The sequence below is a fragment of the Mauremys reevesii genome, linkage group 2 (genome assembly GCF_016161935.1).
Source record: "Mauremys reevesii isolate NIE-2019 linkage group 2, ASM1616193v1, whole genome shotgun sequence".
Classification (NCBI taxonomy): Eukaryota; Metazoa; Chordata; order Testudines; family Geoemydidae; genus Mauremys; species Mauremys reevesii.
This window is the reverse complement of record NC_052624.1, coordinates 153,598,833-153,855,079: the sequence shown is the minus strand read 5'-3', so window position 1 is coordinate 153,855,079 and position 256,247 is coordinate 153,598,833. Positions and strand designations below refer to the sequence as shown.

Genomic DNA, 256,247 nt, shown 5'->3' with positions numbered 1-256,247 from the left:
TCTTGGGGCAGGGACTTGTAGTCCAATGGTGCCCTGATTTCTGATTTTGACCTCTGGGCATTATTACTATAATCTACTATTGTTACTACTAATAATAATAGTGTCACCCTTGGAGACAGGTTACCAGACTATGAGCCAAATTTTCAATTTTCAAAACTGCTCAACCCCTATAATCAGGGCCAGCTTTTCAGCAGAGTTCAGCTCTCCTTTAGCCATCTAACTAATTGGCCAGATTTTTTAAAGTTCTCAGCACATTGGCTGCTGGGATTTTTTGAGAATCTGCCCATAAGTGTCACAATGAGAATTTTCTGGGTGATGAGCTTTTTTGAAAATTGGTTCTGGGTGCTTGAAAAATTTGGCTCTGACCCCGTTTGAAAATCTGGCCTCAGATGAAACATTGGTAAGACATGTCCCAGTGGGTAAAAGCTCCCATTTCCTCAGCATATTTTAAAGAAACTCCTTGCCTACACACTGGGCCTTTCATGCCTCCTTTTGTAGATTTCTTTTTAGCTCAAACCATGTTTAGTTTGATTCCTTTGTGATTATGCAGGTGTTAAATAATGAATGCATCATTTTCCTTTTGGGAAGACAGTTTTTATCAGTACTCAGAATGGGGGATTCATTTTGGTCAAGTTCTGCAGTGTTCATAAGTATCTATCAGTCTTCCTGTGTATAGCAGCTATCGATCATGTCTTTGTGGGAATAGTTCTTCCAGGGATTACTCAAGGAATAGTCCTTCCAGGGATGAATAAGACTTTGCAGGATTTCGCCCTATCCGTTTATCTATCTGTCCCTCCCTCTTTATCATTAAGCTATATGAGCACAGTAAACTGCACTAGAACATTTGGAGCGAATGTCTATGAATGTTTTCTATTAGCTAATGGGCAGATCATTTCCAATGCACTTTGTCTTGCTGCAAATGGAGCATTAAGGCCTTGGCTCTTTTTAAGTATAGTAATTTATCAAAGAAATAGAATCAAAACTGAAAGAAAAGACCGCAAGGACTCTGTCCTGGTAGTTCATTTTAGCATGTGGCTCCTTCGCTTGAATAAAACAGTAATAAAACATTGTCCTTTTCTGGAGCCTTTCATCAGAAGATCTCAAAGCACATAACAAATATTACTGTTACAATTATAGTCCTCTAGTATTGGCCTACTTAAACTGCAGTTGAGTAGCTTTTAACCGGCACAACCAATGTTTTCTAAAAGCTGTTCTATTTGTTTATATCACCCTCATCATCACAGTATCTGGCCACCTCACCAGTATTAATGAAGTTATCCTCTCAACACCCCTGTGCTGTAGAGGAGCATTGTTCCCGTTTCACAGATGGGAAACTGAGGCACAGAGAGATTATGGGCCAGATGCTCAAGTGCTCAGCACCCACAATCAGGGCCAGATTTTCAAGAGCTCAATTCCCATTTTAGCTCCTAAGTAAGGGCAGAGTGTCAAAAGAGCCCAGTGCCTCCCAGCAAGCCCCGATTGGGACACTTATGGACAGATTTTCAAAAGAATCAGCATCCAATGTGCACCCAAAATGCAGGGCTCTGTTTCAAAATTTGGCTCTTATTTAGGTGCCTAAATGGGAGCTGAGCTCTTTGGAAAATCAGGCCCCAATTGTGTTTGCTGAGCACTTAGAAAAATCTGGCCTGAATGGTGCAAGGTGACACCAAAAGTCTATGGGGGAACCAAGAACTGAAACTGGGTCTTGTGAGTTCTATACCCCATGCTTTAGAGTGAAACCCATCATTTTTCAGGCCTTCCAAAAATAGGTGCATAGTGCTCCCATGGAAGTCAATGGGGGTGTGATGGGGCAGAGCGGCCCTGCACTGGTACTGCAGGGGTTAACCCTTCCTTTCTAGCAGAGGAGCCACACCCCTGAGACTCTGCTGGACATGCTCCAACTGGAGAACAGGTATAAAAGCCTGCAGAGCTGCTCAGTCTGGGCGGCCTGATGGAGGGGAAGGAGGGTCCCTAGGAGGAACAGCCTGTGCTCCAGGATCCGGAAGCCAGCCAAGCGGGACATGCCCTGATGGAGCACATCACAGCAGGAGAACAAACTGGAGGATCCCTAGACATTGAGGACCCAGAGATTATGGTAGGAAGTGACCTAGGGGAACTCTAGAGGGAAATGGCATTAGAGCTGCACAGAGGCTTGGCGTGTTTTGGTTGGATCCCTGCCAAGCCAGTGGCAAGGGGAACTTGCCACTACCAGGGCCCTGGATTGGGACCCGGGGGAGAGGGTGGGCCTGGGTCCCCCTCCCCCCATCCAGGCTGGGTGAGTGGCCCAGCACAGGAATCATATGGACTCCGGTTGCTAGGCCGCATTACCCTGCCAGTGAGGGGTGATTATATGGCTGTTGGGCCACACTGCCCTGGTGCTGGGACAACTTCCATGGACTCTGGCCATTAGGCCATACTGCCCTGATACTTGAGGTGAGCCACATGGACTGTGGCTGCTAGGCCACACTACCTGGCTTGTGAAGGGGATTATATGTGCTCTGGCCACTGGGCCACACCACTCTGACACTGGGAGGGATTTATGTGGACTCTGGCCATTAGGACACACTACCCTGACTAAGGGGTGGTAATGTGGAGGGAGGCTATTAGGCTGCCCACAGAGAGGTGAGCATACAAACTTGGGAATGGTGAGGTTCTGACAGCTATTCTGCCCCCTTCCTGCCCCCCCCCCCAACCTCAAAGGAGCAGTAAGGTGCCAGGACCACCACAGGGGGTTTTGTCATCAATTTCAATGGGAGACATGAGACTGGGATGAGGACTTCCTTGTGTAGTCTCTTATGCAAATTTGATTAATTAACCTTGCCCTTAGGAATTTGGTGGTTGCTCAAGCTTTCTTAACAAGCTGCATCTTTATTGCAAGGGCCAATCAACAATACACTCTTGACCAAAAGCAGCCATAGCAATAACTTGCTTGTTGTCATCTGCAAAAATTATCGAGCAAAATGTAACTTTTATCTCAGTCAGCCACTGCACTGGGTATGTAAACCATCCCCATCAAAGGAACAATTTTCCCAATGAGGGACACAATTGGACTTGCTGTCCATGCATAATAGGAATGAGCATATATCATGTGATCCCTGTAATAACTAGTAGTGCCCTGTTGTGGTCTGATTTCTTTTCCCTATGGGCGCCCCATCCTCTCTAGTGAGTAGGGGATTTGCATCATGTGTATAACATATGATCACTATGGTTCAATGCATGTTCTTGTCAAAGCAGCGCATGTTCTATGAATAGGTTAGGCACATATATGCTCTGCATTGGGAAGAAATATATCAGTTCATATAGATCCTGAGCCAGATCCTCCACGACCACTGTACAGCACTGGTATATTCTGCCCCTAAATGAGGTTCAACCAACTGTGGGAGAATTAGCTCAGTATAAGGGGGAATCTCCACTGATGTAAAGCCCATGTAGGCCTGCTGGAGGAAAAGGAGCATGGCTAGAAGGAAGAGGGTATGGCCAGAATGCCCACAAGCTATGCTGGTCCATTTTTGGCCACACCATCTCAGCATAAGTTAAAACAGCCTTTAGGCTGTGCCTAGGGGATAGAAGAAGTGAGTGGAAGACAGGACTCCTGGGTTGAACTTCCAGATTTGGGAGGGAGTCTGATGTGAGATCCACTAAAGAGCAGGAGACTGGAAGATAGGACCAGAAAATACCTGCAAGAGTCTCTAGCTTTTCTTTTGCATTGCTCATGCAGTATGCTCTTCTCTCCCCCACAAAAACCATACACAGCAAAAGCAGAGCCAGCATAGATCAAGTGTTTGTGCTTAATGAACAAAGGAAGCCTTCAGAGGATTTGCATGTTACAGCGATTGTTTGCCTTAATTTTCACAGAACAGCTCTCCCTTCCTTTAGCAGTTTCATTTATTTATGTTTTCCCATTTTATGCATTCATTTAGCAAAGCACATGAGATGTCAGAACTTATTACTGTTGGGTGAGACAGACAAGCTTTTGAGCTCAGAAACTTGTCTCTCTCAAAAGAAGTTGGTCCAATAAAAGGTATTCCCTCAACCACCTTGTCTCTCTAATATCCTGGGACCAACACCGCTACAATGACACTGCGTAAAACATATTTTTTAGGCTGAGTTGAGGAATCTGTGTTTGCTAATGATGATCTGCCATCCATCAAATGCTCTGAAACACCAACGTTTGTAAGTAACATTTGTATTTCCGAGCGGAAGGTGCACATGGCAGAACAGTCTGTTCTAAGACTTGGCACAGTGAGTTTTTTCTATTCCTAAATGCTGGATCAAAGGCATGTTAAAAAAAATTGCTTAACCCAGGCCATCCTGTTTTCCTCACACTCAAAAATAATGAAGGAAAAGTCCCTTTGGAAGAAATGTAAGAAAGGAAAATAAACGACTGTAGCTTGTATAATCAGCTGCAGCCCCTTGGGGTCTAAATGCAGTAGCAGCTTTTGCAAGGTTTGCAAAATGTCCCAGGTAGGGGAGGGCAGGGCCCGGTCCTTAATGCTATGGTTCTTTGCAGGTTTGGTGATTATTTATGGGCCAGATCCTCAGATGGTGTAAATGACTTCAGGGACGCTACACGGATTTGAAGATCTGGCCTTATGTCCCCGTTTGGAGAGAAATGCAAGAATCTCACATGAAGGAGATAAGGATCTTGAATGTAAGAGCTGTAGGAGTGTCCATAATGAAGCATGATGCTTTCATGAAATCTTGAGCAACTGATTCTTTTATCTCTCACGTGTGCTCCTTGCACCTTGGCTGAGGTGGGTCATAGGGATTTCAGAGGATGGAACCTCACATGATTACATTTAATGGACTGAAATATCTCACTTACTTTGGATTCTGCTGCCTCGGTATTGTTATGCTAGCCCCCTTCATTCAAGAGCCCAGAAGCAATCAGCTACAGCCAGGAAAGCCCCTCAAGGTAATTTCCTTTAAAGGTCTTGGGACAGATCCTCATCTGGCGTAGGTGGATTACAGCTGCATTGACGTAAATGGAAGTAGTGCTGTTTACGTCAGCTGAGGATCTGGCCCATAATGTTTCAATACAATATCAATTAAGATAAATCATGTGACTTTGTAGCCCAAGCATGTAGCCACTTTCTGACAACATGGACTAAGGTCCTTATGACTCATGCTGGTTGAAACTTTTCAAAGTTTTAATGACATTTTTGGGAGGGAAAGGAGGAAACATATTAAAATCTCCCCCTTATATTTTTTGACCAGCTCAAATCATGTTACAGAGATGACACAGATCTATCAAATTCTTTCTCGCGTGGTGTCTGTCTGTCACTTTCACTTATGTGTATAGATATGAAAACTGTATATTTCTAATGTGTTCCTACCCCCATGAGATTTTTAGTGGCTCTTACCTTCTTTGGTAGCTTTCCACTCCTCGAAGAGCATAAAACTCATTGGATCTATCTAGAAAAGATGGTGGTGTGAATTAATTCCCATTGCAATGGGGGCTTGTCTGAACGTCTACCCAGCATTTAAACCAAGTGTCTAACTACCATGTAGACATAACCTCTGTGCCTTGCCATCAGTAAAATGGGGATAATGGCACCCAGCGGGGGCAGCTGGGTGATGAAATGAAGGCCAGATAAGCACCTAAGAAAGGTAGAAGTCAATGGAAAGGACTCCACTGACTTCTTTGGCTTTGGATCAGGCCCTTCCGCAGCTGTGGGAGGAGAATCAGAGCAGTAACTGACGACTTTTTCCAAAATCTGGGGTTATTTCCAGAGTTCAGTCTTTATCTTTCCTTTCAAAAATAAAAAAGAGCTTTATTTACATTTCCAGTCCCCCAGACATCCATTTTCATACTTGGACAGGAAAGAGAAGATAAAACCCACCTGAGGTGCAATTCACCCTGCTTCCTGCTCTCAGGCAGAATCATAAAATAATCTGCTGTCTGGCTTGCCATAATAAGATGTTCAGCAGAGAGACCCAGAGTTAAATGAAATTTAACCTGTGTTTAGATTTATGCCGGGTTACTTGAGCTTGCAAAACACTCAACTACTCACGCTCTGTCATTGCAACCCATACACCAGAGCCCCACTCAACCATGATTATGTTTGAAAATTCCTGCTTTCTCTCATGTCAATGGGGTTTTTGGATTGAGAATGGATCCCAGGTGTTATGTGTGCTAAAGCATTTTGCAGGTTGTAAATGTGGGAGTTTGTGGTGAATTTCAGTGGATCCTAGGGACAGAATGCAGCTGCCTTATAGAAAAGGAAGTTGTGCATCAAAGCCTTGGCAAAGTGCATATGCTGCAGTAGAAGAGATTGGTGCCCTGTTCCATAGGATGCTAAACACCACTGACTCCTTAGCAACATCCACAGCCAGACCTTTAATGGGTTTTCAATGTGCAGTTTCTTAGGAAAAGTATAATGGCCACCATTTAGGATTGAACCCATGGAGCTAAGAGCACACAGCTTGAGCTAACAGATTTAATCGCCTGTTGGGCATAATAGCAGACTCATAGCCTCTGTAGATCATGCACCCCTGAACAGGGGTTACACAGTTTCATCCTTAGGGCCAGCTCTTCTCCAGGAGGGTGAGTTGGGTACAATTCATTATCAGACACAGCTGGGGACGAACTTGGGGCACAGAGGGGAGAGACCAGGAGGGAAGGGGTCTAGGGCTCTCCCCTTCTCTGGGAAAGGAACTATGAAGAAACTATAGGACTGGAGCTAGCCTTCTGGTGGGTCCTGAAGTAGGGGTGAGGCTGCAGAGAGGTAGCTCTCTGCATTAGTGTTAAAGAAGAAGAACATAGATATGAGGAGAGCCCAGAGGAACTAAAAGTTCCTACCTGGGGCAGGCAGAAGTAGCTTAAGTTACCTTTAGCTTCCTTTGGGGGGTTTTGAGTTCTGCTGGGGAGAAGCCAGGAACCTCCTTACTCTGACAGAAGAGAGGGATTGAAGAGGAGCCGAGGAGAGGTGGAAGATATCCTACTGATGTCCAGGGTGGTGCTGAATGCCCTTTACTTTGGTACCATGCAATGGATGAGATGGTATGTGACCTGGCTGGAGGGCTGAGTCACCAGAAGAACCAGACCACCACAGAGCCTGACTGACTGTCAGAAGGGAGGCAGCTGAGAGGAAGGTCCTTAAGTGCTGTGCCCAGCCAAGAGAGGGTGCTCTGGATCATAAATCACTCTCTCCTCCTGGGGGTGTGGACTGAGGGAAGGTCAAGTGGTACCAATACTGGCCACGTTGGACTAGCTGCTGTCACACCTCTCTGCTAGATCAGAGTAAAGAAGGCAGGGGATAATGAGAAGGAGCAGATGGCTGGTAGAGAGAGATCTCTGGAGCAGTATCGCTTGGGAGGGAAGGAGACGTTACCAGGTGAGCCTATGGAACTGGATGGGGTAAGAGCTGTGAGGTGAGTTGTTAGGGTGGGTACCGGTTACCATTGGTTTAAACAGCTAAAAATGGTACCTTATGCTACAACTCACAAGTCAGCTAGAAAATGTGCCTGTCATAGCAACACATTAACACACACATACAGAAGCTGACGTTTGTGTGGTTATTTCACCCAATTCATCCTCCATTGCTGTGTTTTGAACACTTTAAAGCAGCAGGAGCTGAGGGGGCTTTGAGAAATGTTCCCTCAATCTTTCACAATGAGACCTTTCCAGCAATTAGCTCATCTTCTCCAGGATCTGATGCATGGAAGCTGCTGCGTTGTTGTTGTTGTTTGTAGTTGGTTGGTGGGGTTTTATTTATTTACTTCTTTGTTTCCTAATCCTACATCTAAGCAAACTACAGAGAAACGGGAATTGTGTTGCAGATTTACTGCTTTTCATGGTAACCTGCTGTGAATTATTTATGCCGTCTCCTTGTCGTTCTGAAGGCTTTCATTAAGGGAAAGGCATGAGTCTGCAGTTTCACTTATAGGCCTTGGTAGCATGGAGTGTGAAAAAGATGCATCAGGAGGGAGCGGAGTTAGTTACCACAGTCATTATGAGGATAGGCTGCCCACCTCGGGAGATACCTTGTATATTAAAATTCAGACCAGATAGTAGTGAGAGGAAAATGGCTGTAGTAGATCAGAGTGATTAGTTATTGGCTGAAAAGCACCCTATTCTCCTGATTATACTTGTGTAAACCTGGTGTAACTGACTGAATAGCTGGGCAATGCATTGATTCAGACCTTGATTCAATAAGGTACTTAGGCATGTGCCTAACTAAACAATAATACTTGGCACTTGACGAAGGAGGTCAGTATCATTCCCTTCATTTTACAAATGGGGAAACTGAGGTGCAGAGAAGCCACGTGACCTTTTGGAAGCTTACCCAGTAGCCCAGAAATAGAACTCTGCTCCCCTGGTCCAGTGCTCTATCCACTAGGCCACACTGCAATCCTGTTTTCAGTGGCACTGCTCACATATTTGCAGTTAGGTGTATATTTAAGTATCTTACTGAAATAGCGTCCGCATATCCCTGCTGCATCTTCCACTAGCGAGGTTCCTATGGGGGACTACTATGCCACTTCGAGCAGCCCCCCAAAGCAGGACAGCAGTGGAAGTCCCCACAGGAATGTCTACCCATATATTTAGAATAACGTCTCTTCTCTGTCTGCTGTATAGTGTATCTTGCTAGCTACCTTTTCTGCCTCTTCCTGTGTACTTTAGCTTTTAATCTTTACAAACATTGGTGTCTGCAAAGACCCAGGGCTGCCCAGAGAATTCAGGGGGCCTGGGGCAAGGCAATTTTGGGGGCCCCTTCCATTAAAAAAAGTTGCAATACTAGAGAATACTATATTCTTATGGGGGCCCCTGCAGGGCCCGGGGCAAATTGCCCCATTTGCCCCCCTCTGGGCAGCCCTGCAAAGACCTGGCCATTTTGTGTCCAGGTCATTCAAGGCTATCACATGCACTCTGTGCTTGTAACACTGACAGACCCCGGTCATTGGCGGGTGATATCGAACATGGGATCTCTGGAGATAAATGCATGAGCTAAAAGCCATATGGCCATTAGCTAAGGCTGTAGAGCAGACTCATTAATCTCTCTCTAAGTGGTCTCGGTGCCACGAGATGGGACAGAAGGTGTGTGGGTTACATGTGCTCATGGCAACTTTCCTTTTGTTTGTTCTTGTCTTTGTTCTCTAACTCTAAGATGAAGACTGTTCTGACCACAAGTATCCATTTGTGTCTGAAGAAGCATAACAAGTGTTCTGGTGATAATGATGGGACTGTACATTAACAAGAAAATTTGCCTCAGCTTCTCCTATGGCCACCACTGCTGTAGTATCTGAGCACTGCACAAGTAATGTATTTATCCTCAACAGCCCTGTGAGTAGGGAAGTGCTGCTATCCCCATTGCATAGCTGGGGGAACTGGGTCACAGAGAGGCTTAGGTCAGATTTACAAAGGTGCTGAGGTACCTATCAGTGCCAGGTGAGTAGTGAGTGAAGCCCCTCCCTCCCTTTGGCTTTCAAAGAGAGCTAGGCACGTAATCTGCTTAGGTGCTTTTGTAAATCTCTCAGGTTACCTGCATCTCTATGCACCTAAATACCTTTGTGGATCTAGCCCTAAGTGACTACCTCAAGGTGTGTGTGGGAGTGGTCAGTTCCCTACTGTCTCCCCAGTCTTAGCCTCACAGCTTAACTACTAGACTATCCTACCTTCTGAGGTGCAGGCTTCCTGGTCACAAAAGGAACCAGACTAGCACTGGCCTAATAGTTACGCTGCCTGTATGACATATTTTGTTATGTATCTGTCTTTTAATGCCTGGATAGATGGTGCTAGTTGTGCATAGTGCTGAGTTTTTAACTGACTCCAACATCTGTATCTCTATGCTGGTATACTTGCTAGGTCAGTTACCAGTTTATGGCATAAAAGTAAATCTTGTAGCTTCTCTGATATGCACAGCTGTGGCCACACTTTTTAAATTCAATCGAGGCAAGGGCATAGACACCATCTCTATTAAATCTTCTCCTTATAAGGAGATGATGGATATCTGTGGCCATTACCTAATGCCATATGCTACCCTCAGTCATGTCCTCAGTACAATGTAAATTGCAAACAAAGGAGTAGTCAGGCACTGTTATCCTTTGTTCACGCAGACCAGCAGACTAGCATTGGGATGGGGGGAGGGGGAAGAGGGAGAGAGATGATACAGGGTTATTGTGCCATAGATGTCTGACTGCATGATTCTTTAGCTGTTCATGCTACAAAGTATCCTGCTATGAAGTTAGACCACATGTGGTGAGCCTAATCCTGATCCCACTGAAGCCAGTGGTATCTTTGCTATTAATTCAATAAAAGCAGCATCAGGCCCAGTGTAGTGAGGTGGCCTGGCTGGGCTGGGACACAGTGGAGTGGGTGGGACCAGCAGTCAGGCAGAGAAGCCTGCACTTACCTGCTGTGGCTCAGCGCCTAACACAAGGACCTGAGCCCCGGTATTGTTGTGACTGCTCAGCTCCTGAGACAAGGACCTGAGCCCCTGGGACTATTGTTTGTCACCCCACCCCGACCTAGGGCTGGGGCTTCCTGGGACTATTGTTTGTTGCCCCACCCTGACCTCTGTGTTTGGTGACTTTGTTGCTGCTCAGCCTGCTGAGGATCTGAGCTCCTGGATTCGGTCTGAGCCTGGACTTAGTGTCTGCTGTCCCACCTGACTGAAGACCTTCAGAACCCGGAGACTGATTGGGACGACTATTACACCCAGTAACACCTTATAGGTGGTATTTTGAAAGCAGCCACTGCTGTAGTATCTAGCTATTGCTGCTGCTGTTCTTTCAGGATATGCAAAGCCAGCAGTAACAATATAACATCACACTAAACTTTGGGTCTGTACATACTACTATCCCTATTGTACAGATAGGTAAACCGAGGCACATCACAATGATACTAAGGAATAGAACCCAGACATGTTGACTTTCAGTTCCTTGCTCCAACTACTAGCTGCTATTCCCTCCCAGAGGTGGCTATAGAATTTAGAGGCCCTGATTCCCTGTCCCATCTGCTCGAACTACTGGACACTACTCTCCACCCAGCCTCAAGAAGAGAACACAGGGGTCCTGATTACTAGGCTCCTGCTGTAATTACTTGAGTATCGTGTTTCTCTGAAGAAAAAGGAAGCTTTGTTTACTGTGACACAGATGTACACCACCATCCCAATATAGAATTTTATTTGGACGACCCTGCTCTGCATATTTATTTGAAAGAAACATTCAGTGCCTAGCACGATGTTGGGAGCTACCCTACAATAAATAATAAACAATAGCAGTAAAGAGAGAGGCTCTCTAATAATTCATTATCTACAATCTTTCTAAACTTGCGATTGCATTTAATATGGAAATCCATGCTGATTAGTCACTGAGCCCAATTTGATTAGCAGTGTGTTTGCCCAGAAAGCTTTTTTCTTCTATTACATTATTTCTGCCTGCCTCAGAGTGTGCTCGTTGATTAGCAGTCCTGCTCAGAGCAAACAAATGAATGAAAAATTACCACAGAAAATTTAGATGTCTTGCAACTAATCAACGGTCTGGCTTCCAAATGTCGGCAGGTCATATTGTAAGGGCAACTGTTGCTTGGGGTTCATCAGATGTGGCTGCAAACTGTACTCTTGAGCCCAAATGTGATTTAAAAATAAAGGACTAGCCCTCTGGCATACACATGTCCTGGATTAAAACAGTGTGCCCGTGCAGTCTCTCACTAGGATGCAATTGTTTAACTGCTCATTTCTATAGCGGGAGGTGGGGCCGTAGTCTACACTAGCACTTACGTTGGCAAAACTTTTGTCGCTCAGAGGTGTGAAAACACTCTCCGAGTGACATAAGTTTTGCTGGCATAAGTGCTCGTGTGCACGGCACTATGTTGGCGGGAGAGCGTCATTAAGCTGATTTTATGATGTCGATGGGAGATGACATAAGCCAGCTACACAAGCGCTCTGACAGCGGCAGAGTTGTATCGGTGCCGTTGTAAGCTTGTAAGAGTAAGCATGGCCTAAGATATCTCCTCACTGTTCCGTTCCCTGTGTAAGTGAAAGGAACTAGGCATCTGAAACCTCTGCTACTCCTTCTTGATTAATTTCACTGGGCCCAGTTTGCATACGCTAGCAAAGCAATTAACACATTCTTCCTCCTAGTTCCTCTCCTGAAGAAGCAAGCTGCAGGCGATATTGATTCAATACAATCGTCACGGAAATGGGCAATTTAGTGAATAGTGGTTCTCTTGACGTTTCATAAACTAGCTATTTCCTCTTGCTGCATTTACATAGGGGTACTTGTTACTCTAGATGGAATATCTTTATAATGTGGGCATTATAATACTGCCTAGAAGTCCCAGCTGATATTGAGGTCCTATTGTGGTACGTGCTGAATAGACATATAATCAGTCCATGCCCCAAAGAGCTTACCGTCTAAAGTGATGAGATGCAGGGAAGTAGGTTTTCCCAAGATCACACAGCAATTTGATGGTAGAGTCAGAATAAAAAGCCAGGTGTCTTGTGGCCCATTTGTGTCCTATCCACTAGACCGCACTGCCTCCCTCATTGCAATTCACACAAACCAAAAAGGAATGTATCCAAATCAGACAGATTCGGTTTCCAATTCTGGTCTCATTCACATTGGTTTAACTCCATGGATTTCGGTGGAGTTTCTCTTGGTACAAGTCTTCATCTGAAGAGACTGGGAGTCTTTTCATTGACTTTCAGTGGGCTTTGAATCAGGTCATCACAATAACCTGCTTCACTGAAGTCAATGGGAGCTTTACCATTGATTCCATCAGCACAAGATCTGGCCCTGAGTGACTGGAAAATCAGGCCAATGGTGTGAAGGCTTATAAACCAAGCTATGTTGTTAGGCATGGGTAGCCTCATGGATATTTAAATAACTGGTAATTCTGTTTGAAATGTTTTCTATTCAGTATATTGTTCCAATACTTGATGCTCTTCATGGATTGGTGTGAGTGGGGGAGGGGGGGTTCACATGTACTTCTCCACAGCTAATACTTACAGTATTTGTTCCTATATAGTGATAAGCGTTTTTTATACCTCTGATGAAATGTCAAATGGCAGCAGGAATGAGGCTAGGAAACTTTACTTGAGTCCTAGTATCCTTCTCTAGAATCAAATTTTGAAGAATCAGTTACTATGATCAAATCTTACCTGCTTGCTTATTGCTCAGTGCGTCAATAGATGTTTTGTATGGATAAATGCTAACAAGATTTACTGAGGTATCTTTCCCAAGGTCATCTTATCTAACCTGTTTTTGAATATCGGTAGCAGAACAGTCAGTGTCTGTGAGGCTTATAGCAATGAACAATGACAGCAAAACATGACATACTTGTGCAGGGGTAGATAACGGCAAGTTGATTGTCCTTATATATCAAAGCTATATCAGCAAGCCAAAAAAACCCTTTAATCTACTAAAAATAACCTCCTCTTCTCTCCAGCTTATGATGTCAATGGCTCAGCCAATCAGGGTGTTGCTCATGTACCAGGCTGGAGCGATATCAGGGTTTGGAGTGTTTGAGTGGATGACTAGCAACCATGTACTCCTGAGTTGTATGCCAAGCTCTGACACAGACTTCCTCTGGAGCCTTGGGCAAGTCACTTAGCCCCAAGGTTTGTCAGTTTTCCCCATCTGTACCAAGTAACTTGACTTGGGTTCTTCTTGAGAGAAAAGAATCCTCTCTCCTAGGAGGCATATTATACTCTAGCCTAATGGCACTTCTAAGGACATGCCTACATTGCAAGGGGAAGATGTGATCCTAGCATAAGTAGGCATACCCATGCTGGCTTTCATCTAGGTAGCACAGGTAGGGTGCAGTAGCAGGGGCCAGAGTATGTACCAGGATCCCCGATGGACTTGTACAAGCTCACATTGCCCAGTCTTTGCTCTATAGTTACTCATACTAGCTAGATTAAAGATGGCATGGGTAGGTATACCTGTGCTACATTTGCATCTTCACTTTCCAGGGAAAACATACAGAAGCCACTAAGTGGACGGAGGGAAAGACAGGAAGATCCATGAAGCAAGGAATGCTCCTGCTCCTACACCTCCCCCATGGAGCTGGGCTCTGTACCATGTGTGCTTACCCCCGCATGGCCTCCATAAATCCTGCTCCTCCCCTTGTGCAGCAGAATCCCAATAGCTCCCCTGCCATAAGACCCACTCCACTCAAGAAAGGGGGCAGTGTTTTGCCCCCTACTTGAGATTCTCCCCTTCTGTTACCAGTCCTCCAATATATTCCATGGATTCTGTGCACCATAGACCCATCTCCACTCTTTATCATTAGTTAATCTATTCCTGAACACTTTGAATCCAATAATGTAATATATGCAATTTGTCTGCATTTTTGATGACCATAAGTGAGAAAATGCCCCTCGCATATCAGAAGCTGAGGGGGTGGTGTACAGAATCTACAATAAATTACCAGCAAAAGTTATGGCAGGCAAATAATTTTGTCTGTGACCAAGTAGTGAAGATAGCTGGAACATTTCTATAATGCCACTGTCTTTGGGGTTTCTTGCTAGCCTGATTTAAAACACTTTAAATTAACTATGCCTTAGATTCACTGGTCTTGGTCAGAACATCTGTGCATCATCCTTCTTTGACATGGCACCTAATCGCATACGGGGGATTAACAGACTTTCCAGTTGATGTGCCACCACAAATCCTGGCACCTGAACTTTAGTTAAGGATTGTAAATGTAAGTAAGAGTTCCTGAGAAACAAGCTTGGAAAGCCAATCACATTTTGCAGCTTGAAAAGATGACTGCACAGTATATTCTAGGTTTGTGGCTAAAGACTTGGAAATGACTAAAGGTCAAAATTTCCAACAATAGACTCTGATTGTGATTCATCAACTTGAGATGAGCAGGTGGGGGTGGGGAGGGCTTCCATAACTAATAATCTACATTCCCAGAGCTAAGAATGGAACCCATGAGTTCAAACTCACAGGTCCCTTGCTCTGACCACTATATGTGATTTTTAGGAGGGGCTACATCCTGTTCTACTCAGCCAGTGCTGAATGATGGGTGCTTCTAAAGATCAGGCTCAGGATGTCTCCAGCTCGCTGCTTAGGAATGGAATTACCCCAAATTAGAAGCCACCTTTGAAAATAGTGGCCTTAGCCTCTGGGATTTATGACAGACCCCAAATTAAGGGATCTCAAATGGAGTACCCATAGCTAGCATAGGTTGGGAGTATTGTGGAAACAGAATGGATGGTGGGAAGAAAGCCTTCTGTACTCTAGGCTTGTCCAACCCTCTTCATCAGAGGGAAAGCCCCTGAGATGTTGAGCCTTTGAGAAAGGGATAAAGGAAGATGAAAAATCAGGGATCCTAGAGGAATCCCCTGCTTCCCCCTCTAAATCAAGACAGGGGCCTGAGCTGCTGAAAATCAGCAAAGTTCTGTCAAAATCTAATTTCTACCAGCTAAGGATCTGGCCCAAAATATCCATTCTGATCACTAAGTCCACAGTGGGCTGGAACAAAAACCGTCATGCAAACATCCTCTCTCTTTGAGAGATTTTTTGGAGCTCAACCTAGATGTGGACTTTGCTGCTTGGCCTCCACCTCTACCTTTTAAAATAAGAGTCTATGAACGCAAAGTGCTCGCCTCCTTGTTTATGCTCCATTTCCATGCTCTAAGGTGTCAGATGTGCTTCCTTTTCATTTTTCCCTCCCCAGTCATAAATCCCTAAAGGCCTAATCCCAGTTCCCTGCTCAAACTAGTAGACAGACAAGGATTTGCCTGCAATGAGATCCTTGGGTCATCTGGCAAAGGCACAGATGGAGAAACTGAATAGAGGGCTTGCATTCATTTTTCCTTACCCACAGGTTCAGATTCCAGTGTGAATACAAAATAATGTCTGCACCCCATTATGTTCTTGTGTCTGCTTATGCCTAAAGGGTCCCTCTTGCTTGTGTCTGCAACCATGTTTTGACCCCTCTCTCTTTTATATATTTTAATTGCTTCAGGAAATAATTTGATATGTTATTTGATATGTTACTGCAATCAAGGCAGTAGCAATTCTGTCTGCATGGCACAGCTACCCATTCAGCAGCTAATAAACACCATAGGCCTCTCCCAGAATGCACCCAGGTAAAGGCTGAAGGCCAGATTCTGTGCTGCACCTCTCAGGAAGGGGGGGAGACAAAGGTGGCTTAGCTCCAGGGCCGGCTACAGCTTTTTTGCCACCCCAAGCGGCGAAGGGGGGAAAAAAAAAGATAAAGCCGCGATAGGCGGCAGTTCTACTGCGCCGTTTCATTCTTTGGTGGCAATTCGTCAGCTGGTCCCTCCCTCCGAGAGGGACTGAGGGACCTGCTGCCGAAGACCCAGACGTGCTGCCTCTTTCCATTGGCCACCCCAAGCACCTGCTTCCTGCGCTGGTGCCTGGAGCTGGCCCTGCTTAGCTCCTACCAAATTCTGGACTGGCTCCTGGGGCTGCTCTAACTTGCACTGCCTGCAACAGCTCCCTGTGGAGCCACCAGGCAGCCAAGAGTAGCTGAGCTGCCAAACATTGTCCATGCTCCCTCATGTCCTAACTGTGGGGCTGTGAGTGGAGGGAGGTGTAGGGCCAGTAAATGTTCAGAAGTCCTCAGTCAGTGGGAGAGAATTCTGGCAATGAGAGATCCCATCAGGGCCCCAGTGTGGTGGAAAAGGAACACATGTATAGTAATGAAGACAGCCTGGGTCCCAAAAAGCTTACAGTCTAAACACTGGTGGGTTGGGTGAAGCTCGCACTGTCATGTCTGCATTGTACCAGCTCTTTGAAGCAGGAGGATCCAGGAGTCTAGACTGCCATGCTGGCAAGCTGACAAAAACTTCTCTGCAGCAAGCACTTCCTAGCTGAGAAGCTGCCGAATGAAATATCTCCTGGCCTTATCTATGGAAACTATTTTGCTTTGAAACATAAAAGAATCCTGAATCTACCCAGCCCCCACATGTCCCAGTGGTTTCAGCTTAGACATTGTGTCAGATGATGTCTGTTTTCTTTTCCAGCTCAGTGTTGAAGTTTGCTCCGAAGGGTTAAGCTTGCTGTTTGTCGACAGCACTGCAGCAAAGGGGATGAGGTATGTCTGAAGGGCAGAAATGATGTACTGCATCTTTAACAGGCCACGTCCAGCCCATTTGCTGCAGTCTCTACTGCAGTGAGGTTTTACGTAGGACTTGCACAGTGCAGTAGCTATAGCTGCTCTGTTCAGTCTCCCCATATACAGATTGCTGGAGAGACCTTTACCCAGAAATTCATGCTTCCCCAAACTGTGACATAAATGCTGGAATGGTCATTGGTCTATCCAACTAAGGGATGCTCTTTATAAGGCGTATCACCAATCCATCTGATTAACCCCCAGTTTAGTTAGTGATTGCTCCACTTAGTCAAACTTTTGCAGGGGTACTGATGCTGTAAGTGTCACTGAGCAAAAAGGATCCTTTGTTCAGCTGTATACAAAGAGGGTTAGCCAGAGTTTTCAGTACTATATAGAACTATGATTTTTAGTCATTTTGTATAGTCATCAGACACACTGTGCTATGGCACTGCTGAACCCATTTTGCAAAAATACCATTGAGCTTGTGTGAGCTGTTGAAGTTCCTTGCCATTGTTAATACTCTCTCTAAGCTGCTGGTCATGGAAGACAGCAGCTTTTTACATTTAGTGCAGTAGCTGCTGAAGTGTTAAAAACCAGAGAGAGTGTTTGGATCTCTTTTCTCTGCTAACCCAGCATAACTGAAGTGCTAGTGTTGCTTTACTAGGCAGGTGATAGTCAATACCAGATGCGTCCCTACTGATTACTTGTTGGTGTGGTTCTGCAAGGTCTTCACGGGTTCCAGGAGTGTGGTGTTTTGATTTTTTTTTTTAAATGTACAAACATATATTGGGAACTACAGCACCAGTTATAAATCTTGTAAAACTGTGTGTTCACTCTGCACTCCGGAGCTATCCAAAAATCACCCCGCTCTGTTTGTTTCAAGTAGCAAGAACCTAAAGTTTTCTCAAAGCAGCTCATTGTTTATTACTTCACTAAGATGTGGCCTTATTAAAAGAAATGCTCTAATGCACCAAAATGCACGTAATCTTTCTTTGGGGGAGTTTTTGTTAACTGTTGTTTTGTTCATAATATACAACCAAGGGCTTGGGTTTGAACTGAAGCTGATAGCAAATCTCACATTAACCTCACTGGTTGTAGGACTGGGCCTCTATTGTAGATTTAGTAGCACCATTTACATGATTATGGCCCTGACTCTGCCCAGCATGAGGTACCCCACTGAAATCAATAGGGCTCCATATTGGCATGAGGGTCCACCTCTACAGGGCTGTTTGCAAGATTGGGTCAATGATCATATCAGGGCAGAGGCCGTGTGCCCACTGTACTTTTGGACCTATATATAAATAAAACAGCAAGAACTATGTCCTATGTCACTAGAATTCCAAGCCCCATTTAGACTTCAAATAAAATGTTAAACATGTAGGGGAAAGCAAAAGGAACAGATACAATTTCATACAGGATTTTACAACCAGTTGTGACAAAGTTCCTCCTCTACCTTGGTGAGTCCTGCAGTTATTGGCAGATTTGCTCACCTCATTGATCTTCCAGACTGTGGGTTCCACCAGAGTGGGTCAACTCCTCCTGTGTCTGATCAGGAGTTGGGAGGTTTGGGGGGAACCTGGGCCTGCCCTCTACTCCGGGTTCCAGCCCAGGGCCCTGTGTATTGCAGCTGTCTATAGTGCCTCCTGTAACAGCTGCATGACAGCTACAACTCCCTGAGCTACTTCCTCATGGCCTCCTCCAAACACCTTCTTTATCCTCACCACAGGACCTTCCTCCTGGTGTCTGATAATGCTTGTACTCCTTAGTCCTCCAGCAGCTCTCACTCTCAGCTCCTTGTGCCTCTTGCTCCCAGCTCCTCACACCCCACCACAAACTGCAGTGAGCTCCTTTTTAAACCCAGGTGGCCTGATTAGCCTGCCTTGATTGGCTGCAGGTGTTCTAATCAGCCTGTCTGCCTTAACTGGTTCTAGCAGGTTCCTGATTACTCTAGTGCAGCCCCTGCTCTGGTCACTCAGGGAACAGAAAACTAGTCATCCAGTGACCAGTATATTTACCCTCTGCCAGACTCCTATATCCCACTGGTCTCGGTCTGTCACACTATATACGCGCAGAGCCAGGCTTCAAAACTTATTGAGTGATGTTAACTCTAGTATAAGGCAAACAGACCTAGGTGACATTGTTTGTCATCTTGAGTGAATATTCATACTGGTGCTGATTCATCTGTTATGTTTGTAGCCAGCTGTATGAGCTCTACTGCCATCAAGTGTCAGTCCATAGCAAGAGTGCAATTCCCGGCAGCATCCACAAACAGATACTACTTTAAATGACACCCTTGTTGCAAGAGCTACCGGGAGCAGCCGCATTGGAGACTTCTAAGAGCAAAACTAATTTACTCTACCCTGGAACATGAAAATCAGAAGCCTTGTAGTCGTGATTTTCCACATAGATCCTGCAAGAATCTTAAACCTCTTCCTAACTGAATAGTTAAAAAACATATCTGGCCACATCCTTGTCTGTGAGTCAGCACAACTCCACTGACTGCAGTGGATAAAATTGTTCGCTAACATTAAACTTTGTAGCCACACTGATTTACACCAGATGAGGATCTGGCTCTGTATCCTGAGCACCTTCTTTATCTCGTAACCACAAGATTCAGTAATAGATTCTTCAGCAGAATTTTGAGATGTGACCTAAAAGCAAATACTAGATTTAAAACAACAATAACAAAAAACACCACCGCTACAACTACCTCATGCTTCTTCAAAAGAGAAATCATGGACCCTGCACTTAAAAAAAAATCAAGGAACAAAAGCATCACTCCTCCTCCACCACTCCCTAAAAATCAATTCAGAAAAAGTCTAACTGCTTCCAGGCCAAATTTACACCAGCTGAGGATCTGGTCTAGAGACTTTGAATTAGTTTAGAACTCATTCTCTTGGTCCCCGAAATGCTAGTTCTGCAGGTGAGGGATGAAGGAAAGTAAAGGACAGAGGATGCTCTTGTGGGATGGAAGTGTGAGTGCTTGAAGGTTATGATGACTGAGACAATGCACTTTTCATCTCAGAAAAGCGATTGTGCCAAAGCAGCAGTAATTAGAGCGGAAGCAGCCTTTCAGAAGCAGACTCTGAAATGGACCCTGTCTGCCGGGTCTCCTGCATTTCCTTATTTGGTTGTTTTTGTCTCTCCTCACAGGGAGAGGAGGTGTCAAGGTTTCCTCCCCCACTCTGAACTTTAGGGTACAGATGTGAGGACCTGCATGGACCCTTCTAAGCTTAATTACTAGCTTAGATCTGGTAACGCTGCCATCAGCCAGAAATCAGTGTCTGGCACACTTTCTGTCCCCCCAAAACCTTTCCTGAGGAACACAGATCCAAACCCCTTGGATCTTAACACAAGGAGAAATTAACCATTCCCCCCTCCTTTTTCCCCACCAACTCCTGGTGAGTCCAGACCCAATTCCCTGGATCTTAAAACAAAGAAAAATCAATCAGGTTCTTAAAAAAGAAAGCTTTTAATTAAAGAAAAAGAAAGGTTAAAATCAGGATGGAAAATACTTTACAGGGTATTTAGATTTATATAGCCCAGAGAAAACCCCCTCTAGCCTCAGGTTCAAAGTTACAGCAAACAGAGGTAAAAATCCTTCCAGCAAAAAGGAACATTTACAGGTTGAGAAAACAAACATAAGACTAACACGCCTTGCCTGTGCTACTTACAAGTTTGAAACATAAGACTGATTCAGAAAGATTTGGAGAGCCTGGATTGATGTCTGGTCCCTCTCAGTCCCGAGAATGAACGACCCCCAAAACAAAGGGCACAAAACAAAGAACTCCCTCCACCAAGATTTGAAAGTATCTTGTCCCCCTGTTGGTCCTCTGGTCAGGTGTCAGCCAGGTTTACTGAGCTTCTTAACCCTTTACAGGTAAAAGAGACATTAACCCTTAACTATCTGTTTATGACAGGAGGTTCAGAGAATTATAGCAATTTAAGGCTCATACTCATTACTCAGTAATGGGAGAAAGGACTGTAATATGGGCAATGGGGCTCAGAGCCTCAAATTGTGTAAATCAGCATAGCTCCGGTGACTTGAAGAGTTTGCATCAGCTGAGGATCTGGTCCTACATCAAGTGCCCAAACTTTGAACATGCTGAGCATCCTCAACTCCTTTTTGCAGTTGATTCTCCTTTCCCTTACACTAGCAACTGTATAGTTCTCCATGATGTTCCTCCTTATAACATGAGAATAAGTGAGTGGGGCAGATCAAACTTGTTGATTGCAATGGGAGTAGTTGCAAGAATTGCTCAGCCCCTCTCAGGACTGGGTGCCTCACCCAATGCAGAATTATTCCTTACTGCACATACTCTAGCCACGGTGCTGATTGTCTCAAATGATGGGGGCTTCCATCACTTTCCATTGCCTAATAGATTATGTCCCTCTCTACTGCCTGATTGTAACTTATCAGTGTTTCCTTGGCTGTAGATGTGATTCATTGTGGCTTTAACCCCAATGGGGGCACACAGGCAAAAAAGCTGGAACAACTGAGTGGTGAATCAGGTCCTGTGAATTTTCCTCTTCAACCTTAAAGGAAAGAGCTAAAAGCTCCCCCACCCAGGCAGGCTGATCATGTGCCTCCTCAGCAGTTTGCCCCGTCCCTGCAATGCTGAAATAAATATTGTATGGACATGGTACTTGGAGACTACTCAGGGCTGGATGAAGCTAAGAGAAACATAGAACCGTCTGCGTTACACTGCAGCACTATGCTGAGCTAGGGGATTTGATCCAGGGGGCCCTATCCTGCTCTAGTTGAAATCAGGAGAAATTTAGCCACCAAATTAAACAGTAATCAGGCCATTAATTGGTGTGTCTAGATTTAAATGTGCCACCCTAAAAAAGATTCAAGACGGGAGAGTGTTAGTCCAGTGCTAGGCTGATTTACATCAGCTGAGGATCTGAAGTCAGTGGAGCTCTGTTGCTTGCCCTCTGAGAATCTGGCCTTCTATTTTGCAGAGTTTGGTCCACTAATTATAGATTTAAAAAATAGTCTCATTTAGTTGTGTAAAGCAGCAGAGAACCAGGCCCGTATAGATCATGGTTTAGTAGGTGATGCTCTCTGTATTAAAAGCTCTTCCAACCGTGTGAAATTACACTGATTGTTTTCACACAGCTTGAATAGTAAGAGGCTGCAGAAAATGACACAGCATGTTCTGTCTCTATCTCTGACTGAGGAGGCAGTAAATCGTGTATAACAGAAAGACCAAATAACTTCATTAAAAGCGAGTGAAATGTTTTTGTTCATCTTTGCTGCAGAAAGTTTAGAGGAAGCCATGGCCATCTGTGAAGCATCTCTTTGCAGCAACTCGCTATTCTGTGGGCCACATCCTCAGCTCCTGCAATTTGGCACAGCCCCATTGATTTTAAAATGGAGCTCTGTTGATGTACACCTGCTGAGGATCTGGCCTTTTGGTTTTAAGGACCATCAGTGGCACAGTGCCTCTGCCATAAAATGGTCCAGGGAGGAGTTTGCTCTCTGCAGTGTAGAGAGGATTTTGGTCCTCCTAAGATGAGAATGTTCTCAGTGAGCATGGAAAGTCTTTTGTTTTCCTTGTTGATCTTAGAGTGACACCTAGGGTGTACAACGTGCAATAGCTAGCTCTGCTAAACTTTGGCTGATGAAACAGCCTCGTGAAAGTGCTTTGAATAAAGTATATTTAAGCCACTGGGACTAACCATCCACAGACTCTTATCTAGGCAAAATTCCCATTCCTGCATGAGGATTGCAGGCTTGGACTGTAACTTTAAGATCAAATTCCTACCCAATGCCTTCCCTGGACTCCTGTGTTTTAGCAAGTCTCATCTTAGACTTTTGATGTATTAGTCATTACTTCCCTTGAATCATATTTCCTCTCTCCAATACAAACCTCCATTTTTACACAATAGGATTTTTCCGCGCTCAAGAGAGCTGTGGCCAGGAACTGAGACTGGGGGTAGTGTGACCAGACAGCAAATGTGAAAAATCGGGACAGGTGGTGGGAGGTAATAGGAGCCTATATAAGAAAAAGACCCCAAAATTGGGACTGTCCCTATAAAATTGGGACATCTTGTCACCCTAGCTGGGGGTGGGAGTGGAGCTGCAGCCAGGCCACGGTGGGTGCCGGCAGCCAGGTGCGGAGCCAGGACCTGAGGCTGTGGCTGGGGGTGGGCCAGAGCACAGCTGGGAATGGGATGGGACTGGGTGGCACTCCCTCCCCACCCCCATGGGGGCTTGCCTGGGCCTGCTTCACCACCCCCCAACAGTCCTCTCTGCCCCCCTAGGGGGGGCATGTCTCACAGTTTGGGGACTTCTGACTTAACAGGTGTAGTCTGCTCTCCAATGTCATAACTGCCAGGATCGGATATTTGACGATGGAAATCTGTAATGGAGATTTCCCAGGGGAGGGGAGAAAGGGAGTGGCTTAAAAAAAAGGAATTATTGATTGCAATCCACCCAATGCAACTGTGACATCTACAAATGGTTGCTAAGAATGAGTAGAGGTTCATTTCCAGCCTTAGAAATATTGATTAAATCTGACCACGTTACTCCCCTAGTGAGGATGCTTTCGGAACAGGCTCTTCTAGCATTCAACATGTAAAAGGTACGTTAAATATAAAAGTCAATATTCCAGACTCAGCTTTGATGGACGGGCACCACAGGCATTGCAAGAGGGGGTCCTGCTAATATGCACTCTGCCAGTATCCAGTAATTCTTAATGAAGACATCTGACACTGCTTCCTATTTTTAATTCTTTCGTAAGATATAATGAGAGCAGAGAAAGCTGGTATCATTTGAACAAAAAGTGTGACTGTGGATCCTACAAGCTGCCTTTTGGTGATTTTTATTACAGAGGTACAGGAGCCCCATTGTGCTAGGTGCTATATAATAAAGGATAGTCCATGACTCAAAGAGCTACAGTCTAAATAGTCAAGATGCACAAAGGATGGAAGGGAAACTCATAGACTCATAGACTTTAAGGTCAGAAGGGACCATTATGATCATTTAGTCTGACCTGCTGATAATCAAAGATCAGTTGCCAAAATTAGTTGCCAAAATTAGGCTATCCCATCATACCATCCCTTCCATAAACATATCAAGCTTAGTCTTAAAGCCAGATATGTCTTTTGCCCCCACTACTCCCCTTGGAAGGCTGTTCCAGAACTTCACTCCTCTAATGGTTAGAAACCTTCATCTAATTTCAAGTCTAAACTTCCTAGTGTCCAGTTTATACCCATTTGTTCTTGTGTCTACATTGGTACTAAGCTTAAATAATTCCTCTCCCTCCCTAATATTAATCCCTCTGATATATTTATAAAGAGCAAGCATATCCCCCTCAACCTTCTTTTGGTTAGGCTAAACAAGCCAAGCTCTTTCAGTCTCCTTTCATAAGACAGGTTTTCCATTCCTCGGATCATCCTAGTAGCCCGTCTCTGAACCTGTTCCAGTTTGAATTCATCCTTCTTAAACATGGGAGACCAGAACTGCACACACTATTCCAGATGAGGTCTCACCAGTGCCTTATATAACGGTACTAACACCTCCTTATCTTTGCTGGAAATACCTTGCCTGATGCATCCTAAAACTGCATTAGCTTTTTTAACGGCCATATCACATTGGCGGCTCATGATCATCCTGTGATCAACCAATACTCCGAGGTCCTTCTCCTCCTCTGTTACTTCCAATTGATGTGTCCCCAATTTATAACTAAAATTCTTATTATTAATCTCTAAATGCATGACCTTGCACTTTTCACTATTGAATTTCATCCTATTACTATTACTCCAGTTTACAAGGTCATCCAGATCTTCCTGTATGATATCCCGGTCCTTCTCTGTGTTAGCAATACCTCCCAGCTTTGTGTCATCCGCAAACTTTATTAGCACATTCCCGCTTTTGTGCCAAGGTCAGTAATAAAAAGGTTAAATAAGATTGGTCCCAAAACTGATCCCTGAGGAACTCCACTAGTAACCTCCTTCCAGCCTGACAGTTCACCCTTCAGTATGACCCGTTGTAGTCTCCCCTTTAACCAGTTCCTTATCCACCTTTCAATTTTCATATTGATCCCCATCTTTTCCAATTTAACTAATAATTCCCCATGTGGAACCGTGTCAAATGCCTTACTGAAATTGAGGTAAATTACATCCACTGTGTTTCCTTTGTCTAAAAAATCTGTTACCTTCTCAAAGAAGATGATCAGGTTGGTTTGGCACGATCTACCTTTTGTAAAACCATGTTGTAATTTGTCCCAATTATCATTGACCTCAATGTCCTTAACTACTTTCTCCTTCAAAATTTTTTCCAAGACCTTACATACTACAGATGTCAAACTAACAGGCCTATAGTTACTCGGATCACTTTTTTTCCCTTTCTTAAAAATAGGAACTATGTTAGCAATTCTCCAGTCGTACGGTACAACCCCTGAGTTTACCAATTAATTAAAAATTCTTGCTAATGGGCTTGCAATTTCATGTGCCAGTTCCTTTAATATTCTTGGATGAAGATTATATGGGCCCTCCGATTTTGTCCCATTAAGCTGTTCGAGTTTGGCTTCCACCTCAAATGTGGTAATATCTACCTCCATATCCTCATTCCCATTTGTCATCCGTCCATTATCCCTAAGCTCCTCATTAGCCTTATTAAAGACTGAGGCATAATGAGATGAAGTGACATGGTCAAGAATAGAACCCAGTTCTCCTGAGTCTCAATCCATGTTACAGGGTGGTAGTGTTACAATCGGAAGACAGGACAGTTTGAATTTAGGTGCAAATTTGAGGGGCTATATCTGGGTAGACTAAATGGCTTTTCCAAGGTGAGCTCTTTTACAGACTGGCAGCATTTGCCTAAAATGCACTGTGCTGTTAGCAGTGTTTATTCTGCCAGAGAACATTAGATGAATTTTGCTGTCTCGTGGAGGCAGATGCCTCCTTACATCAGCCAGATATAAAGGAGCTGGGAGTGGCTCTCATGAAAGAGAGGATCTAGAATGTGGGCAGAACAACGCAGAGAGAGGAGCCTGGGGAGCGGCTAACACTGGACTGATCTGATTGTTACATTATGTTATTGTTATTAAAGACAGAAAGGGGTGAATTTTTGACCCTATACAGTTTATCAACTCTGGTTTAGAGCAGGCTGGAAACAGCACCGGCTCACATGCCCATGCAGCCCCATTCTTCAGTAAAGAATCTGACCCTAAGTAAACTGTGTTGAACATTGACTTCCATCCAGCCAACTAAGGGCTAAATTCTGCTCTGTTACGTGGGTGTGAATCTGGAATAACTCCATTTAGTAGAGTGACTACATATGTGTACTAGGGTAAACGAGTAGATTGTGGGTCTAAGCTGCCAAACTACAGCTTTGGAGCCAAATTTATCACTAGTGGAATGCCACTGAGATGGAGTCAGTCACAGAATCCTAGAAATGTAGGGCTGGAAGGAACCTTGAGAAGTCATCAAGTCCAGGACCAAGTTAACCTAGGGTCACACCAAAGATGAATTGGGGCCTTTGAATGTAGCAGGCCTAAGATGACATTCTGGCCCTATAAAGTCAATGGCAAAACTCCTGTTAACTTCAATAGGAGCAGGATTTCATCCATATTCTTTTATCAGGTGCTTGCAGAATAATTTTCTTCGTTTATTTGTAGATATTAAAGCTAACTTCCATCACTGGCCTCTTTGCTATTTCACATTTTGTGCATACAGAATACTTCTGTAATTAATCATCGTTATCCTTTCTATTCCTTTGCAATCAAATGTCTCTAGAGCTGGGTGAAGTATGACACAACAGCAACATTAATTTCCTGATGGAAGAATAACCCTTGTTAACCAAGCTCTATTATACCTCACTCATTATAAAACCAGTTTAATTTCCCATAGTGAATGAACTAATGGAGGATGATATAAAATAGTAAGTCTCCTAATAAGTTGCTACTCAATATTATTTTATCCATGATAAATTGCTACCAGACATTTATCTGCACTCTAGTTATTCAGTAAGATAGGACAGGGGTTCCCAAGCATTTTCACAGTGTGAACTGTAATTTAATATAGACCCTGTGTTTTAGACACCACCTCTCCCATTCAGAATCATGCAGAACACCAGTCCTTCCATTCACGGTTGTACAAATCCCTCGGGCTGCTACAACAGTTGCTTACATGGAAAAGTAATATTAGAAAATGAGTTAATGTGGTTTTGATACACCTTAGCAATTGGAAACTAGGAAGCAGAGCCATGTGACCAACCAGCTCGCCATAGATTAATAATCAGGGGAAAAGACCCTATCCCAACTAGCAGTTGCTACGGCCACTTTACCATAGAACAATAGTAACTGGAAACAGAGCCTGAATAAACCCGGAAACCATTACAATTGTCTTTCTTTAGACTGTATATGTGATCTTTCTTAAGATTGCACCAAGTTTCAATCAAAGCAGACTTTTACCTTTACACATCTAGTGGGGAAATGAAATCTGTTTTTTAGAGCATGGAATGGGATATCACGATTCTTGAGTCCTGTTCCAGGCCCTACAATATCCTTTACCCTGATTATTAAGGATGATTAACTATATTTTAATCCCAGCTCAAAGAAATTGCTCACAAAATAACATTTTGCAAGGCCATGCTAACCCTAGACCATTCTTCCTCTCCAAATGTGGGTTTACCTTTAAGAATCAGAGGATGGTAAGACCAGGATTTGATCCATTAAATGTAAATAGCAAAGAAGGAGATTCAGTGGAGTTATGCCAATTTTATACAAGTGGAGGATCTGGCCCCTTCAGTAGGATACTAATATTAATAATAGTAAGTCAGGCTTTCAGCAGTACCTGTTTCATAAGATGAAATGCTAGATTTGCTGTTGGCCCAGGGGAACCTTTGTCATTGTATGTGGCAGCAGTAAATGGACTTGAGTGAATTTTAAAAGGGATTTTAGAAGTGAGCTCTTTGAGCTGTCTAGCACTTGGGAGGTTGATTTCTCACTTTGTCTCATTTCAGTAATATTGGGGTTTGGGGCTTATGGGAGTAAGGCATCAGCTTTATGACACCGAATTAGTGCAAATGAGTAATGGGGTGTATTGTGCTGGGATTTGCAGCAGAAAAGATATGGAAGTCTCTTGTAAGAGTTAACAATACTGGGTTGCATCCTGCATTCCTTCCTCAGGCAAAACTAACACTGATGCTTGTGCCCTGCATACAGATCTAATTGCAGGATTGGAGCTTTAGTTTGCATTGATGGAAGTTGTGCTTGAATAAGGAGAGAGCTTGTCATCTGGATACAGCACAGGTCAGAGATGAAGTTTCTGAGCTCTTTCCCTGATGTGGAGAGGGAAAAAAAATGTGAAGCTTTAAATTGACTCCCAATTCCAATCAAATAAAAGAGAATTGGATTCCAACTCCTCTAGTCAGAGCTGGAAACCCCTACCTACCTCCCTAAAGTAAGTAATGATGACTACCATTCATTTCTAGGATGTCTGTTGAGGAAGAGGAACAAAACTCTACCAAAACCAATGTGTCCTATTCACCACTATGTTATATCTATATCGTCATTGAAGATGACAGTTATACCCACATAAAATAGATTAATTCAACGGTGAATCAGACTTGTTATTCTTTAGAAACCTTGAAAGCTCTTTTTTTTTTAAACATATTGGGTAGATTTTGCCACCTGATCCTTGAAGCCCTTACTCATATGAGTAATCCCATTAAACTTGATGTGACTACTCAGACTAAGGCCCAGTCCTTCCATTGAACTCATTGGAAGTTAGGAGCCTAAATACCTTTGATGATCGGATTCTAGTTTCCTGAGAAAAAGCTACAGGATCAGGCATTTATTTCTGATATACTTCGAAGCCTGAGATTTTTCAAAGCCACTTGGGGATGTGGAAGCCTAATACTCATTCATATGGTGAACTGATCATCCAAATCCCTTTGAAAATCTTTCTTTTTTGCCACTTCAGTCAAGATGGCAACAGCTCAGGGGACGAATGGGTCTGTTGCATGACACGCAGCCTTGCATTTTGTTTATATAAACATGAAACTATATTAATGTAGTAATAATATGTGAAAATAACACAGTACTCTGCAATTGTTCTTCAGTGTTATTGATTTAGTTAGACAAAGGGTAACATTTTCAAAAGTATCTAAGTGGCTTAAGCGTTTACGTCCCATTGACTTTCAGGGAGACTTAGGCTCATAAGGGACAGATTATCTGTAAGTATTTAGATGCCTAAAGATACATGATTTCAATGGGAGTTAGGTGCCTACTCATTTTTGAAAATCGCATTGTGACTATCAGCATCTTTAGATACCTAAACACCTTTTTAAAACCTTGCCTTGGGTGCCTAAGTCACTTTTGAAAATAGGATTTTGGCTCTTCAGTTACTTGGATGCTTTTTAAAATTTTCCCCAAAATAACTAAATTTTAAACTTTTTAAAAAAAAACACATTCCCCCCTGCTCACTTTATTGTCTTTATTTGACCACAGTTCCACCTTTAGAATGAATTCCTCAGTTTCCCCACGCAATGCGCATTAGTGAGAGCTTTCTCTCCAGTCCTGTTCAAAGAGGTATTTTATGTCCTTAAGAAGCAATCTCTCCCATATATAAATAAAACAAGAAACCAATGAACATCCATTCCTCTTAATCCTTGTGTCAGTGAGCTGTGCAATAGGGCTGCAGGTTTGCACAAAGGTACTGCTGGTTTCTTCCACTGCATTGTTTCCTTCTATCAAAGCAGGGACACACAGGAAACTCTGAAATATAATCCCAAGAGGCCGGCACCTTTATAAGGCATAATGTGATGCATTGTAGGTTACACGGGTCATTAGTTATACTTCAGCTACTAAACTATTGCTCTGTGAACTTGCCATATCTACACTTGCTATTGTGTGTAAATCAAAAGACTGGATTGCAGTACATTTCACATTTGGTGGTGTAGGTCCTTGGTTTAGCTAAAACACATGTCTGTCCTTTCCCAGAGCTGGGCAGATGCTGAATTTTCTATGAGCAACAGCGCAAATTGTTTTTTATGTGTGATACTGTACAATGCTGCAAGACTAACACACCATATCTTATCGAGTTGAATTCCATAGCAAAATTGTATACCTCTGCTCATATTTCCTTCTTTATTCTAGATACATCACTGCCTCTAAGAGTTATGTTTCAAGTTTACTGTAGCGAACTAAAGCTATATTTTATGGTGAAAAGATTAGCACCAGCCGCAGGATAAATCTGGGTTTAAATTACCAACCCCCATTAAATAATACCATCAAAGAAAATGACTCAAAATACCACCGAGAGGGAGAGGAGAAGAAAAGAGAGAACAGAAGTTAAGAAAATGCAAACTGTAAGCCGTAAAAGTCTAAATCTGAATTCAAGATGTATCTGTTTTCGAAAAACAGATTGTTGTTTTTGAAGAAAACACTATCTGAGAGAGAACTGTTGTGGAAACTTTAGCTAGGAACTCAATGGTATGAAACAAGATTTGATGGTTACACTTTTTAAAAAAAAAAAAAGAAAAAGCACAGAGAGAGAAAGGATGGTCTTGTGGTTAAGGCACTAGCCTGGGACTTAGGAACACTGACTTCAGTTCCTAGATGTGCTACAGACTTTGTGTGTCCTCCTAGGGCAACAAGTCACTTAGGCTCTCTATAATACATCCTTCTGGTTGATTATTATGCAAAATGGGCTATGATCCCAGTCAGGATCTCCAGGTACTATTGTCAAATGACTAATAATTTAAGATCTAGAATCCACTAATAAAAAAATAATAAATAGTTAAAGTTGATTTTTTTTCATGTGAAAAATCAAAATGGCAACAGCTAAACTCGTATGTATAATGTATTTTGCATGGAATGTAGTAACTAAGAGAGCCAGTATCATTATGTTTAGAAAAATAAAAGAAAATATGTGTGAAATCAAGACAGTTTGGAGACTCCACTTAATGGATGTTGAGTGTTCTCAGTCCCCCAGGAGGTGATCAGGAACTCACAGGATCAGGGCCTTTATGGTATGAAGAATGCCTTGGAATCAAGATATTAAAGGGCTAGAAATTGCAAACCAGATGCCTCTTTTAGACTTCTTCCTTTGTGTCTTGTGACCACTATTTGTCAGCCAACTGTAGTGTTGCAGTGAATTTCACCTAGCTATTGTTAAAGTTTCCCTTCACTGTAACAGCTCTTTGTTGTGTAGGTCTGCTTAGGACACCAAAACTTAAGCACGTACTCTGCCATCAATGGACTTAGAGGAAGGACCCTTCCTTCTTGTGATCCACAATAGACAATCTTGGGGACTTAAGAACCAGACACTGGCAGCTTCTTTTATCACGTAAAGATAAACTCTTAGAATTATAGGGTGCACAAATGTCCAGCCATTGTTTTGCTATTATTTTATTGGCAGAATGCTGTTTTATGGGAAGTTTGGTTGATATAAACTGCCTTTGGCATCAACAAACTTCTAAAAGTAGATTCCCTTAAAGAAAAGATCACCTATCCAGAAAGAACCTGTGTCCAAATGGTCAGTGGGGTGATCTCCTAGTATAATTGGTGGGAAGACATCTGTGATTTTTTTGGGGATTGCTGTTTAAATGATATGACCTAGGGGAAAATGAGTGTTGTCATTAAATGCCTGTTTTCTCTTCCTGCTATAAAATCCCAATGCAAATGAATGTGTAACTATCTTGGCACTTCTTGGTAGTCCATCGATCCGATGATGACAAATCTGAGCAAATCATCTATTGTTGGTGTCATGGTGTGCCCTCTGATGGCTATACAAGCCAATTCTAGAGGTGCACATTTGGCTGCAGATGGTGCATGGGAAGTTCACAGTCAGTGGGTTGTGCGCTGCTGATGCTCTGTGACGTCATTCGCGTGCCTCTTGTAGACACCAGCAGCGGTCTTCCTCCAAGGCAATGCAGGTATTTCTGACTGTTGCACGCCACTGTGTTCTGTCACTGGCGGCATCCTCAAGGTCCCTGGGTTTGATACTGCTGTACTGCAGATTGGCTTTGATGGTGTCCTTGTAACATTTTCGTGGACGACCTATATGCCGGATGCCCTGGGAGAGCTCACCATAGAGAAGCTGGCGGGGGATTCTGTTGGCATCCATGCGGCTGACATGACCGATCCAACGTAGCATGATCATCATTTCGATGCTTGTCATCTGGGCTCTCTCAAGGACCTCAAGATTGGGCACTTTGTCTTGCCAGCGGATCTTCATGATGTTGCGGAGGCAATGCATGTGAAATGCTTCAAGCTGCTTGATGTGATGCCTATATAGTATCCATGTTTCACACCCGTACAAAAGAGATGAAAGAACAGCAGCTCTGTACACAAGCAGTTTTGTTGACATCCGGATGTTGTGGTGGGTTTAAAACTTTGACACGCAGATAGCCAAGTGCCTGGTTTGCTTTGGATATTCGTGCATTGATCTAATTATCCAGGGATCCATCACTGGATATGACACTACCCAGGTATTTAAAGTTCTCCACTCCTTTAAGCTGAGTGCCATCAATGGAGATACTTGGGACAGAAGCATTTGATCCAGGTACAGGTTGATGGAGAACTTCTGTCTTTCCGAGGCTGATAGTTAGTCTGAAGAGTTGCGAGGCCTCAGCAAAATTGTTGACAATGTGCTGAAGATCATTTTCAGTGTGAGCCATGAGGGCACAGTCGTCGGCAAAGAGTGCCTCAAGAAGGAGTTTCTGCACTGTCTTAGTCTTTGCATTCAGGCGACGGAGGTCAAAAAGTGAACCATCATGCCAGTATTTCAAATATATACCTCGATCCAGATCCTTCATTGCATGGTTGAGGACGCATGCAAAGAACAGGTTAAATAAGACAGGAGCAAGAACACATCCTTGTTTCACGCCGTTGGTGATGCTGAAGGGGGCAGATGTGGCTCCATCCAACAATACTTTGCCTGTCATGCTGTCATGAAAAAGGCGTATAATCTAGACCCAAATTTTCTTGGGCAGCTAAGTCATGTTAGAATAGTCCAAAGGGCTTCCCTGTTGACGATATCAAACGCCTTTGTCAGATCTATGAAGACAGCATACAGGTGCATGTTCTGTTCAATGCACTTCTCTTGTATTTGTCTGACAGCAAACACCATGTCGACTGTGCTCCGGCCAGGTCAAAAAACACACTGACTTTCAGGTAGATTTGCCTCGGAAATACTGGCTATTAGGCAGTTCAAGATGATGCGGGCGATGATTTTCCCTCCAACGGAGAGGAGGGATATGCCTCTATAATTTCCACATTCTGCTTTGCTGCCTTTGTTCTTGAAAAGAGAGACAATAGTAGCGTCACGGAGGTCCTGTGGTATGTTTTCATCCTCCCAGATGCTGATGATCACGCTGTGTAACGCTGCTAGTGCTGCTGGACCTGCTGCTTTGTATATCTCTGCTGGTATCCCATCTTTTCCAGGAGCTTTTCCTGAACTCATCTGGCTAACAGCTTTCTTAATCTCATCTATAATGGGCAGAGAGTCAAGATCTTTCAGAGCAGGTTGTTGTGGAATTTCATTGAGGACGTTATTATTCACGGTTGACGGTCTATTGAGAAGGTTGCTAAAGTGTTCTTGCCATCTTTTGTTGATGCCTTCTTTATCTTTAATCAGCGTTGTGTTGTCTGATGAGAGCAGTGGGGTGGTCCTTAGTTTAGAAGGTCCATAGACAGTCTTAATAGCACTGAAGAATATCTTTGAGTTGTGGGTCTCAGCATAGTGCTCGATTTCTTTGGCTTTGCTCTCCCACCAGTTGTCTTGTATCTGACGGAGGTCTTTCTGTGTTTTGCTCTGAAAGTACTTGAAATGGCCCCGTTTGGAGACTGAGGAGGGATCATTCTGCCATTCGATTAAAGGCTTTTCTCTTTACTTCCAGAGCTGAGCATATTTCTTCTTGGTTCTCATCAAACCAATCCTGATGTGTTCTTTTCTTTGGTCCAAGAGATGTTATTGCTGTGTCAGTCACCATCTGCTTGAACTGGTCCCAGTTTTCAGTTGCAGTACCGATCAGTTGTCCGTGGGATGTCAGTTTGTCATCAAGACTCTTCTGAAAGTTGTTGAAACATTGAGCATCCATTAGTTTGGCTATGTTGAAAGTAGGTCGCACATGCTTAGGGCGTTTGTGCCGAGAGGGAGCGATGTAAAGTTGGAGAAACATCCTGACTAATCTGTGGTCTGTCCAGCACTCTGTGCCTCGCATTACTCTGGTGATCATTACGTCTCGGATGTTTCACCTTCTGACAATGGCATAATCTATCAGATGCCACTGTTTGGACCTAGGGTGCATCCACGTTGTTTTGTATTTATCCGCTTGTCGAAACAGAGCGTTGGTAATGGTCAGGTCATTTTCAGAACAAAGGCTCAAAAGGAGTAGTCCATTGCTGTTCATTTTGCCTACACCATGTGGCCCGGTTACTCCTTTCCAGTTCTCGTTGTCAGCCCCGACTCGGGCGTTGAAATCTCCAAGTAGTAGTAGTTTGTCTGTTACAGGTGTGGCCTTGATCAGTCTGTCGAGATCTTCATAGAATTGTTCCTTTGAGTTGTCAGAGCATGTTAGAGTGGGTGCATATGCACTAATGATGGTGGCATGACATTTGGCATTTAGTGGGAAGCGTAGTTTCAGCAATCTTTCATTGATACCCACTGGAAGGTCTGGGAGTTGATGCATCAATGAGGTTTTTATTGCCAGACCAACTCCATGTATTCTGTCCTCTGTCTCAGTCTTACCCTTCCAGAAGAAGGTGTAACCACTTCCTGGTTCGCTCAAGAGACCTTCCCCAGGCAATCTTGTTTCGCTTAATGCGGCTATATTGATGTTGTAGTGGGCTAGTTCTCGAGCAATGAGAGCTGTCCTTCTCTCAGGTCTTGCAACAGCTTCTCAATCCATGAGGGTACGAACATTCCATACACCAATGGTAAATTTTCTCAAATTTTTCTTTTGGTTTCGGCTGCAGATTGGGTTAAACTGCCAGCCGCGGCTTGCTGGCCAGTTGTTGTAGGGCAGACAATTTTTAGGCCACCTTTTCTAGGCCCCTCCCTTACTAGGGTGAGCAGTGCTGTCCTAAAGAGGGCTGCTCAGATGCCTGGAATGCTGCCGGGCAACCAGGGGCAGCTCTAGACATTTCGCTGCCCCAAGCACGGCGGCATGCCGTGGAGGGGGGCGCTCTGCCGGTCACCGGTCCCGTGGCTCCAGTGGACCTCCCGCAGGCGTGCCGCCGAAGGCTGCCTGCCTGCCTGCCTGCCGCCCTCCCAGCGACCAGCAGAGCGCCCCCCGTGGCAGGCCACCCCAAGCACGCGCTTGGCGTGCTGGGGCCTGGAGCCGCCCCTGCAGGCATCTCTGCTGCCCCAAGTACAGAGCTGGACGACCACCTATCCACAGGCCGCCTGCGTGCAGGATTGGGACTACGACCCCCAGTGGTAACCTCCACCTGTCGCTTTGCCTCTCCCCCATCGCCACGGGACTTGGGTGGTATGATGATGATGATTGATGATTTGCACAGGACCTGTGCGTGGAAGCTTTTTAAGTGGTAGAGCTGTTGCACAGGAGCAATCCCACTCTCTCGACCTTAGAAGCCAAACACCAATGGTACGAAAAATCGTCACAACTGGTAACTTCTTTGGTTGCAGTGGATGGCCTTGGCGTCTTTTGTGCCTCGTCAAGCCCTTCGCTTTCACAAAGTGTTGCAGAACCACCTTCTTGGCCATTGGATCATAGTGATCTCTTTCGCCCAGTCTGCCGGAGCTGACGTCACATGCGGGTAGGCATATCCCTAATTCACTGAGGGTTTGAGTCCCATCAGTTACACTCACCTGGTTTGGCCAGCCTGTCAAAGCCATTGCCCAGGGTGTGGCCACTGCGCATGCTGCAGCTACTTGGAGCCACAGGTGAGAGCTGAGTGACAGGTGGGGACCAAAGTGGACGGACTACCCCCGAAGGGGAACGACAAGTCCCCCCATCAGAGGTACTACCCCTCCCTGGGCACCCCATACACCCATACATCTTGGCACTATACAAATACTATTAGGTTTACATAGATCCCTCGATCTATCTATGCAGGTGAGATCAAATTTGCAGCAAGGGCAGTTTAAGTTGGACATTACGAAAAACTTCCTAACTGTTAGGGTGGTTAAGCACTGGAATAAATTGTCTAGGGAGGTTGTGGAATCTCCATCATTATCCAACTTGCTCTTAAAAATCCCCAAACACCTGTCAGGTTCCTTTCCAGTTCTAGCTAGATCTATAGGCACAGGTTAGAGCTGGGCAGAGAGGTAAGAGCTAGCTAGAGCTATATATACCAGTGAGATCTAGATAGATCCATATGCTATATACACAGATGAGAGCTAGATACATGGATAGATAAGTTAAGCATAGATGCACTCCCCACAGGCAATAAGGAGAGCAGCTAGGCAAAATGTTGTCATTTAAAAAATGGGATCAGATAACCATTTGGAGGGTAAATGATTGAGAGCTTTAAACAGCTAACTGCAAAGACAATATTTATCTCCATGAGCTTTCTGATTTTTCCATCCCAAAGTGTCATATTTCTATGAACAAAAATAATTTCTTCATAAAAAATAAGACACCAGGGTTTTTTTGTGATCAAAGAAAGCATACTTATGAAATCAGAAGACCGCAAACCCACTAAATTATTACTGAGGAAATAGATATGTCGGTCTCCTCTGTCCAAGAAAACAACATCTATGGGAGGAGATATGCCAGGAAAACCTTGCAAAATATGCTTTGGATGCTGGCATCCTTGCAAATCTTCTGTGAACACACAATCTCCAGTACCGAGTTACTAAAGGGAGAGATGGGAAATCCATTTCTATGAGAACCTAGCTATCCCAATCCAATGAGATTTTCATACTGTGGCAACTAAGAAAAGCAAGAGGGGATTCAGACTAGCCAAACCCTGGATATCCCTATGAACAAAGGGGCTTTAACCTGTAGGATGTAATACCACTGCCTGCCTTGGAAAAGATCCCAGAAGTATATTCCCCTACCTCCACGCATAAGGGAGTATTGAGGGTCTGATTCAAAGCCTGCTGAAGTCAATGGGATTCTTCCCGTAGACTTCAGTGAACTTTAGATCAGGCCCCACATGCAGAACTGGGACACAATCAATGGGTCTCTTCATTCCATGGATCCATTGGGAGCTAGATGATACGGGCTGTGGGTTTGTATTCACTGAAGTTTTAACTCGAGATATAACTCAAGTGTTGCCCCTAACCCAGCTCCTGTCCACACACGCAAATCTCTAGTTTGCCTTAGGCTGTACTTTAAACTTGAGCTGGCTGACCCAGGTGGGAGTGTGGGGCGAAACTCAAGTGCTACCAGTGCTCAAGCTAGTAATCCAGTGGGGTTGCAGCTACTCTGTGCTGCTAATACAATGTCTCTGTGGTGGTTCAGTATTAGAATCTAGAATATCAGGGTTGGAAGGGACCTCAGGAGATATCTAGTCCAACCCTCTGCTCAAAGCAGGACCAACACCAACTAAATCATCCTCTATGATAGAATCATAGATGATTTTATTGTTTTGGAGGTAACTCCAGCTAACAACGAGGTAAAGACAAGCCTTGTATCTGCTGCTCCAACCCTTCTATGTTTTGAGTTCAACCTTACCACTCGGTGCTCGGGATTATTATTTAGTATTATATGATGGTAGCACTGTGTTGGGCACTAAGGAAACACACAGCAATCCCTGCTTCAGATAACTTGTGGTCCAAAAGACTGGGATCAGATATGGGGAGAAGCTGGGCTTTGAAGGAGTCAGGCCCTGGTAGAATGAAAGATTAATAGCTGTGGAAATTGTGGAAAAAAACCGAATGAAAGGTAAATACATCCTCAGCTGGTATAAAACAGGGGGGCGCCATTGATTCCAATAGAGCTACGCTGATGTACACCAGCTCAGGATCTGGCCGACTAGGTTTCCATTGGATATGTTTGACCGTAATCTTTTGTGCTAATTTAACATTTCAGTAGAGGCAACAGGCCACTAAATGATTTAACAGCATCTGGGATGGTTCTAAATTAACTGTGAAATCATGTGTTTCTTTAAATGGATGATACCAAAAGACAATATTGCCTGAAACATAATGTAAGTGGGAGCTAAATTGCACTAGAGAAACATCTCTGTAGCACTTTGATAATGCATGGTGCATCTGTTTTAGCAGCTTACTGGAGAGAGAAATTAGCACTTGTGTTTCCAGTGAGGTTCAGTATAAAGTAGCATTATTATATAATTGTAGATTTCTGTCACGGGGTAGTAAAATGACCCGTGAAATAGATGTAACAATACCTATCCACCTTTGTAAAGTGCTTGGAGATCCACAGATATGAGCTAAGTATTATTATATAAAGCAAATATGTACAGGTAGAACATGTTGAAACACTGGTTTCTAACATTCATTTTGCACAGGTGTGTTTGTATATTGCATTGTTAGCTTTTTATTATTATCTCTATCGCCACATTGTCTGGCCTAAGTCAGCTCCTGGCCTTCACCGTCAAAGACCTGTGAACCTTCAAAATGGCAGCCCGTGTATGAAAATTAAGGCAGGTTCAGCTGGTAGCTTTAATAAGTGGATTCCATATGCTAGAATCAACGCAACCAGAGATTTAAAAGAGCTGTTAGACCATCTAGAACATTCCTTGCCCTGCCAGTGCAGTTTGCGGTATATTCCTTAGAGCTGTGCCAACATTAAATGACTCAAGTATTAGAGCTTCATCGCTTTCCTGGTAAGATTCCTTTTCAGACTCTAATTGTAGAACACTGAGACATAGCTGATATCATATTAATTCCTAGCATCTGATGTCCATGTTATTCTTTTGACCATGGGCATTTCATAGTGCCGTTACCCCCTCCAATGAAAGGATAGCCAAGCTCTGCCACACAGAGTGCTTATTATGCTCTACATTTACAGTGAGACGTACAGTGCTCCCAGCCTGTAAATTGGAGTTTGATCTGACCTTACTGTGCTAGGTGCTCTACTAGCACAGAATAAGAGACAACCCCTGACCCTAAATCCACAAGGCAGACAAAGGAAGCATTATTTATACCCATTTTACAGATGAGGAACTGAGTGGTCAAATGTCTCTCCCAAGGTCACATAAGAAGCTTGTGGTAGACTGAGGAACTAAACCCAGGTCTCTAGAGTCCCAGTCCCATGCCTTAGCCATAAAACCATCCTTATTCTCTCTTGTTTTGGATCCTTTACCATTATAACTACTAGGTCTTGCACAATGATGTCAAACTTGTGGTTATTGTTGGAGCTGCTGATAAGGCTTCCATAAACCTCTGACCAAATGTCCAAAAACCAAGGATGCAGATGGAAAAAAGGAGAGACAGGAGAATCCATTTAGATTGACAATGTCCAGCTCTGTTCTGCTAGCCTCCTGATCACAGTTAACCTTTCTGTGGCCCAGTTTACCTGTCTGTATAATGGGTATAATAATATGAACTTGTCTTTAATGTTTGGGAAGAACTTTGAAATCTTCAGAGGAAAGATCTCGTGGGCTAGATCCTGGTCGCTTTTCTGTCTGCTTTGTACCACTTTGGCAATAAAAATCAGGCTAAAAACCATCTTCACCAGCTGCCTGAGTATTTCCTTGGCATGGAGGAATCCCCAGGATGATTAGGGCTAGTGTAGCAACTTCTATAACACCCCTTGCCATAGCATGGGGTTACGAGGATACAGGGATTATGGGGCCAGAGGGAACTACTAAGTACAAACAATCCTTACCATCATGACAGCCTTTTGGGAGGAGAGCTGCTACCAGCCAGTGCTCCTTAAAGAAGCCATGACACTGCCAATTGTGCTCTTAAAGTACAGACTGCAAGGGGCTTCGTGTTATATGGGCAACTATACCCACCTACCCCCCAAAAGTCTGGATTTTTCACACTTGTTATCTGGTTACCCTAGGAGGAGATAGGTAAATAGTGAAATATAAGGAATATTCTGTACACAGTATTAGTATCTTGCTGTCAGGTTAGACAGGAAGGAAAGACAGCAGTTGTGTTTATTCTTTAGCGAGACAAGCTGGGTCTTTAGCGAGACAACATCTTTTATTGGACCAACTTCTGTTAGGCCTGGTCTACACTAGGGGGGGTTCGAACTAAGGTACGCAAGTTCAGCTACGCGAATAGCGTAGCTGAACTCGAAGTACCTTAGTCTGAAGTACTTACCCGTCCTCACGGCGCGGGATCGAAGTCCGCGGCTCCCCCGTCGACTCCGCCACCGTCGTTCGCGGTGGTGGAGTTCCAGAGTCGACGGGAGCGCGTTCGGAATTCGATATATCGCGTCTAGATGAGACGCGATATATCGAACTCTGAGAAGTCGATCGCTACCCGCCGACCCGGGCGGGTAGTATGGATGTACCCTTAGTGAAAGAGACAAGCTTCTGAACTACACGGAGCTCTACTTCACGTCTCTAATACCCTGGGAGACCAACAGGGTTGCAACAACACTGCAAACAATGGAAGGTATTTATTCTTTAGCATTTGTAGTTCTTAATTCTAACAGAGTGGGGCACTAGAATCACACTCCTTCCGCCTTTTGGTTAAACTACAACAGTGGATTAGCTCAAGGGAGATCGTGTTATAGAGGCATTCCAAGGTATTGTACAGGGAGTTCTTTCCAAGGATTGGGATATTGTAAAATTATGGGTTTAGACGAGGGCAGCGGTTGGCTTCAACGGTTCAAAATGTTTAGAAATGTGCTGCTCTTTCCAATAGAAATTAAAAGCTAAAAAAGCACGTAAATTTCCAGCGAGTATGAAAAGGCAACAGAAATAGTTGGCCACATTCTTCACTGACTAGGATTGACTACAATGTAATTGCCTGGGAAGTAAATCCACACAAAATTCAACCTTTACTTTTTATGATTTATATTTTTAAAAAATCAGACTAACATCATAATAGTTGTTAGTCTGATTTTTTTTAAATATAAGTAATAAAAAAATTGCCTTTTCATACACGCTGGAAATTTATGTGCTTTTTTATCTTTTAATTTCTATTGGAAAGAGCAGCACATTTCTAAACATTTTGAACCGTTGAAGCCAACCACTGCCCTTGTCTAAACCCACAGTTTTACAATATCCCAATCCTTGGAATGAACTCTCTGTACAATACCTTGGTATCTGGACAATACAAGTAGATATAATTGTCCCCAGGCCCATGAGGGGCAGTGAATTGTCCATAGTTGCAAAGCAAGTCAATGACTGAGCTGGGAGTAAAACCCATGTCTCCCTGTCTCCTTCGTAGCCGGGTTATCTTGCAGGCAATGAGTTCCAGCCCTGCAATCAAACATCCAGGTAATGGAGATCTGACATACTGCCCACAACATTTACTATCTGCCCTTTAGCTCAGTGATTCACAGGAAGAGAACAGTTTTGCCCCTGCAGAGAGTATCTTCTTGTTCCTGGAAGACAATGATTATAAAATTTCCCCTCAGCAAAAAAAAAAAAAGAAAGCAAGAAAAATTAAAGTTGCACAGAAACTTTGAAAATCTGCCTGGAAAGGGTGCTTTGTATTAAGCTAGGTAAGTGTCTTTCTTGGGGACCATTGGGCCATATTCAGAGGTGATATAAATTCTATTATCTACATACTTATGTGGTCCCATCACAATAGTAACTGAGGAGCATCAATATCTTCGAGGATCTGGGTCTACCTTTGATTGAAATCAATGCAAGTTAGGAACCTAAATTCCTTTGAGGATCTGGGCCTGAGTAGCTGAGAACCATTAATGAATATATGTTCACAACACCCCTGTGGAGACAGAGAGAGACTATTAATCCTCAGTTTTACAGGTGGGGAACTGAGACACAGAGAGATTAGGGGCTAGTTGAGGTTAAGGGGAGTTACAAAGGATCAACACCTCTTAAAATCAAACTCTAAAGTGCCTTGGGCTATGATCACACTGGGAACCAGGAGCTGAATGTAAAGCTCCTTAGTCCCAATCCAGTATCTCAACCACCAGACCATCCTTCTACATTGCTAAATTAGTGTAAGTGGGCCAAATGCATGTCTGGTGTAACTTCAATCAGAACTTAGCCTACAGTTCTGTTGAGAGAATAGACTCCAGCTCACTCTTCCATAGCTATCTTGGTTAAGCAGTGATATAACTTTAAAAAAATTGAGCAGATATGACTAAAGACCCACAGGGAGCAAATGCGTGAAGGAGATGTTACTTGAACAGAGTCACTTTTCTAAGCCAAAAACACACACTTAGAGGAAGTCAAGTATCAGAGGGGTAGCTGTGTTAGTCTGGATCTGTAAAAGCAGCAAAGAGTCCTGTGGCACCTTATAGACTAACAGACGTATTGGAGCATGCATCCGAAGAAGTGGGTATTCACCCACGAAAGCTTATGCTCCAATATGTCTGTTAGTCTATAAGGGCCACAGGACTCTTTACTGAGAGGAAGGAGATCCATCTGAGACTGTTCACTACGTACAGCACGGATGCTGATGAATCCTTACATTTAATGAAAAATTCACCAACTTTTCCTATTTCACTAATAGAAACACCAACGCTAGTTACTGTTTATTCACCAGTTGTGTTTTGCTTTTGGTTTTCCACTTGCTGCCAAACATTTTCCTTGCCCCCATTGGAACACAGGGGCAGAATCTTAAACACCTTGAAAAAAGTTGTCATTATAATGTTTGACACCAGCACACAGCCAAAGTTACCTGACACCGATGACGCTAGGTAGCAGTAGAGGGTTGAACATACTACACTTCGTGAGTCATTTTAAAAAAAAAATCAGCTCCCACTTAAGCACCTAAGTAAGGGCCAGACTTTCAAAAGAGCTCAGCACCCAGGCATATAGCCAGAATGCTGAGCTATACTGAAAATCTGGACACTTGGTTTGGTGCCTTTTTTGATAAGCTGAGCCCAACTGTGGGAACCGAGCACTTTTCAAAATGGAGCCCTTGTTGTCTACAAAATATTTCTCCCTCCCTCTTCTGTTCTCTGACAGTACAGAAAGTCACTTCAAAGATAAAAGTGTAGTCCGTGTGATAAGAAACAGGGCCTCCTTACTCAGAAAGAAACAGACATTATCCACTATCTAAGGATATCCTAGGGAGGAGCATTGAAACGGAGTTGAATGTTCACTCAAATGTAACACAGTGCATCAGCGAGAAGAATGGTTAGCTTGAAGCATTGATCAAGATTGTCCACTGCTACAAGCACTTTTGGCCAGATTCTTGGTCCAGCACAGGAAAGCAAGAGTAAGACTAGCAAAGAATCCTGTGGCACCTTATAGACTAACAGACGTTTTGCAGCATGAGCTTTCGTGGGTGAATGCCCACTTCGTCGGATGCAAGAGTGGAAATTTCCAGGGGCAGGTAAATATAAGGCTATGGCTACACTTGCACTTCAAAGCGCTGCCGCGGCAGCGTTTTGAAGCGCTAAGTGTAGTCAAAGCGCCAGCACTGGGAGAGAGCTCTCCCAGCGCTGTCCGTACTCCACCTCCCTGTGGGGAATAACGTACAGCGCTGGGAGCCGCACTCCCAGCGCTGTACGTTATTCCCCACAGGGAGGTGGAGTACGGACAGCGCAGGGAGAGCCGCACTCCCAGCGCTGGGGCTTTGACCACACTGGCGCTTTGCAGCGCTGCAATTTGCAGCGCTGGAGAAGGTGTATTTTCACACCCTGCTGCAGCGCTGCAAATTTGCAAGTGTAGCCATGGCCTAAGCAAGCAAGAAGCAAGCTAGAGATAACGAGGTTAGATCAATCAGGGAGGATGAGGCCCTGTTCTAGCAGTTGAGGTGTGAAAACCAAGGGAGGAGAAACTGGTTCTGTAGTTGGCAAGCCATTCACAGTCTTTGTTTAATCCTAAACTGATGGTGTCAAATTTGCAAATGAACTGAAGCTCAGCAGTTTCTCTTAGAAGTCTGGTCCTAAAGTTTTTTTGCTGGAGGATGGCCACCTTAAGATCTGCTATTGTGTGGCCAGGGAGGTTGAAGTGTTCTCCTACAGGTTTTTGTATATTGCCATTCCTAATATCTGATTTGTGTCCATTTATCCTTTTCCTTAGAGACTGTCCAGTCTGGCCAATGTACATAGCAGAAGGGCATTGCTGGCATATGATGGCATATATTAAATTGGTGGACGTGCAGGTGAATGAACCGGTGATGGTGTGGCTGATCTGGTTAGGTCCTGTGATGGTGTTGCTGGTGTAGATATGTGGGCAGAGTTGGCATCGAGGTTTGTTGCATGGATTGGTTCCTGAGCTAGAGTTACTATGGTGCGGTGTGCAGTTACTGGTGAGAATATGCTTCAGGTTGGCAGGTTGTCTGTGGGCGAGGACTGGCCTGCCACCCAAGGCCTGTGAAAGTGTGGGATCATTGTCCAGGATGGGTTGTAGATCCCTGATGATGCGTTGGAGGGGCTTTAGCTGGGGACTGTATGTGATGGCCAGTGGAGTCCTGTTGGTTTCTTTCTTGGGTTTGTCTTGCAGTAGGAGGCTTCTGGGTACACGTCTGGCTCTGTTGATCTGTTTCCTTATTTCCTCGTGCGGGTACTGTAGTTTTGAGAATGCTTGGTGGAGATTTTCTAGGTGTTGGTCTCTGTCTGCGGGGTTAGAGCAGATACGGTTGTACCTCAGTGCTTGGCTGTAGACAATGGATCTTGTCCAGGATGGAAGCTGGAGGCATGAAGGTAGGCATAGCGGTCGGTAGGTTTTCGGTATAGGGTGGTGTTAATGTGACCATCACTTATTAGCACCGTGGTGTCTAGGAAGTGGACCTCCCATGTAGATTGGTCCAGGCTGAGATTGATAGAGGGGTGGAAGCTGTTGAAATCGTGGTGGAATTTTTCCAGAGTCTCCTTCCCATGGGTCCAGATGATGAAGATGTCATCAATGTAGCGTAGGTAGAGAAGGGGTGTGAGTGGACGGGAGCTGAGGAAGCGTTGTTCCAGGTCGGCCATAAAAATATTGGCATATTGTGGGGCCATGCGGGTGCCCATAGCGGTGCCACTGATCTGGAGATATATATTGTCATCAAATTTGAAATAGTTGTGTGTGAGGATAAAGGCACAGAGCTCAGCAACCAGTTGTGCTGTGGCATCATCAGGGATACTGTTCCTGACAGCTTGTATTCCATCAGTGTGTGGGATGTTTGTGTAGAGAGCCTCTACATCCATGGTGGCTAGGATGCTGTTTTCCGGAAGGTCACCAATGCATTGTAGTTTCCTCAGGAAATCAGTAGTGTCACAGAGATAGCTGGGAGTGCTGGTGGCGTAGGGTCTGAGCAGAGAGTCCACATATCCAGACAGTCCTTCAGTGAGAGTTCCAATGCCCGAGATGATGGGGCGTCCAGGATTTCCGGGTTTGTGGATCTTGGGTAGTAGATAGAATAACCCTGGTCGGCGCTCTAAGGGTATGTTGATTTGTTCCGGTGTTAGTGTAGGGAGTGTCCTGAGTAGATGGTGCAGTTTCTTAGTGTATTCCTCAGTGGGATCTGAGGGAAGTAGCCTGTAAAATTTGGTATTGGAGAGTTGTCTGGCGGCCTCCTTTTGGTAGTCAGACCTGTTCATGATGACAACAGCACCTCCTTTATCAGCCTCTTTGATTATAATGTCAGGATGGTTTCTGAGGCTGTGGATGGCATTGCGTTCTGCACGACTTAGGTTGTGAGGCAAGCGATGTTGTTTTTCCACAATTTCTGCCTGTGCACATCGGCGGAAGCAATCAATGTATAGGTCCAGACTGTCATTTCGACCCTCAGGAGGAGTCCATGTGGAGTTCTTCTTCTTGTGCTGTTGGTGGGAGGGTAACTGTGTATCAGTGCGCTGTTCAGTGTTGTCCTGAAAGTATTCTTTGAGTCGGAGACGGCGAAAGTAGGCTTCCAGATCGCCGCAGAACTGTATCATGTTGGTGGGGGTGGCAGGGCAGAAGGAGAGTCCCCGAGACAGGACAGACTGTTCTTCTGGGCTGAGTGTGTGGTTGGATAGATTGACGATATTGCTGGGTGGGTTAGGGGTACCACAGTTGTGGCCCCATGTGGCAGGTAGGAGTTTAGACAGCTTACAGTCCTTTTTCCTTTGTAGAGAGGTGAAGTGAGTAATGTAGATCTCCTGTCTTATTTTAGTGAAGTCCGTTTGTATGGAAGTTTGGTTATAGATGAGAGTCTCCAGGTTGGCGAGCTCTTTTTTGATGTTTTCCTGTTTGCTGTATAGGATGCTGGCACCATCACAGGACCTAATCAGATCAGCCACACCATCACCGGTTCATTCACCTGCACATCAACCAATTTAATATATGCCATCATATGCCAGCAATGCCCTTCTGCTATGTACATCGGCCAGACTGGACAGTCTCTAAGGAAAAGGATAAATGGACACAAATCAGATATTAGGAATGGCAATATAAAAAAACCTGTAGGAGAACACTTCTCCTACACAATAGCAGATCTTAAGGTGGCCATCCTCCAGCAAAAAAACTTTAGGACCAGACTTCTAAGAGAAACTGCTGAGCTCCAGTTCATCTGCAAATTTGACACCATCAGCTCAGGATTAAACAAAGACTGTGAATGGCTTGCCAACTACAGAACCAGTTTCTCCTCCCTTGGTTTTCACACCTCAGCTGCTAGAAGAGGGCCTCATCCTCCCTGATTGATCTAACCTCGTTATCTCTAGCTTGCTTCTTGCTTGCTTATATTTACCTGCCCCTGGAAATTTCCACTCTTGCATCCGACGAAGTGGACATTCACCCACGAAAGCTCATGCTGCAAAACGTCTGTTAGTCTATAAGGTGCCACAGGATTCTTTGCTGCTTTTACAGAACCAGACTAACACGGCTACCTCTCTGATACAAGAGTAAGACTGGCCTTCAGGAGCAATTGACAATTGCTCTTTCTCAGAAGGGAGAATGTCAGGGGGAGGGGAAGGCTGCTCTAAATTACATCAGGGGACATTTTGAATACCAGACAGCAGAAAGATCTGGAGTTACCATTATTATTATGATCCCTTATCCCATTCTTGTCAGCTTCTTCAATTCCAAACCTAGCATGGTTGAGCATCTGATTGCATTGGCAAAGAATCTCAAAGTATTTTACAAAATGAAGCTTCCTAAGGTGGGATGGGTGAATCTTATGGAGTTCAAGGATTTGTAAAACCCTTCTACGTGCTCAGATTAGTTATGTACAGTAGGAGAAGGAAAGGTGTTCTACACACTTGATCTTCACCCATTCTCATAATTTCGTACGATGCTCACATCCCATGGTCATTCATTCATTCATTCATTCATGCCCGTCACCCCAACCGGGGTATGGGCCGCCAACCACAGATCTCCATAGTCTTCTATCCTGGGCCATTCGCTCTAGCTGGTTCCAGGTATAGCCCATTTTTTTGCTATCAACCTGAAGGTCGCATCGCCAGGTATTTCTTGGGCGGCCTCTTTTCCACTTGCCTTGGGGGTTCCACTGCAGTGCCTGTCTGGTGATGTTGGTTGGCTGCTTGCGTAGTGTATGTCCTATCCAGCCCCACCTTCTCTTTCTAATTTCTTCCTCTGCTGGGAGTTGATGGGTCCTCTCCAAGAGGTGGATGTTACTGATGGTGTCTGGCCAGCGGATCTGGAGAATCCTTCTGAGGCAGCTATTAATGAAGGTCTGGATCTTCCTGGTGGTTGTTTTGGTTGTCCTCCAGGTTTCAGCTCCATACAGTAAGACTGATTTCACGTTGGAGTTGAACAGTCGAATCTTTATTGCCAAAGACAGCTCTCTGGAGCTCCAGACGTTCTTGAGCTGTAAGAAGGCTGCTCTTGCCTTACCAATCCTTACTTTGATGTCTGCGTCTGTGCCACCCTGCTGGTCGATGATGCTACCTAGGTAGGTGAAGGACTGCACTTCTTCCAGGGGGCTTCCATTCAGTGTGACTGGGTCGTTGCTGATGGAATTGATCCTAAGGATCTTGGTCTTGTTCTTGTGGATGTTGAGGCCAACCTGTGATGATGTGGCTGCCACTACGTTGGTCTTCTCTTGCATCTGCTGTTTACTGTGCGAAAGGAGTGCAAGGTCGTCGGCAAAGTCCAGGTCATCAAGCTGGGTCCACAATGACCATTGGATTCCATTCCTACGCTTGTAAGTGGATGTCTTCATAATCCAATCGATGACGAGAAGAAAGAGAAGTGGTGACAACAAGCATCCTTGTCTGACTCCGGTTCGCACCTGGAAGCTGTTTGTGAGCTGCCCTCCATGGATCACTCTACAGTGTATGCCGTCGTATGAATTCTTGATCAGGTTGACCACCTTTGCTGGGATGCCATAGTGCCGAAGGAGCTTCCAGAGGGTCTCTCGATCCACGCTATCGAATGCTTTCTCATAGTCAACAAAGTTGATGTACAACGAGGAGTTCCACTCCATAGACTGCTCGACTATGATGCGGAGCGTTGCTATCTGGTCCGTGCATGATCTGTTCTGCCGGAAACCTGCCTGTTCATCTCGTAGCTGTGGATCGACGGCATCCTTCATTCTCTCTAAGAGGACTCGGTTGAAGACCTTCCCTGGCACCGACAGGAGTGTGATTCCTCTATAGTTGGCACAGTTGCTGAGGTCTCCTTTCTTGGGGATTTTGATGAGATATCCCTCTTTCCAGTCAGCCGGAATCACTTCTTCTTCCCATATTTTCTCAAAGAGGGGGTACAGCATTTCCACTGAAGCATCCAGGTCTGCTTTCAGGGCCTCTGCTGGGATATCGTCAGGTCCAGCCGCCTTCCTGTTCTTCATCATGGTGATGGCTTTTCTGATCTTGTCTCTGGTTGGTTTATCGCAATTGATTGGGAGGTCCTCGTTGGCTGGGTTGATGTCTGGTGGATTTGGTGGTGCTGGTCTGTTCAGGAGTTCCTCAAAGTGCTCCGCCCAACTGTTCATCTGTAGTTCTATTCCTGTTATAGACTTTCCCTGCTTGTCTTTAACGGGACGTTCTGGCTTGCTGAACTTTCCAGACAGTCGCTTGGTAGTATCGTACAGCTGTTTCATGTTACCGCTGTATGCTGCCTGCTCTGCTTCTGCTGCCAGTCCATCCACATAATCTCTCTTGTCCTTTCTAATATTCCTCTTCACTGCTCTGTGGGCTTCAGCATACTCTTTTTGAGCTTTGGCCTTTGCTGCTCTAGTCCTGCTGTTGTTGACTGCTGCCTTCTTCTTCTTTCTGTCTTCTATCTTTGTCAAGGACTCTGCTGTGATCCACTCTTTCTGCTGGTGTTTCTTAATTCCAAGCACTTCCTGGCATGCTGACCTAAGTGTGTCTCTCACTTTCTGCCATCTGTTGAGTACACTGTCTTCCTCTTCCTCAGACCGATCCTGTAGTAACATCCCATGGTAATGGACATTATCTTGTAAGGTGCTTTGCACTTCTGTGAGGATCTGGTCTGATGAATCTTTTAGGGCCAGGAACTATATGATTTTAGGGGCAAGGATATTGTCTTCTTACATATGCCACATGTCAACCACCTAGCACATAGTTGAGTTGGTGTTTATATAAAGAATAAACTATTTAACTAGTTCTGACTTGCATATCTTTTTTTCCTGTAATGTAAACTTTTGTCTCTTGCACCAGTCATTAAACACACTCCATCTCCGAGCTGCTGGTAGGAGTTACCACAACCAGTTCCAACTCTAAGCGTCAAACCACACTGCCTCTGACATTCATTGCTTTAGATGTGTTTGTCCAAATAAAGGTATGGCCATCATAAAAATACTGTGAGCAGCTCTTGGAAACAAATGCAAGACATCTTTTTAGTGAAGGGCTTGGGTTTTTCTAAAAGAAACTGGGTGTAACCATGCAACACATCACCACAGGATGACTAACTTACTGTGCATGTAAGAAACCCTTGAGCTACATATTTTTGACACAGTGGACCAGGTTTATTTAAAGATACAGTACAGCATAGAGTGTTAGCAAGGACTGAGATAATAAAAATGGTTCTTTATGCCTGAAATTGAGCTTCTGTCAAGCAGCGAATAAGCCATGTCTTGGGAGAAGAGGCAATATATTATTTATTACAGTAGGACGTACAGGTCCCATTCAAGGCTAGGACCCCATTATGCAAGGCATAACCTGAGTAGTGGTGGGAGTGGCTAGCCGCTGGGCATACATACCCATGCAAGACCATAGGCACATATTCAGAGAAGCTAGCCTATCCCGCTGCTGAGTGCTAGCTGGATGGGAGTTAGTGCTAGGATGTCTCCTTGAGCTGGGAATCACGCCCCCAGCTCCAAGCGTAAATGCACCATAAAGGTACATCCGCACTAGCCATTGCCCATGTGCGTGGTTATGCCATAGTCTCCCATTGTCCACATTTATGTTATTTAAGAGACTGAGATTCTTGGGTCTGTTTGAAACCCTCCACTCCCTCTCCCACACTACAAATAAATGGTGGACCTTTTTCAGCAGAAGCAGATATCCAGGTTTGGGGCATAAGTTTCAAACCAGCACAGATCCATGTGCAGGAGCAGGGCCCACACGCAATGTAAAAAATAAACTATGTGTTGAGCCTTTGAAATTGGCTCATAGGAGGGCCCAAGCCTGTCCTAGCTGAAGTCAATAGGAGTTTCGCCATTCACTTCAAGGGGAGCCTATAATTCTAGTTTTATTGTTCCTGCAAAAATGTGCTCTTGCAATTGTTTTTCTACTGTTGGTAATAGTTTTATTGCAATGCTTTATTTATATCTATTCAACTGAAGAGACTTTTAATTTAATGAAAATACCAACTAAATAACGCTGCTAATGCTTGGAAACGTTCCCCGCTATGGACTTTTGTTTCTCCGAGGAGGGACTGGTAAGGGGCTCTTTCCCCAGTGGCCTCTGCTTTTTTTCAAAATCGTATTCTCCGATCTGTGGCTTGGCTCGCGTTTCCCAACTGCAGATCAACATCTTGCAAACGAATAAGGAGGAGAAAACGCTTCAGTAGCAACAGCCGCTGGAATAGATCCAGGCTGCGGTCATCACAGGGTTAACAGAGCTTGTCAGAAACAAATCTGTGCCTTGCTGGAAAGTTGCCCAAGTCTGGTGGGGAGGGGGTATGTGTGTAGATCTGATTAGGTGCCCGGAGGAGAGTGGGAGAGCGGTGTAGCTCCGAGCCTAAGGAAAGGGGGTGTAGATCCGAGCCCGGACTGGGTGAGGGGTGCTAGATCCGAGCCCGGGGTCAGAGGGTGCTAGATCCGAGCTTGGGCTGGCTGGGTGGGTAGTGCCCAGGGAAAGGGGATGCCAGATCCGAGCCAAAGCTAGGTAGGGGTGTAAGATCCGAGCCCAGGGGAAGCGGGTGCTAGACCCCAGCCCGGGTTGAGGGGTGCTAGACCCCAGCCCGGGGGGGGGTGCTAGATCCGAGCCCGGGGGGGGGGTGCTAGACCCCAGGCCGGGGCGGCACCAGGGGGCCCGAGCCCGGCGCTCAGGGCGGAGGGGAGGGCGAGGAGCAGGTGATCGCTCCCGGGGCGGGGAGAGCCGCTGGGGCCGGGCGAGGCGGGGAGTTGCCGGGCTGCAGGGAAGTTCGCTGCGGAGCGGCGGGAGCGGAGCGGGGCCCCTAACATGGCGGAGCAGCCCGGGGCGCCCAGCCCGAGACAGCAGCGCCGGGGGCCGGGGGCCGGGGAGCGGCCGCTGCCGCGTTGAGCAGCCGCCGGGAGCGCCCGCCGCCCGCCGCCAGCATGGCCCGCTGGATCCCCACCAAGCGGGAGAAGTACGGGGTCGGTGAGTGCGCGGAGCCGCCCGGCGGCGGGCGCGCTGGGAGACCCCTGTGCGCCCCTGCCCCCGCCCAAACACCCCCTCCTCCACTGCACCCCCGCCCAAACACTCCTCTCTGCCCCACTGCACCCCCGTCCAAACACCCCCGCCCCACTGCACCCCTCGCCCAAACACTCCTCTCTGCCCCACTGCACCCCCCGTCCAAACACTCCTCTCTGCCCCACTGCACCCCCTGCCCAAACACCCTCTCTGCCCCACTGCACCCCTGTCCAAACACCCCCGCCCCACTGCACCCCGCCCAAACACTCCTCTCTGCCCCACTGCACCCCGTCCAAACACCCCGCCCCACTGCACCCCCGCCCAAACACTCCTCTCTGCCCCACTGCACCCCGTCCAAACACCCCCACCCCACTGCACCCCTCGCCCAAACACTCCTCTCTGCCCCACTGCACCCCGCCCAAACACAACCTCCCTGCCCCACTGCACCCCTGCCCAAACACACCCCTGCTCCACTGCACCCCCAAACACTCCTCTCTGCCCCACTGCACCCCGCCCAAACACCCCCTGCTCCTCTGCACCCCTGCCTAAAACACACCCCTGCTCCACTGCACCCCGCCCAAACACCCCTGCTCCACTGCACCCCGCCCAAACACTCCTCTCTGCCCCACTGCACCCCCGCCCAAACACCCCCTGCTCCACTGCACCCCGCCCAAACACTCCTCTCTGCTCCACTGCACCCCGCCCAAACACTCCTGTCTGCCCCACTGCACCCCTGCCCAAACACCCCTGCTCCACTGCACCCCTGCCCAAACACCCCTGTCTGCCCCACTGCACCCCCGCCCAAACACCCCCTGCTCCACTGCACCCCTGCCCAAACACACCCCTGCTCCACTGCACCCCGCCCAAACACTCCTCTCTGCCCCACTGCACCCCCGCCCAAACACCCCTGCTCCTCTGCACGCCCGCCCAAACACTCCCCTGCTCCACTGCACCCCTGCCCAAACACACCCCACTGCACCCCGCCCAAACACTCCCTCCTCCCCCACTGAACCCCCCGCCCAAACACTTCTCTCTGCCCCACTGCACCCCCACCCAAACACACCCCACTGCACCCCTCACCCAAACACTGCCCCTGCCCCACTGCACCCCACTGCACTCCCCACCCAAACACTTGCCCACTGCACCCCAGCCCCACTGCACCCCACCCAAACACTCCCCTGCCCTACTGCACTCCCCAAACACTCTCCCCATGCATCCCCACCCAAACACTCCCCTGCACCCCCCACTGAAATACTCCCCCACTGCAGCTCCTGCCCCACTACACCCCCCCACTTAAACACTCCTCCTGCCCGTGTGCCCCCTGCCCCACTGCACCCCCCTCAAACATTTCCCCTCCATCCCACTGCACCCCCTGCCCGCCCACCCAAACACTCCACCCTTCCCCTGTACACCCACTGCACCCCACCCAAACACTCTCCCTCCATCCCCTGCCCCTCTGCCCCACTGCCCCCAAACATTCCCCTGCCCTTGCCCCTGCACCTCCCAGCCAAACACTCCCCTCTGCCTCACTGAACCCCCACACAAACATTCCCCTCTGCCCCCTGCACTGCCCCTGGGGCTCCCCACCCCAGTGTTCTGTCCTCACGCCCTACTGCAACCCCACTACATCCCCCTTTACTACCCCCTGGGACTCCCCCATCCCCAGTGCTCTGTCCTCTTGCCCCACTGCACTCCCCTGCACTGCCCCTGGGGCTCCCCCACCCCCAGTGCTCTGTCATTGCTGTATTGCCCCTGCCCCACTGCACCCCACCAACCCAGCATTCCCCGCCACCCAAACACTCCCCCTCCACATCACTGCAATGACTCTGCCCCATTGCAATCCTCTTCCTACCCAACATTCCCCCTCTGCCCCACTGCAACTCCTCTGCTGTCCGCTTCCAAACCTAACGCTCCCCAACCACCCCACGGCAACCTCCAGCCCAAATTCCTTCTCTCACCCAGTTCAGGGCCTTTTGATTTCATCTCCTCTACCCCCTCTAAATTCCCCCTTTGAATTCTTCTGACTGCATTTGGATTCCCTTCTCAGTACTTTGATTCCTACCCCACTTTGTCTTTGCCTGGAGGTTTCAGCTACTGATATTCCCTGGGACTTTATTTAACTTCAAGCCCTTGGAGTTGGCAGGGGTGATCCGGTTCCAGTTTGGTTCTGTACTGCTCTGGTGTTTGCAATAATGCAAGTGTGTCTGCTGCCTTAGGACTGACCCTGTTTTTGGGGTAATTGTTGACTTGAATCTGCCTCTAGGGCTGTCTCCAAAGGCTATCAGGATGGGGAAGGACGGGAGAGACAGCTGCAGTGACTGTGTTGCAGTGTCCTGCTCCCTGCCCCCATGGGTTATAGGGAAGGGAACGAGTTACTGCAGACAGAGTATGGCTGTGCCATGTTCTGGGGAGAGGAAGCTTTGGAGTGTGTTATAGGGAAGTGGATACTGGGGAAGTGGGAGTGAAGAGATGAGCTGCAAAAGCTGAAGTTGTATGTGTTACCGTCTGCCCTGCCTGTTAGCTGGCATTTAAAAATAATCATGAAATGCTGATTTACTACCTCTTAGGACAAGCTTAGCACCTGCTGCAATGGTTTGTGAGTCCCCCCTCTTTGTGGAGAACGTGATAAATTGAAAGCCACAACTTTTGAGCCGGTGTAGAAAACACCCTTTAGAAAACAAAAGAGCGGCAGGCAGGAAACCACTAATGACACAAACCACCCTTCAGAGTTTGTTTGAGCAAGAGGACGCTTCTTTTCCCCTGGGAAACTTGTTGAAGTGGGGGAAGGTTTTAAATTGGATGTTTGAAAAGTGCTAAGCACAGCTGCTGTTGTGATGCTGTTTGGCATAGTTCCGTCCACTAGTTCAAAGTGATCCAGGCCCCCGATCCTGCGCTGATTTGCACAGGATAGGCCATGTGCACTCACGAAAAAGTCCCCATTGACTTCGAAAGGGCTCCACATGAGTGCTGGGGTTGGCCCACTGCACGATCAGGGCCGCAGCGTGGTTTTATGGCTTAACAAAATTATTAAACGCAGCACCATCTTATCTAGCGTCTCCTGTGGTAACTTTTAGGGCGTGTAACATTTGCGCACCCTGAACTTTGTTTCTTTGTGTGCTGGCAATGACTCGGGCTGTCTCGTATGTCGGTATATTACATGGGTGGTGCGGGGGATCGTGTCTGTGGATTACCAGGGTTGCTCTGAGTGTTGCCATCCGGCAGAATGTACGATAATCGGTATAATGATGCCAGGTTAACAAAATAATCCTCACCCAAACAGTTGGGACTAGAGGTTAGTTTAGGCACACTCCTGAGCAAGGTGTGGCAGGAGAGCTGCACTTCAGAAACAGCCTTGGGGAGGTAGCGTGACTCAGACGCAATTCTTTCATGTTTCACGGGTTAGTAATTTGCTGCTGGTCTATATTTCCCCAGAAGGCTGAGCTGCACTGGCCTGTGAGTAGGTGGAGTGGAGCCTAGGTTTTGCCCATTCCCTGATCTCCTGACATAGGAAGAGTAAGCAGGTGCACAGTGCACTTATTCCTGTGCCCAGACAGGTATAGAAAGGGGCGGGGGAGGATTCTTATTTCCCCTTTACTTGGGCATGGAGTCCATAGAGTTCTGGCTTTTTTGTCTATTTCACTAGCACATTTAATAGGGTTAATTCATCCTTTCTTTAATGAGCCGATGTTTGATGTTTATACTTGGCATGAAGTATTTCTAGTTCTCACTTTCAGATCTGGCTGGCTAATGGATTACAGAGGCACATGTCAAGTGCTTTCCTCCTAGGCCCCAGTCCTGCGCTCGCAGAACAAGTTTAATTTTACTAATGGGATGTGTCGTCATAGGTGCTGACTTCGTGGGTGCTTGAGAGCTGGAGGACCCACAGAAAAAAATTAGTGGGTGCTTAGCACCCATCGGCAGCTAGCTAGCTCCCCCCTTCTCCACCCCAGTGCCTCCCACCTGCCAGTGGCCCCACTGATCAACTCCTCCCCTCCCTGCCAGCACCTCCTGCCCCCCGTGATCAGCTGTTCCGTGGTGTGCAGGAGGAGCTGGGGGGAGGGGGGGACAGGGCACGCCCCGGGGGAGGGGCAGAGCAGAGGTAGGAAGGGGTAGGGCCTTGGGGGAAGGTTGGAGTGTGGTGGGACGTGGGGCTGAGAGGGGGTTGAGCACCTCCAGGGAAATGAAGAAGCTGGCGCCTATGTGTGTTGTGGTAGTAAAAATAAGCAGGTTTGCAAAATCTGGGCCTTTCATAAGAAATGCTTAAGAGATTTTCTTTAATGCTTGTGATGGCACAAGATGGAAGAGCTGGGATAAGGGGCATTTAACTTGTTCTCCCACCAATATGCTCTCCCTGAGGATCCCAACCTTGAGGAGTCCACTCTTATTGAGAGGATACTTTAATACCCTTGGTAAGACTGCCAACAAGGGTGCCTAGTAGTGCTAATTATGCTGGTGTTTGTGATGAGGAACTGAGCTGAGACCACCAGTTCATATCATTTAGGCTATTAGACAGTAACAATTTTCATTCACTACTTGCCTGGGCCGTGTTCCAGCTGGTGGCTAAGCGAAAGGATCAAAGTTGTGTGTAGTTGTTTTTATTTATTTATTTATTTTATTTATTTTGGAGGATAGAATAGAAACATTAAGGCTGGTAGAAAATAATCTGTGTTTTTGAAATTACCATAATGACATTTGAGTGTATGTCAAACGGGGCTCTGCATGTTTTAACAGCATTGTGAAGAGTTCCCCAAAACGTAACCGTTGTGATCCAGTGCCATCCTTTGATTTGTGCAAATTTCAGTACACAAAGATTTGTTTCCTGGACTGTTGTGACCAGTCTCCTCTAGTGGTTTGGCAGAATAACCTCTTCTCTTTGGACTCGGGCTCTGAAGAGAGCGTCATTTGCAAAGTGTGTTTTAATGAGTGTATCTGTATTATGCAAATATGCAATGAGATTAGTTTGTTTGAAGTTGTATGGAAAGGAGTTGCAATTGATTCCCTGGGGTTCTTAACGTAATGCGTTCATCATCTCATTGATTTAAAATGATTAATTTGTGACAAAGAAAGCCCATAGCAGTATTCCTTTCTCTGCTGGCTCCTTTTATTAATCTTTGATCTATTAGTTCCACTAGATTTTGCCTACATTTACCTAGAGTGTTACCAGACTGAGGTTCCTTAACTCATGTCATTTTCTCTGGTACATCAAGCTCTTTGCTGAATAGAGGTTTTAATTAGGGCTGTCAAGCGATTAAAAAAATCGCGATTAATCGCACTGTTAAACAATAATAGAATACTATTAATTTAAATATTTTTGGATGTTTTCTACATTTTCAAACATATTGATTTCAATTACAACACAGAATACAAAGTGTACAGTGCTCACTTTATATTTATTTTTATTGACACATATTTGCGCTGTAAAAAACAAAAGAAATAGTATTTTTCAATTCACCTCACACAAGTACTGTAGTGCAATCTCTTTAACATGAAAGTTGAACTTACAAATGTAGAATTATGTACAAAAAATAACTGCATTCAAAAATAAAACAATGTAAAACTTTAGAGCCTACAAGTCCGCTCAGTCCTACTTCTTGTTCAGCCAGTCACTCAGGCAAACAAGTTTGTTTACATTTGCAGGAGATAATGCTGCCTGCTTCTTGTTTACAATGTCGCCTGAAAGTGAGAACAGATGATGTAGCTGGCATCGCAAGATATTTACGTGCCAGATGGGCTAAAGATTCATATGTCCCTTCGTGCTTCAACCACCATTCCGGAGGACGTGTCCATGGGTTCTACTTGATAATGACAAAGTAGTGCAGACCGAGGCATGTTCATTTTCATCATCTGAGTCAGATGCCACCAGCAGAAGGTTGATTTTCTTTTTTGATGGTTTGGGTTCTGAGTTTCTTCATCGGAGTGTTGCTCTTTTAAGACTTCTGAAAGCATGCTCCACACCTTGTCCCACTCAGATTTTGGAAGGCACTTCAGTTGCTTAAACCTTGGGTTGAGTGCTGTAGCTATCTTTAGAAATCTCACATTGGTACCTTCTTTGTGTTATGTCAAATCTGCAGTGAAAGTGTTCTTAAAATGAACATGTGCTGGGTCATCATCCAAGACTGCTATAATATGAAATACATGGCAGAATGCGGGTAAAACAGAGCAGGAGACATACTATTCTCCCCCCAAGGAGTTCTGTCAAAATTTAATTAACGCATTATTGTTTTAACGAGTGTCATCAGCATGGAAGCATGTCCTCTGGAATGGTAGCCGAACCACGAAGGGGCATAGGAATGTTTTGTATATGTGTCACGTAAATACCTTGCAATGCCGGCTACAGAAGTGTCATGCAAATGCCTGTTCTCACTTTCAGGTGACATTGTAAATAAGAAGCCGACAGCATTATCTCCCGTAAATGTAAACAAACTTGTTTGTCTTAGCGATTGGCTGAACAAGAAGTAGGGCTGAGTGGACTTGTAGGTGCTAAAGGTTTTACATTATTTTGTTACATAACTGCACTCAAAACCAAAATAATCTACATTTCTAAGTTGCACTTTCAGGATAAAGAGATGGCACTACAGTACTTGTATGAGGTGAATTGAAAAATACTATTTCTTTTATTATTTTTACAGTGCAAATATTTGTAATAAAAATAATATAAAGTGAGCAGTGTACACGTTGTATTCTGTGTGATAATTGAAATCAATATATTTGAAAATGTAGAAAACCATCCCAAAATAGTTAATAAATTTCAAGTGGTATTCTGTTTAACAATGTGATTAAAACTGCGATTAATCGCGATTAATTTTTTTAATTACAATTAATTTTTCTGAATTAATCGTGTGAAATAACTGCGATTAATCAACAGCCCTCATTTTAATATCCTCAGTGCTGTCTCAGGAATCTAATTAAAGGGCCATGTTTGCGTGCATCCTTCCCATATTGCAGTAGGTAAGTCAATAGTATTGTTATGGACTCTCATTACCTGCATAGAAACGAACTGTTCGTTGTAGTGATTGAATTATACTAATTACTTTAAGAGTTTAAAGAGACAGTACATGGGTCTGCATTTGGCCTTCAATATCAGTATTTCGTTTGGGTTGCAGAAAGGTTTTTCTTTAAATCGTCGCACTATTTTCTTTCATTAATCATCTTTTACTTCTTGCAGTGACCCTGAGGTGATTGCTTAGTGATTTCGGCACCAGGTCTGAAGTACGTTACCTAGACTCCCTGGTCCAAAGTACGGTCAGATCCCACCGGGGTCATATTTAGAGGGATGAAGGGCTGAGATCTGTAAATTTAGAATTATGCATCTTACTGTGTGTGTGTGTGTTAAACCCATTTACAGTTAATGTCTTGCAGGTGAGATTGTACTAACTGGCGGGGTGAGGAGGCCTTTGTCTGTTCTGCAGAGACTTCTTTGTCACTAAAGATTATGAGTGTAAAAATTAGCATCTGTGCTAGTACCCTGGGCCAAAGCTTCCCCTTTCCCATTCCCCACAACTATTTGATTATCTCAGCGAATGAGCTGGTGTCCTCAGGTGAGATTTGAGTGGACAGGTCTCCATATCACAAATCACCAGCACATTAGGCACTAATAACCCCCTTCCTGGCACTGTTCTCTTGGGACCAAGCTGCCATTGCAGTAAGGGTGCATTACCGTAATGGTTTAACTCCACTCTCGCAAATCTGGAGTATCAGAAAAAATCGATTATGAAAAGAACTCTGAGGTTGTAAATGAGCTCTTACTTATCTGCAGTAAACGGATTGTTTTTGTCATATGCCAAAAAGCATGACATATTTGTTGCCTTTGCAGTTATTTTTGCAGCCATGACGCATGAGTAACTTTACCAGTGAGAACACTGTCCCACATAAATGTCATGTTTTATCATTTCTTCTTGTCTAACTACTCGAAAGGTATACAGCTGATATGCATATGGCTCATCATAATGAATAGGGAGGGGGGAGCAATAGCTCAGTGGCTTGAGCATTAGCCTGCTAACCCCAGAGTTGTGAGTTCAGTTCTTGAGGAGGCCACTTAGGGATCTGGGGTAAAATCAGTACTTGGTCCTGGTAGTGAAGACAGGGGGCCGGACTCAATGACCTTTCAGGGTCCCTTCCAGTTCCATGAGATAGGTATATCTCCATATATTATATGTAGCTTTTCACTTTAAGGTCACCAGTTTGAATCCAGATCATACTTGTAACTGTATTATCTGATGGCTTAGGCCCCAGTCAGGCATGTGCTTAACTTTACACATGTGAGTAGTTGTATTGAAACTACTCCCATGCTTAAAGTTAAGCGCATGCATGAGTCTGTGCAGGATCGGGGCTTCTGTGGTCTGTGTGAAATGAGTTGGTGGGTCTCAGAAGAGACAACCTGCATTAAGGCTTCTTTACCATGTTATCACAACAGAAGGGCCATGGTCTATTAAACCTTTATGGAACTTGAGTTTTAATTTTTGATAATTTTGTCACAAAATATCATTGTTCATTTTTAAGCATTTTTAAAGATTTTAATCTATTTAAATTTTCACAGTTGTGGGTTTGAAGCATTTTTTTAAAATGTATTTTAATCTTTCACAATCATGGGAAATTATGAGGAGGTCAGACAATAATTCTTTAATGACAGTAGACACTAAGATTCAAAAAAATTAAAGCTTTATTAGAACACACGTCAGTATCACATGTCAAAATATACTAAGTAAATATTCCTCAATCAAACTCTAATAAGTTCTCAAGCAGCATTTTTCTTACTTTGCCTATGTGTAAATTTCAGTTATCGATGGAAATATTTTTTCATCGGTTTGTGTGTGTTCAGTGAAATCAACATTTACCAATGAAAATCTAATCCTTCGGAGCCTAATTATACCTTTGGGTAGGTAGCAGCCCTCAGTCTCCTGGGCTGTCAATCCAGCATCTTCGATTTTGATGTCTTTTTAAATAAATACACCTTTGTAAAATGACGAATAATTACTTTTAATTGTTATCGGTGACCTATTAAACTTGCAATATTCTTACCTTGTAGAGGAGCCAGGGCTTGGACCTATTCTTCTTATAGAAGAGCAGTATTCATACTGTGGAATTACCATGTAGGCATTTGAGTTACAATCAGCTGCATCATGTTATAGGAATGGCAGTAATTTTTCAAATGTAAACCCGTGCCTGCCAACTACATTCATGATTTATGGGACCAGAAATGCACAGGGACAGAGGGTAAGAGAGCGCAGCAGAATGAGATTTCATTCATTTTTATTTTAAGCAACATTTTGAGTTGTGATTACTTCTGATATGGACGGTTGTGGTGATTGGGCTATTGCTCAGACTGCATCTGGTTTCTGCAGAGTGGTCTGTGAGTGTTTTGTGTGCTTTGCATAACCCTGCACTATCACAGCGTGTCCCACTTTATTGTTAAAACTGTTCCATGTTACTAATAGTATCCCATCACCGAGGCTTTATTATTGGACAACAAAGTTCACTTTAGTTTTCAAGATTTGTTTAAACTTGTTGCATGCTTATAATAGATACGGGAATGTGCTAAGTGAAGGCCCCAATTCTGCAGCCGGATGCATGGCCGGGGCTTTAAATGGATATAAGGATCAGGCCACATGGATCCAACTGCAGGAGTGCGTTCTAGGGGCTGATCATGCCATCCTGACCTGGGTAAAACTTCCCCTAACTCCAGTAAGCATATCAAATTCTGAGGGCTTAATGTACACACAGTTGCACTGGTTTAACTTACCAGTTTTAAATCAGCTTAGGGTATGTCTTCACTACCAGCCGGATTGGTGGGCAGCGATCGATCCAGCGGGGATCAATTTATCGCATCTAGTCTAGATACGATAAATCAACCCCTGAGTGCTCTCCCTTCGACTCCTGTACTCCAGTGCCGCAAGATGCGCAGGCAGAGTTGACGGGGGAGCGGCAGCAGTCGACTCACCGCGGTGAAGACACCACGGTAAGTCGATCTAAGTACGTCGACTTCTGCTACGTTATTTACGTAGCTGAAGTTGCATAACTTAAATTGATCCCATCCAGGGCCGGCTCCAGACCCCAGCGCGCCAAGCGCGCGCTTGGGGCAGCATTTTGCCGGCAGGGCGGCAGGCGGCTCCGGCAGACCTTCCGCAGTCATGCCTGCGGGAGGTCCACCGGAGCCGCGGGACCAGTGGACCTCCCACAGGCATGACTGCGGAGGGTTCGCTGGTCCCGCGGCTCGGATGGACCTCCTGCAGGCATGCCAGTGGATGCTCCACCGGAGCCGCGGGACCAGCAGAACCTCCGCAGGCATGTCTGCAAGAGGTCCCCCGGAGCCACGGGACCGGCGACCGCCAGAGCGTGCCCCATGGCGCGCCGCCCTGCTTGGGGCGGCGGGATTCCTAGAGCCGCCCCTGATCCCATCCCCCACAAGTGTAGATCAGGCCTTAGTTAAATTGGTGGAAAATACTGCATGGAGATTGGTTAAACTGAAATAATAATAAACTTGTTTCGGTTTAGCTGAAATCGGTTAATAGAAGGTTTAAGCTACACTGAACATAAGTCCTGGTCTATGCACAGAGTTGTATGGATATAGCTAACGGTGTGATTTCTTTTATACCAGTTTCACTAAACTGGTGCAGCTTTTGTATGTGGACTTTCATATTGGTTTAGACCTGGTTTATATCGGTTTAGCTTGCGCTTGTAAATGTACAGATGCAAGCTAAACCACTATAATCAGTTTTAAACTGATATAAGAGAGTCCACACAGAAAATCAGCACCAGTTCAATTAAACTGATTTATGTTTAACTAATGTGAATTGTGTGTGTACAAGCCTGAGTTGTTGTTGAACTAGAAGAGAAGTGTCCACGTGTATAGGGGGTTTCACCAATTTAACTAAACCAGTGCAAGATTGTGTGTAGACAAGGCCCGAGTCATTTTTGTGTGCATGAAATTGGGAAGCGGATCATGTTAAGTGCCTGTCTCTTTCTTTTAGGTCTGATCCTATTTCTCTTGCGGTTAGTTAAAAGGTTAGTCAAAGGCAGACCCTCCCCGCACCTCGGACTGTAGTGGGAGCACAATGAAGCCCTGTTGTATTTGCTGCTTTGTCTGTTGGCAAAACTTTTTTTTAACACAGGGGTTTTCTTAAACACTCTCAACTGCATAATGACAGCCTGTTCCAAAACCACCTTAAACCTTCCTGCACTGGTTTTTACCAAGTAATCATTCTGAAATGTACACTTTGTGTTAATTGTTCTACTGGAACATGTGATTTGAACCTTGTTTTCTTGCAAGCTCCCTGATTTAAGGATTTTCTCTCCCTCCCTCTTCTGGATGAAAAGGTATAATTTCCCAGTGGCCTTAAAACAACAAAAGTGAAACTGACCATATACTTCAGGATCTATGGCTGTACCTAAAGTATGAGTGATGCAGAAGTATTCTGTGTGCGCGATACATTGTTTGGATGAAACCTGTGTTGAATGGTTAAAAGGGCAGGTTTGTGTGCATGTGTCCAGGGAAAGGGATTTAAAAAAAGGGGGCCTGGAGGATGATATTGGAGAACTGAGTCTATGTGCATGCTTCTCTCATCTCCTATATGAGGGTTTTTTTAAGACCATGTGCTTGCGTATCTCAGGTTGGCAGTTGACTGGAGCAGGAAACAGAAGAAGAATAGAGTGGAGCAACTTAAGTTTAACAGGACTGGATGGAGCAGATCAGCCCAAGCCTGGCTAATGCTTTTCAGGGAAGGAGTTGCTGTGTTTTTCATGGGAAGGGAGGTGGGAGGCAGGGAGTAAGGTGGCCACTGAATCCTGCTTTTTTGACAGGGTGGAGGGAGGATGTGAGGATCTGGGTGGCTTCTGAGGCGTTGCTTTTTTAAGAAGAGGGGAGAAGGAGCCCGGGGATCAGGTTGAGAGGAAGGGATAGGAAGCTAAATGCCTCCTGCATGTCCAGGACAGCGAGAGGGCAGCAACAACAGAGGGGCACTGCAAAGGCATGCAAGGCATGAGTGGGTGAAGATGTGCCAGTGGAAATCAAATCTACCCAGCGACAGGAGTGTGGCATGTAGGTGTGTTTAACCCAGGTTAGTAGGCTGTGTCCTCGGGGGAGGAAGTGTTGGGGAAACTTTCCAAGCTCTGTTCTGCAGAACTGCCACTGTGCCATTGATTTTCAGGGGTGGTTTCACTCATGGAGCAATTGCAGATTTGGGCATTTAGGCTGGGATTTTCAAAGGCGCCGAAGGAGATTAGGCACCAATCCAGTGGGAGTTGGAGGCCTTAACTCCCCTTTCGGATCCTTTCAAATCCCAGCCATAGCCTCTGATCCAACATCTGAGAGGACCACGACTCTTGCTCTGTGTTCTCCTGTGCCGTTTGCTTGTAGAATCTGTTATAGATGTTCCTCCTAGCTGCCTAAACTGTCATTTCAAGTGCAAAGCAGCCCTCATTGCTGGAGAGGGGTCTTTTCTTTCCCAGCTCCTTTCCTTCCAGAGGGTTATTGTGCTCTCCTTTCTTTTCCTAAATTGCTTTCAATCCCCTCCTCATGGCCAGATTATTACTTCTGTTACAGATTGTTTGGGTCTGGGGGTAAACTAGGACAAATAGCCGAGTTTGTTAGCTATCAGCTATGTATTAGGAAGATTATCTCAGCAGGGCTTACTTGCAACTGGAGGAGTGGACAGCAGTGAGAACTGCATGGTTTCACAGAAACTTGTCCCCCCAAAGCTCTCCAGCAGCATATCAGATTACAGTCAGTATGTCACCAGAACTCTCACTGGCTGATCATGTCCTGATGGCATGACATCATGTCCCTTTACGGTGACCAGATGTCCTGATTTTATAGGGACAGTCCTGATTTTTGGGTCTTTTTCTTATATAGGCTCCTATTATCCCCCACCCCCATTGCGATTTTTAACATTTGCTGTCTGGTCACCCTATGTCCCTTTCATGGGTGTTGCATATGTAACGCTGACGGATCCTGGTTGGCGGCGGGCGGGATTGAACCTGGGACCTCTGGAGTTTAGTGCATGAGCCCCTACAACAGGAGTGGCCAACCTGTGGCTCCCGAGCCATATGCGGCTCTTCAGAAGAAGTTAATATGCAGCTCCTTGTATAGGCACCGGCTCTGGGGCTGGAGCTACCGGTGCCAACTTTCCAATGTGCCAGGGGGTACTCACTGCTCAACCCCTGGCTCTGCCACAGGCCCTGCCCACCCCCACACACCACAAAACAGCTGATTGGGAGGTACAGGGAGGGAGGGGGGAGGTGCTAATCGGCAGGGCTGCCAGTAGGTGGGAGGCGCTGGGAGCAGGCTGGGGGAGCTGCTGGGGGGCTGCTGACGTATTACTGTGGCTCTTTGGCAATGTACATTGGTAAATTCTAGCTCCTTCTCAGGCTCAGGTTGGCCACCCCTGCTCTACAGAAACTTGCTGGAGATTGATTGTTAGCTCAGGCTGTAGAGCAGACTCATTTTATCTCTCTCGTTAAGTGGTCTTGGTGCCACTAGATGGGACAAAGCACCACACCCAGGAGGGTTACACGTACGCCATGGCAGTAGGTCAAAATAGGCAATATATAGTAGTATTAGTACCTATTGCATTACTCTTTTACTAGCATTGCAGTCTACTTTGTTTGTAAGCCCTTTGAGGCAAGGACTATCTTTTTGTTTGGTTATGTTTGTGCAGCACCTAGCGCAGTGGTCACCTGGTCTAGCACTGAGATCACTCGGCACTGCTGCAATAGAAAAAAATAATAGCAATAGAGTTCTTCGTGTACAAGGGGTTTTAGTCTCATACTTGTATCCATTAGCTAAGACTAAACACAGTTCTGAAGCATAGTCTGATACACAGTTAATTTGTATTCATTTCCTGACAACCAATTAATTCTTGATCTGCTTGGGGTGTCCATGGCAAAATGTGGAAAAGCATAGCCAATGATGGACTTCAGCTTGTGACGAGTGAACAAATGAACCCACTTTCTTCTCTGCAGCTAGTAGCAACATTGGATTGTGGAGGCTTACCACATTCTTGCCCTGTATTGTGGCAGTGAAGGGAAAGAAAAAACATGTACAGTCATCCCTTTTAATTGATTGTTTCAGTTTGAGACAGACTTTCATTGTGTATAAGAGTATTAAGCAGTTTAGACTTCAGCATTGTAAGAGAGGCAGAGTTAGGTTACAATTAAAAATGTTTAAATTCCTTCCCTGTTATTAACCACTGATACTATAGCTGCTAGAATTTTAATACTTAGGTCCCGATTTTCAGAGACTTTGAGCACCTCCCTTTGACTTTAATTGGAGTGTTACATGCTCAGCAATTTTGAAAATTTAGGTCCTTAGTTTTTCATGATGCCTGTGAACACTGTGTGCTGCTTATTTATGTCACTTCACTTTGAAAATAGAAATATAGTCAGTTTCACTTCCTGGTTCTCTCACGCCAGCCTGCTGTTGCAATGTTTGGGTTGGAATCAATGCCCAGGGAAATATTTTAACTCCAGATCAAAACTGTTTTCATTGAAATTAAAAAAAAGGTTTTATGTTTGGTAAAACTTCTTAAAAACAAACGCCACTGAAGAAGTGACCATCTTTGCACATATCAGTGGAACAATACAACCGCATACGCTCTTTCCTCCAATTGCATTACGAGTCACGCTGATTGGTTGCCACACTGACAGCAATACAAAACAACTTTTAAACAGGGAAAACTACGATGGGTCTGATTGTTCACTGCTGGACACGGAGAATTTTATCTCTGAGGTCTTTAATTTGGTTTTCTACAGTAAGTATTGTGTTAAAGTTCACTTGGTGAAGTTCAACGTGCTTGGCTGGATGGTTGGGCCAAATTTGAGTGTGTGTGTGTGTGTGTTGAGGGGGGGAAACTCCAAGAATAAAATGCTAAGATGGCTGTGATGAGAAGAAGGTTGAGAACCCCCTACCTAGGCATTTGTGCATAGGAGTAAAGCAGTTGTTCAACCAGTAGGAGGCGCCACAAAGTAACTGCATCCAAGACCTCTGTTTGGTTCTGGTTTCTCAAATACAGTAGAAAGAACCTCAGTTACGAATGCCTTGAGAATGGAGGTTGTTTGTAACTCGGAAGTGTTAATAACTTTGAACAAAACATTATGGTGGTCGTTTCAACAGGTTAAAACTGAACATTGACTTAATACAGCTTTTGAACCTTTACTATGCAGAAGAAAAATTCTGCTTTTAATTATCTTAATTTAAATTAAACAAGCAGAGAAACAGTTTTCTTACTTATTCAATTTTTTTTTAAATTTTCCCTTTGTTTTTAGTAGTTTATGTTTAACACAGTACTGCACTGTGTTTGCTTTGTGTGTGTCTGTGTTTTTCCTGCTGCCTCATTGCTTACTTCGATTCCAAACGAGGTGTGGGGTTGACCAGTCAGTTTGTAACTCTGGTGTTCTTAACTCTGAGGTATTATGTTTCTCAAGTAACAAAACAATAGTCAGGTCTCCCAAATGTAAACCTTTTAAGGGGAGATGTGTGGTCAAATCCTCCCTCTCCCATTTATGATTTATTCTTCTTATTATAATGTGTTTTTGAAGTATATATTAAGGATGTGGACAGGGTCAAACTCTTAATTTCTCTTCCTATTTAGTTAATTTCCACCTGGTAATCACCAAAAGCACAATTCTTACTGTACTCAGTAAGAAGTAGGTAGTTCTGCTTTTTTGAGATTTGTTGGGATAGACGACAAACCACTGACTGCGTATAACAGGAAGCATGATCTCTGTGTATGTCACTGTCTTAGGCTAATAGCGTCCTTATTATCTTAAGTGCCTCACAATCTTTAATATACACTTATAAAGTTTCCAGACGATACCAAGCTGCGAGGGGTTACAAGTGCTTTGGAGGATAGGATTAAAATTCAAAATGATCTGGACAAACTGGAAAATGGTGTGAACTAAGTGGGAGGAAATTCAATAAGGACAAATGCAAAGTACTCCACTTAGGAAGGAACAATCAGCTGCACACATACAAAATGGGAAATGACTGCCTGGGAAGGAGTACTGCGGAAAGGGATGTGGGGGTCATAGTGGATCACAAGATACATATGAGTCAGTAGTGTAACACTGTTGCAAAATAAGGAGGCATCATTCTGAGACGTATTAGCAGGAGTGTTGTAAGCAAGACACAAGAAATAATTCTTCGGCTCTACTCCGTGCTGATTAGGCCTCAACTGGAGTATTGTGTCCAGTTCTGGGTGACACATTTTAGGAAAGATGTGAACAGATTGGAGAAAGTTCAAAGAAGAGCAACAAAAATGAGTAAAGGTCTAGAAAACATGACCTGTGAGGGAAGATTGTCTAGAGAAGAGAAGACTGAGAGGGGATATAACAGTTTTGAAGAACATAAAAGGTTGTTACAAGGAGGAGGGAGAAAAATGGTTCTTAACCTCTGAGGACTGGACAAGAAGCAATAGGCTTAAATTGCAGCAAGGGCGGTTTAGGTTGGACATTAAGAAAAACTTTCTAACGATCAGGGTGGTTAGGCACTGGAATAAATTGCCCAGGGAGGTTGTGGAATCTCTGTCATTGGAGAATTTTAAGAGCAGATTAGGCAAACACCTGTCTGGGATGGTCTAGATAATACTTAGTCCTGCCATGAGCGCAGGGGAGTGGACTAGATGACCTCTTGCGGTCTCTTCCAGTCCTGTGATTCTATGATTCTATGATATTTATTCTCACAGCACCCCTATCAGGTACAGAAGTCTTCTGTCCCCATTTTACAGATGAGAGACTGAGAGGCAGAGAAATTTAGGCCTAGTCTATGCTAGAAAAGGTTTGCCTAGTATCCTACTGTAGATGCAGTTTATACTGGGAGGGAAAAAGTGTTTTTACAGGTATAGCATATGCCAGTTCACTGAGCAAAATAATCTAAATTGGCAAAAGCATTTTTTTGTTGTTGGTATAACTGTTTTGCCTGCACACAAACGTCACAGAAACATCACAGCTTAAGTGATGATATACCAGCAAAAATATCTAGTATAGACTTGCTCCCTCGGAAAGTCTGCAGTGGAGCAGGGAATTGAACCAGTGTCTCCTGAGTCCCAGACCAGTGCTTTAGCCACGGTCATGCTTTTTGGGGTAGGGATGGCTTTCATAGGGCCCATCTATGCTACGAGTACAGCTGAGCCAGGGGGCCCAAATAGAAGATGATCTGAAGGCAGGTCCTTAACTCCTGTTCCTGAAGTGTGTGAGGGCTTTGGACGTGTCTTCTGCAGGGCAAGTCTTGGCTGTATGTTTAAATGTGTTGTAGCTGTGTCGGTCCCAGAATATTAGAGAGACAAGGTGGATGAGGTAATATTTACTGGACCAACTTCTGTTGGTGAGGGAGACAAGCTTTTGACACATAGGTCAGGGAAACTTAGGGTGTCACAACTAAATACAAGAGGGAACAGATGGTTTAGCGTAAGTAGTCAACATACGTTCACCTTGAACAGTCCCTTGAAATAGGTGTTTGACTTTTTACCTATGTGATATGCACAGTGACAATCCTGGAATCTTGTCACTCTAAGCCAAGACTGTTTGTTTAGTCAGTGTGAAGTGCTGGGAACAGCTAGGTGCACAACTGAGGTCTCTTTTTGTTTAGAATATCTCCGTATTCAACCATCATTGGGATTGATGATTGGTTGCCGTCCAGTTTTTAAGTTCTCAGCCATTTTAAGCTTTTTTTTAACACTTTATGAATTATGCCTGTAGGACAACACAGGCCTTCATCTAGCATTTTGTTTTTAAATTATAACTATTCAATAACTAAAAATCACCACACTGCTGATTCAGAAAAGCATGCAAAAGTGACAGGGCTGGGGATAAAACCAGTGTATGTTAATTTCTTATACTGGGATCTTCAGGAAACACATGAATGGTGCTGGCTAGAAAAAAAATCATGCATTTATTATAAAAACAAACAAAAATGTCCCTCTTTTTTTTTTAATTAAAATTTCAGGTGGTTCCACGATGGGTCAAAAGTGGGAGAAGGGGGAGGTTGGGAAAATGTAGTAATTTTTTTTTCTAATTTCAAAATTTGATCTCATTTTCAAAATTTGAAAAGTTTAATAAACCAGTTCTACACATGACCTGTGAAACCCATAGTCCTACCAAAGAATTAGTTATTTGAGAATCGGTCCCTTATTGCCTAAGTGTTTAATTTGACATTTCTTTTAGTTAAAATTCCCTAGGAAAATATCCTTTTTAAGCAAACACATTAAACTACAATCCCAGCTAAATTTATAACTGATTTAATCCAAAACCATAAACACATTTATTCTTTTGCTGACAGAACAAAGACTTCATTTTTAGACCCACTGCTTTTAATTTATGGCTGAAATGCCTAAAATATTTTAAGGGTATCTGTGCCTTTGCCGGGAAACCTGCATTAATAGAAGTGAAAAATAAAAATGAACTGCTAGACAACTTTCTAGGTGGCCAGTTCTTGGTCAGCTCCAAAGACTGAAGATGTTCAAATCCAGAGCTTTGGTTTGGATACATCCCAAATGCAATATGCTCTTCCAGTTTAAATGATAAAAGTATCTTTCTGGTATGATGCATACTGTATCGAGCAAGCTGATTTGCACATATTTAAGGTTAAGTGCTTTTAAAAAAATATAATTTACTTTAGTAATCTGTTAATGGTTTTAGAAAGGTGTCCAAGAACTCACTCAAAACTTTTCTAAAGATGTAATAATTCTTCTGCAGAGTACATGAGACATTCTTTATTTATGTCCTTTCCCACTTTCTAATCTTAGGAAGCATTGTTGCAAAGAAAACTGATCCCAATCTGGAAGGGAAAGTGCTAACTTTGTGCAAAAAGCTGGAACAAATGGTTCGGATAAAATTGAGATAAAAGTTTTCTGTTCATGACAACCTTAGCTTTAATCTTTCTGTAACGATAATATATTGCTACTTTTAAACTCAGTTCTTGGTGCCTGTCTTGTATAACTCTAATACTTCTGCCAGGCAGTAAATATAGATATAAATATCAACTATCTTGTTCTGAAAGAGGTTTTATCTGCTGTTGGGATGGTTTTAGTATTAGGGACCTAATTCTTATTTACACTAAACCTGGTTTACACCACTCGGGCAATGTAAAGGGGTCTCAAAGTGAGTGTAAATGTAATTTACCAGAGTTGCGTAAAGCGGCCTCAGTGTAAATGAGAATCAGGTCCTAGGTTTGTAGTACCTAAAGCCTCGTTCTTATTGCCTTACACTTTGTGTGGTCATGTGCATTTGTGCATTGTGGGTATGAAATCTATCATTCCGATTCAGTGGTGGCACGCTTCCACTTTGCACAGGTGTAAAAAGCTGACGGATGTGCAAAGCAGTGGGGCATTAATGCCAGTCAAGTCATAGGAATCTCAGGATACTTCGCTCCATCATTCTGACAAAATAGGGCCACGTGGGGTTCTTTCAGGTAACTTTAAAAACTGGAATTCTGGGTAGGCATTGACATTCTCTTTGGCACTGTCCATAAGAGGTTGGACAACAGCAAGCTAGGTAGAGAAATTGACCAGAAGCCAGAGTCTGATTCCATTAAAGACACTGGCAAAACTCCCGCTGATTTCCATGATCATGTGGCGGTGGAAGAGAGATCATATTGTGGATTAGAATCACTGAGCTAAAGTAAATCACTAGGATTTAACATATTTTTGAGAGATTAATACCTTTCAAGTTGGGTCTTTCACCTCTTTGAAATCTGATCAGTAAATAGCCCTGCAGGGCATTTGCGGGGGAGGGGGGAGCACCTTGCAAACACAATAGCACACTTTTACCTAATCAGTTTTATAAACCACCTGTCATGCTGGGATCTAGGTGCCATGCCTAGACTGTAGATGAGAGTGAAAGCTGTCCAGAGGGAACAGTCAGGTCTCGTGTCCTGTTTGCAGGGAAGTTCACTATATCAGGGATGAGAGAGGAATCAGATGCCTCTGATGATAAATGAATAAAGAACACATGCGGCATGTAGATTCTTTTGTGAATTTGGAGCTAATAAAAGACGCCAGCTTGATAGTCGTAGGGTCTGAAGTCCTTTGTTTATCCTCAGAACAGGCATTCTGTGGGCAGTGACAGGGCATGCTGCTGTACACCCTCCTGCCAATGTGTCTCAATCCTGCCCTGAAGTGGCCACCTCTAGGAGTGAAAAGGAGACTTCAGTCTCATAGACCCGTTCTCACCTTCTGCTTTCTGCTGAGATTGCCAAAGGGGCATCAGTTGTGATGCAGATGCCAGCATCCATTGACAACTGGGCTGAGATCACCAGCTCATAGGCATTGAATGGTTATCAGGTGGTGGTAATAATTTATTAGCATTGACCAGAACTGAAATGGTCAATGGCCTTACAAATTGCTTTTCACTGAGACGGATATTCCAGGATATTCCTATCTTCCCTTTTTGTTTGTTTGCGCTCTGTTCAAAACACAGGCACAATTCATGTTGAATGCAGGGCATATGTGGAGGACTGGTAATGTATCAAGAACAAAAGTTGAGGGACCACAGTGCCTCTTTACTGGGGTCTGACTCATCTTGTATCAAGAATATCCAGAGTAGTTATAATTTGATTTGGAATTTGAACACCTTCAAATTTCAGAGATGCAATTTATGATTTTGTTCCAGCGTTGATTCTGTGAAGCCCTCCAGATCAGCTGCCCTTAAAAATAAATAGAAATATTGTCAATTGATTTATTCCCCTTGGAAACTGGCAAGCTTAGGCTGTCCTGGTCTGTGGGTTCTATTCCCAGTTCTGCCCAGGGGCGGCTCTATGTATTTTGCCACCCCAAGCACGGCAGTCAGGCGGCTTTCGGCGGCGCGCCTGCGGGAGGTCCGCTGGTAATGCGGATTCGGCGCCATGCCTGCGGGAGAGCCGCTGGTCCTGCGCCTTCGGTGTACCCGCCGCTGAATTACCGCCGAAACCACGGGACCGGCGGACCTCCCGCAGGCATGCTGCTGAAGGCAGCCTGACTGCCGCCCTCATGGCAACCGGCAGGCCGCCCCCTGCGGCTTCCCACCCCAGGCGCACGCTTGGGGCGCTGGTGCCTGGAGCCGCCCCTGGTTCTGCCACTAACTTGCTGTGTGCCTTTGGCATGTCACTTCCCCTTCTCTATGTCTCCATTTCCCATCTGTTGAATGGCTACGGTGATAGTTGCTATTCCTTTGAAATAAATTTGAGATCATTAGCTAGGTAGGGGGAGCTTTTCAAAGACTCAAATGGGAGTTAGGCCGCCAACTCTTGTTCACTTTCAATGGGAGTTGGGTACCCAACAACTGTCAGTACCTTTGAAAATCTCTCCCATGAGTGTGAAGAATTATTTATTAGTAGCACTGGCTTGAGCCTGGGAGCCAGTCGACTAGAGTCGATTTGAGCATCCCTGACTCTATGCGCATAGTGTTATTGAGTTAAGTGTGACGGCTGTGAGACCCCACAGGTGCACAGTATTCAGCTGCGGAATATACCAAGCCAGTTGTTGCGGTTCGTAGGGTCTGTGGGCTGGAGCCCCATGATGGGCCTTTCGCACATCCAGCCTCCGCAGATTAGAAGGGCTGCTCAGACAACTCGCTTTCTTGACCATGTCAATGCAGACACGAGGATCCTGCTGCATGATGACCTGCAGTACCTGCCAAAGACAAGATTAAAATCCTGCAACCCTCTGTGGAACCGCATCAAGACCCTTACCCTCAACTTCGACGCTGAGGCTCAATGGAAAGTCACATGGAGCGTTTCGACCGCTCAAAGCAAACAGCTTGTCATTGACCCTGCCACGGAACCACTGGGTTTTGATGCATGTCAGTAAGACTGGTGCAGATTGAGTTGCATCAGAGCATCTCATGGGAGATGTGGACAGACCTTCTTTAAATGGAAAACGAGGCAAGCACCTGCATGCAACTGTCATCACCAGGCACAAACGATGGAGCACGTCACGCCCAAGTGTCCCCTTCGTTTGGGCTTGAAGGACATTCACCAACTCACTGCTGTGGCAATGTGCTTGCTATCAAACCTAGATATAAATTGTTAGTCATTGCTACCTACCCAAGCCATATGAAAGAAGAAGAAGCTCGAGCCCGACATGGGGTATGTGGGATGTGTGCAGGCTTCCACGCATGCCTAACATAAGCCTTCTCTACATTAGAAAGGATTTGACAGTATAGCAATGCCGGCAAACCCTGCTAGTGGAGACAAAGATTTTACCAGCAAAATAATTCTTTTGCCCAAACAAAATAACCTACACCCACCAAAAGCACTTCTCAGCTGGTATAACTACGTTTGCACTGGGCCTTTCGCCAGCATAGCTGTGTTGGTTAGGGGGGTAATTTTTTTCATACTCTTGGCCAGCATAGCTATGCTAGCAAAACTTTGAAGTGTAGATCAGGCCCCAGTGTATTTCCCTTTTGGCTGGCACGTGCCCTGTTACTCCAGGCATGAGCTGAGTGCGCCAATGTGCAGAAAATTATTTTGACTAAGTTTAAAATCCCTATTGGATTTTTAGAGTGCAAATAACAAAAGGAAATGGAGAACCTGGTAAAGAAGTACATAAAGCTATAGTTGTTTTTCCATATTACATATATGTAAAATAAAACACAAATAAAACACACACACTTGCAGCTAGGTAGTATGACTTTTGTGCATCATTATGATACACATAAGTTAGAATGCAAGAAAATAATATAAGCAATTACTGTGCACATTATACCAGCAAAAATTTAAACCCAACAGCAAGCTGTCTCGGTGTGGGGTAGTTGGAATTACTGGGTGAAACTCTTTGGCTTGTATCAGAGGGGTAGCCGGGTTAGTTTGTATCCACAAAAGCAACAAGGAGTCTGGTGGCACCTTAAAGACTAACAGATTTATTTGGGCATAAGCTTTCGTGGGCAGTTCTTCAGATGCTTCTTTTCTGGCTTGTGTTATGCAGGAGATCAGACTAAATGATCATAAACCTTCTGATCTCTGAAATTATTCAACTCTGTAGTTAGTGGGTGAAATTCTGGCTCCATTGAAGTCAGTGGGAATTTCAGTGGGGCCAAGATTTCATCCAGTGTAAGTGCAGTTACAGTAATTACTGTCTGTCTATACTTGTGGTTTTGTTTTTTTGGCTGTTTCCCTACAATGGATTCTCTTGGCGCTCTGTTCTCGTGGCATAGTTGTGCGGGGGAGGGAAAGGGGCTGTGATTGTAATGTTCTTTTGTCTGGACAGGCCCTTGAGCTGCTTAAAACATGCATTTAGAGGCAGAATAGGAGGGATTTAAAGAATTCTCTCTGATTTGATCACAGTGCTAACTGTACACATAGTAACTGTATTCATAAATGTCACATAAACTGGTGAAAGCCACATGGGCTTTGGTGTGTCCAGTACAGGGCCGGCTCCAGGCTTATCAAGCAGGTGCTTGGGACGGCCACTCCGGAGCGGGGCGGCACTTTCAAGTATTTGGCGGCAATTCGGCGGAGGATCCCTCACTCCTGCTCGGAGCGAAGGACCTCCCGCTGAATTGCCGCAGATCGCGATCGTGGCTTTTTTTTTTTTTTTGGCTGCTTGGGGCGGCAAAACCCCTGGAGCCGGCCCTGGTCCAGTAATAGCAGCATTACACCTCATGGCCCACACTCTGCTCCCATTGACATCAAGGTAAATATGTAGACTCCAGCAAAGTCAGTGGCGTTACTCCAGATTAATATCAATGTAAGTGAGTTCAAAATCTGACCCATTGTTTTCAGTAAGCAACCACAGCATTAACAGGGACTGTCTTTTTGTTCTGTGTTTGTACAGCGCCTGGCACAATAGGGTCCTGGTCCATGACTAGGTCTCCTAGGCACTAAGGTAATGCAAATAAACACTTGGCAATATATAATTGAGAGGAAAGATGACGAGTGTGAATATTTTAGACATGGAAAGATGGAGACTATATTACTTTTTCCTGCATAATCAGTTTTGAGTCAACTCAGCTGCCCACCTCAGAGGGCCTGATTATAGTTAACTGAAATCAATGGAAAGGCTCCCATTAACATCAGTGGGCTCTGGATCAGGTCCTGAGTTCTTCTTGGTTTCTGAACAGATGCTGTTATGTAAGGTCAGGTGTACTCCCTGATTCCGCAGTTATAGAATTTGCCACAGAATCACCCCTTGCTTCAAAATCTAGAATTTATTGTTGTTTTGGTCCATAAAATTATGAAGAAAACCTTCCAAATGTGATGCAAGTGTAACACATGCAATGTTTTTTCTGAGTCTAAAGCCAACTTGAAATAATAAGTCTGAGACTGGTGTAAACTGTTTCCTTTTAGCTCAGCAGTTTGTTAACTCTGAAACTTAATGGTGGCAGTTGGGCGAAGTGTTTAAGGATGTGAGTAGTCCATTTCAAGTCAATGGAACCACTTGTTTAAAGTTAAGCAAATGCTGAACTACTTTGCTGAATTGAGGCCTTGAACATCAGTATTGTTAACTATTTCATGGCTGATCATTTTAGGATAAAAACCCAGCTGATGTGTTTATTCCATGATGCCAAACCACAATTTTTTAAAAAATCTGACACACAACTCTTAATTATGCTCTTCATCTATTTTTTTCCCCCCAGCCATAAATGTCTGGGCAATTTCAAAAGATTTTCTTCCAAACATCAAAAAGGCTTTGTCCCTATTAAGAATGGGCTCCTTGGGCAGTTCCTTATTTTTTTAAATGAAGCCACTGTTTTTTGGCTCCATCTTGGCAACAGACAGCATACCAAGCGCTCTCCAAACGGGTCTCCCCAATGCAAATGCCAGCTCTAGCTACATGGTCACTGCAGCATAAAGCACATAGTTCTCTTTCCAGACAATAGTTCATGACTCTTCGGTTGAAAGATGTAATGAGACTAGGGCTGCTCAGCGCAAAGGCACTGAATGTGATTCTTTGTTCAGAGAAAGCAAGGCTCTTCCTTCTCTTATGAGATAGTGGTTAGGGCAGAAACGCCTTCTGAGAAGCGGGGTGTGTTGTTTGGAAGCTGTTATCATGTGCTCTTGAAGGGGGCAGGAGGGAGGGCTGGATATTTTGACCTAAATGAGAGATAATGGACCCTGCAGTGGTTGCATTTTGCAGCCAAGTAATCTACAGTTTAAACATGCTTAATCAAATTATTGGGTAACGAGGTTGTTTTGTTCTGTTTTGGATTATACACAGAAGGACACGTGAAAGTTTGTGCCTCCATAAATCTTATTTCCAGATGCTTTGGCTAAATTTAGTTGCTTTCAGAACATTTTATCCACTGTGGGTGAGAGGCATTGTTGTTGGTTTAGTGGTTAAAACAGGACCATGAGTTAGGAGTCCTGGTTTTCTTTTGCAGCTCTGCTACAGATCAATTGTCCATATCCTTCAACTGCCCTGGCTCAATTTCCCCATCTGTAGAAGAGAGAATAACACCCACCTTTGTAAAGTGTGTTGAGATTCTCATGTGAAAGGCACTATAGAAATGCAAAGTATTTACTTGTCTAGGCACATACCACTCATTGGTGCAAAGCCCGTTAATATGTGGCCTTGCTGTTGACTGGATTCTCACCTTTTCGGTAAATGAATATTGTTGATATGGCCTATATGGAATTGACCCAATGATCCTGATCCTGCTCTTGTTGTAAGCAAAAAGTTCCAGTTGATTTTAGTGGAAGCAAGGTCAGGCCCAGTGATTTGCAAACGGTTGTGGTGTTAGTGTGGCAAATTAAGTCTTCTCCAGATCTGTTGGACAGAGTCTGGTAGAAAGTGAGGTCTTGTGGGTTTTGAGTTTGTGTGTCTGGGTTCTTCTTTGAGTTTTCTGCTGCATGTGTGGCACTGGTGATACCTGATCTTTCAAGTCCCACTGTCTGGTGCTTCGGAGATCAGGAATGTATAGTACTATGTTTCATCTTGTGACACACACACACACACACAATGGAGCGTATGAGTAAAACCAGACCTGCTCCTCACCTCAAATATACCATCCCTGCCCAGTTGTAACACCACTATGTACCAGCCATTGCCGAGTTGTGTGCACTCCCTGTAGACTACACTGACTTCCCGCTCGTTTGTGGCTACAATTCAGGGCCTGGATATCTTGGAGAGCCCTGGATAAATACTGGCCATCTCCTTTGACTGCATGGATAACTCCTGTATCCTGTCTCCAGGGATGATCAGTGTATGACACTTCAGAAGAAAACAACCCCTAATCTCTGCACACAGCATCTAGCTAGTTGTGCAATGCTGTGTTTGTGGGAAATGGAATTCCTTCCTGATGCCTGCAAGGAATCAGCTTTTGCCCTGAAGCATGAGATTTAGCTCCCTTTATCTTAGTCTTTATAACTACAGTTGCTGCTGTTAGTCATAAAATTATTCATTGTCCTCTTAAATCCAGATGCAGTGTTTGCCCCTTTGACCTTCCCTGTTAATGAATTCCCCAGGCTGGCTACACATTGCTGAAAAAGTATTGTCTTAAATTTGCCAGCTGTTAATCAAATCTGGTGACCACCTTATTCTCATGTAAATGAGACAAAGTGATGCATTGCTAATAATTATGCTCAAAGAATGTGATTGTTAGAACAAGCCCAATTTCTCTCTCTCTAATGGCTAATACTTTTCCTTCTGTCTCTGCATCAGCTCAGATTAAATTTTCTAGACTTCAAGGTTAGTTTTGCACAACCATTTTCATTAGAGAAAACAAAGGAAAAGAACAGCTCTTCTAAGCTTCCAAGTTCCATAGAGGAAAGAACGCAACTGAGGCTTACTCATAAGAAAGGCAAATTTAACTTCAAATATTACTGCAGTTTGGGGGGCAAAAGCTGATGTACTTTTAAGTTGCACATGAAGGATTTTTATGTCTTCATGCCAGGAACATGTTTATTTGGTGGGTGCAGATTACTTTTTCTTTTAAGCCCCCAAAAGATCAGTTTAAACACACACAATAAAAAGTCCAAACAGGCCATCTATAGCTATTTAAGCTGTCTTGGATGCAGCTGGCTCCAAGGAATAAGACGCCCCAGTAGCAAACAGTAAAGCTCCCAGGGAAAATATGCCAGCAATTTGTCTTTCGTAACTTTGCATATAAGAGTTGGGTAGGAGATTTTATATACGGTAACTCTGTGTTCTTGTTTAATTCAATCAAGCAAAACAAGATACTGTATATCTTGCCTATCTTTGATGAATAATGGCGAAAGTATGTTTCTTCTGCTCAAGGCCATTACCTGTGGGGGTCTGAAACATTTCCCCTGTATGGAAGGAGTCTTGCTGTCCTCTCCCGACACACACATCCTGGTATGCTCTTTAATGCTGAAACTTAATTTAAACCAAATCTTAAAAAGGAGGATTGTGTAGAGCCCACCCACCTCTGTTACACACTCAACATCTCTGACTGTTTTTGTTGGAAGCTAAAGCAGTTTCTTATGGAGAAATGGTGACTTGCGTTTATATTGTGCTTTTTAGTTTCACAGAAGCCCAGAGTACTTAAAAGCTATATGTAGCAGTCACTTCACCCCCTTCACTGAAAAGCAGCCACCTGGAACATTGCACAACATTAAACAGTGTTTTAAGACAGAGAGCGAAGTAGCATCCAATTAAACCACAGGAGAAATTTCAGCTGGTAGAATATAATTAGGCAAGTTAGAATTTGGCCAGGATGCCCGGGTTTAATCTTTTAATTTTGTGAAAGTTCTATGGGATTATTATGAGCACAGACTGTTTGATTTTACATCACATCTGAAGAATGGCACCTCCAGTAGCCCTGTGCCCCCTAGCACTGCCTACTGGGATGTCTGTCCAGAAGTGACTCATGGGCAAGAATTCTATTCACCTGAATCATCCGCACCACTTCCTGCTGCACCTTGGGGTGCTTTGGAGCTGTCCCATCCAAGTAATGGCCTGGCCTGGCCCAAGCCTTCCTAGCTTTAGTGGTCTGGCAGATTTCCTGCAATGGACAGCATGACTGCAGGCAGTTCCTTTAGTCAGGGTAGTACATGGTACTTTTATGAAAACTTTCAGAAGTACTTGGTCTATCAGCCCAGTTCCCCCTCCCGCACCCTGAACCCCTCATTTCTGGCCCTGCCTTGGAACCTGCACCCCCATTTAGAGCCCTCACCCCCTCCTGCACCCCAACACCCTGCTCTAGCCCAGTGAAAGTAAGTGAGGGTGGGGAAGAGCAAGCCAATGAGGGAGGGGGAATGTAGTGAGTGGGGGTGGGGCCTCAGGGCAGGGGCAGGGCCTCGGGGAAGGGGCAGGGCTAGAGCGTTTGGTTTTGTGTGATTAGAAAGTTGGCAACCCTACCCAGGAGGTCAGACTGGATGATCACAGTGGTTCCTTCTGTCCTTTGTATCTATGATTCTTTGCGGGGGTGGGGGGACAGAACTGTAGTCAGTTAAAAATCTCCCACAATAATGCATTCATTGGAGTTACACCCGGTGTGAGTTTGGCGCAGTATCGATCAACACTAACAAAGCAGCATAAGAAAATAAGTGTTTATGGACAAATGCCTATTTTAGGGGCTGCAGGAAATTCACATAACCTGCCCACTCATTGCTGCATTATTTGTAGCTCTACGGTATTTTAAAGAAAGTTAGTATGTGATATGATTTCCGGTGTGGTAAGCCACAGTCATTTGTTTATATTGGCTCCAAGCCAGGAAGTAATATACTTCGCCCTGACGGAAATGATAGGCATTTGATGTTGTGAATTTCCTGATGCAGCAATTGAAGATTTTTTTTTTAATTATGTTCAAAGGACGCCCTTCACATGCAAACCCTCTGAAGTAGGAGCCACTTTGCTAGAGTCAGCTGGTAACATTTGCCAGGTTAATGTCCCTCCTTGAAAATGCAGTGTACTTCCCTCCCACTGCTTCTGTACTTCACCTCTGCAGTTCCTTAGGGAGTAGCTAGCCAAGAGACAACTGAAATCTAAATATGCCTTCGCTGCTCTGAGTTTAAAGTCTTAGACAAATGAGAAAGCTTCACTGGTATACCTTAAGGTGTGAATTTAAACCAGTGTAGTTTAAAATCATGTAAAAGGCTATTTGTGCAGTTAAAAGCCAATTCAAGTTACAATAGTGCAACTTTCTGGTCTAGACAAGGCCTCAGTGCCCATCATGATGGCTTTTCCCAAGTACGGTGCTAACTCTAGAAGGCTGCAGAGCAAGACTCGTGTAGGGACTGCCGGCTTGGGGTCTGATCCTGTTCCCATTGAAACTCAGTGACAGTATTTGCATTGGCATTGCTTTAGTTAGAGATGTAGCTCATGGTGAATCACAAGCTTGCTTGTTAACATGTTCCCTACTCAGACACCAGCAACACTCACTCATGCCATAGATGTGCCAGATCACTGAGTAGCAGCTACGCTCTGCGGCAGCAGGCCCAGGCAACGAATATGGAGCATTAGAAATTTGAAATGGAAAATCTTCGTCTTGCGTGTGCTTGACAAGCTTGCTCTCCCACTCGCTTTCTGAAGGGTTAGTAAATAAGGGCATTTGTCGTATAATTGGCCCAGGACCAATGCTTGTGTAACGACTTCCCTTCCCCCGCTTGGGTCATTAGCAGGGTTTGAACACAGGACCTTTAGCATCACAGCACAGAGCTCTGCCACTCCAGGTAGCGGCTAAGAAGTTAGAATGTTCTTATCCTTGAGTGGACCTGCTGCAAGAGGGAGATGTGATACGCACATTCCCAGTCTGTTACGCTCCGAATAGCTACTAGTCAGTAAAATCATTTGCAATGCTCTTCCAAAGGGTTTGGCCAGTTGCAAGACATCAGGTTGCAATATCTGATTATCTTCATACTCTCTTGCTCCACTTCACTTCCCGCGTGATTATATTTTTTCATCTCTCTCCCCCACTTCTAGCAATCTACAATTACGAGGCTGTCCAAGATGTGGAGCTCTCCTTGCAGGTTGGTGATACGGTTCACATTTTGGAGATGTATGAAGGTAAGTCCCAGACCACCACCTTTCTATCTGGTAAAAGTTTAAATCTCTGAAACAAGTGTTTTAAAATTATATCCCCCAAAACTAAAACATTTCAATGAAAAGTTTAGGGGAAATGATTTTGTTTTGTTTTGTTGCTTCTGAAATTGTTTGTGGAAAGTATTTACCACTTTCTGACCAGCTCTAGTAGGATACAAAACTTGGATCCAGATCCAAACTTCCAGTTAAAGTCTGGTGGTGTTCGGTCCATTAAAAAGATGGGACAGTTTTGAAGTTTGCATCCAGACTTTCTCAATCTGAAGAAGCTTGTCTCAGGCTTGTCTCTAGTTTTGAAGGAGCTGAAGTTATTCTCAGCTCAAGAAATACAAGGCGTATTACTCGTTTTGGCATGTGAGCATTCTTCATGTGCTACATATTTCTCTAAATTAAATGTCTGTGTGTGTAATATGTGGTGATGTTTGAGAAAGTTCCTGTGTAATAATGGCACTTTCTTACTCTGAATCATGTTTCCCTGTTTCTTTCTGAGTTGCATCTGCCTGCTATATTGACACATGCAAAGAATTTCAATATTCGGTTCCCGGAGAGCTAGTGAATATGAATGCAAGCTGGATTCTGTTCTGCCTCAGACATCAACAAACTAAGACCTTATCTACATGGGACGTTACTGAATGGCAACCGAGTGTGCTGTAAATTCACACCCTGGCTTGCCGCTCAGTAACGTCCTGTGTAGACAAGCCTTAGTTCCAGACACAGGATCTTTCTTATCAGTGGGATGATGTCATGGATTTTCAGACCCAAGGTGCTCTTTTCAGATCTGCCAGTTAGAAAAAATCACCATTTTTTGATTTGTAAACTGAAGTGAGATATCTTGAGGGAGAAGAGTTCCAGGACCCCAGAATATATTTGTCACTTTATGGAGCCACTTGCGGCCCAATCAGCACACAGCTGCGGCCCATTTGACATTCTCAGGGCCATACAGGTAGTATATATATTATGTGGGCTGTATTCACACTGCACACAGAGAGCTGCAGATGCAGCCCACAATGGTAAATCGGTTGAGAGTCGCTCCTGTAAGTTATTTTATGACTCCTATCACCATAGCATCTGAGCTCCTTGTGTTGTTATGCAATACTTGCTGGGTATTTGTCTCTTTTAAGTACAAGGATGTTCTGTACAGCACATCACTAGCTATTAAAACTGCTTTAAAAAACGGTGCAAATGAAAATTAATACTTAGATCTTATAATACTTAGCTGTTAAACTGGACTGTCTAATATTTCTCTGCTGGGACCAGAATATAGCCAGCTATATCCTGTGAAGAGTACACTACCCATATCTCCATTTCATGATATCTCTGTTCTCTCCAAAAGCTAAAAGGCCTTTCGTGAATATAAATTGTCATCAGACTTCCGCAAACTGCGTCTATTGGGGGGGGGGGGAACATGTACAACTCCCCCCACTTTGGTATCTCCATTGAGCGGGGCAAGTTGCTTACTTAGCAATTTGCTGTTAGTGAGTTGGTCTCCTTCCACTTCTCTTTGACCTTAACACTGGAGCCAGCCAGCCAGCCTGATCTTACATGTCAAAGCAGATTATACTGCTGATGGGTTTGTTTACAGTGATGTGTGTGGTAATGGAGGAGTGTGTTTGTAAGAAAGAGTTTAATAAACAATAAAGCCAACATACGAGCCGATTTTGCAAAGAGGAGAGAGGCTTAAAGCTAAAAACAGTCTTTTTTTTGTGAAGCTGGGTGTATCCTGAACTTACAAAAAAATAGCATTTTTACATGGTTGTTCAGTTTCCTCCTTAGCCAGCTGTTAACAGTAGAGTAAATTAGTCCTCATGTTGTTTGCCATCTGCCTGAAACTGCGCGATTAGGAATTTAAACTGAGAGTGGATTGCAAATTCTTTGCGATAGGGCTTTTTAGTCTGCGTTTGTACAGTGCCTTGCACAATGGGATCCTGATCCATGACTGGTGCTGCTAGGTGCTACGGGAACACAAATAATAATTTTATTGGAAAGATGGAGGGAAATCAGGCTAGGCATTTGTGAATTATAAAGGTTCCCCCCCAAAAAGAGGGGTGCAGGTGGCTCCTTGGGGAATTCTCTTACAGATGTGGGTACCTCCTCCTGCCTTCAGCTCCCCCTGCCAACAAAAAAAAAAAAAGGTTTCAATATAGAAACTCCAAATTTTCTTTTTTCTTTTGCTGTGGACACTCTTGCAGGTCTGTGTTTCCTTTCTCTCGTGACCTCAGCTTTGTGTGTCCTGGTTTCCAGATATGTGTGTGGGTTGTTCTTTTGAGAACAACAGTGTTCCTGCAAGAAATGTCTTTATTCCTCCTGTGTTAATGCTGCGTCTGTACAAGCTGAATTACAGCTTAACAAAGGCTTTTATTTCTTTTTCTTTTTCTTTTGGTCTGAAAATCACCAGCTCTATATAGGTGCACAAGTCTCAAGTTCTATTTTACTAGGTTGATGGCTTCCCCAGAAAGGAAGCTCTGATCTGTAAAGTTTTTTCTCTGGGGCATATTAGTTACACCTCCAGTTTCCATGTGAGGGGTTGCTCTGAATCATGCAGAGGAGTGACATGAACCTGGCTTTCCCACATCCTAGTTGAGGGCCCTACCCCTAGACTAGAGTCATTTTCTTTTTCTGGCCCAATGAATATTTAATTATTTATACAAAGTGGAACAGCTCCAAAACAAGAGATTGAGAGAGAGGCAGAGACAGCCTCTGCAGGCTGCTGGTTATGGCATTCACCAGGGATTTGGGAGACTCAAGTTCGAGTCCCTGGATCCTGTTTTTTTTTGTTTTTTTTTTTTGCATGCACAATTTTTTTTTGAAAAATATCTTCGTTTTGCTCTGCTTCGGAATGGAAACAAATGTTGAAACCCTGGCATTTTTCATGAAATGGAATTCTTGTTTTCCAGCCAGCCCTGGTAAGGACTTATACTGAGTTACCAGGACGTACAGAAGGCAATTTTACCTGCAGATGTCTTTCTCCTCCTCCTCACATCTAGAAACATGCCTCATGTTTACTCCTAAAGTTGGTTCCCCCACTCCTAGTTTAGGCGATTGGAGCAGGGCTGTATTCTCTCCTCCTCCATATGCAGTGAAGGAGTCTCGGTGTACTGGGCAACCGGAGCTTGAGAGCTCTTTGTATTCTCTGTGCGTCAGGCTCCGCTCCGTCAGAAAGAGCTGAAATGCACAGTTTGTTCCTCAGCTGGGAGACAGAAAGGTTGAAGCCTGCACTTGGCTTCTTTGTATAACAACAAATGTTATCTTAATCTCAGCTGGCGGGAGAGCTCCCAAGTCATAACAATGACAGAGCTAAGCGAGTCTAGATTGGAGAAGGCCCAGGAAAAGACAGGGAGCTATGAAATGAACTAGAGGGTGATTATCTAAGACCAGAAGGCCTAGGTGCTATTCGCTCTGTGCAGAGGGCCTATACAATAAGCCCCTACTTATTAAACTCTGCTCGAGAAGGCTATATGGTGTTTAAGGCCTTGTGAGGGATGTCTGCCTTGGGGTGACATCCAATGACACAAGTCATTGCCAGTAATTAAAAAAAAAAAAAGAGGATGGAGACTTATAAATGGGCCAGAATCTCTAACTGGGAGATACCAATTCCCTGTAAAATTCCCTGCACTGGGAATTGCCTCAAGGGACAATTGACTCTAAAGGAAGGTCAGGGTAATAGAGTGATAGGTAAAACCTAAGGTCAGGCCCACCGATGCGGGGGTGGGGGTGGGGCAGGGGGCAATTGCCCAGGGGCCCGGGTGCTTTGGTAGTGGCAGCAGCTGGGAGCCCAGGCCCTATTAAATTGCCCAGGTGGGACGCAGGGCACCTAAGAGCGTGAGACTGCTCTGAGCCTTGTGCTTTGGGGGGTCCCAGGGCCGGCATGGGCTGTCCCTGAAGTGACGGATTCATCACTTCTGCCCCGGGCCTCGCCCTCACCAGGGACGGCCCTGGCCCTGGGGCCTGGAATTTCTGTCGGCAGGCCTGTCTAAGGTAGAGAGAGTAGTTATAGTGTGATTTCCCTCCCTTGGCGTTTTCCTGTGCGAGAGGGCAGTGTTAAATTGTAGGTAGGACTCCCCTGGAAGTTGGCATAAACCCAAGCTAATCCCAGCCCCTCTCTGGATGGTAAAGCAAAATCCCTGGCCTACCTCCACTTGTTTAGTGCCATTCGTGCCTTTAGGATCTGCATGTAGGACCCCAGAATAGCCCGGTGGTTTGGGCACTTACCTGGGATGCAGGAAAGCCTGGTTTAACTCCCTGCTCTGAATTAGGCAGAGTCCAATGTGGTTTCCCCAGGCTATCAGCTATTCTGGATGGGTGTCTTTCTTTGGAACAATGTACCAAGAGTCATGGTGGATTCTGCATTATTTTTAAAATCCAGATTGGATGCTTTTCTAAATACATGGTCTAGGAATGGTTGTGAGGAAGTTCTGTGGCCTGTCCTACGCAGGAGGTCAGGCAGATGATCACAGCAGTCCCTTCTGGCCTTGGAAACGCTGAATCCAGGAGCCAAAGTCCATTGGAGTTGATGGGAAGTCCCCTGTTGACATCACTGACCTTTAGATGAGGTCCTTATAGTCCAGCTTTGTGGTTTGTGTCCTTTTCCCCTTTACTAAATGGGTGTGTGAAATAACGATTTAGAAGTCCCAATTATGGCCCTAGTGAGCAGGTCTGGGTTATTGTGAAGGGTTCCCTTTTCCTACAGTGGTAGAGTCCAGCTGGAAGGTCAGAGTAATACCATCTCAGATTGCTGGGCTAGGTTGTGGCCTTGTCCAGGGTGGGGGTTTTGTCCAGTCACAAGCACCAGGGTAGCACACCAGTGCAAAAGTGATGGTCACTATCTTGGCAGATATACTGGGATTTGAACCAGGGATCTCGAGAGCTGAATGTATGGTAGCTCGAGCTGTAGCAGCTCATAAGGGGCCCAGACTGTCTAGGCAGGAGCTGTAGGGGACTGGATCAGCACAGAGGGGAACCTGCAATGCACCGTTACCAGTGGGTTACACAATCCCCTTATGTAGGCAGGACACTATTTATTGAAACTGAAATAATGCAAACTCTGGCTTATAGCACCTTGGGTCATCTACACTAGAGGTTTGCCCTGGTGAAGCTACACAATTGGCTGCAGTCAGGGCAGATCCTCTGCATAAATGAGGTCTAAATCATTGACAGAAGTTGTTTCATTGCCTACGCTGAGATGAATCTTAAAGACCTTCTGTCGTGCCTTGCTCTGCCTGTAAGCAGGACTTAGCACAGGATGGTTTATTCATTAAACATGAAACATCTGGTCAGAGCCAGTCTCCTTAGAATTTTCCTCCCTTTTAAAGGAAACACACGTGCTGCCATTTTTGAAATGTGCTGGTTAGACAGTCTGGGGGTCTCGGATTTGGCACTCCATTGTAAATCGTGAAATAAGATTTTTCTTCATTGTTCCGTCTGGGTGATCTGGCTGCACAAGTGTGCGTGCTCTTTTTGTTGAACGACCTGCTCCCCCGATAACAAGACCAGGCGAAACCCAGCCTGTTGTTTGCCAAATGTTCGCTGGTAGCTGTTTGTAATTGGGGAAATGTGCTTTACACTGAATAATCCACCAAATAGCAATAAAAAGACACCGCTTTGCATGTGCATCCTAACGCTGCTCCCTGGGTGAACTGTGCCTGTAGAACTTTTGCAGACTTCCTCAGAGTGAGATTTCACTTTAGCTCTGGGAATCTGTCCTAAGGGGGTGCAAATTCCAGTCCTGTTTGGAATCTCTTTTTCTAGCCCGTAACTTTTACCAGCTGTAGAAAATGGCAAAAACAGGGATGGAAGGGGAAAGAGCGCTCAGCTTTGGAGAGCTGGCCAAGGAAGCCTCATACAGGTGCAAATTATATTGCACTGTCTGCTTCTGTCTCAGACTTTTTGATTGCACAGGTGAATGAAGGAATCCCCTTCTCACTGCAGTGCAGTGGCTCGCAGTGTGGTACACTGTAGTGAAAAGAAAGGATGGTCTTGTGGGTAAGGAAGTGAACAGGGACTGAGGAGGTCTGGGTTCTATTCCCAACTCTGTCCCAGTGTCTCTGTGTAACCTTGGGTGAGCCACTTACACTGTGAGCTTCAGTTCCCCATCTGCAAAATGGGCACAGTAATACATTTCTGCCTCTTCCCCCCTCCCCACCCCCAGCACTTTGTCTGCTTCGCTTGTGTAGTTTGTAAGCTCTTTGGGGCAATGTCTATATATGTATAGCACAACTGAGTTCCAGTCCTGTTTAGGATCTCTTAAGTGCTACTGTTACACAAATAAACCTAAACTTACAAAAATAAACGTTTAGATGAGAGGTTAAAAAAAAAATCTCATGGCACTTTTTGTAAGTTAACCCCTGTATCCTGCAAATTTCAACATTCTACCTCCTTACATTTTCCTGTGGCATTTTCAACAGGGATGCCCGTATCCTTTTCAGCTTCTGTCATAAACTGTTAAATAGCACACAGCAATACCATGTAACAGCTGCCCTATCGCACCCCAGGAGTGGCTGCATTTCAGTGGTGGATGACATGAGTCCAATATATCTCATTTTATTATAGGGTCCTTTATCAGCTTTCGGGAGAAAAGGCACTCTTTCTATATAAAAGTATTTTTATCTTAGTCAAATACAACTATCCAAATGAATAACAAATGTCTGGGCAGAGAAAGAGTGTGTGTGTGAGAGAGAAAGAGAGACTGATGTTCTCTCCTTTCCCTTTAGTTCTGGCATGAAAATCCTCCTTTTCATCCTAAAATTTATCCACTGTTATCCTTGCAAAGGGAATAAACTTGAGGGAAACACTTAACTACTCTACCATTTATCTGAAGCTTCTAGACTTGTATTTGAAAAAAACAGAAAAGAAACAAACAGCTAAAATGACCATTGCCACGAGCACTTGTTCACTGCAAATGATGAATAAAGTTATTTTATGCAGTGTCATTGTAGCCATGTTGATCCCAGGATATTAGAGACACCCAGGGCCGGTTCAACCAGTTAGGCAAACTAGGCGGCCACCTAGGGTGCCTAGTGGTTGAGGGCGCCTAAAAGCCCGCTCAGGTGAGGAGGTGGAGTAGAGGTGAGCTGGGGCGCGGGGGCGCGCCCGCAGTGCGGGCGCATAGGGGAACCGCTCCTGGCCCCAGATCACCTCCACTCTGCCTCCTCCACTGAGCACACAGCCCCCGCTCTAAGTCTCCTCCAATCGGTGCCGCAAGCCTGGGAGGGGAGGAGACAGAGTGGCGCTGGCGTGCTCAGCGGAGGAGGCGGAGCCGAGGTGAGCTGGGGCGGGTTCCCCAGGCGGGGTTAGCTGCCGCGGAAGGGGTGGTGTTAGCTGCCGCAGGGTGGGGGGCTCCCCAGGTGGGGTTAGGTTCCGCGGGGGGGGCGGGGTCTCCCCAGCCGGGGTTAGCTGCCGTGGAGGCGGGCTCCCTGGGCGGGGTTAGCTGCCACGGAGGGGGGCGTCTTTCCGGGTGGGGTTAGCAGCAGAGGGGGGGTAGCAGCTGCGGGGGGTGGTGGGCTCCCCAGGTGGGGGGTGGGTTAGCTGCCATGGGGGGGGCGGGGTTAGCTGGGTGGGGGGTGGCTCAAGGTGGAAGTTTTGCCTAGGGCGCAAAACTTCCTTGCACCGGCCCTAGAGACACCTGGCATTTTGCTGTGATACTGGGAGTTCCTTTCCCAGGCCCGAAGAAGAGCTCTGTGTGGCTCAAAAGCTTGGCGCTCTCACCAACAGAAGTTGGTCCAATAAGATATTACCTCACCCACCTGGTCTTTTGAGTAATGTTACTGAAAGTTAGAACAGAATTCTGAAAAGATCAGAGGGTGCATTGGTTCCAAGGATGAGTGGAGAGTATGAAGAAGTGCTGGAATATCGCTTTATGTAATAATTATATGTAACACAGCCCTTTCGTGCCATGATTTCAAAGTGCTTTAGAAGGTGGCTTAATATCACTAAGTTCATTGTACAGATGGGGAAACTGAGACATGGAGGGGTTAAGGATTTGAGCCAGAGCAAACTGGAGTTGCTGGAAAGAGTCTCATTGAGTTCACTGGGCTTTGGCTCAGGCCATAAATAGCTCCCACTAGGCTGTTCAGTTAATTATTGATGAAGCTAAGAATAGAATCTAAATCTCCTCATTCCCAGTCCAGTACTTTATCCATTGGACCATGTTTAATGTCTAATCCTATTTTTATCCAGTGGAAGGCTTGGTACCTTGCCCCACACTCCCAGAGCTTCTGGAATACAGAGGATTTTGTAACCGAACTTGACTGATTTTACAATTACTAGAGAAATGGGCTAGATTTGCAAAATCTGGACTTCTCTAAAGTTTGGGTGTGGGAGCAGGGTGAGCATATCCAGGATTTTGGCCGAGACCTATCTCTGCCAAGTATAAAAATACTTCCACAAATGCTTTTCGACCCTCTTCCCTTTGTTTGGTCACCTACTAATCCCCCGCCCTCTTGTTGAGCTCTTTGCTGGCTGGGTTATCTGTACGTATATCGGAGTGTAAGCTCCATGGGGCAATGACTTTGTCTGCCCTGATGCCTCTGAGCACCACTCATGCCCTGTAGATAATAAATACCACTCCAGCTCCCCTAAGAAACAATAGCAACATTTGTGTGTAACTTTTAAATGTCAATGCAAGCAACAACCAAAACAAAACAAAATGCCTAAGAGCTGTGTGCTAGGAAGTTAGTAAAGATGAGAGCTGAGGAAGCAGAATCTTTTGACCTTTGGACTAGTTATTTTAGGGGTAAAGTAGCATTATGAAAAAAGGCAAATTTGCCCATCATATTGCAGAAATGTGAAGCTGGAGACAATGTTTGCAGGTCAATGTTTAAAATAAACCCGGTTCTGTAGTTGAAAGGACACTGTTGTGATTTTTATTACATTAGCTTCTGGCGATCGCCATAAATGGACAAGACAAAGGGTGGGAAACTAAAAGTACTAGTCTTTCCATTTGGGGAACAGGCACACAGTGTAAAATGGTTTGCCCAAGACATCTGTGTTAGAGCTGGGAATAGAACGCAGATCTCCTGAGTCTCAGGCCAATATCTTAATCACAAGACTGTCCTTCCTCTGCAGTGATTTAAATTTCCCACTTGCTAAGTAAGGCTCGCTTGAGAGCAGCAGGACAAAATACACTCATTCATTCATACACTTGCCTTCCAGTCACCTTGAAATTAAAATGTTGGCTGAACCCCAAGTTCTAAAGAGGGAAGAAATGTTCTTCTAAAAGTGACAGACTTCTGGTCTGCAAGAGCCACAGCTATTACTCTGTAAGTGATACTTCCCTGGAGCTTGTCACAAAGGCAGTAAATAGGAATAATATCTCTATCTAGGGCAAATAATTTGTTGGTGTTTTTTTCCCTTCTCTCATAAAAGTGAAGACCCTTTACTCATTTTTCTTTCAGTCTTCCTTCACAGAAGGATTTCACATTGGTTGCTGGGCAGCAGGGAAAGGAATGTGTAAACATAAGACTCAAGCATCATCTACACAGAGAATTGGGTTAACACCCATGTGAGAAGAAGGGTGGTGTTAGGGTTAAGGCCGTGGCGTCAAAAGATTCAATTCCCAGCTCTGCCACAAACTTCCTATGTGACCTTGGAGATGTCATTTTATCTTTCTATGCCTGTTCCTCATCTATAAAATGGGCATAATAATACTTGTGTTCTCTTTCCCTTTGTCTATCTTGTCTCTTTAGATTGTCAGCTCTGTGGGGCAAGGAATCCTTTTTGCTACATTTATGTACAGCCCCTAGCACAAAGGGGCCCCAATCTCAGTTGGGGAGCTACGTGCTACCATAATAGAAATAATAAGTACTGCAACTGCTGAAGCACAGTTCCAGCTAAAGGAGCAGGCCCACTGTGTCATTTCATAGTAGGAAAAGCCACTCTTCTTTCAAGTTCAGCCTTATTTTAAGGCCCATTCCCACTGACCTTGTTCTCACTGGTGGTACCACTGGCTTCAATGGGACATCTGAAGTGAGCAAAGCCAGTAGAATTTGGCTCATGAATTATATGTGGTAAGAACAACATGTGTTGCTAATAGCTTTGCATGTTTAATTCCTGTATGTGAAGAGTCATGGTATTTCTGTTGTTCCTTGGCAGGTTGGTACAGAGGATACACCCTCAGGAATAAATCGAAAAAGGTACAACATTATATTTTTCAATAATAGTTATTTTTATGTGTTACATTTTGCCAGACCCTATCCAGCATTGTAATGCCCTGTATTCCTGTGGTCATTTGATATATGGATGATAGGCTAGTGGATACATCTAAGTGCAGATCCCCGAATTCTGAGGGTGGTGACACCAGACTACTCCACCCTCAGCCACGTAGCGCATAGTTCCACAGTTGCATCATGGTCTGGGGGGAGAGAACTCTTTCCTATTAGGAAGCTCCCTGGAGATCTGGTCAAGGTAGGGTGACCAGATGTCCTGATTTTATAGGGACAGTCCTAATTTTTGGGTCTTTTTCTTATATAGGCTCCTGTTACCCCTCACCCCTTGTCCCGATTTTTCACACTTGCTGTCTGGTCACCCTAGGTCAAGTTGACCTTTGTATTTGGTTACCATGGTGGGAGAGGGCCTTTGATGCTGAAAGCCCATCCTGGGCTTCATTTTGCAAAGTGGTGAGCAGCCCCCCCCACTCCCACTGACTTCAGCCAGTGTTGCAAATCCTCACACCTTTCAGGAACAAACTCCCCTGCAGTCGGAAGGGAAAAAAAGACTGGAGCCAAAGCAAATTGCTTCTGGATTCTATTTATCTTTTGACAGCCATTCATCAGCATATCTGAAACCCTTTTAAACTGCTCTGCTTTTCCTTTCGACTTGAGTTTTCTGGGGAAGACAATGTGAAAGCACTATTTTAATTGAAATTTAGATGTCATTTATTACCAGGCCTTGTTATTTGGCGTGAAGATAAAATTTGGTTGGGCTGCAAATTGAAGAAGCAAATCAAAATCAAAAATCAAAAATTCAGCTGCAGTTTTCATTTTATATGCTTCATGAAAGCTTGTTTAAAAAAATCCAGTTCCTGTGGAACATTTGGTATTTATTGTCCAGAGAGAGAGGCCCAGTGGAGGTGGGAATGGTCAGCAGCTAGCAGGATGAAGCCTATGCCGAATATATGTTATGTAGAATCATAGAGTTTAAGGCCAGAAGGGACCAGCAGGTCTATCAGAGGTTAGCCACACCACCTGGCACCTGCAAGCTAAACCCAGTAAAACTGAAATGAGACCAAAGGATGACAACCTACAGGAGACGAGGCTGTTATGTGCCACAGGCAGAGAATAGGAGGACCGAGGTGCATCAGTGCCGGAGGCCCATGCAATGGCAGGGGAATAATTAAGTTAGATAGACCCAGATATCCTGGCAAGTGACCTGCATTCACACGCTGCAGAAGAACGTTAACTCCTCCCCACTACCCCCCAGTCACTGTCAATTTGGGGGAATATTCCTTCTGGACCCCACATCTGGTGATCAGTTAGACCGATTATGGGAGCAAAAGGCAGCGAGCTAAGTATCGCAGAGAGAAAAAGCTCAGTGCCACCTCAGAGCTCTTGCCCCAGTTGCATTATGATGAAATTAGCAGTAGTGCCAGCATCAAGCATACAAAAAACCATGGGATCGGCTTAAAAATCGTGAATTAAAAAAAAAAGTGGTTCTTTTTCTTTGCCTTCTGGTTTGTGAGTCTTTAGGGTGCACTTGCTTCACGTTTTCACGCTTTTCTTCAAAACCACAAGGGCTAGAAACTTAATAAAAAAAAAAAAAGTTAGGATTCTCAGGCAATCTCTTCCTGCAGCTGGGGCTTTAAGGAAATCATCAAATGTTGTGAGACTCATGATAAAAACCTAAGGCTCTGCAACATGGAGTTAACTTTCTCTCACTGAAACATCCCCATGTAAGAAAAAGCGTGTGTAATTGACTCTTACAGTTGGCTTTATTGTCTTTAAATGGGCTTTGTTAGCAAACTCCCATCATGTCAACAGCGGGGTTTTTATATGTTGATTCTGTAACCAGATGCCACATTTAGGGTGGTGTTTAACTGGACTCTCATTTCCTTGGTGTTAACTTAGGGCTAGTCTACACTGGCAACATTAAAGCGCTTTAATGTTGCTTGTGTGGTTGTGGCACAGTGCTCTAAAAAACCCATCTCCACGAGGGGTGTAGCTCCCAGCACTGGTGCGCTGTCTACACTGGCGCTTTACAGCGTTAAAACTTGCTGCACTCAGGGGTTGGGGGGAGTGTTTTTTCACACCCATGAGCTAGAAAGTTTCAGCGCTGTAAAGTGCTAGTGTAGACAAGCCCTTAATCACACAGTGAAACATCACTGGAATGTAGATTCATTTATTATGTTTTTAGAGGAATTTAGTGGAGCCTCTGGCTACAGAATCCTGTTCTGTGCCGTTTGATCCTCTTCTGATTTCTCTTGGCTTATGAGAACAGTGGTAACTTTAGGCACTGTTTATCAATGCCTCCAGGTCTACCCTTCTATTGTAACCCGTGCTATCTAGATTAAAGCTAACACAGATATGCCTACTCAGGCTACAATCACACATTTGCGTGCAGTTTAGACATACGCAATTTAGCTTAGCATACAGTTAATATCTCATAAATGGGAAACACCCTTCAGTCATCATTTAGCCCTCTTGGTTCTATATTTTCTTTATTTAAGGCCTGCAAAGGCAGGGCTAGAGCACAGAAAAGGAAGGCAGGATTCCTAGGTTCTGTTCCCAGCTTGGCTGAAGGCTCACTACATGACCATGGGCAGCCCACCTAAGCAGAGTTTTTAAAAGTCTCTGCTAATTTTGGGAGCTTCTGCTTTTGGGTGCCCAGTTTGAGATTTCTAAGGGGCTTTTCTACAGAAGTACTGAGCACCCTCAGATCTCATGGAAGTCAGCAGGAGCTGTGAGCTTTTGAGTTTGGGCAGCCAGAAACTGAGGGTTGTAAAAATCAGTGGATACTCTTGAACTTTTTGGCCTTAGCCTCTTGGTGTGTCAGTTTTTCCAATCTGTAAAATGGGGATAATGCCTACGTGGCCAGAGTGTCCTGAGGCTTAGTTAATGCTTGTAACGCACTTTGAGATCCTGGAATGAAAGGTGCTATAGAAGAGCAAAGTGTATATTATTATTAATCTGTTTTACTATACCAGGGAAAACACTCCATTATTATTAATCTATATATAGAACAGTCACGGGAGCTGATTCTAAGGGGTTCTTCCTTCTATATATAACACCAAAAAGGATTTACCTTAAGGGAGACATCACCAGAATCTGGAATTCTGTTGCAGCTTCTGCCACTGAGTTGCTATGTGACCTTGAACAAGTGACTTAACCCCTCCCTCCCTCCCTCCCTCCATTTTACCCATCTTTGTAAAGCCGTTTGAAAGCAACAGATAAAATTGTCTGTAAGTACACAGCACTGTATTATTATTATTATTATTGCCAGTTTGTTTTTCCTGGGATTTATTAAGTTTATATTGGAGCTGACATAATACCAACATAAAAGAAGACGCACTGATCTCAACATATATTGTACTAGAGTTGTTTTTTATTATATTGAATTTTGGAAAAGTTTATTTGACTTGTGCCCTGGAGCTCAGCTGATCACATTCTTCTATTTTCCCCCTCCTTGTTGCTGAATGATGTATCAAATATTACAACATGATTTCCCTTTCTTTCTCTTTTAGGGCATTTTCCCCAAAACTTACATTCATTTAAAAGAGGCAACTGTGGAAGACCGAGGGTAGGTTGGAGACAATCTTGAGATGTCACGTGGTTAGCAGATGTGATTGGATGCCATTTCATAAAAGAGCTTACATAATGGAGGTGCAGCTTGTCATACGTGCAGTCGGTGTTTTTGCATAGCAAATGCTATAACCCCCATGTAGACTCTTGGATCAGAATAATTTCTGTTTTTGCCCAAATGTTGTACATCCCAAATTGGACACATGCACAGAAGCAAAATATCCCACTTGCAAAGATAAGAGTGAAATCTGCTAGACATATGTATGCAAAGCAGGTTAGTCAACTTACATTTGGTTCTTCTGGGGACTGCTGTGTTCATAACATACACACAATTCACAGCCAAGTGGCCATCAGAAGAGTGTGAATTCTTTCCTGTCCTGGAAAACATCTTAGGTAATGATCCCCAATCTAATTCTTACAATTGATTCTCTGATCAGTATGAATGGGGGGACCCAGCAGCAGCAGCAATAGGACGTGACGTTAGAAGGAATTTTTTAATCCATATAGCCAAGTAATCACTGCAAGCAATGATCCCTCAAAGTGGAAAGCTGTGAATAGAGTAGACACGTCCATTCAGCATTAAATTTCTGGAGGAGATGCATGGGGAGAAAAAATTAAGACTTAAAAAAACCCTTGAAACATATTTGCATTAAAAATGGGAAAAAAATACTCATAATTGAGAAAAACCCCAGAGCCACTTAGAAGTCTTAGCTTCTTAGTGTGATCATTAAACGTATCCGCTATCTTTTAAAATGTATCTCTAAGATTTAAATGCCTTTCAAAGCTGCAGTTCTGCAGTGGTGTGAACCCCCACCTCCCCAATGCACTTTTAAAAACTGCTGCAAACTTTCCCCACAGTGTTACGCTTGCACTTTCGGGTGCAATTCTGTTCTGACTTAGCGGTTGTTTAAGTTAGGGGCTCAGGTATGATGGTGATGAGCATGATGTAGGAACCTACATTGAATAGAATCAGTTCATTAAAATTAAATTCTGCCAAGCTGAGAAATAACAACATTGTTTTTAAATCACACCTTTCGTTATTTCTGTGCAAGTCTGATGTAGATGCTACTAATAAGAGTGTACACAGAGGTATGCACTGGTTTAACTAAACTGATTTAAAAACCAGTTAAAGTTGAACAAGAGCAACCTTCCTGTATAGACACGGCCTCTGTTTTCGGGTATTGGGAGGCATTTGGTATTTTGGTATCTTACACACATTTGCACATCAGTCACCAGACATTCTGGTCTGAGATAGGAATGTTGGAATTACCACACTAGATCAGAGTCAGTGTTCATCTAGTCTCTGAGGCCTGGTCTACATTGCGGGAGGGGAATTGATCTAAGATACGCAACTTCAGCTACGAGAATAGCGTAGCTGAATTCGACATATCTTAGATCCAATTAAAATTACTTATTTCGCGTCTTCGCGGCGCTGGATCGACAGCCACTGCTCCTCCGTCGACTTTGCTGCCGCCTCTCGCACTGCTGGAGTTCAGCAGTCGACGAGAGAGCGATTGGGGATCGATTTATTGCGTCTACACTACATATGATAAATCGATCTCTGATAGATGGTTCGCTACCCGCCGATCCGCAGGTAGTGTAGACATACCCTGACAATGGCCAATACCAATGCCTCAGAGGCAGGTGTAAGAACCTTGTGGGTGTGTAGGCTACTCTGCTCCCTATATGCATCTGTCTCCTGGATCTCTCATATCTAGAGATTGGCTTAAACCCTGAAACTTGAGGTTTCATATCTGTTCCAAAATGTTTGTCATCATTACCTAAGATGTCTCTGGATATTCAGTTTTTAATCTTAAGTTCTTGGCCTCATTGACTTCCTGTGGCAGTGAGTTCCACAGTCATCTTGCATGTTGTATGAAAAGAGAGAGATCCTTTTATCCGGTTTGAATCTGCCACCTTTTAATTTCATTACATGTCTCCTTGTGTTTTTTCCTCTCTCCAGACAACATGAAACAGTGATTCCAAGTGAACTGCCCCTTGTTCAAGAACTCACTTCCACACTGAGGGAGTGGGCAGTTATCTGGCACAAGCTGTATGTGGTGAGTATTTGCTTTCTTCCTTTGTTGGTGTCTGGTCCAGGGAGAGGGGAGAAAAGGTCAGGATCTCTACTCCACCCAGGACAGAGGTTTTTAAACAGAAGTATGCAGAAGATTTTGAAAGGACCTCGCATATCCCCATCTTGTGCCCATGCATTCAGCGGCTGATGTTCATTTTTAGCACATATGCTTTTTACGAACAGGGCTCCAGAGCTCAGTTCTGCCTGTAGAGTTGTTTGCTCTGGGAATCAGCCCCATTTTATTCTAACGTGTATTTTCCACTGACTGATAGATCTTCCCATCTGATGTTTGCTAGTGTGATTTCCAGAGCTGCAAACAGTGATGTGATTAGAAGCAAAATGGTGTAAGTGCTAGACCAGACACAGGGGGCTGTGATTCAGGATTTCTGGGCTCTGTTGTGCTCCTAACTCATTGTGTGAACTTGAGTGAGTCACTGATGCAGCAAAGTGCATCAGCATGTGCATAAGCCCCATTGACTTATATTAATGAGTGAGTTAAGCACCCGTTGAATCATGGCCTATAATTTCCCTATGCTTCCATTGCTCAGTCTATAAAATGAGCATAATATTGAACTAACTCAGGTATATTGAGACTTGGTTTTGCAAAGCATTTGGAACTTGTACATTGCCTTATACCTAAAAATCGCTCAGTATCATTGTTATAATAAGGAGCTGAAGAAGTAGTAGTGACTTACTACTGTTTAAAAGGTGGATGAGCAAAGGATAGGTCTTGTAGGACTAAGGTTCTGTCTACTCTACAAAATGGTACTGCTCTTGAGTAATTGATTAGAAGACAAGGCGCGCACCATGGTCAGAGCTGACCAGGACAAGCCATAATTAACATTGTGTCAGCTGGTTGGAACTGCATGTGTGAGTCACTCTTCACAACGTGAATAAGGGTTCCTGTAGTGCCTACAATGTCTGTCTGATTTAGTGCCAGAGCACAGGCCTAGGAGTCAAGACCTGAAGCCTAATACTGACTCTGCCACTGGCTTTCTATGCATGTTTTGGCAAATTGCTTAGTTTTGCTTGGCTTCAGAGATGGGGATAATATTTCTTAGCTACCTTTGCAGAATGCTTTGAGATCTCTGGAAAGCCGGTGAAGTGTTATGTGCATGAGCATATGTGCTGGTGCTTGGGGTGCGGCAGCACCTCCTGGCTTGAAATGGTTTACAGTTTGGTTCAATGGCTCTCAGCACCCTCACTATACAAATTGTTCCAGTGCCCCTGTGCATGAGAGGAGTATATGTATGTATTTATATAAAAGCACAAAGTATATATACCTATAAAATATAAATACTTCTGGTGTTGCCTTTTCCAGAACGGGCACAATCTCTGATCTGATCTTTCTCTCCCTGGGGAAATATGCCATCAAGATTGTTGGTGAAATTAGATTCAGAAACTCCCAGGTGCAGTGGAAGGAAGAGCCATCTCACTAATAATATTCTGTTTCTCAGACAGCTCTGTTTACTTTCCGTAGCCCCCTTGATCTTTCTGTCTTCTGTATCCTGAAGGCAAGATAATAAAATATTTTCACTGAGTCTCAATCCAATGCTTACTGTGCTCTGCAAACAATCTTTCCAGGCAATGGCCAGTACATATTTATTTGTTCATCAGACTGACATTTGATGGTGGTTTATCTTTGGTGGAAGGATTAGCTGCTTTAGAAGCACCCTGTATCTTTGTTTCCTGCCTGACGGGGCCATGCTCAAGGCCAACCTAACCGTCCCTTACTTTCATGTGAAGCAACACACAGGCTTCTCCGCTAGCACGGGATGTCGTTTCTTTTCTCCTCATGCTGGGCCAGCCACTATCTCCACTAATGTTAACTCGAGTTAATCCCATCACGTTATCTTGTGCTGATGCATATTAGCTCTGTGTCTGCTGGGGAAGCAGATGAATAGGAGGTAGTGAACCATATGGGCTCAGCGTTATCCCTAGGGGAATTCCACTGAAATCGATGGTGTTTCCCTAGGGATAAACTCGATCCATTATTTACAATCATATCCTCTTTCATCTTTATCCTCTTCTCTGCAACATCTGAAGCCATTCAAGAAAGGGAATTTTCTCGCTGTTGGGTAGAGAAACTGGAAGCATTGTGCCATGACAATACTAAGACTGCTACTTGATCCTTCCTGCACACCTTACAAGGTTCAAATGTGGGTTTCAACATGAAGCAGATGTAAGCTGCTAAAGAGTCCTGAATAGTCTTTTTGCAAGAGAAATAGCTTGTACAATTCTCCCACTGCATGGTTTCAGGAGTGCTACATGCCTCGGATTGCATGTGACCTTCCTGCATTCTCAGTTCAAATTGCCCCTCTTGCATGGGTGCCATTTATTCCTTGTTTTGACTAACAGATTAAATAACCAGAGCTCCACGAGATTTGTTGAAGTCTAAGCACCATTGACTGGCACTTGCTCTGAGCCACAATACCTTGCCCTAAGCCTGGATAGAACTGGCAGAGAGCACAGACCATTCTGCAAAAAGATTCCAACTCCAAACTGTCTCCTTCCTCTTACTGTAGATGAAATGGGGGAGAGGGAAAGGTCAGCCAAAGACAGCGCTCCCAAGCAATGCAGGGCGACAGCCGCTGGAACACTGTAGCTAAGACAATAGGCTGGGGTCCAAAGACCTGCACTTTCTTCCTAGCTCCACTGCTGACTTATTATGTGGATCACTTCCCCTCTTCCTGCCTCAGTTTCCCCACCTAAGAAATGGGATGATGATGCTTGCCCCTCCTCCTTAAAGCACTTGGAGATCTCCAGATGAAAAATGTTATATAAAGGCTACATGTTAAGTATTTGTATAGATCAATTGGGTGCCACATAATGACATCTCTAATTTTCACCATAGATAAATCTGGGTTGTTTTACAGTAGCACGTAGCAGTTCCAGCCGAGATTGGGGCCCCTTTGGGCTATGAGCTGTACACACAGAGAGTAAGAGAGAGCTCCATCCCTAAAGAGCTTACAATCTACCCAGACAAGTCAGGCAAAGGATGGGAGGGGAACCAGAAGTACCAGAGTGGGGAAGTGACTTATCCAAGATCATACAGTAAATAGGTCATTGGCAGAGCTGGGATAGAATTATTTGTCTCCCAAGTCTCTGTCCAGTGCCTTAGCCTTTGCACAAAGCTGCCTCTGAAAAGTTGGTAAACCTAGGCTGTTTGTGAAGTTGGTCGTTTTGCTGAATTAGGCTGAAATGCTGACTCGAAGAAAAACAATTCAGAGTTGAGAATGAATTACCCTTTCTTCCAAAGTGGAGTTTTAAGGCAGATTATAAATTCTGGAGCTTAATTTTTCTTCAGTCAATGGTTACTTCAGGCTGCACAGTATGTGCTCTGAGACTGTAATTAAGATGAGAGAATAGTTTTAAATTAGCTCCAAACATTTTTCTTAGCCAGAGTAAGTTTGTCCTATTGAAAAATTTCACCCAGCCATAAGTGCATTTTGTTTGTGGTCCACAGAACCACAAGAATTTTTTCCACCCTCTTAGTTTAATGAGAGGCAAGATGTGATGCAATTGCTGTGTAAAGCGAGCATTTTATTCCTGGCTTGTTCCCTTAAAACCTTTCAGGTTCTAGCCTCAGAATCTGTTTTTCCTGAGAGCAGAAATACTTCCTCTTTTATGTGACTTTACTATGTCAGCGTCGTTTTTAAAATAGACTTGGAAAACGTCATGGTTTGTAATGGATGCAAATTTATTACCCCCCCCCCCCCGCAGTATAAAAAAATTCAAAGGGAGGAAGATGGAGAGAGAAGGGAAATGGAGAAGAAAGGGGGGATTTTTCTCTTTGGCAGCATATCATTTCACTGCTGTAATTTCTGTAAATTACAGCAAGAACTGCACCATAGTCTCCATTGCAGAGCATCTACTGAGCCTGAAAAATGAATCCAGCCTCTGCATGTGGCATGGAAATTTAGCAAGCACTGGTTGTCAGTGTAGCAAATCTAGTTTCTTTTAGGGTTGTGAAACAGAGTAACAGGGTGAGTGAAACACTGGGCAGCATTTAGCACAGCAAAGCTCCGCTCGGTCATATCGTTGTAGATCCCTGCCTCAGTCAAGGGCACGGTTTGTAAATGGCAAGTGTAATTCTGGGGCACACACAGAACTAATAAATCTCCTGAAAAGTACAGAGGACCCTCTCCTTCGGTTGAATTTAGTGGCAACTGAGGGTGCACAGAACAGGGCACATCTAGGCGTCTCCTAGAGCTAGCGGGGAATTTTTTTTTTCCTGTGCAAAAATATTTTGACAAAAGGGTTTCATAGAAAATATTTTTTTAAAAACATTTTGGGTAAAAACAAAGTTGTTTTCAGTTTCTGATGGTCAGAAATTGTCCGATTTTGCAGATAGGGGGTTGTTTTTTCTGTGAAAACCTGAAATGTTGTCAAAAACAGACATTTCCCATGGACTTCTTTCAACAACAACAACAACAACATCAACAACAACTCCTCTTTTCCATGTGGAAAAACAATTGTAACAGAAAATGTTTGGCAGGCTCTATCCCAGCTCGTAAATAAAATGAAGGACCACAATCATTCCACAAGCTGTGGAAAGGAGACACATGAAGAGAATTCAAGTTCTGGTTTAAAAATAGTTTGTACAGGTAGTCCTCGACTTTACGATATTTGAGTTACGACAAATGGCACTTATGATGTTTATAAATCGTCGTCACGTTTTGACTTTACAACGCTCGATCCGACATTGTTCCTATGGGAAATTCGAGTTACGACGTTTTTGACTTAAGATGCGATTTTCAGGAACCAATTGTGTCGTAAGTCCGAGGACTGCCTGTATTGCATTTAGCATGGTAAGCTCCTGCATCCCAAGCTTTTAGCATTCTTTGATCATTAGTAGGTGTACATACATTGTATCACTTCCTGTTTGTCCACCATTGAAATTGAAATGTTTGCCATTGACTTAAATGGGAGCAAGGTCAGGCTCTTTTTATTCCTTTTGTGAGAAGCATATGTTTCCATTGCCTCTAGGTGGGTTAGGTTTTTTTAAACTGTTGCCTTTGTACGTGATGTATTTCATGCCAACAGCCCATAGAGCGTCTCATCAATCACGTCAACTGGGCTAAGATCAGTGCAAGATCTTGCTTTTCTTCAACCTGTTTACTCAAAGTACATCAAAATACTGATATATTGGAGCACATATCAATATAGAAATGGCTCTTTTTGGCACTGGAGTGCGAATAGACATATTCTCTGCATGGGCATTGGGAAATGGCACTCAGGATTTTATCTAGAAGAAGTGTTTTTATGTGTACCTTTTGAGTTCATCCAGATTAGCTTCCGGAGGGTCTTCCACATAGAGAAATCCTATATTATCCACCCTGTTTTTGATATTTGTTGAAAACACACATTGGAAAAATGCAAGGTAAATATAGCTGTCCAGATAAGGAACTGAAATGGGTTCCGTTTTTGGCTCTGACGCAGACTTCCTATGTGACCTTGTGCAAATTGCTTAATCTCTCCTTGCTTCAGGCCCCAATCTGTGTAATAGAATTAATAATGCTTCCTGACATCGTGGGGGTTTTGTGAACTCCTCCCCTTCACCTCCAGTAGCCCTGAACTGGAATATGTGCAGGTTGCTCTGAGGAGATGATTTATGTGCAGTGTGGTCAGGGCTAGGAGCTGTGAGAGTCTGACGCTTGGTCGACGGTATTCAGAGATGTTCGTGAGACACTCATCAGCTCCATAGTAAATCCTGTAAATAAATAAAATGCAACATCTTGCTGTATTCACATGTGGTCTCCGGTCACCAACAACCACCGTTGTCTTGTAGTTAGGGTTTAATATTTGTGTGTAACAATGCTGCTAACTTTAGTAATACAGAAAACAGTTTTAGATAAAGCAAATACAGTAGTTTATATCCTTCCTCTTCTTTCAGAGAGGGACAGAGTAGAGAAATTATTTTAAAAAAGGGGGTGGGGGAGTTCATGCTGTGTAGGGACAGTTGTGAATAGCTAAGTACTAATGGTATTAATTACAAGAATGTGTGTCTGTCTTTGAAACTGTTTTCATTTGGAGCTTTTTGCGCATAGTAAGGCCAGATTTCAGACACTGATACCTAAATAGGATACTCTAATTATACATTCATAATCAGGTTGGCAATCATAAAATATCACCATTTTATGTCCTTGGTTGGTGATAGGGACACAATTTTAAACTGTCCAATTGTGCCCACAGTACATATAGATAGAGATGGATTTAAGCCACATGTTTTGGATCTAGTTAGCAAAGACCCCAAAGTTTGTAGTGTTTGGATCTGGAGTATTGGTTTAGCTCTTTATAAAAGGTAGGGCCATATGCAAAATTCCAGCCCAGGTTTAAATTTCAAACAACCTGAATTTCAGAAGTGTCGGGATCTGGGGCTTTGATTGTGTACTAGCAAGTGGTTTGATCTTGGCAGTGGCTCAGCAAAGAGGCATCAGACGAGAACTCTTTGCGCATGTTTTAGTGCATCTCCTGGGGGAGTCATTGACTATGTTAGACTTGGGAGCAGTCTGTCTGGAATAATTTAAGGAATGTAAAGTTGAAAAGTATTCTCCAAAATCACATTGTGCAGTTGCTTTCTCTATCATGGGGGAGTTAATGTTTATATTCATTAAACATTCATTGCGCAGGAGGTTAGGAATGACTGTCTGCCACCATAATCCTTGTTATCCAGAGCTCTGCAGTCTTACTTCATGTGGCTATGCATGGAATAATTAAAAGTGCTAAGGTACATTGTAACATAATTGAAACCAAAGAGTGTGTATTTAGAAAGTACTTACTCATTTGATGGGTTGTAGGCCTTGTTTAGAACATAAGAATGGCCATACTGACCTTTGGTCAGACCAAAGGTCCATCCAGCCCAGTATCCTGTCTACCGACAGTGACAATGCCAGGTGTCCCAGAGGGAGTGAACCTCACAGGTAACGATCAAGTGATCTCTCTCCTGCCATCCAACTCCACCCTCTGACAGAGACTAGGGACACCATTCCTTACCCATCCTGGCTAATAGCCATTAATGGGCTTAACCTCCATGAATTTATCTAGTTCTCTTTTAGAGTTTATTGAACTCTGGCAACAGGTATTTTAAAGAAATCATTGGAGACTGAAGAAATCAGACAATGCAGACTTGATGTAAGCAGTCTATAGAGTAGCTGCTATTGACACCTGCTCTGAATTTGGTCTGATACCTTTATGTTCAGTATTTAATACTAACCATTAAAGTTTGCGTTCCTGTACTCTTTTATATGACACCAGTCTTAAATCTTATGGGTACAGGGTGCAGGTGCCTTTTCCAAGCTGCTCTAAAACAAAGTCCACACACCCCTTTCCAGGGGCTCATTAACAATAGCATAACAAAGTACATCTCAAGCCTTTTACCAGGCATGACTGCATCTGGAGTTCCTCCCTCAGGACTGCTCAGCTCACACCCTAGATCCCCTCTTTCTAGGGAGCCACTCCTACCTCTCATATATCAATGTGTATAATGAACCACCTGATTCAGTGAACCAGAAGAACCCACTTAACTGTTTCTTAGCAGGATCAGCCCCTGGTAACAGGGTGGTGTGTAGCAGACTAACACTGTAAGCCTGTTAAATAAACATTTCTGTTTTTGTCTTGGTAAATTAGATCTAGTGTCTATAATTTCCGATATGTTGCCTTGGACAGCAGGCTGTGCCTGATGCTTAGTGTAAATCAGGAACTTGCCATAATGCATCTGGCTGATTGTGCAATATGGGGGGAGGGGATGGGGGAGGAGAATTCCTTCCTGAGCCCTATGAGCAATCAGTTTGAGAAGCATGAGACTTAATTATTCATCCTACTCAGTGCTGCTACAAATGTTGTAACTGGTCATAAAATTCTCCACCCCTTTTTAAGCACATCTACACCTGTGGCTCTGGCTCCCTTGTAGGAGCAACATGTTGTGTATATTATTAAGCACAAGTGCCTGCCCAATTTAATCTGGGGTGGAACCAGAAAAGGGGCATGTGAAATAGTCTCATTAATTAATTTGGGTGCGGGAGAGCTTCACAGAGTCATTTGTTTTAATAACATGCTGAGTCAGTATTTTAGAATTTTACATGCTGTTTTGTAATGAAAAATTAAAATGTATCTACTGTAGGAAACTCAAGTGAACAAATTGCTGCTTTTGGGAAGCTTGTGGGGGAAACTTACATTGATTGCAAGGTCTTTTTGCTCTGTTTATACAGTGCCTAGCATGATATTTGTCCTGGTCCATGACCGGGACTCCTAGCTGCTACCACAATGCAAATAGGAAATAACCAAGTTATTAATATTTATTTGTATTGTGGGGGCACTAGAGGAATAGATGAAGTCAAAACCCCATTGTGCTAAGCACTGTGCAGACCTACAGAAAATGACAGTTGGTGTCCCAAAGTGCTTGCAATTGTGGCCCCGATCTTCAGGTAGATTCCTGCACCCACACTGTGATACTTTCACTTCAGCAAGCCTCTCCAAGGGGCCCAAAGCCTGTCTGTGGGCTATCAAATCCGAGTCTCCGAATGCAATGCCATGAGTGCCATGCTAACACAGTGTCCCAGGGATTGTTGGGAGGGGTTTGTCGTTGTGTTTTGGATGGATTTTTTGAGAGTAGGAGTGGAGTGGGGTTATAGACAGGACCAAAAGAGCAGACTGCCATGGAAATGAAGCACAGGGACTCAATTCAGTTAGTGTTCTGACTTTAAAATGTAGTTGCCGATGCTGTGTAAACAGAGATGGAGGCCGGGGTTCTAATTAATCACATAGTGTTTCACTCAGGCAATAAGATAAAAAGAACCTTTTTGTTTATAATACCAACGAGATGGAAGAGTTGTTGAGGCTGGTGCAAGGAGGGTAGTAAGTAAGAGTTAGTATGATGAAATTTAGGACAAGACACATTCAGCCTAAATGTTATCTATATTGTAATAGAATAATTCCTAGTAGCATCAGCGCTAAGATTTTAGTAACATGCAGAGGCCTTTAACAAGGTCCAATATGTTGAGTGCTGTACAAACACATAATGAGAGACAGTCCCCATCGCAAAGAGCTTGTAGTCTAAACAGACCAGACAGAGTGGCACTGGAAAGAGATGGAGAAGTGGCTTCCCAGGAGTCACACAGCAGGTCAGTGGCAGATAGAACCCAGGTCTTGTGAATCCTCATCCAGCGCTTTGTCCACTAGACCATACTGCCTGTCTAATTTAATCAAATTCTGTCCATTCTATATTTAAGAAGCACCCATCACATAACAATTTGGGGACTGGAATGTATTTCCTGGCAATGAGATTGATGTGGAGTTATCTCCTAAGGAAGTGGCAGAAGTCTCATTGCTTGTAGCATTTAAATGTAGACAGGAGAGGGGGAAAAAACCCTGGAGAATAGAAGATTGTAAGAAACAATCCTGCAGTGACACTGGGGGGTATAATAAGTATCCTAGCAGGTGTTTTCTGTGGTTAGATGTGGATTTGATAATGGTTTCTATTGAGTCACTGTGATGGGCCAGGTGCCCCAGCGCCCCCTCGCGGCAGGGGCGGGGTGGGGCCTAGCACTGCACCACTCGCTTGTCTTTCGGTCCGTCTCTGGTAGCCGGCGTATTACGGCCTTACGGCCAGAGTCTACGGACACCCCTCCGGGTAGAGTAGCACGCCTAGCGGTCGGAGTCCGTGGCGCCCCTCTCGGGCGGGTAACGCGCTTAGCGGCCGGAGTCCGCGCGCTTCGGGCGAGGTAGCACGCCCTAGCGGCGGAGTTCATACACCCCTACGGGGTGGGGTAGCGCCTAGCGGCCGGAGTCCATAAGCGCTTCGGGTGGGGGAGTAGCCTAACGGCCGAGTTCATAAACACCCTTCGGGTGGGGTAGCGCGCCTAGCGGCCGGAGTTCATAAGCGCCTTCGCCGTAGCACGCCTAGCGGCCGGAGTCCATAAGCGCCTTCGGGTGGGGGTAGTGCGGCCGGAGTTCATAAACAGGTGGGGTAGCGCCTAACGGCCGAGTCCATAAACCCCTCTCTGGGGCGGGTAGTGTGGCCTGGCGGCCGAGTCCATAGCGCCCCGGGCGGGTAGCGCCCTAGAGACCGGAGTCCATAAATCCCCTCGGGTGGGGTATCACGAGGTGGGGTAGGGGACTCGGGCCCGCCCTCTCCTCGAGTCCCGACCCAGGGCCCTGATTGTGGCAAGCTCTCCTTGCCACCCGCGAGGATCCGCCCGCAACACGCCGAGCGGTGCCGCAGCTTTAAGGCTGTCAGTTTCTAAAGTCCCCTGGGTCACTTCCTACCCCGCCTAGTCGGACGTTGGCGTTGTGGGGCGGTTCCCCGTGGGTCCCCTCCGGCGGCGTCCCTCTCCGGGTCTCGGTACGGCTTCTGCCCGGCTGACGTCCCGGTCCAGGCTCCCTGGCTCTCCTCCCGCAGGAGCTGACGGTCTGCGTCCTTCTCCCCCGGTGGTCAGCCCAGACTGAGCAGACCTGCAGCCTTTTATACCTGTCTGCCAGTTAGAGCATGCCCAGCAGAACTTCCTGGGCGTGGCTTCCTCTGCTAGCAAGGAAGGGTTAACCCCTGCTGTACCAGTGCGGGGCTGTCCCGCCCCGTCACACACCCTCCCCCTTAAGACGGCCGTCGGGCCCGGCTGACCCTGGACTCCCGCCTCCCCCTCCTTCTCCCCGATGCGGGAGAAGAAGTCCGCGTTCCCATGAGCCTTGCCTGGCCGATGTGACACGCGGAAGGCGAGGGTTGGAGGGACAGGTACCACCGCATGATCCGGTTATTCGCCGCCTTCATACTATTGATCCATCGGAGGCGCGTGGTCAGTCACTAAGGAGAAGGGGTTCCCTAATAGATAGTACCTTAGTGCTTCGACCGCCCACTTCACTGCCAAGGCCTCGCGTTCTATGGTGGAGTACGGGTTTGGGAACAGCTTGCGGCTAAGGTACAAGACCGGTGTTCTTCCCCTACCTCCTGCGACAGTACAGCCCCCAGTCCCACCTCCGAGGCATCCGTCTGTAGGATAAAGGGTTTTGAAAAATCCGGTTGGACTAGTACTGGTTCCCGTGTTAATTGTTCGCTCAGGGCGCGAAAGGCCTTTGCGCAGCCTTCCGTCCAGCGTACTTTCTGGGGTTGTGAACTGCGCGTCAACTCCGTCAGTGGGGCAGCGAGTGTGGCGAAGTTAGGCACAAACCGCCGATAGTACCCGGCCAGCCCCAAGAACTGCCGGACTTGCTTCTTGGTCGTGGGCGTAGGGTACGTTCTTAATGCTTCCACCTTGTCTACGAGGGGACGGATCTTCCCCCGGCCGACCGTGTAGCCCAGGTAAGTCACCCAGGGCCGGCTTTAGGCCAATTCAACCAATTCCCCCGAATCGGGCCCCGCGCCTAAGAGGGCCCCGCACACAAGCCCTGACAGTGCGCTGTACCGGGGTGGCCCAGCTTCCCCAGGGGGCAATTTAAAGGGCCTGGGGCTCCCAGCAGGGACTGGAGCCTCAGGCCCTTTAAATTGCCACCAGAGCCCCACTGCTAGAGCTCTGGGGGCTATTTAAAAAGTCTGGGGCTCCTCTTGCTTCTACTGCCCCAGCCCTTTAAATAGCCCCTGGAACCCCACTGCTTTGCCAAGGCTCCCGTGGCTATTTAAAGGGCCGGGGCTGTAGAAGCAGGGGAGCCCCAGGCCCTTTAAATAGCCCCGAACCCCGGGCTGCTGCTGCTGCTACCCTGGTGGGGAGGGAGGAGGAGGCACTTACTGTACAGGGTGGGCGGTACCCCTGTACCGCACCCCTGCCCGCACCCAGCGCCGCACTCCCTGCCCTGCCTGCAGCCAGCCCCTGCCCGCACCAGCCCCGCACCTCCTGCCCTGTCTCCAGACAACCCCTGCCGCATGCCCCTGCCTGAAGCCAGCCAGTCCCGCACTCCTCTGTGTCCAGCGCTGCCAACCCTTGCCACACCCCCCTGCAGCCCTACCTGAAGCCAGTCAGCCCACCCCACACACCCCTGCCTCCAGCCAGCCCCACACCCCTTGCCCTGCTTGCAGCCAGACCCTACCTCCAGTCAGCCCCTGCCCTGCCTCCAGCCAGCCCCATGTCCACTGCTGCCCTGCAGTTCCCAGGGCAGTAACCCTGCTTCAATGAGGGGGGGCAGGGAGCAGCTGGGACCCACACATGGGCACACCCTAGGGTGTCCAGAGAGCAAATGTGAAAAATTGGAACAGGGGTGGGGGGTAACAGGAGCCTATATAAGAAAAAGAACCCCAAATCGGGACTGTCCCTATAATATCTGGACATCTGGACACCCTAGCACACCCCCAGGGAGTGGTGGGGATCCACACACATGAAACGGAGCTCAGTTCTAGTTCAGGCTCATCTTTTTAAAAAAGAACTTTAGGTCTGGTTAACGTACATCTGTATTTTCCCAGACATGTCCAGCTTTTTGGTTCTTAAATCGCCATCCGGGAGGAATTTTTTAAAATACGGACGTATGGTAACCCTATTGGTACAAAAAATACATACTGTGGCACATCCCTTAAAGCAGAACTTTTTACAGGGAACCGGTTGCTAAGAAATGAAAGGCTTTTTTTTACATGTTTTTTTTTTTTAGTCATCCCTGCCGGGGCCCCGCCAAAAATGTTCGAATTGGGCCCCGCACTTCCTAAAGCCGGCCCTGAAGTCACCTCCTTCTGGCCCAGGTGACATTTCGCCGGGTTCGCGGTGAGGCCGGCTTCGCCTAATGCCCGTAGAACTTTGGTCAGGTGTTGCAGATGTTCCTCCCAAGTGCTACTGTAGATGGCAATGTCATCGATGTACGCTGCGGCGTATTCGTTGTGTGCGCCCAGCACCTGGTTCATGAGTCGCTGGAAGGTAGCGCGGCCCGTGCAATCCGACGGCATCATCGTAAATTGGTAGAGTCCGACGGCGTTGGAAATGCTGTCTTTTCTCGTGAGGCCGGTGTTAACGATCTGCCAATATCCCTTCACAAGTCCAGGGTGGAGATGAACTCGGCTTTTCCTAGCCGCTCCAGCAGCTCGTCCACCCGGGGCATGGGATAGGCGTCAAAACGTGAAATGGCGTTTACCTTGCGGAAGTCGATGCAAAACCTGACTGTCCCGTCTGGCTTGGGGACCAACACTATGGGGCTCCGCCATTCACTCCGCGACTCTTCCACCACCCCTAAGGCTAGCATCAGCCCGAGCTCCTCCTTCACTGTCTCCCACATCTTCCTGGGGAGTGGGCGGTGTGTGTCCCGCACTTTGTGCCCTGGAAGGGTAGCGATGTGGTGGCTTGCTAATGTGGTTCGTCCGGGTCGCGTCGACAAAACCACGGGGAACGCCGCCACCAGTCTTTCTACCTGGTCCCGCTGGGCTGGGGTAAGCTCGTGGCCTATGTCCGCCGTCCCGGCTGCCTCGGGCTCCCACCAGTGGCCCCAACTCCGGTTCTGGCGGGTATGGGGCTATCAGCAGGCCCTCTCGGTCCCTCCAGGCTTTAAGGAGGTTCACGTGGTAGACCTGGGTATCCCTCCTTCGCCCGGACAACCGTACCTCATAGTCGACCGGCCCAATCCGCCTGACCACTTCAAAGGGGCCCTGCCACTTGGCCAGCAGCTTGGACTCTGAGGAAGGAAGCAACAAGAGGACCCGATCCCCCGGCTCGAAAATCCGCACCTTGGCCCCCTTGTTATACTGAGCCTCCTGAGTCTGCTGGGCTCTAACCAGATTTTCGCGGGCCAAGGTCCCCAGCTCCCGGAGGCGTTCCCGCAGATGGAGGATATACTGCACCGACCCTCGAACACGGGTCTCCTGCTCTTCCCAGGTTTCCCTTAGGAGATCGAGGATACCCCTAGGCTTCCTCCCGTAGAGGAGCTCAAAGGGGGAGAACCCGTGGACGCCTGGGGTACCTCTCGCACCGAGGAGTGCGGGGAGTAGTTTATCCCAGTGCCGTGGGTCGTCCTCTACAAACTTTCTCAGCATGGCCTTCAAAGTGCCGTTGAATCGCTCGACCAAGCCATCCGTCTGGGGGTGGTAGACGGAGGTCTTTAGTGCCCGGATGTTCAGCAGCCTGCACAGCTCTGCCATCAATCTAGAGGTCACATTCGTTCCTTGGTCCGTTAGTATTTCCCTCGGGATACCTACCCGGCAAGATCTGCAATAGTTCGTTAGCAATGACTGGTGCTGTGGTGGACCTCAGTGGCACCGCGGGATAGCGTGTGGCATAATCGACCACCACCATGATGTACTTATGACCTGTGCCGCTCTTCTCCAGGGTCCCACGAGATCCAGGCCTATCCGGTCAAAGGCGTCCCCACCACCGGCAAGTACGAGGGGGCCCTTGGTACACCTTTGGACCGGCTCTCTGGCATTCTGGGCAGGAGGCGCAATAATCTCGTACCTCCGCATGGATGCCCGGCCAAAGAACCTCTGGGCCACCCTTTGCAACGTCTTCTCCTGCCTAGGTGTCCGCCCACGGCACCGAATGTGCCAGACGGAGCAAGTCCCGTCGGAACCGCCGACCAACAGCTGGCGTAGCTCTTCCTTTGTCTGTGGTTCTGGTACCACCCGATAGAGTAAGTCCCGATGGATCTCAAATCGGGGCCCTTGTGGCTGGCGGTGGGGCGGGTCTTCCTCCCCTGGTGGGCTAGTCGCCTGTTCCCAAGCCCGGCTGAGAGTGGTATCCTCGTTGCTCCTCGAGGAAGTCGGTGTCCACCTCTAGCCAGCCCGGGCCCTCTGTTGTCGGCGCTTCGGTGGGGACTTGGCTCCTTGCCTCTCTCTCGGAGCTCCCCGAGGGCCCCTCTAGGGGGTCCTCGGCCGTTGGCTGGCCTAAAAATCCCGGTCGTCTAGCCCGCTTCCCAGTTCTCCTCCTGGCGGCGTAGCCTTCCCTCAAGAGGTTTGTGAAGCCAGGCCAGTCACGCCCTAAGACCACGGGGTAAGCCAACTTAGAGCCACCCCACTAGACACCGCGCCCGGTGTTGGGCCGCCTCAGCTGTACCCAGACAGTGGGGTAAGGCTTCACATCCCGTGGATGCACTGTAGCCGGATGGGGGCCCGGCGCCGGTGGGCTTAATCAGCCCCTCCCGAATAACCGTCTGGCTACACCCGAGTCAACTAAGGCCCAGGCAGAGGCGTCCATCCACCTTCACCGGCAGAACAATTTTCCCGGCTCCCAAGTCCGGGCCCGGTGACCAACACCTGCCCATAATTGCAATCCAGGCACGGGCACTCCTCCTGAAGTGCCCTACCTGACCGCACTCATAGCAGCGGTCCCGTCTCGCTTCCTCGATAGGGTTGTGGCGGGGGCTGCCCGGCCTTACTGGCGCCTCCTCCAGTCGTCGCGGGATATCTCCTCGGGGTGTCGCCCTAGGGCCCCGGGTTACTGGTATTCCGGGGGGCTGGACATGCCGCCGAGGCTCTCCCCGTCCCCACGTGGCCCCGGGCCTGCCCTGGGCTCCGTCCACCAGGCTCCCCCTGGGGTTGGTCTTCAATGCCCCATCTGCTGCCTGGTAGTCCTCCATCCGGGAAACCGTCCGCGAGGGTCTTGGGGCGGTGTCGCTGCACCCAGTCCTTCCCTCCCGGAGGCAGGGCTTGCAGGAACTGCTCTAGGGCTACCATCTCGGCCACTTGAACGCCCATCCGCCCTTCCGGCTCCAGCCACCTCCAACAGAGGTCCCGGATTCGCTGGGCCACGGCCCGCGGCCTGGCCCCTGGCGTGTATCGTTCCTGGCGGAGTCGCTGGCGGTAGGTCTCCAGGCTGACGCCAACCGTCCAAGATGGCGGCCTTGACCTTCGTGTAGTCCAGTGCGTCTTGGGGTCCAAGTTCGCACGCCGCTTGAGCTGGGCCCGTCAGGTAGGGTGCCAGTATCGTGGCCCAATGAGTGAGGGGCCACTGTACGGCAGTCGCGACTCGTTCAAAGGTCACGAGGAAGGCCTGGGGTCATCCCCCGGTCCCATCTTAGCTAGGCGCACGGGTAATCCCGCGAGACCCTCGCCAGGGTTGCCCCTGATGGCCCCTAGAGGCGCACTGGTGCCGGGCCGATTAGTGCCGCCATCTGTTGAACCAGCCGCTCCTGGTTCGCCTGTTGCTGGGTTGTCAGCTCCCGGATCAGCTGCTGCTGCTGTTCCTGTCGCTGTGCGGCTTGTGCCTGCTGCTGGGCCGCCAGCTGCTGGAGCAGCTGAGTTTGCTGCTGCTGCTGTTGCGCCATCTGCTGCTGCTGGTTCTCCAGCAGCCACTTCAAAAGTTTCTCGGGTCCATATTGGGTCCTGTGGCCTTATCTCAGGCCCGTTCAGGTCCCTGGTCAGATGCCAATTGTGATGGGCCAGGTGCCCCAGCGCCCCCTCGCGGCAGGGGCGGGGTGGGGCCTAGCACTGCACCACTCGCTTGTCTTTCGGTCCGTCTCTGGTAGCCGGCGTATACGCCTTACGCCAGAGTCTCACGGACACTCCGGGTAGAGTAGCACGCCTAGCGGTCGGAGTCCGTGGCGCCTCTCGGGCGGGTAACGCGCTTAGCGGCCGGAGTCCGCGCGCCTTCGGGCGAGGTAGCACGCCTAGCGGCCGGAGGGGTGGGGTAGCGCCCAGCGGCCGGAGTCCATAAGCGCCCCTTCGGGGTGGGGTCGGCCGGAGTTCATAAACACCCTTCGGGTGGGGTGCGCGCCTAGCGGCCGGAGTTCATAAGCGCCCCTTCGGGGGAGCGGCCGGAGTCCATAAGCGCCCCGGTGGGGGGAACGGCCGAGTTCATAAACACTTCGGGTGGGGTAGCGCCTAACGGCCGAGTTCATAAAACCCCCCTCTGGGGCGGGGTAGTGTGGCCTGGCGGCCGAGTCCATAAACACCCCTTCGGGGCGGGGTAGCGCGGCCTAGAGGCCGGAGTCCATAAATCCCCCCCCCTCGGGGTGGGGTATCACGGGGTGGGGTAGGGGGACTCGGGCCCGCCCTCTCCTCCGAGTCCCGACCCAGGGCCCTGATTGTGGCAAGCTCTCCTTGCCACCCGCTCGGCGGGGATCCGCCCGCAACACGCCGAGCGGTGCCGCAGCTTTAAGGCTGTCAGTTTCTAAAGTCCCCTGGGTCACTTCCTACCCCGTCTAGTCGGACGTTGGCGTTGTGGGAGCGGTTCCCCCGTAGGTCCCCTCCGGCCGGCGTCCCTCTCCGGGGTCTCCGGTACGGCTTCTGCCCGGCTGACGTCCCGGTCCAGGCTCCCTGGCTCTCCTCCCGCAGGAGCTGACGGTCTGCGTCCTTCTCCCCCGGTGGTCAGCCCAGACTGAGCAGACCTGCAGCCTTTTATACCTGTCTGCCAGTTAGAGCATGCCCAGCAGAACTTCCTGGGCGTGGCTTCCTCTGCTAGCAAGGAAGGGTTAACCCCTGCTGTACCAGTGCGGGGCTGTCCCGCCCCGTCACAGTCACCTTTTGGAAGACTTCTTGAGCTCGTGGTTTTCTGCACACTACCAGCCTGAAATTGTGATCCCTTTTTCCCCTTTAGGACAACAGGATGACACAATTTCGGCATTTACAGCAAATGACCTATTGTCTGATAGAGTGGAGATCACAGATACTCTCTGGGACCCTTCCCAAAGATGAGCTGGCAGAACTCAAGAAGAAGGTCACTGCTAAAATTGACTACGGCAACAGGTAAATCACACTCAGCGTTTCACATAGAACCAAGCTCCCAGCCAATGGTCTGAAACTAGGATTTCTGGACAGGCACTTGGCTTGTGTAATCAGTATTGACCTGGTAGCAACAGCAGCTATCAATGGAGGCAGCATCTCTAAAAATAAAGTCATGGTTTCTCACCTGAGATGATAATTGCATTGCAAAGACTTACTGGCACTTCATTAACTCCTTGGAGTTTCTGTCCAAGTATTACAAGAAAATCCTCTTATCTGCTGAATTTAGCAGATAGCTCAGATTTTGCACCCAACCCAGCAACTCTTATTTGTACTAGTTGTTTTGGTAACCTCCTTATTAATGACTCGTGTAAATAAAGGCTGAAGGATTGGGCCCTTCACTGGTTCTGTTACTTTAGTGCTGCCTGTATTTGGTTAGGATAAGAGGCAGTGGATAGGATCCTGGGAATTGGGAAGCCTGAATTCCATTCCTGGCTCTGCCACTGACCTCTTGTGTGTGACTTTGGAAAGTTTGTTTCCCCTTTTATCTGTCATGTCTATTGAGCATGCAAGCTTTTCCGGGCAGGGGCTGTCTCTTACTTTGTGTGTGTGTGTATACAATGCCTAGCACAATGAGGTTGTGATCTTGGTTAGAGTATGAAGATAGTACCATACCACAAACAATAACAATAAAATGGAGTCTGGCAGCATCTCTAAAAATAAAGTCATGGTTTCTCACCTGAGATGATAACTGCATTGCAAAGACTTACTGGCACTTCATTAACTCCTTGGAGTTTCTGTCCAAGTATTACAAGAAAATCCTCTTATCTGCTGAATTTAGCAGATAGCTCAGATTTTGCACCCAACCCAGCAACTCTTATTTGTACTAGTTGTTTTGGTAACCTCCTTATTAATGACTCGTGTAAATAAAGGCTGAAGGATTGGGCCCTTCACTGGTTCTGTTACTTTAGTGCTGCCTGTATTTGGTTAGGATAAGAGGCAGTGGATAGGATCCTGGGAATTGGGAAGCCTGAATTCCATTCCTGGCTCTGCCACTGACCTCTTGTGTGTGACTTTGGAAAGTTTGTTTCCCCTTTTATCTGTCATGTCTATTGAGCATGCAAGCTTTTCCGGGCAGGGGCTGTCTCTTACTTTGTGTGTGTGTGTATACAATGCCTAGCACAATGAGGTTGTGATCTTGGTTAGAGTATGAAGATAGTACCATACCACAAACAATAACAATAAAATGGAGTCTGGATCCTCTGTTTTGGGGTTAGTGAAGCCAAACCCCAACTGATGAGGGTTTGCACATTCAGACTCAACCTCCTCAGCCCAGGTCCTCACTCAGATATCTGGTGATTTACCTTCTGTATGAGAGAGAGAGGCCCAAAACGAAACCCAGAGTCAGAACATCCCCACGCAGTGGGCGAGTGCAGATCTGAATCAAAATGCCCCTAATCTTTGGGGAGCACAAAGCTCAGAATCCTGAGCTGAGCTCTGCAGCTCAGACCCACTGCTAGTGTCTTCTGATGTTGATATTGTCACCCACCCATCCCTATCTACCTCACTACATTTAATTAACTGTGCTACAGCCCTAAAAGGGAACTATTGAAATGTAATTGGAGATTAAGGGCCTGCTTCTCTGTCACCTTGCGTCTTGTACAGTCAGTTACACTGGTACCAAATGGGCATAGAATACGACCAGATTAGAATGGCAGTGTTTTGCATTCACTGTGCGCTGGTACGAATGACATTCCAAGGTAGCACAGAATCAGGCTTTAAATGATTTCTCCCTGGAAAGGGGACAATGGGTGTTCTCACGCCCATTCGAAATGTGACTAAGCCAGCTGGAGTGGATGTAGCAGCTTGGACTTCATATGCCAATGCTTGGCAAGAAACCTCACCTGTCTGAATTCTGCCAAGAAGCTGGCATCTCCCATGAAGTGTGGTTTGTGTTTGGCTGCCCGGGGTCAGGATTTAGATGCAAGGCAGGAACTAAACTGCTTTATCAGCACGTTAAGCGATACAGCTCTGTAGACAGCCAAAGCAGCATTTCATGGGTTTGTATAGACCTGGGATTGTCTCCGTGGCTCATTAATCTATTTGAAGGCAGAGTTGGAAAATTACCCATTTAACCTTGCAGAAACCGAGTAGATTTAACACATGCACAGATATAGCCCTTAAAAATACATGTAAATTGCCATTGAAGGGGTCTCATCTTAGCTAAACTAATTCATTAATTCTACTCCTTTACTAGATATTTTCTCTAGTTACCTTTTTTTAAGATGGGGTGAAGGATGGTATTTCTGGGCATTAGGGCTACACACAGGGTTGGTAGAAGAACTAAAAATGTCATCGCTTCTCACCCAGCAGCTGATCCAGGCTGCAGTTTGATATCAGTAGTTGGCACAATTTTCTAAGTCTCTGGGGGGCCCTGTCTGGGCTAGAGGTTCTGGTCAGGTTGGTCCCTCTAGCATGACCGTAACACATGTGCAAACCCTCAATCAACTGTAGGTCATGCTGTGAAAGCCCAGCCAGCCCCTCGCCCCCCCCACCCCCCACCAAAGGCTTCCACAGAACCAAGGCTCTGTCATGTCAGTTCATTCCTGTTTCCACCATTATGGATGCGGGTTGCAGCTCATGAGAGAGAGATGTGGGAGATCTTAGCACTTCCTCTGCTGACTTCCTCCTCTGACTGCCTCTGCAGATACAGAGAGAGAATACTTTAAAGGGAGTTTGCATGGTAGTTCCATACTTGTATACTGTACCTCTGATCACTGGCTTTGAGACCATGGGGAGAACTGAGGGCTGGTTTCCTAGTCCATGTTCTATCCTGGAGCAGTTCCCCAGGATTCAAGGAGAGCAAAGATGGATTCAAGCCACTGTTCCCTCTCCCCTGTCTTTAGCTGACCCCAAAAGAGCTCTAATCCAACTGAGGATATTGGCTCGAGGCTGGAGTCCCATGAATGGCCCATGTCATCGCTGACCTTCAGTGGTAGCATGACAAAATATTGTGATGTTATAGAGCTGTGACAGTTATAGAAGCAGGTTGCTGTAGTGACACTTGTCACCTGTTCATCTTCCCAGCGGTCACAGAGATGGACTCTCCATTGGTTCTTTAAACAAATCCCTCTGGGTTATTTTTTAAAGTTGCATGAACATTTTCTGTTCCATTTCCATACTGACATTAAAAAGATTCTTGAAATCGCATTTGCTTCCAACTTATTTCCAATTATTCTCCGTTTCCACCTGTAACACGGATGCTGCCCAGGATCTTAGGGCTGGATCTGGTGGTGCGAGATGACAATGGAAACATCCTGGACCCAGATGAAACCAGCACGATTGCTCTCTTTAAGTCCCATGAGATGGCATCCAAAAGGATCGATGAAAGGATCCAAGAGGAGAAGGTATGTCCCTGCTTGTTTGTGGCCTTACCCCCAGGAAGTCACCTGTGCTCTCTGCCTTTGTGTATGTCAGCTGATTTTTGGGTAAGGGATGTTATGCTGTCATAGTGGTGTTCTATCTGGCATCAAAGCTAAACTGAATTCCACTGTGCTTCTATTAAAAACAAAAAAGGGGGAAATCCGTTTTAGTAATCCATTTAATGAGGCCTGGGCATCCGGAGCTCCTTGGCAACTTTGAAATTCTTAGATATAATGTAGCTTGCTCCTTCCAGGTTTTGGCATCAGGTGCATGTTCAGTAGTAACTGTACTGAATCATCTTTTCAACAGCATCTTAATGGCTTAGGAGCCTGTGTCATTGACTTCCAGCCTATATTCTTTCTAAGATTGCCCTTCCTTGTTCAATCGCTTTCAATGAGACTTAGGCGCCAAAGTGCCACATGAGCACTTTTAGATATTAAATTTAGCCAGCCGCATTCTTCTTTTTGTGATGTATTTTCTTGTTCTTGTAAACGTATATGTATGTTACATGTCTATAATATGAACCACTTTGGTTACCCCACAGGTACGGAACACAGACACTCCTGTGGTGAAACATGGGTTGCCCCATCAGTCCTCCTATCCCACTGAATGAATCAACCATCAGTCCTGTCTATAAATTAGTTGAATCCTTAAGGAGACCCGGCACTAAGCTTTATCCCACATGAAGCCTCTGTTCTTTCTAAGGAGACCCCCTTCATGTTCATTTTATCTTTCTCTGCAGTCTCTGCAACAGAATTTAGACCTCCGAGGGCAGCCAGTATTCAACACAACACACACCTACAGCCTGTATGTGAACTTCAAGAACTTTGTCTGCAACATTGGTGAAGATACAGAGTTGTTCATGAGCCTCTATGATCCTGACCAGTCAAAACTGATCAGGTAGGTTGCTGCAGAATCGGAAAGTTTGCTCTTGTTCTGCGGTGATTGTGGTGCCCCATCCGATGGCACTGCAAAGAGGGCCGTAAGGGAGGAGTTGGTTAGGGTTGTTTTCTTCTTTAGTCTTTTGTTCGTTCTTTTGGTTACTCCATTAACAGTGATTTGGGTAGGAATTATTCTATCTCAAATGAGGGACAGGCTAAAATGAGCAGTAATTGGTCAGTGTATAAAAAGCTGATATATTAGAGTCCTCTAGAGCCCATGTGATACTTAAAAATCCTACAACACTTGTTAAAGGGGTAAGCATGTTCATACCAGTACCTTAGTCAAATTCCAACTTGTCCCTTTAAATTCTACTTATCTTATATCCCCCTCCAGTTTCCTTTTAGACTGAATATATTTTCTTCACTACCTCCCTTAAACTGTGTTTATAGGTTTGGTGTGTTCTGTTAAACAGCTGCCTCTCTACACCCCAGAGGTGGCTGCATTTCACCGATGGGCGAAGTGACTTTCATGTATCAGTTGTATATCACTTGCGGATGAAAGATGTCGGCTAAAATTTTGTAAAGTGCCTAAGTGACTTAGATGCTTTTGAAAATTTTACCTAGTATACATGAATTGCAGAGGTTTATTTTATTTTATTTATAGTGAAAATTACCTGGTTCGTTGGGGCAGTAATGGGATGCCGAAGGAAATTGAGAAACTTAATAATCTCCAAGCGATCTTTACAGTAAGTCCTGTTGTGTTTGCAGCTTGGAAATTCTCCAATGCTTAGTCGTCCACTGTAATATTTATTATTATTATTTACTGCTTCTCTTGGAGAAGCCCCTGGAGTCCCCAATCAAAACCAGTCCTGTATAAATAACAAAACTATTATCCTCCCTTTCCTTTTTTTAATGAGTGCTGTATAAACACAACGATTGTCTTGTATTCTATGGGAGGAAGCTTTTGTATCTGGCAAATACTGATTTACTTTGGCAAGATGACCTGGGTCAACCAGTATGTTACCAACCAAACAGGAAAGTTATGTGCAGTGTAAGTGCCACATCAAAGACGTGCCCTTGCTTTATATTCCTCACCACATAAATCTAGTTCGCCAGGATTTTCAAAGTGATTAATAATTTTGAGTGACTCCGTGTTTGGCTGCCCAACTGAAACATTGTAATTAAAGGGGTCTGATTTTGAAAGAGTGCTGCATACAGTGCCCTTTGAAAATCAGGATCCTTTCACAATGTCTTAAGTTGGGCACTGAAAATCACAAGTCACTTGGCCACCTCTTTGCAAATCATGGGGGCCATGGCATGTGTTCTTGGTGTGCAAGGACCATACAGACAAAGGCTTTTGTAATCCTTAGCAGAGTAGCAAAGTGGCGAGCTTGATCAGCAAAGAAGTACCGAAGAGATGACATCTGATATGTTGCACCCAGTGGTGAGCTGGAGCCAGTTCTCACAGGTTCCCAAGAACCGGTTGCTAAAATTAGACCTCCATGGAGAACCGGTTGTTAAAGGGCCAGGGGGTGGGCAAAGAACTCCGGTCCATGGGCCGGACCATCCTGTTGCTCCCAGGATTTCCAGCTGGGGAGGCTGAGGCTCCCCCGGCCCTTCCCCCACTTCTCCCCAGCTGCAGCGTGGCCAGCCGCCGGCACCAGCTGGGCAGCTCAGCCGAGCTCCGGAGTCATCCTGCTGCTTTGAGCTGCCGGCAAGGTAAGGGGGGGAGGGGGCTGCAAGCTCTAGGGCTGCCGGAGGGGCAAGTGGGGCAATTTGCCTCAGGCCCTGCAGGGGCCCCGGCCCCACAAGTATGTTTCCACCTGCCCCTGCCCCTCTCTTGCTCCCGCCCCTTAAATCAGAACTTTTTATAGGGAACCGGTTGTTAAGATTTTGGCAGCTCATCACTGGTTGCACCTCATTTTAAAACACAACAGCATTAGTGGCACTAGAGTTAATTTTTAAAATGAGAAGTTGCACCTTCCAAAAATGCATGGATACCGATTATGTTCATTAGACATTTGCTCAGGGAAATTGTGTATGCATGCAAACAATTGAGCTGCATCCACAATTATGTTGCCAGCAGAAAGTTTTCCATGCTTTTTGCTTGGACACTTAAGGTTGCACGGAGAAGCTGGTTGTCTGCATTTGAAAATGTGTCCCATCATGTTTTTTTTAATATCTGTAAAGGTATATATTTTTTCCAGAGGCCACATTTTAAAGGTATTTCGGTGCCTAAAGATACAGGTAGGCACTTTTGGAAATCCTACTGAACGTCTAGCTGTATGTTTAGGCACCAAAATAGATTTAGAAATGGGGTCCTAGGTGCCTTGTTTGTTGTTTTCAACTGAATTTTATTTAGGAGGAGTTGAGTTTGAGTGCATTGTTGGTTCTGCTCTTTGGTGGGGTTTCTGTGTCAATATTTTGCTCTTAGTTCTGAGTTTGTACAGGCATTAGTGAGCTAGCTGGCTGGATTATATAAAATCACTTGTAACCAGCTGTTCATGAAAGAATAACACTTCAATGTAATCATTTGTGGCATGTTCAGGCTAGAAACAAGAGTGGCACAAGCTAACTGTCCTGTCATCAGTAGATAGTGCTTTAGTAATAACATTAATTACCATCGTTTCCAGGACTGGTGCTGGGAAGTCTTATTGAAGGACAGCGTGTTAAGAAGTTGCTGTGTGTTAAAATTGTCAGGCGCATGCCATATATTTGCCTTAGCAACCCTTTTATAAGTGAGATTGTGTTTTCTTTCTTTTCAGAAATTTATTTCCTAGTTTAAATGTGTTTGTCCTTGTCAGATGGCCAGGAAGTGATGAACATTGACAAATATTTTTGTTTTTTGTTTTTTCTACATTCACAAAGCAACTGGGTTTAATTTTCTGTATGTTAAATGGTCTCTGCTGTTTCTCCAGGACCTGAGCAGCTTGGACCTGATCAGGCCCAAAATCAGCTTGGTGTGTCAAATTGTGAGAGTGGGGCACATGGAGCTAAAAGATGGGAAGAAACACACCGGTGGGCTCCGGAGACCATTTGGGGTGGCAGGTAGGAGATGCCAAGCTGCAGAATGCATTAATTGAGAGAGACCGTGGTCCACTGGATAGGACACTGGCTTGGGAATCGAGAGGCCTGGGTTCTTGGTCCTTTCACTGAACTTGGGAAAATCAAATAACTTCTCTGTGCCTGTTTCCCAATCTGTAAAATGGGTGTAATAATAATGACCACCTGCCTTTGTAAAACCTTTTGAGATTTACAGAGGAAAAAGTTCTCTGTGATAGCTACATATTATTACTGTTCATTACTTACAATGACTGGAAGTCTGTACCCAATGACTGGAAGTTAGCTAATGTAACACTAATATTTAAAAAGGGCTCTAGAGGTGATCCCAGCAATTACAGACTGGTAAGTCTAACATCGGTACCGGGCAAATTAGTTGAAACAATAGTTAAGAATAAAATTGTCAGACACATAGAAAAATATAAACTGTGCAATAGTCAACATGGTTTCTGTAAAGGGAAATTGTGTCTTACTAATCTATTAGAGTTCTTTGAAGGGGTCAACAAACATGTGGACAAGGGGGATCCAGTGGACGTAGTGTACTTAGATTTCCAGAAAGCCTTTGACAAGGTCCCTCACCAAAGGCTCTTACGTAAATTAAGCTGTCATGGGATAAAAGGGAAGGTCCTTTCATGGCTTGAGAACTGGTTAAAAGACAGGGAACAAAGGGTAGGGATTAATGGTAAATTCTCTGAATGGAGAGGGGTAACTAGTGGTGTTCCCCAAGGGTCAGTCCTAGGACCAATCCTATTCAACTTATTCATAAATGATCTGGAGAAACGGGTAAACAGTGAGGTGGCAAAGTTTGCAGATGATACTAAACTGCTCAAGATAGTTAAGACCAAAGCAGACTGTGAAGAACTTCAAAAAGATCTCACAAAACTAAGTGATTGGGCAACAAAATGGCAAATGAAATTTAATGTGGATAAATGTAAAGTAATGCACATTGGAAAAAATACCCGCAACTATACATACAATATGATGGGGGCTAATTTAGCTACAACGAGTCAGGAAAAAGATCTTGGAGTCATCGTGGATAGTTCTCTGAAGATGTCCACGCAGTGTGCAGAGGCAGTCAAAAAAGCAAACAGGATGTTAGGAATCATTAAAAAGGGGATAGAGAATAAGACTGAGAATATATTATTGCCCTTATATAAATCCATGGTACGCCCACATCTTGAATACTGCATGCAGATGTGGTCTCCTCATCTCATAAAAGATATACTGGCACTAGAAAAGGTTCAGAAAAGGGCAACTTTAGGGGTTTGGAGAGGGTCCCATATGAGGAAAGATTAAAGAGGCTAGGACTCTTCAGCTTGGAAAAGAGGAGACTAACGGGGGGATATGATAGAGGTATATAAAATCATGAGTGATGTGGAGAAAGTGGATAAGGAAAAGTTATTTACTTATTCCCACAATACAAGAACTAGGGGTCACCAAATGAAATTAATAGGCAGCAGGTTTAAAACAAATAAAAGGAAGTTCTTCTTCACACAGCGCACAGTCAATTTGTGGAACTCCTTACCTGAGGAGGTGGTGAAGGCCAGGACTATAACAGTGTTTAAAAGGGAACTGAATAAATTCATGGTGGTTAAGTCCATAAATGGCTGTTAGCCAGGATGGGTAAGAAATGGTGTCCCTAGCCTCTGTTTGTCAGAGGGTGGAGATGGATGGCAGGAGAGAGATCACTTGATCATTGCCTGTTAGGTTCACTCCCTCTGGGGCACCTGGCATTGGCCACTGTCGGTAGACAGGATACTGGGCTAGATGGACCTTTGGTCTGACCGGTACGGCCGTTCTTATGTACTTATGCCCTCCATTCTTAAACTGCCCAGTTCTAGTCCCATGAAACCGAGGTGTCCCAGTCGATTTTCAAATCCTTATCACGGAGTAATTTCAAGGCTTGGATTTTCAAAAGCGCCTTAATGAGCTAGGTGCCCGGTTCCATTGAGTTAGGCACCTAACTCCCTTGGCCTGCTTTGAAAATCTCAATCTGAAAACACAGGGAAAATTAAAATTAAACCTTGAACTAAACAGAATGTGAAATCTAAAGGTAAACTCTTTGCTTTGATCAGATCTTTGTAAATCCCATCCATCCTTATAGGGAAGAATAGTCATGCTATAGGCTGGATCTATGAGAAAAGCTGTGTGTGGAATTTGCTTTACCTGCTAAGAGGATGAGAACACTGAAGGGTGGAACTATGTCAATCAATCAGATTAACAATGCAAATAGGACAATTGACTGGCTGAAGAGAGAGTTGAGAAAACTATTATTCATCTTCTAGGAGGGGAATAAGTATTTTCTGCTTCCACTTGGCTTTTGGAAAGTAGATTGATTTCCTTGAAGGGATCAATAAACAGTGTGCAAAGCATCAGAGGGGTAACCATGTTAGTCTGGGTCTGTAAAAAGCAACAAAGAGTCCTGTGGCACCTTATAGACTAACGATACAATGTGCAAAGCAAAATTCTATTTAGACCTTGTTTACACTCGGGGAATTTTGGCAAAATTTCCCCATCATTGCAACTGTTGATCCTGCTCCACCAGTGAGAACAACATGGTGGAAAAACTAGTATGGATGGGTTGCTGCTTATGGTTCCAATGCCGTGTCAGCCAGATTTGCTTGGTGCTTAGAAAAAACAGTGGCCCCTTTAGGTCTCCCAAATTTGTTACCACTAGTGTAGCTGAACCAGAATTAGCATCTGTTGGGCAAGACTTTTTGTTTTTTTTAACAGTCACTTAGCAGAGGTATAAAATGATCTTTGTTAAACTTGTCTCATTGCAGTAATGGACATTACTGATATCATACATGGGAAGGTGGATGACGAGGAAAAGCAACACTTTATTCCTTTTCAGCAGTAAGTATTGGACATCAGAGTGAGTCATGGAGCTGTATGAATCAAAGCAGACGGTCTTAGAGAATGGCAGTGTCTGTATGGGAGCTTTGGGGTGTATCAGAAAGACCTATACAGACACGTTGGTTAATTGTAGAGTCTGACCCTTTTGAAAGAAAAAAATCTCCAGTCATGTAAAGCCCAAAGTTTGCAGCAAAATGATTGACTCGAGTGTCATCAGTAAAAACCTCATCAGCATGATTTATGCTGTGTGACAGGGAAAACGACCACTGGAAGGGGGATGGCTGGCGGGGTGGTATCTTAGCACTAGATTTGAAGTAGACAGACTCCCTGGAATCATACGTTCAAATCATAGAAGGATGAACTGAGGCCAGGTCTACACTACGGGGTTAAGTCTACCCATGCAGCTGGAGTCGACGTAGCTTAGGTTGACTTACTGCAGTGTCTATTCCGCACTGGGTTGATGGGAGAAACTCCCCCATCGACCTATCTTACGCTTCTCGTTCTGATGGAGTACCGGAGTCAATGGAACAGTGATCTGCAGTCAATTTATCGGGTCTTAACTAGACCTGCTAAATTGATCCCTGGTGGATCAATCGCCACAGTGTGGATCCCCGGTAAGTATAGACATACCCTCAGAGTCAATGCACATTAGTGGGTGGGTTCCTATAAATAAGACCTCGAAAATCAGAGGCATCATCTACTGTGCATGGGCATTGGGGGTGGGATTTTCAATAGCAACTAAATGATTGGGAGCACAAATCCAATTGAATTTCCCTTGCCTTCACCACTGTGCATCATCTGTCTAAGGATGGAGTAGGAGGAATTGGGTAAAGAGGCTAGAAGTCAGGGGTGAAATGATTCCTGGCTGCATGGTTACAATTTTTGTTTTGGAGATGAGATTCAAGCCCCAGAACCATGCCTTTCTGCCTCTCTGTTTAGACTGGCCCTTTGATGGCACTGTTAACTTGTTCAGAACGTTACAGTAATGAAAATGAAGCTTGTTTGGGTAAGCTGAACCGTGTTATTACAATCCTAAATATAGCAGTTTGTTTGGTTCAGCCAGCATGTCATTATGAGGGACTCTCGGTGGAGGATTTTTTATTCCTTTCATGGCCTGTTTATATTACTAGAAAAACTGCCCCAAAGGGTGTGTTTTCTTTCCACAATAACGTGGATTTACAACTGTTTTTTGTCTGTCTTTGCTGCAGGGACATTTTAATTAGAGATTAGCTCATGATGCAGAGTCCGGATCCAAATCTAGGCTCTTCCAAAGTTTGGGAGTTCATATCTGGGTGGGGTGAGGTGGAGAGAGAGGGCTTGCTCTGGCTTGTTAAAGACCATAGGGGCCAGATCCAAAGGTCAGAGATGTTTGGATCCAGGACTTGCTTGGCCTTCAGTCTGCCTACACCCCATCTTCTGTTGTTCCACTTCTCAGAATTGCAATGGAAACCTACATCAGGCAGCGACAGCTAATCATGTCCCCTCTAATGACTTCCCATGTGATCGGCGAGAATGAGCCTCTCACTTCGGTCTTCAACAAAGTCATCGCTGCAAAGGAAGTGAATCATAAAGGGCAAGGTACATACATTGGACGAGGAGCCAGCTTCACAGGGGAAAGGCTCCCTCTCTTGCAAAGGAATTGAATTATTTGTGAAGGTTCAGAAATCAAGGCCACTGGAGTCTCTTGCTTCCATTGGGCCGAACTGTGAAATGCTGCTATCTCATCACCAGAGATTGAACCAGGAACCTCCAAAGCTAAAAGCATGAGCTGCAAAAGCTCCCTAGCTGGGCTATAACAGACTCAGATCCGCTGTGGATTGGGCAAGGAGTGGGACTGTAACAGACTCACCAGTGGGTTACACTTACTTAGTATTTATTCCATCCTTATGCAAAACAGAAGACTTGTCCACTTCTCCCACTAAACTAGTTTGCCACCAGTGTTGTAGTTACCTTGGTAAACTACGCTCCATAGCTTACATCTCCTTTTATCCCACTACGTACAGCCCCTCTGTTTTTCCTAAATGATTTGGAAGTGTCTGAAACCTTATGGTTTGGATTCTGCCACCCTTGCTCAAATTAAATAGTACCTTACTCCAATGACAGTTCCACTGAAATCACTTGATCTACTTGCAGAATTATGTAATAGTCAGCCATGAGTAGGTGTTGGAGAATCAGGCCCGGTAGAAACTTGGGGTTGCGTATTTTAGCTGTGTGTTTGAGATACAACATTATATATATATATATATATATATATATCCAACAAGAAAATAGTCATTAGTTTTCTCTCTTTAAACCCAGGGTTAATGATCATACTATAGATATTGCACTTGTACCAGTAAACATTTATTAAGTACCATATTTTTTCTTAGGCCTCTGGGTCTCCCTGAAGCTGTTACCTGGAGACTTAGCCCAGGTTCAGAAGGATTTTTCTCACCTTGTTGACAGATCGACTGCAGTGGCTCGCAAAATGGGATTCCCTGAGATTATTCTGCCTGGTAGGTACCTTATCTTCACAAGCACAAACTTTGACTTGCTACCGTGCTTGTGAAGGACGTAAGAAGACACAGAGATTCTGGATTTACGTGTTGTGCATAGCTCTGTTCCACAGTTGGTTGAAAAGTGTGTGTTGTTTTCCACTAAAATTTTCAAATAAGATGAAAATTTTTCTGTTTTGTCAAAAACTTTCAGCAGAATTTCTGAGTTTCATCCAAAAAGTGAAAACTCTGAAAATTTTCAGTTTTGTTTCTGTTGTTATATTTTATTTAAGGAAACCTGAAAAATGTCAATGAATGGAATTTTTTGTAGAACATTTCCATTTAGTCAAAAAGCCATCTTTCATCATGACATTTTCCCCCACCTGCTCTATTGAATTCACATAGGGAGGAATTCACCCTGGCAAATAGGAAAGAAAAATACAAAAGATACGAACTTGGTCATGGCATAATGGAATATGAAGCTCCCTTGTCCTTTATTCATGAGTCCATTTGTGGTCATAAACAGGTGTTGTGTGGAAGTCATGCATGCAAGGATTATTAACAAGAAGATTGGCACATGGTAGAATCTGACCCAAAAAGTGAGGTGAAAATGAGACCAGTGGTTCAAGCTAGAGCTCTCTTGGTATCATTCCAGGATGTGAAATAACATGGTCAAAGTCCCATGCTGGGGTGTGAAATGTTAACCCTGTAACTTCCCTCAGCTGGCTGTCCACGAAAAGCAGCTCACTGGGAGTCTCTTAATGTTTCAGGTGATGTTCGAAATGACATCTACATCACTCTGATACAAGGGGAGTTTGACAAAGGGAAGAAGAAGACTCCCAAGAATGTAGAAGTCACCATGTCTGTGCATGACGAAGATGGCAACCTCTTGGAGGTAGGGTGGACCTGCTTGGGTGGTGGGTGACAAAGATGTTGCTTTATGCACATAGTGGGCTCCTGCTGAGATGGCCCTTACGGAGATCCTATGTGCAAGGATTGTGTGACTGTTCAGTTAAAATAATTCTAGGGGACCTCTGTGGTTGCATTGCTGGGAAAAGCAATAGAAAATGTAATGGACACACCTGCATTGGTTGAAGGATGGATTAGATGACATAATGGGTCTTTTCCACCTCAAACATCAATAGGAGGCATAGGATGTAGGTAAGGTGAGTGCGGTGTAGTGTAGTGGTTAGAGCATGGTTCTGGGAATCAGGACTCCTGGGTGCTGTTCTTACCTCTGCTACTTTTATTTTTCTTCCTCCAAACTTGAGCCTTAAAGTTCAGTTAGTCACATAGGAAACTCAACTGCTGGAGTACAGCTGAAGGTTGCACACCTTGGCAGCTGGAGACTTGACAGTAATTTACCAAAATAAACAGGTGTCTCACAGAGGCCTCTGCATGCTGAGCTTTAGGTCTCTGTATAACCCTAGTTTATTCCAATCTCTTATACAATGAATTTTAGGACTCAGTCCTACAAAACTTACACATTAATATTGATGTCAGGAAATCTTTGAAGGTTAGGAGTAACATTTTAAAAAATCACCAAAATGATTTAGATGGCTAAGTCCCATTTTCAAAAGTGATTTAGGCTCCTAAGTGCCCAAGTCACTTTTGAAAATGAGACTTAGGCTCCTAAGTCACTTAGATGCTTTTGAAAATTTTACCCTAGGTATTTTTTCCTGACTTTATTTGATCTTCACCTTCTCCTCATCTTTTTCCCCAAAGAAAGCTATCCATCCAGGTGCTGGTTATGAAGGGATCTCCGAATACAAGTCCGTTGTTTACTATCAAGTCAAGCAGCCCTGTTGGTATGAAACCGTAAAGGTGAGTGTGTGCATTTTACAGTCCTGCTACCTTCACCTGGAGCCTAAAAAATAGGACTAATCAACAAGCCTTGAATCAGCTGAGAACATGTAGAGTAGCATGTTGTCTGTCCTATGTGGTCTAGAGAGACAGTGTTGTCTGGTCTTTCAGCAAACAGGACACTGGTCCACTTTCAGCTGCAGCTGAACGATTTGCTAGAAAAGGTATCGTCACTGGATCAGTTGTGTGCTTCTAAAAATCATCCGCACCCTTGCTGTAGAGAGAAGCAGAGTATCTTTGGGATAACTGAAGGGTTTAACTGCTAATCTGAATTGGAGGGGGGTCTCTGAAATGGAAAGAACGGGCCTGCTTTTCTGCACTTGGAATCCTGGTAAAATAAAACTTTGAAAGGCCCTTCCATTTACTTCCTAAATGTTTTTCGTGATGGAGGAGAGAGAGGGTCCTGGATTCCAGACATTATTGAAGCTCTGATTGCATAACTCTGGCCAAGCCAACTGGCCACTTATACTTCTATAAGATGCTGCATCTGAGAAGAGCTTTCCCAATAACATAAAGTACCAATGCATATATATTTATGCATGTGTGTATATATACACATGCGTGCACACACGCAGAGTAATTTAAATACCTAGGTACCAATGGATTCAGGGCTGAAAGGCTTTAGCAAATGCTTTCATGAAGATAGTGCAAAGTGGATTAGGGGGTAAAGTTTTCAAAAGAGCCTATGAGAGTTAAACACTCAAATCTCATTCAGTTTCAATGGCATTTGCATGTTGAATTTCCTGTGATCCTTTGAAGATCTTAAACAGAACTAGAGATGAATTTTCAAATGTAGGGCCAGGGACAAGAACTCCTGGATTCTCTCTCTGACTTTTTTCCACTGATGTGTTACGTTGGGTAAGGTACTTCATTTCTAGCTATGCTTTTCCCATCTGCAAAATGGTTATTAAACTTCGGGGTGAGGGGTTGGAGCATGTTATAAGACTTGTTTTGTTAGTTTTTGTAGAATATTTTGTGTTCCTCCTAATAAGAAGCATATGAGAAGCCCTAATTGTTGTTCTGTTTGACCCCTCATGTAATGTTCAGGTGTCTATTGCAATTGAAGAGGTCAGTCGTTGCCATCTGAGGTTTACGTTCCGTCACCGATCATCACAGGAATGTAAGTACTTGAAGCGGAAACCAGGGAGGCTTCCCCCCATGTATATTGTGCATTTTGTAGCCTAGATATGTTTCTGAGTGTCCCGCAAAGATGGAACCAGCATTTGGCCTTCCTCCTAACTGTAGTCTGCTGGGAAGGGGGTGGTTCAGAGATTGGCATTGGCATGGACAAGCAAGGGAATGCTTTCTGATGAGCCCCCTCAACTTAATGGGTGAGCAAAACAGGGCTGCTTGTCTAAGAAAACGGGCTTTTGCCACTGGATTTCCAGCACTTTTGCTTCTGATTCTTGTTGGAAATCCCTCAGCAGCAGCCTTTCTTGGTGTGCTTCGGTATTTCCACTTCCTGATTGGAAGCAAGAAATAGGAATGACACATGCAAACGGGGGATAGTTTTTTGAACCTTAAAATGGCTTTGTCTATAAAAATAGGAAAAAGGACTGCCTGTCTTTTGTGCCGAGGAGCTTAACTACTCATTTCATTTTTAAGTCATTTACAAATGTCAGTGCCGGAATGCGGTATGACTCAGGTCTTGATGGCCTCGTTGCAGGAGGACTTTAGATCAAGTTAATGAGAGGTTAATAAGAAAGTTAAATAGCCAGAAATCTGATAAAGCTATTTCAGAGCCGTGGGTGGCCTCGTGAGATCAGATCAATAGCTTGAGAAACTGAACCAAAAAGGGCAGCAAGACACTGTAACAGGGCCTCCTTGGTTCTGCTTCTGTCTCGATCAACAGATCATGCAGAGACCCTTGTGCTGGTTCAACACCCTGTGCAGTTTATTTATAATTGAGTCCCACCACTTTCACAACATACCTAGCGCCTTTACAAGCAGGGAGAGAGAGAGATTGCAATCTCTCTCTCTCCCCCTCGCACTGCCTGCTTCCCCCCCTTTTCACTTCCTTCCTGTGCCTGGTTGTGGCCTCTGGATAATGGCTTCATTAGCCTTTCTGCCCTGCCCCACTTACAAATTAGGCACAGGTCTGCCTCATCAGCTCCATTCTGCTATGCCTGATTGGAGCGCTGTGAACAGAGTGCTGACTCAGGGTTTCCTATCTAGCACTCTGTCACAGACAAATCCATAGAGTTAAATGCAAGAGGTGATGCCAGATTTGCAAAGATAGAGGCAGTAGGTAAACACATATATTTGCATTCACAATTCCTGTGATTACATGTGCAAGTGATTATAAGCTGCTCGGGGCAGAGACCATCTCTTTGTTCTGTATTGGTACAGTGCCTAGCAAAATGGGGCCATGGGCTTTGGGCTATGACCAGAGCTCCTAGCGACTGGAATACAAATAACAAATACATTAATATTTAAGGCTGTGATTCGCAAAACTACCTAAGTGATTTGAGTGCTCAATTAGCATTAAAATTAGGCCTCTTGGAAAATGTCAGCCTAAACTTCTATGCAGAATTGCTCTTTCTTCTTGCATCTACCCATTGAAAATTTGGATATGATGAGGCATTAACAGGGAAGCATTCCCATCTTATTGTAAAAATGGTCTCATGTGTCTCGAGGTGTGTTGCAATGAAATAGTGCTTTTTAAACAGAAGTTATTACTCTTGCTTTGTTCTTTAGTAGCAGCAAGTCACAAAGGAACCTTCTCATGGGTTGGGAGCTGGGAGATATCCAAGAGACAGACTAGAGGCTCCACTTAGTGAAGGTTATGTTCTTTCTTTTTGCAGCCAGGGATAAATCAGAGAGAGCTTTCGGGGTGGCCTTTGTGAAACTGATGAATGCGGATGGAACAACTCTGCAGGATGGCAAACACAATTTAGTCATTTACAAGGTAGTTTGGGGGGGGAAACGGTGGTTGTGCAATTCTTGTACTAGTTGAAACGTCTTTCGCAGCCATGTGTGTAGTCTCCTGGTAACACAAGCCCTACTTTACTCGCCAATGCAAAGATCCCTGTTAACCACCAGAGTCTGAGAACCAGTGACACACTAATTTGTGGTCATGATAAGCCACCATTAAATAAGGTTGCACTGGGCAGACCTCTGATCACTTTGACACAGGTCTGATACATTCTTGTAGTAGCTTGAGAATCCATTTTGCTTGTTTGCTATATTTGGTCCCGTAACCCAGACAGCCTGTAGAGAATGGGCATGGAGTCATGTCTTTTCCCTTTCTGCCTTTAGGAGGAGCTGTCTTTGACAAGGGGAGAGATATCGTGTTTTCAGGCACAGTAACAGAAAGTTAACCACTGCAGAGAACCACAAGGGTATTAAAGTGACAGTAAAATCTCTCTAATCTACACATTATAATCTGCACTGGCAAAGTGGCAGTTGCTTCCTACTCTCCAGCAAAGATTTAATAGCGACTCGTGGAGTGAAATCTCCCAGTACCAGGATGTCATTAGTGTTTTATAACGTAGATAATACTACAGTACATTTATGAAGTGCATTGCTACCATGTTAACTTCCATGGTATCATTAGATCGGCTAAAATGTGTCAAAGAGAGAGAAACTCATATTTCAGGGTTTAAACAAAACCACCTGAAGCCTTGGGAAGGTTTCCCAAGTGGGCAGGCTATTCCATTATGGGTTTGTTGTTCCTTCATCTGAAGCATCTGGTACTGGCCACTGTCAGAGATGGGATACTGGACTGGATGGGTCACTGGTCTGTTCAGGTATGACAGTTCCTGTATTCCTGAGAATATCTATAGATAAACTATAGCACGGAGAAAATAAACCTGGTCCGGTGGTTAGGGACTTGGGAGATGCGGGTACAAGCTCCTGTTTTTGGGGGAAATCACTTAGTATCTCTGTGCTTCAGTTCCCCATCTGTAAAATGGGGTTGACAGCACTTTCCTACCCAACAGTGGTGTTGAGAAGATAAATACATTAGAAGATTGCAAGGTGCTCAGATACTCTGAGGATGGAGGCCAGATAAGTGCCTTGGATAGAATGTGATTTTTCCATGCACAGTTTAAAAAGAATTCCAGTCCATAGCAGATGTGAAAACTGCCGAAAAAAACATGTGGTCTGCTGCTGTGTTGGAGAGCATTTGTAGCTGATGAGTGCCTGCCTCCTATGTGGACAGGGGCAAGATGGAGTATTATCAGTATCTGAAATGACCCCCCCACACACTTTGTTCTGTCAACAGGGTGATAACAAGAAAATGGAAGATGCTAAATTCTACTTAACACTTCCTGGCACAAAAGTAGAGGAGGAGAAGGACGGCCCGCCAGGCAAAAACCTGCACCACTTGGCCAACTTCACGCCCACTAAAGACAGCACGAAGGACAGCTTCCAGATCGGCACTCTTATCTGTTCCACCAAACTGACCCAGAACGGTAGGTCTGGCACTAGCAGCGGGGTGGGCGCTATGTTGTGCTGGGAGAACTGTCTGCCTGGTGAACGAGGCCCTCCCCCCTTACATGAAGACTCTCTTAGACACTATTAGGTTAGAGGCGACTTTAACCTGCACCTTCTTACACCTTCCTGTTAGGGAGTTAGCAAGTAGAGTGACTCTCTTTTGGTCCTCCAGTGTGAATCATAGAAATGTGGGACTGGAAGGGGTCTCAAGAAGTTGTCAAGTCCAGCACTGTATGCTGAGGTAGGACCAACTAAACCTAGACCATCCCAGATAGGTGTTTGTCCAACCTGTACTTAAACACTGCCAATGATGGGGATTCCACTACATCCCTTGGAAGCCTATTCCAGAGCTTAACTGCCCATGAAGTTAGAAAGTTTTTCCTAATATCTAACCTAAATCTCCCCAGTGCAGATTAAACCCATTACTACTTGTCCTACCTTCAGTTTACGTGGCAAACAATTGATCAGTCCTCTTTATTACAGCACTTCATGTATTTCTAGGCTGTTATCAGGATTCCCCCCTCAGTTGTCTTCTCTCAAAACTAAACATGCCCAGTTTTTGTAACCATTCCTCATAGGTCAGGGTTTCTAACCTTTTGCTCATTTTTGTTGCTTTTCTCTGGAATCTCTCCATTTTTTCCACATCTTTCCTAAAGTATCCAGACCTGGACACAGCACTCCAGGCTTCACCCCAGGGACAATTACCTCGTATGTGTGACACTCCAGTTAATTCACTCCAGAATAGTTGCCTTTTTCATGGCTGCATCACATTGTTGACTTGACTTCAATTTGTGATCCACTATAAATACCAGATCCTTTTCAGCAGTACTATCACCTAGCCAGTTATTCCCCATTTTGTAGCTGTGCATTTGATTTGTCCTTCCTAAATGAAGTATTTTGTACTTGTCTCTATTGAATTTCATCTTGTTGAATTCAGCCCAGTTCTCTAATTTTTCAAGGTCATTTTGAATTCTCATCCTGTCCTCTAATGTGCTTGCAACCCCTCCCAGCTTGGTGTTATCTGCACATTTTATAGGTATTCAACTGGAGACAGGGCCAAAATCAGTGGTGATGGGTAAAATATATATGGGGGGGTAGGTCACATATTAGTAAGTGACTCTGAGACTGTCAGTCTAAATCTAGAAGGGGAATCAACATACTATGTGGTTTTGGGGTGGAGACAGTATAAATTATGCCAACTCAGACTTCCTTTAGACTCTAAATTTGGCCTTCTGTGTCTTGATTGCATATTATGTGTCTGCTCTTCCTTTAAAAGGTAGTGATCAAGTTTATTTGCAGACTGTGGTTGAGATCTTCAGAGTAGTCTAGGGGGTTTACACACACATCCACTGGTAGCTGTCATGGAGGTTATGTGTCTAAATCCCCAAGACTGTTTTGAAAATCTCAACCACAACCTGTCACTGAATTTGATGTCCCTGGATGGTCCAGAGCTGTGATCGATGAAGCCTACAGCTTAACTTGCTTCCTAAAAGAGGCTTAAAGTGTAGCTTTTAAGAAGCATTCTGCAAACTGAAGTAAACGTAAGAACATTTGTCAGTCAAGTCATTCAGTATGATGGAATTCCCAGCTTATGGGTGTCCTCTCTTAAGTACATGAGAAGTCTGCAAAATTGCATGTTTCATGTGCTAGGATTTAAACTCATAGGTGTGCCTCTAAGAGCAAGGCCAACCTGGCAAAGTTGAAACAGCCATTACAAAGTAGTATGACTTGTTTCTTATAAGCTGATACTAAAAACAAGCACCGTTTCCATTTCTTTATTGGTCTGCAGCCATTAGAGTAAATCGGCTCTGGTGTTCTTTGCTATCTGTCACTAATTGTCATTGTTCTGTCTTTGGTAGTTGACCTGCTGGGTTTGTTGAACTGGCGTTCTAACTCTCAGCACATAGCGCACAACCTAAAGAAGCTAATGGACGTGGAAGGAGGAGAAATTGTAAAGGTACAAGATCACATCTTCTGTTGGTGTACATAGAGATCTAGGTCCCGATCTTGCAAAAACGTAGACATGTGCTTAACTTTTAAACCTGGACGACGACGACTACTACTACTACTTCGTCATCGTCTTCTTCACCATATTATTTGTGTGACCATAGAGCCTAGGAACCCCGGTCATGTACTAGAACCCCACTGTGCTAGACGCTATAGAAACAGAGAACAAAAGGACAGTCCCTGCCCCAATCTAAGTGTAAGACAGAGACAACATGTGGATACAGATAGACAGGGGAGCACAAGGAAACAATGAGACAGGACTGGTCAGCATGATAGGCAGTGATCTCGGTATTCCAGTGGGTGTGCTAACTTGCTTAAAATATGTAGGCTCATTTACAGGTGTGCAGTTACTGAAAAGTCCAGAGATAGCATGGACAGTAATGAGTTTTAGGGGCGTTACTTTCATAGCAAATACACATAGCTAGAAACAAAACCTAAATACTCTTTCTGGAAAGTTGCAACAGAACACTACTTTATTTGCAGGATTGGGGCTGTAGGGAGAATTCAATACAAGTTCTTGCAAAATGTGATAATCAGGAAAACCCTGATCATTTTTTATTTATTTTCAGTAGCATCTAGGTGGCCCCAGTCACTAGGTGCTATACAGACACACAAGAAAAAATAGAACTTATTGCTTGAGTCTGAGTGGCTTGAGAACTTTAGCTGAAAATTGGAATTTCCAGGAAAATGAAATTCTTATTTTGAGAGATTTTTTTTTTTAACTTTGGATAATCGCTATGTCGGCTCACTGGGGTTGTGAAACTGGGGGTTCGCTTTGAAGGTCAGTTGAAAATTGTCTTACTTGCTGAGCTACTCAAGTGAAGGTGGCGTGTTTGTAAAATCAGGACTCCTGGTGATTGCCAAAGGAATGTTGTGCTTGGAAGGCTTGTCTGTGATCCTTTGGCACAGAGCACAAGGTTGACATGCTCCACTGCAAGCAGAGGCAATGTGTGGGCAAAGTTAGGGGTAAGCCCCTTTGTAGAGCCAGCCACTCCTGTACTCTCACCCTGTGCCAGATAAAAAGGGGGCAGGGCAGGGCATGGCAGATATGGGCTTACGTGTGAGCTTCACGCTGGAGAGTTGCTCACCCAGTATTTCTTATTGACCTTGCTCCTGCTACTAGGAAGGAGCAGCTTGGCAGACATGTACCAGCATGCACAGTGTGTGGTTGGGCTCCTCTGCATCCTCTGTCCTGCTAATCCCTTTTTACCTGTTTGTATACATGCAGCTTTCACACCTCTGCTGGGCTGGATCAAGCCCTTTCTGTTTTCCCTAAGCTCCTGGGGGGAAAGGGGACCAGGAGAGAGGATTCCTGAGCAGCACTGCAACAGAAATAACCTCTGTTTCTGCTTCCCCTTTATGTTCTCACTCTAGTTTTTACAAGACACACTTGATGCACTTTTCAACATAATGATGGAGATGTCAGACAATGAAACCTATGACTTCCTTGTGTTTGATGCACTGGTGAGTGGTTGTTAGCTGCATATCCCAAAGCACCTTTATTTCAGCCATTTCTTCAGCCTATCTTCTCATTCTGGTTCCTACTGTTTCCACTGGACAATTGATTGGTGTCTCACTCAATGAGAAATATGAAATTATATTTAAATGCTGTTTATACTAGTCAGGAGTCATTGGGTGCTAATGTAAGGCAAGGATATGAGATGTACTCTGGCCATTTCCATGAATATAATGAGAATAGGGATTAGGGTGCCCAGATGTCCCATTTTTATAGGGACAGTCCCAGTTTTTTGGACTTTTTCTTATATAGGTGCCTATTACCCCGCCATCCTTGTCCTGTTTTTTCACAGTTGCTATCTGGTCACCCTAATAGGGATTGACATGTACATAATCCCTAGCTCTTTACATATAACACTTTTCATCTGTGGATCTCAAAGCACTTTACACAGAAGGAAAATATCCTCCAATAGACTGGACGTACAGAGAGGAAGTGAATTACTCAAGGCCGCACGGCAGGTCAGTGGCCGAGTTGGAAATAGACCCAACATTTCCTGAGTCCCAGTCCAGCTCCTCTCTATTGGGCAATAGTGCCTCTCAACAAGAGAGCATTTTGTACAAAGATCCCAGTAAAACACCCAGCAGACGTTACAAAGACATTGCAGGGAACAAGGAAGCAACTGTTTAATAAAGCTCAGCAACAGAATGTGACACTTTAGAAAAGAAACTGAAGATCACTGTATCCAGCTGAAACTGGGGGGGATTTAGGGAGGCAGTGTGCAATTACTCAAGCCACAGTTTTAGCAAAGTAGCAGGATTAGGAGCACTATAGACATAAAGTGCAAGGGGATCTTTAATGACTCCGATGTTCAGAGCCTTATCTGAAAAACAGTGCCTCTAGCAGTATTGTGCCTCTCTAACCTCTGCTACAGGAATATTGCCATGTGGACTGGTCACTTACCAAATCACCAGTGCAACTTCATGCAGCACCTGGCTTTACTGAGTAGGCCTAACATTGTCTAACTTCTGTGATAGGGTATGCTCACCTGCCAAGGTGAGATAGAATCATAGAATATCAGGAGGTTATCTAGTCCAATCCCCTGCTCAAAGCAGGACCAATCCCCAACTATTTTTTGTTGTTGCCCCAGATCCCTAAGTGGCCCCTTTAAGGATTGAACTCACAACCCTGAGTTTAGCAGGCCAATGCTCAAACCACTGAGCTATCCCTCCCCCCCATGGCCATTATCAGCTGGCCATTAATAGCAGATACGGAACACCATCTATAACATTAAAGCTGAGCAGATAAAGCATAAGCAACCAGCAAAACAAAATGGCACATGATTAGAATAAATTGCAGGACAGTTAGTTGAAAGTCATGCAGTTCAGTACTTCTGTTCCCTTTTGTGTTTTTGGCAGGTATTTATTATTTCTCTGATCGGAGACATCAAGTTCCAGCATTTTAACCCTGTACTTGAAACTTATATTTACAAGCACTTCAGCACCACCCTTGCATATGTGTAAGTATCAGTAACCACAAACCTAGCTATCGCAGCGATCTCTTGCTACTGCATAGACTAGATGTGGTGTAGGAGATCAAGGTAGCATAGATATTAAGGTATGTGGGTGAGAGAGAGAGGGTGTATACACCCATGTGTTCCCACCCTGAGATCATCTTGAGAATAGAAGAAAATTATAATTATTTACTGCAGAAATAATGTATGATTGAAATAATTAATTTTAATCGTAGAAAAACATTGGCACTACCTTTGTAAACAGCCAGTCAAGCGACTGGCCCCGGTGTCCGGTTCAACTGTAATCTTGTCTCTTGGAATTATAAAAGCCAGCCCCTTTTTTGCCTCACCAGTTGCCAAGGGACTCTGCATTGCCTGGAACTCTTGAAACTCTTTGAACGGTTGCCTTCTCCTTCTCTGCACTTGCTGTACAATCACTATCGGCAGAGGGTTATTTTTTTTTCTCCCTGGCTTGCAGAGTATTCATCATCCTCGCTGCTCCTTACTAAAAATAAACCTTTTTTATGTCTGACTTATGGATGGGCTGCCTCTCAGCTGCATTGTTACCTGGCCTCGCTTTCCAGCTTGGCTCTACAGTGCGACATCCCCATGATGCCAAGCGGACTAGAGAATTATACAGTGCTTGCCATACACTCTGTGCGCCAAAGGGTTTGACAAACAACGAGCTAGATCCTGGCAGTGCAGCGAGAGGGGTAGGCGAAGGCAGGGGCTGCTGTGCACTCAGCAATCCCTCACATAGACCCTGGGTTGCTCAGAGCCGGGTTAATAAGGAGGAAAAGGTGTTTGTTATCCTCCCACGCGCCTGTTGTTCTTTTGGAAAAGTGCAATGAGATCTTGAACTTCTACCTAGATAGGGACCAGAGATTAAATAGTAAAGATGCACTGATACACCTTCCATCCAAGGATCTCAAAACACTTCATACATTAAGTCTCAGGAACCCCTGTCTTCTATTAAAGGGGCCATTACCCCTTTGTTCATGTAGGTAAACTGATGTCCGCAGCAGCTAAGCATCTGATTTTCAGAATTAATGGGCTTCCCAAATTCTTCATTAAAGCTGCCCAGGCTCAACACTTTGAAAAAACAGGCCACGAAGTTTGAATTTTCAAAAGGACTTAGCACCCACATTTGGGGCCAGATTCTGGGAGCTGCTGGGTGCTGAGCACTTTTGAAAATCTGCTCCCATGTGGTTTGCCCAAGGCCCCAGAGTGACTCAATGGTAGAGCTGTGGCTAGAATCCAGGAGCTCTTACTCCCGGTCCCTAGCTCTCTGACCACTAGGCCATGGTCCCTTTCTGGGATAAGAGAGCCTGGTTTAGCTTCTCCTGTAACTACACCTGCGTTTATTCTCCTCTTCTTTTCCTTTCCTAAGGAAACTCACCAGAGTACTGAACTATTACATACGAAATGCAGATGACTCCAGCAAGACAGAATTGCTGTTCGCTGCCCTGAAAGCCTTGAAGTATCTGTTCCGATTCATCGTCCAGTCACGGGTACTGTACCTGAGGTGAGGCAGACCCTCCAGACTGTGCAAAATATCTGCAGCAGGTACAAACCGGCATCGTTCCAGCCAAGGGCCTGCTTCCGATTTCCCCCAGCAGAGAATGCCCCTAGTTATTGAGAAAAGACAGACTGTAGAGAGGTCTGTGTGTGCGGGTGGAGATATTGATCAGAACAAGAGAAAACAACTTAGAACACTCTCCTTGGGGGTGAAATTCTTTCTAATCATTCACATCTTACATAAGCTGCATTCACCAATGCAGATAAGGAGCCTAAACTCTTTTTTTCTTTTAATGCCTTCCTTTTTTAAGAAGCTTCCTCATTTTAGGGGACTTTTGGGGGTATTTCTGCTAGGTTCTGTGAAGACCCAAAATGATTTAAAAAAACCTGAAGGGGAACTCTGAACAATCTTTAGTGGTGAGAGAGAAATCCCCTTCTATATTAATCCGTTCAGCAGAAATGTTTGCACATGATGGAGGCTGCCTGATTCTGCTCCCATTGAGCTCTTTGCAGCAGACATTGAAATGCACTGTCAGCTACTTGAGATCACTTTGTATGCTGCCTCACACAAATGGGGTCCTGGTCCAGGACCAGAGCTGCTAGCCACTAAGATAATACTACTAATAATGAATAGTATTTGTCACAGTTCAGGACAACTGCCCCTGTATTCTCCCTCTGTGGTCCACCAAGGACTTAAGAGTTTCTGGCTGCCAGCCGTCCCCTGTCTTGAGTGTGTGTCTCTCTCTCCCGACTGGTTTTTTTTTCAGGATGCACAGTTCCCTGCTTACACTGTGATATTCCTAGCAAGCCAGACTGCCTAAACAGGCCAGCATCTGCGCTTTGCTTACTATGAACAGAGTAATGGCCCACAGTTACATGTTACCACACAGCTCTTTCGACGCAAGCACATTTATTCTTAAGGTAGAAGCAATAATGAGAAAACGTATTAAAAACAATTAAAGAACCTGAACCTAAAAGGCTCAACTTTGGTCTCCGCCAGCTCCAACCTCGGGCTCTGGTAGGTGTCAATCCTTCAAAAACTCACAACTGCATTTTCCCTGTGGTTATAAGTTCGTAACTGTCTCAGATCTGGAACCAGAACCCAGGCTGGGCAGTTCAACAGTTTCTTTATACAATGTAGGCCTTTGATAGCCAGTCTCTGGGAAGAGGTAATCAGCAGACAATCACCTCTCCTCAGGATGCAGCTTCGGAAGGCAGGGTTTTTGCAATAAGCTCTCCCGAAGTATTCCTCAGAAAGTCCACTTTTGTCTGGCACCTTTTCAATATAGTCCTCCCAACCTCACACCACATCTCCCCCGTAGAGAGGTTATATATAATCCTAGCCCACAATAATACATAAACTTTGCATTTAATATAATGGACTTCAACTTAATAAATAAGGATACGCAGGGAATTCTCATCACTGTCACAGTATGTGCCAGATTGCAATATGTGTTCATAGCCTCAAACCGTTATTCACACAATTCTCAGCAACCATTCAGGACTGTTTTCTCCTCTTAGTCCTTAAAAGCCAACATAGAATGAGCTGGATTCTCTTCTGGCTCGGGCATCATCAACAGAATTTGTAAACTATGCTTAAATGTCAAAGTTGGTGATCATTGAAGCCAGAAAGGACCCAGCTTGACTCTCAGATTCCAGGCTGAGTTTGAGTCATGTGTGGTTAGAAAAAACAAACCCATCTTTTTTCTGTTAAATTTAACAGATTTAATCTGGAAATCGTTGATACAATAAATCTAGAACCCCACACAGCTACTTTTACTGTCACTTTTCATAGCAAAAGAGCATTTTAAGAGGTTGCTCTGAAGGATAAAATGTATTTAAGCCATTGTGGCAGTATTCCTCGTTCTGGCCTAAATTGGTGTGTATAGACAATGTGATGTTCCTGCTCTTTTTCAGGTTTTATGGGAAAGATGAAGATGGGGATGAGTTTAACAATGCAATCCGCAAGTTGTTTTTCTCCTTCAATGTCCTCATGGACCGACCACTAGAGGAGGCTGTCAAGATTAAGGTTGGTCTAAAGCCTGTTTTGAATGGTGGTACACATCTATTCTGAGGACAAGTAATCGGTATTAAAGCCCCCAAAGTGTAACAAGGATTAATCTGAGCTCTTTAAGCTTTGTACAACTGTGACGTATGCTAAAATATTGGCATTGAAATGCAGCCACTTCTGGGGTCGAGGCTGACACCCCAGCCCGCCTGTAACAGTGTCATAGGGAGGACAACAGTTAGGCCAGTAACACCCGGGCTTATGAATGAGTCAGACAGCAAATGATATGGAAACAAATGTAACAAATGTAGAGAAGGAAAGTAATGAAAGACCAACAAGCTTTTGCCTGGGTCTTAACTTGCTCTGCTTTCTTGTTTGTCTTGTGTGAATTTTACTTGGGGCCCTCTGAGTGATTGAGGAATAGACAAGCCATGCAATAAGGCTTACTTGCTGCTTTCTTCTTTATAATACCTCTGGCCAAAATACGTTAATCGCTTTCTGCTGGAAAGATTGATTCTAGTTAAAAGAGCCTTCACACTTGAGTGTCTGATCTATTTAAAAACCACCCTCTCCAACGCCTGTGTGGTGAGGGTCCATTCTTCCTGCAGCACGGAACTTGTTGTTCCCACCACCAAAAGCAGACAGGAAGAATGCCGTTCTACAGCAAACCCCGGGGAAACCTTCAGTAGCTGTCACACACAGGCATTCAGATGCTGCTGTGATGAACCAGAGGTGCCTAGATAGCTTGTTCTTGGCATTGTTCACGGACATACTAAACCACAGAGAGCACCAAACTGTGCCTCTAAGGGGCAGTGCAAAGGGAGCACTTGAGTGTATTCTGCATCAGGGAGAATGTTTCCTAGAACTCCCTGATTATACTGCCAGATGGGGGTCATTTGCTGCTCCCCTTTTAAGGGGTACAGCATACCTTAAACCCCTTTCCCCCACACATGGGGCTGGCTAGTGCATGCTCCTCCTTACACCAGTCTCAACAAGTTGTTCTAAAGAGTGGGGACAAATGAGCTGCAATTGAGCACAGGGCCTGTAATTCTTATGGGGGCTGTGTATGATGGAAGGTAGGGTGGAGTCCAAGCCCCCCTGACTTTCTGACCATATAAGGGCTGGCTACAGTCCAGTCCAAAGAGTTTTAAATAAGAGCGAAAATCAGACATCATTGTCTTTTTCTTATCAAGTTTTTTTAAGCTTGTGGCTAGGCCAATGCTGTGAGGAGGAGGGCTTTATTTTTAAACTCTCCCCCCACCCCCAAAGAAAAAATGTGTAAAAAACATTTCACATGTCTCTGCTTGCCTGCCCAATGCATTTTGATTTTTTCAAGAAGCCCAGTCCCTAGGACAGCAGTGTGTTCACAACCAGAAAGTCAAAATAAGGCATTGGCTAGAAGTCTTTCATGCAGCATCCTTTCAGCTCTGATGAGGTTACATTTTGGCTTAAATTTTGCTTTTGCCCAAACCAGATACTACCACTGGTGATGTGAGCCTCTTCCAATGATGTCAAGCAGCAAGTCCTCGAGCTTGTTCTCTTTTACAATGAATTGATTAAGCTAACCCAACCTCCTTGTGTGTGTGTGTGTTTTTTTTCTCCTACAGGGCGCAGCTTTAAAATACTTACCAAGCATCATAAATGACGTCAAACTAGTATTTGATCCGGTTGAGCTCAGGTGATTGTGTTAAGCGTATTTGTTGTCTAAACCTACTAAATATGTATCTTTTGGGGAGGAAGTTGGAAACTGTCCTAAAGCATACAGTTCTAATAATTAATTATGTGACGTTGCACAAGCTGCATGATTAAATGTGAACGGTTCCTTGGAAGGGTTTAGAGGAAGCCACATAATGGTTTTAGAGCTGCAGCCCAAAGGAATTAGTGTGTTTCAGCTGAATTTTGCTCTGAGTTCTGAGGCTTTCTTCAAACTGGAAATTCAAGGGCTACAAAGCCGTATGAATGAAACCCAGTGACTATGATTCCATGAACCCTGGATCATTAGATCTCAGGTTGCCAAGGCCCAATGGGTGACAAAGGCCAGACAGGAGGGATACAAACAATTTATTCGTGCACAAAACTTAAAATGAAGTGGATTTCTTTTCCTCGGTGTAAATAGCTTTCCGTGCCTGAGTTCAGGAGCCTTATTTCGTTGTAAGTAATTTGCAAATAATAGTGAGAGGACACCAAACATATGTGCAATGTAATTCACTGTGGGACTAAGATGAGTGATCTCCCTTGAAGCGGGGGATATATTTGGGTGATTATGCTTGCGGTGATCAAAATGGTCAAGTTTCCCACAACAAGGGCTCATTGAGTTGATGTGATTAAGACACATCAGTTTCATAGCCAGTGACACACAAGGGGGCAATGTGGCCAGCATTCTGTCTGACCACCTTTGACTGTCCTAACCTGAAGGGTCAAGTACCCATTTTGCAGCTGGGTGAACTGGAAGTAGCCCTTCAGCATGAGACTTGAACCCACAACCTTCAGGATTGGAGGCAAGCACCTTAGCTACTCAGCCACTGCTCCACCGCGTATGTTATCTAGTAGCCTTGCAAAATCCTATTTGCTTAGAGAGACTTAAATTTTATTTTTATTTCTGGCAGGAAAGTTAGATATATATTTTCTAAAAATGGTCGGGAAGAGCAAATAGGTTCTGTGCCTGGGCTGATGAATTTTCATGAAAACTTGTTGTAACATGAGGTTAATTATCTGAGCGGTATAAACCTGCTGATTCTGATCACTGTTCAGTTTATTTTAAGTTCTTTAGTGAGCTTCCTGAAACTATATAACATGAGACTTCATATCGGTTTACCTTGAGACCGTTCTCAACACAATGGCACAACTGCTTGAGCAGGGGCACGACAATGTAATATTAGGTGGAACAAAGGCAACAGCATTCTCTGGGTGAAAATACTGACCATCTGTCTACCTTGTGCTTTGCATTCTAGCATCCTCTTCAGCAAATTTATCCAAAGTATCCCTGACAACCAGTTAGTTCGGCAGAAACTCAACTGCATGACCAAGGTAGTGGACAGTGATCTGTTCAAACAATCTGGTGAGTAGCCTCTTGAGATCCCCAGAAACTGCAGGAAATGCACCTTCTCAAACAAATACTTGTCTGTAAAGTTCACGTCTCTTTTAAATTTCTCCTTCAAATCCCTCCTTAAAATTCTCCTTCACTGTGATGCCTACAAAAAAAACTTGGCAACAGTGAGGTTGTTGGTGTGCTTAGGCCACTGCCTATATGCTGACCAATGCTGTCTCATAGATGTGGGGGTACAAAGACACAATCTGTTGTCTCTTGTCTTATACTTAGATTGTAAGCTCTTTTCGGGGTAGGGACCAATTTTATGTTCTGTTTGTATTACACCTGGTACACAGGGATGCTGGTCCATGGCAGAAGCTCTTAGTCACTACCGCAATACCGATAATTAATAAAAATTACAGTAATTTTAGTTTTGGTGTTGGTCTCAGGATAAGAATAATTTCTTTTGGGTTCATTAGTAAGTTTTTGGTTTCCTTATTCCCTAAGCATAGCAAAGAGCAGTAGTTAGAAGATGGTGAGATAATGGATCCCATGTCTAGTTGGCAGCCGGTTTCAAGCGGAGTGCCCCAAGGGTCGGTCCTGGGGCAGGTTTTGTTCAATATCTTCATTAATGATCTGGAGGATGGTGTGGACTGCACCCTCAGCAAGTTTGCAGATGACACTAAACTGGGAGGAGTGGTAGATACGCTGGAGGGTAGGGATAGGATACAGAGGGACCTACACAAATTAGAGGATTGGGCCAAAAGTAACCTGATGAGGTTCAACAAGGACAAGTGCAGAGTCCTGCACTTAGGACAGAAGAATCCCATTCACTGTTACAGACTAGGGACTGAATGGCTAGGAAGCAGTTCTGCAGAAAAGGACCTAAGGGTTACAGTGTACGAGAAGCTGGATACGAGTTGACAGTGTGCCCTTGTTGCCAAGAAGGCTAACGGCATTTTGGGCTGTATAAGTAGGGGCATTGCCAGCAGATCGAGGGACGTGATCATTCCCCTCTATTTGACATTGGTGAGGCCTCATCTGGAGTACTGTGTCCAGTTTTGGGCCCCACACTACAAGAAGGATGTGGAGAAATTGGAAAGAGTCCAGCGGAGGGCAACAAAAATGATTAGGGGGCTGGAGCACATGACTTATGAGGAGAGGCTGAGGGAACTGGGATTGTTTAGTCTGCAGAAGAGAAGAATGAGGGGGGATTTGATAGCTACTTTCAACTACCTGAAAGGGGGTTCCAGAGAGGATGGCTCTAGACTGTTCTCAGTGATACCTGATGATAGAACAAGGAGTAATGGTCTCAAGTTGCAGTGGGGGAGGTTTAGGTTGGATATTAGGGAAAACTTTTTTCACTAGGAGGGTGGTGAAGCACTGGAATGGGTTACCTAGGGAGGTGGTGGAATCTCCTTCCTTAGAGGTTTTTAAGGTCAGGCTTGACAAAGCCCTGGCTGGGATCATTTAGTTGGGGATTGGTCCTGTTTTGAGCAGGGGATTGGACTAGATGACCTCCTGAGGTCCCTTCCAACCCTGATATTCTATGATTCTATGGTGAGCACATTGAGTCAAGCCCTAAGATCATCACTAAGAACCATGCACCATAACTCTTTGCTCTTATACGTAGAAGCAGTACCGTGTCTCTCCAAGACTTTAAAACACAGATGCGGATACCAGGGTTTCTAGAATGGCAAAAACATGACCACACATTGCTGGAAAGGCAGCCATTAAAAAACAGGCAGCAATAAAAATCAAGCCATTTGTTAGGAATGTAAACATGGATTTAGGTGCCTAATTTTAGATACCCAGGTTTGAAAATTGTGGCCTTAAACTCTCTCTGCTTCAGTTTCTGAATCTGTAAAATGAGGATAATAACGTTTACTCTTCTTTGAAAAGCCCTTTGAGAGCTACAGATGAAAAGCCCTAGGTGTGTGCTAGGTGTTACCATGATGTGAGAGGTTATAATCCCGAGTATGACTGCAGCCAGTAGAGGTTTTCCTTTATCTCAAAGGAGTGTGTGCATCTGTGATTAACAATACTGGATTCTGTTCATGCCAAGTTTTATCCAGGCTACATAGTTTCCAGATTAGCTGGTGACTGTGCTGTGTACAGCCACCATTTGTTATGGACATCATATCTATTTTAGGTACTTATCTGGCCCCCATTACCAGAGTAGAGGGGAGCGCCTCACAATCTTTAATGTGTTGATCCTCGCAACATCCATGTGAGGTAGAGAAGTGCTATTATCCCCATTTTATAGATGAGGGAACTGAGGCAGAGAGAGACTACAGGGAAAATTTTCAAAAGCACCTAAATCCCATTTTCAAAAGTGACTTAAGCCCATATTTTCAAAGATATTCAGGCATCTAACTTGCTTCAGTGCTTTTGAAAATCCCACTAAGCTCCTATTTTTTTCATCTTTAGTTGGCTATATACGAGCTAGATAATATTATTAAATAACTTTGAAAAAGCTGGCCCAAAATCACTTTTTAAAATACCTGTGTCACTTTTGAAAATTTTACCAGTAGACCCTTACTTAAGGTCATGCAGGGAGTCAAGCCGGGCAGGCAATCAAACCTGGGGTCTCCCAAGTCCTATGTTAGTTGGCCATGGGACCATCTAATATATATATTGAGAGAAATCTCTCTAGTGCAATCTGTCTAATTAGAAGAGAGGCGATTTGTACTGCTGTTTACCTATTAGAGCCGCTGTGACATGATTTTAATTTTTGTGACTGAGTCAGAGTGAGGAGCACAAAGTTTTATTTTTGTGGTCACTTATACTTAGGCCATTGTACTGCATTGTTCCGTTTCTTCATTTCTCAGAATGCAGAGATGCTCTCCTGCCTCTACTAATAGATCAGCTAAGTGGCCAACTGGATGACAATTCAAACAAGCCTGATCATGAGGCATGTTCTCAGCTCCTCAGTAACATTCTAGAAGTGCTCGACCGGAAGGATGTGGTGAGTATGGGCTCTAGTCTAATGTCGTCCTCACTGGTGGGGTTACACTAGTGGAGGAGGAACAAAGCCTTCTTAAGTGCACCTGCCAGAACCAGTCTTTATAGAGTTAATGAGACCAGATGTTCACAGAAGTTTTTCCGTATTGGGTATTGGCATGAGACGTTTGAGTCTAATTAAAGATAAATCAGACGTATCAAAAATGAATCTAAGACGTTCTAGGACAGAACAAGGGAAGGTATGGTCAGGTCATCCCCAGAGAGGTGATCCCCTGCTGATGCAACCCTTGTAGGGGGTATAGAAACAAGGGGCTCAAGTTAGAGCTGCCCTCAGGCTGCTCTAGCCTGCTCTGGGGGCCGATCCAGCTCCAACATGGGGAAGATTAGCCTCCTGTGAATCCCTTTGCTGGGCCCTGGACTGGTGTAGAGATTTATTCCCCTACCCGCTTCTCGGAGTCTAAAACTACTTTCTATTTAAATGAATTTCTGTTGAGCAAAGAGTCTCCTTTTCTAGTGTCTCCTGACAATAAATAGCCACAGTCAGCCTGTCCCTTCCCTACAACAAATCTCTCTGTAGAATAGACCACACTGAGATTAATCTAAAACAGCCTGTGCTTCTTTAAAAGCAGCAAAGAATCCTGTGCTTCTTTAATCTCTTCAGGGGCCCACTGCAGTTCACATCCAGCTGATCATGGAGCGCCTGCTGAGGAGAATAAACCGGACGGTGATTGGAATGAGCAGACAGTCTCTGCACATTGTGAGAGCCTTTTGCTTGCTTCTGTTCTTTGCTTTCTACCCCTTGCTCTGACGCTTCAGCAGATTGGAGCTTTCCATCAGTCTGTCCTGCTATGGACTGCAAATTGTGCTAGTGCATTACAAAATCTCTGTCCTGTTTCCTGCACCCTGGTGGGGTCTATGGGGAGTGATGGGAGGCCTGCCCCAGCCCTATTAAAATTGGGCCTGGACGGCTGTAGAAAGAGGTAATGGAATATAGAACTCTCTCTGCTAAGGCACCATTTTTAATCAATCAAGTCTGAGGCGGTAGTGGCTGCAAGTCATTATTGTTTGGTGACTCTTCTGTAGCTTGTATGTGCAGCATGTTTGGGTCTCCGTCCAGTTCCTAATAGTCAGGCAGCCACATTGTAGAAACACTAATTAATTTGGTTCTGATGTTGAATGGAGCCAGATGCTGATGTACCCTCAACCCTATAGATGTCCTCTCCAAGTCTGGGTGAAGCAGGTTGGTAGGAAAATAAGAGGAGGTTTGCACCGTTGTGGCTTGCCATATACTTGGTCTGTGGCTGGATAGAGAACTCCAGGGCTGTCAATCCAGCACTAAATTCACTTTATAAGAAGAGGCTTTGACATTGGCAAATGGTTTCCATCAAATATGTTTATAATGAAGACTTGGAGGGTACCATTCTAAATGGATGTAGGAGAGTTCTGCTTTTCAAACTTAACTCCTTGTAGTTTCAGCAGTACTTGCACTAGTGATCAGATATGAAGGTAAGACAGTCCTATCTGGGTAAGTATTTTTATTATTACTTACCAAACTGTTAGTGTCTCAGTAGCTCAGAGAGTGACAGCCCAGATTTTTTTTTTAAAGCTGCTACTTGCATTTATAGGAAACACAGTGATTTCATTTTAATCTCACACAGTAAAAGTTTATTTTTCCAAATTCCGGTCCTTGAAGGGATAAAGTCTGTCCCATCTCCTTTCCTCAAACTTAAAACTTAAACCCTATGAGAGGTGATGTCCAGATTAATATGTAGGTATCACCCCACTGCAGATGTTACTGTGGGGGAAGGGAAGGGAAACAATCACATTAAGTGACCTTAGTACATGCATTCTTAGGCCCCAAGTTAGCAAAATATTTAAACGGATGCCTGACTTAAAGCACGTGTGTGGTCTCTTTGAAGTCAAGACTATTCATGTGACTAAAATTAGGCACATGCTTCAGAACTGTGCTGAATTGGGGCCTTAGTGCAGAAAGATAATTGACCAAGTGCCTTTTTTGTCTTTTCCATTGCAGGGTAGTTTTGTAGCCTGCATGACAGCCATCCTGAGACAGATGGATGATTTCCACTATAACCACTACATCAGCACTTTCAAAACCAGACAGGACATTATCGTAAGTCAGCCCAGTCCATGTAGCATTTCTCTCTAATTTTATCCTATCCAGCTCTTATATTCAGTTCAGGCTCTTGCACCCATCACTGAGGAGTATGAGTACCTAATATTGCAAGTGTTAGTGAAACATTCACTTCGCCCCAGCTGGATACAGCACTGCTGGCTGTTTGCTGACTCAGCAAAACATCAGACTAGACTGTCATGTGAGGTGAAAACAAATCTTTAGTGACTCTCTAAACCTGTGTAATTGAAGAGCTGGGAGGAAGAAAATAGAAAGATTGAATGAGGATGACAGGAAAAGCAGGGGAGTTCATTTTCCCCTTCCTTTCTCTTCTCTATCCATGTGTTCATCCCTCTCTTTTTTCATTCTTTCATTTAGAGCTCAGTTAAGAGCTTGGATTCCCCTTCTGTTTGTCTGCCCTGATGGAAAAAGCTGACAAGCTTGGGGCAGTATCTCTACTAATTTCCAAAAACACGCTTGTGTGTTTAGTAATAGAGCCATAGGGCATCTTGGCTGCAAAACCTGAAAGCATGCACATTTCGATCAGGTTTCTGAAAAGCTCAACTGTTGTTGCAAACTTTTGGGGGCAGCGATTGTCTCTTTGTGATGGGTTTGTACAGCACCTAGCGCAGAGCATTCCATGATTTGAAGCCCCGGAGGGTACACCTATACTGGAATAAGGCGGATGGCACAGCTGTGGCTGGCCCAGGTCAGCTGACTCAGGCTCGTGGAGTTAGAGCAGCGGAGCTGTAAAGTTCTTTATAGGCTTTCAGGCTCGGGCTGGAGTATCGAGGGTGAGAGTCAAGCATCCTTAGCCAGCACTGCATATCCATCCTCTGTGTTAAACCATGTACAGTTCATGATCTTCGTGTGGTTTGAGTCCAACACCCAGGTGAAACAACACTTTTGCTCTTTGTTCTTTGAGCCCCTTAGGACCAGAAACTCCAAGTAAAGCCTAAGTTTCACACACACACACACACACACACCCCATGCAGATCAGACCCAGAGACAGTATTGCACAAGCTTCTGTGGTGTGACACTGCTCTAATTGGTTGTCACAGTTCCTGATGGCTGTTCTGCACAGCTACAGCAGAGACAAGTATAGTGAACTGGAATACAGGAGTGGGTAGACTTTGCAGTTGTGTGATTCTGTATTAGGTATTTCAGAATTTATTGTAAAATATATGTAAACCACTATGAATGGCAGGATGCTGCCTTTGCTTCCCTGGCTGATTATAATTGCCTGTGATCTGTTAAGCAACATGGCCACCTGCAGGACACAGATATTTTTGCAACTTCACTGCCTAGACTGAAAAAGCCACTCAACTGAATAATCATAGAATCATAGAAGATTAGGGTTGAAATTGACCTCAGGAGGTCATCTAGTCCAACTCCCTGCTCAAAGCAGGACCAACACCAACTAAATCATCCTGGCCAGGTCTTTGTCAAGCCGGGCCTTACAAACTTCTAAGGAAGAAGATTCCATCACCTCCCCAGGTAACCCATTCCAGTGCTTCACCACCCTCCTAGTGAAATAGTGTTTCCTAATATCCAACCAAGACCTCTCCCACTGAAACTTAAGACCATTGTTCCTTGTTCTGTCTTCTGCCACCACTGAGAACAGCTGAGCTCCATCCTCTTTGGCACCCCCCTTCAGGTAGTTGAAGGCTGCTATCAAATAAAACTCTTTTGAGTTAGTAACTCACCTGAAAGATTTCTGGAAAAGTATGCATGGTAAAACCTAAACACCATGAAGGTTTTGCAAGGGCTCATAAAATGTGTACTAGTCTTTTACAAATGAATCAGTGGAGTGAATCAGAGTCAGCTGGAAATGTTGTGGAAGAGCAGGAGTGCTAGGTGACAAAGCTAATTGAATTGGGACAACGTTTCCGTTGAAGAACTTTACTTCAGGACAGCTTCACTATTCAGGAAGTATGCTTAAGCAGAATGAGGTCAATGGTTAAAGTTAAGCACGTGCTTAATGACTTTTCCTAAAACAGGGTGTAGGCTTCAATCTTTGAAGCTATCGTTTGTGCTTCTCATTCACTCCATGGTTCAGTGCCTTCTGAATCATGCATTTAAATGTTCCTCTTACATTTTCAATGCATGTACAGCTTGTGCACGTGAGACAAACCAGGAAGGTGAATTGTATAAAAAAAAAAAGCTGGTACAAGAATACAGCTTCAGGAGACACTGGTCCAATATGTAAATTTGGAATCCAACTGTTACGATCCCTAAAACATAGAGAAATATGTCCATTAAATTATTTTTAAAATAATACCAATGACATCATGATTTATTTACAATTTTTTTAAAAAAATAAGCATCTCCTTGTGGCATTTTCAGCCCAGGCATTGCAACGTTGCTTCTTCAGGTTAACATGCCTAGGAGATCATGTTAGTCTTCATGGTGCCCCATATCAAGCCTAACCCTTTCTATCAAGCTCTGATTTAATAATGCTTAGAGGATTTCTACTGTGGCAGCACCAGTGTCCATTTCTCTCTCTGCATTAGTGTCACTTTCCAATTCTTTAGTGCACACTATTCAACCCAGCAGCATATTTCTTTGCTAGTGACCTTTGGAAAGTGATGACTTCTTGGGTGTGTGCGTGTCTGGTGCTTGAATGTGAATGTTACCTCTTAGAGCAGAAGAGAGCCTATGAACGTTTGAACCTCTGGAGACTGAGGTTCTTTCTTAGTCTAAAGTTAGATTTTGTCAGTATCACTTGCACAAATCCCACTCTTCATCCTGCAATTTGGCAGAAAAGCCTCATCTGTACTAGGATTTAAGGTGTGATGGCTTTAACTTGTCCAGTTTAGCTCTTGTTAAAGACTGCATATCTTGTCTACGCTAGATATTTGCTAACATTAAACCTCATTTAGCAAAGGTCTAAATGGCTGGGGAATGACAACCCCCTCTATAATCTATGTACATAACAAATAATGCAGCAGCCCTATGTAATGTCATCATTCATACATTTGAAGGGAAGTATTAGGTCAAAAGACTTTAAACACTTGTTTTGCTTTTTAATGCTCCCTACGCATCTAGAGATTGACTTCAAACAATAACAGATTTAATTGCATTCATTGAATAGATTTGTGGAGGGGATTTTTTTCCTCCTGTAATTTGATGGATGAGATTTCAGACATAATTTAGTTACGGTGATATGTGCCATAATAAAAGATGCATTTCAAAGGGCCGGCATATTGATCTGTGATCAATGAAATCTGCAGTCACACATGTTTGCATCCCCCGCAATGTTTCCATCTGATTACACACTAACTTTCTTAGACCTTGCATGTGGCATATTTTTTTACAGGACTTCCTGATGGAAACCTTCATCATGTTTAAGGATCTGATTGGAAAGAATGTCTATGCGAACGACTGGATGGTGATGAACATGATGCAGAGCAGGTAAACAGCCTCTACCAGAGGCTGCTACTGGTTGAAGGCTCATGTAACTTCTGCAGAACTTGTTGGCTCTGGGACTGAGGAGATTTTGCACTAGAATTGCTGCAAGTAAATTGAGATGTACTTCCTTTAAAAGTTCATATTGGTTTAAGTTAGCTTTGACTAAAGCCCTATAGGGTGGACTTTTTTTTTTTTTATGACTTATGAAGCTGCAAACTCTTTCTTCCTCTGTCAAAAGGAGCGTTTGCAAGCTTTCCCCCCCAGTGATTGGATTTCCCTGCCAGAGATGCCTGCTTCAATCTGAGAAACCTCTTTATTTCAAATCTGTGGGGAGATGCATCATCACTAGGGAAACTTAAAGCTAAACTGGACAAAAGAGGATGATTGTGCATGTAGGGTGCTAGCCCATTACCTGGCAAACCCAGTGCATTTCCTTCCTGTGCCACAGACTTCATGTGTGATCTTGGGCAAGTCACTTAGCCTCTACGTTCTTCAGTTTCCCATCTGTACAATGGGGTTAATAGCACTTGCCTACCTAACAGGTGTTGTGAGGGTAAATACATTAAAGACTATGAGTAATTCAGATACCACATAGGGGTCATGGAAGCACCTACGAGAGACAAAACACTAGTAAATATCCTGTGTGGAACAACACAGTATTGGTATGGGGACCAGATGACCTAATAGATCTTTTCATTTGTAACTTCCCTAAATCAGGGATACTTCTGTTGAGAAACAGAGAAATAACCTTCACCTCCCACTGAGTACAGAGGATTTTGGGGAAAGAGAAGGATTATAGTAGAAGAGCTGAGGTCACTGGTTCGTGCCTCCTCCGAGCTTGTGAAAAGGAGCCATACATTCAGGCATGTGCTGTTTCTACTTCTATGGATGCTTCCTTATCTGTGTTTACTTTTCCAGGGTTTTCCTCCGAGCAGTGAACCAATTTACCTCTGTGCTCAACCGATTCTTTCTGGATCAAGCAAGCTTCGAACTCCAGGTGAGGATAAATTCAGTTCTGGATTGTCCTGACCACTTTGGAACTAAGCAAGTTCAGAGAGGTGATGGGTGCCCTCAGGTCCCACTGACACCAGTTTTGTTATTGATATTGATGAGGGTGGTGGTTTTTGGTCCTCTTGGCGGAAAAGTAGCATGAATGGGAAATTTCTAACCCGAGAAGCTACTTGTAACATGGGCTTGTCCTCAGCCAATGATGTGTGGAGCATGTTCTATGCTCATTCAGTATGCCATATAGCAGTGATGTGCTAAAGCGGGAATGTGAAAGTATCTCTTTCCACCCTTTACTTTTGTGTTAGGTTGACTATAGTTTACTGGCACTTTGGAGATATTTGATGGCAAACCCCTCTTTTGAGGAGACATGGTCTTGTGGTTAATGCCCTGGACTGAGACACAGGAGATCTAGTCAATTCCTAGTTCTGCCACAGATTCCCGAGTGTGACCTTGGGAAAGTCATTTAAACTCTCTGCTACCTCCGTTCCCTGTCTGTGATATAGGGATAATACTTTCCTATCCTTACAAAGACACTGTGGAGCCCAAGACATAGACTAGCATCCCAGTGTGCTAGGCACTCTATAAACACAGAACAAAAAGATGGTCTCTGCTCCAAAGAGCTTACAATCCAAGTATATGATCAGAGACAACGGGTGGAAATAGACAGATGCAAGAGCTCAAGGAAACAAGGAGACAGTATCGGTCAGCATGATAGTCCATGGTCTCAGCACACCAGCAATCTAACTATTACATTTTTCATGGGCATCAGGGCAAAGGAGAGTTTTAAGGCGGGATTTGATGTATCTAAATTCATAAATAGTCTTCTGGGTAAGCATTTTAAATAGATCACACCAAAAGAAACAAAGTTTGATGGTGCAGATTGTGTAGCTCAGGAGTCAGCCACCTTTCAGAAGTGGTGGGCCGAAGCGCGCACACAAAAAAAAAAAAAAATCTGAGAGCTCAACTGCAGAAGTGCAAAAAACAAACAAACAAAAAAACCACCCGAAATGCTGCCCCTGGAATTGTGCCACCCCAAGCATGTGCTTGGTTTGCTGGTGCCTAAAGCCGGTCCTGGTGCCAAGTCTTCATTTATTCATTCTAATGTAAAGTTTCACGTGCCAGTAACACATTTTAACGTTTTTCTATAAGTCTATAATATATAACTAAACTATTGTTGTATGTAAAGTAAATAAGGTTTTTAAAATGTTTAAGAAGCTTCATTTAAAATTTAAATTCAAATGCAGACCTCCCCGGACTGGTGGCCAGGACCCGGGCAGTGTGAGTGCCACTGAAAATCAGCTCGCGTGTCGCCTTTGGCACACGTGACATAGGTTGCCTACCCCTGGTGTAGCTGTTAGTCAGCTTTTACACCTGTTGACCTCCTGTGGGAATTTATTTTTCCCCATTCATTGTAATTGTGTTTCCTCATTAATACCTGACAGAGAATCTGCAGCACTGGTGACTAAGTAGCTCTATTGTTCTGTGTGTTTTTCCTTTCTCTAATCAGGTTTTTTTCCCCACAGCTCTGGAACAATTACTTCCACTTGGCAGTAGCTTTTCTCACTCACGAATCCCTCCAGCTGGAGAACTTCTCACAGGCCAAACGCAACAAAATTTTCAAGAAGTAAGTTCACATTGAAATGTGATCAGGTCGTCTTACTCTTGGAAAATAAGCCCAGTCTTTATATTGTGCTCATCTAGCGAGGCACCTCTGATACAATCCATGGATATGTCTGTACTGCATCACGGTGTGTGACGACAGCTCAGGTAGACATACCTGGGCTGTTTTTAATCTGGTTAGCTCGGGTACTAGAGCAGTGAAGCTGTGGCAACATGGGCTTCAGTGCAGACTAGCCACCCAAGTAATTACACAGGGCTCTGGGTGGGCTTGTACAGCCTGTGCTGAAGCTGTTGGTTGCAGTGTAGACATACTGTGAATGTGGGCTCTCTGTGACAGAACAGCTAGTGGTAGGTCCAGACAATGAGCGCTGCATGTTTGGGTTGAGTTTAAACATGTGAGTGGTTTGGTTCATTTTAGAACAGAGGTTGTTGCTTCTTTAAGGTCCAAGATAGAAGGTTTTCCTCAGCCGTAGTCCTCAAAGTAAGAAATTACTGGCTTTCCCAGCTGTAATGCAGGACAAGTGAGCAATAACCAGCACATTCCTCCAGCATCCAGACCTCATCTGCTCACAGCTCTATTCCCTGCAGTCTCATTATTGCCAATCCCGAGCCTTCAAAAATCCTGAGTCAGGCCTCTAAAAATCATGACATGGGTTTAAAAATCTTGAGATTTTTTTTAAAAATAATTTTGGCAGGATTTTTTTTCTTTGCCTCTTGATTTCTTTGCCTTTAGGGCGCACTCATTTTATGTTTTCAAGCTTTCCTCTACAGTCATGAGGGTTAGAAACTTTTTTTCTTAATGGAAGCTGAGTTCTCCTGCAATCTCTTGATTCCAGAAACTGGGGCTTGGAAAAAAAAAACACAAAACGTTGCAAGATTCTGGATAAAATTACGAGAGCTGGCTAAACTGCAGTCTTACCCTCCAGCCTACTGTCAGGAATGCTTATGGTCAACATGCTAACCCACCCTTCCCTCCTAGCAGGGTGCATTCACTCTTTTGGGGGGTGCATTTTAACCCAATTCTTGCCAGAATAGAAACAAAGAACTGGAAAGGGACCTGCTGGGTCATTGAGTTCGGTCCCCTCGTGTCACAGGGAACCCTGCTATATCCAGTGGATGCTGGTTATTTGCAATCCTCATAATAACAACTTTTATTTAATAGCAGCGTTTTGCCAGAACCAGTCCCATCCCATTGACTATAATATTAATGGGATTTGGATATTGGCAATAAACGGCATGCCTATTTGAGAACTTTTTTTTGGAAGAAAAGCTCTGGTCGCGCACAGGTTTGTGGAGCTGCAGCCAGGAAAGGAGGTGCGGGGACATTCCTTCCTTGGCTGCAGCTCCACAAACCTGCCTTCCACTTGTTGGCAACCTAGAGAATAGCAACTATTTGCTGGGAACCAAGAGGTTACAAGTAAGGGGAATCCACTGCAATCCCATTTATAAAATTATCAAGTGCCTTCTTAAAACTAGTTAGGTTTCTTGGCCCTACTTCTGCCATTGCTCAGCTGTTGCAGAACCTCATTCCTCTGATGGTCAGAAACCTTCTTCTAATTTCCAGCCTAAACTTATTCATGGTCGTCTTATCCCCATTTGTTCTTGGGCCAACATAATCCTTCATTTTAAATAGCTTTTCTCCTTTCCTGGTGTTTACCCCCCTGAAGATGTCTGGTGTCCATTCACCTCTTGGCAGATGGATGGTAGGGAGTAGCTTGGCCTTCAGGTCTTGAACTCCTTACTCCTAAGGGGGGAGGGATAGCTCAGTGGTTTGAGCATTGGCCTGCTAAACCCAGGGTTGTGAGTTCAATCCTTGAGGGGGCCACCTAGGGATCTGGGGCAAAAATTGGTCCTGCTAGTGAAGGCAGGGGGCTGGACTCAATGACCTTTCAAGGTCCCTTCCAGTTCTAGGAGATTGGTATATCTCCAATTATTATTACCTTATTACCCTTGATGCCCAATATTCAGGGCCACGTTTTTAAAAAGGGCAGGCTAGTAGATTATGCAGCTGGGCTGTTAAATTTCCCTGGCAGCTTAACAAGGCTAATTTCAATACATGCGGGGTTTTTTTTACCTTCTTCTCTCATTTAATATTTTTTCCCTTTCTAGATACGGGGACATGAGGAAAGAGATTGGCTTCAAAATAAGGGATATGTGGTATAATCTGGGTGAGTTTCCTATCTGTACAGTTCACAATAGTGTGTATGCTCTACCTCCAAAACTGGATTTCACTTCTTCTATGAGATGGGGCTCTGCAGTCCATCCACCTTGTGCCTGGTAGCTCTTGCATGCTGCCAGAGTTCCATGGAAGCTGTGGACCCTCTGGATTAGCGCTCCCCTTCTGGGACTATGTGACAGTGAAAGCAAGTAGCACACAGACTTTGCCAAGGAATTTCTAAACCAGTCACACTTTACTCACAGACAAAGCACAAGAGAGATACAGGTCTATGGAAAAACAACACAACCTGCAGGCAAATCCCTGCCTCAGTTTCCTCACCCCTCTGAGGGCCTTTTAGTTTTTGGTCAGTGTCTTATAGGGAGTGCAGGAGCCTTCTTCCTCACCTCCTCTTCCTCCTGCACAGCCTTGCCTTCTTCTGATCTCTTTTCTCTTGATGGAGAGAGTCTCACATTTTAACAGCAGATTTGAATCACTTGTCTCTCCCTGTCCTTCTGTTGTTGTTTTTTTAACTTCTCCACTCCTCTGAGCTGCCACCTCCTCCAGCCCCAGTTAAAAGCAATTAGCAATTCATTCGCTTTTGGCTGGTAGCACCCATTGTGCTGCTAGGGCAAGATTATTCAATTGTCAATGGTCCTTAAGGACTGTCCTGCTCAGGGGCAGACACCCAGGTGCTGGTCCCCTTTCCCTTAATACCAGAGGCTGGTGTACAGATACAATCATACAATCCAGTCAGTAGTGTTAATTCCCAGAAACTGATTCCCAAACCGTCACACCATACAAAGGTTGAGAGTGGGATTTTCAAAAGAGACTCAGTGATTTAGGAGCACAAATGGCAACGGGACATAAAACTGCACCATTAATGGGTGTCACCCACTTAGAGAACTTCAATGATACTGAATGTGTGCACTGTCTTCTCATTACCTTTGTATAACTAACGTGCTCCCAGATATAGATACCTGCTTTCAAGCAGCTGCATTCCACTGAGCAGAGGCTGGGTCTCATCTTCTTTCTGTTACAGGCCCCCATAAGATCAAGTTCATTCCATCGATGGTGGGTCCAATCCTGGAGGTGACCCTGATACCTGAGCCTGAGCTGCGGAAAGCTGCCATTCCCATTTTCTTTGACATGATGCAGTGCGAGTTCAACTTCAGTGGGAACAGAAACTTCCATATGGTGAGGGACCGTGGAATCATCGGCACTGATGTTTCATGCCGTGTGGTGGGCAAGTACGAAAAAAGCAAAGAAAAGAGTTTCCTTTTAAATTAAGGTGCACACCCAGCACAAAGCACTGTGGGAAGTCTATTGCGAGGCAGCTTTATGTGATGAAGGTAGCAGGAGACTGCAAGGAGTCTTGTGTTCCATTACTGACTGTGTTGCTGTGAAGCCTTGGGCAAGTCACTTAACTTCTCTGTGCCTCAGTTTCCCCATCTGTAAAAATAGATGAATACTCAATTGCGAAGAACTTTGAGATCATTGGATCAAAAGGTGCATTATCAAAAGGGGGGAGGGATAGCTCAGTGGTTTGAGCATTGGCCTGCTAAACCCAGAGTTGTGAGTTCAATCCTTGAGGGAGCCATTTGGGGATGGGGATGGGGATGGGGATGAGACACTGTCAGGGACAGTACTTGATCCTGCTAGTGAGGGCAGGGGACTGGACTCAACTCCATGACCTTTCAGGATCCCTTCCAATTCTATGAGATAGATATTAAACCAATATTTCCTGTTTATCTTTATAGAGTTATGTATTTGTATTAACACCTAGATAGACCAGAGCCCTGTTGAGCTTGGTGCCATTCAAGCAGCAGAACCAAAAGGTGGTCCTTGCCCCCAGGATCTTGCAACCTACATAACAATAATTCTCTGAGGATAACTTCTTGGATGCAAATACTAAGTTGTGATGATCATATGGCGCAGTTAACATCCTTAATAACCCCCTCAACAAAACTTTAGCCCTCACAACACCCCCATGAGTATCAATATCCCCCACTTTATTGTGGATGTGGTACAGAGAGGGGAAGTGACTTGCTTGAGGTTACCCAATGTCCAGGACTTGAACACAGGTCTCTGACACACAACTGTGGGCTAATTCCACTGGACTTCTCAATGTATTGCTAGCCTGAAAATTCAGGTAGGGAAGGAAGAAAAATAAGTTCTTTGCTTCATGCCCAGTTATCCCTTCAACTCCAGCAACTGCCACTCAGAACTTTTCTTTCCACATTCCTTGGGGAATGCCAGTCATTAGCATTGCAGCCAGTAGGCAGGGGACACTCTAGTGACACTGGTGGTTCCTCTCCCTGAAGACATTTGAAATCATCCATCCAGGAGGCAGCCTCCTTGGCGTTCTGCCTTTCAGACACACAAGACTGTTGTCACAATGTGATGCATGTGTCCCTTAGCACTGTACAGGCATCAACTCTTCTCTGCTTGGATCTCATTTTAAATACTCAGAGGGGATCTTATTTTCCTCTGGGTCATCAGCCTTTGGCATTGTCTGCCCCGAGATGTACCTGGATTGCTGGAGTATATGGGAATTGCTTGAATGCTATGGGATGTTGGGGCATGAATGTTTAATACTCGTTATAGACACACCCTGGTATATTGGGGCTTGAATGCTTACTCCTGGTGATACTGGGACACTGGTTTCAAGAACACCAGTGGTAGCCTGGGGTATGAGTGGGATTATATGCTTGATCAGGGTCACTCCTGCTCACACATACACAAAATCAACCTGATCATCAAATCTGTGGCTGGCAAGAAGTTTTCTCCTCCACCATGTTAGCAGGGGCCTTGATAGGGGCTTTCCTCTTTCTCAGGAGAGAATAGGGAATCATCCATTAGGATCAGGGAGATGTATCCGAGATGATCAATTTCCTGTGACTTCTGGTTTGAGGAGGGGAGCTGTTCACATTTCCTGGCTCCTTCCCCGTCTTCTCTGTCGTTTCCTTGGGTAAAATCATCCTCCAGTTTGGCCAATTAGATCAGTGCCCCATCATGGGACAATTCAGAAATTCCTCCTGTAAAAACATCTGGGCTTCATTCCAAGTGCTCAGGATTTGTTCCCGTTTTAGATTTTTATGTGCATTTTTTTTTAGCTTGAAAACGAGTTGATAACCAAACTGGACCAGGAAGTGGAAGGGGGCCGAGGAGACGAGCAATACAAGGCCTTGCTGGAGAAACTGTAAGTGTTTGAAACACACTCGGAAGAATACTAAGAAACCCTAATTCACTACTTCAGATGAGTGAGTAACATAGAGAAGGTGCAACCCACAGTGATCTTAATATGACTTGGCTACTGCCAAGACAGACTGATTGGCTTAACATTATACCTTTGTTGTTGTTTGCATTACAGCAGCACCTACGGGCTCCAAATTAGATCAGGGAGCCCTTGTGTTAGGTGCTGTACAGCTTCTAGCTTTCTGATGAGCAAAGCAGAGAAGCGAAAAGCCTCTATAAAGAAGATCCATGTGTCTCCATTAGAGTCTTTTGGCCCAGTGACTTAGGAATTATGGTAATAAAGTTCTGTTAGTAGTAGAAGCACCGTCCAGAACTTTAACAGATTCTCTCTTCTCTTCTGTATTTCTCTGTTCTTTCCTCGGGCGATATGCATTCAGCCTTCTGGAGCACTGCCGGAAGCACAAATACCTGTCGAGTTCTGGAGAAGTGTTTGCTTTGCTGGTCAGCAGCCTGCTAGAAAATCTCTTGGACTACAGGACCATCATGCACGACGAAAGCAAGGAGAACCGTATGAGCTGCACTGTCAACGTGCTGGTACGAGGGGGAGGGCTCTGGTGCTAATTGACTGACTTGCTTTTAACATTATAATCTTTGGACAGACCTGGTATTTCCAGAGTGCAGGTGTCAGGCTTAGGGTACGTCTATACTACCCGCCAGATCGGTGGGTGGCATTCGATGTATCGGGGATTGATTTATTGCGTCTCGTCTGGACGCGATACATCGGTCTGCTAATCGACGCCCGTACTCCACCTCGGCAGTAGGAGTAAGTGGAGTCGATGGGGGCGCTGCGGCAGTCGACTTGCCACTGTGAGGACGGCCAGGTAAGTCGAACTAAGATACTTCCACTTCAGCTACGCGAATACCATAGCTGAAGTTGCGTATCTTAGTTCGAACCTCCCCGCTAGTGTAGCCCAGGCCTTAGCTTGCACCTGAGATTCACTCTGAAAATTGAGATTCACTCTGAAAATTCCTGACTCTCCAGGAAAAAACAGGAGAACATGAAAGGTGGGAATCCTTAAGACCAGATTAAATATCTTTCTAAAAGATGTATTTTAATCAAGCCTTTGGGAGAAAGTCTACAGCCTGCAAATCCAGGAGGTCAGACTAGATGATCATAGTGGTCCCTTAGGCCATGTCTACGCTTACAAGCTTACAGCGGTGCAGCTGTACCGATACACCTGTGCCACTGTAAAAGTTCTCCTGAGTAGCCATGTTATGCCAATGGTACCTCTACCAGAGCTTGGGTACTCAGAAACAGCAGTGATCATAGAAAATTATAGGTTGAGGGAAGATAACCAAATGTTTTGAACCCCTGAAAAAAGATTCAGGATCAAATGTAGGGCTCTTAACCTCATTTGAACTGGATCATCTGTTCTTACTAACATTATTTGCAGGGATTGAAATGTTCTCATATGCCACTTTATTACTCTGTTTCTAGCTAAAGTTGGGCGCAAAGCAAACTGTCAGTGACAAGCAGCTGCACACTTTAGAGGGGTTTGTCATCCAAACTCAGATACAGATTTCATGGCTAACCCCCATTTCCATAATACAGCAAGCCCTGGATTCCTTATTGTTAGAAACCGAGGCGAGGATGGTGAGGCCCAGTGGGTGCAGCCAAGGGTCAGAGCTGGAATCAGGGGCAGCTCTAGGTATTTTGTTGCCCCAAGCACGGCAGGCAGGCTGCCTTCGATGGCTTGCCTGCGGGAGGTCTCCAGTCCCGCGGATTCGGCGGCACGCCTGCGGGAGGTCCGCTGAAGCCACGAGACCAGTGGACCCTCCGCAGGCATGCCGCCGTAGGCAACCTGCCTGCCGCCCTCGCGGTGACTGGCAGAGCACCCCCCGTGGCTTGCCACCCCAGGCACGCCCTTGGCATGCTGGTGCCTGGAGCTGCCCCTGGCTGGAATCAGGAATCAAGAGCAGGGCTGGAACAAGGCAGGAGCAGGTCTTGGAGCGAGGCTGGAGCTGGCTGCGCCTGTGGAGTCTGTCACTATGAGGCAGAGGAGAGTTCTAAGTCATGAAGCGACGCTAAGAAGACTGAGCTGCTGTTTCTCCTGTGAGGCTTATATATGTCCTCTGAGAGTCACCAGACCAGCTCTTGGCTTGTGGATTGGCTGGGGCCTATCGCAAGAATGACTCATCCCTGCATGTGCCTTAGTTCAGGGATGACTCGTCACCTTGCACTTATCACTCTCAAATTGATAGGGGTTAGAAATTAAGCTTGGTTCCTTGATCCTCTCTCAGCTGCCAGTCTCTTCATGGGTTGCAGACGTGTGCCTGAGATCCCACATGTCTTACAAAAGGAAGGTGCTTAGGCCGTTAGCCTAGGACTTGGGAAATCTACATTCAACTCATCTGCCACAGATTATCTGCATGATCTTGGTCAAGTCACTTAGCCTCTCTGTGCCTCAGTTCCCCATCTAGGGATGATAGCACTTCCCTACCTCACTGGAGTGTTGTGAGGATGAATACATTGAAGATTGTGAGGTGCTGAGATAAGTACCTAAGATTGATAGCCCTAAACAGGTAATTTGCCTGATACACTGTGAATTTAGTAGTTTTTACACCAGCTTCATAACTGTGTTATTTTCTTGGCAGAATTTTTATAAGGAGAAGAAACGGGAGGACATATACATCAGGCAAGTTGGCTGCCTCCAGAATTGCATACAGAAATGTTTTATTCTCACTGCTTTTGGGCATGTCAGTACAGGAGCCTTCAGATCAAATCCCTGTTTGCTTCTCATTCGTCTAGGTATTTGTATAAACTCCGGGACCTACACAGGGACTGTGAGAACTTCACAGAGGCAGCATACACTCTGCTTCTCCACGCAGAACTCCTTAAGGTGATTCATTAGAGGCAATTTTAGTATTTTTACAGGGTTTGGGGATTTTCAGGTTGACAAAGACAACCAAACAATGCAGGATAATAAATCTGTGTGATTTTTAACCTGAAGAGGCTGCCAAGGACCCAAAAAGTTTTTTAAGTTGCACATCAGGTGTAAACTGGGTAGAAAACAGGTAGGTGATGAAAGCAGCAGAGTAATGATGGGGATTCCACAGCCTCCCTTGGTACCCTGTTCCAGTGCTTTTAACTATCCTTAGAGTTAGAATGTTTTCTTAGAATCGTGGGACTGGAAGGAACCCTGAGAGGTCATCTAGTCCAGTCCCCTGCACTCAAGGCAGGACTAACTATTATCTAGACCATCTTTAATATCCGACCTGAGTCTCCCTTGCTGCAAACTGAGCCAGTTACTTCTTGCCTGATGGTTGGAGGACATGGAGAACAATTGATCACCGTCATGATGCAGACCTTCCTTTCCAAAATGCTCTGAGATCCACTGATGGGTAGTGGATTTTTTATTTTAGTAGTCCCATTGGCTTCAGTATGACTGCTCATGTGACTAAGGGGTTGAGGATCAGCACACTGGTGTGAAAAATGAGTGTTACTTACCATTAATTGGGCATTCTGTGGGTATGGATTTCAACCCTGGCATAGACAAGTGCCAGGTTGCACCTATCAACACCAGTGCTGAGTTTCTTTCCAGGACTGTTGGAGATGTTCCAGGGGTAAAATAAAGTGTATTGGGCATCCAGGGTACTGCTTACTCATAAACCTACCTGTTAATTTCTCTTGCTGCCACACCCCCTTCCTCCCACTTGTGTATCAATGGGGCCTTATCTACACACAGATGTGCCCTGATTTAATTAAACTGGTGCAAATTTATTTTGGCTTCAGAATGGCTTTTTGCTGTTTAGCTTGAACTTGTGCCAAAAAATCCTGTCTTGAATTGAAATAAGAGCTTCCACACAGCCATTGGGCTTTGATTTGTTTAAAATGATACCTTAAATTAAAATTCAAGGTGCGGTGCTGCGTGTAGGTAAGCAATTATGTCCATCTCTCTCTCTCACACACACACACTCACTCACTCACTCACTCACTCACTCTTGCATTGGTTTAACTAAAGATGTGATTTTATACCAGTTTAGTTAAACCGGTGCAGCTTTTGTGTGCGGACACTTACATCTATTTAAACTTCGCTTATGTCCGTTTAGTTTGCATCAGTAAATGTATAGGTGCTTAACCTGTATAACCAGTTTCAAACTGTTATAAGAGCATCCACAAAGGAGTTTGCACAAGTTTAACTAAGGGCTTGGCTACACTTGCAAGTTAGAGCTCATTAAAGCAGCCCCAAGCGCCCTAACTCCTGAGGTGTCCGTACTGGCAAGGCACGTATTGCTCCTGGACTCTGCAGCTGGAGTGCTCCTGGTAATCCACCTCCACGAGAAGCATAACACTTGCTGCGCCCTGGCTGAAACACCCCAGTGTCAGTGTGGATGAGAAGTTGCATTACTGCGCTGTGATTGGCCTCCGGAAATGTTCCATAATCCCCTGAAGTCAAGTGGCCACTCTTGTCATTATTTTGAAATCGGCTGCATGCATGCGGATATCCCCTTTCAAAGCTCCGTCTGCTCCGGGACAAAGCAAACCATTAGTGTGGAATGCTGCTGTTGTGAGTGGGGGGTGGGAAGAGGGGTCTGCTGCTGTCTGAACTTACAAGACAGCATGCTGACACATTCTCAGCCCCCCAAAACACACTGTCACTCCCTCCACAGACACACAACACACTCCGTCACATTCCACCACCCCCCCCCCACCCCATTTGAAAAGCACATTGCAGCTACTTGCACAGTGGGATAGCTACCACAATGCACTGCTTTTTGTGGCGTTGCAAGAGCTGCTAATATGGCCATGCCAGTGCGCTTGCAGCTGACAGTGTAAAACACACGGTAGCGTTTTCCCTGCTGCGGTCTCCGAAGGCTGGTTTAACTCTCAGCGCTCTACATCTGCAAGTGTATCCAAGCCCTTGATTGGTTTTTAAACTGATATAAGTTAAACCCGTGCAACTTTTGTGTGTAGACAAGGTCTTACTCCTGTTTTCTGACCATTTATTGGTGCGGTGTAACTTACACCTCCCCTTGCATTGCTGCTGAATTTGGTTCAGACACATCCACAGGAGTTGAACCCGCTCACATTTGGCTGAACATATCCTAGTTCTTTTCAACTGTTTTTCCCTTTTCCCAGTGGTCCGATAAGCCATGTGCTCCCCATCTGCTGCAGAGGGACAGCTACTATGTTTATTCACAACAGGAACTCAAGGAAAAACTCTACCAAGAAATCATCTCTTTCTTCGACAAGGGCAAAGTGAGTCTCCCTGTGGATCTTGAGTGTCTCTTATAAACAAATTGATCTGGAAAGATGATAATGTAACAGGCCTGTGTATAAATCAAAAAGCTAGGATTTTTTCAAAGGATTCAATTGAATTTCAATGGGAATTGGGTGCTTAACTCTCTTAGACTCCTTTGAAAATCCAGTGCCACCTGTGAGCCAAAGGTCTGCGGGATGCTGAGCACCCTCAACTCTAGAGCTGGCAGAATATCGGGGTGGGGGTCATTACAGTTGTTTTTCTTTTTCCCCTGACAAACATTTGTATCAAAATTTTGAATGGTGGGGGAAAAATGTGGTCGATTGTACTGAGCTCCCATTAGCTGAATTCTTAACAGATGGCTCCCCCATTCCTTCCCCCTGATGAGCGTAACTGCCTTGGAAGAGTGGTTTCAGTAGGGGTGGCTACTCTTCAGGGTGTGTGCTGAAGAGAGGATTTGACCAGTAATATTTACAAGAAAATGCCTCATTGGTAAGAAGCAAAAAGACTCAGGCCTGAGGCAGCATGGTCCAGTGGACCACTAGACGTGAGTCAGAAGACCTGGGCTCCTTTGTCTTACTATCTGACCTTGGGCATGTCATTTCCCCTCTCAGTGCCTCAGTTTCCCCATCAGGGCTAGTGATACTGACCCTTCATTGTAAATCACTTTGAGATCTACCGATGAAAAGTACTATAGAATTATCATGAACATAGTCAGAAATATAGTCCGTATAGTGTGACGCTCTCTGGAATGTCAGATGTTTTAACAAAAAACTACTTGTAGTCAGCAAAATTTCTTATTTACCTATGGTAGGTAATGAATGCTTTTATAATAAATGTTCTTTTTACTATTGTTTTGTTTCTTTCCTCGAGATGTGGGAGAAAGCAATCCAGCTAAGCAAAGAGTTGGCTGACATGTACGAAAACAAAGTCTTTGATTACGAAGGGCTTAGTAATCTTTTGGTAAGGTCTCTTTTTCTAGCTTGGGTTGGGCTGCTGCATGTTTAAATGGACGTTGCTAGGTAGTTCAGGTTTTTATTTGTTTAAAGATTTTTTGCAAAGCTTAATATTAAAGAACAATATTTTCATAACTGTTTTTTAAACTTACTTTTGCCATTAACATACGTGAACAGAATATACCATAGTTTAAATTATACAGGTGTTTTACTCTCCTTTACGCTAATAAATTAACATTTCCATACAAGTATAATACATTTTGCTCATAACTTTAAAACTATTTCTATATATCTCACTAGCTTATTCTTGCCATAGCACCTGGCAAGCCGCACTCAAGGACAGGACCCCATTGCACCTACACAGAACAAAGAGATGGGTTCCTGTCCCAGGAAGCTTACTGTCTTATTTAACCTGCAAAGATATAATCAGCGTCCGTTTGTGTCCCTGCTCCACTTCTGCCTATGCCTCATATCATGTTTGTTTTGTAATATCTGTGAAGACAGTGCAGTCACAAAAATTGCAGCATTGATCTAATGCATGAGAACCAGGAAGCGACATTGACTATGACCAAAACCAGTCCCTATGTCAGTGAAGTACAAAAGAGTGCCAACACAGGATAAGCAAACATTATATTGATGGTTTTTTACAATTCTTTTGGATTTAACAGTATAAGTAATATTTCATAGATGTGTTGCTAACAGTACAGAGTGAGAAAACGACCTTGTAAATATGCCTGACAATGTCTCTGTGAGCTCAGAAATGAACACATCCAGGGTTTTCTTTTCCTTTTCCCCCAGAAAAAACGAGCTACGTTTTATGAGAATATTATGAAGGCGATGAGACCTCAGCCAGAGTATTTTGCTGTTGGGTATTATGGGATGGGTTTCCCCTCATTCCTCCGGGTAAGAATCCTGCATGTGCTCAGACATTCTAGTGATGGGTTCTATAGGAGACCCTAGAGATGAGATATCAGAGCTTTCTAGAGGATTTTGATGCCAAATACCTATGAATTGACCATCTAAATCACTTAAGTGGTATGAAAATCTCACCCTAAACGGAAATGGCCTGAATTCTCAATTACACTCAGGCCCCTTGACTCTAGTATAAACGAGAATTCAGGACAGTTTGTTGCCCCTAGTCTGCTGGGTGATCCATGTGGTCTTATATGGGCGGAGAGGGACTCTTTCATATGTTTATGTTCTCCACGGTGTCTTAACTGCTTATCCCAGTGATCTTCATTGTGAGAGTGGGTTTTTCCTTGTAAATAATTGACCCCGTGTGCCTCCAGACTGAATCGGTCTAATTCAAGGACATAGGTCACTTCACTTCAGAACGTTAGTGAGACTCTGTCCCTCCCAGATGCACTGGAATGCGAAGATGCTTCCTGTTCAGTGTCATAGGTGCCTACTTCCCCTTTGTCCAGTGGGTGCTCGACCCCCGCCCCGCCTCTTCTCACCCCTGCACTGCCCTCATCCCGCCCCCATTCCACCCCTTCCCCCAAGTCCCTGCCTCTTCTCCACCTCCTCCCCTGAGCACGCCAGGTGCCCACTCCTCCCACTCCCTCCAGGAAAGTCCAAAGAGCTGCCAAACAACTGTTAAGTGGTGGGGGGGAGGGGAGGACTGGGAACATGGCACACTTGGGGGAGGAGGAGACGGCGAGGAGGGGGGCAGGGGGAGCTTGACTGCCAGTGGATGCAGAGCACCTGCTAATTTTTCTCCAGGGGTGCTCCAGCCCCGGAGCACCCACAGAGTCGGTGCCTATGTTCAGGGTTGCATTAGTGCTGGATCCGCACTGGCTATCATTTGTAAAGCCAGCCACCATGAGTCAGAGGGGCAGGGTGCAACGTGCTCTGAAATGTTCTAGCCAATGTATTTTTAAAAGATGGGGGGGTTGACACAAACATTTACATTTCACCCTGGGATGCCTTTGAAGCTATTTGCCCTAAATGGAAACCAAGCTTATTAATACCAATTACCTGGAGTGGGACTGGATGGCATAGGGTATTGCCAATGGGAGACTTTCATTTCTAGGTCACCACTTTGAATCCAGCTCGTTGATCAAAAGTCATCGCTGGTGTGTAATGAGTTGGTGTCAGTCCAGGACTTAATGGCCACATTGCAGAACCACTGATGCAGTTGGCCAAATGGTCAGCCGTCTCTGCGAGAGGCTAGAAATGGAATGGATCATGGACTTGCACATGCTTTCTTACCTTTAAAAAGGTCCCTCCAGCTGAGGCATGCCAAGCTCTGTTGGGGGAGCTTGTTCTGCTGATGTCTATCAAATCTAGTTAATCAGAAAGTCTCCAGATGTGTCAATCTGAAATTCCCTGGCTTGAACCATGGTCACCTGAGCTTTTGGGGAGTAGTTTATCCACTAGACCATGTATGATGGAGGGATTGGTGGGTGAGGTTCTCTGCCCTATATTATGCATGTGATCAGACTAGATGGTCAGATTTGATGACAACTGTAATCGTCTAATCTATTAATGAATTCATAAGTAAAACACATCTTGGCATAAATTTAAACCACCCAGATTGCAGCCCTAGTCGTGTCTAATTCTCATTTCTTCTTGCTGCCCGCAGAATAAAATCTTTATCTACCGTGGCAAGGAGTATGAACGGAGGGAAGACTTCAACCTGAAATTGCTGACCCAGTTTCCAAATGCTGAGAAGATGACCAGCACTACCCCTCCAGGAGAAGAGATCAAGTCTTCCCCTAAACAGTGTATCTTTTAGCTATTGTTTGGTTTGACATATTCAAGCCCTACTTCCTCTGCTTGAGGTGGCAGAATCTGTCATGCTGGTACTTTTTCTGCACAACATGTAATTAGACTGCAAACTCATTGCCACAGTATGTCTTTGAGGTCAAGGACTTAGCAAAATTCAAAGAGGGATCAGACTTCTATATGGATGACATAGAAATAGAATAATTACAATGCTAAAAAATGAATAGGGATATGAAACCTCATGCTTCAGAATTTAAACCAGTCTGTTAGAAGTTAAGATGACACTTCTGTGGGGGTCAGATTATCCCCCAGCTACCTACTCTGGGGTTTCTTGCACCTTCCTAGCAAGTGGCACCGGCCACTGTTGGAGACAAGACACTGGACTAGATGGACCATGGGTCTGATCCATTCTGGCATACAAAGGGTGAAAGTGGGGTACAAAGAGGTGCCATGTCTCATCTCTTCTGGACAGTGCAATTTATTGACAGTCATGAGGAATTTGATTATTTCCTCCCAAAAGTTGATACTTTACTTTTAATTTTTGTAATCGTTATAAGTGCTGATGAAAGGTGCCAGGTTCATAGCCCCGGAGATTGATTTCTGATTTTCCACCTCTCTTTATACTGGAGTAACTCAGTCAACAACAGCAGCATAAAACTGGTGCCACAGAGTAGAGAATCAGGCTCAAGACTTCTCTTTGCTAACAGTAAGGGTGATTAACAAATGCCCAAGGGAAGTGGTGGATTCTCTTGGTGTCTTCAAGACCCAGATGCCTTTCTGGAAGTTGTGCTTTAGTCAAACACAAATTACTGGGCTCAGCGCAGAGATAGGTTAGTGAAATTCTCTGGTCTTTGTCAGACAGGAAGTCAGACCGATGCTTTTTTCTGTCCTTAAAAATCTGTGAAGTTCTCCACAGCAAAGACAGAGCTCAGGCAGCTTCCCCTGCACACATCAGCCCGGCCAGCTATCCACTTAGAAAAATTCATTCAAGACCAAACTTGGTATCAAAATTGCCTCCTTAATTTCTGCTGTTTCAGCTGCTTCCTTTGCATCTGTTTGTGTTTGCACTAACATTTTGGCCAGGGATAGGCCTGACCTGCATAACGTGGATGCAGATGTGAACTCTTCCCAAAGTTCGGGGATGTTTGGGTGCAGGGCTTTGGCTTGGTCCATTATAAGAAGGAGCAGCTGCATTGTTTGGATCTGGTACAGGTCCATTTCTGTCTCTTATTAAATCCATTTGAAAGGCCAGGCAGTACTATTGCTCCAAGTACACTGTTACCACAGATAGGTTGATGATTCTGTGGGTAGTTCAATGTCAAGCTTTTTTTATTTTTATGTTTGAAATCCTGCTTCTTTCAGGCCCTTTAAAATTGTAACAGAAGCTGTATCCTTCCTCTCTCTCTCTCTTAAAATAACATCTTGCCCTTTTATGGTTGTTTCACAAAAGGAACTCAAAGTGTGTTACAGATCTGCATTAAACCTTGCAGCACCTTAGTGAGATAAGGAATATATAGGGAATTACATCAACCACCGTTGAAATGCAGCCAGTTCTGGGGAGGAGCAAAGCAGCTGATCAACAGCAATATTAGATGACAGGGCCAGATTATGTGTCTTCCTTTTCATTCAGGGTTTTACTTTTGGGGCGTCTTCAGTAGATCAGAACAATGTCCCAAAATACTGCAGTAACACTAATATAAAGTGTTGTGTTTTAGGCCACTATTGTAGACCACGGTATTTTTATTTATTTAATCTCTATCATAGCTCACCGGTGCAAGAGCTGGGGTGAGAAACACCTCTTCACTGATTTAAGAAAAAAACAGCCTATGTTTGTTAGGTAGCTTTATCAAAGTCTGTTTTATGGCCGATAGCTTTGAAGTGGGCTCCTTATTGTTCAATGTACTTAGAAGGTCTTGAAGTAAGTACGTAACACCCCACTCTCCTCCAAAACACACACGCCTCTATGGAGTTGGGACTAGAAGCCTGTACTCTTAGAGTAAGTCTACACTGCAGCTCAGAGCAAGCCTCCTGACCCAGGTGGACACAGTCTCTTACTAGGAGTGCTCAAGCTATCCTGCCAAAAATAGCAGTGTGGCTGTTGGAGTTTGGGCTGGAGCTCCCTGGGGGTGGGGTGGGCTTGAGAGCCTGAGCTCCAGCCCGAGCCACAATGTCCACATTGCTATTTTAGCACCATCGCTCCAATGCCAGTGCCACAAGTCTGTCTACCCAGCTAGGAGGCTCACTCCCAGCCGAACTGTAGACATACTCCGTGTCTCCAAAGCACGTGTCTATAACACACAAGGGAAACCTCATTAGCTGGCGGTAGTAGCAGCAGATCCCTTCAGCTCTTTGTGTACCAGTTCTTAGAGGGTGATGTGCGCACACACTGTTACACTCGGTTTTGTTAATGAACAATGTGCATTCTTTAAATGTCATGACAACAGTGCAGGGGACACATGGCTTGTTCAGAAATCTGACACTAAAGAAAATGAGAAGGATTTTCCCTTCCTTCTTTTATTCTCCCCTCAGAGATCCTGGCGTTTTCCATCCTTAACAGGAATACCTCAGATGTGCAGTGCTTTATAGTGAAGCCTGTGATGAACCTGCCACCCAACTATAAAGACAAGCCTGTTCCGGAGCAGATCTTAAAGTAACTTCCTTTCCTTTTCTTGTTCTCTCTTGGGAAAGCTGAGGGGGTTATCAAGGGCACCAACCCCAATTTAGCCCGCCTGAGCTGTGGTTTTCCTAGACATACGCGTGGGAAACGTAAAAGCTCCGCATTTGCCACTAGCCAGTGATTATGATGCCAGAATATTTCCATTTCAAAGCATAGGCATCTGGGGAGGAGGTGAATGTTGAGTTTTTAATGGAGTTCATTGCATTTCCCTAAGCTCAGCCAGCATGATCTCCCTGTATGAATTCACTCGCCGCTGGTTCTAAACTAACCATGTTTAAACACGCTTGTGTACAGCCCCAGAGCCTTCAGGTCCTACCTGCCCTATTATTGTATTTATTGTATTCCCATAGCCCCTAGTGGTTTCCGTTGGAATTGGGTGCCTGTTGTGCTACGTGCTGTACAATGAGAGATGGTCCCTGCCCTAAAAAGTTTGTATTCAAAATAAACAAGATGAAGAGAGAGGATGGAAGGGGAAACTGAGGCAGAGTGGTAAAAGGACTTGTCCAAGGTTACACAGCTGGTTATTGGCTGAAATGTAGCAAGGGAGGGTCTTGGTCTCCTACAGGAACCCAGTGGTAGCTAGTGACATTCATCCTGCAGGACGAGTGGGAATTCCAAAGTTCCTTGATTATTATATAGTTGTGCTATAACGGGGGGCGGTGAGGGAGGGTGGCAGTGGGAGTTGTCCTGCCCACATGGGCCAGAAGATTGTGTTTACAAACATGTAACCATAGGCGCTGACTCCATGGGTGCTCCAGGGCTGGAGCACCCATGGGAAAAAATTGGTGGGTGCTCTGCACCCACCGGCAGCCAAGCACCCCCCCCCCAGCTCACCTCTGCCTCCACCCCTGAGCACGCCACATCCCCGCTTCTCCTCCCACGCTTGCCGCCACAAAACAGCTGTTCCGTGGCATAGCAAGCTGTGGGAGGGAGGGGGGAGGACAGAGAACGTGGCGTGCTCAGGGGAGGAGGTGGGGATTTGGGGAAGGGGTCCAATAGAGGCAGTGAGGGGGCGGAGTAGGGGTGGGGACTTTGGGGAAGGGGTTGGAATGGGGGCGGGGGGCATGAGCAACCACCAGCGCCAGGAAAAGTTGGCACCTATGCATGTAAGAACTGTGTTTTAAATCTGGTAGGCACAGGACATCCTGATCTTCCACCCCCCGCTTGGCAGCAGGACCACCTGATGGGGAGAGCTGCTACCTAATCTCCCAACCAGTAATGGCATTGCAGGGCAGAATAGAGGGTACTCACAACTTGGGTACCCTCCCAAGGGCTAAGGTATAGGCAGAATGTGGCTTTTTGCAGTGTGCACAGGGGAGAATAAATTGTAGACCGTGGCTGGGCCACAACCATGTTTCAACATAGCTATTTTTGGAAAAGAACAAAAGGAGGAGGAGAAACCCCACCATTTATTGTGTTCTTCCTCAGCTACTACCGAGCCAATGAGGTGCAGCAGTTCACATATTCCCGGCCGTTTAGGAAAGGAGAAAAAGATCCGGAGAATGAATTTGCGGTGAGTCCTTCACTTTCTGTTCAAAATGCCTTGAATTCTTTAAGCAGTGGGGAAACTTTTCTTTGTGCGTTGTCTTTCTCTTCCTTTCAAAGGGCCCTGTCACCTTGGTACCTACCGAAGCACCAAACAGTGATATGAAAATCAACAGATCTAGAACAGGTTCCTCATCTCCCCAGCTGTAGCAATGGGATTTGATTGATTTAATGTGGGAGAAACCAAGAGCTGGGCCTGATACCGTGATCTGAACACGGAGCTGGGGGTCCTGCCACTTAAAATTCTCTTACCCAATAGCCCAAGATGGGTCTCCAGCAGCATCCCTGTGGAGTGCAAATGTGTGATTGGGGTTTGTGGTGGGTGTGATTATGTATGAGGGTGTCAAACCCAAACCCATAATAAAGCATCAGTAAAGACCACAGCACTTTGAATTTAATCCAGCAATGGAGTGAGTGTAGCATGTTTGCATCTGTTTTTGTTGCTTTCGAGAAGAGCCGTTGCTGCTATGTAGTGGCTATGCTCGATGTGACACACTGCCTCAATGAGTTGTATCGCCCTCTAGGGGCTGGTCCACGTAGAGGATAACAACCTATTATTGCTACTAGCTAATGGACTTACTCTGTTAGCTTTAATGGTAGGAAGCTGTGCTTTGCTGCCGAACGGCCTGGGTTCTACCCCTGTTGTTGACCTGTCATGATCACATGGAAGTCATTAAATCAGCCCAGTGAGTTCCAACAGTCTGGTCTAGAGGTGCTGGAAGCCTGGCTTTGAGCCCTAAAACATGTGGGAGTTGAATTGCAATGTTTTCCTTATGACTTTGCCTTTTTAATTCCCTGACCAGACCATGTGGATTGAAAGAACGACCTACACAACCGCCTACACATTCCCAGGCATCCTCAAGTGGTTTGAAGCCAAACAGATTACAATGGTGAGTCCTTGGAAGAGGTGGATTCCAGTAAAGGGACTTTACATGTCAATATCTGGTCAACACTGGGCTTTTGCAGGCTGGATCAGACCTTTGGCCCATCGTGTCTGATGTGCTGACTCCAGCAATGGCCAATACCTCATATTTCAGAGGAAGGAAACCCCCCCTATAATGCACCTGGCTATTTGAACAGTGAAAAAGGGAACTCCACCAAGTGCAAAATAAGTCCCGGGATAATTGTACAGTGCTATGGCCCAATGCACCTCTATTTCAAACCCACGGCGCATGGTGGTAGGGAAGGGCCCAGTTCACCAAAAACACATTTTGTGTGCTTCAGTCCCATTGAAATCATGGGGATTTAAATAAGTGCTTCAAGTTAACCACACACTTAAGTGCTTTGCTGAATTTAGGTCCGGTCCCAGATTTCTGTAAGTTATTGGCATGAGAAACAGTCTGTCTTAAAGATGTGGTGAATGGGACCCCCGTACAAGTAGAAAGAATGAATCCTCTGTGTGTCAAGTTCCAGGCTGTTTTTTAATGTGTCCATCACTTCGTGTCTTCATTGCACATTATCACTGCCCTCTCTGGCAGGTCGAAAGCTGCATAGAGCAGGGGACAGTCTTAGACAGAAGCAGTTGTTGGGGCTTTTGGGGGCCCCATCGTTCTGGGCTGACTTGAGAACACACAGGTTAAGCTGATCTTCCCCTCTTCCCAACATACTCTGGCAGCAGATCCCACAGGGTGGGGAGAGCTGCTGCCTAATCTCCCACTCCAGCAATGGTATTGCAGGGCCTGAGTTGGAGACACACGCAGCTTGATCCTCATCACCCCTACTGGCAGTAGCATCAGATCAAGAGGAAATGACTCTGAATGACTGATCTCTGCTTTCCCATTGGCAGCAGGACACACATAGGGAGGAAGGGGGGAAAGCCGCTGCCCAATCTCCCACTCCTGCAGGACTGGAAGGGAGGTGGTACTTGTACCAATCTCCCATTCTAGCAGAAGAATTGGATCAGGAAGCCACTCGGAATCCTCTTTTCTGCCCTGCTCTTCCCCTGCTCTGTGCTATGATGTGCGAAAGTTCAGGGACAGGATGGTGGGAGTTTCCAGAAAGGGTCAGTGAGGGATTTTTCAGTCTTCTCTTTGTTACTGTTCAGGAGGAGATCAGCCCTTTGAAGAATGCCATCGAAACCATGGAGCTGACCAATGAGAAGATCAGCAATAGCGTCCAACAGCACGCCTGGGACCGGGCCCTGCCTGTGCACCCACTCTCCATGCTGCTGAATGGCATTGTGGACCCTGCAGTCATGGGGGGATACACCAACTATGAAAAGGTCAGCTGGCTCCATGTAGGGCTCATCTCTTGTCTAAGGTGTTGACTTCGGAGTGGAAGGATGGTTTTACGGCTAAAGCACTGACCTGGGGCGCTGGGTTTAATTTCTATCTACTACACAGCCTTGTGCAAGTCGCTAAAGGCATTTAGGTACTTAACAGGATTTTCAAAAGTGGGCGCCTATGTAGTTTTTAAAAATCTGGCCCTTAATCTCTCAATGCCTAAATTGCTCATTTGTAAAATGAGGATACTACTACTTTCCTTCTTTCTCTCACCACTGTTCTAATCTGTTTAGATTCTAAGAACAATAGAAAGAACAAAAGTAAGCAGAGGAAGGATGATCTAGTGGTTAGGGTGCTAGTCTGGGAATGAAGAGAAATGGGTTCAGTTCTCTTCTCTGCCACAAACTTGGGCAAATCACATAGTTGCTCTGTGTCTCAGTTCTCCATCTGTATAATGGGAACAACGATACTTCCCTACATCACAGGGCTGTTGCAAGGATAAATACATAAAAGATAGTGAGGTGCTGTGGTGATGGAGACCAGATAAGTGTGTGTGGTGTAGGTCTATCCTTAAAAATTAGAATGCCTTAGCTATGGTGCTCAGGGCTGTGAAAATCTTCATGCCGTAATTAGGTCAACCTAACCCCTGGTGTAGAGACAGCTAGGTTGACAGAAGACTTCTTCCATCAACTTAGCTCCCACCTTTTGGAGAGGTGGATCAACTACGTCAACGGAAAAACCCCTTCTGTCAATACAGAAAGCACCTACACTACAGCAGTATAGAGTAGAGTAGACATAGATAAAAGTAAATTGTGTCTCAGTTTTAATAATGTAAAGTGATGGTAGGAAGACAGGGTTTTTTTTTATAATCACTGTCTAGCATCAATATATATTTTGTCTTGATAGCGTGACAGCAAAGAGCAGTCGAATCAGAATGAAAACACAATCTGTCCCTTTGTAGTTTGTGCCTTTTTTTGGCATGGCATATATCTCCCTTGTTAATTATGCTGAGCTGAAAACATTTATTACTCCAGCCTCTAACCACGTTGCAGAGTCCTGAATAATGCCATCTCTGGCATGAAATGTAATGGTGGTTGAAACGTGTTTGATGCTGGCAACGTGTTTGATTTTTAAAAGGGGTCATGATCAAACAAAATGAGCCACAAACATTAAAAGCAGCAAAGAGTCCTATGGCACCTTATAGACTAACAGACGTTTTGGAGCATGAGCTTTCGTGGGTGAATACCCACTTCCGACAAGTGGGTATTCACGCACGAAAGCTCATGCTCCAATACGTCTGTTAGTGTATACGGTGCCACAGGACTCTTTGCTGCTTTTACAGATCCAGACTAACACGGCTACCCCTCTGATACTTGACAAACATGTGTCAGATTTAAGCCTGGTGTGAATCTCCTGATTCCAGAGGTATTGCACACTCCACCAAGGATGAATTTGGCTAAGTATTTTCCCATTTTATGAATTAAAGTTGACATAAAGTTTAGATTTATGAAAATGGGAAAGCATTTAAAACAAGAAAACTCCAGGTATTTGTAACCACATCTGGAAATGCTCACAACCGGTTCATATTTTCCTACTTCAACTAAGGATCAGCAGAGAGAGAATTTGGCATTTGTGGGCGGCCTGAATCCGGAGCTTTAATTGAGTCACTCTAGCTGGAAGCCAAAAGTCTCCATTGTACCATGGGCGTGCTTTCTTCCTCTAATAATGAAACTCTTCCAAGAAAAGTACTTTGGGCCCAGCCCTGCAGTTCTCCCTCAGGTTACCCAGCTGTTGACCTCAGTGGGAGTTTAGGCTTTGTAGAGCCATACACCGTTGGCCCACAAACCCCTGTACATAAAATCCAGATAACAGATTGCCGTTTTAGAAGTGGATGGAAAGCTAACAAGCATTTTGCCTGGAAAATGTTCTTATCCTGTGAACTGTGATTGGGGGGAACATTGAGACTACATTCAGTCACAGACCATGTGAATTGGTGGGATTTTAGTCCTGTTTTAAGGATCCAGATCAGGAAATGACATCATAACATGCTTATCTTTAAGCATGAACTTAAATTCCATTGGCTTCAGCATGTGGTTAAAGCTAAGCACATACTCAAGTGCTTTCTTGAGTTACAGGTGTTTTACTGAACCAGGGGCCTTAGTGGAAGGCTCAATACAGTCTTAACTGTGGAATTGCTACTGTTGCTTCCATAACAAAACCCCATGTAATAGCTCTGCTGGGGAATCCGTTCCACAGGTGCGCTTGGATTCCTCAGCACAGGGATACCCCAGGCACAAGGGTGGCTCATTAACCTTTTTGAGGTTGGAATTTAAAATTGTGCGTTTGGGTACAACTTTGAGGGATTGCATGGGTGTACTTTGTTGCTTGTACAGCATGCTGGAATTTAAAGAGACTTTGTTACTGAGATGAGGATTGTTTTGGAGTATTCTGCCTTTTGGGTGGTAGGTCGGGTGAACGGAGGTTACTCTGGATATTAATGTTGCACATAGCGCAGGTCAAATGCTGAGGGGAAAAAAGGGGAAATCAATGACATTTTTGTGCTAATGTTTTACCTTTTTTATTTTCCCACTGAAATTTTGAAAATCAAAAATATTAAACCAAGTGGTTGTACTTTAGCAAATTTCAGTGGAGAAAAAATGGGAAAACACTTGAGGGGGGGAAAAAACATTTTTCTTACAGGTTTTGAGAGAAACAATCTTAGCTCTTAATTTATTTAAAAAAAAAAAAGAAGAAGAAAGTTCTATTATCTGTAACATCACACTAGTTAAGAGACCTGGGAATCTTATTGAAAGAAAGTATTTCACTAAGGGCCCTGTCTTAAAAAACAAACAAACAAACAAACAAAAAAACAACTTGTTGGTCTGAAACAGATCTTTGTCACTTGCTATTGGCATTCTTCAGGGTAAAAGGCAGCTATAAAGAAAACATATTGTTTTTATGCCTTCTGCTTTCCTCTTTGCTTTCAGGCCTTTTTCACGGAGAAGTATATCCAAGAACATCCTGAAGACCAAGATCAAATTGAACTACTTAAGCAATTAATTGCCTTACAGGTACCATATTGGGAGGGGGAGAGAGAGGGAGGGAGAATTGCCACATTGTATGAGTGTGTGAGAGATGTTGGTACAATATTTTGGAACAACACAAAGAAGAGAAGTGTTATAAGAACACAGTTGCAGTGCCTGTACAATTGTCCCTTATTTGAAAAAGTTCTATGCTATTCTTATTTAGTGGTCCAAAACACTGCAGTCGCACTGTGGCACAGGCTAACTTCCTCTCGACCCTAGTGGAAATGTAGCCTTGATTAGAACCACATGGCTAGGCCTACAAACACCTGTGCTTCCAGTCCAGTTAACAGAACGCAGAATACAAATATACGGATATTATATAAAAATAGACTGAAGTAGGTAAGAGCTGAATTTTAAAACTAGATGAAAAATTATCAAGTATTGTACCTAGAAAATGCTCTTGAATTTATTTTTCCTCCGAACAGTACTGTAGTGCTTCGGACTATTATTCTGGAATATGATGGGTAGATTTTTCTCACTACCCTAAACAGTTGCTCATCCCCTTTTCCTTTTTATTATTATTATTATTTATTTTGCTTCTTTACCCCACTTTTTTTTTTTCATAATTCTGACCATTGAAAAGTCATGCAGCCTGCCCCACTCAGTATATAACATTGAAATAGATAAGGAAGTTGTAATGAAAATTCCATTGCAGTAGGATGTCAACTTGTTCCCATGTATTTCCATGTAATGAAGCCAGGTTAAAGCTACTTTACAGTTGTATTGCTTTGGAAACTGAGTGCTCTCCCCACACTTTACATACCCCATGCTACACACACACACATGATAGTATGAACATAGGGGGGTGGAAGGAAAGAGAGAGAAACGCCTTCTCGACCCCTGCAGCACTCAGCTTGCACTCTGGAGCATGAGAATTGATTTGCTTGCTTGCTTGCTGATAGCATTAGCTCATAGTATTTTTGCTCCTTCTTTTAGATGCCTTTGCTGGCTGAAGGGATTAGGATTCATGGTGAGAAACTGACTGAGCAGCTGAAGCCCCTGCATGACAGACTGACAACCTGCTTCAAAGAGCTGAAGAAGAAAGTAGAGAAGCTCTACGGTGTGATAACTCTGGTAAACATGATTTGTTCGTTTAGTGCAGTGTCTTAAAGAAACAGCCCCGAATTACCCTCCCTTTGTGAGCAGCATTTCCCAGCTCCTCACAGCTTTTATTTAATATCGTCTGCAGCCTTCCTCTCTGACGGAGAGGAAGCAGAGTAGGTCAGGCTCCGTGGTATTGCCCTACATCATGTCTTCCACGCTGAGACGGCTGTCTGTCACCTCTGTGACTTCCTCTGTGGTATCTACGTCCTCCACCTCATCTGACAGCACCTCCTCCAGGCCAGGATCTGACGGGTTAGTGACTGGCCCTTTCAAAAATGTCAGACATTTATGGGGAGTGGGATTCACTTTTGCTCTTGGAGGTTATTTTAATATCGCCTTCTCAAGGGATGCGGCTTTGTAACTTCCTTTTGCTTTTAAAACAAGGTTTCATCTAACCAGTAAATAATAATACTTAGGTCTTACAGAGCACTTTTCATCAGTAGATCTCAAAGGGCTTTAGAATGGGGGCGGGGGTCAATGTCATTATCCCCACTTTACAGATGGGAAAACTGAGGCACAGAGAGGGGGAGAGATTTATCCAAGGTCCACTCAGTGGCAGAGCTGGGAATTGAACCTGGGTCTCCGGAGTCCCAGTCTGGTACCCTATCAGTAATTCTGCCAAATGATGTCTGGGGATTGGTCCTGCTTTGAGCAGGGGGTTGGACTAGATGACCTCCTGAGGTCCCTTCCAACCCTGATATTCTATGATTCTATGATGTGGGTAATATTACAGTGAAACCACAGCATTTCTGTTCTCCTAAGAGAGTCACTGAACCCTGGAAGATGGAGATATAAACATTGTATGAGGTCTGTAGTCTGTAGTCAGTGGTTCCCAAATTGTGGCCTGCAGAGAGCTAGATGGTCAGCTGGGGCTAGCTCAGCTGCTGTGTTTCCAGCTGGGAAATGGTACGGAAGGGAATTGCAATCCTTCCCTGATGTTACTGTTCCGCGTACGCATTTGTAGCTGTGTTACCGCAGGGCCTAGATGCTTTGCCCATGGTCACAGAGCAGATCAGTGGCAAAGCTAGGAAGAGACCCACAGGTTTTCCTGACTGTCAGTCCAGCGCCTTATTCATTGAACAACTCTTCCTTCAATGCATAATACAGTGCAATTTCAAAAGTGCCCAAATAACTTAGCGCACAAGTCCCTTTGAAAGTCTCGTGCTCCTAACTCACTTTTGCACAATTACCCTTGTGCACACTAAAAAGAGATGGCCTTCTCACTAAAGGGCTAATGCTTCTTGCTTTGTCTCTGTCCTTGGGCGTGGACTGCAGATCCATTCTCGAGCCTCTCTTGGAGAGAAGGCTGTCGACGGCTTCCAAGGCTGAAGAGCTGCCTGTCAAGGAAGATGCCGATAACCGGATTAATAAATTCAAGCGGAAGGATTGGAGTATTAGCAAGTCTCAGGTTATTGTGGAGAAGGAGCCAGAAGCTGAACTGACTTCCAAAACGGTAACAATAATAGTAATAATAATAAAATCGACAGTGCGGGTTTCTAGTTCTTCCTTCTCCTTCCGCCTTGTTTGTCACTGGGATCTTCACTCAATACTGGGAGGGCTTCGAATATCAAAAGCCCTGGTCAGCTAAATAATTACTTGCCTGCTGTTTGGAAAACTTGTTTCAGGAGCCACAGTGCGGCTTTGATTGAAAGTAGAAACTTGCAGTCCCAGGCGCTGAAGGTTCCACTGGGGAAGTGCTCAGCACCCTCGTCTCTCACAGACGCCCAGGACTGCTTCAAGCGCTCAGTGCTGCGCAGGATTGGGCCCTTGGTATTCAAACAGGCAGCTGCTATCTAGCCACTCAAAAAAATCCAGCTGGATGGCCAGATCCTCAGCAGGTGTAAATCAGCATGGCTCCATTGGAGTCAAATGTACAGTAGCTGAGGATTTGGCCTGCGATTTAGGAATTGGTTAGGACACTAGAGCTTGAAAGAGAGACTGCTCTGCCACAGATCTGTGACCTTGGACAAGTCATTTAGAGCCTTGTTTTTCAGGTATTTGGGTGCCTTCCTCCCATTGATTTCAATAGGAACTAGAAGCTTGGCTGGCTCATGACCTGAGGGAAGATCTGCAAAACTGATCTACAGGCAGCTCTGGGGTTGAAGATGTGTTGAATTAGACCAGGGGTAGGCAACCTATGGCACAAGTGCTGAAGGCAGCACGCGAGCTGATTTTCAGTGGCACTCACACTGCCTGGGTCCTGGCCACTGGTCCGGGGGGGCTCTGCATTTTAATTTAAATTTAAATGAAGCGTCTTAAACATTTTAAAAACCTTATTTACCCTACATACAACAATAGTTTAGTTATATGTTATAGACGTATAGAAAGATACCTTCTAAAAAGGTTTAAATGTATTACCGGCACGCGAAACCTTAAATCAGAGTGAATAAATGAAGACTCGGCACACCACTGCTGAAAGGTTGCCAACCCCTGAATTAGGGCCTGATCCGATGCCATTGAAGTGCTACTGTTGATTTCAATGGGAGTAGAATCTAGGGCTTAATCCATAGGTTGAGCTGTCAGCTGCTCTTCGCTTTAGACCCTGATTCAGCAGAGCACTTAAGCACGTAGAAGATGATCAGGGAGAAAAGTCTGGCAGGTGACTTGGCTGTTGATTAATGCCCCACTGCACTACAAGTTGCTAAGAAAGGCAAAGAAGAATTCTTAGTAGAATCTGTACCTCTGAGGGTAAATTCCACATATGGTTGGCTCAGTGAAACAGATGGGGCTTTGGGGTTGTATTTTTCTTACTACATTGCAAAATACACAGATGTTGATTTGGAGATGGGTTTGTAGGGAAGTCAGGAGTCTGTTCCGTCACTGACTAGTCCAGCCCAGGATTTAGGATGACTCTGGTGTGACACTGGGCAGCACTGGCTGTGTAAATTGATCCGAAAGCTAGAGACCCACAGGCTTGGCCTGTGTGCAACAGCCTCGATATTTCTCTCTTATATTCATTATGCCCAAATCCTGTCTCTTCTACACAGTGAAAAACACACCAGTGTTCAGTGGTGAAAGAAGGGGGGCTAATGCAATATTCTCCACAAAGAACACATTGTGTTCTAGAATCTATGTAAACCCTGCCAATTTCTCCTGACCAGTAATGAAGTGTCATCTAGAAATGGACCAAAATATTGTATAGACTGGATTTTCAATATCTGTGTCAAATGACAGCTGTTTCGCTATTGCAGGGGGCAATGTTTAACATAAGAGGAACTGGTCAGGGACAGACTCTCTAAATGGAGCTGTCCAAGGCACCATCACCGCAGAAAGCCAAGAGCAATTTAAATAAGATGCTAGTCTATCCATCTAGATACTCCTCCAGCCCCCATCTCTGTAGTATTTGAGCACCTTACGACCATTATTGAATATTCCCTCGTGGCATTGCTGTGAGGTAATACCAGTATCATTATCCTCATTTCGCAGACTGGGCAACTGAGGCAAAGAGGCTAAGATTTTCAAATAAACCTAAGGGAATTAGGTATCCAATTCCCAATCTGGGTGTCTAACTTCCTTAGGCGCCTTTGAAAATCTCAGCCAGAGAGGCCAAGCGATTTGACCAAGGCCGCACCGGAAGTTTGTGGAATGGTTGAGAATTGCATATAGTTCTCCCAAGTTCCAAATCAATAGGACTCCATGAGCAAGACCCATCCTTCCTTAGTTGGAATAAGAGAGGGATTGGTTCTGCAAAATGCAGCCTCTTGGACTGAATGACGCAAATGGTCTCTTCTGTTCCTGGTACTGATTACCTGAATCATTTTTCTTTGCCTCCTTTCAGGAGCTGCTCCTTGGAAAAGTGTCCGTAGAGTGGCTAGGCCAAATGCAACTATTTTCCACCCTGAATTCCTTCCCTGATATCAGAAGCCTGTTCCTTCCTTAACTGATATAATGAAATTTTTGTGAGCAATGCCATCCAGTCAGTAAGGCCCCATTGAAAATTTGACCAGCAGTGCTAGCATCATAGTGTCATAGGAGTTACAGCATTTGCCTTTTGACATTGCTTAGCCAGTTCTGTGCTTGCACTCTTATGTTTCACCTGACTGCACCTTTCTGTCCTGTATGTGGCTCTTCTGGAACATGCTTATGCCTTCCTGACAGGTCTGGTTATTCCCTGCGTGCGCAGCCACCTCACCAACTTCAAAAGGTTTTGTTTACTCTGTGTTTTCCCTCAGAGCACATCAGAAAAAGCACAGAGGCCAAAGAGTCTTCAGTTAGGAGACAGCAGACTGACACTGCTTCAGGCTTCCTCACTCCAGCAGTCAACCCCACTCAGTCCACCCCCGATCACTCCAAAAACCCCAAGAACCCACAGTAAGTCCTGTTGCACTGTAGCTTGCTTTCTACTTCCTTCTGGACAGTGTCTATGGTAATAGAATATACCGGCGGTTCTCAAGCTGTGGGTCGGGACCTCAAAGTGGGTCACAACCCCATTTTAATGGGGTCGCCAGGGCTGGCATTTGACTTCCTGGGGCCAGGGTCAAAGCCAGACCCTGGGCCCCAAAGTACAAGTGCCCCACCACACAGGGTCAAAGCCAAAGCCTGTGGGCTTCAGACTTGGGTGGTGGGGCTCAGGATACAGGCCTCCTGCCTGGGGCAGAAGCCTTTGGGCTTCAGTTTTGGCCCCACGCCCAGCGCAGCGGGGCTAGGGTGGGCTCAGGCTTCAGTCCCCCCTCCTGGGATCGTGTAGTAATTTTTGTTGTCAGAAGCCTTTCACGGTGCAATGAAGGTTGAGAACCCCTGGAATACAGGCAGTCCTCAGACTTACAACACAATTGGTTCCTGAAACATCGGCACTCGAACATCCACTCCATTGCAGGACCGAGCATCGTAAAAGTCTAAACTAATTGTTGTAAGTCTAATCCAGGTGTCAGTTCAGAAGTGCCGTTCGTTGTAAAGTCGAGGACTGCCTCTATACCATGTTTTCGTAGCGATAGCCCTAGAGCTAATGACAGCATCAGACCCAGGGAGAAAATCTGGTAGGAAAAAGTGCATTGAAAGAGACCCTGACTTTTACCATTTGCCTTTTGAACTTTCTCTCTGTGTTACCAAAGGGGCTGAAATAACCCTCCTTAATTGTATGCAGCCCATTCAATTGAAATTAAACTTCTTCCACAAATAGTTGTTTTTAACCTACTGGGCCTGGCTTCATCCAGGCTTTTCAACGAATGGTGTGAACGAATATTACTAGCTACATTTCTGAGTGAAATGCCAGTGCAATTATTTGTGGGCACCCGGGAAACGAGAAACTCTCTCTGCAAATCAGGCCCATTGTATCTAGCATGATAGAGCATGTTCGATTTATAGGGCCTGGTGCTTTTTGTCACTATAAATCTGGAGTGGCCCCAGTGAAGTCAGGGGTGTTAGCGAGAGCCAAATGAATCCAGGACACTTTTTTAACAGGTCTCTGGCTAAAGTCTTGGGCAAAACTTGCACTTTGTGCGGTAAATAAGTGAACTACAAATTCCAGGTGTCCGTATCTCCCAGCTCCATCTTATGGCAAAACATTTTATAAGGAGATTGTCAGGCTCAACGGGTAGTGATCAATGGCTCCATGTCTAGTTGGCAGCCGGTTTCAAGTGGAGTGCCCCAAGGGTTGGTCCTGGGGCCGGTTTTGTTCAATATCTTCATTAATGATCTGGAGGATGGTGTGGACTGCACTCTCAGCAAGTTTGCAGATGACACTAAACTTGGAAGAGTGGTAGATATGCTGGAGGGTAGGGATAGGATACAGAGGGATCTAGACAAATCAGAGGACTGGGCCAAAAGAAACCTGATGAGGTTCAACAAGGACAAGTGCAGAGTCCTGCACTTAGGATGGAAGAATCCCATTCACTGTTACAGATAAGGGACCGAATGTCTAGGCAGAAGTTCTGAAGAAAAAGACCTAGGGGTTACAGTGGATGAGAAGCTGGATATGAGTCAACAGTGTGCCCTTGTTGCCAAGAAAGCTAATGGGATTTTGGGTTGTATAAGTAGGGGCATTGCCAGCAGATCGAGGGATGTGATCCTTCCCCTCTATTCGAGATTGGTGAGGCCTCATCTGGAGTACTGTGTCCAGTTTTGGGCCCCACTCTACAAGAAGGATGTGGAGAAATTGGAAGGAGTCCAGCGGAGGGCAACAAAAATGATTAGGGGGCTGAAGCACATAACTTATGAGGAGAGGCTGAGGGAACTGGGATTGTTTAGTCTGCAGAAGAGAAGAATGAGGGGAGATTTTATAGCTGCTTTCAACTACCTGAAAGGGGGTTCCAAAGAGGATAGATCTAGACTGTTCTCAGTGGTACCTGATGATAGAACAAGGAGTAATGGTCTCAAGTTGCAGTGGGGGAGGTTTACGTTGGATGTTAGAAAAAACTTTTTCACTAGGAGGGTGGTGAAGCACTGGAATGGGTTCCCTAGGGAGGTGGTGGAATCTCCTTCCTTAGAGGTTTTTAAGGTCAGGCTTGACAAAGCCCTGGCTGGGATGATTTAGTTGGGAATTGGTCCTGCTTTGAGCAGGGGGTTGGACTAGATGACCTCCTGAGGTGCCTTCCAACCCTGATATTCTATGATTCTATGAGACATAAATTGCTGCTGAAATCTCAGCTGGCAAATTAAAAATGTTTCACCTGTCGAAGAAGGATTTTATCTTAATAGATAAGGAAAATGAGACACTTATGGAGTGCATCCCTTACATAGACAAATATGGGATTTGGTTGGTGCAGATGTAAGCTTTGGTGTGTGGGTGTGTGCACGCATGTGTGCGCGCGCACACACAAGATACAGATTTAGCAAAAGTCGCATCACAAAGATGCCGCTGTTCTTATTTTGGTGATCTCTGCCATGTTTTAAAAGGACACTGTGGGTGAGGGAATATCTTTTATTGGGCCCACTTCTGTTGGTGAGAGAGATGAGCTTTGGAGCGACAGAGAGCTCTTGAAAGCTCGTCTCTCCCACCAACAGAAGTGGGTCCAATAAAAGAAATTACCTCACCCACCTTGTCTTTCTAATATCTTGAGACCGACACACTACAGCTACACGTTTTAAAGGATAGAGGTTCACATGTGGGGCCTAATTCTCCTCTCTCTCTTACACAGATACAAATCAGGAAAGTCCACTGAAAGCAGTGGAGTTACCCTAGTGTAAAGTTGGCGTGAACAGAGAATTAGATCCTTATGTATTTTAGATGGTGAGAGATTGGATTATAGAAGCAGCTTGGGTCTGTGAGTTAGGATGGTATTCATGAGAGACCTGGAACACCGTTTTCAGAACTAATATGTTGAGCTCTACAAAATCAGTGAAGGGAATCCAAAAACTTGATTTAAGTAGAGAAGCCAGATCATTTTAATTGTTGTTAGTAGCCGGACAATTTCTCAGGAAATTTTTTAGAAGTTTGGATACTTATTTACTCCATCAGTCAGAGTTAACTTCAAAGTGAATGCTGAGGTTGAAGCCTGAGTGGAAAGGAAACCCCTCTGAACATTTCAGATGTGATAATGGATTCAATTTTCTGTTCCCCCAGGCATGCCTTGTTCACATGGGTTTAGAATCACGTTACGAATATAGAAATCTTTTGGATCTTTTGAAGTTAGGGGAATTACAACTGGGATTTTACTTTGACCCATCTGTTCAGGTTCATTTGCTAAAATGGTTGGAGGCCTGTTAGTAGATTAAAACAATACAAAACATAGTAATAATTTTCCCTTCAAAATTACATGTGGTCAATACCATTTCCCTCCCCCATCCCACTCTCAAGTCAGTCTTCTTTGACTTAAGTATCTTTTTATTGTTTCTAGGTTTTCCCTCGTTGCAGACAGATGGATTGGCAACTGCTAACTTCCAGAGCACCCCACCTCCGCCTCCACCCAAGAGCAAACCCTATGAGAATAGCAACTCCAGGAACTCTTTGGAGGTAGGGAAATTGGAACTGACACTTTTTTGGAAGCTGGCTCTTGAGAAAGCCGCACCAGTAGAACTTTCCCGGTTGCTCTTAGGGTGGTGCTACTTGAAACTTGTCTGATCAGTTTGCTGGTTTGCTTCCTGAAACCACAAGAGAGCAAGAAGTTTTCCGCTCAATGGGAAGGCAGTCTAGCCAGTCCCCTTCTTCAGCTGAAAAGAACATGTTTTCCTTGCCTTGGCAAAATCTGCTGTATCCAATGTTTTGTGTTTACTTGTTATTGAAAACACAAACTAACACGTTGATCTGGGAGTTTAATAATTATAGTCAGGGTGTAAATATCACAGTTCTCTCCACTACTGAAAAAAAGAAGAAACAGGGAGAACTTCTAGGCCAAGATTTTCAGAAGTGACTAATGATTTATGGGTGCCCAACTTTCAGACACCGGGAAGGAGCCTGATTTTCCCAGGGTGGGTGATTTTTACTTTCTGAAAACCAAGGCCCCTGATATTAAAATTATTGACCAAGATAATTTTCTAGTCTTCATAAGTCACCGTCTCATTGTGGTATCATATTATCTTCAATGTATACTACTGTAGTGCCTTTTATTGGAAAGCATCTGAAAGTGCTTCACAAGGTTAGCATGCTAATATCCATATTAAGGATCCTTTCATCCTGAACTGAAATGCAACCTCCTCTAGAGTGGAACACAGCAGCTGTTTAACAACGCATAGCAACCTTGAATATCCCTTTGGAACAGAACAGGAAGAATGCCCTATCCAACCAAAGCTGCAGAGAAAGTTTAGAGAGGGATAGTGTAATAACCTGAGTTGGAATTTGGCCAGTAATACTGAGCTTTAAATATCATCATTCTTTATTTTTAAAATAATGACAATGGGACATTTTCGGCTCTGTCTACTCCATGAGCTGGGGTGGGCTTCCTGTGCCCATGTGCACATACTCACACTCGCTTGATGCAGCCACTGTAGCGATAGTGCAGGCACAACTGAGCTGTGCTGAATACGTACCCACTGGTTTCAGGGAGTTGTACTTGGCATGAATCAGCCATGTCTCTGCTACTGCTACCCATGCTGCCATGGCAGCACAGCTGTTTATACTCATGCTAGCTCGATGAGAGCTAGAAATAGGAGTACACCAGCAGGGAATTGCTCCCCTAGCTCGTAGTGTAGAAGTAGCCTTGGAGGCCACAGTGCCTCTGGCCTCAGTTTTACATTGATTCCAAATGATGGCACCTCTCGCAGGGCTGGGACATACCCCAGCATCATACCATGGGAGTGTTTCAATTCTGACCTACAATCCCCCAAAACATGTCCTGCTAGGGATGCTTTAGAGGTCTCCTCTGCAAATCCTGACCTAGTGTGACTTGACGCAGCTTGAGACATGGGGCAGCATTGCTGCACGAGGTGGTCTGACTACAGGAAACATGCGAGTGCCGTGGATGTGCTGGGAGTTATTGCGCAAGAGGATTAATGAAGAGCTCCCTTTCCCTGAGCCTTATAAGAAAATGGATTACTAACATGCTGGTGCTATGTTGTCATTGACCTTAGTCTGGAGCCAGACGGGACTGATGCAGGAGAGACTGTAAACGTATTTTTCTGCACATTGCTTTTTAAGTCATAAAGCCCCCACCTAACCCTTCCTTTATTTTCCCTAACTAGTTTTGAAATCCAGGCAGTTGAGGCTGAGCAAGGGGAGAGCACATGGCCTCTTGCTCACCCAGCCTTCTTTCAGGTCTTGCTTATTCCAAGTGTGCCCCTTAATAGCCGATGTGCATTGGTTAAAGTAGCTGAAGGGAAAAATCCAAAGAACCAAAGAGAGTGCAAATTTGTGCAAAACCAAGGGGCACTCTTTAAAATCCTGTACTTTGTGCAGGAAGGGTGTGACTTTTGTACTGGAACTCGTGGCCTGATTCACTGATTCCTTGCACCATGTGCAGTCATTTACACCATTGCAAAGAGATGTGAATGCTACCATTCTGACTGGGTAGCATTTTACACCCACTTGGCCCTCACTGCACCTGTGTAAATGATCACACAAGTTGCAGCTCAGTGGAAAAATCAGGCCCTTGGTGTTACTCAGTGGAGTTCACCCATCAGGACAGGTGGTATTTCAAGGCTCCAGCACTGTAGGAAAGGAGTATTGTCCCCATTTTATAGATGGGAAAAATGTTGCACACAGGCTTACTGAAACTCAGACAGAGAGTCAGAGGCAGAACCCAAATGTACTGATTCCCAGACTTGCGTTCTATCACCTGGTGCCGAGAAATTCCATTTGGAGTGGAATTGGAGGATTTGATCCTGAAATAAATAGCAGGGAATGCAGCACCATCTAGATGTCTGTTGCTGGTAGAGAAGAACTTCTCACCTCCTGGTTATGTGTTTTATCTTTCCAGGTTGCCCCACCACTGCCCAGCAGACGTGAAGTCAAACCTCCCCCTCCGCCTCCGAAAGCAAGAAAATCCAGCATCATCTCTTCGGAGCAGGGATTGCAATAAGGATTCCCTCTGCGTACCGAATAACACCTTGAGTGAAATGGGCTGCTTTTCTTTTACTGTCACTCTGGGTCTTTCCAGCCCTAAAGACTGGTGATCCCATCTTCCATTCCCTTCCCTGGGAGTTTCCCCCAGGTAATTCCAAAATAAGCCACTTGAACTGTATATATTTTGCATTCTCAACCCTATGATTTTCCTTGCACACATTAAGACACTAAGCCCGATGGGGAAGGCTGTGAGCTTTAAAATGGAGGCAGTGTTACCAGAAATCTGAGGCTCATACCCCAAAAGGGCTTGTCTCTACTGGTGGTGGTTCCACAAGTGTAACTGTATCAGCGCGAACCCCTTGTGCAGAGTTGCCACGCTGGTGTAAAAAGGATTTGCAGCAGCACTTAAACCGAGATCAGCCACGTCAATGCAAAACACTCCTTATACTGCCCCAGCATGTTTGCATTACAGGTTTATACCTATGCAGCTGCACCAGTGGGGCGGAGGGTCAAGGAGGAGTAAGGGAGCCCTGATTTGCATGGAATGGACCAGATTGCCGCCATTCCCATTCTGTGAAATGCAGCCCCTGGAGATGACAGGTGCTAACTTGTGATGTTCTGCCTCAATTCAAGCAGCCTCACGAGGTTCTGATTGTGTCCTGAGACCTGCTGCGAGCAAAAATGATCACCACCTGCAGGGCCCTGACGTCTCTGCTGGTCACCCCTGTGTATTAAAGATGAGGGCAGGTTGCTCACACTTGGGCCAACAATGGTGGTAGCTCACTCTCAGTGGAGAGTTTGGATTCGCCACCACTGCCTCAGACCTTTGCTTTTGATTCTTGTTTGAATACTGCAAAGCAGTTGATGCTCTGCTTGTGTTGCCCCACCTGCTCAGCCTGCGTGCTCATGGGACACAACAGGCTACGACATCTTTTTTTTTTTTTTTTAAATAACTGAACAATGGTGCAAAAAAGTCCTCTCTTCCCAGGTAGGCGTTGCTTTAGCATTAACAGGTTGCAGTTCTCATTACGGGCAGCTCATCAAGAGGACAGAGGTTATGTCTGCATTGTGAGAAAAGACCCACAGCTTGGCCACAGCTGGCCCGGTGTCAGCTGACTCAAGCTCACAGGGCTTGGGCTGCGGGGCTATAAGATTACAGTGCAGACGTTCTGGCTGGGGCTGGAGCCTGGGCTCTGGGACCCCACAAGTGGGGAGGGTCTCAGAGCCTGGGCTCCCAAGCAGCTACACTGTTGACCGTAGCAGTGTGAAAAATCAGGACACTTTTTTTTCCACATTGCAGGGGGTTAGTTGTGTACATAAGACAAAGTCCCTAATATCAAGACGTTTGGTCACCCTAGTTGTCCTAAGCTCTGAGACTTGGTTTTTATCACAGTATAGATGTACATCTGAATCTCATAAACCAACCTCAAAAACCATTAGTCTTTCAAATCCCAGTTGAACTCTTGGCCAACAACCCTCCAATCCACGCACTCACAAACACCCCCCCTCTTACTGCACCCTGTTGTTGCAACTCTTCTTGTGCCTTTTGTCCTGTGCCTTTTGTCTGAGAGCTTCCATTGTGTTCTGCACACAAAACGGTTGGCCTAACTTTTAACGATCACTAAACTCAAATGAGTCACACCTAGGTCTGAGAGGGACATGAAAGACTGAGCAGTACACCCTGAAGTTTCTGGTTTCTTGAGTTGCTCCAGTTCCTTGTGGGCTGTTTGGTGAATATGACAATTATGCTGTTTAGGGATATTTCATGGAATCAGTTCTAATTCTTCTCTCTTAATTACTTATTCCTTTCTTCTGTTGTTTTCAGTGTGTGGCAGCAGCATTCTGTTTAATAAGTTTTCACTGCCCGATAGTCAATCTAAATCTTCTTCTATAACTTCATCCCATGACTCCTATTTATACTGCCACTTGCCACCCTAAATAATTCCTTTCCCTGTTTGGTGTTAACATCCTTCAAAAGCATGTAGACCAGTTTTGCGGTCCCTCCCTCAGGGCATGATCCAGAGACCGCTGGAGTCAATGGGCATCTTTCCATTGAATTTAGCGGGCTCTGGATCAGGCCCTTAGTCCGAATAGGTAGGTCATTATCATAACTCTTGTAATCTTGTTTCGTAAATCAATCCCTCCAGCACCCTGCTCATTTTCATCGCCCTGTACTCTGTCCATAGTTTTCTGGTCACATGATGATCTGAATAGCTGAGGTCAATTTAAAAATGTGTACTTGTTCTTTTTAGCCCTGCAAAACAAATGAAAGAACTAAGTGGCCTATATTCTGCATTCCCTTTCTCTGTCTAGGTTTGTATATTATGATCATCACCAAAGTATCTTAAGGTATGTCTACACTACAATGAAAAGTCCGTGGCACCCAGACTCAGAACCAGGTCAGTTGACTTGACCTCCCAGAGCTTGGGCTGCAGGGCTAAAAATAGCAGTGCAGATGTTTGGGCTGGGGCTGTAGCCCAAGCCCAGACTTTGAGGTCCTCCCCATTGTGGGGCCTCAAAGCCTGGACTCCAGATCGAGCCCAGTCATCTACACTGCAATTGTATAGCCCCCCGGCCCAAGCCCTGCGAGCCCAAGTCAGCTGATGCAGCTCTGACCTGAGTCTTTATTGCAGTGTAAACCATACCCTGTGTGAATGGATCAGAAACCTTTCTGCTAAGTTCTGATTGCTGAATCCTTATGCCTTTAGTGATGATTTTGGTTCAGCCCTGTCCTAGCAGTGGATCCACCTGCAAACGTGGTGGCAGTTCAAATCTGGATCCAAACTTTGCAAGTGGAGCAGAGCTTTGGTTCAGGACCCTTTCTAATTAGAAGGCTAGGTCCTCAGGTGGTTTTAAATCATGTAGAGCCACTGAAAACACTGCTGAGGATGTGGCCTGCAATATTCAAAACATTTATCATTTAACATAGGCTATTCCAACATAATTTCTCCTGCTATTGCTATACAAACTAGTTCCACTACCTCATTGAAAAACAAAAGGCTTTTAAGCCTACGTAAAGCACTGTCCAATAGCATAGCAATCTTATTGAAAATATTTTTATTCAGACTGGAACAATCCAATCTTGTGTCATATGTTTCTCTGGTGTCTGTTTGGATGAAAACAGAAACCTGCAGAAGCTGCTTTCACTGTGCTGCCCGTATGCCTCCATAAACAGATTGCATTCGTTAAAGGCTCCTATCAGATTCACATCACAAAATAAGTTGGAGACATTTTAGAAGTCGCACTGCCGTCACATCACATATGCCTGCAGCCGTGTTCGCTATAGTGCGCACACAAGTGTCTTTTGGACAGCTGCCTTCTCCAGGGAAAGCTTTGAAAACCTTTCTGAACATCTTGACCATATTCCACCTCCGCCCCCAATCCCCAGAGCATCATATTGTCAGTTCCACATTACATTCCTGGACATAGACATTGCTTGACTTGAAAACCTCAGGGGTTTCTTTTTTTATACCCACTCTTTTCCTACCATCCCTGATACACACACACACACACACGCACACAATCCTGAAATCCTTACTCAAAACTCTCACTGAAGTCCGTGAGAACTTTGTCTGAGTGAGGAGTGTAGGGTCTGGTACAAGTGAATAGTGTGTGTGCATATTTCACCTTGTATTAATTCAGTCACTTTTCCAGTCCTTCACTGATAGTCAGTATCAGCCACGTACTTACTTAATTTCCTTGCAAAAGAGGGAATATTCCGAGCACAAAATGGATGCAATGGTAAATTTCTTCTCGCTCTTAATATCAGGCGGAAAGCATGAATGTTTGCAAGAACTACAGCTAGTGGCTTTTCCCACCATGAGTACGAGAGATAGGAAGGGATATTGCAATAGTCTGGCTTATCTCTAGTTTTATTTCTCTCTGTTTTGATCTACTCCATTAGCCTTTACTCGCTGGTGTATTTTGTGTGCTTGCCAACTGTATGTAAAAGGAGAAATGGGGCCTGATCAAAAAACCCAGATTTGAACAACCTTGAAATTTGGAAAGAACGTTGCAGCCTTAACTCTAGAATGAACCAAACTCAAAACCTCAATCCTGACACCCTCAAACTTTGGATCCAAATCTGATCTCTAGCAACATCCTGACATTTCCTCCTTCCACCTGTGTTTTAAATTCTTGTTCTTTCCCATTTTTCAGCCTTGTTAGCGAGAGGATTGATGGACAAGGTACCTGGTATGTAAGGGGTTAAAATGCTCTCTCTGCCATCCAGAGATAGCTGCTAGAAGTTAGGATTGTCAGCAGTAACTCAACAGTACTACCACCTGAGTTACCCAGCGGCTAAACTAAACACCTAAGGCTAACAGAGATAGAAGAAAGAACAGGAGTACTTAAGGTGCCACAAGTACTGCTGTTCTTTTTGCGGATACAGACTAACACAGCTGCTACTCTGAAACAGATAGGAGAGCTGTAGGAAGCTCTGTCGATTGCCTCTGAACTTCAAGAAGCCCCAGGCTTTTTGGTGGAGCTGTGTCTGATACAAGCCACATTTTGATTCTTGGCCTTCATTAGTTGAGCTCTTAAACAGGTTGCTCCCTGGCACCAACTTGCCTGACAACTTCCTTACAGTTTGCCTCGATGAGCTGGCTGCACCACTCAGGCTTTTCTTCTTGCTGGCTTGTTGTCCGGCCAGTTTGAGATTGTTCTAGTTTAGACCTCACTTCTACAGGAGGGGGATAGGGCAGCTGTCGCCTAAGCAGGATGTGGAGAATTTGAGAGGTCCTGTGTATTACCTTCATCTTTAAACTCTCGCCTACACTTGGGGGAGTTTTTATTTGCTGTCTTCAGTCTGTCTGTAACTGGGGTTAGCCTCTCCTACTCCCTTTCTCCTCCTTGGGTGCAAAACCTGCTCACGAATGGACGTTGGTTTCCTTAGAGGTGTATTGCTGAGCGGAGTGCAGTGTTCAAGGGGTCATATCCTCAGCTGCTATAAATCAGATTGTCTCGTGAAGACCAGGGGCAAAATGTTCAAGTATCAAAGTGATTTAGGAGCCTTGTTCCCATTTTCAGAAGTAGGGTGGCCAGATGTCCCGATTTTATAGGGACAGTCCCGATTTTGGGGTCTTTTTCTTATATTGGCTCCTATTACCCCCCACCCCCATCCCATTTTTCACATTTGCTGTCTGGTCCCACTACTGGGAAGAGCCATAGGTCCTTAACTGCCAGATTTTTAAAGGTATTTAGGCATCTAAAGATTAAATCTATGGGAGCTAAGTACCTTGGCACTTCTGACAATCCTACTAGATACCTATCTGTATCACTAGGCTCCTAAATAGCTTTGAAAATCTGGCCCTCAGAAACCGAAGTCATTGAAAGTTTTAAGAACCTAAATCCATTTTGAAAATGGGAATTAGGCTTCTAAATTCTTGGAATGCTTTTGAAAATGTTACCCAGTCTCTCCCAAGGACAAGCTCCACCATGATGTAATCAGTCCATGGCAGAAATGAGAGCTTACTTTTGTGCTGACCATAACCATTAAAAACAAAAAACCAAAAAACAAACAAACCTGGAAACCAAAACTCCAGTCTGCACTGAAAAAATATTTACATAATCCCACTTCCTAGCTATGCTGTTCAAAACGAGTGTTATGTTTCAATTCCCAGAACCTTTTAAATCACGATTGGAGGTTTTCTTAAAAGATCTGCTTTAGTTCAGACAGGAATTATTTTAGGGAAGTTCCTGGCCTGCATTATACAGGAAGGCCGACTAGATGATCACAATGGTCCCTTCTGGCCTTGGAATCTGCTAGTCTACTCACATTTTTTCCACTGAGAAATTTGCGCACCCTTTGCTTTTCGGGTGCTTTTTAATTTAAAATGTGTAATGCCAGGATAAATTTTATTTAAAATATTACAGGTTCTTATCCATGCCTGGGGGAGAAATGGGCAGTTTTCCCTTTCAGTGGATTATTAGATTAGGAAAGGAGGTTGACTCAAGTGAAAACTGTTCTGGGAGCGGCAGTGGCAGACGTGCCTATCGAGGAGTTGTTGAAAATTTGCATCTAATAAACTTTCCTACTTGTGCCTGCCAGCATACCTTCCACAAATGAACCGTGAGTTAGACTTGTAGTGATAATGTAGGATTCATTGCTCCAGATTTACTGTCCTTATTTATTTTTATAATTGTAAATGGAAATATTAAAAAGACTGATATGTCTGTAATTTAACTAATTTTTTTTTTGGTAGTGAAGACATTCCTGAATACTGCTGGTTCCCTTTTTCAATCCCGGCTGTATGTTAAAAGCTGCTCTATCATATATATCACTGTTTTCATTTCCAGCAACAGCTGTAGACCAAACTCTTTAATTGCCCAGCAAGAACCTCCCTTTAAGATTCCAGGGGAACCTGAAAACACCTGAGTAACATGGCAGAACTGATCTCCTGACATTAAAGGGAGTGCCTTTCAAAAGCACACACCCAGTGTTGGCCTAACTCGGGCCAGGTCTACTCTACACACTTCAGTGTAACTACGTCGCTCAGGGGTGTGAGAACTCCACATCCCTGAGCGATGAAGTTATACCGGCCGTATAGACAGCACTATGTCAGCAGGAGAGTTTCTCCTGCCAACATAGCTACCACCTCTAGCAGAGGTGGAGTAACTAAGCTGATGCATGAGCTCTCTCTCTCCTGTTGGCTTAGGACATCTTCACAATGTTACAGAGGCGTAGCTGCACTGTTTGTAGTGTAGACTTGCCCTCAGCTTCTATTAAGTCTCACTGGCTTCCACTGTCTATGTAAACTCCTCTCCTATTACAGAATATAACATCGTAATGAGAACTGAGTTAGGCCAGCACTGCGGGCTCTGGAAAATCCCATTCCAAAAGTTCATAATGCCACATACTGTTAACATATACAGATAATATTGGCTTGATCTATCTTCCTGTGTTAATTGATGATGTTGGTATTATGACAATTTAATACCATGAGTAGGGGATATGTTCCTCTTGAATGCTGGGGAAACTTACTTTTATGTTGTAGCATAGCTTCCTTCCAGTTTGATTCCTCGGAGGTACTTGACTTGATTATTTAAGTTTTTAAAACCACTGTGGGCTGCAAGTAGCCTCATAGCCCCCTGCAGCTGACTCACCAATACATACAGCTTCTAAACTGGTTCTGAAGAAAGGGCCAGAGCCACACTTTGGAAAAGGGATTCTGCACCTCTGACTAAATAGCATATTATTTACTGAGACTGTAAAGCCAGCTGTACAAATGTACGTGTTTTGAAAACAGCGTGTTTACTGTTGTAAAGTTTGTAAATATTTTTTTAAATAAATGTAGATTGAGCAAACCAGGAAAAAACACCCTAAATGTCTTCCATGCATGGACTATTGAAATGCAAGTGAAATTATGTGTTATTTAATAGTAGGTAACTTACATGTATTACACTAATGTCCAGAGGCCCCAACAAACATTATGGGCCCATTTTGCTAGACACTGTTTGTACACATGAAAAGTCACACAATAGATCAGTGGCAAGTAGAACCCAAGTCTCTTGAATCCCAGTGCATTGCCCCAAGCGGTCATTTATCTTATCCAAGAGCTAATACGCTACTCAAAAAAATATTTCCAACATCTCTATATGGTTTGTGTATTTGAACATTTATGCACATGACACTGTCATCCAAACAGAGGTCAGACCTTAGAGCTAAATCATTGCTTTGAAATGTTACAGTAACAGGTCCTTTGTTCCATTTGCCTTCATGAATTCAGATCTTCTTTTGCCCCGCGTCTCCTTCAATCAGACTTGCCTGTAACACACATGGTATGACTTGATTTTTTTTTTTTAAAGAGGAAAAATTACTTGGTTTGGAATTTTAAGGCCAGGTGAAATACTAAAATATTCTGCCTGGAGGGTCTCCATCAGGAAGAGGGCTAGACCTGCATAAATCTGAACTAAGTGGCTCTCTGCCACCTGCTTATGTAGGTGATAGTACACCATAACTTACATTTATAATAGTTCCTTTCATCCCACTCCTACATCTAGCACAGGGGTTCTCAAAGTGAAGGTCAGGACCCTTTGGGCTCATGAGCTGTCAGCCTCCACCCCAAACCCTGCTTTGCCTCCAGCATTTATAATGGTGTTAAATATATAATATAAAGTGTTTTTAATGTATAAGGGGGGGCACTCTCAGAGGCTCGCTATGTGAAAGGGGTCACCGGTACAAAAGTTTGAGAACCACTAATCTAGCAGTTTGCCTGCCCCTGAAATGCAGCCGTTTCTGGAGTGCAACACAGTTACTGTTGAACAATGAATAGCAACAACAGTTTAGGACAAATAGTGAAGAAATGTAGTCATTTGAAGTATCAATATGTTAAGTGTCCCTATACAAATGTAGCCTTTGACCAGAATACCAGAGCTAAAATCTTACTTTCTGCTATGGCGTATCTTAGGACTGTCACAGCACCACTTCCTGCAGTATCTAGTCTGCCATTCAGGTACTGACCTACCTTGCCATATCTATTGTTCTTGTAGCCTGAGATTCTATTGATCTAGTCTAGGGAAATATACTGTCTTTCTCCCAAACTATAATAGGTAAGTACTTTATAGGGCTCCCATTACTATGGTATGCAAGCACCTCAGAACCTAAGGTATTTATTCTCAACTCCCCTGTGAGGTAGAAATATGTGGTTATCCCCATTTTACAGAGACACTAAACCCCAGATTTTTAAAGGTAGATAAGTGCTTAGTGGGATTTTCAAAAGAGCCTACATGTCTAATTCCCATTGAAAATCCCACTAGGTGCCTGGCTGCTTCCTTAGGACCCGATTTTAAAGGAATTTAGGCACCTAAGTGGCTCGCCAAAGCTCACATAGGAAGTCTGTGGCAAAGCATGGAGTTGAATCCCCTTCTGAGTCTCATGCTAACCTACGAACCACTGACCTATCCTTCCGTCTCACTATGTTCTGTAAATGTAGGGTCTAGAGGATAAATTCTGGTATCAATGCAACTAATTGACCACCTCAGAGGTCAGCGATTGAATCGCATAGAGCAGTGGTCCACAAGCTTTTTATCTTGTGCCCCCCCCCACTTACCCCTATCCGTGCCCTCCCCTCACACTTGGGGGACCTCTGGCAAAGAGATTGCTCTGCCCTTTAGCCTATAGATGTATTTCCTCTGGGAAACCATTGAGATTAGCCTCCCTGAAAGCATCCCCCCTCCGGACACATTCATTTTTGTGTGGATCACCTTGTTTTCCCACGGGTTGGTTGCATAACATCCCTGTAACAATTGCAACACTTGGTAACATAGAAAAGTTATATAGGGAAAAGATTGAATGTATTTTCAGTGTCATTCAGCAGCTGGAAATGAGGAGCCAGCAACAAATGACCAGCCAGCTCACTGCAGACTGCAGCAAGTGGGCTGTGGACAATTGGTGGCCCACAGGCCACAGCGTGTATGACATACTACAGGAGAAGCAGATACATAATAGTTAATACCCAAGGCATAAATTCTTACGCTTCTGCATTAAACCCTTCTTTCATCTCATCATATGTAACAATGCAAATAGATTTTAAAAGTAATTTGGGGTTGGCAAACCTGAAAATCCAATTAGTGAGCCTTCAGCTATGAGAAAGAAAGGAAAGGACTTCCTCTTAAATGGGTGAGAAGCATTCAAATGACTCACTGCCTGCTCTTTCCACTTCCCCAATAAAGGTTTTCACAAGAGAAAGATCCTTGTGTTAATACTTTCAGAAATTATTATTCATTATTCGTATTGGAGTAGCGACTAGGAGGCCCAGCCATGGGCCAGGACCCTATTGTGCAAGGTGCTGTACAAAACCCCTGCCCCGAAGAGTTCACAATCCATTCAGTTTGCATTTGAAGTCAAAGCATACTTATGTACACATCTGCATAGTCAGAGTTTGGCCCATATGTTCTGCAGACCTCTGAGTACTGCAACTTTCCAGGGCCGTCTCCTAGCCGAAGTTTGCTTTTGTTCAGTCAGTTGAAGGTGAGACTTCGCAGTGGGTAAATAGGAAAACAAGCTTTTCAAACAGGACTAGTGATTTTGATTGCCTCGGTATTTAGGTGCCTGCCCTGAGACATCACAAAAGGGTCTGATTTTCAGACAGTGATGACCATCTGTCCCATTTAAAGTGCTGGTTGGACATATGAAAATGAAGGCACCCAAAACCCCTTGTCATGTCTGAAAACCTTTGCCCAGAATTCTAGGTTGGACACTAGACTTCTCTGCTCTGCTGGGGGCTCTGTGGTCTGTTCATTAAGGTTCTGCTATTTTTGCTTTGGAGCTTGTACCAGAATAAACACTCCACAGTCAGGGCACACTAGGGGAAGCAGCATCCATATGGCCTGATCCTTCAGCTGGCAGAGTTATTCTGTGGAATTAAACTGTGAATGCTGCAAAAAATTGGGATGAAGGTAAAATTTATCTGACTTTAATTTTATTTTCTCATTTGGTGCAGAGGCAGAACCGGCATTGCTAAGCACCAACATCCCCCCAAAAAGTGGTCCTTTGAGTTTCCATTACAATAAATCAAAGCTTTACTTACCAGAACTCCCTTCAGACCACCAAGCATGGAGCGCTGATGTGGGCCACTGCATTCAAAATGCTGCAGTTCACCTATTTTTTCCATTTCACTAGCAATCTGAATTGGAAGAGGATACAAGTCTCATAGAAAGAGAATCTTCTGCTAGAGGACCACCCTACTATGCTAGATGGACATGCTTTTCTACTTCACAAGTTCACCATTCTCCCTCCCCCTGCACAGATCCAGTGTTATCCCACTTTTGTTATAGTAAATTTCACAAATGCTCATGAAAGTAGAGATGAATCAGAGAGGTTAGAAGGCTCCGACAAATGGAAATGGTGGACAGAGGCTTTCAGCTCTGGTTACTAGTTTGAATCCAAGTGAATGGTCAACATATGATAGTACCTATTGGGTTTCTGGGAAGTGGGCGGGCAGAAGCCCGCCCACTGCTAAGGGATCCCCCCCTCAGCCTAAGGGGAGGCTCTACAGGACCTCAGAAACCCACTGATTTCAGGGGACAACTAATAAAAGAACAGGGACAGGAGTGCGGTCAAAGGGTCATAAGAAGGGAACCTGACGGGGACACCGAGCAGAGAACCCCAGACAGCGCCCACTGTTCCTCGAAGGCGTCAAGGGAGCCAGCGGACACCGCCCAGAGGAACTCCACCCGGATACGTGAACGGACTAAGGACCGGAAACAAGCCCTAGTCACAGGAGTCTCCATTGGCCAACCTCCTCTCCCTGCACGTATGATAGTAGGGGGCAGTTTACCCTTTCCTGAAAGAAAAGGCTAGGCTGATTGGGAAGTAGCCACAGCTGGGGCCATGCCTGACCCTGTTACAAGGGCTCAGGGAGGAGCTGGATCAGTCTCTCTCTAGCTGTGGAGAGAGAAGGACCTAACTGCTGGGGAGAAAAGGGTACCTGGAGCAGAGCTAGGGCACTTTAGTCTGGCAACTCCCCAGGCTGAGGCCTTGGTAAAGGCCTAGGCAGGTACTGGGGTTGGGAGGTGCAGCCCAGAGATAGGCAGAGGTAGTTGATCCGACCTCCTTGCCAATGATGAGTGGCTATGACAGACTGCAGTCTGCCCCAGTGAGCAGGGGCTAGAGGATGACTGGCAGTAGCCACTGAGGCAAGGTGGGGCTAGAGGGTTGTGGATTCCCCTGGGAGGGGAGACCCAGACTATGGGTTACTACTGGGGGCAGAACCCTGAGGTAAAAGGGCACAAAGTGGGATATGGGGCCAGCAGCAGGTGAGATACCAGCCTGCATTTGGTGCTCCATACGCTGGAAAAGAGCTAATTCCCGGACGACCAGCAGGAGGCGCCGCACTGGTGAGTCTTCGCTTCACTACAGTGACCAATTACCAGAGGGCAGCTGTTCCTTGTCCTCCCTGAGCTCAAGTGGCATGAGTGTTGCCATAACAAAATAGCTGATTGGAACCTTAGCCGACAATATAGCAGAGAAGTTATGGACTGGCTGAAACTGGAAGCCATATTTCCCTCTCATTCTTAGAGGTGTTCCCTCCCGTCAAACATGAGATGCTCAGATTTTAAAACACACAGCAGTGCTTAGACAGATAGGGGAAGCTGCCACTCTCTCTTTTCTATGGCTAGAATTGGGTTTCCAGGGCTGTCAAGCTGGCCTCTTTCACTACAATGAAATTTTTTAAATTTTCCAAAAAAAAAAAGTTTTAAAAATTCATTAAATGTCCCATATCATGTCTGCACTGCAATTATCCACCCACAGCTGGCCAGCGTGAGCTAGCGCCGGCTCAGGCTGCAGGGCTATAAAACTGCAACGTAGACAGCTGGGTTCAGGTGTCTATACTGCAGTTTTATAGCCCACGGCCCTTCAGCTAATGGCAATATCAGTGGTTGATTAACTGCAGTGTAGTCATACCTTTAGATGCTCAGGCTGCTATTCTGCTCGCATCCCCCGGAGGGCATGGGGGGTAAGGTACAATGAATAAAGTGTCATTTTAAAACCAAGAACCTACCTCCTGGAATGATTCTACCAGATTTTCAGCATCCCGCTTTCCTCCCGGTTGCAGGCCATAAGACCAGTGTTGAGCCAAGCAAATCTCCACAGACAGAATAAACATGAGGAACCTTACAAAGAGCTTCCTGGTCTTCTCCATTCTACCAGGAAGCAAAATATAAAGCAAAAACAGTACAGGGACTGAAGATAGATGGTGGGTACTCTATAAAAAGACAAATTTCACTTAGACTTGCAAAAAGCTGCTGAGAATCCATTGGTCACAAATCCCCCATGCACACCACACCTGATTATTCAATAATCAGTTTATTACATTCAGGTTATGCTCAATTCTTACACTACAAAATCATGACAGTGTTTGTATTTCTGGAATGCATCTTAAATTCTGGCCCAATGCACCTGAAATCCAGCTGTAGTTCAAGCTTATTCTAAAAAGTCTGGATGTGTTTAACTCCAGTATTTAGGGTTAGCCCATTATAAAGAAGGGCCATCTGCAAAATTCAAACACCTCCCCAGAGTTTTGGGAGCATCTAGATCCCAAGGTTTTGGTGCAGGCCCACGCAACTGATCCATTCAGTTTAATCAGTTTCTGTTCTAGTACCTCAGTCCTTGAAAAATGCTCTGCAGTCTTTCACAGTCAAGTATCTCTAGACACTGAGCATGCAAAATGTAATGCATGGTCTGGTTCAAGTACATTACCTGCTTGATGAGAGGAGCTGCTGAATGAACAATCCCAATTCTGCTTCTTCGGAAAATATCCTACATGTTGTACCCGTCAGCTTGCTTTTTATATACACATCTTCCCAACCCTCCTAATACTGAAGCTTTCCCTGCAGGTGACAATTTAATTGTCTCATGTGGACTGCAATTTTGTTCTTACATTTGCTATATCGTACCAGAAGTGAAGCACATAATTGAAACACCCCAGGTGTAGCTATTAAATTCAGCTGAGTGTTGTCACTAAGAGCCATAAGCAGTCTTTATTTTAAGAAGCCATAAATCAGAGGTTCCCTAGGGAAAAATCCTCATTTTTCTTTTCAATGGCTCTTAATTATTTTAAATAGAAAGTACATCCTGGGTAAGTTTGGAGTTGTTGAGATGCAACCAGTACTGTGTGCGATAGTTTAAATGTACAAGTTTGTTAAACGCCAAGCATCTCTGTACATCAGACCTCGGGCCACATTTTACAAAAGGCTCAGCTTCCATTTAGGCACCAAAACAAGCAGCCAGATTTGCAGAAGTGCTCAGTACATTGAGTGCCCCTGGGTGCGGAGATACTTTGAAAATCTGACCCTTTTCAAAATGTGGTCAATAGTTTTAAATGCTTTGAGATTCTTGGTTCTCTAGAGTTCAAAGTATAATTTAGCTGATTCAGTAGACAACTATATTACTTAGATTGAGGCATGGGCCGTCTTTTTGTTCTGTGTTTCCACAACACTTACCCCTATGCGGGTGCTAGTCCATGACTTGGGGCTCTTAGGTACCACTGCAATAACAACATTGATGCCTTTAAGCAGTGACCCTTACACCTTTTGGAGCTGAAAGGCATTGCAAACTATAAATATGCTGATAGACGCCTATAGAGGGGTGAAACTCAAACGTAGCTGCAGAAATCTGAACTTTTATCCAGCTGTTTGCTCCCATGCACTCCATTTTGCATCTAAGTGGTGAAATACCCACTCCATCGTGTTTAGTAGCCCATTCACAGTCCTCCTATCCTCTTTCTGATTAATGGATTAAAAAGTAATTTGATAAAAGATTAAAGTATTAAAGAGGATTTAGTTACTTTAGGAAAAGAGCAATTTTCTGTCCTAATGTAACATCTCAGCAGGAAGGGTTAACACACAACTCCTGCTGATACAACTAATCAAGCTGTTAAAATGGTTTATTAAGCAAAATAATACATAGGAAAAGACTTGCACAGTTTGTTTATTTCTTGTATTTTAGAATTCAAAACCTTTCCTCAAATCAATAACAGATAGGCTTTGCAGATACACAGGGCTAGATTTCCAAGTGCCCCGCCAACACAATTGGAGCCAGATTTTCAAGTGTTCAGGACCTACCAGTTCCCATTGTGATCTAGTGGCCACGTGCTGAAAAACCTGGCCCCCAGTTATGATGCCTAAAAGGGAGCTGAGCTCTCTTGAAAGTCTGCTCCGCATTTTTCAAGGTCTAGTCATTAATGCTTTTAGTACACAAAACTTAATTTGCCTTTCACTTGCAAGTTTGACTTTTTCCAGATAATATTTTCCTTGGTCCACCTAAATAAGAGTCATATGTTACAAGACATTTAAAACGCTTTGCTGCATTTTCACAACTTTACTCAATTAAAAAACAAGACTCCGTATAAACATTTTATACTATTTATTGATGCAGCCAGTTTACATTAGGCTAGAACCTGCATTTTCAGAACATGCCATTTTTGGCTATTCCTGCAGTCTTGTCACAGCAAAAGACGTACCTAAAAACGTGTTTGCAAGTGAACAATGCCTTAGTCACTTGAATACTCACAGCATATCTGTGAAAGTTTAAATATAATTTATACACACTGATTATGAAAATAGATTTCTCCCATACAATATTCTACCTCTGCCAGCTACAAAAATAATTCGTTTAATTAAGTACGTTTCTCCAGCTGTACTCTTCCTTCAATGCATGTACATTACCCCCATTAAGGAAAGTGGTACATTAAAAAATGACCCTATATTTATAATGCAACTTTTTGCCATGAAGCTAAGAGTTGTCCAATAAGTCAAAAGGCCTAAGAGCCTGACGAATCCCAATTCTGCTCTAATTGGCTGTGTGACCTTGAGGTCAAGAAGGTCACGTGACATGATGGAGTCAAACCCAATACAGCCCCATTCCCTCCTTGTCATGTACTTTTTGGGAGCTGATCTTTCCTAGAAAAATAAATGGTTTTGCTGTAACCTTTAAGACCACACCACCTTCCTTGTACAGAAGACAGTAGATCTGCACTTCTACAGCTAAAAGGCGACCCACTGAAGTAGCTGTGACAATTTAGATCATGGTTAACAACGGTTAACTCTGCAAGTTTAACATCATGCTACATTTGTTCCTGTCTTCCAGTAAGATAGGTATTTCCTTTGATTTTGGCTTTGGGGTATTTTAAGTTAGTGAGGTAAGTATTCTTGATGCACCCAGCTCTATTTGGTATAAAAGGTCTGTGCTTTTTGATTGTGTACAGAATAATCAGAGACATATGAGAGGATCTCAACTGGTGTTACAGTGGAAACAGCTTCTTGAGTGAAATTAGGGTGATCAGATAGCAAGTGTGAAAAAACAGGACAGGGTTGGAGGGGTAATAGGAGCCTATATAAGAAAAAGCCTCAAAAATTGGGACTGTCCCCATAAAATCGGAACATCTGGTCACCCCAAGTGAAATTCATTGCTCGACAGAGATCCCATAAGGCTTTCTGCACTGCAGCAACTCCATGGTTCCCTGTGCACTAACAGATGAAGAGGGGTAAAGGAAAGGAAATTTTGCACCAGGGAAGTGGCTCCCATGGTTGCTCTGAATAGGCCCAACCCAGAGCACTGGGGAAGGTCCGTGCTATCCATTGTTTCAGTGTGCAGAATGCTTGCATAGCATGTGTTCAGGGGCAACAGCTGCCATTCCGTACACAGCAGTAGTGACCATGGAGAGAGAGGCTGGGCATCAGGCCCTGGGTCTACTTTGCTGGAGGAATAAACGGTTTTCCCCTTCCCAATCCACACTTAATTTCCTATTTTAAAAAAAACAAACAAACAAAAAAACCCACATGTACTTAGGCTTGGTGCTAGAAGGGACACACAAGCTAGAGAGATTTTCACTTGTTAGCAGTCCACACTGACATCAAAAGGACTAAATAAGTAGTGTGCATCTTGGAACATGCTCCTTTAAGTTCTAATTATAACAAAGCTCTGCTGTGCATGAAGATTTTCTAGTGAACATATAGTTGCAAAGATGCTTCCACTTTATTTTTCAGAAGTTGGTTGAGCCACTGCATACCTAAATTCAAGCTACTACCAGGCCGTGTTACCTGTGATGACTTATTTAAATGCTGTCTTCCCCAAAAAAGAGTACCTGAAAAAATGTTTTGGGAACTCTATCCCCACAACATTCATCATTTAATACGCTGTGCATGAATAAAGAAACTAACTGTGGATATACTAATGCTAATTGTAAACCAGAACATTTCTGCTACTGTATGTGACTAACATTTCATATATTTATATTGCAGATACAAATGTAATAAATATAATTGCATATATCGTGCTTTATAAATTAAAATCCTAAAAATGCATTCCAAAATGAGGTGATGCTAAAACAAGTCTATTTAAAAAAATACATAACATTCTGGTTCTAAAACTAGCCCACTTCCCTATCTCCATTCAAAAGGTAGCAACAATGTCTATTCCTACACCTATTAAATAAAAGCCCCCTCCCCCAAAGAGTGATCGGAGGTGTTTCCTTAGGCACTACTGAAGATATAAATTATTGTCCAATACATGGTATGTCTAGATTATAAAGGGAGTGGGTGGAGAAAGAAAAATCACGATAAGTGTTTTCATTTCTTCCTCTTCAGCAAGTATTCTTCCAGTCAACTGTGCCAGGTCCTATCTGACACTCTGAGACATGTGTAAAGGCGTCAGCATCTCTTCAAAGATAGCTCCTTTTACATTAGAGCCTCTCAAGTTAGCTTCCTGTAGATCACAACCCGATAAGTCACAATTCTAAAGGATATAAAAGAAAAGCCTCTCAGGTTAAGCGTACAAAGAAATCCTTTTATGAGAGTTTTAGCTAATATAAAAGTACTCCCAGCTTCTGCAGAATGGTAGTTAGAGCAAGCTAGAATTAGTTGGACACTATATTACCCTAAATTAGCTACTCCTGGTAAACTATTTCACAGTGAGACTTTGGTTGCTTACCACAAGCAGCTACAGTCAAATTTATTTTTAGTGAAGGAATCTGATAAGATACAATATAAATCTCATCTCAAACTAGCATCCTTTAAGGCATTTGAACCACATTGAACAAAGCTGATGGAAAGATAATCGTTGCCATGCCAACAGACATAACTGAGGGGCATATCAGCAATTTCCTCCATCATAACAGGTTTATAGTGCTTGTGAACATACCAATTAAGAGAAGTAATTTTTCTACAATATAGACACTTAAGGTATATTGCATGACCTCTCACAGCAAGGCAGGCTTCCCCATGCGACCCTGCTGAATGTGGCATGATTCTCCCCACTAAAGTCAATAGCAAAGCTCCAACTGTCTTCAATGAGTGCATGATCTAGCACTAAAAGTTAGGTGTAATAAAATCTCCATACACATTCAGATGTGTGTGTCACTTTGGAAGAAAAGGCCAAAAATCTTTTTGGCAAGCTGAAAAAAACTACGGTTTGAAGTCTATTCCTCAGCCTCTGGGGCAAGTGTAAAGTAAGATCAAAAGTACTGACACACTGAGATAGGGGTGATTTGGGGCAATAAAAGGACAAATAAAAGAAAACTGACAGCTGCTATACTTAAAATCAGTGCCTCTTCATTGCTCCCAATTTAAAGTATCCTTGTATTCCCTTTAATAGATTACCCAGCTGAAAGGAATTAATCTTGCTAAGACCCTCTATCGATGCTGATGTCTAATAATTCTACTGGCAGTTTAGTTAAACAAGTTACTGTGTATGAAACAAAAACACATTACTCACTTCTAAGTCAGTTCCTGCAAGAGTTGCTCCTCTGAGGTTACAGTTTTTCAGCTTTGCATTTTTCAAAGTTGCAACTCTTAGATTAATTCCTGTCATCTGACTTCCTTCCATGTCAACACCTTTTAGGTTAGCACCTAAAACACACAAACAATAGGTCAACAACAACAACAACAAAAATACTCTCAGGTCAAATTCACACTGCCAATCCCCTGCACTAAGCTAGGGTGATCATGGGCTTTTGGGACTTGCCCAAACTCAAAGCAAGTCGTGGCAGAAACAAGACGAGAACTCAGGAGCTCTCGCCTTCCAGTAACATGCTCTCAATTCACTAGACAAATTAGTCTCCTCTCAAAGATATTGATTCCACAAATTAAGTTTGAAACTGCTATGTACCATTTAACTTAAGTCTCAGCACCGCTTGCACTTTTAGTCTGTATGACTCCCAAAGCAAGTGGATACCAGGCAGAGACTATTTTTGTTACCTTCCAGGTTAGCTTTAAGGCCGGAGGGATCTTCAAAATTACATCCTTTCAGCGATGCCCCTTCTGCATTGGAACAGAGCATCTTTACACCTTGTAGGTTTGCGCACTGGCAAAGAAAGAAAAATAAAAAAAATAAAATAAATAATTGGAGATATACCAATCTCCTAGAACTGGAAGGGACCTTGAAAGGTCATTGAGTCCAGCCCCCTGCCTTCACTAGCAGGACCAATTTTTGCCCCAGATCCCAAAGTGGCCCCCTCAAGGATTGAACTCACAACCCTGGGTTTAGCAGGCCAATGCTCAAACCACTGAGCTATCCCTCTCCCCCTATACATACTATCAGTAAAATACTTCACACAGCTCAAAGAACAGCTTGTCAGATCATATCATTTATCTCAGGTTATGGCTACACTACAGAGCTTGCAGGAGCGCAGCTGCCCACGGTAAGTTCTCTAGTGTAACTGCTCTAAGCTGATGGAGAGAGCTCTCCTGTCGATTTAATTAATCCACCCCCAACAAGCAGCGGTAGCAGCTCTCCCGCTGAGATGACGCTGTCCATGCTGGTGCTTAGATTGGTGTAACTTATGTCACTCAAGGGGGTGGCTTATTCACACCACTGAGCAGCATAAGTTATGCCGACGTAAGTGGTAGTGTAGACATAGCCTTATAATAAGGCTTTGAAACCCAGCATATCATGTCATCTAAGGAGGAGGAGTGAAAGGTTGTAACACTGTTCCCCTGCCAACCTCCTAGAATGGTGAGTAGTGCAATAGCACACAGCAACTCAAGACCTAAAGCTCTATTTACTTTAGGCCTATGCTTCCATAGAAACTGATTTGAGGAGGGAAGGAAATTTAAAACTTTGGGATGAACTATAAACTTAACAGGCACTAAAAACTAAGCAAAGTCGGTCAGATCAAGTCTGTATGTAATCAAACATTTTAAATAAGAGTCGTAAAGTGATCTATACATTCAAGAGCTTGCAAAGGTTTTTAAAACAAATGTGGCTACTTTATATTTGTTCCCAATATTGCTCTTCTAGACTACGTAACATTGAACAGCTCAGCCTTCCCAAAGACACAATTCTCACGTCAAGCACTGATCCAGAAAGGTCAGCTCGTTCAAGATTTGCACAGCAAAGGTTGGCATGGGCGAGGTTGCAGCGGCTTAAATTAGCCATCTTGAAGTTTATGTATCGAAGATCTAACCGAGAGAGATCTGCACCACTGAAATTTAGACCCTAAAAAACCAAACAAAATAAAACCAGGAATTGAAGAGGAGGTTTAGTCCAGTGGTCTAAGCACAAAACTGAGTCAGAAGCTTCAGAGTTCTAATCCCAGCTCTAACATCCTCCCACTCTGTGACTTCTGACACAATCTTTCTGACTCAGTTTCCCATTTCTAAGATATAAATATTTTCATCAGACAGGTAGTGGAGCATTAGTTTATGTAAGAAACTTTACAAATAAAATTGTTTTTTATTTATAAAACACTGAAGCCCTAGACGTTTACTATTACAATCTGCTTGAAAGACTTTATAATTCTATTTCATCCTCACACACTTTTTTCCCTTGTATATGTAAGATAAAACATTAGACGCTTACCTTCATTTTGTATTATACTTAAATCCAGATCTTAACAAATACGTTCCCAGAAAGGTGAATTTATGTAAGGAGCTTACAATATTACACAAGGCTAACCAGTGTTCTCAGTCCCTTAAACCAAAGAAAAATAGACGCAAGAACACCTTCTGCTCCATCTGAGAGCTAATGAAATATAAATGCAAAACCTCATACACATTGTCCTTGTTATGTTAGTTCATTTTGCATTTAAATAGGGAACTGATTAGTTTGATGAATGGCTGCTACATGAAACCTTCAACCGAATATAATAAAAGACAAAAAGCAAAACGGAAGGGCTTTTTTTCCCTGCATGATTGGTCCTGGATTAGCCATATCGTTGAATCAAAACCTCCTGTCTCACATTTAAAAGGAATTAAAAGGGAAAAAAGGAAAACCCCACACACGTGGCTTGGACTTCACATCACTAATTGTCACATGAGATGTAGGGCATTTTGCTATTGGACTCTAGTACTATAGTTCAAAGCCATGTTTGTATTATACCTGACAGCGCAGTTCAGACTTAGTTGGGGTTGCCAGCAGAAATCGGACAAATTCCTTCCGGGATATAGGAGAATGATCCTCAGCTGGCTGAGAATTCTGCAAGAGAGTTGCATCAAAAAGAGTTTAAAACTAATATTTACAGAAGTGAGAGCTAAAATTGCTTTAAAAAAAAAAACAAACCCCAAGACGTACAGTCAAATGCAATGAAAAAGTTACCTTAATAGCTACTTCCAGATGTTCAATCAATGAATCAATACCAAAAAATCTGGCTTCTTCCAAAACACCTAACAAAAGAAAAAGTTACTTGGCTATTTAGAAAATAAGGGCCCTTTCCTGAATGATGCCAAGTTCCCTTCTTCGCTGGGATATGAGGAAGTTTAAAACCTCCTAAGATGTACAAGATCTGTCCCCAGGATTGCAAGTGCATAAATTCAATTTTTCCCCCCACCCAATTTACCTTTTCACTCTCATTAAGACAAAAAAAACATCTCTTGGTGAATTTAAACAGTCCACAAGAAATACATAATATAATTGTCAACCATTAATTAGATGTAACTGGGGTGGAGGAAAGGAGACCACAGATTAAAAGAAAAATCATTCATCAATTTCGTAACGGTGTGTTTCCAATACAAGCAGTGTAGAAGTTCTGGAGTACATGCGGGTTAAGGAATCATAACCAGAATTATACTAATAGGTTGGGGCATGCCAAGAATCCTTACAACTCTCAAGTTGAATAGGTATGAATATTTTATTTTCATTCAACTGTAAATCACAGAATTAAAAACTTAATAACAAATGTACCAACGTTTTTAAAACATCTACAACCCCTCAGATATACATATACAACTCTTATTGATGCCAATGAATGTACCTAGGGGCAGAGTTTAACCTTTGAGGGTGAATAAATTTTAGGGATGTCACACAGATAATACACACCTAGCAAATTAATGCCATCGTTTACAATGAGCTGCCCATGACGCAAATAGTTCAGAATTGGTTCGAAGTATTCTGGACTGCGATCAATTAGGAATGCTCCCCTGTGATCCTGCTTATTCCCCCAGACATCTGTTTCCACACAAAAAAATATGCATGGTATTAAATTTGATACCGTGATAACTTTTCATATTCAGATTACTACTGCCACAAAGTATCCTCACACCCCTCAAAGTAACAGATTGTAATGAGTTAAATAAAAGATTGACTTGAAAGGGACACAATTTGGAAGAGAATGGAAACTAAAAAAAGAGGGGGCAATTCTGAATCCAAAACACAATTTATGTTAGAGCGTGAAAACCAGCAGGTGAATCAATATAAATCGGAGCAGAACTGGACTGTTTTAGTTTTACTGGAGCATGGACTGTATTTGTGTCTCTTGAACAGTGTTAGCACACTGACTGCATTAATTGAAACAATGGTCAAATCAGAATGAGTTGCAACTAAAAGCATTCATAAGTATTACTAGTTGTAATTTACGTTTCAAGATGTCATGCAAACGTTAAACACAACTGGTGAGAAGTAAAGCATTCTAAGTTCTGTTTTGGTACTCTAACATACTCATAAGGAGGGGGTGTCTTTAAAAAAAAATTAAGTGTTTCTGCTAACTTTAAGGAATAAGTCTATTTCAAAATACCAACCTTTATCTTTAAACATATGGGCCAGCATACTGTCAGGTTCTTTATTAACTAAAGTGCTCCTGGAAAATAAAGCAAACTCAATTTATCTTTACCTTGTCTAGCTCAAGAGATACATTGAAATAAAAATCAAGAATTTGCTGTACCTACAGTTATGAAAGAGACATACCTCTAAATTACAATGCTGTACCAGACCTATTTTCATAACATGTATAGTGTATTAGGTCAAATTTATTCTCATAAGACATCTTACAAAGAGAAAGCTTATTTGATTGATTAAAAAGTACAGTAGAGAAGATTCCAAGTATAATTTTCTGGCAAGTTTTTAATACCATCGGAAAGCTGTTTTAAATCAGTAATAGTGTCCAATAAGATAACTGCACTGAAAGATTTTCTCCCAAATAAGTGATTTTTTTCAATTTTTTTTATTTGCCCTCTGAAGACTCACCAAGTGAACATACAGTGGTTAATGTAATTATCAGTATCGACTCACGGAAGTCTAAAGTTCTTTGAAAACAAAAATTAAAGTTATACTCCCACCGTGTAGTTGTAAAGTATCGGCCTCCAACATTTAGTGTTAACCAATCCGTGTGCGACCCTGTTAGTTCTTCATGAAATTTTACGTCTGTCTGAGGATCTACATTGATGAAATGTACAAAGTGATCTTTAGTCAAGTATATTTCTGAATAACCCCACATAAGATACCTTTTCTGAAAACTGTTTGCACACTGGTGAAAAGAATTTTCATATATATTTTACATTTACTTCAAATCTGTTTCTTCATAAGGCAAAACGTTAGTCACCCCACCCCCCTCAAAACACACACTTACCAATGAATGGCTCCCCTTCGCAAACAAACAAAACATCATCATCCCTAGGGGGGAAAAGGAAAAAAAGTGAGTACTTTTGTATAACAAGTCATTAGTCCAGGGTTAACCCTTTCCCAATCAGTTGGAGGCAATGGAAATTGATTATCATTTACTTAGAGCCTTACAATCCAGTTCTGATCTCCTATTGATTTTCAGTGTAACACTTAATTTCAGTGGAAATACTCCCAATTTACACCAACGTAAGCCAGGCAACAATCAAGCCCTCTGTTACAACTAATGAACTGAACTAAACTTGCTAAGTATCTCCTGTAAAATGTATAGTACACCTCTATCTCGATATAGCGCTGTCCTCAGGAGCCAAAAAATCTTACCGCGTTCTAGGTAAAACCGCATTATATCTAACATGCTTTGATCCACCGGAGTGCGCAGCCTCACCCGCCCAGAGCACTGCTTTACCACGTTATAGCTGAATTCATGTTATACTGGGTCGCGTTATATCAGGGTAGAGGTGTATCTGTTCTCTCATCTGAAGTAAATACAGTCTTACATGTCCAATCCTCCAACCCTCACAGGTGGAAGGGCTGAAGGATTAAGCCACATACATGCTGTGTGCATTGGTATCCCTTTAGAATACACATTTCTGTATAACAATTCAGATAGGTGTTAAATGTCATGACATTCAACTTATACAAGCAGTTTAATTTCTCCTCAAAATTAAAAGAAACCCAAAACAACACTTTGGCTATGATATCATAGCATGTCTGTTTTGGCAAATTAAAACATAAGATGATCTGCAGATAGGAGAATGCTAAAGGGGGGAAAAGTTAACTCTCTTTTGCTTCAGGGCATAAAATGACTTCAAACAAGGTTCAGGATGGAATCCACAGAGTCATGCAGCATTTCATAACTGACCAGGGGCACTTGTGATGGGATTTGCTTTCCTCTAAAGCATCCGGTATTGACCACTGTTAGAGGCAGGTTATTAAAGTCTAGTTATTGAAGATCCAGGAGGACAGCCCTAAGTTTTCTAACCAGTATCTATACAAACTGCTTTTCGAATGGCTTCGATAGCACTTTCTTCACATATTTTTATATAACATCATATCAGTATCCATATCAATTAAGTTAGCTTTTGTTTGGACAAACATTACCTAATCAATGCGATATCATCAATGAGTCCACCTTTCCCATTGTACACACTGGTCGCTTTTATTCCAAGCTTATTACTAGCCACAGACAGCAAATCTGATAATGTCCCATAAACAGCCACCACCTATAAACAGAAGACAGGTAATTTAGTGCTGCAGATACCGTATGTGGATAATTTTTCTGGACATTTAAACAACTGTTTTAAAAAGAAGAACACACATTATCTATACTTAATATGAAGGGGAAAAAACAAGCCCTCACGCCACAATCTAATGGTCCTCTCTAATGAGCTGAAACAGTTTTAAAGTTTGCTTTGGTTGTGTATTTAGAATAACTAAGAAATACCTTGAGCATTAAAGGATTTTTAAAAATCATTTTTTATTGAATGTTCAATGACGATTAGAATCCTACTCTATCTAGTAGGATTTAAGCCTCTTATTTTAAATCCCTCTAATTCTCTCTCCATTCTACTGCTCATGAAATTACTGCAAAATTTCTTTGAAACAAAACACACAGCAAGTCCCCAAGAATAAACAGCTAAGGGGGTGGAAGTGAGCCTCCAGGGTATCACAGTGTTTACAATTGGGAACATAAGAAGTGTCATGCCGGATCAGGCCAGTGATACATGAAGTCCATTCTGAAAGTAGCCAGTACCAGATGCTCAAGAGGAAAGTTCAATAAACTAGTGAGCAATTTGGAACATCCTACTCATGAGCATTTCCTAACCCCCATCACATAGTGGTTGATTTGTGGCCTGAATCTTGAGGGTTTATATCCCTTATAAAAAAATATATTAACTTAATTGTAGATGTTCTCATTGTCCATATAAATGTGCAAGCATTTATTGAATCCTAAGCTCTTGGTCTCAACAGTATCCCGTAGGAGCAAGTTCAAGCGGTTAATTACACATTGTGTAAAAACAAAAATAAGACTCTGTGGACAGGTAATAATGTTACTAAGCTCCCAAAAATAGCATAACTCTTAAGCAAACTGGCACTATGCTCTATCATTCAACAGACCTCTATTTTTTGTACCAAAAGAGAAACTAGTTTGTTGATGTGTCACCCCATGGACACTTTTTTTTTTTTTTTAAATTACCAGGCATTGCCAACTATCAACCCATGATCCAAAGGCAGTATATGGAATTGAACAGTGTAGCCTGTGGTCATTCCTCTGTAATAAGCATGTCCCATGGAGACCATAGGTCACTCCATGCCTTGCTCCATCTTTTTTGCACGGACTACAGCCATCCTTATTTGTCCAAGCAGACAAATAACCATGCCTGTAATCAGTGCAAAATAGGTTCAGGAAAGCTGCCATCATAAAGTGACCAACTACTTTATGCCATACATCAGTTATTGGGGGTGGGAGGCATAAATAATAAAGTGATGAGGATGACCAGGAGATCTGCCATTGGCTTTGTGTATTTCTGCAGGTGAATAACAACTTTTGTATGTCAGTTTGCCCATGTGCAAAGTAGGAAGTCTATTACTTCTTTACCTGTGCGGGAGGAATAGCCAGTTATTCCTTGTGCAGTGCTCTGACCACATGCATTGCTATACAAGTGCCAAGAATTTTAGAAATGCAAGATATTGTTAGACAAAACACAATGCTGACATAGTGAAAACAAATCAAGGTGGGAGGAACTAAGTTACTGTTTAAATATTCTGAAGCCAAGTAGTACAATAACCAATTATTGATATTGCACTCATCAATGAGAGCACCAGCCCAGCCACTTACTGCAGCCATAACTAAACTTCTGACTTTGGCAGATGTACCATATGTATAAAACCTAGCAGAAAGCACAGTGATCCAATTGTTCCCATTTGTCAAGTGTTAAGACTAAGGGTGCTATCATAACCAACCCTAGCAACAGATTGGAATAGAAGAAACAGAATCAAATCTGTTAGTGGCATTTACTCAAAAAAAACAAAACAAAAAAAAAACACCGAAGCATTAAAATGCTGTCATAGCTGTGGATTTCTTTTCCATTCTATTTCTCCATCTCCTCTTTCCCAGTCACTTGAAGTGTCAGGTGTTTAATGATATCAGGGTCTTGAGAAGGTCCCTGAAGTCAAATCTCCACAAAATACAGACTGGGAGAACTGAGTACTGCTCAAGGTACAAGACAAGCACCAATTTTGTTGTGTGTCAGAACAAGCGTAGCCAGTTCCAACCCAACACATTATTTATGGTTTCAGTGCCTCTTCCTAATCACCACACTGCCTATTTTTGTTTGGATGAGGAAAAAAGGGAACGGAAAGAGCTGTCAAAAAGTGAGGAGGGTGAGGGGAAAATCTACTATATAACTGATCCTCACTGGACTGAGACCAAAAAACCTCACCCTAACAAAATGTAAAAATATGGTGAAGGACAAAAGTAATGTGCAGGTGTGTTTGCAGGAGGGGAGGGTGAAGGGCGGAAAATAAATGAAGTTTCAAGAAAGCAGAAAAGGAAACAAATGCTGACATTTATAAGACTACTGCTTTTATGTGCATAAACAGAGAAGATATGAAGATAGCTGCTGAAAGAATATTAGATGAACAGTATTGTAGAAGCACTTCCTGCTGCAATATCTCCGTACTGGTCAATTTATACAGTTCTACTGGCCTTGGCTAAGAAAGCAGCAATTTAATAACCTTTCCCACAGGGCCAGGGCTGCCAGGCATCCTGCTGCTCACAGAGAAAGTCAACTAAGGGTTTCAAGGAGGGGACAATGGGCCAAACTGAGCCCCAATGTAAGTGAGCTTAACTCCACTGAAATCAAAATATTGCTCATTTGTTCTGTTCCAGGGCTCTCTAACATTGCTTTCCATTGCAACAGTGAAGACTAAGGCCATGGCTACACTTGCAAATTTGCAGCGCTGCAGCAGGGTGTGAAAACACACCCTCTCCAGCACTGCAAATTGCGGCGCTGCAAAGCGCCAGTGTGGTCAAAGCCCCGTACGTTATTCCCCACAGGGAGGTGGAGTACGGACAGCGCTGGGAGAGCTCTCTCCCAGTGCTGGCGCTTTGACTACACTTAGCGCTTCAAAGCGCTGCCCTTTGAAGTGCAAGTGTAGCCATAGCCTAAGTCAGTTCTGTCATTCCAGTTAAATAACTCATGAGATATAGATCTAAGGCAAGTGGGAAAAGGAGCTAACCAGGTGGGTGAGGTAATATCTTTTATTGAAACAACTTTTGTTGGCGAAAGAGACAAGCTTTTGAGTTTAATACACAGCTCTTCTTCAGATCTTGGAAAGGTACTTAGAGTGTCACAGCTAAATACAAGGTGGAGCATATTTTAATACCTGACGGTTGGTCATCATTTCTTTTTAAGATTTGTACACCGGCTAAGCCTTGAGAACTGAGCCACTCTCTTCCTTCAGAGATTATTTCAGAAGACTCAGACAGTGAGTAAAGTTTAAGATCATTTGTTAGCAGATAACTGAAAGTTTAGATATATCATGGTAGTTGGAGATGGAAAAGACAGGCCATCACAGAGTCTATTATTGAAAGTGCATGCATATCTCCCCCCCGATAGAGGAAATATCTCACATTAAACCAACCCTACATTACATTTTGGGCTAAAGGCCAATCCAGCCTTAGATGGCTATTTATAAAAACAGAACCATAAGCAGCCTGCAGACTTTAATTTAAGACCTGTCACTGAAAACTAAAAGGAACAGAGCAGGACCTGCATTAACAATGACAATGTGAATGTGACTTTAACCACATGGAACCATGACTCAAGCAAGGAATTTCTAGTCTCTTTGAAATCCCTCCCCCCCGCCCCCCAAAACAAGTTAGTGAATACTTTACATATGCTCACTCTTAATGAGCTCAATCCCATTCCCATGGACTTCAACAGAAGTAGGACTAGGCCATAACAAAGAGGATCAGTGAAAAAATCAGGCAAATGCAGATGTTCTTGAAAGAGGCTACTGATACTATATTCTACCCATAGAACTGGTATAGGATGGACAACAATGCAAAGTTCCCCCCTCCTGTCCTGCCTGTGTCTCCCAAACCTATCCTAGAGGGACCCACTCTAGGGAATGAAAGGATAATTCAGTCTCCAAGCCATGAAAAGGAATTGCTGCAGATGAGGCTGAAGTTTATTATATGTAACAAATACATGGTAATAGATCCTTAACAAAGTGCACCGAAATTCTAGCATCCCTATAAATAAGTCATTCATTTCTTAATTTTAATAGTGTAACATCTTATTCTTAATACGATAAAAAATATTGAATAAAACTTAAAAAAGCTTGAACTTCCTTGTTTGAGGGAGGGAAGAAAAGAGGGATCGTGTATTGGAGGCAGGGAGAAGACAATTAAGGGTCTAATCCTGCAAGGCACAGAGGACCCATAACAATTAGAGATTTCACCAGAGGTTAAAGGCAATTCCCTTGTGTGTATAATAGAAGGATATTTATAGAACAATTCCCTCCAGGTAAATATGATTCATACACAGACACTATTAAGTTTATATATTGTCTTAAGAGGTTTAATTGCTGTTTTGGTTATAATGTCTCTGCAGGGCCAGAGATTTTAGAAGTAAAAACTATTACTACAACTATTACATACTGGTATTACAATCAGACTACACTAGCAGACTGAGGGAAATTTTTCAAAACATGAGTACCCAAGATATATGCCTGTAGATTTATTGCAACATGTCTACCCACACAACCCTGCAGTATTTTTCCCCCACCTCAACAGCTACAAACAAGTTAGCAGGACTTAAGTCGTTCACACAAAATTTGTGCATACCGATTGCTGTGCCTGAAAAAAAATCCACCTTTATAGACAGATTTGAAAACCCTGCCTGCACCATCAGCAACCTCATGGTACTTAAACAGGGTGGATTTATTTAAATCATTGTTTAAATCACCAAGTGGAAAGCCTCGTTTTAAATCATCGATTTTAATCAACTTTTCCATTTGTACTTCAGGTATTTTCTAAAAACACAGTCCTCTCCTTGGTTAAGATCAACATGTTTTCATGGTTATTTACATCTAAATAGAGTCTTTACACTAAAACTGACATATCTTTTTGCTACCTCAGAGGATACATTGTAACTATATACATTTATCTGAGGAATTATATAGCATATTTTCAGATTCTTACTAATTGTACATTTTTAGTATATTAGGAAATGGTGAATGATATATTGCTTATTTACTAGATGGTTAAATTTTTGCTCATTACTTGTGTCAAGCTGTATTAGGACGGTAACTGGAATTTAAACAAACACATAAAACAGCATATACAATTTGTTTTTATTAAACAAAACAACCTTAAATATTTTGGATACATAAACCTCATCAAAAAATGTTTCATATTTACAACTAAATGATTAAGTAAAGAGAGAGATTAACTGTAGCCAGTGAATTAAGCTGATTATTTCAGGTCTAGGAAAGTTTTCATATATACGTAAGTGAAAGAGAGTGGTGCTTAAGTTCCTACATGCCTAAGTATTTTGAAAATCAGACAGTCTCCTAAATTACTTAGGCTAACTACTGTGCCACACTTATAAAGTTTGACCTCAAAAGTCACATGGTTTTCCCTCGACTCTTTCTTTTATATGGAAATGTAGACTTTAACTCAAAGTTTTTGATAGAGGCTCATGGATTCAATATATCTACTTATTATTTAAATGTTTTAAGAGATTATAATAAATGTAGGTCTTATATGTTTTGTATTAAATTCAGATTTCATTTTAAACAGGTATATCTTTTTGAAAAGAAACACATAATTTGAAGTAAAATAAAATCAAATTTAAATTAAAAAAAAACCCTGATTTTTATCCATCCTGTTACTTACATTGCACCAGAGAAAGATGCATCATGTACTGGTATTTAAGTTGCACCAGTATGATTTACAACACCTGGACTCACTACCCCAGCCAAATTAACATGGTGCCTGCAAGGGCACCCACAACCCATGCACAAGGATTTACACTGTGAGTAGGGTTGCCAACTTTCATTGGATGAATTCCTGGAGATTTCATCACAAGACATCATCTTAAACCAGGGGTAGACAAACTATAGCTACGTGCCAAAGGCAGCACATGAGCTGATTTTCAGTGGCACTCACACTGCCTGTGTCCTGGCTACCGATCCTGAGGGCTCTGTATTTTAATTTAATTTTAAATAAAGCTTCTTAAACATTTTAAAAACCTTATTTACTTTACATACAACAAGAGTTTAGTTGTATATTATAGACTTATAGAAAGAGACCTAAAAACGTTAAAATGTATTACTGGCACGCGAAACCTTAAATTCGAGTGAATAAATGAAGACTTGGCACACCACTTCTGAAAGGTTGCCGACCCCCGTCTTAAACTAAGGATTAATCTTTAATTCCTGGAGACTTCAGGTTTCAGAGTAGCAGCCGTATTAGTCCGTTTCCTTAAAAAGAACAGGAGTACTTGTGGCACCTTAGAGACTAACAAATTTATTTCAGCATGAGCTTTCGTGAGCTACAGCTCACTTCTTCGGATGCATAGAATGGAACACACAGACAGGAGATATTTATACATACAGAGAACATGAAAAGGTGGAAGTATGGCAGAGGGGCATTGCTGGCACATGATGGCATATATCACGCTGGTAGATGTGCAGGTGAACGAGCCCCTGATGGTGTGACTGATGTGATTAGGTCCTATGATGGTGTCACTTGAATAGATATGTGGACAGAGCTGGCATCGGGCTTTGTTTCAAGGATAGGTTCCTGGGTTAGTGTTTATGTTGTATGGTGTGCGGTTGCTGGTGAGTATTTGCTTCAGGCTGGGAGGCTCGTTCACCTGCACATCTACCAACGTGATATATGCCATCATGTGCCAGCAATGTCCCTCTGCCATGTACATTGGCCAAACCGGACAGTCTCTACGCAAAAGAATAAATGGACACAAATCTGACATCAGGAATCATAACATTCAAAAACCAGTGGGAGAACACTTCAACCTCTCTAACCACTCAGACTTGAAGGTGGCAATTTTGCAACAAAAAAACTTCAAAAACAGACTCCAAAGAGAGACTGCTGAACTCGAATTAATATGCAAATTAGATATAATTAACTCAGGCTTAAACAGAGACTGGGAATGGTTGGATCATTACACTAATTGAATCTATTTCCCTAAGTTAAGTTCTCCTCACACCTTCTATGGGTCATCTTAATTATCACTTCAAAAGTTTTTTTTCTCCTGCTAACGATAGCTCATCTCAATTGATTAGACTCTTCCTGTTGGTATGCATACTTCCACCTTTTCATGTTCTCTGTATGTATAAATATCTCCTGTCTGTGTGCTCCATTCTATGCATCTGAAGAAGTGAGCTGTAGCTCACGAAAGCTCATGCTGAAATAAATTTGTTAGTCTCTAAGGTGCCACAAGTACTCCTGTTCTTTTTTTGGAGACTTCAGGACAGTCCTGGAGGGTTGGCAACCCTAACTGTACAGCATTTGTACTGGCAAAAATTCACATCCACAAACCTGTGACACCCACAAAAATAAATACATACAACCACAGAGCATTCAGTGTTCACATACTCACAGGGCACCAGTGGCATCCCCTCCTTATTTCCCCTCCTAGCCCCGCTACCCCTGAGGGCTCCACAGTCCTTCACTCCCCCAATACCTTTCATACTCCCCCCTCAATACCCTTTATAGACCCCCCTCCCCGTAAATACCCTTCATAGTCCACCCCCTACCCAAGCTCCACCCTTAACTCCCCCTAAAATTCCCGTCCCCCAAATCTCCTCTGTCCTCGAGCTCCACCCCGCCTCCAAGCCCCCACCCACTTCACCTCAAAACCGCTCCCCCCTTCGCCAGGCCCCCCCCTCACCTTCCCGTTTTTGGGGGTTCCATTGACGAACAGGGTGACCCGCCTCATACTACCAGCGCTCCTGAGGCCACGGTGCGTCGCCGCCAAACCCGGAAGTCAGCACCTCTGAGTGACATAGCCCGGCCCCAATCGGAGACCCACTCCCACTCCTCTTGCCCAATGGGAGGGAGACAAGGGAGGGGCGTCTCTTCATGCTGGTGTGGAGGTTAGGCAGGGAGGATTGACGGGGGGGAACATTCTGTCTCGGGGGGGGCGGGGTCTCAGTTTTGTCCAATCAGAGCTCTAAGAGCGAGGGGGCGTGAGAAGGGCAGGGCGTTACTCGTGATGACCAAACAGCGTGAAAAATTACTCCCTAGAATTCTGATTGGCTGGTGTGTGTCACGTGGGAATGGAGCGGCCGTTTAATGGGCTATATTTCAAAACTAATACGCTAGCCAATCGCCTCGAAGCTGTGTTTCCAGCGCGCTGCCGGGACTCGCTGCAGGGAAAATAGTCCGGTCTCTCGCAGAGGTTTTCAGAGATTATCTGAGCCCCTAAACCTGCCGGAGGCGGCCTTCTTCCTTCCCCCCATCACTGGTTTGGATGGCATGTGCGCAGGTTGATACGGCTGGGAGGGAGGGCGGCTCTCAGTGCGGGCGGGCTGACCCTGCGGAGGAACACGCATGTGCAGGCCTTGGAATGAGTTTGAATGAAGAGGCGGGTCTAGCCTCTCAGCCGTAGTTTTCCCCTCGGTCGGATCGTCCAGGATTCGGGAACCGTTGTGGGTGAGGGGAGGGGGGGCGGTATGCGAGAGAGTGGGGGCGGGGGCGGCCGCGGGGGCGTATGAGAAATGGAGGGAGGATAGCGGGGAAGGGTTATATGAGAGGGGTCTGGGGGATATGAGAGAGGGAGCGGTGCTGGGGGGGATAGAGGGGGATATGAGAGGAGGGTGCTGGGGATATGAGGGGGTAGAAGGAGGGGGAGATGAGAGAGGGAGGGGTGCAGGGGATAGAGGGGTTGATGAGAGAGGAGGGGTGCTGGGGGATATGAGGGGGGTAGAAGGGGAGGGGGAGATGAGAGAGGGAGGGGTGCGGGGGGGGATAGAGTGGGGAGATGAGAGAGGGAGGGGTGCTGGGGGGGATAGAGGGGGATAGAAGGGGAGGGGGATATGAGAGAGGGATTGTAGAAAATGAGATAATGCCCATGGAAACAACTGGCTCTATATGGGGGGAGGGGAACAGACCCTTGGGCACTGGGGCTCTTCTCCGCTGCCCCTCCCGGAGCCATCTCACCTTCCCTCGCAGGACCTTTTTGTCAGTTGCTGCTGCTGCACCCTCCAGTGACAGCATTGAGAACCAGTGCAGTCTACTTGCCTTTCTCTTCGCGCAGCCCCCGCTGCACCTCCTTTGGGTGGGGGGAGGAATGTGCACCAACAGGTGTGACTCTTCCAGCGTGCCCGTCCAACATGCCCCTCTCCTCTTTTCTACCCATCCCCGTCGCCCTCCGTTTCTTTATGTGGCCCAGTCATATGCCAGACACCTCCTGTACCCCCAACAGCTGCCAATCTAACTTCAGATGTTAGCCCAACAAAGGGGACAATAAAACAATTAGAAGTAGGTATGTGGAAGGAAGGACCAGATTGTGTGCTTGTCAAGCAAGCCACGTGCACAGCATGGTACAGCAGGCTTTTTTCTTTAAAAGCATCTGTTATTTTTAAAGTAACGACCTACTCTTAATACTTGGCAATCTCGGCCTTTTCCCCACGTTACTTATGCCATGTACCAAAGCAGTCTTCCGCTTTTCAAAGTGGGAGGGGCAGCTTTGATAATGAAGAACTGTAGCATTAGTTACTTTGCAGTGTTCTTGTAATAATAGTCAGTCACAATGTGACACAGCTTACTTAAGCATTGTTGTGATGCTATAGTGCAAGACTTGTGCTAAACTGGGCTTAATTTTGGGTGGTTTATTTTTTTGTTCTGTTTAACTTGACACTATCCTATTACCCTACTTTGGGTGGTAAAATGTTTTCTTTTTATTTAAATAAACAAACTGATTTGTCCTGTTATGCTTAGATGAACATTATCTCAGAAGTTGAAGATTTCCCTAATGAATGTGCTAGCTCAGGGGTAGGCAACCTATGGCACGTGTGCCAAAGGTGGCACACGAGCTGATTTTCAGTGGCACTCACACTGCCCTGGTCCTGGCCACTGGACCTGGGGGCTCTGCATTTTAATTTAATTTTCAATGAAGCTTCTTAAACATTTTTAAAACCTTATTTACTTTGCATACAACAATAGTTGAGTTATATATTATAGACTTATAGAAAGAGACCTTCTAAGAACGTTAAAATGTATTACTGGCACGCGAAACCTTAAATTAGAGTGAATAAATGAAGACTCGGCACTGTACTTATGAAAGGTTGCTGACCCCTGTGCTAGCTGGTATTCACTTTCTTGCTTGTGTGGTACTGTCAATATCTGCCAAAAGATAACTGGGATTCTAGACTGCAAGTTGTAATAAAAGTGCAAGTTTTAGCAGTGCAGCCTTTTTACAATGTATGACTGGTTGAACTCCCAATAGATCTTGAAGTCAGTGGGAGTTTTGGGTGCTACGCACTTCTGTAAAATCAAACCATTTAGTTAGGTGCCAAAATACAGACTTAAGAAGTTAACTTTAGGCATTCACTTTTTGAAAATCTTGGCCAAGTGTATGTTTGAATGCTTAATTGTGTATGTGTGGGAGAAGACATTTAACTCTTAATCATACATTGAAATAAATGCATCTCATATTCAGCGTGTGATAAGTGCCACAAATTAAGCTTCAGCATTCCAGTGCGATCATATCTATAGTTCTACACACTTAAATCTAATGTTTATTTCAATGTGACAAAACTAAATGCAAGATCTGTGACTCAAGACTTCAGAGTTTCAAAAAAAATCTAAGTAGTGACATTTATATAAACAGAACTCTACTGCACATTAAAATTGTCACTCTGAAGTATTAACACAAAAAACTATATGCACAAGGGGCAAGATTTAAAATAGATTTTTTGAAGGGGTCTTGAATTTTCTGACTTCGGTGATTTGGAAATATCCACCCTAATGTTGCATTAGCATAGTTTTTGTGTGTGTGTTTAATATAGACATCCACATACTTCAGAATACTGTGCATATAATATCTGATATTTACAGTAAACTTCATAGCTAACATTTCATACTTGCCTCCGTAGGAAGGACAGTTGCATCTTCTAACAACTTTACACCATCTGCGTGTTGTGGCTGTTGCTTTTACAAAAAACCATAAACATGTTCTTACTGACAGAGCCGTGATTACAAGAGAACAAGAAGACTGATTGTATTTTTTTGTAAGATCAGAATACAGCACTGACTATGCACAGACAATCTAGACAAATTGTAAACACTGTTGCTGACGTCAAAGAAAATATGAATGGAATTATTGAAGAAGATAGAGATATTTCTTCTATGCCTATTTCAAAAGACAAAATTGTCAGAGTGGATGAATCAAAAAGCACAAAGGTTTCAGAAATGGAAAATTTAAATGGCAGGAGCCCCACAAATGTGCAGAAACCCAGAGTGAAATGCAACAAATATGTGAGGAGAAAATCATATCAGAATAGTAAGGATGATAGTAATCTAACAGTTAATGAAAGCCTTTCTGTTAAACAAAAAGGAAACTTACTTGAACCTCCTTTGTCCTTTTTGACATTAGACAAACTGCAAAGTCCTTTTTCAGAAGGCAGACCTACATTTTTGGATGCTGCACACTATCTGACGCCAAACAAAGGTGAAGCAGATGTAAAACCTGATTGTGGAACCTTGGAGAAACTAATGAAGAAACCTATTGATTTTGCTAGTGTAACTATAGCTGAATTTGGGATTACTCCAGAGTCTTTTACTGCTAAGCCATCTGTAGGTAAGGGTTGATAAGGTGACTCTAAAAATGAAAATTTCAAAATATTGTGCTTCATATGTGAGTGAGAACACATCTGGTATCTTGCATAATTTACATTCCCTTAAATATTTAATGGTGGACATGAATCCATCTCCAGAAGATTAGGGCATTTGAGACCACTTCTAAATGGAAAATGCTCTTAAATTGGATTGAAATGTGGTGGGAGGAAGCTGTCATTTAAGAGAACTTATTGGAAATCTGAGTGTCTTAATTTATGATGATATCCGTCTATTTAAAAAAATGAAAACAAAACAAAGTTGTTATAAAAATCCCAAGATTGCTGATGTAGCTGGAAATACTGTTGAAATAGGCAACAGAATTGGCTTCTCACAGACACAAAAGATCCAAATTGTTGCAGGTGCTTTTAAGTCTGACTGTTTATATTGCCGAATCTCACTTTACAGTTCATCAAACCAAAATGATACTGTAATAGATAAACAGCATAAGACACCCATAATGCAGATATGCTGAGTTAAATATGACCATGCAAAATGGAAAAATGATTTATTTTCTGAATGGTTTATCTGATTGGGTGGATGGCAGTTTCATTCACAGAGTAATAAGACATAATGGGCATTTCTGGTAATAACAGATATAGGTTTTATAAGCAATGAGTTGGAAATAGTGCAGGAGAGAGAAATTGTGAGGAATTGTCCAACATTCACCGTACTTGGCATATAGAGTAATTTCCTATTAATCATATGTTTTCTTGGGTAGAAGGGAAATACTCTGACTTCCTAAAGCTGTGTTCAGCCAACATGAAATCATGGGAATAGGATCAGCTGGAGGAAATTTTGCAAAAGTAACATAGGGAACTTTCTTCATCCCATGTGCTTTATAGCCAAATGTTGATGTTTCTGTTAGTGGCACAGACTCATAAGTACAACTAAGTGTGCCATTTCACAATCAGTAGGTAGGGCTTCTTGAAATCCAAATGATGATCATTTTACACTGTGGTAAAGTAATGGTGATTATTGCACAGCTTCTTATATATTCTAGCTACATTAACATTACAATTTTCCACTGTCCCTGTCTAAAGGCACAAAAGTGCAAAGCAGGATGCTAAACATGTTTAGTAACCTATCTAGGAACTGTATGTATGGTTCCCCCAGGGAAACAAACGGTGTTAGGCCTCAGTTTGGGGATGTATGGGTTTTGGTTTGGGTTTTTTTTTCTCAATACTAGAGGGCTGAGGGAGGGTAGTCGTTCATGGCACCATTCTCTCCCACTGTTAGCCCCAAACCCGGTGGAAATTCCAGCAGAACTTCCCATGAAAGCTCATGTTGATCATTGCAGCATTAACTTTCTATCTCCTGGGTCTTGTACTCTGGAGAAGTGTTGAGTATAAGAACGTTCATGCTGCCAAGGAAAGGGACACCTAAGGGCTGCCCAAGGATTGATTTGAGGAAGTTTTTCCTTTTTAAACCTTTTTGTTTTTACTTTCTGTGAAAACCGTTTCTTGGTTTCCCTAACTTTCTGCATCACAGTACAGTTTAACTGATTGTCTTTTGTATCCAGAAAGGAAACTGTTTTATGCTTGAGAGAGAGAGATTACACACACACACACGCACACGCTTTCGAGAGCGAGAGAGAGATTACACACACACACACACACACGCTTTCGAGAGTGAGAGAGACATATTACACACTTGTACCTCTTCCCCAAAACTGTTGTGGAGTTTTCCTTGTCTAACAGTATTTTAATTTTTCCTGTGAGTTAAGTAATACACAACCAAGGTTTCAAATGCTTGCTGTTTTATTTTTCCTTCTAATGAAGACAACATTGCAAATATAAAACTTTGCATAACACCGACATTTTTTTCAATAGAAGCAACAGAATATTTTTATTTTTTAAATAGAATTCCTGCTATTTTAACAGTCTTGTAAGTGTTCTCCTTAAACTTCATTGTGTTTTTCTTCTTGCATTGTTTTCATTTCAGGGAAATCCATGGCTTTAAAACTTAGGCGCAGATCTACAATTGGAGTACGGGGTTCCCCTGAAAATAATAGCCTTATTCGATACCTTGCCCAACAAAGGAGGAACAGAACCGAAGACCCTTTCACAAAGGTGGGAATTTTTTTCAGAGTTGTGCAACATGGCTAGTGGAGGAAATCAGCTTCAGATATTTCACATCTTGAATGAATGTGATAATGTTCACCATTTCACTTTTATAGACAAAAGCTTTTTTTAGTTTAGATTTTGAATATGAAGAAAATCAGATTACGGATATATCTACACTATTGTCTTAGTTGACCTATGTTAGGTCGACTTAGTCACCGCAGTAATTACTGTGGTGGCTGATGTCCACAGTACCCACCTGTTGGTGGCGCGTGCCCTCACCAGGAGCGCTTCCACCAACTGAAGAGGGACAGTGACGGGGGCTGAGAGCCAGAGCTCTCAGCTCCCCACTGGAGCCCAGCTGCCCACTGGGCTTCTCACCTCCTACCTGGTAGCGGGGTGGGGAGGGAAGCCTCCTGGGGCTTCAGGCCTCTGGCGGGGAGATCCACACCCGGAGTTTAGGGCTGGGGACAGCTGGGTTCCCAGCTTTTTTGGGGGGGGGGGGCGTGGTAGGCAGCTCAAGCTGGGAGCCAGGAGCTGGGCTTTCCTGTGAATGTCAGGGCTCCAGCAGAGCTGTGAAATTGACAAGATAGCAAACAGCCAATGTAAGGAACACAGTGTCTATGCAGACACTTCATCATCCTAACATGGAGGTGGAGTTATGTTGGTGCAGTAGGGCACTTACATTGGTGGGAGCAAGGCTGTAGTGTGTACACTGACATAATTAGGTTGTCGTAAACTGCCTTATGTCAACCTAACTGTAGTGAAGACCAGGCCTAACCTGGACTGAAGGAAAGAGAAGGCATGTCTGAAGGAAGAAAACAAAAATAGAAATAACAATGGACTTACTTATGATACTTAACACTTAAGAATGCGAAGGTAAAGCTACACTTCGAAAACTGTCGAGACCCTCTTCATTCCTCCCTGTTCTCCCATATCCCACCCCAGGGTTTGCTAGCTATTTCCTTATATATTTGTTGCTCAAGTAATGTTAATGAACCCCCTTTTAAAAAATCTTAGAGGAAAACATGTTAGATGAGGGCTACTTAAAAACTTTGCTTTAGAACAGACTCAGGCTGTTTTTACAGCCCATTTGTTAAACTTCCTCAAAGTGTGTACATCTGTTTGAGTTATTGGATTGAAAAACTTTGTTCTGTATTGGAATATTAAAACAAGTTTAAATACTGGAAAGAGTAGATAGTAGAAACCTAAAGATAAAAAAAAATATTACAGTGATGTTGTAATTCTCTCAAAACCAACGTTGCAAACCCAGGGTATTCTGAATTAAGGTTACGTTTAGAATAAATCGGAACATGTTAAGGTATGGAGATTCACATATAAGTTGCCCAAAAAATCTCAACTTTGCCCTGCAATAACAGTATAATTATGACAAAGGCAGTTTAGTGGGTGTGGTCCCAATTATATTAGACGGACTTGAAAGAATCATTCACTTTTTTCATATTTTTTTTCCTCTCATGGTGTCACTACAGGGCTATATGCCTTATGTGGGTGTTATACCTTTAAATTTTTGTATTTCCTATAGGTGTACATACAGCTCCTGAATTTCTTGGATTCATAATGTTTGGTTTTTGCAATAATTACAGAGTATTAAGACTGTTCAAGGCGCGTTTTTTAAAAACGCACAAATATTAAATTTCTTAATGAACCCAGTTTTTAATTACTTAACTCCTAGATGAAGTAATGGATCTTAAATTCATTCTGTAGTTAAAGTGCTGTTAGTTTGGGAAAGGTTAATTTTTTTCATACATAAGAGGCTGGATTCCTGTTTTTAAGCGCAATAAAAACCACCCCAGCCTTATGTATCAGAGGGGTAGCCAGGTTAGTCTGGTTCTGTAGAAGTAACAAAGAATCCTGTGGCACCTTATAGACTAACAGACGTTTTGCAGCATGAGCATTCGTGGGTGAATACCCACTTCTTCGGATGCAAGCAGTGGAAATTTCCAGGGGCAGGTGTGTATATATAAGCAAGCAAGAAGCAAGCTAGAGATAACGAGGTTAGATCAATCAGGGAGGATGAGGCCCTGTTCCAGCAGTTGAGGTGTGAAAACCAAGGGAGGAGAAACTGGTTCTGTAATTGGCAAGCCATTCACAGTCTTTGTTTAGTCCTGAGCTGATGGTGTTAAATTTGCAGATGAACTGGAGCTCAGCAGTTTCTCTTTGAAGTCTGGTCCTAAAGTTTTTTTGCTGTAGGATGGCCACCTTAAGATCTGCTATTGTGTGGCCAGGGAGGTTGACGTGTTCTCCTACAGGTTTTTGTATATTGCCATTCCTAATGTCTGATTTGTGTCCATTTATCCTTTTCCTTAGAGACTGTCCAGTTTGGCCGATGTACATAGCAGAGGGGCATTGCTGGCATATATTACATTGGTGGACGTGCAGGTGAATGAACCGGTGATGGTGTGGCTGATCTCGTTAGGTCCTGTGATGGTGTTGCTGGTGTAGATATGTGGGCAGAGTTGGCATCGAGGTGTGTTGCATGGGTTGGTTCCTGAGCTAGAGTTACTATGGTGCAGTGTGCAGTTGCTGGTGAGAATATGCTTCAGGTTGGCAGGTTGTCTGTGGGCGAGGACTGGCCTGCCACCCAAGGCCTGTGAAAGTGTGGGATCATTGTCCAGGGTGGGTTGTAGATCCCTGATGATGAGTTGGAGGGGTTTGAGCTGGGGACTGTATGTGATGGCCAGTGGAGTCCTGTTGGTTTCTTTCTTGGGTTTGTCTTGCAGTAGGAGGCTTCTGGGTACACATCTGGCTCCGTTGATCTGTTTCCTTATTTCCTCGTGTGGGTACTGTAGTCTTGAGAATGCTTGGTGGAGATTTTCTAGGTGTTGGTCTCTGTCTGCACCTGCACGTCCACCAATGTAATATATGCCATCATATGCCAGCAATGCCCCTCTGCTATGTACATCGGCCAAACTGGACAGTCTCTAAGGAAAAGGATAAATGGACACAAATCAGACATTAGGAATGGCAATATACAAAAACCTGTAGGAGAACACTTCAACCTCCCTGGCCACACAATAGCAGATCTTAAGGTGGCCATCCTACAGCAAAAAAACTTTAGGACCAGACTTCAAAGAGAAACTGCTGAGCTCCAGTTCATCTGCAAATTTAACACCATCAGCTCAGGACTAAACAAAGACTGTGAATGGCTTGCCAATTACAGAACCAGTTTCTCCTCCCTTGGTTTTCACACCTCAACTGCTAGAACAGGGCCTCATCCTCCCTGATTGATCTAACCTCGTTATCTCTAGCTTGCTTCTTGCTTGCTTATATATACACACCTGCCCCTGGAAATTTCCACTGCTTGCATCCGAAGAAGTGGGTATTCACCCACGAATGCTCATGCTGCAAAACGTCTGTTAGTCTATAAGGTGCCACAGGATTCTTTGCTACTTCTACACCCCAGCCTTAATTATGGAGTCAAAACAACATTTCTATAATTATGTAGATATCATCTGTTAATATCCTGTAAGATATCACTTTAAGATATAGTTGCTTTTTACATATGTTCAGTTCATGCTTTTACATCATAAAGTGCCTGTGTGCATCATAAGGTTCTGTCCATATTGAAGACCTGGGGTCCAGTGTTCATTTCACTGGACCTATCACTAACATGTCATTGAAGTCAAATTTTTAACTGTCCTTTCTTTCCTCTTCTGAGGTATGACTGGAGGTTGATTTCTTATGGGGAATTTAATATTCAAGAGTTCTAGATGTGTTGGTTTTTTTTAATGTCAGTGTTATATGTAGTTATGTCTAAAATATCTAGAAAGATGCTGTTACTCATACAATTTAGTTTACATGAATGTGAATGGGGAGGGCAGAAGGACAAGTGTAGGAGAAAGAGAGTCAAACTGTATTGTTGTGTAGTAGTATATTTGAGATTTAATCCCTTTTCTACATTGTTCATCACAGAACTCGGGGACAGTATCCAAGTGAAACATAAGGCCATTTTAAGATGCACTTATTTGTCTCTTTTGTAGTAACATACTTATTCCTCTTAAGCATTTGTAAGTTTCAACTTTTAAAGAGCATAAATGGATTATTTTTTCATGTCCTAGCAGGCCAGCCCTTTTAAACATCAAAATGTTGGCTCGCTAAAGGATAAAATATCTGCCTTCCAATCATCTTTTCAATCAGCGCAAGAGGACGAAGAGAGGGCTTGCTTTCTTGGGCTCTCGCAGGAGGAGAGTGTGTCCCAGGGAGCAGGCTATTGTAAGTAATCTATGTCTGCAACCAAAAAATGTCATAATGTTGATGGTAATTTAATTTTGAGCTGAATAGAAACCATAAATCATTGTTCTATTGTAATAACCCAGTTTCAAGATGAATCTTGAATCATGGTTTCATGGAATAAAAAGGTAAACTAACTGTCCAAAAAGTATACTAACCATAGTCAGAATAGTACTACATAAAATTTTAGAAAGTAAAAACTATCAGAGAAGTCACTTAGGCAACAGATGAACGCACTGGACCTTTCAGTTAATCAGGCTTGTCCTTTTACTTTTCACTGAATGTGTTTTTATTCACTGTTTTTATTGTTCGCCCCTCTTTCATAATGAATTCATTGATCTATAGACTGAAATCAAGTTACTTCTTGCAAATTTTGCATTGGTCCTTACATTTCTGGTAACAATTCCAATTGTATGAAGATTTGGTGTCCAGTACCTTCTTAAAAAATGCAGTAGTATTTGGAAATTACATTTTATTTCTTTGTTATCTAATTAATGTACTCAAATGCGGAAAGAACTCCAAATCATTGATAAGTTGCCCTATCCCCTAAGGCCTCTAAGCCATCCAATAGGAAAAGGAAATTAACAAACGTTGCACATGAAAAGTCAATGTAGCTCAATGGTAAGTATAGAAAAGATGCCAGAAAATACATTGCTATATTCTGTTTTATTACTTACCTGAGCCCTTTATACTACTGCTTTCCATACCATCCACAAAATAACCATCTAATTTTGGTTATTTGCTTTATTTCAAATCCCCAAGAAAATGGAAATAAATAATACAGTACTATTTGCAAAATAGAATTCAAAAGATATTCTTAATTTTGTCTGACTAGAGAGACTTCTAGCTTATCTATCTTATGCAGCGAGGGGATGTAAATGATCTACATGGAAAATCTAAGGTTTGTTTATTAACTTACAAATGCAGCTCAGAACAACCCACCTTTTACAAAACAGCATGAACAGTCTCAGTTGAGCGAAAAGTTCGCATCTGAATGCAAGAGTGTTGCTTACAGGGAAAATTTGCAAGAAAAATTAACTAATGGTGATAAAACTGCAGCCAGTATCCAGGTATGCAAGATTCTCTCTCCACCAGAGGAGGTGGCCATCATTGAAACTACTACTGCTACAATTTCAAAGGTATGTGTATATCTTTAAGGGGATGAGGGAAATTAATTATGAAATTGCATCAGCAGATCCCTCTTGTAGGAATTAAATTCACACTGTGAGCAGCACTGCTGATGTAGCAAAAATCTGTTGGGGGCACTAGTGCATTGACTGTACGTTGAAATTTAACCCTATCTGCGTCATCCTTAGTTCCTCTTCTGTCACCAGCAATTATGGGCCCGATACCACGGTGTGGATGTTTTTTGTTTTTTTGGTTGTTTTTTTTTTCAATATTCTACATGTGTAGGCTTAAAATGTGTTTGCATGCTGTAAAGTGTTCTAATAACATTGTCTATCTTTTGTCTTGTAATCACACACAGGTTTAATTCACAACTTCCATTTACAGAAATGAATATTATTTTAATTTTGTAACTTACTACATTTGGCATCTGTAGATTTCTTGTACATAGATCAAATCAAAGTTCTACGTGAGGGTAGAGCTTGATGATAATGGTACAGAGCAATACCTTTTCATTGGAAACACCCTCCATGTGTGCTCTAGGTTCTGTCTGTTACAACTCTGAGATTCACGTGGACAAATTTGAACATGTCGGTTAACTAATGTAATTGTTCAGAAGAGATGCAAAACAAAGGTTCTCCATGCCTCTCCTCCTCAAGGAAAAAGGCATGTTATTGCCTCTGCACAAATAGGGGAAGGGGAGAGAAACCCTACTGGATGTAATACAAGTTCTACTTAAGATATGCCATACATCAGAATTGCTAGCCCACTGGTCTATCTTGTCAGGTGTCCTGTTTGATAGTGGCCTCCATCAGAAGCTCCAGAGAAAGGTGCAAGTAACCTGCAACAATAACCAGCCCTTAAGGAAGTTTTCTTCCTAACCCGCATCAGTTAGTGGGTACTTTGTTCCCTGAAATATATTACTACTTTATTTTCCTTCCCAACTAATGTACCTCTGATTTTTTTGCATGTACATACATTTGAAATCCTCTTTTGAATTCTGATAAGATTTTGGCCTTGCTGATATTTTGTGGCAACAAAGTCAACTAACGAGACTAGTAATGTGATAATAAACTGTATTCCTACAGAAGGAATATTACCTGACTCTTTAACATGCATTATATGCTCAAAGAAAAAAGGAAAAAGTCATAAGCAGCAGTTGCTATTAAAGTCACCATTTGCCAACAGTTACCTCACAGTCCTTGCCTACAGATAGACTAGAAAGTTACCTATTTGGTCCTGTACTGACAGCCTTCCAAGTGAACGGCAAAGCCTTTTAATAGTTTATCCTCTTCTTTCTTCATATATAAATGGGCCTCAGGCTTGTCTTTTGCTAAAATTAGGGGCTGGGGGTTGGTTTTGTTTTGATTTGCCTGCCTTTCCTGTGTGTGTGTTGAGGACTAGAACTGAGCATTTGGGGGGGGGGGGGGGAGAGAGAGAGAGGATGTTTAGTCAGAAAGCTTAACTTTTTTGGTTCTTGATTTATTTGCTGTTTAACTGAAACACTTGGCAAACACTTAGATTTTTTTTGTAAAAGATTCAGCACCCCATCCCTTCAGTTTAGGATTGAGAGCTCCAACTCTTGTCCTCCAGAAGCTCTTCTTTGTCCTTCCTTTGACGATCAGAGTTGATACATCAGAGGTGAAAAATAAGCATTTGAAACCACTCCTTTAAAAAAACTATTTAGACATAGAAACAAATTTCAATGAGCACAAACAAAATAAATTTTCTTTATGGTTCACTTCTAATAACTTTAATGAATCTGTGTTCAGGTTTTTGCTTTAAAAATATCCATCACTACTTATATTTTTTGAAAACTGTTTTACTGTGTTTCCTTGCATATCAATATTCTGGTAAAAAGCTATAATTTCCTTTTTCTAGGAAATTCCCTCTACACCACCAGTTACTGAATCTGGAAGCTTATCTTTCGAGATTATTCCACTAACGGGCATCCCAAAGACACCATGCAGTAAGAAGATTCATCACTACTTTTGTTAATACTCTATTAGAAGCTTAAAAACTAAATATGCCTTATTAATGATGTTTCCATTTCACAAGCAGTGATGCTATCTCTTTCTGATTAGGAGTTTCAAATACAACAGAAGTCAATATAGCTTTGTACTCTATTACCAATGCTGGCAAAAAAGGTGCCATGAATGATAAAATACTATTCAATTGCTGCTGCAGAGGAAGCTCAAATTAATCTGGTTCCCAGATTTATGCAGCTCTTTTTTCTATAAACTACAATATTTGGAAATGCTTCTTTTAAATGAGAATTTAATAGAAAAGTAAGTATTCTGTACCCCAACAAGAGTAATAGGAGATTCTCAAGAGTGCAGAAAAGAAAATAACCCAAAGATAGGAAACAGTCTCATGTAAATGATTCTTTTGCTGTAATTTTGATATTTATTAATCACTCTGAACTTGCTTTGTTTCTCTGAACCTCTAATGGTGTTACCTTTTAAAAAGCCTTTCTCTTCTAAAAAGCTTTATTTTATAACTAACAAGTATTACAACACATTACATATTTACGTTCTAATAAGTTTTCAATGCCTCTTCATTCATACTTTAATGTTTCCTTTCTTTAAGTACTGCAGCTCTAAAAGCTATTTTAATGAGGAGTTAAGTACTCCTATAAAAAGTTTTCCAGCTCTCAAAATATTTAGTCCAGCAATTTGGAATGTGTTTCGTAAAGTTTCATATGTCACATAAATAGTAATTATTTGAACCATTCCTTGAAATAGAAATATCATTAGACTCTAAGAAAGGTGAGATTATAATTAAGGAACTTTTTTATGATTAACATAGATTTCACATAAAAGTGGGATAATCCATCTCTCGTTGACCACGTCCCTTAACTGCATGTTAAACCTCCAGAAAATAGGGAAATATAACAAATGCTGCCACAATCTTAATAGAAAAGAAAATAATTGCAGTATTATAGCAGTTATATTTTAAACACAGGAAATAAACTACCATATCTGATACTGTATGGTGGTAACTCATGCATAATGCATCTCTAATGGAGACCACAACACCAAAAACCTAACTTCTGGGGAATTCACACATTTAAGCAGCTTTTGAGACTAAGTAGCAGCATGCATGTATTGCAACAAATGTTGAATTTTCAACATTACATCTAAAGCCCTTAAATCTTGATATTTATATATTCATTTTGAAGACATTACTTCTGAGTGTATCAGTGAGGAAGTTGGAGGTAATACTGGATCACAGCTAAGCAGAAAGAAAGTTACCTTTGCAGAAGAACTGAGCTTGGAGATATTTGATGAAACCATGCCACTTGTTACGCCACCACAAAAGGGAAACCTTCCATCCAGTGAACAATCACCTAACGGCTCCTCCTGCCTTCGATCTGTTCTGAAGAAAACACCAGTAAAACTACTGATGGAAAATGTGAAGGTTGGTGTATTGATCTCATCCATAAATATAAACTTGAAGCATTACTGTGTTCACTACTCAGTAACTTTTTTAATTGAACCATGTTTTCCAAGAAACATCTTTTTTGACTAATGGTATAACAAAATGCACTGGAAGTTGTATTAAACAGTTGTTAGGTTGTAAAAGGGGTATGTCTGTGACCTTTTTCATGTCAGAGGTTTGTCTTAATTTATTTTGAAAGTTTCAGGAGGCCTTCAACATGTACAATACACATTCTACAAAACAAGATTATCTAATGCTCAGTTTATGCTGATTACTAAGAAGTACTTAAAGAAAATGACTAATTATCCTTTTTCAAAGGTGAACACTGGATAAATTAAACTTGAACAGGCAAGCGTTATAACAATAATAGGTATTACACTACTGTATTGATTAGACAGGAGTAACACTGTTGATCTTAATAGGAACTCGTAAGCAATACTACAGGCATGGAAGGAAATGAACCTCTTTTATTCTCTGATCTCTCAAGAAGTTGTGAAGAACTGCAAACAGGTCAGAAATTTTTATACGTTTCTATACTGTCATAACTTTATTTCCCAGTAATTAAAAGGGACACTGTCAAGTTGAACTTGATGCTGTTGCTACTGGTCACTTTGTTGCAGAACTTGAGGAAAGAGTGTACATAAGCAGTGCACAAATGTCATCCTATTTCATGGGACAGGTAGTACAACGAACAAAAAAAAAAGAGGAAACTGTCTATGCAAAGTACTATCAAATTCTCAAAGTGAATGGGGGCGGGGGAAGGAAGACAATATCACTAATTTTCTTTCTGTCAGCGATCCTTGCAGTTATACAACAACAGGTACAAAACTTTAAGATGGAAACACGACTTCAAGTTGACAGTGCCCATTTAATATTTTTTTTAATTGTGAGAAGATGTAAGAAAACTGAATATTTAATTGTAATAGTCCGAGGTTGGGGCCGTGCCCTCTCCGGGGCCGTCGGGAGCCAGGCCGCCTCACTACACGGCCCCAATCAGTCTCCGGGTTCTGAAGGTTTTGGGGTTCTGCCCCTCAAGCAGGGGCGGAACAGAAGGCACACAGTTACTGCAATGAGTCCCAGCCCTCAGTCAGGGCGGGACAGCAGACACTAGGTCTAGGCTCAGACCCTTTCCGCAGGCTGAGCACCCATAAAGTCAATAAGCCATGGCCCTCATTCAGGCCGGGGCAGCGAACCAGTTCTAGGCTCTGGTCCTGGCAGCCGGAGCTGAGCAGTTACAAAGTCAGTAAGCCCCAAGCCCTAGCTCAGGGCGGGGCAGCACCCAAGAATCCAGGGAGCTCAGATCCCCCTGCAAGCTGAGCAGTAACAAAGTTAACAAGCTAAGCCCCGGCCCTCAATCAGGGCGGGGCACCAAACACAGCCGTTCTAGGCTCAGCTCCTTACAGCCCCAGCCCTAGGTCAGGGTGGGGCAACAAACAATAGTCCCAGGGGCTCAGGTCCTTGTCTCAGGAGCTGAGCTATGGCAATAGTTCCGGAAGCCCGGGCCCTTAGTCAGGGCGGGTAATAAACAATAGTTCAAGGCTCAGGTCCTTATAGCAGGAGCTGAGCACTAACAAAGTCAGGAAGCCCAGGCCCTTAGTCAGGGCGGGGCAGCAACACAGCAGTTCTAGGCTCAGGTCCTTACATCAGGGGCTGAGTAGCAATAATAATAGTTCAGGGCTCTGGTCCTTGAATCAGGAGCTGAGTAGCAATAACAGTTCAGGGCTCTGGTCCTTGAATCAGGAGCTGAGCAATAATAATTCAGGCTCAGGTCCTCCTCGCATCAGGGCTCAGGTCCTCGCATCAGGAGCTGAGCAATAATAATAGTCAGTAAGCCCAAGCCCTAGGGCAGGGCAGGGCAGCAACCAATAGTTCAAGGAGCTCAGGGTCCTCGGACAGGAGCTGAGCAACAGCAGGTGCGTGCAGGCTTCTAGGCCTGAGCGCTGGTGTGAGGGGGAGTCTGCCACCCGTGAGTGCGGTGGCAGGGGGGACACAGGCTCACCCACTCCACTGTGCCCCAGCCCGGGGCCCTAGCAGCGGCGTGGATCCACTGCAGTGTCGGTGGGGTCCTGACCGAAACACACAGACATCGGCTCTTCCTCTGTCGTAGCCAGACTGGGGTCAGCTACCCCCGGGCTACTTCCCATCTCCCCCTCCATGGGTACCTGCTCCTCGCTGGGCTCTGCAGTGGGGTCCCACACCATGGGCTCCTTGGCGTGCTGAGGGCTCTCTAGGTCAGGCTGCTCCTCCGGACTCGGGTCATGGGAACGCTCGGGCAGCTCCTCAGGGTACCGGGCTCGGGGCAGGCTCGGCCAGTCCACCTCGGGATACCTGGCTCGAGGGAGGCTTGGTCGGTCCACGTCCGGGTACCTGGCTTGAGGGAGGCTCGGTCCGTCCGCGTACCTGGCTCAAGGGAGTCTCAGTCCGTCCGGGTACCTGGCTCAGGGCAGGCTCGGTCCGGCAGGAGCCTGAATAGGAGCGTCCGTCCTCTCCGGCCGCTGGGCTCCAACTGAGTGTTGAGGCCGGGCTTTTATACTTCCTGTCCCGCCCCTTGACTTCCGGGGGGCGGGAACAGGCGGTGGTGGCTCCGCCCACTGAGGTGGCTGTTCGGGTTCCTCCCTCTCTGGGGCCGTCGGGAGCCAGGCCGCCTCACTACATTAATATACAGCAATATCCTTGGGATATAACTTTTTAAAATACTTTCAAGTTAAAATGTTTTTGTGAAAAATAGGTCACGGTAGGATTATATGATGACTGTCTGAAATTGCAGATGACAGAGGGGCTTACGGTAGGTAAAGGAAGTTACATTTTGGCCTATGGCCAAAATACCATCTTGAGCTGTGATCCTGTTGGACATTGAGTCAGTTCTTAATATGGAGAACTTTTAAAACCAGGAAGTATTAATTGGTTTGCTTAGTAGCAAGCTTCCTACCCTGTGACTTGGTATTTAATACTCCAGGGCATACTGTAGTTCTGGAGGTGCCATTTTCACTATGCTATGTCAAACCTGAGGTTCTGACCACCTGAAGTTATAAAAATTCCATGATTCTTTTCTTAAATGTTACGGTATTTTCCCTGTTTCCTGGCCAAATTACAAATTTGGCCAAATTCCTACTTCATTATGGATTCTGCCTAGCTAAGCTACTCTTGTAATGTCAGTTAGATATGACTCAGTTTGCTTTGTCTTAAACTACTGTGTAGGATTGATGCAGGCTACTAAACAATGACCATGTCTTACCTGAGTGCTGACTGCACTTGAATGATGGAAGAAGATGGAGTGTGTGAGGGCTAGACCTCAGTGTTGCAGCAGGGAAGGAATTGTCACGCATAGGCGTAACTCCTTTCCTGCGCTGCCACTTCCCCTTTCCCCCCCCCCCCCCCCCCCCCGTAACTGTCTGCTAGTGGCCCATACCAAAAGCATGCTTCTACCCTGTATATTGATTTAGCTGCACAGGGGGCATATTGGGCTGGGGGTGGGGAGCAAACAACTGTGCATCTCTCTCTATCAGTGTTATAGAGGACGAACAATTTGAGTTTGCCCTTTATAAGCTTTATACAGGGTAAAACGGATTTATTTGGGTTTAGACCCCACTGGGAGTTGGGCATCTGAGTGTTAAAGACAAGGAACACTTCTGTTAGCTGCTTTCAAGTAAACCTGCAGCTTTGGGGCAAGTAATTCAGACCCTGGGTCTTTGTTGGAGCAGACGGGAGTGTCTGGCTCAGCAAGACAGAGTGCTGGGGTCCTGAGCTGGCAGGGAAAGCAGGGGGCAGAAGTAGTCTTGGCACATCAGATGGTGGCTCCCGGGGGTTTCTGTGATCCAACCCGTCACAGGTGGAACCAAAAATGTGCTTAGGGTGTGTGGGGATGGAGGAGCAGTGACACAACATCCATTTATCTCTTTTCACCCAGAGCCAAGGTCCAGGTTGTTGTACAGAGGCACAGCTGAGTTATATGCAGCCCAGGCCACAATCTTGCCCCTAATTTATTAGTTGGTAAAGCACGGTGGATGAAAGGCACTGTATATGCAAGATTACTATAATGTTCAGTCATGTAAACACTTCACAATTTAGAAACATGAGCGGTTCTCCATACCACCCAACCAATGCATCTCCCTTCTTTTCTGAAGTGACTATCTTTGATAGGTAGTAGTTTAGTTTAAAAGATGCTCATTGCAGTGGTGGTGGATGGATAACTGCCCTCCGAGGTTGGACTGAGACCACAAGCATGCAAGCTACTGAACTGATATTGTTCTAACATTTTCACCATAACCATCATTTTAACACTAACTTTCAAGCAATATTTGGATACATCAGAACCTGGCAGTCCATCTTACCTATTGAATAGCTTCTTCAGAGGGATCCCGATAAAAGAGTAACTCTGGGATTCCTTTTTTATAGTCAGTAGTTTTCTATTTCTTCCTACCAAAAACCATAAAGCAATTTATCTTCAGTTATATTTGAGTTTCTTGTAAAACTAGGTCTCCTATATTTTTGTCTCCTTTTCCCCTAGTTCTCAAATCTGTAATACTGTAGATCCATACTGAAAAATCCTGTTGACTTCATTAGGAATTCTGTGCTTGAAATAATTGCCTGTTCAAGTCTCTAAATAAAATCAGAGAATTTGAAGTAAAATATTTCCATTAATCACATTTGAGGTCACTATGAATTTAATATCTTGTGTTACAGATAGAAGCAATACTAAAACAATAGACAGAACTGATGTGTACAGCTCTGAAAAGCCAATGAAGAGAAAGAAGGTTACTTTTGGAGAGGATCTAAGCCCTGAAGTATTTGATAAAACCTTGCCTGCAAATACACCATTGCGTAAAGGAGCGACCCCGATCAGTAACCCAGGATCACAAAGCGATAGCCCTTCCACAGTAATAAGTCCTATGAGAGAACCTTTATCTCAGCCAAATTTTGATGACTGTGATGGTGATGATGTGAGTTTGCTTTAATTTATTACAATGGTTTTTTAGTCTCTACAATCAGTTTTATCATTGCATTTTGTTCCTTTTAACATTTAAATTTTTTTTAAAAATCTGGACTAATTTGACAGCTTGGAATGGTTATTCTTTAAACATTAAATTGTTTGCTTCATTTGCCTTAGGCATCCTGCATAGCTGTTCTGCCTGCAGATTTGCCATTGGGAGTGAATTCTGTTACAATATTGGAAGTATGTTGCATTTAGCCTCATTTTGTTTCTTGGGCCTTTCATACTTTTTGTAGAGACATTATGAAACATGTTGTGTGTGACAATTAGTAAGTTCCTTCATCCTGTAAAGAAAGGAAAATTCCATTAGGCCATTCATATGCCATTTTAAGCGGGTTTTTGAAACGTTGAAAGAAGGTATGTGTGTGAATTTAACTTTTTTTTTTTTTTTTTAAATACAGGAATATGTTAAGCCTCTTCAAGAGTCTGTAGCAGTCCCTGAGAATATGAAAGGTAAAGTTGGGTTATAATATGGCTGCTTAGTTTGTATATTTGATATCTCTTAGCATTTGTGTATCTTAGTTAATGAAAAATTTTAGGGAACGATGCCTAGGACACATGCTTACATTTGATATTGAAATAAGTTTAATGCTGCTGTTTGATAAAACTTGAAAATAACTTTGGGATAAACAAGACACAATGTTGAAGCATCAGAAACGTTAATTTTTCACTGGCTTGTAGGCCAACTCAACCGCACTGAAGCCTCAGAATTTGTTTGGGGTGTGTGTGTGTGTGCGTGTGTGTGTGCCTGCTCGAAGTTGAATTTACTGTTTGTTTTTTCATGTTTTTAACAACTGAGTGCCTAGTGTGATCAGCATGTAAAAAATGCATGATAATGTGGTGGAGCATAAAGGCATTACACTGCTCTACAGCCAAAATGCTTCTGAAATAAATGTAGTCAAACTTTACTAATTCTGGGTCACTGAGAACGAAAATGATGCTTAAAATTGTTGATTGGCTCTAGTTTTCAAGTTATGCTATTGGGTCAGTATATACGACCCTTGACTTGGGAATAGCGGAGGATACGTGAGTTATAAAGGGAAGGGATCTCAATTTAAACCAGAAATGACTAAAATAAATCTATGACTGGGTTTGGACAGTACTTGCTTTTTAGGCAAAACAATGAATAATGCAATCTAAAGCTGGTATTGCGTCATATATGGTATGAATTGCATCATGTTATTCCTAGAAGTCATGGATGATGCAATCATAACGAAGCTTACATCACTCTGCTGAACAAATTGCCCTATATCAGCTCTAGAAATTATACAGTGTTGTGCTCTCTTATTTGTCAGTGTTTGATTTTGCAAAGGGACACATTTCTGTTTAGCCAAAGTGAGCAGAGATGCCTCGTACTTGTGTGAACAGTGCAGATAACTTCTGCTATGTTTGTGGTGAAGTGACTTTTGCATCACAAAAGCCCAGTATAACCACTATGGTTAAAAAAGCCTATTACCTTTATTTTGTCTGCAAAATTGGAGATCAGGACAAGAGCTGGGCCCCACACATATGCTGCAACACTTGTGCAACAAATCTTTGCCAGTGGTTGAACAGGAAAAGGAAATCTCTGCCTTTTGCAGTGCCAATGATTTGGAGAGAGTCAACAGATCATACCAGCAATTGTTACTTCTGCATGGTGCCTCCAGTTGGGAAAGGTGTGTCAAAGAAGAAAAAGTGGACTGTGCATTATCCAAACATTCCATCAGCTATACTCACAGTACCCCACGGAGAAGGACTGCCGGTTCCTGATGCACCAGAATCATTCTCACTTGAGTCAGACGAGGAAGAGGATGAAACTTCTGGTCCTGAACCATCAATGTCACAGGACCCACATTTTCTCCCATCCTCCTCCTCTGAACCACACCTCATAACACAAGGTGAACTGAATGACCTTGTCAGGGATTTGGAACGACCCAAGAGTAAGGCAGAGCTGTTGGGCTCCAGACTACAGCAGTGGAATCTCCTGGCAGGTGATGTTAGGGTTTCCATGTTCCGTGACCGTCAAAAGGATCTTGTCCCATTCTTCTTCATGGAAGGTGATCTTGTAGCCTGCAACAACATCGATGGTGTGATGGCAGCCCTCAACATCGTTCACGATCCAGATGAGTGGAGACTGTTCATTGATTCATCGAAGACAAGTCTTAAAGCTGTTTTACTGCATAATGGCAATGTTTTGCCATCAATTCCAGTTGGTCATGCGGTCCATATGAAGGAAACCTATGACAACATGAAACAACTTTTGAGGTGCATAAACTATGACCAACATCAGTGGCAGCTTTGTGGCGATTTGAAGGTTGTTGCTCTCTTGCTTGGTCTGCAGACTGGATACACAAAGTACTGCTGTTTTCTCTGCGAATGGGATAGTCGTGCAAGAGATTCCCACTACACCAAGAAAGATTGGCCACTCCGACAGTCATTGGAGCCTGGGAGGAAAAGTGTTCAGCATCCACCACTTGTTGAATGAAGGAAGATTTTGTTACCACCCTTACACATCAAGCTGGGTCTGATGAAGAACTTTGTCAAGGCCATTGACAAAACACAAGCAGCTTTCAAGTACCTCTGTGGAAAATTTCCAAGGTTAAGTGAAGCTAAGATAAAGGAAGGTGTCTTTGTTGGTCCTCAGATTCGTGAACTTCTTTGCGATGATGCATTTGACCATGCACTGCGTGGCAAGGAAAAGACGGCATGGAAAGCCTTCCAGTTAGTGGCAATAAATTTTCTTGGAAACAACAAGGCAGACAACTACAGGTTGTTGGTGGAAAACCTCCTCAAGGCATACAAAAGCCTTGGTTGCAACATGTCACTAAAGATAATTTTTTTGCACACTCATCTAGATTTTTTTCCACCGAACTGCGGAGCAGTGAGCGACGAGCACGGCGAGCGATTTCACCAGGACATTGCAACAATGGAGAAACGCTATCAGGGCAAATGGAGCCCATCAATGCTTGCAGACTATTGCTGGACAGTGACAAGAGATGCTCCATTTAATGAATACAAGAGACAAGCCAAGAAGCGCCAAGTAGACACTGAATAGGACTAAACTGTGTACATAATAGTTTTTTGCCTTTTGTTTCATAATTTTTAGTTATATAACCCTTTTGCTGATTTTTAAAGTGTTACATAAACAGGACAGGTGAAATATCATGTAAAGCAACCATAAACACATGGAAAAGACCTAGGTTTACAATTTATGATTAAAACTCTACTATCTACACAATATACATAGACATAAAATGTAAAAACTTACGTAACTTAGAAACAGTAGCCAATCAGTTGTTTTAATTGTCATATTTGAATTCAGCACATCAAAATACATAATAAATATCACATTTTATCTCTGAAGCAGACGACTTCTCAAAAATTGTAGGCCAGTGTTATCAGCAAGCGTTTAGGATTTGATTTCATATTCTGCCTAAAAGATATTTCTTCTATCGCTGAACCTACTTTTGGTTAGACCTACTCATTTATGGCCTGATCATGCACAGTGAATCATTGGGAGCTTTGCCATTGATCCCGATTGGGTACAGGATCAGTCTCTCGGACAATGTTAATTCCTGCTGAAATCTGGCTCTTTAACTGTGAGGTCCAACATGAACTAGGTTTAGTAACTTGGATATATCTGTCTGTTTGGGGTTTTTGTTTGTTTTTGAAGTCTGTATTAATATAGGGATTTTTACAATGTAAACAACAAACAAAAGCCAAAAACAAATTAAAACTATACAAATAAACAAGGTATTTGCATACCTCTTTTTAAGTAACCATGTTACCTTGCTGCTGTAATCTTTGTCCTCCCTTTCCTTACCCCAAGCCCTTCAGTTTTTCTTACCTGCTTGTCATATTTTGATCTATGACTGTAAATTTTTTTTCAGGGAAAAGGTTTGTTTGTTTGTTTGTTTTTGTTAGTTAGTTAGTTAAAGGGCTTGGCATACTTTATACACTAAACAAATAAGCGTAATTTAAAAAAAAGGGTGAGACAAGGTGTATAGTGAGAGGAGATATATCTGAAATTTCCCAAGACAAGTATATCTTCTGTTCTTACATAGTTTAACCAAGATTCTTCTTTTCTAATATATTTAACAGAAATTAATTCCTCTGATAACAAAAACTCTTGTACCAGAATAACCCGGTCCTCTACTAAAAGAAAGGTAAGTATTTTTAATATAGTCTTTTGGTAATTTTTATTGAACTTCCAAATAACTCAAATTTTATCAACTTTTTGTATTGTTAGATGTTGGTGACAAATGATTGAGAGTTTCCCTTAAATAATTTAAAAAATAAATATTGGTAAGATTAACAAAACAGTGATGCTTTCATAATTTTATTTTAAAAGTTGGTTTACTTTTTCCACACTCAAACTCGCACAATTATAAACTCTTCTTGATAATTTTCAAATTTCATTCCTGTTCACTATATAATTTTTTTGATTGCTGTAAGATCTTTAGAGGGTGTGTGTGTGGTAGGGTTAACGTTACAGTGAGGTCATTATGCTGCAGGTAGTGATTGGTGTTCCCAGCTAGCAATATTAAAGAAGTATTAATTGATGTGTTAACTTGCTGGCCCAATAGTCTAATAGCAGCATGACACCCAACTATTAGCTATCAGGAATTGTGGCTCACAGAGTTTCTTGCACAGGATTCTAACATTCCAATACTGTTTCTTACTAGACTCACTGCATAGAGGAGCTCTAGTTACAGGGTGGGGCACTTCAATGAGGAAATAGGATACTCCAGAAGACCAATCCACCCTCCTTAAAATAAATATTAAAAAAGAATAATATTTAACTGCATGGGATGGGGGTAGGCTTTGTAAATCTTTCTTCCCCACTGCAATAATTTTGCTACCGTGACTTCGACGGTTAATCAAGTGAAGTAAACATAAGATTTATAACTTTGTTATGGCTTCTGGTCTATATTATGTACTCTTTTTTTAAAAGAATTGATATTCCTCAACAGTATAGCAACATTTCAGAAGAGACTGGTGTTACCATCTCGACAGATATAACAGTGAAAAATGCTCAAGATATTAAAAATCTAAGAAAGGGCAAGGTTCAAAGAGGAAAGGAAAACAAATCTGCCCCCAAAAGGATACCAGTAAGTAACCGCACACTGCAGTTGGGTGAATACCTCACTTAATTTTTCCTGTCCTAGATGTCTCCTGAAACTAGTTTCTGATGGATGTCTTTGATAATTACAAGATCTGCTCATAATGTTTTTTGGCAAGTTTGTTTTTATGCCAGTGCCAACATACTCTTTTTTAAATTTTATAGGTGTCTCACTCTCCCTAATCCCTTCCTGTACCATTGGTGAAGCTGGGCCCAATAGCCTTTATATACCTATAACTTTTATACCTTTTTCCTCAAGACCTCTCTTATGAGAGGCAGGGGAAACCTCATACAACAGTATAGCACAGAAAGGACCCCTTAAGCTTTCTATAAGAAGCAACTCCCATACCAGTTATTGTATTCAACAATTAATAACTTTGGTCCAGTTACACCTATTTTCTTAAAATATTATCTAAATGTATGCTTCTCCCTATAAATAAACTGTTAGTTGATATAGATTTATTGGAAAAACTTAAAAGGGATAATACTGTCTTGTTTTTTTTCTAAACCTTTTCAGAAGGTAAAACATAAAGGTTATGGAGGAAAAAGAGGAAATAAAAAGGTAGAAAAATCCTTGTATAGTCAGAGAGAAGTAGCTTCCAAGAAACCTCTTTTGAGCCCAATTCCTGAGATCCCAGAGGTCTTGTCTTCTGCACCATCTTCTCCAAACTCACCTAAGACACACTTTCTGCTCTTCTCAGGTAATACTTTCTCTCTTTCAGCCACTTTCACTTTTGTTTCAATCAATGATAAAACTGTAAAAGCTGTTAACTTTCTTGCCTCTACGCATATATAAAAAGTCTAATAAATCTGACCTTTATCATCTGGTGAAGAGGAATCCTGGAGAAAGTGGGGGAGGAAGAAAAAATCGTACTTCAATGATATGATCCAGGAAATCTATGGTACTGTTACAAAGCCCCAGCTGGATAAAACTGAACTCTTACAATGTAGCAATTTAAATTGAAATTGTTACAAGAAGAGCCCATCAAATAAATGGGGTGATCGGGTAAGGCAGAAAATCCTTGAGATGGTCAATCCTAAACTTTTTGTTTTTTGAGGGTTGGTTAGGTCCTCAACCTCAGGCTATCTTGTGTGATTTTTAGTTTACTGTAAATTTTTTTATTTTAAAATGAATGGATTGACACACCTGATGGACCATAGAGGTACACTTTATCCATTACATTAAAGAAAAATTTTGGCCAGGTTATTCTGAATACCTTAGAAGAACTTGAAACCTGCATGTCGTTAATCACTGATATGCCCAAAGGATGTTTGATTAGCTCACTTGCCAAGTTATATCTACGTTTTTTGAGCTTTGGACAAACTCATAATGGGATTTAAAAAAACAAAAAAAATTTAGTCTTAAGCATCTATGAACAAACTGGAAATCTTGTGTTTCCCTGTCTACCTCTGTTTTAACATTTTACATATTGTGTAAGTCTGCATGCACATGAAACTATGGTTCTCTAAAGAACGGGCTCTCAGGATTTTGGGATCCTGTGATCCCACATCATGTGACTCAAAGTTAGTCTGTATAGATTTAGATCTGTTCCTCCTTTCTAAAAACTGCAACAACTAGCTTCCAGTTTGTCTCCTGGTAGTGAGGGTCAACTATTTTATAGATATTTTAGTTAAACTGATATTTCCGCCTCATGAATACTATATCTTTTTATTTGAACACCAGCAATATGCTTCACACTGCACAAAAGAGAAGACCGGTTTCCTGCTCTCGGGAGCTTAAGTTCTCAGACAATACAGTCATGTTGCATAGGACAACCAAAAGAGCAGTATCTCATAGTGCTTCAAAAATGTTAGGATTTTTTTAACTAAAAATTCATTAGTTCGTACTACAGTTGAGACTTGAAGTGTTCTGATTAATTTTGAAGGATTTGAAAGAAGAGAAGTGTAACTGCTTGTCCTGTCAGGACAGGAAGAAAGTTTCAGGCATGTGTATCATAAAAGGAAGTGCAAAGGAGGAGTGTGAAGGAAACAAATGGAATAGTAGAAGTGGGAAGCTTAGTGCAGAGTGCTAAATTTTAATACAGTGAGGCATACAGAATATGAATTGTAATATTTAATTTTCAGGGGGGACCTTGTGACTATAATGCAATAGTAAGTTAAGCAGCTGGAAGAAAAGACAGACTGAAGCATGCATGGTGTCTTGACTACTGTAGCAGGCAGGCAGCCTGCTGCCATGTTGGTTATGATAGCTTGGAGCATGTCATCTGTTAATAGAATTCTCTTTGAGCCATGAGAGGGAAGGGTTAATGCTTTCCTTCACCTGCACCCCTGGATCCTTTAAATTTTCTCAGTCAACCCAATGTGGAGTGATCTTTCCACTGGGAATTACGACATTTTAACCTCTCAAATCAACTTCAAGTAAACCCTAAATTAATGGGAAATGAAGAGGCATCTCAAATACTAGTATCAAAGCCTGTTTCGGATTAGTGTTTCTGTGCCGCTCATAATTCTGCCCATGATTGAAACGATATTGCCTAGCTGGTCTTGATGCACATTAACATGTCAGGCCTCCTCTGAAAATATGCTGCTTCCCTATTCTTTTTATTGATTTGACTGAAGCCAGTCGGTCTCTTTCAAACTTTCCTAAAAAATTCTGATTATTTGTAGAATGGTCTGACTAGAAAGACTGTATGCTTGGGTAGATGACCGGTGCGGAATAGCTTTGACAATAACTGCCAATGTTAACTACTTGAAACTGCTGCTCTTTGGGAGGAGGGTGTAAAATACTGTGACAGTTTTACTTCTTTGTAATAAATTGAAACTCTTTTTGAAATCTACATTTACTTTCAGGTGTTCTCTTGAGTATAACCAAGCAAATTTGTGTCAATTTAGCTTTTTTAAATTGTAAACTTTGTATATCCTTTTAGATTATTCCAAATCCAGCAATGCACACATAGGATCTATGAATGAAGTTGTTGAACAGAAAAAAGTGGTTGGAAGAATCAAAAGGAAAGTGCCTATAACAAACAAACGTCCAAACACTAAAGAACTTGACATTGAGGAAGCCAGCAGCACCAGTGGCATTGAGTGTCAGTCATCAGACAGTGGCCCTGATCCTACTTCAACCATTAATATTGAGGTGCTTAATATACAGGAAAACATTCAAACAGAAAATGAGCGGGGATCACCCTTAATGTCACTAGAACAGAAAGAGAGTGATGTTTGTGTGAATAATCAGACCAGTGAAGAAGACAGCAATGCTAAGACCAGCTGTCAGCAGTCTGAGCCCAGTTCACCTATCATTGTAAAATCAAATTCTCTTTTGCCACTACTAAACACTATTACGCAAGAAATTAAGAGTACTTCCCCAGTTGATACATCTGGCGACAAAGAACATGAAAAAGCGAGAGATGTCTTAATAGAAAATGGATGTGTACTGGAAAGTGATCATCCTTCAAATAACTCAGAGATGCTAAAGGAGCTAGAGTTCTTAAACCTGCAGGACATCAGTGTAAGTGAAAATACTCAAACTGGATGTTCTATTACAGACTTTGCAAGAAAACGAACAGCTGACAGTGATGCCAGTCTTAAAAGGTTCAAAAGGTCTTCAATAAAAGGCAGGAGAAGCACGATGTACCTTTCTGAACTTGATAATCCCCATTTTGAAGCATCTGGAAACGATCTCTCTAGTTCCTGTTCTAATGAGCAAGAACCCCGAATAGAAAATGACTCAGAAATGTTTTATGATCTACATTACTCTATAGAACAGTCCTTCTTGAAGGTGAGTGAAGATCGTGAAAAAAAGGTAAGACGCAGTATGAGGCTGCAGAAAAATGCAGAAAATGAGGGACTTGTGTGGATTAAAATACCTATTGAGAGTCACAAGAACTCTTTGTCAGATTCTGCTTACAAATCAAGGAGGACGATGGATGCATCCATCTTTAAAGAATCTGAGAACATTCATCAAAGACAAGAAAATTGGATCCAATTTTCAGCTTTGGGGAAAGAGAACAATGAATGTGTTCCTGTTGCAGGGGGTTCTTGCAAAGCACACAGGAGGCGCATGTGTACATCCACTTCCCAGGAAACCAAAAATATAACTCAAACACGGAAAAAGAGAAGGGCAAGCCTTGTGTACAATGATAAACATTATCAAAAGGAGTCTGAAGTGGAAGCATCCTTTGAGAACCATCCTAATGCCTAGGCAAATTGGGCCATCCAATTTTTTTTTTTTTTAAAAGGTCAGTATTTGAATGTAGATTTTCTTTGGCTTCAATTCAGTTACCTGTATGTAGAAGTGTCACTTAAGTAATGCCTTGTTTCTATTTCTCTGGTCACAAAGACATTTGTATAAGTATTCATTTTACTTGTTCGTTTGCCAAGTAACTTAAATTGTCCTTTGGCTTGACAGTTTCAAAATGCTTGGCGAAACAACTGAGGAAAAGCAAGCTCAGCGTTGGTGGGTACAGGTGTATTAGTCAGCAATGATGGGCAAACAAGGGTGAAGTTATAATCTCTTGATGCTAGGAATCAGCACTTATTATTTCTAGCAGAAATAGTACTAGTCACACGAAGTGATGAAATATTTCTTATAAGAATACTGGGACCTACAAGGATCGATTAATTGAAGCAGTAGTAAAAGCTGTAACAAAAGTAACTGTCAAGAGAATAAATACACATTTCCATTATTTATTGGAAATATAAAGGGTTTCAGTCAGTTGAGGCAGAACAACATGCACGCCTCCTTCCCGTGGAAAGGATAGCCATAGATACTAGTGAATTGTATCCCAAGATACATTTTGTTCCGTTGCTGTGACATTTACCGTCAAAGGAGAATAGTGCTTATAGAATAATCTGCTTGTCTTAGATGCAAGATTTCTTTAAGGAGCAAGACCCAGTTGCTTGCTCACATTCTTTAGGGTTCTTTATATTTAGAATTTTTCGTATTTAGACCCACTTGGAAAAAAAATTACTCTAACTAAAATACGTATTGTATTATGGAAGTCCAGGGTTTCAAATGTTCAGTTGCCCTGATTTTTTTTTTTTTTTGAGGCAGGAATTATGGTTGATTATACTTAGCCTTGTGGAAAGCACATAGCAGTATGTGTTTGCCCTTGAAACTTTGGAGTGGTTACTGGATAAGATATGGCTTTTGGGCAGACTCAATATGCATACCCAACTCACTGTGGTACAATCAGTAAGTGAAGTCTCTTATTCCTCACTTGCACAGAGAAATGCCAGCAACCACACACATGGCTCTCACCTGTTGTGGGGAAAGAGAACCAAAGTTTATGGATCAAAAACAATATTGACAAACTGTTTAGCGGAGTGGGAAATAATTCATTCTTGATGGTGTTGGGTCTTCTTGACAGAACAGGATTCAGACCCTAATTCCATTGTATTTAGAAATGTATCATCACAGTCTGTAAAAACTGAGTTTATCTTTACTAGTTGAGCTATGATGGCTTCAGGAATACCCTTCCAGCTGTAATTGTTTGAAGGGTTGATATTTCCTATCTGCTGAATCCTGCTTTATAAATTGCTTTTATAAAAAATTGCTTTTGAAATCCATGTAACTTTTTTCCCCCCAGATTTAAAAAACAAGCTAACAAATAGAGAATCTCTACAACTAACATAACAGTGAAGAAAGCTCCTGCTGGGGTGCAGATTTTTCCCATGTTCTGCAGAGACTTTGCTTTACCATCTTGGCACCAGCAGGTCTGGAGCTCCCAGTGCTATGGACTTGTGTTCTTTACATTCGCACTAATCTTTAAGAAATCCCAATTTCTGCAGAAGTATTGATTGATAAGCATGTTTACTGTATACAACACTTCCTGTTTTAAAGATTAATGTTTAAGGTTAAACTGGCTAGAAAAGAATATGAACATGTCCAGAAAATGAAGTACAGTACTGCATAACTGCATTGTGAATGTTTTAAATATTCAGTGTATATGTACCCAATACAGTACTCAGTAGTTGACCTGCCATCTTGCTGTTTGCTTATTTCTAGTTTGAGCTATAGAATGTAAAATTTTGAATATGGTCTACTTAACACAATCAGTATTGTTTTCATGTTTCATGCTGTTCTACTTCAACTGTGAGGTGAAAATATGCCAGCTTTAAAACAGTTTCTTAATATTGAAAAATCATTTCTGTTGTAAACCTGTTTGACCACTTTGAGCTGGAATAAAATTTGTTAAGTACTTTTAAAGTTAGAAAATCACATTGAAACACTGTCTGTCTTATCCTATCTGCAGAGACCAACTGCCAGTCTTTCAGAAACCAGAACTACTCAGGCAACTTTGCAAGAAACTTCATCAAAAGATATCTTTTGTGTTGTACTGATGAAGAACTGTCACTGAAATCAGGACCCATCCACTTTCTTTTACTGTTTCATCAACCCTTTTTTTCAAGTCTTCATTAACTAAATGTTTGCACGTTTATCTCCTTTCCTGTTCTTCACATTTTTGGAACTTGAACTCATTTCTGGAAGAGAGTAGAATATGTTCTCTCAAATGTTAGCAAAATTAAATCTACCACAGTGAAAATTTTAGACTTTTTGGTTTAGAAGATAGGAGCATATTCAGTTAAATTTTGTTGGAATAGCAATATCTTTGTTTTACCAGCAGAGGGCAGTGTGGCATGAATTTTTCACTGGGGTAGACCTAGACAAACCAAACTTCTTTGTGAAAACTGTCATGGATTTAAAAAAAAAAAAAAATCTTTAAACAGTTCCCAGACCAGAATACTGAAATGTCATAATCACTTGTTGGTTCAAAACAAACTGTTAATAGCAGCTAACTCTGGTACTCATATTTTATACTTAATTAATTTTCTTGCCTATTTCATAGCTTGTGGGGTGGGGTTGGAAGAAATGATTTAAAGGTTACAATAAAACTAAATTCATTTTATGATTAATAACATATACTGTAATCAATATGAGATAGTAAGCTCTGTGAAGAGCCCACACTTCACCTTGTCTTGCAAGACTGGGTGTTTCTATTGGTCTTGACTAAAATTGTACTTTTTCCTGGAATATATTTTTCACCAGGTACTTAAGACAGTTTGTTTTACATGGTATATATGTTGCACTGCAAATATCTTACAGTACTAGGGTGAGCCTCTTTAGTCCAGTATTAAAGGGTTTGTT

At 43.9% G+C, this 256,247-nt stretch overlaps 4 protein-coding genes and 1 pseudogene across 14 annotated transcripts; 2 read left to right on the top strand and 3 right to left on the bottom strand.

Annotated features, from left to right (window-relative positions):
- Nucleotides 1-32,732: 32,732 nt before the first annotated feature.
- Nucleotides 32,733-35,882, bottom strand: LOC120397298 (annotated as a pseudogene).
- A 15,659-nt stretch (nt 35,883-51,541) lies between these two features.
- Nucleotides 51,542-199,268, top strand: DOCK5 (dedicator of cytokinesis 5). Of its 3 annotated transcripts, XM_039522200.1 has the most exons (52): nt 51,542-51,707; nt 81,527-81,610; nt 91,730-91,770; nt 95,313-95,368; nt 97,334-97,430; nt 114,877-115,025; nt 118,273-118,408; nt 119,167-119,324; nt 119,970-120,051; nt 122,224-122,353; nt 125,149-125,221; nt 126,657-126,799; nt 127,591-127,716; nt 128,466-128,590; nt 129,421-129,519; nt 130,606-130,678; nt 132,363-132,466; nt 133,784-133,973; nt 135,855-135,952; nt 137,377-137,466; nt 138,874-138,974; nt 140,359-140,493; nt 142,404-142,515; nt 144,102-144,172; nt 145,446-145,552; nt 148,354-148,490; nt 149,148-149,243; nt 150,519-150,617; nt 153,937-154,031; nt 154,947-155,025; nt 156,560-156,660; nt 158,766-158,824; nt 159,854-160,008; nt 161,928-162,013; nt 162,447-162,603; nt 164,665-164,705; nt 164,819-164,909; nt 167,150-167,269; nt 168,144-168,233; nt 169,025-169,129; nt 170,811-170,952; nt 173,522-173,603; nt 175,059-175,143; nt 175,979-176,065; nt 177,220-177,396; nt 180,385-180,468; nt 181,420-181,557; nt 181,673-181,839; nt 182,863-183,040; nt 185,760-185,898; nt 189,363-189,478; nt 191,877-199,268. In XM_039522200.1, the coding sequence occupies exons 1-52, from the start codon at nt 51,665-51,667 to the stop codon at nt 191,976-191,978; spliced, it is 5,631 nt and encodes a 1,876-aa protein (XP_039378134.1). In that variant the 5' UTR covers nt 51,542-51,664; the 3' UTR covers nt 191,979-199,268. The 3 variants fall into 3 exon arrangements, 2 of the variants coding, with proteins under 2 accessions (XP_039378134.1, XP_039378135.1); XM_039522201.1 differs by lacking the exons at nt 51,542-51,707; nt 81,527-81,610 and adding an exon at nt 91,559-91,644; XR_005593551.1 differs by lacking the exons at nt 177,220-177,396; nt 180,385-180,468; nt 181,420-181,557; ... (3 more) ...; nt 189,363-189,478; nt 191,877-199,268 and having other exon boundaries at nt 170,811-170,950; nt 175,979-176,030.
- Nucleotides 199,269-199,567: 299 nt separating this feature from the next.
- GNRH1 (gonadotropin releasing hormone 1) lies at nt 199,568-204,762 on the bottom strand. Its single transcript, XM_039522222.1, has 3 exons — nt 204,466-204,762; nt 202,492-202,587; nt 199,568-199,727 (listed from the first exon to the last, which is right to left on the bottom strand). The coding sequence occupies exons 1-3, from the start codon at nt 204,604-204,606 to the stop codon at nt 199,686-199,688; spliced, it is 279 nt and encodes a 92-aa protein (XP_039378156.1). The 5' UTR covers nt 204,607-204,762; the 3' UTR covers nt 199,568-199,685.
- A 2,051-nt stretch (nt 204,763-206,813) lies between these two features.
- KCTD9 (potassium channel tetramerization domain containing 9) lies at nt 206,814-224,473 on the bottom strand. Of its 4 annotated transcripts, none has more exons than XM_039522215.1 (12): nt 224,272-224,465; nt 216,393-216,514; nt 215,242-215,285; nt 214,952-215,048; nt 214,415-214,473; nt 213,717-213,845; nt 212,997-213,064; nt 212,781-212,876; nt 211,749-211,898; nt 210,659-210,764; nt 210,177-210,310; nt 206,814-209,198 (listed from the first exon to the last, which is right to left on the bottom strand). In XM_039522215.1, exons 1-12 carry the CDS (start codon nt 224,332-224,334, stop codon nt 209,082-209,084), a joined length of 1,185 nt encoding a protein of 394 aa, XP_039378149.1. In that variant the 5' UTR covers nt 224,335-224,465; the 3' UTR covers nt 206,814-209,081. The 4 variants fall into 4 exon arrangements, with proteins under 4 accessions (XP_039378149.1, XP_039378152.1, XP_039378150.1 ...); XM_039522218.1 differs by having other exon boundaries at nt 224,224-224,438; XM_039522216.1 differs by having other exon boundaries at nt 224,219-224,437.
- A 392-nt stretch (nt 224,474-224,865) lies between these two features.
- On the top strand, nt 224,866-255,645 carry CDCA2 (cell division cycle associated 2). Of its 6 annotated transcripts, none has more exons than XR_005593552.1 (16): nt 224,866-224,982; nt 227,427-228,130; nt 230,110-230,237; nt 234,308-234,461; nt 235,407-235,618; nt 237,486-237,573; nt 238,786-239,024; nt 239,468-239,555; nt 243,729-243,985; nt 244,437-244,488; nt 248,116-248,180; nt 248,988-249,125; nt 249,654-249,837; nt 252,025-253,338; nt 254,689-254,815; nt 255,355-255,645. XR_005593552.1 is itself a non-coding variant. In XM_039522206.1 (16 exons), exons 2-15 carry the CDS (start codon nt 227,587-227,589, stop codon nt 253,299-253,301), a joined length of 3,333 nt encoding a protein of 1,110 aa, XP_039378140.1. In that variant the 5' UTR covers nt 224,867-224,982; nt 227,427-227,586; the 3' UTR covers nt 253,302-253,338; nt 255,355-255,645. The 6 variants fall into 6 exon arrangements, 5 of the variants coding, with proteins under 5 accessions (XP_039378136.1, XP_039378138.1, XP_039378140.1 ...); XM_039522206.1 differs by lacking the exon at nt 254,689-254,815 and having other exon boundaries at nt 224,867-224,982; nt 227,427-227,833; nt 227,927-228,130; XM_039522202.1 differs by lacking the exon at nt 254,689-254,815.
- The last annotated feature ends 602 nt before the right edge of the window (nt 255,646-256,247 follow it).

Excerpts from the sequence above, each read along its gene's own strand:
- CDCA2 (XM_039522202.1), top strand. The coding sequence starts at position 227,587 with ATGCACAGACAATCTAGACAAATTGTAAACACTGTTGCTGACGTCAAA. Across the intron at positions 237,574-238,785 it reads CATCCCAAAGACACCATGCA|ACATTACTTCTGAGTGTATC; the intron begins GTAAGAAGATTC and ends TTCATTTTGAAG. Across the intron at positions 239,556-243,728 it reads TTGTGAAGAACTGCAAACAG|ATAGAAGCAATACTAAAACA; the intron begins GTCAGAAATTTT and ends CTTGTGTTACAG.
- GNRH1 (XM_039522222.1), bottom strand. The coding sequence starts at position 204,606 with ATGGAGAAGACCAGGAAGCTCTTTGTAAGGTTCCTCATGTTTATTCTG. Across the intron at positions 202,588-204,465 it reads TGGTAGAATCATTCCAGGAG|ATTGCTAGTGAAATGGAAAA; the intron begins GTAGGTTCTTGG and ends CTTCCAATTCAG. Across the intron at positions 199,728-202,491 it reads GTGGTCTGAAGGGAGTTCTG|GCAAGTCTGATTGAAGGAGA; the intron begins GTAAGTAAAGCT and ends TGTGTGTTACAG.
- KCTD9 (XM_039522215.1), bottom strand. The coding sequence starts at position 224,334 with ATGTCACTCAGAGGTGCTGACTTCCGGGTTTGGCGGCGACGCACCGTG. Across the intron at positions 213,846-214,414 it reads CCATATGTTTAAAGATAAAG|ATGTCTGGGGGAATAAGCAG; the intron begins GTTGGTATTTTG and ends GTGTGGAAACAG. Across the intron at positions 212,877-212,996 it reads ATCTGGAAGTAGCTATTAAG|AATTCTCAGCCAGCTGAGGA; the intron begins GTAACTTTTTCA and ends ACTCTCTTGCAG.
- DOCK5 (XM_039522200.1), top strand. The coding sequence starts at position 51,665 with ATGGCCCGCTGGATCCCCACCAAGCGGGAGAAGTACGGGGTCG. Across the intron at positions 119,325-119,969 it reads GACCAGTCAAAACTGATCAG|TGAAAATTACCTGGTTCGTT; the intron begins GTAGGTTGCTGC and ends TTTTATTTATAG. Across the intron at positions 120,052-122,223 it reads ATCTCCAAGCGATCTTTACA|GACCTGAGCAGCTTGGACCT; the intron begins GTAAGTCCTGTT and ends CTGTTTCTCCAG.